Here is a 288,358-nt window from a genome sequence, read left to right as displayed (position 1 = left end):
GGGAGCCAAGCTGATAGAATAGTAGGCATAATTAGTGGGAAACCAGAGGAGAGATTGGCACTGCAGTCTGAGGCAGGATAAGCACTTCATGCTAAAATGCCTCCAGAGACTTTTCCTGTCTCCTGTTAACAAAAGGGTGACTCATGCTGAGGCGGAGATGGAGGAATTATATGAGCACAGATAATTTCCGCTCCCGTGGAAACTTGAGTTCAGGAGACAGAAACACACACACACACACACACACACACACACACACCCCTATTTCCGACAGGCACTGATTCCAGAGGTATTTAAATACTCAAAATGAGAGAGATTTAAGAAGAATTAGCAGGGTGTGCCAAACTCTATTTCTAATTTGTACACAGTAAAATTCAGTCTTTAAACAAATGCATATGGTTGTGTAACCACCACTACTATTAAGACACAGAACAGTTCTAGCACACTAAAACTTTCCTTTGAGGTGCTCCTTTGTAATCCACCCCCCTTGTCCCACCCAACCCTGGTAACTGGATCTGTTCTACATCCCTATAGACCCTGTAGTTTTACCCTTCCCACAATGTCACATAAATGGAATCATACAATATGTAGCCCTTTGGGTTTAACTTCTTTCACTGAACAGGAGGTCTTTAAGAATCATCCTTGTTGTATGTATCAATAGTTCATTCCATTTTCTTGCTGAGTAGAATTCCACAGGATAGATATAGCACAGCTTGTTTAAACCATTCACCAGTTGAGGGGAATTTGGGTTATTCCTAGGTTCTGGCTATTATGAATAAAGCTGATACAAACATTCATGTATAGGTTTCTGTGTGAACATATGTGTTCATTTCTCGGGCAAATACCTATAAGTGGAATTGCTGTTAATTGTAGGGTTAACTTTATAAGACACCAACAAATTGTTTTCCAAAGTGCTTGTATGATTTTGCTTGGCCACTAGCAATGTATAAGAGTCCCAGCTGTTCCACATCCTTGCCAACATTTGGTATTTTCACTTTTAAAAAGTTTTAGCTCTTGTAAAAAATGTGAAATAGTATCACCTAGTTTTAACTTGCATTTCCTTACTGACTAATAAAGGTGAACTTTTTTGTGTGTGCTTATTAGCCATCCACATATCTTCTCTGGTGATGTGTCTGTTCAAGTTTTTTGCCCATTTTTAAAATGAGATATTTGTTTTCTCATTGCTGAATTTAGAGAGTTCTTTATATATTCTGGATACCAGTACTTTGTCAGAAGTGTGCAAATATTTTCTCTCAGTCTCTGGTTTTCCTTTTCATTCTCTTAAGAGCATCTTTCAAAGAACAGATGTTTTTAATTGTGATAAAGTCTGATTTATTGATTTCTTTCTCTTACAGATCATACTTTCATGTCATATCTAAGAACTCTTTGGGTCACAAAGATTTCCTCCTATGTTTTCCTAGAAGCTTTATAGCTTTATTTTTATGTTTTATATGTATATATATGATCCATTTTGAGTTAATTTTTGTATAAGTTGTAAAGCTGAGTGGAGGTTCATCTTTTTGCAAATGGATGTCCAATTGTTCCAGTACCATTCATTGAAAAGACTATCCTTTCTCCATTGAATTGCCTTTGCAGCTTTGATGAAAATCAATATTTGAGTGGATTAATTTCTGGACTCTATTTTGTTCCATTCGTCTATGTTTCTGTCCTTTCACCAAAACCACACTGTCTTGATTAATGTGTCTTTAGAGTAAATCTTGAAATCACAGTGTGAGTCCACTGAATTTTTTTTAAAATTATTTTGGCTATTTCGTCCATTTGCTTTTCCATGTAAATTTTAGAATCAGCTTACCAATATCTACCCCCAAAAATCATGCTGGGATTTTTATTAGGATTGCGTTGAATCTATAGATCAATTTTTTGAGAAGTGACATTAAACAATGTTGAGTTTTCCAATCCATGAACATGATACACTTTCCCATTTATTTAGATCTTCTTTATTTATTTTTTCAGTGTGTTGTAGTTTTCAGCATACAGATCCTGCACCTACTTTGTTAGGCTTACACTTTAATGTTTCTCTTTTTTTGGGTGCTGACGTAAATAATACTGTTTTTAAATTTTGAATTCCAATTGTTCATTATTAATATGTAGAAATACAATGAATTACTGCATATTTGCCTGGTATCCTGTGACCTTGCTAAACTCTCTTATTAGTTCTAGAAACTTTTTTGTAGATTCTTCGTGATTTCCTATATAGACAATGATGTCTTCTGTAAACAGAAACAAGTTTATTTCTTCCTTTCCAATCTGGAAGCCTTTTACCCATGCATTTTAAGGTCAGTCCCATCCCTGGTTAAAAATTCTCCCTTAAAAAGCCAAACCCTAAAGTTCTTAAGATGCTATCCATCTCTCATACTGCACACTAATAACTAAAGCTGAGGACCAACTAAACTACATCAGTCAGGATAGGTCAGGTTTTGCTGTAGTAACAAATAACCCTAACATCTCATCAACAAGTACCTCTTCCAACAAAGTTATAAAATCTTGCTCATAGTATATGCCCATTATTGGTTGACAGGACTCTGCCCTTTGTGGCCTCCCAGAAACCCAGGCAGATAGACCAGGCACTGTCTTGAATGTTGCCTGTGAGTGTGCCAGAGCAAAGGAGAATTCCAGAGAATTTTTCACAGAAGATTCATTGGTCGGCCCAGCAGTGACTCACATACATTCTGCTCACAATCACTGACCAGAACAAGTCACATGACACCGCTCTACCAGAAGAGGGCCAGGAAATGCAATTCTACTGTATGCCTAGAAGTGGAGAGCCAGAAATATTTGGTGAAGAGCATTGATGACTGTCAAGGCATGCACATACACACACACACACACACACACACACACACACAAAGGAGTATAAGACATAAAAATCATTCAGATGAAAGCTAGAAACAGTACATGCCTTTAGAGAGGTATAGAGAAAGTGCATTTGGAGTTAACAGAAGGTTTCTCTTCTATGAGCTCAGGGGAGGCTCCTGGCAACAATAACCTTCGAAACTAGGCCTTGAAAGATGTTAGAAATTGGAAGTTTAAGGGACGCCTGGGTGGCTCAGTCAGTTAAGCGTCTGCCTTCGGCTCAGGTCATGATCCCAGGGTCCTGGGATCGAGTCCCGCATCGGGCTCCCTGCTCCGCGGGGAGCCTGCTTCTCCCTCTGCCTCTGTCTCTCTCTCTGTCTCTCATGAATAAATAAATAAAATCTTTAAAAAAATAAAATAAAATAAAATTCTAAAAAAAAAAAAAAAAGAAATTGGAAGTTTAATACGTTTATATTTCACAACATAATGTTGTAGTTAGGAGCAGGGGTTCGGGAGCCAGACTGTCTGGGTTCAAGTCAGATCTGCCCATACTAGCTGTGTGACCTTGGGCAAGCCACTTAACTTCTCTGTGCCTAAGTTTCCTCATCTATAAAGCGACGCTACTGACAGTACCTGCTTCATAGGTTGTTGAGAGGGTTAAATGAGTTAATATTTGTGAAACTCTAGAATAATGCCTGGCACGTAAGTGCTATAAATGGTAAGTGCACGCGCACCACCCCCTGCCACCAAATATCCCTGTCTTCAACCAATTTGAAATTCTTGAGATTTTTAAATGCAGAGACTAGCTAAGAAAAGAAATTGGAAAAGTAGTTATCTCTGGTGAAACTTACCCTGATTCTAGCGAGCAAGGGCCACAGACCGACAAAGCCATCCATTCACTGTCTCTGTGACTCTGAAGCCCTGAGCAAGGCTCCTCCTTTCACTTCACAACCAGAAACGCAGATCAGATTTCTTAGCTATAGGTCAACATCTCCCCTTCCCTGTCCAAAGCTATACCAGCTGAGCCTTTCCTAGGAGATTTTCCTAACTTTGGAGATTTAAACTCTGTTTAGGAAAGTCTTTTCACCAAGCTATGTGAAAATAAACCTCCACTCATCACCTGCCTGATGATAGGCACACCACAGGATATATAGGCATGCCACAAAAGGGGATTTGCTCAGAGACACTTTTCCAGGAAAAGGATAGAACCAGCACTCAAGAGACCTCCACACCTCTTCGAAGATGAGCAAATAAAGAATTATTTATACTATAAATGGGAAAATAATAAATCTCATACGTAGAGTAAGAATGAAAACTTCTATTGGTTTAGCTTATTTGAATGAGTAAAGCTCTTTCGGTTATATTGCCATGTTTGGGTCTCACAACAACTCTATAGGGAGTGCACAGTGGGTGCTTGGTATTCACTCTCACTCCACAGATGAGAAAATTGACACTCAGAAAGGTGAAGTGACTTGCCAGTGACATTGCAGCTGGTAAGTAACAGAGAAGGAACTTGAACTCAGAGCTACTTCTCATGGTTACCTCTAAGTCCCTGTTTACAAAAAGGTGGGAGGCATACTGCCAGTGGGTACAAAGGATTTAATGTTACATGTGTTATATTTATTAGCAAAATGTAACACCGGAACAAACTAGTAATTTGAAGCTTCCGTTTTCAATAAATTTTATTTGCTTAAAACATTAGTCCATTTAAAGAAAATCTTAAGTAATGCACACCACAGATGGTGTGCATGTGGATATGGCAAAAATTGTGAAGATGGTCTGCAAAGGGCGGAAGGCTGGAACCCCTGCTGTAAGAACAGTGCCTTGGGCATGGGGGCTCTGGACCAGGCTCTGTCACTAAAGGGCTATGTGACCTTGTACTAGCCATGACCTCCCTGAGCTTCAGTCCTATCCTAAGCAGAACGAGAGGGTTAGTCGCAGTCATTCCTGGAGCCTCTCCAGCTGCAATCTTCTAAGATAGAAGCTGGTGCTATGTCCATGATGTGTGTAGGGCTGAGTTTCCTTGGCCCCCTTCTCCTGCAGTCAGCTTTCATTTGCCTGAAAGAAAGCTGACTGGTGGCTGCAGGATTCCGAGCACATTCCTCTGTGTCAGCTGCTCGCGATCTTTTCTCAGGAGCTTCTAAGGAAGGCCCCTTCAGCAGCCTGGATTCTCCCTGGCCGTGCGCCCTGGGCCCCCGCAGCCTGCTTAGGAGGAGAGACCATGATGGACAAAGCAGAAAGGAGGCGGTTTCCACAGAGCCGTCCTCCAACAGTGAAGGAGCGAAGGGGAGGGCTCGTAAGGACTCCAGCAGGGTGGGGAGCTAGGGCAGCTAGAGGAATGGAATTCATGATGCGTCCGACCTGAATGGCATCAGGGTGAGTGGGAAGGGTTTATTGGAAAGAGCCAGGATTCCCACTGAATGTGTCTCGAAGGTACTTGTGGGTGGGTGGCAGTTCTCCTCCCACGGAACCGGATCAGCACCCAGAACGAGAAAGTACAGGAGGGTCACCATCAGCTCATGAAATTATGAGGAAACCCAGGGCCACCCTGACCTGCTTTGTGACCTTGGGCAAGAACTTAAATCTCCCAAGCCTCAGTTTCCCTATCTTCGAAATGGGCATAATAACTGTAACTATCTCCTAAGGTCAGGGTGGGGATTAAATAAAAGAATACATGAAAATCCCAGCGTGTGGTAAGAATAAATGTTACCGTTCATGTTTATTATTGATACTCTTACACTGGGCAGCCAGGATGGTGTTCTAGCTTGGAATTAGACAAACATACATTGAAATCCTGGCTTGGCCTCTAATTAGTCCTGTAACTTTGGGCTTCAGTTTTCATTGATAAAATAGCGCTACTAGTAGTCCTCACCTCCAGAGAGGGTTATCGTAAAGATTCAGCTGCATGTTAGCATAAAGCACTTAGCAGAATGCCTGCACATCGGAATTGTTCAATCAATTACAGTCGGGATAGACATGGAGGTGCGCCCCGCCAATCCTCCCTTGAGGAAAGCCTCGCAGCCCCGGCTGTGGGGAGGGCCGCCAGCTGACAGGCCCACTGGCAGCAGCCTCAGGGCCTGTGTGTCCCTAGGAAGTTCTCTGAAGGCAGGACCCCCGCTTCTTTGATGTCGCCAGGATAGTCACTGCAAATGTGGTAGGTCAGCTCTAAATACTTATTGATGGGCTGACTAATTTCATGACCTCCTTCAGAAACACAGACTATTTCGATGGAGCCCACTTAGAAGCATCTCAGGTGAGCACGGGGCAAGTCTGCCTAGCCTAATTCCAGAGTCCACAGCAAAGATGAAGTTGCCCTTGCCGGCATCCCTCACCAACTTCCGAGGGTTCTTTTTCTTTAAGATAGGATATGGGGCCCGGCTTTGGGGATCCAATTTAGTTCTTGTCAAAACCCCTCCACTCGTTTCCAGTCAGCACCGCCTGTGAGAACGCAGTTTTGGCAGATGTGCCCTTTCCAGAAGATTTTTATCTTACAGAACTTGACAGCTCACTCTTTAATTTGAAGTTTCTCATATTACCCCCTCCACTCCCGTCATTCCAGCTTGGGTAATTTTTCTCTAAAGCGACAGTTTCTCAGTTGGTGGTTACATTCCAGCGTGGGTTAATATGAAAGGCAGAATTGCCACATCTTGAATAACTTAAACCAAAGTGACGAATGAATATGGGATTGACCAGAATGTAGCAAGTCCTGGGCTTCTGAGCAGTAGTTTCCAAGCACCAGTCCATGGAGCAGGGCCAAGGTCCCTCTCCCACAGAGCTACAATCCAATGGGCATGTGTTGAAATGCACTAAAGGCCACCATACTTCGCAGCTCCTCTCATCAAGAGGTGGAGTCTATTTTCACACCCCTTGAATCTGGGCTGGCCTTGTGACTTCCTTGTTTGGCCAGTGGAATGCAACAGAAGTGACAGTGTGTCGATTCCTAGCTTAGAGTTGCAAGGAGCCTTGAAACTTCCGCGCTCAAGCTGCCATGTGAACAAGCCTGGGCTAAGCTGCTAGAGGATGAGGGAGAAGAAAAGACGAGGAGAGAGGCCCCAGTGCCCCAGCCTTCCCAAGAAAAGCCATTAATAAACCAGCCAGTCCCGCTGACCCATCGGCTAGCAGCAGATGTGTGAGCAGACCCAGCCAAAATCAGCCAAGCCTGGCCCAAGGAGAAGAATGGCCCAGCGGAGCTTAGACCATATTGGCATTCTACAAAATCACGAGTAATTAAATAAGGGATGATTGGTATCACTGAGCTTTAGGGCAGTCTGTTCTATAATAAAACAGATAAAGGGGGAAACCCTTACAGGGGGAGATAGAAAGTAAAGAAGAAAACAAATAAAAGACCAAGGTAATACAAAGGCGACATGTACAATAAAGGAAACAAACAGGGTGAGGTGATGGGGGACTTTGGGTGACAAATTTGGGAAAGATAGTCAAGGGAAGACCTCTCTCAAGAGGTGACCTTTTTGCTGAGACCCAAATGAGGGGAAGGAACCAGCTAGGTGAAAACCTGAGGGCAGAAGAAATTGCAATTCAAAGCCTCCAAGGTGTATTTTCAAGAAACAGAACAGAGACCAGCATGGCTGGAGCCTGATGAGATAGGGAGAATGTGGGCAGAGGTAGTCAGAGAGGTGGGCAAGGTGTCTCAAGAGAAACCACTGGAGGGTTTTAAAAAGAAGAGTGACAGCAACTGATTTCCATCTTTTTTTTTTTTTTTTTTTTTTTTTTTAAAGATTTTATTTATTTATTCATGAGAGACAGAGAGAGAGAGAGAGAGGCAGAGGGAGAAGCAGGCTCCCAAGGAGCAGGGAGCCTGATGCGGGACTCGATCCCAGGACCCTGAGATCATGACCTGAGCCGAAGGCAGATGCTTAACCATCTGAGCCACCCAGGCGCCCTGATTTCCATCTTTTAAAGGTCACTCTGGCTGCAGTATGGAGGACGGATTGTAGGGTGCCAAGAGTGGGAGCAGGAAGCCTGGTCAGGAGGCTCTTACAAAATCCAGGTGAGAGAAGGTGCTGGCTTAAACTAAGGAGGTATCAGTAGTGGTCGTGACAAGGGGTCAGATTCTGGAACTGTTTTGGAGAGAAAGCTTCCTCATAGCACATAAGCTGACTTAAAACCAAAGTTTGTTATTTGATCCATATGTCTAATAAAGCTTAGGTCATAGGTATTGCTTTACTTTTCATATGTTTATTCCAAAATTTTTATTGAGGAGTTTTTAAGTTTGTAAGTGTATAATTTACTCATATTTTATACCAGTTTTTATTGTCAATTACTAATAGGTGCATAAGGTTTTCCTCATACTTAAAAAAAGTGGATAAAACACAAATCCAACATCTAGTTGTTCACAGAATGGAATATTTGGTTCATAATTTGAATACTCCCAATTTTGTGAATAGGATTAAAATTTTTCTATTCAGAAATTTTCCTGAACATTTGTAATCAGAATCTCCCTTATAGTTTCCCAAGATGTCAACGTTAGCTTATAAACCATTTACTGAAAGTGTTTTTCTTAGAATATTTTTCTTAGATGTTAATTTGGAAACATTTGTTTGTTTAACAATTATTGAGAAACAGTACAGTTTGGTGATTAAAATCATGGACTCCGGAGCCAGTCTGCCAGGTTCAAATTCCAACTCTGCCATTTATTACTTGTGTGATCTTTGGCAAGTTTTTTTAAAAATGAGGTGATAATAGTACTTCCCATATGGTACTGTCGTGGTGATTAAATTATTTAATACATGGAAAGCACTTAGAACAGCCCCTGGTACATAGTAGGTGCTCAGCATTAGATATTAATATTTAACATATGATGTCTTTAGGATCTCAGTCAGGGACTACACGTCTTTGTTAGTGTGACTATTTGAAAGGTGCAGACAAACAACAACAACAAAATCTTCCAGATTTTCACTAACCTAGCATTCCCCTCCGAATTTTCTATCTCTGTCAGTTCTGACTATATGTTGTCCTCTAATGACTGGTCCTCATGCTCGCTGTGCCCTTGACCAGTGCCAGCCCTGAGTTATCAACTGTGGATTGCATATGAAAGAAAAAATTTGTCAACAGCATACTACATGGTGACTATGCCAGACACTGTCGTGGAAAATTTGCCTGCTACTCGAAAAGAGGTGACAGTCGAGTTATTCCTGAGTTTGCAGTTAGAGGAGGGTGGGGGCTGAGGTCATCTTACAAGCTAATTCAGTCAAATGCCTAGTGCCTGGTCTGGGAAGGCTCAAACGGCTGGGGGTGGAACAGCTGGGGCTCCTTGGGCATCTCTATCTCTGTGTGGCCTCTCCCTGTGGCTTCTCCAACATGGCAGCCACCAGGTAGCCAGACTTCTTATATGGTGGCTCAGGATTCCAACAGTGCCTATGAGGGGAGGAGAGAGGAAGAGAGAGAGAGCAAGCAAGAGCCAGGCAGAAGCTATATTGCCTCTTATGACCTAGCCTTGGAAGTCACATATTAGTCACAACTAACATTGTAGTCTGTTAGTTGAGGCTGTCAAAAAAGCCCACCCGATGTTCAAAGGGGAAGCAAAACAGACTCCAGCTCTTGATGAGGGGTGGGGGAAGGGTGGCAAGGTTCTGGAAGAGCCTGTGTGACTGGAAATATTATGGCCATTTTTGGAAATATGCTCCGCCACAGATGGAAAAAGCATCAGTCAAAGCCGGCCAAGGAGATGATGTCCACAAGGAACCAAAAGCCATAGGCCCACTTGAGCTGGCTAAATTTGTAGCTTTACCTGAATGGCCCTACCTGTATCAGGTTAAGAGAGAGAGCAATTATAGGGACAGGAGGAAGGCGAAGAAGGAAACTCATGTTTACTGAGCACCAATTATACCCTGAATGTTTCACACATTGTCAACTGTCAATCAACAACCATTCAGCTCATGATTCTGCGGGATGGCAATTTGAACTGCATTCAGCTAGCCAGGTTTTTTTTTTTTTTTTGCTCTGGGCCAGCCTCAGCTGATCGCTGGGCTTGCTCGTGCATCATCAGCCAGCTGCCAGGTCAGCTGAGGCACCTTGGTTCTTCCCAACATGGTCCCTCACCCTCCAGCAGGCTAGGCCAGGCTTGTTCATACAGTGGAAAGGTCCTAGAGCAGCAAGCCCCATTACACAGGCACTTTTAAAGTCTCTTCTATGTCACAGTGTCCCATGGACCGAATCAAGTCACATGGGCAGCCAAGATCCACAAACACTACAAGAGTGTGGACATAGGGAAGGGAAACATGTGTGGCCATCTTTGCAAATTACCACCGCATGAGATGTCAAATTTTGTTCACCAACTTCTCCACAACAGTTTCTCAGAGAAAAGAGTGATAGTGACAGAAGGAGCCTACTGGAGACTCCTTATGCTTCCCCCTAGGAGAGCAAGGGAGGACCAAGAGCAAAGAGTCTCCAGGACTTCTAGTCACACGAGAGCAGCCCCATGTGGTCCGTGAGCAGGGACCACAACCAGGCTGGAATGAAGGCAGCATACTTGGAGACAAGGAAGAATAGAATGGGAGAAGAGGGAGGGGAAAGCCCCTTCCAGAAGATGTCAGTCTAGGGGCGCCTGGGTGGCTCAGTCGTTAAGCGTCTGCCTTCGGCTCGGGTCATGATCCCGGGGTCCTGGGATCGAGCCCCGCATCGGGCTCCCTGCTCCACAGGGAGGCCTGCTTCTCCCTCTCCTACTCCCCCTGCTTGTGTTCCCTCTCTCGTTGTGTCTCTCTCTGTCAAATAAATAAATAAAATCTTTAAAAAAAAAAAAAAAAGATGTCAGTCTAGCACTATGGCTCCCATTCATCATGGCCCATCTATCCCTGAAGGGAGCTATCATTCAAGCTCAATACATTCATATTATCATCAGCAAAAAAAAAGTAAAAAGCAACTCAGTTCTGCTTTTTGTTCTATGTTTTTCTTCTTTTCACATTTTTGTTTTGATAGACTAGAGCAGAGGACTGGAAGAACAAAAGGTCAGCTGGGGCAGGAAAGCTACCTACCTCATAAATGGAAAAGGTTACATGGTCAGACAAAGCCCCCAAGGTAACTGTGGTTTTTTGTTTTGTTTTGTTTTTTTTAAGATTTTATTTATTTATTTGACAGAGACAGACAGCGAGAGAGGGAACACAAGGAGGCGGAGTGGGAGAGGGAGAAGCAGACTCCCCACCGAGCAGGGAGCCCGATGTGGGACTTGATCCCAGGACCCTGGGACCATGACTTGAGCCGAAGGCAGACGCTTAACGACGGAGCCACCCAGGCGCCCCGGTAAGTGTGTTTTTGTGTCAAGTGAGGCCATAAGTGCATTTTAGAATATTAAATTATTTTTTTAAATTGTCCTTGGGCCTTTGGCCTTCTTTATTTCTTCCACTTAGATGCCTCACTTACTTACCCAGAACATAAACTATGGCCTTCCTCTATGGCCACAACTATTTTGGGGGGCGGGGTTAGTATTTAACTAAGCCATAAATAATTTGTCTCCAAAGAACAATCCCCATCCCTACCTTCCATCCTCCTGCCCTACCCCCACCATACCCCCACAGCTTGGCAGTTAATTGCTTAATGGAGTTCCAAAATGTCTGCTCCTCCTCCATTCAGGAGCACCAGGCCTGTACAACCAGGACCAGACCCTGACAACAGACACATTCACAAGCAAGCTCTCAGGCAACTTCTCCCCCATTCCTGATATCCTTTCAGAGTCATATGAGCTATAGGTGGGGCACTACTGGGTTCCAGGATGCTCTCTACTTGTTTCTTAAATTCATAGGCCTGGTGGCACAGGAATAATGCCCCCCCGCCAAAGATGTTGTATTACTTTGTTAGGGCTATGAAGAAGAATCTGTTCTGGGCCTCTTCTCCTAGCTTCCTGTGGTTTGCCAGCAATCTTTGGTGTTCCTTGGCTTGTAGATGCATCACCCTGATCTCTGCCTTTGTGCTTGCATAGGACTGTGTGTGTGTGTGTGTGTGTGCACGTCTCTGTGCCCAAATGTCCCGTTTTTGCAAGGACACAGTCTTATCAGATCAGTGCCCACCCTAATGACCTCATCTTAATTTGATCATCTGTGGAGACCCTATTTCCAAATCAGGTCAAATTCCCAGGCACTGGAGGTTAAGACTTCAAAACCCTTTGGGGAGACACAATTCAACCCATAACAGATGTCTACACACTCATCCCTGGAACCTGTGAATATCTTACCTTATATGGCAAAAGGGACTTTGCAGATGTGATAAAGGTTACTCAAAGGACTTTGAGATGGAGAGATTATCTTGGATTATCCCAGTGAGCCCAACATAATCACGAGTCCTTAAAAGTGGAAAAGCTTCTCCCACCATAAAGAGAGGCATATGTGAGGATGAAAGAGTGGACAGAGAGATGCAACACCAGGGATGGTGTTAGGGGGCTACAAGCCAAGGAATGTGGTGGCCGCTAGAAGCTGAAAAGGGCAAGGAAATGGATTCTTTTCTAGAGCTTTCAGAAAAGAATATAGCCCTGTCAACACCTTGATTTTAGCCCAGGGAGACCCACGTCAGACTTCTGGCCTACAAAACTATAAGATACTAAAATTGTACTGTTTAAGCCACCAAGTTTGTGGTAATTTTTCAAGCAGTGATAGAAAATGAATACAGCTGAGATTAGGCCTAAGCAGATCTTAGGTCATGTTCCCTAGAAGCAGAGCCTGAGACAGGAATTTTGTGCAAGTGATTTCTTGGGGGAAGCGGGGTAGGGTAGGGGGAAAAAGCTAAGCAAGGATGTGGTCTTTACTGGACACTAGCTTCCACTTGATCCCATGGGAGGCTCTGAAGCATAAACAGCCCCACAACATTCATCAAATTTCTGCAAGGCTTTTATATCCTCATGTGAGTCTGTGACTGAGCAAGGACTACAGGGGTTAGAGGGAGGTGTAAGTGAGTAAGGGAGGAGCACAGTTTGCAGGGACCAGAACAGCAGCTGGGAAATGGGCATCCTACAGATAACCTAGGGCAGAGCCGTCTAAATCTAACCTTACGGCCTTCAGCAGCCTCATGCACATTCCACAAGGACAGTATTTGTTCGCAGTTTTAGAGTACATTTCCCCTATCCTTCTCAAGGACCTGACTTCGCCATGGTCAGCCCAAGGTTGAAAAGAGATGGTGTGAGGCGCAGGGGGCGGGGGGGGGGGGGGGGGAGATTGAGATTTTGCTGCAGAGGGAGTGAAGACAGAAAGACCAAAGTAATATTTGGCTTTTTTTTTTTAAAGATTTTATTTATTGGGCGCCTGGGTGGCTCAGTTGTTAAGCAACTGCCTTCGGCTCAGGTCATGGTCCCAGGGTCCTGGGATCGAGTCCCATATCGGGCTCTCTGCTCCGCGGGAAGCCTGCTTCTCCCTCTCCCACTCCCCCTTGCTTGTGTTCCCTCTCTCGCTGTCTCTCTCTCTGTCAAATCAATAAATAAAATCTTTATAAAAAAAAAAAGATTTTATTTATTGATTTGACAGAGAGAGAGACAGCGAGAGAGGGAACACAAGCAGGGGGAGTGGGAGAGGGAGAAGCAGAATTCCCGCCAAGCAGGGAGCCCGATGTGGGGCCCGATCCCAGGACCCCGGGATCATGACCTGAGCCGAAGGCAGACGTTTAATGACTGAGCCACCCAGGCGCCCCAGTAATATTTTGCTTTTGATATTCACAACTGAAATACGCAGCAGGCAAGGGGCTTGCAAGCCAAGAGATTGTCTTCAGGAAGGATTTTCCAGAATCTTTTGTCTCTTCTTGTAGCCAATCAGCAAATGGAAGACTCCACTCCTAGGTTTTAACTATAGTGAAAAAGGGGAGACCTCTGTCTACCATGAAGGCATAGCTGGAGTCGGGAAAAAGGAAATATGACAAAGGGGAATAAAAGAAGCCCACCGCTCTTCTGGCCTAAGAACTTGTGAGAAGTAGGAGAGTGTGAGGTGAGGAAGCAGTCACAGGGGTGTGTCCTGAGCTCCCCTTTCTGGAATGTGCAGTAGCCACACTGGGAGACTAGAGGGTCTCAGATAAATCTGAAACAGTTACCTTAGAGTCAACTGCATGGCACAGTGGGACCAAACACAGGAGTCCCTGATCTGCCCAACTGCCTTTGGGCCCTATAGGGTATAATACCTAGGTTAAGAGCCAGAGGTCCCACCACAAGGCCACTTTGGCAGAACAGTGTCACCCTGCAGTGGGCTGCACAGAGGCCTCAACAGGTACCCAGGGGTCTGCAAGTCAGCAGGAGCCGAGGGGAGGCCTGGTCATCCTGGGAGGCATAGGCCTTGGCCACACCAAAAGAATGGTCAGATCCCAAGTCGCACCAGCAAAAAAAGACATCAGCCTAGCATCCAGAAGAGGCGAAGGAACCTGCCTAAGTTCCTTTCCTGATGGAGTAGGGAATGTGCTCTCTCACCAAATGAGTGTCTGAACATCTCCTGATAGGCCCATCTATATTATCACAGCTGACTACGCTGAAACCAGATTGGACATTTCATTTAATTTTATCCCACCAACAAGCAGGTGGGGCCTCAGTAGGCTCATTAAAGATCAAATAAAATAATTTTGTTGGCCCACCCACGTGCTGGTGAGTTTAATTCGGCCGTGTGTACAATGAAGGGGCTTAGCCAAATGACCTTCCGTGTGCTTTCTAACTTTAGAATGTTGTGATTTGGGACCTGATGCAGCAGGAGGCCACCAGAGCTGAGAACCATCGGAGACAGCCCCGGAGGAGAAGAGGACTGCCCTGCTGCTCCACAACAGGGAGGCAGCCCCCAGGTAAAACAGCCCTCGGGCCCAGTCCCTGCCCCAGCTCGTGGGACTGACCGAGCTAAAGGCCCTCCTCCATGCTGCACCCTCGTGCCTGGGTCCTCTAGCTCTTCCTGCTCCTCTACCCCCACCCACCTCATCAGGGGACTTTTCAGGGGCTCATTAGTGCCTCTTTCACCAGAGAGAGGGCATGGGAGAGGAGGCTGGCCTCCTCTGGCGGTGCTCAGGAAAGGCTTGGTGGAGAGAAGGGAGAGAGTCCTGCTAGGCCACCATGAGGTGTGGAGATGCCTGGTAAGTTCTACTGGCCCACCTGAAGCCACACTGAGGTCAACACTCTCAGAACATGCTAGCTCTTTCCGCATGACTGTGGCTTCATTTGCTTTTGCTTTCACCTCAGCTGCTTTTCTTCACGGGCATGGATGCTCCCCCAAGCCCCACTCGAATGGAACCTCCTCAAGGAAGAAATTCCTGAGGACTCCAGGAAGATACACGCTCCCTCCGCCAGGCTACACTGTGTCCTTGCGGCCAGTACAGGATTAATCTGGTAACTTTGCAGTGCTGGGGCCTCACCTGTTCAACTAAACTTCCCAAACTCAGGTGCTGCCTCAGTCTCAGCCCCGTGTCCCCAGGGCGTGGCACGCTGAAGACGCTGAACATTCCCGCGATCCTTTCGTCTCCTTTTTAGTCATGGCTCTAGCTTCATGCCCTCGATTTGTTCCTCTGGTAACTTCAGTTCTCCCACATGATTCACTCATTCAGCAAATCTTTACTGACCCCTTCCCTAGGGCCCGACATTGAGCTGAGCCCTAGAGGTCGGACTAATGTAAGGGGCGGGCTCTGCCCTCCAGGAGCTCAGCCTACTGATGAAGACAGACACAGGAGCAAACCACTGTTAAGTAACGTGGCTCTGGCAACAAGAGAAGTGCGTGCAAGGCATTAGGGGAGTGCTGAAGAGAGGCACTGTGGGGCTTGGGGCCGAGAGGCCGGTGGGTCTGCAGATGGGGCCGCGTGGAGAGGGGTGTCAGCCTAGACACCATCCCCGCGGACGACTGACACCCGCACGCACGGGTCCCCACCCCCAGAGTGCCAGCTAAGCTTAACACAGACTGTGACGTGTCAGATCGCAAATCCCAGTCCTTTTCCCACGGTGAGAAGAACGGGCATTGAGTTAGTTTCCTCTGAAGCTCCTTCTAACGGCTTGGCTCCACATGCCAAGCCACCGTTCTCCCCTGCATTCAGTTTATGTATGGCGACCACTGGCCTAGAGAGAGAGGAGACTTGGAAGCCCCACGCCCACAACACAGTGTCTCCCCTACCCAGGCCATCCCTGGGAGTTGTGGGGTCCGGGCCAAACTTACTTTAAGCTCTTGAGATGAAGTTGATATTAAGGGCTGATCCAAAAGGGAAAAGAGGCCTCCAACTCGGCGCCGTCCATAATCCACCCAGACCCCGTCAGAGCCGTTCCCCATGGTGGCATGTGGTGCCCGGTGGGCTTTCCTGCCCACCCGCCAGCACCCGCAGCTCGGTCGGTGGGCTGCCTGAGGCTGCTGGGGGCCGCTGTGTTGTTGAGCGGGGACAATGAGCTGCGCAGGGACAGAGCCTCGGGGACATACCGGTAGGTACCGGGTGTAAACGAGCCCGGTAAAGAGCATCCCTTCGAAGTGGAGTCAGGCATGTCTGTGGGCCTTGCTGTCTGCCTCACCCCTGCTTTGCCCCCTTCCCTCCCCGGCCCACTTCCCACTCCCATCCTGGTCTTTAATACAGCGCCATCCCCAGAAGCCTCAGGCCAGAGTTTGCTTCCAGGGAACGCAGCCCCAGGACAGGAGGGGGGGGTTCTGTGCTCCCCACTGGCTTGATTTAGGTAAGGGGGGTGGGGGTGAGCTTCAGGACCTTCGTTTACCACCTGGTGACGGGCACCTGGGCCACCCCAACTCCTTCTCCAGGCTACAAGCCACAGTGTCACGGGGCCTGTTTCACCTCAGCACCTGCCCCGTTTCTCCGCAATCTGGGGGAGGCCTTGTGAGCTCACCAAACCTTCTGGACCAAGCCCTTCTCTGCTAAAATGCCAAGAGTCTCCTACAAGCCACTGAAAGTAGCTTCCTACATAAACTTTGCTTGGGTGAGCCCTAGTGCTTCTGCCAAGTGTCATGAAAAAAGGCACATAGGTTTGAGTCCTGACCACTCATCCGGGGGGTTACAATGGGGGGGAGGGTGTGGGCGCACTTTCACCTGGACAGGGGAGAGAACAAAAGAATTCTCACTCGACATTGACTGAGCTTTTCCTTGCCAGCTTTTTCTGAAAGAAATTCTGTTATAAGCGTCCTTGACCACAGAAGATCATGAAAATACTAAGGGAACATTTTTAGGCTTAATGTAGCACCTCTAAATCATGTATCTTGGCAGCACAGGTCCTGCTGACTCGGGATGTCAGAATTGGCAGGTGTGAAAAATCCCTACCGTCCATCACTGTAAAACTCATCTTCTCCCTGGGGTCTGAAGCTAGCAGAGCTGAGGAAAAAGAAAACACATCGAGGAGGAGACGCTGCAGGAAAAACAGCCAGGGCCTTCAGACTCAGAGACAGTGACATTCATCATCATTAGCCAAATGAAGAGTTAAGCCAAAGGTCAGCAACCTCTCCATTACCGGCTCCCTCGTCAGAACGGCTGGCAGAAGGCGGGCCAGACAGTTTGAGAGGCCCCCAGTTTGTGGCACACGTGTCACTTGGGTGTGAGGTGGCCTTGTGAAGACCTTCAGCAAAGGCATGGCCAAGTACACCCTTGGTGCTCCTGCCCTGGTCTATGTAGTTTGGACAGAAATTTGGTGGAAGGTACTTGTCACTCAGAGGACAGTGGACATAAAGGACAAGATGAGGTTCTGGAGAGGGCGTGGGTAGGGTCTAGAGGGAGAGGCTTCCAGAATGAAGAGGCTTCAGGGGCATCTCTAGCTGTGGGCAGGACTGCTATATATTCACTAAAATCCACTTCCTGTGTTCACTGGCACACAGCTAGATACATTTCTCAGCCTTCCTTGTGTTAGACATTGACGTGTGACTGAGTTCTGGGTAGTGGAACACGGACAGAAATGTGGTGTACCTGTCCTCACTTTGAGCCATAGAACCTCCTAGAGGATACCCCCCACTCCCTTCCCACCCCTGCCTTCCAGGGACAGAGGATGGAGTGGGCAACACTGAAGCCCTAGAGAGCAGAGGCGCAGGGGGGCGGGGATCCGGGAACCCCCAGCCCCACACGGTCAGCCGGACTTTGTGTGGGCAAGAAGCAAATGTGTGTTGTGTTAAGCCCCCGAGGTTCTGGGGTTTACCTGTGAGAGCAGCTAATATTACCTAAATTAATTCAGCAGGGAAGCAGAACCATGACAAAAACCACCTTCAGTGTTTCACAGTTGAGCCAAGAATGGGCGTTGCTGACAAGAATCCTAATGAGAAACAAACCTACAAAGTACGCGTTCCCTGGGTCACGAGTTTCCTTCCTCAGGTTGAGAAGCAGAGCACAAACAGCAAGTGCTATGCCCGCTGACAGGCCTAGAGGTGAATTCTGGCCTTCCCCCTGCTGCTGGTGGGACCTCACAGTGGTGCTTCTCCTCTAAGGCTCCACTGCCTCACCTTTAAAATAGAGACAGGCTCATTCCTGGGGTTGTCATAAGGCTCAAGTTCAGTGAGATTACGCATCTAGTGTCCACACAATGCCTCATGCAGAGTAGACCCACGTTAAATATGAGCTTTCCATTTTCTTCCTTGTCTTCCTCCAGAAACTTCTGCACACTTGCCGTTTTGCCACCATCATCACTGGGTAGTGTCTGACCTCAGGGAAATGGCAGACACCTAGACATCTCACGATTTATCGGGTGCAGCAGAAAGCCAGGGGCCGCTGCTGGCCTTCTCTGTCACGCTGGGCCAACTTGACCAAGGCCTTCATTGCCCTGATTGATCATGTTCATTTTGAGCTGCATTTGGCTCGGAAAAAAATTCGTCCCCAGCCCTCACGGTGAGCGGGCCCCAAAGATACCTGAGCAAATCTGCTACCCAGCTCCAGTGGCGGGCCCCCAGGCGTCTGGCCCCCCGGCCGCCGTGCAGCTGTGACTGACAGGCAGCGGGGAGCGGAAGCTCTGATGTGAGGATCTGCATTGGCTTCTAGAAAAACAGCAACAGCAGCAGCAGGCTCCACCGGAAAGCAGCCCTGCCAGCACGGCTGATGCGAACACCCCACCGCCCAGGGACCCACACCGGAGGGTAAAACAGCAGGTGATTGATGGCTTCCCAAACTAACTTAGCAGACCAACTTGACTCTAGAGTTGAAGACAGAGGTTTGATTCCAGCCAGACCCTAGTGGGCCATTTCCTGACAGCTTGGAGCAGAGAGCAAGAACTGAATGTTGCTTCCTCAGCTGTATACAGAAATAGTCCCTTGCAAGTGTGGGCAGCTCCAGCAGCGGGGCTCAGACCTGGCAGCTGAAAGACTCCCAGTGCCCAGGCCATGACCCAGACCCATGCTGTCAGAACTTCCGGGGCTGGGACCCAGGCATCCGGAGGCTTTCAAGCTTCCCCAGGTGATTCCACCGTGCAGCTCAGGGCGAGAATCCCTGGGCTACCCCTTCCAAGTACTCACCCTTGCATTAGCTCCCTCCCTTGATGTAGGACTGTTGGCCCCATTTGACAGAGAAGACAATAAACTCAGACAGCAAAACTAATTTACTTAAAGTCCTATGCTTGATACGTGAACGAGCTAGGATGCGGCCCCAGCCTTTTGGTATTTAATTCAGTAATCTTTCTCCTTAACCCTTCCGGCCTCATCTTCCTCTTCTATAAAATGAGCATCCCATTAACCTACCTCACAGGGCTGTTGTAAGGATGAAACAACTCCATCTTACTGTTTAATTCATTTGGCTTAATATCTACATATGGCCTTCCAGTTTGCCCAGCACTCTTCAAGCACTTTACCAATATTAACGCAGCTTAGTTCACTAAAATAGCCTCCTGTACCCTCCTACACCACTGGGGGTAATTACTCTGGGGAGTGATTTAGCAACATGAGCAATTGCCTTTAAAATGTGTGAACTTTTTGACCCAGCAAAATCTTAAAAGTCATGAAAGGAAATAATTAAGGGCGTATGAAAAAAATTGAACTACACGGGTGATCGCTGCAGTTTTTATAATGACAAAAAAATGGAAACACTAATTTTCAAATATAAGGGATTCGTTAAATAAATTATAGCACAGCAAAAAGCTGAACTAGCATGGCTCAGTTTTAAATGGTGTGCGGCACACCCTTCCATGTTATCCGCCTCTGATTCTGGAGAAGCTATTTCATAACTCTGTAAGCTGTATCACTGATGCAATGTAAAGTCTCTCTTGCTTAGAGATAGGCAAATCCTATCCTGTCCTGTCCTGTAGAAGTTCAAGGGACTTCCCTCCCCCACTGTGGAAGAGTAGTTTTGCCTCCGTTTGCACCTTCATTTCAATATTCTTTATCTATAAATATGTCTTTTCTTTGGATTTTCTTTTTTTTAAGATTTATTTATTTATTTATTTATTTTAGATGGGGGGAGGGGCAGAAGGAGAGGGAGAGAGAGAATCCCAAGCAGGCTCCATGCCCAGCTTGAGCCCAACATGGGGCTTGATCTCACGACCCTGAGATCATGACCTGAGCTGAAATCAAGAGTTGGACGCTTAACCAACTGAGCCACCCAGGTGCCACTTTGGATTTTCTTTTGAACCATCTGCCTGGTTCCCTCATATTTTTAATGAGTTAAATAAAACCTTTAACAAGTGTAAAATGAAATAAATAAATGATATGTGGCAAACAGATCCCAGGGTGGTTATGTTCACACCGGGCATAACACCCTCCCCTTGAGTGTGGGTGGAATCTGCAACTTGCTTCTAACAAACGGACTATGGCAAAGGTGATGAGATGTCATTCCTCATTCCATTGGAATGAGATGTCATTCCAAACCACTCCTACATTATAATGTAGATATAAACAGATATAGACAGATACGGACATAGATACAATACTTATCTTGCTGGCACACACTAGAGAGACTCTCTGGCCGGCTTTGAATAACAACTGCTATATTGTGAACTGCCTATAGAGAGAGCCACATGGCCCGGATTGCTGGTGGCCTCTAGGACCTAAGGGCAGCCTCTAGCCAACAACCAGGAAGAAGCTGAACCCTCAGACATGCAGCCTTAGGAGAATGAATTCTCCCAACAACCTAAATGAGCTCAAATGTGGACTCTTCCCTAGTCGAGCCTCCAGATGAGAAAGAAGCTTGGCCTACATCATGTTTGTAGCCTCATGACCTTGAGCAGAGGCTCAAACTAAGCCAGGCCTGGACTCCTGACTGATGGAAACTGCAAGATAATAAATGGTGTTGTTTTAAGATCCTGGATATGTAGTAATTTGTTACACTGAAATAGAAACTAATAGGGGTGTCATGAAAGAATATTCTTTTACATGAAAGATATCTACAAAATACTATTCAATTACAAGCTCAGATTATAAAGCAATATGATCCAACTCTCTCTCTCTCTCTCTCTCTCACACACACACACACACACACACACACACAACACACACAGAATCTAGAAAGCTAATAATATAGTAGAACTTGGGATGGCTTGTATTTCTTCTTTTTGATTCTCTGTACCTTCTAAAATTAGTTGCATTTTTAATATAATATTAGAAAACATTGAAAATAAAAATACTGAATAAAATATTCAAGTGTTAACGGTGGTTCTGTCAGGGTGGTGAAATCATGGTTGAATTTTATATTTCAGAATTCAAAAAGTTATTTTAATTTTTCCACTTTGAAGAGCTGACACTGACCGGTATAATTAAACAGAATAAATAAACAATGCCCAATTATTTTTTCAATGACTGAAGAAAAACCCCACCATCATTGCTCTCAGATGTAATCAGGAGGGAAAAATCCATCCACGTGGGGTCTGTCTGCCACACAGAGAGATAGAGGACAACACAGAGTTAATAGCACGAACTCTAGTGCCATATGACCTGGATTCTAAGTTTGGCTACCCAGTGGTATTTTCTGGGCAAATTATTTAGTCTCATCTATAAAATGGGAGAGTAATAATATCTACCTTGTAGGATAAGGATATCATGGGGATTCAATAAGACGGTGTATATAATTTATTTTAAAATGACCCTGGTATATAATAGGTGCTCAATAAATTTTGGTTAGTGTTACCATCATCATAATTACAGTTATTATCAACCAACTTCCTGTTGCAGGAGTGGCAGATATTTCAGTCCTGATGTTATTCTTAGGTTCATTAAAACAAGTACAAAGAAAAACATAAGAATTATAATTATGGCATATTAATTCAGATATTTAAAAGAATATCACACGCCTTGAAAGACCTAAAGTGGATGCTATGGGATGCCGAAGACACATTTCGCCCACCTCACTGCTAGAAAGAGGTTCTTCGGTATAATTAGCACTATGCTTCTGCTGGGGTGACATGGGGTGGTTGGAACTGGCCCTTTAAGAATTTGAGTCAAGCTGGTTTGAGGTTTATCGCAGGCTCTAATAAACTGGTTCGTTATGGTATGAGGTGAGTCAGGTCTGGGTCAAAACTCTCTCAACATTCCAGGGGCCTCTGGGCACTGGGTGGGAGGTGGGAGCACTCCAAGGCCACCATGAAGCACAGCTGACGAGTTACAGCTGCCCTTGGGATAGTGTCCAAATCTGGGCTTGGTTGGGGCAGGCCAGGCCAAGGAGACTTGACAAACAGGCTGGAGCAGGAGAGGGGCCGACATCAGGGGACCTGTAGGCTGGGTGTCTGGTGATGTGGCCACAGGCAATAGGCAAATGGCCAGCCAGACAGGCAGATGGAATCAGGCATGTTCTACAAACTTTTCATTGCCTGGGACAGATCTGGCCTTGGGAGGCTGGCCGAGAGTGGTTGGCAGAGACTAGGCCAAGCCACCGATGGCACAAGGGAGCCAAGCTACTGGCAGCAGTGCCACAGCTCTAAGATGCTAAGGATGGCTTGCTGTCCCAAGGAGCAACTGTAAGGGATGAGCCTCTCTTCGAAGCATGTGGCTCCAAACACTTCCAGAGACAGACACGGAATTGCTCCCATGATGAACAGGGTAAAAAATGAAATCCATCTAAATCTCCCCCAAGGAAACTCCAAAAGGAAATTCATGCTTCCTCAGGAGGACCTCTCTCCGCACTCACAAAGACCAAGCAGCACAATAATCTCATCCATTTTGTTTAGATTAGGAGCTCAGCAGTGCATGGTGAGGAAGGAGCGATATGGCCCCAGACTCAGAGAAGGGACAGTGCCTCTCTGGTGGGTCAGGTTTTACTATGATCATGATTATGATTATAATTATGATTATGATTATGATCCTTTAAAAGAAACTTCAGATGTGTTTAAATAACTGGCCTTTTAAGATTCCAATCCTAAAATGTCAAGACCAGTTTCCTAATTCACAACTAAAATGGTGGAGAGCAATTTAGACATAAAGATTTTCCTGTGCATGTGGAACTGTCCACTATTTAACTAGTTTCCAACCCTGGAAGGAAAAGATTTCTAACTTGAAAGGATTGTCTGCTTTGGTGCTTTCCTTTTTGCTCTCATGGCCAAACGATATCCAGGTCATTGTCTCCTTAGACACAGAACACTGCAGGAGCCTTTTTACCCTGCAACTGTCGGCTAAAGCCAGCATACCCAAATCACTGCTTTGAGGGGTACAATACCCCACTTAAAAGCCTATGATGGTGCCTACATTTAGTCAGGGTGAGTAATGTCAGATGCTGTAACAAACAACCTAAAAATCTCAATGACTTAACATGATAAATGTTTCTTTCTTGTTCATGCAAAGTCCACTCTGCTGAATGGTTCTTCTGTAAGGGGAGACTCAGGAATCTAGTTTCTATCAATCTGGAGGTTCTATCATCCTGTGTGTTCAAGGGCTGAGCTCGTATCATCCAGCTACCATGTGGGGCAGAGGGAGAGCACGGAGGATCCTATACTTACTACCCAGCCATCTCAGCCTGGAGGTCACACACACTCCTACCACTCACATCCCATTGGAGAGAACGAGTCATGTGCAAGGAGAACTGGGAAAACATAGTCTCTGGCTGGGCAGCCAGTTCCCAGCAATAGCTCTACACTACAGAATGGGAAACCCAATATTTGGTGGTCAGCCAACCATCTATTCCAACAGAATCTCCTCACCCACTGAATTACTTCCAAACGTTTTAGGATGGTATTCAAAACCTACCCCAACTTAGCCCCAATTCAAGTCATGGAGGCCATCTTCTAACCAACCAAGATGACCCAGTCTCCCACCACCACCAGACATATCAGTTAGCTTTGGCTGCATAGCAAACCATTCTAAAACTTAGTGGCTTGAAAAAATAACCATCTATTTAGATCACAATTCTTCAGATTGGCAATTTGGGTTGAGCTCAACTGAGAGATTCTTCCGGCCCAGCTCTGCTCCCTCATGGTCAGCTGCCAGACTGGCTAGGGGCTTTGGATCTAGAGAGTACCTCGGCTGGGACAGCTTGCCTTTGCTTCATGTGGTCTCTCATCCTCCACTAGGCTACTCCTGGCTTGTAAACCTAGCAGCAGCAGGCTTATGAGAATGAGAGCAGAATTGTGCAGAGCCCCTTGAGGTCCAAGCTCAGAACTCACTCACTTCTGCAGCATTTTAATAAACAAAGCCAGTCACAAGGCCAGTTCAGATTCAAGGGGTGGAGAAGAGAGTCCACCTCTTGATAGGAGGATGCATGAAAGTATTACACCAGACATGTACTATGCTCTCCACGCCTTCCTCACAGAATGTCATCTACCCAAAACCTCTCCCTCCTCCTTGTCTTTCTCTGTGGACAACTCCGGTTCAAATGCCTCCTATTCCACAATGACTTCTGCCTTAGTTTAGATTCTCCCAAAAACAGAGCCTGAGACAAGGACTTAGATGGAGATATTGAGTGAAAAAGTAAAAAGAGTAAAGCAGAGATGGAAGAAAAGCCAAAATGGGGGTGCTTTACTGAGATCACTGCTGGGGGGTAGGCAATGAGAGGTTGATTCCACGGGGATCCCTAAGAAGCCAGGGGATACCTCTCAGGAGTGTCCATTATTCAAAGAAGTGGGGCCCGGAGCCTTTCTCCACCAGCTCCTATTTTTTATTGGTTGAGGGTTACCCCGAAGGACAGCATCTTCCCCACACTTTCGGGCTGCTCTTGCATGTGGACCAAGCCGGCTCCCACGGCATCAGAGGACAGCCTGGAGGCAGAAAGCCCCATGTGCAGGTCTGAAGTGGGATGCTGTCAGCATGATCCTGAGCTCCCCTGGAACTATCCTCTACAGCTGTGTCTGAAATCAGAGACCAGGGAATGTTTTTTGAGGTACCAAAAATGTTAAACATAATTTCCCTGATGTCTTGTTGGAGAGGAATTCTCCCTCCTCAGGGATCCTGTGCTCTGAAGTTTCCATTATTCCTATGGCACCTATTACATACTGTTTTTAACTGTAGACATTCATATATGTGTATAATCTCCCTTCTGGACTAAAAGCTACTAGAGGACAGCGGCTACATCAGATAGAACTTTTTAGAGCCCTAAGTTGGCCCCTAGCGCCAAGCCCTATCGGTTGTGTTGGCTGAGTAAGGACATCAGTGCACATACTGACATGGTAATCCTTCACTCCAACACTCCAACTAGTAACTGCAGGTATCCATAATGTGCAGCACTAGAGGGGTCGTAGAAAACAAACAGAAACAAGCAGAAGACTCACACTCCCCAATCTCAGGAATTTTTAAATCTTGTTGGGTATATAAACCACACACACACACACCATAAAGCCTAATAGAGAACACACTGAAGGTTAGCAGCGAGGAGGTAGGGGCATGGGTGAGACAGGTGATGGGGATGAAGGAGCGCACTCGTGATGAGCACCGGGTGTTGTACGGAAGTGATGCATCACTAGAGTGCACACCTGAAACCATAGTACACTGTATGTTAACTAACTGGAATTTAAATAAAAACTGTTTTAAAAAGTAAACATGTCTAAGGCAATGCCATGGAGTAATCTGGGGGGACAATGATTATGCCAGGAAGATCAAAGGAGGTGGTGGATTAGTCTGGCTGCCATAGTGGAGACCTAGCTGAAGAAGGATATAGTGCAGTAAGAATGAGGTGCCATTCTTCACCAAATGGGTTAATATTTTTACAATGTCTTTCTGATCATAAATATGATCCATGTGCATTATAGAAGAGTTGGAAGATGCCAAAAAGAACAAAGAATAGAGTTCATAATCCTACCACCCAAACGTAACCACTGAAAACACTTTGGCATAGTTCCTTTTTTCCTCCTTCATACACATTTATGTTATGTGGTTGAAGTCATACTGGATATTGATTCCTAGTTTATTTAGCATGAGAGCTAGAAGAGACAGAGAAAATTGAGCCCAACTTCCTCATTATATAAATGAGAAATGGAAAGCCCAGAGAAATCCAGGGACATATGAAGCCCCCAGAGCTAAGACCAGAATAGAGGTCTTCCAATTCCAATCCAGTGCTCTTTCTACGATAAGATGCTGCCTCTATTTACCTCTTCTTCCTTCCCACATAATTACGAATACAGACAATAAACTTATGTTTGTGGCTTGAGATTTCCCAAGTCAGTATGTGCATTTAAAATTGTTTGCCTACATATGCACACACTGTTGTGGAAAGAGGTAATGGTGACCAACAGAGCCACCCCAATGAGAAAGCACTGGAGCATGCAGCAGGGACTCCGTAAGTGTGACTGGGGTGTTCGTGTGGCTGGGGCGTACAGAGAGAGGCAGAGCAGAACTCTCAGCTCCGTTTTTTCCACATGTCCTCAAGTATAAGCTCAAAATATTCTGTTGCCCATGCTGGAATATAAAATAAACGTCTCATCCAGGAAGGTGTTTCTGCCAGGTCTCCTCTGTGTCTGGGTGGATTCGTTTTTCTAAAAACGTTATGGTCCTCTGCAAAGAATGACTACAAGGGCTGCAGATGTTGTGGGCTCCTGTGAGCAGATGTTCATGACTGTAAAATCTCAGGGAAATTATACCTCAGCCTTTTAAGTCAATGAGCTAAAACCCAACATAACGTTCTGGGCTATTTATTATTTCCCCCCCTTAGAGCAGGCTGTGGATTAGTAGCAACAAAACAAATACATTTCCTGGGCAGTAGCCCATGGTCACTGGGGTCGCAGATAAGCCCAAACCTCTCTGTGTCTTAGCCACGATGATTATCTTTCTTCGGGGCTTAACTGACAACACAAACCCTCTGGTTTCAGAGGAGAAATATATTCAGGGATTCTGTGGGTGGCAAAGAAAGCAACACCTCCCCCACACCACCACCACCCCCGGAAGCGACTTCCAACCCCTCCACTGCCACTGTCACCCATGCCAGGCGTGAAAGAATCAGAGCGTCAAAAGAGAGCTTCGGAATGATTTAACCTTCCTCCTATTCTGGAACCCAGTGCAGTCTTACAAAAAATTATACATAATAATCAGGAAGGCTTAAAGGAATTTTTATAAATAGAGCATTAGAAGAAGTCACAGCTTGCTTGCTTGCTTTCTGTCTTTCTTTTAGTAAATGCAAGAACATCTCTTTTGTTCACCTATACTTCAGTATCTAAGCACCCTTTTGTGGGGAGAGATCAGGATCCTTCTGCGAAGCTATGCATCATTTCTGTTCAAGAATAAGGACAGGGCATAACATTCTCACCACTGTGAACAAACGAGCACACAGGCTGTTTTCTTTCTTCCTCTCCACCAACCTCTCCTCCCTTCCTACCAACCCTTCCACCCAAGCGTGGAAGTCAATGAGTGATGAATAGCAATCTCCCAAGCATGATTCAACATTAGGCCAGAGCATTGCAAGAAGCAGACTCCAAACAACCTTCAAAAGCAGAATCTGTTCAAAAACACACTCCGCTCTTCCCTCAGACAACAAAACGGGGTACAGACTGGTCCACAACCGGAATCCCCGCAGATGGGAATCTGGAGAGAATGACAGAATTGTGGCGGGGAAAGCACATGAAAATATTGCACTTACTTTAAACGCCCAAGGGGAGAACAAGATTCCCAGGTGCTGAGAATGATTTGTAACCAGCAAACAAATAGGCACTTCACGGCTGAGCCCATTCCAAGCAATACAGCTAGGGTGCAATCTGGTTTGGTTGGTGGCAGTAGGCAGAAGTCCAGGTTGCTTTAGTTTATCCAAACTGGTTTGTCCATTTCTTGCTTGAATGTGCAGAGTTTGTTTTTAAAAATCATTGCTAACAGCTTCTCTCACAGTCTGACCGACTCGCCAAATCTGTATCTGGTGGAGTAAACCAGAGCTGTTTAGTAAGTTTGGGGATCAGAAGTTGTAGAAGTCGAGAGGGAGGAGCAAGATGGCGGAGGAGTAGGAGACCTGGATTTCGTCTGGTCTCAGGAAGTCAGCTGGATAGGGATCAAACCATTCTGAACACCTACAAACTCACCAGGAGATCGAAGAAAAGAATAGCAGCAACTCTCTGAACAGAAAAGCGACCACTTTCTGGAAGGTAGGACGTGCGGAGAAGTGAATCCGAGGCGATATTCGGGAGGATAGACGGCGGGGGAGGGGCCTCCGTCGGCCGCTTCTGGCAAGTGATAGAGCCGCGGGGCACAAAATCGGAACTTTTAGAGTCTTCTCCGCTGAGGGACGTCACTCCGGTGGCTGAGCGGGGCGTGGAACCCTCGCGGGACAGTGTGGTCTCAGGACCCTCGGGGTCACAGAAAGCCCGGGGGTGCCTGAGTGCGGCCGAGCTCCCAGGTATCGGAGCGGGGAAGCCGGCTGCAGAGACGGAGCCCAGGCGCGGGCTCTCAGCTCGGGGTTGTCATAGACCGTGATCCGCGGCACAGTCGGGCCACTGCTCCTCCAGCAGGGACCCAACAAGCGGCAGATCCGGGGAGACTCACCTTCTTCCCCCGGGAGGAGCGGCGCGGGAGCGCACCGCGGGGATCTGCTGGGTTTGGAGACTCCACCCGGGGTCGGGTGCCAGATAGAAAGGCGCGGTCACAGGCCGGGGGAGCGCAGAGTGCGGCCGGAGACTGGGGAGACGGGAGTGACTGACTGCTTTTCTCTGGGGGCTCACTGAGGAGCGGGACCCCGAGTTCTCGGCTCCTCCGGGCGGAGACTGGGAGGCCGCCATTTTCACTCTCCGCCTCCAAAGCTGTACGGAAAGCTTGCAGGGAACAAAAGCTCCCGAGAGCAAACCCGAGCCGATTACTTAGCCCGGACCGGCAAGGGCGGGGCAATTCCGCCTCCGGCAGAGACATTTGGGAACCACGGCAACAGGCCCCTCCCCCAGAAGATCAGCGAGAACAGCCAGCCAAGACCAGGTTTACCGATCAATGAGAACGGCAGAACTCCAGCGCTGGAGGAATACTGCACATAGAATTCATGGCTTTTTTACCATGATTCTTTAGTCTTTCAAAGTTAATTTTTTTTTTTAATTTTCCTTTTTTCTTTTTCTTTTTTTTTGAATTTTTCTTTTTCCCTTTTTCAACCAACATCTTATCAATTCCTTTTTTAAAATCTTTCTTAAATTTTTCATTTTTACAGTCATATTCTAGCTCTTCATTGTATTTAACCGTATTTTTTTGTATATATATAAGTTTTCCTTTCTTTAAAATTTTAGGATACAGTTTCTTCTAACAGACCAAAATATACCCTAAATCTAGTGTATGATGTTGTCCTAGTCTCCCGCATGATCACATTCTTTTTTTTTTTCATTTTTTTCAACCAACTTCTTATCAATTCCTTTTTTAAAATCTTTTTTAATTTGCATCTTTATAGTCATATCCATCGTATTTACCCTTATTTTTGTATATATATAAGTTTTTCTTTCTTTAAAATTTTGGGAGGCAATTTCTTCTAACAGACAAAAATACACCCAAAATCTAGTGTGTGGCTCTGTTAGTTTCACCAGCCTGATCATATTCTTTTTTTTTCACCCCTTTCTTTTCCCCCTGGTTTCAGGTCTCTTCTGCTTTGTTTAGTGTATATTTTTCTGGGGTCGTTGTTACCCTTTTAGCATTTTTTTAGCATTTTGTTCTCTCATTCATTTATTTTCATCTGGACAAAATGACAAAATGGAAAAACTCACCTCAAAAAAAAAAGCAAGAGGCAGTACCGACTGCCAGGGACCTAATCAATACAGACATTAGTAAGATGTTGGAACTAGAGTTCAGAATGACAATTATAAAGATACTAGCTGGGCTTGAAAAAAGCATAGAAGATACTAGAGAATCCCTTTCTGGAGAAATAAAAGAACTAAAATCTAACCAAGTGGAAATCAAAAAGGCTATTAATGAGGTACAATAAAAAATGTAGGCTCTAACTTCTAGGATAAATGAGGCAGAAGAGAGAATTAGTGATACAGAAGACCAAATGATGGAAAATAAAGAAGCTGAGAAAAAGAGAGATAAACAACTACTGGATTACGAGGGCAGAATTCGAGAGATAAGCAATACCATAAGACAAAACAACATTAGAATAATTGGGATCCCAGAAGAAGAAGAAAGAGAGAGAGGGGCAGAAGGTATATTGGAGCAAATTATAGCAGAGAAGTTCCCTAATCTGGGAAAGGAAACAGGCATCAAAATCCAGGAGGCACAGAGAATCCCCCTCAAAATCAATAGAAATAGGTCAACACCCCGACATAGTAAGACTCACAAGTCTCAGAGACAAAGAGAAAATCCTGAAAGCAGCTCAGGGCAAGTGGTCTGTAACCTACAATGGTAGAAACATTAGACTGGCAGCAGACCTATCCACAGAGACCTGGCAGGCCAGAAAGGACTGGCATGACATATTCAGAGCACTAAACAAGAAAAATATGCAGCCAAGAATACTATATCCAGCTAGGCTGTCATTGAAAATAGAAGGAGAGATAAAAAGCTTCCAGAAAAAACAAAAACTAAAAGAATTTGCAAACACCAAACCAGCCCTACAAGAAATATTGAAAGGTGTCCTCTAAGCAAAGAAAGAGCCTAAAAGTAACACAGACCAGAAAGGAACAGAGACAATATACAGTAACAGTCACCTTACAGGCAATACAATGGCACTAAATTCATATTGTTCAGTAGTTACTCTGAATGTAAATGGGCTAATCAAAAGACACAGGGTATCAGATTGGATAAAAAAAACAAGACCCATCAATATGCTATCTGCAAGAGACTCATTTTAGACCCAAACACACCTCCAGGTTTAAAGTGAAGGGGTGGAAAACCATTTACCATGCTAACGGACATCAAAAGAAAGCTGGGGTAGCAATCCTTATATCACACAAATTAGATTTTAAACCAAAGAGTATAATAAGAGATGAGGAAGGACACTACATCCTACTTAAAGGATCTATCCAACAAGAAGATCTAACAATTATAAATATCTATGCCCCTAACATGGGAGAAGCCAATTATATAAGCCAATTAATAACAAAATCAAAGAAACACATCGACAATAATACAGTAATAGTAGGGGACGTTAACAACCCCCTCACCAAAATGGACAGATCATCTAAGCAAAAGATCACCAGGGAAATAAAGGCTTTAAAGGACACACTGGACCAGATGGACTTCACAGATATATTTAGAACATTCCATCCCAGAGCAACAGAATATACATTCTTCTCTAGTGCACATGGAACATTCTCCAGAATAGATCACATCCTAGGTCACAAATCAGGTCTCAACCGGTACCAAAAGATTGGGATCATTCCTTGCATATTTTCAGACCACAATGCTTTGAAACTAGAACTCAATCACAAGAAGAAAGTCAGAAACAACTCAAATACATGGAGGCTAAAGAGCATCCTACTAAAGAATGAATGGGTCAGCCAGGAAATTAAAGAAGAATTTAAAAAATTCATGGAAACAAATGAAAATGAAAACACAACTGTTCAAAATCTTTGGGATGCAGCAAAGGCGGTCCTAAGAGGAAAGTATGTAGCAATACAAGCCTTTCTCAAGAAACAAGAAAGGTCTCAAGTACACAACCTAACCCTACACCTAAAGGAGCTGGAGAAAGAACAGCAAATAAAGCCTAAACCCAGCAGAGAAGAGAAATGATAAAGATCAGAGCAGAAATCAATGAAATAGGAACCAAAAGAACAGTAGAACAGATCAACAAAACTAGGAGCTGGTTCTTTGAAAGAATAAATAAAATTGATAAACCCCTGGCCAGACTTATCAAAAAGAAAAGAGAAAGGACCCAAATAAATAAAATCAGGAATGAAAGAGGAGAGATCACAACCAACACCACAGAAATACAAACAATTATAAGAACGTATTATGAGCAACTATATGCCAGCAAATTAGATAATCTGGAAGAAATGGATGCATTCCTAGAGATGTATCAACTACCAAAACTGAACCAGGAAGAAATAGAAAACCTGAACAGACCCATAACCACTAAGGAAATTGAAGCAGTCATCAAAAATCTCCCAACAAACAAGAGCCCAGGGCCAGATGGCTTCCCAGGGGAATTCTACCGAACATTTAAAGAAGAATTAATACCTATTCTTCTGAAGCTGTTTCAAAGAATATAAATGGAAGGAAAACTTCCAAACTCATTTTACGAGGCTAGCATTACCTTGATCCCAAAACCAGACAAAGAACCCATCAAAAAGGTGAACTACAGACCAATATCCTGGATGAACATGGATGCAAAAATTCTCACCAAAATACTAGCCAATAGGATCCAACAGTACATTAAAAGGATTATTCACCATGACCAAGTGGGATTTATTCCTGGGCTGCAAGATTGGTTCAACATCTGCAAATCAATCAATGATATAATCTATTAATAAAAAAAAGAACAAGAACCATATGATCCTCTCAATAGATGCAGAAAAAGCATTTGACAAAATGCAGCATCCTTTCTTGATTAAAACTCCTCAGAGTGTAGAAATAGAGGGTACATACCTCAATATCATAAAAGCCATCTATGAAAAACCCACAGCGAATATCATACTCAATGGGAAAAACTGAGAGCTCTTCCCCCTAAGGTCAGGAACACGGCAGGGATGTCCACTATCACCACTGCTATTCAACATAGTGCTAGAAGTCCTAGCCTCAGCAATCAGACAGCAAAAAGAAATAAAAGGCATCCAAATCAGCAAAGAAGGAGTGAAACTCTCACTGTTTGCAGATGATATGATACTTTATGTGGAAAACCCAAAAGACTCCACCCCAAAACTGCTAGAACTCATACAGGAATTCAGTAAAGTGGCAGGATATAAAATCAATGCACAGAAATCAGTGGCATTTCTATACACCAACAAGACAGAAGAAAGAGAAATTAAAGAGTCAATCCCATTTACAATTGCACCCAAAACCATAAGATACCTAGGAATAAATCTAACCAAAGAGGCAAAGAATCTGTACTCAGAAAACTATAAAATACTCATGAAAGAAATTGAGGAAGACACAAAGAAATGGAAAAACGTTCCATGCTCATGGATTGGAAGAACAAATATTGTGAAGATGTCAATGCTACCTAGAGCAATCTACACATTTAATGCAATCCCTATCAAAATACCATCAACTTTTTTCAAAGAAATGGAACAAATAATCCTAAAATTCGTATGGAACCAGAAAAGACACCGAATAGCCGGAGGAATGTTGGAAAAAAAAAAAAAAACCAATGCTGGTGGCATCACAATTCTGAACTTCAAGCTCTATTACAAAGCTGTAATCATCAAGACAGTATGGTACTGGCACAAAAACAGACATATAGATCGATGGAACAGAATAGAGAGCCCAGAAATGGACCCTCAACTCTATGGTCAACTAATCTTTGACAAAGCAGGAAAAAATGTCCAACAAAAAAAAGACAGTCTCTTCAGCAAATGGTGTTGGGAAAATTGGGCAGCCACATGCAGAAGAATGAAACTAGACCATTTCCTTACACCACACACAAAAATAGACTCAAAATGGATGAAAGACCTAAATGTGAGACAGGAATCCATCAAAATCCTTGAGGAGAACACAGGCAGCAACCTCTTCGACCTCAGCCGCAGCAACTTCTTCCTAGAAACATTGCCAAAGGCAAGGGAAGCAAGGGCAAAAATGAACTATTGGGACTTCATCAAGATAAAAAGCTTTTGCACAGCAAAAGAAACAGTCAACAAAACCAAGGACAATGGATAGAATTGGAAAAGATATTTGCAAATGACATATCAGATAAAGGGCTAGTATCCAAAATCTATAAAGAACTTATCAAACTCAACACCCAAAGAACAAATAATCCAATCAAGAAATGGGCAGAAGACATGAACAGACATTTCTGCAAAGAAGACATCCAAATGGCCAATAGACATATGAAAAAGTGCTCAATATCACTCGGCATCAGGGAAATCCAAATGAAAACCTCAATGAGATACCACCTCACACCAGTCAGAATGGCTAAAATTAACAAGTCAGGAAACGACAGATGTTGGCGAGGATGTGGAGGAAGGGGAACCCTCCTACACTGTTGTTGGGAATGCAAGCTGGTGCAGCCACTCTGGAAAACAGTATGGAGGTTCCTCAAAAAGTTGAAAATAGAGCTACCATATGATCCAGCAATTGCACTACTGGGTATTTACCCCAAAGATACAAATGTAGTGATCCGAAGGGGCACGTGCACCCCAATGCGTATGGCAGCAATGTCCACAATAGCCAAACTATGGAAAGAGCCTAGATGTCCATCAACAGATGAATGGATAAAGAAGATGTGGTGTATATATATACAATGGAATATTATGCAGCCATCAAAAAAAAAGAAATCTTGCCATTTGCAACGACGTGGATGGAACTGGAGGGTATTATGCTAAGTGAAATAAGTCAATCAGAGAAAGACAAGTACCATATGATCTCACTGATATGAGGAATTTGAGAAACAAGACAGAGGATCATAGGGGAAGGGAGGGAAAAATGAAACAAGACGAAACCAGAGAGGGTGACAAACCATAAGAGACTCTTAATCTCAGGAAACAAACTGAGGGTTGCGGAAGTGGAGGGGGGTGGGAGGGAGGGGGTGGCTGGGTGATGGACATTGGGGAGGGTATGTGCTATGGTGAGCACTGTGAATTGTGTAAGACTGATGAATCACAGACCTGTACCCCTGAAACAAATAATACATTACATGTTAATTAAAAAAAATTTTTTAAAAAGAAGTTGTAGAAGTCCCCGATAATTTCTATTTTCTCTCTGCAAATGATGACAAGTTTATTTCCTATAAATTCAATGCAGGGGGTGTGTGTGAGTGGGTGTGTGTGTGTCTGGCAGAGGGCAGTGCTGAAGAAAATGGAGGAGGAGGAAAACGGGAGAAATAGAGCTAAGGTCACAGAGAATGGTCGTGTAACAGTGTTGAGGCCTCAGCTAACTTGGACAATCCAACTCTGTATCTGCCACTGTCTGATTTGTTTCCCATGAGCCTGGGTATAGATTGACCAGGTCTGACAGCTAGACTGACCCAGAGGTAGGGTTCTGTCAGGTGAGGGCAAATAAAGGCTAAGGAGGCCATGGAGTTCAGGATATTTTCAAGAATGTGAAGAGTACCTGGAGGGAAGACGACAGAGAAGAATACCCGGAGCTCACACAAGGCAGGATATAGTACCTGTTCCCACCGACCAGCATGGAAAGCCTTTTAAGTCATGGGGCATTAGGTGGAGTACTCAGAAGTGTTTCGCCTCAATCACGGGAAATAATGAGCCCTAAACTAAACGTTGTTCTGGTCCTGCCTAGTAAGTCTCAGAAGCAAGACCCAAAAGAATCACACTGCTTCTAAGTAATTTAACCACATCCCAGATAAAGGGAAAACTATTTAGTGGAGTGCAAAAATACCCAACACCCAATAAGGTAAAATTCACAATGTCTGGTATCCAATAAAAAATATACCAAGAAGGCAAAGAAGCAGGAAAATCAATCAAGTGAAACTGACATAGAATGACAGAAATGATTGAATTAGTAAGCAAAGTCATTAAGACAGTTATTATAACTATTCCATATGTTCTAGAAGCTAGAGGAAAGAGCACAAGCTAACTAGAGACAGAAATGGTAAAAATATGGTAAATTATAGCTCTTTAAAGCATGTGTGAAGGTTGAAAGCAAAATACAGAACACCATGTGATGGGGTTCTCAATATATGTTGATGTAAGACAACTATAGCATGAAGAGGGGAGGGTAAAGAGATCTATATGGCAGTAAGATTTCTACATTTTCATCAAAGTAGGAAAATATTGACTCTAAATAGACTGTGAAAAGATAAGTATGCATTTTGCAATCCCTAAACAACTACTAAAAGATAATCAGCTGGTTAAAACATACCACAGTACTGGCCCAAAAGGGAATCCTACATCTGTTGCCATAAAAAAAGTTAATAAACCATCAGAAAACCATCACCTCCACAATTACTGCTCTAGGACAGGGGGTCAACAAACTATGGACCAAATTTTTATAAATCAAGTTTTCTTGGAAAACAGTCATGTTCATTTATTTACATATCATATATGTCTGTTTTCATGCTACAATGGCAGAGCTGAGTACTTGTGACACAGACTACATGGCCCACAAAGCCAAAAATATGTACTATCTGGCCTTTTACAGCAAGCTTGTGGACTCCTGCTCAAGTACTTTATAGCCTCAGCCCAGGCCATATCGACAAAGATGAAAGCCCTATGATCTGCCTCTCAACATGCATTAAGTTAGAGCTTCATACAGGGACCACTTTAACTGCTGCTAGAGAAGCAAAACTCTGTAACTGTGTGCACTATGACGAGCATGGCATCTGCCTCATTTCTACTTTGCACGTCTCTCAGGAAGATATCTTCAGGGCAAAACCTGGGACACATATGGAATCCAAGCTGTAAGAGAAAACAGCAAATGAATTTAGCTTTCCAGTCCCCAGCATGCAGTAAGGCATGCTGCAGAAGCCTGGAATGGAACTCAGTGGGCCAATTTGTACTATCTGCCAAACCATCCACCTTAACAGTCATTCCAAATAAGAAATCCATGATCAAGCCAACAGGATGGAAACCAGGAAAAGGTTTGAGGAGAACAGAAGGCACTTTACTTTTATTATTTAATTTTTGAGATACACTTCACATACCATAAAATTCACTATTTGAAAGGGTATGATTTAGTGGTTTTTAATATGTTCAAAAACCTGTAACACCATCACTACTATCTAATTCCAGAAAATTCACCACCCCAAAGAGAGCCCACACCCATTAGCAGTCATTCCCTATTTACCCCTCCTCCCAGCCCCTGGCAACAGCTCTTCTTAGGTTTCTGTCTCTATGGACTTGCCTGTTGAGTACCTTTCTTATAAATAGACTCATGTGGCATTTTGTGTTTGACTTCTTTTACTTAACATGATGTTGAAAGGTTCATCCATGTTGTAGCATGTGTCAATATTTCATTCCTTTTTTGGATATGGGTGGATACACCATATTTTGTTTTTCATTCATCAGCTGATGGATATTTCAGATGGTTCCACTTTGGGCTATTATAAATAATGCTGCTATGAATATCTGTATACAACTTTTTGTGTAGACATATATTTTCAATTCTCTTGGGTAAACGGGTAGGAGTAGAATTGCTAGGTCACATAGTAACTCAATGTTTAACTTTTTCAGGAACTGCCAAATTGTTTTTCAAAGCAGCTGCACCATTTTACAATCTTTTTTTTTTAAAGATTTTATTTATTCATTTGAGACACAGAGATACAGAGAGAGAGAGAGAGCATGAGTAGGGAGAGAGGCAGAGGGAGAGGAAGAAGTAGGCTCCCCGCTGAGCCAGGAGCCCGATGTGGGGCTCGATCCCAGGACCCTGGGATCGTGACCCGAGCTGAAGGCAGACGCTTAACCGTCTGAGCCACCCAGGCGCCCTACCATTTTACAATCTTAACAGCATTGTAGAAGGGTTCCAATTTCTCCACATCATTGCCAAAACTTGTTATTTTCTGTTTCTTTAAATAATATCATCCTAATGTATATGAAGCAGTATCGTATGGTTTTGACTTGCATTTTCCTAATGAGTAATGGTGTCAGGAATTTTTTTGTGTTTGTTGACCATTTGTATATCTTCATTAGAGAAAAATCTATTCAAAGACATTACCAATTTGAAAAATTGGGTTATTTGATTTTTATGATTGAGTTGTAAGAGCTCTTTGCATATTCTGGATACCAATTATCAGATATATGATATCTGATTTGTAAATATTTTGTCTGATTCTGTGAGTTGTCTTCTCATTTTCTTTTTTTAAAAGATTTTATTTATTTATTTGACAGAGAGAGAGAGAAACAGAGAGAGAGCACAAGTGGGGAAAGCAGCAGAGGGAGAGGGAGAAGCAGGCTCCCCGCCAAGCAGGGAGCCCAATGCAAAGCTCGATCCCAGGACCTCGGGATCATGACCTGAGCCAAAGGCAGAAGCTTAACCGACTGAGCCACCCAGGCACCCCTGTCTTTTCATTTTCTTGATAGCATCTTTTGAAGCACCAATGTTTTTATTTTGATGAAATCCAATTTATCTATTTTTTCTTTTATCATTTGTGTTTTTGCTGCCATGTTAAGTAACTATGGCCTAATTCAAGGATACAAAGATTTATGTGTATACTTTCTTCTAAGAGTTTTATAGTTTTAGCTTTGCATTTAGGTCTTTGGTCCATTTTTTTAAAGATTCACTTATTTATTTGAGAGAGAGAGAGAATGCAGGGGGGGCATGGAGTGGGGGAAGGAGAAGGAGAGAGAGTCTTAAGCAGACTCCACACTGAGCACAGAGCCTGATGCAGGGCTCCATTTCATGACTCTGAGATCATGACCTGAGCCGACACCAAGAATCAGGCACTTAACTGACTGCACCACCCAGGCACCCCGGTCTTCGATCCGTTTTATAAGTTAAATTTTGCATATGATGTGAAGTAGTGGTCCAACTTCATTCTTTTGCATATGGATTTCTAGTTGTTCTAGCACCATTTACTAGAAAGACTGTGTTCATGCCTTATTGAATTGTGTTGGTATCCTTGTAGAAAATCAATGGGCCATAAATGTAAGGCTTTTTTTTTGGAATCTCAGCTCTAGTCCATTGATCTATATGTCTAGTCTTATGCCTGTATCACATTGTCTTGATTACTATTGCTTTATGGTGAGTTTGAAATTGGAAAGTGTAAGTCTTCCAATTTTGTTATTTTCAACATTGTTTTAGCTCTTTTGGGTTTTTTGAGTTTCCATTTGAATTTTAGGAAAAGCTTATCAATTTATGCAAAAAAGGCAGTTAGGACTTGGATAGGGATTGCACAGAATCTATAGATCAATGTGGGGAGTTTTGTCAATTTGACAGTATTAAGTCTTTCAATCCATGAATATGGGGTACCTTTCCATTTATTTGGGTCTTCTTTAATTTCTTTCAATGATGTTTTGTAATTTTCAGGGTATAAGTCTTGCACATCTTTTCTTCAATTTATTCCTAAGTATTTTATGCTTTATGTTTCTTTTGTAAATGGAATTGTTCTTTAATTTCATTTTCAGAGTCTTCGTTGCTAGTGCATAGAAATACAATTGATTTTTTAAAGATTTCATTTATTTGTCAGAGAGAGAGAGAGAGCACAAGCGGGGGGGGGGGGGGGGGAGGTAGAGGGAGAAGCAGGCTCCCTGCTGAGCAAGGAGCCCAATGTGGGACTCAATTCCAGGACCCTGGGATCATGACCTGAGCCGAAGGCAGCCACTTAACCAACTGAGCCACCCAGGTGTCCTAGAAATACAATTGATTTTTAAAAAGATTTTTATCTGAGAGAGAAAGAGCACATATGGGGGGAGGAGGGACAGAGGGAGAGGGAGAAGCAGACTCCCCACTGAGCAGGGAGCACTACGACGTGGGGCTTGAGCCCAGGACCCTGAGATCACGACCTAAGCCAAAGGCAGACACCTGACTAAGCCACCCAGACGCCCCTACAACTGATTTTTTAATATTGATCCTGTGCCCTTTTACCTTGCTGAACTTGTTGGTTAGCTCTAATTTTCTCTCTCTCCCTCCCCGCACTCCTCTGTGTGTGTGTGTGTGTGTGTGTATTCTTTAGGATTTTCTATATACAAGATCATGTCATCTGCAAATAGAGATCATTTTTACTTCTTCCTTTCTAATCTGGATACATTTTGTTTTATTTACTTGCCTAACTGCCCTAGCTAGATCATCCAGTTAAATGTTTAACAGAATTACCAAGAAGGGGACATCCTTGTCCTGTTCTTGGGAGGAAAGCTTTCAGTCCTAAGTATGATGTTAGCTGTAGGTTTTTCACTGATGCCCCTTACAAAGTTAAGGAAGTTCCCTTCTATTCCTCGTTTGTTGAGTGTTTTCATCATGAAAAGATGCTGGATTTTGTCAAATGCTTTTTCTTGGTCTATTGAGGTGATCAAGGGGGTTTTGTCCTTTATTAATATGATGTATTACATTGATTTTCACCCAATGAAACAATCCTGTGTACATTAAATAAACATCACTTGGTCATAGTGTATATTCCTGTTTATATGTGGATTTGGTTTGCCAGTGTTTTGGTGAGGATTTATGCATCTATAATCATAATGGATATTGGTCTATAGTTTTCTTTTGCTATAACATCTTTGTCTGGTTTTTGTATCAGGGTAATGCTGGCCACATGGAATGAGTTGAGAAGTATTCCCTCCTCTATTTTTTGGAAGAGTTTCTGAAGGCTTGGTGTTCATTCTTCCTTAAACATTCGGTAGAATTCACCAGTGAAGTCATCTGGTCCTTTACTCTGTGAAAAGTTTTTTGATTACTGATTCAATCAATGTCTTTACTTACATTCAGATTTTCTGTTTCTGCTTGAGTCAGTTTCAGTACTTGTGTCTTTCTGGGAATTTGTCCTTATCATCTAGGTTATCCAATTTGTTGACATAAAATTGTTCATATTATTCCCTTTTAATCACTGCCATTTCTATAAGGTCGGTAGGAATGTCCCCACATTCATTATTCACTTTATTAAAATGAGTCTTCTCCTTTTTCTTGCTCAATCTATTTATAGGTTGGTCAATTTTGTTGCTCCTTTCAGAGACCCAGCTATTGGTTTCACTAATACTTCTTTGTTGTTTTCCTATTTTCTATTTCATTAATTTTCACTCTAATCTTTGTCACTTCCTTCCTTCCGCTTGCTTTGGGTTTAGTTCCCTCTTCTTTTTCTGGATTCTTTTTTTTTTTTTAAGATTTTATTTATTTATTTGACAGAGAGAGATAGCGAGAGAGGGAACACAAGCAGGGGGAGTGGGAGAGGGAAAAGCAGGCTTCCCGCCAAGCAGGGAACCTGATGTGGGGCTTGATCCCAGGACCCTGGGATCATGACTTGAGCCGAAGGCAGTCGCTTAACGACTGAGCCACCCAGGCGCCCCTTTTTTCTGGATTCTTAAGGTAGAAAGTTATTGGTTTGAGATCTTTCCTTTTTTTTTTAAATGTAGGCATTTACACCTATAAATTTCTCTATAAGCACTGCTTGAGCTGAATTCCATAAGTTTTGTCTATTTCTCCCTTCAATTCTGTCAGCTTCTGCGTCATGTATTTTGGGACTCTGTTCTTAGGTGCACACATGTTTATCATTGTTTTCTCTTGCTAATTAATTGACCCTTTTATCATTATAAAGCATCCTTCTTTGTCTCTAGTAACAATTGTTTTCTCAAAGTCTATTTTATCTGACATTAGCATAGCCACTCTAATTCTTTTGATTACATTTGCATGATATCTCTTTCTATCCTTTTACTTTCAAGCCATTTGTGTCTTTGAATCTAAGATGTCTCTTGTAGACAGCACATTGTGGATCATTTTTAAAATATCCATTATGCCAATCTCTGCCTTTTGTCTGTTTAACCCATTTATATTTAATAACATGGGGCCTACACCTACCATTTTGTTATTTGTTTTCTATATGAATTGTCTCTTTTATTCCTACATTCCTACATTACTGCCTTCTTTTGTGTTAGATATATTTAGTGTACCATTTTAATTCTTTTTATTTCTTTTATTATATTTTTGAGTTATTTTCTTAGTGATTGCCCTGGGGATTAAATTAAAATATTAACTTCTAACAATCTAGCTTGGATTAATACCAACTTAACTTCAATAGTCTATAAAAACTTTGCTCCTATATAGCTCCCTGGATTGCTGTAACCTTTGGCCAATTACCAGAGTTCTGAAAAAATTGATTCTGACCATTTTTGCTAGTATTCTTATAGCTTTTATGGAGGAGAGTATTTCTGGAGGTCTTTGCTCCAACATCTCCAGTGACATTACTCCCAGGCAGTTCACTTTTAAAGGGTGCCTACAATCTTAGGAAGGAGTGAAATAGAGTAGCTAAAGGTGTAAAAGTAAAGATGGCTGTTGTTGCTTCTCAGTAGGTATATAGCTGTGGAGGAGTGCATTGTGGTTTCCAACTATCTACCCCTCTCTCTATCCATGCCCTCTGTCTGCCCTGTGACTTTGCAGTGCTTCCATCTAGAGGTGGAATATAGTTCTCTAATCCACTGATGATGTTGCCTAGCTATATAGCTTTCTTTGGCCAAGGGGAATGTGGACAAAAGTGAGGGTGCCAGTTCTGAGCTTAGATCATAAAGCAGTTGATGTTTCCACTCATCCTTTTTCTGCTGCTGCCATCACCATGAGAAGAACATGTGCAGCTAGTCTGCTGGTCCAAGAAAGAAAAGAGATACAGGAAGCCAACCTGGACTCAACCTAGAGCTTGGAGCCAAGTTCAGCCAAGCTTGGTCTGTATCATCGAAATGTCAGCCAACCCACAGGTGTGTGAACAAGAACAAATGATTTAAGCTGGTGAGTTTTGAGCCGGTTTATTATATAGCCCTGTTGTGGCAACAGCTGGCTGATACATGTTGTTTTGATCATACCTTTGTAAGACCTGGACCTCAAATACAAATAGACCTACCAGTTATTTGTGCCACTACCACTTTCCTTCTCTCTCTCTTATCAAATGGAAGAGTTTGCTCTACCTTCTCTGGGCTAAGGAGCCATTTTAGATTTTTGTCAGTTATGAAATGAATATCTGGTATGAAAGGCAACAACTACATTAGACAAGCACACCCAAGGCAGCCTCTATCTCTCAAGGAAGTAGCCAGGAAATCACTCCTCAGAGAGCAGAAACTCAAGGTCAAAAAACCAGGTCTTTTTTTCAAAAGAGAAATGATCAATTCTTCCCTCTCTGAGGGGAACAGTTTGCAGTATGGAAAGCAGTAATGGAAACACCAGTTTTCATTCCAAGGATTTTCTTCCAGAAAACTGGTTATTTTCTTCAGAGCAGTTTGTGATCACATGCTCTGAACTAGATGACATCATTTGCGGGGGGAAAACGTCTCTGTCTCAGTATCTTTCTGGTGAAAATTTGTTTAACAGCCCATAGGCTCTTGGCCCTGAAAAAGGAGAGTGTGAGGAAGATATATGGGGAAATGGTTGTAAAGGTACTTGGTAACCTTTATAGGTGTTTTTTTAAAGTTGTTGGCAATTTTTTGTTGGCTACTATACCTTGCTCAGTTAAATTTTTAGTCTTTAACAGGTAAACTCTAGCTTACTGATAATGTTAATCATGGATGATGATCATTAGAATAATGTTAAAGAATGAAGTAAGTACAGAAGAATTGGTTAATTCTTTTCTGGATATAGGAAAGGGTGTGTTCTGTGAGGTGGTAAATGAATGTACATGTATGAAAGTTTAAGCCTAACAGTTCACTGATGCCTCTGCCCTCAATCTTTTTTTTCTTTTAAGATTTTATTTATTTATTTGACAGAAAGAGACAGTGAGAGAGGAAACACAAGCAGGGGGAGCGGGAGAAGGAGAGGCAGGCCTCCCGCTGAGCAGGGAGCCCAATGCGGGGCTCAATCCCAGGCCCCCGGGATCATGACCTGAGCCGAAGGCAGACGCTTAACCGACTGAGCCACCCAGGCGCCCCCCTCTGCCCTCAATCTTAAGGACACGTGTTATTTATGTAACCCCCTTCAAGTGGGGCTTATGTACATCAAGGAGGTGTAGGGTTTTTTTTTTTAATGAAAGAGAAACACATTTTCTGGAGAACCAAAGAGTGAACCAAGTACAACTGCTTGCTTGGGGACTGGCAATCTATGGCAGATTTACAATTGTCATGAGCCTGTGACAGCCACTGTCGTTTGCCTGTCCCAACTCTCATCATAGTCTTCTTTTAGTAATACAACCCCAATTTTATTTAATATAACCATGGTCTTGCTTGAAGATTACATTTCCCAGGCTCTCTTGCAATTAGATATAGCCAAGTGACGAAGTATTGGCCAATGAAATGTAAAAGGATATATGTATGGCTTATAGGTAGTCTCTTTAAAAGAACCACAATTCCCTTAATTACCTCTTTCTTGTTCCTACTGCCTGAAATGGGTGTAATGACTGGAGACCCATATTGGACCGTAAAGTGACCTCAAAAAAAGGAAGCCACGTGCTAAGAATTATAAAACAGCATGATATTCACCAGGCTTCCTGTGACATGAAGCCACTATTCTAGCCCTGGCCTGTTACCTCCTGGCCTATTACCTTCTTTTACCTCAGAGAAGAATAAAATTCATTTCCTTAAAGCCAGGTTTATTGTATAATATATAGTAAAATTCACTCTTTTTAGGTGCACCGTTCAACGAGTTTTGACAAATTTATACAGTCATGTTAGCACCACCACATTCAAGATGTAGACCATTTCCATCCCGCCCAAAGAAGTTCCCTCATGTTCCTTTGCATTGAATCCCTCCCCCCATCTTGAGCCACTAGAGATCACGGATTTGATTTCTGTCCAAATAGTTTACCTTATGCAGAATGTCACATAATTGGAACCATACAGTATGTAGCCTCTTATGTTTGGCTTTTTTCACTTAGCATAATGCTTTTGAGATTCATCCACGCCATTGCATGTTATCAGTAGTTTGTCCCTTTTTGTGGCTCAGGTACTACAATTTATTAATTCATTCCCCACCTGATGGGTATTTGGAGTGTCTCCAGTGTTGGTAATTATAAATATAGCTACTATAACTATTTGTGTACAAGTCCTCGTATGGACATAGTTCATTTCTCCTGAGTGGTACTGATGGGTAGTATGATAAGTTTACATTTAATAGTATAAGAATCTGCTAAGCCCATTTTTACCCAGCAGCAATGTATAAGACTTCCAATTGCTCTGAATCCCTTGTCAGCACTTGATAATGTCAGAAATTTTCATTTTACCCACTCTAATAGGTGTGCAGTGGTATCACACTGTGGTTTTAATTTGCATTTCTCTAATGACTAATCATGTTGAGCATCTTTTCCTGTGCTTATGTCATCTGTATCTCTTTTGTGAAGTGTATGTCCAAATCTTTTGCCCATATTTTTAGTTGTCTTCTTAGTGTTGAGTTGTATTTAAGATATAAGTCCTTTATGAGACATGTGCTTTGTAAATATTTTCTCCTGAAGTGTAATTTGTCATTTTCTCAACAGCATCTTTAAAAAAACAGAAGTGTTTAATTTTGATGTTCAATTAGCAAATTTTTCTTTTGTGGTTTGTGCATTTTGTGTCCTATTTAAGAATATGTTGCCTGCCCCAAAGATTTTCTCTTATGTTTCCTTTTAGAATTTTTCTAGTTTTAACACTTACATTTGGATTTATGATATATTTCAAATTTATTTTTATATATGGTGCAAGGTAAAGGTTGAAGTTCACTTTTTTTGCCTATGGTTATCCAATTGTTCCAGCACCATTTACTGAAAGACTATCCTCCTTCCACTTGAATTACTTTGGCACCACTGGTAAAAATTAATTGACCATACATACAGGGGACTGTTTCTGGACTCTCTATTTTGCTCTGCTGATCTATGTATCTATCTTTACGTCAATGCCATGCTGTCTTGATTACTGTAGCTTTGTAGTAAGTCTTCTAATCGATAGTGAGAGTCCTCAACTTTGACCTTTTTGTTTTCAGAACTGTCCTGGCTAGGGGAGCCTCAGCCGGTTAAGCGTCTGTCTTCGGCTCAGGTCATGATCCCAGGGTTCTGGGATCGGGTCCCGCATCAGGCTCCCTGCTCAGCGGGAGGCCTGTCTCTCCCTCTCCCACTCCCTCTGCTTGTGTTCCCTCTCTCACTGTCTCTGTCAAATAAATAAATAAAATCTTTAAAAAAAACTGTCCTGGCTATTTTAATTGCCTTAATTTTCCATGTAAATTTTAGAGTTAGCCTGTCAGTTTCTACAAATAAGAATTGTAGGATTTTGACTGAGATTGCTTTAATCTATAGATAATTTGAGAAGCATTGACAACCTAACAATTTTGAGCCTCTGACCCATGAACATGGCATACCAAGAGAAAAATAAAATTCTATCTTATTTAAGACCCTGTTGCTCACAGTTTGTTTTTACATTCAGCCAAGCCTAATGCTAATCAACACAGAGGCATTCACAACTTGTTATGCATGCATCAGACCTCAGTTAAAAGAAATAGAGGTACTAAAAAAGAAAAAAGGATGGCAAAAGGACACTGGAGTCAACCTGAAAGAACTTCAAATAGCCAAAAATGAAACAATTTGAACCAAATAAATACTGATTGTACTGGATTGTAACCCAAAGAAGAAAACAAATATCCATGAATGCATACTGATATAAATACATCATTGAATAAATGGGGAAGAAGAAACAAATATTCCTTACATTAGAATTTCAACTAACATATATAGAAAGAAGGAGAAAAACAGAAAATCACCCTTAGAACACCACAGCAATAACTGCTGCAGGCAAGAGTCATTGATGTGTGCGCATATGTCAAATTCTTTAAACTTTACACTTTATGTATGTGCAGTTTGTTGTGTGTCAATTTCACTTTAGTAACACTGGAAAATTAATCTCGCTTTTATTCTCCAATGAAAAGTTAACAATGTGGTACTTCATTCAAGTACAGGAGGTGAACTTTCTGTGGGCAGCAGAACTGTTCCAATACCTACAGTTCAGGTATCAGAGTATATCCACGGAAATAAGGGCAGGTTCTGTGGGTAATCTGCCCTTACGCCCTCACCCTTACCACATCAGGTGCTGGCCCAACTTCCAAAAGCCAGCACCTGCATTTGCCTGCTGGACTGCTCTGGCTGCTAAAACCGACTTGGCCTGCCCATCTGTCAGGCCAGAAGTGCCAGGGAATTAATGTCCCCAGAGGAACAGCCCTCAACCTGTGACTTCTGGGAATTGACTGGTGTATAAACATCCCAGCTTTCTCACCTCTTGGGGGTAGTAACTCTAAAACACATGTTCTACAGTGTTCCCCAGAGGTCCAGAACAAGACTATGCTCTCCTATTGCCTACAGAGCTAACTGGTTTGATAATGTACCCTGTCTTCCCATGCTTCTCTCACTCCCCCCACTTCTCTACTGGCATTTCCTTTACTTCCAAATAGACTACTTGCTCTTGAATCCTTGTCTCAGGGCTGGCTTCTGGGGGAACCCAAACTAAGACAAAGATGTAGTGGGCACCTTTAGTGAATACATGAGCATCCGTAAGAAATATGGCTAAGAAACATACTCCCCTTGAATAGAAAAACTACCAAGAATTTCAGGAACCTAAAACTTTATGTTTCAGCCTATGAATACTTTAGAATTAGTGTCTATAAAACCAGTGCGATTAAAAATAAGCAATACTCTCTCCCTCTGCCCCTCCTTCCTCTCTAAAGCATTAATTAATTAATTAATTAAAAAGTAGGGTTGCCTGGGTGGCTTAGTCAGCTAAGCAGGACTCTTGATTTCAGCTCAGGTCATGATCTCAGGGTTGTGAGATTGAGCCCCGTGTCAGGCTCTGGCCTGGGCATGGAGCCTGCTTAAGATTCTCTCTCTCCCTCTGCCTCTGCCCCTCCCCCCATCTCTTCCTCGAAAGAAAGAAAAAGAAAGAAAGGAAGGAAGGAAGGAAGGAAGGAAGGAAGGAAGGAAGGAAGGAAGGAAGGAAGGAAGGAAGGAAGAAAGAAAAGAGAAAGAAAGAAAGAAAAGAAAGAAAGGAAGGAAGGAAGAAAGAAAGAAAAGAGAAAAAGAAAGAAAGAAAGAAGGAAGGAAAGAAAGAAAAGAAAAGAAAGAAAGAAAGAAAGAAAAGCAATAATATATGCAACTAGCTTAGAGCTGATCTGCTTCTCACCCAGTTTATTCTCAGTCTAACAGTATATATTTGTCTATTTGTCAAATGTTCAGCAACTCTTCACCACTGGGGTTTTTGTTTTTGCTATCCCTTAGTTGTTTGCAAAGAGCCTCCATGATTGGACTGGCTCGCTCTTGTCTTCTGTCATCACCATAAGAACATACTCGGGATGGTCTGATGGTGGATAAGAGACATGTGGAGCACAGCCAAGTCGCCTCACTCATTTTAGCCAAGGCCATCTTGGACCAGCTGACAGTCAGCTAATTGCCAGAAATGCAAGTAAACCTGGGCAAGACCAGATATACTGCTCAGTTGAGCCATCACCAACCCAGAGACACATTAAACTTATACATAATATTTTGAGCCACTGAGTTTTGCAGTGGCTTGTTACATAGCATTCTGATGGAGATAACTAATACAATAAGGCTGGGGATTGAGGAGTATAACCTTTCTTGGGGCAATGGGCCCCAAAACTCACATAAAAATGAGTACATTTAGCAAGTCATCTGAATACTCATAAATATCTAGGTATGTGATGGATTCTAAAACACCCATAGCAGAGATTGCAAACTGGTGGCCCACCATCCATATCTGGAGATGTGTTCCTATGGAATGGTGAAAGCATGATTTCCTGTCTTCTTTTCAGTCAGAAATGAGTGAATCCTATATATTAGAGAGCTCACCTCTATTGGCTTAAACTTCTTTCTCTACTACCAATTGGATGTAGAATCTAAAGGTAGACCTTGGGGGGGGGGCAATAAAACTTGACTCTGTATCAGATAGGGTTCAGTCAGAGAAAAAGAACCACGAGGAATGATGTAGAATAAGAATTGGTCATGGGGATCTGATCTTCAGCAATTACGGAAACTGGTAAAATGGTCTCAGTTTGGTTGTTTCTTCTGCATCTGGTGCATCATGTAGTCAAGAGGGCATGAGCTAGGCAAGCACAGGGCAACTGAAACCTGTGAGGAACAAGCTGCAATTTGCTCTGGCCTTTCCCCATCTCCAAGCCTCCAACCTTGCTGCCTTAGGTGACCTGTGGGAGAAGCTGGTGCTCTTGCCATGAAGCCACCCTGACACCCAGCCTAGGATTTGGAGAAGTTAAAGGAAAAGAGCCTACAATAGCTACAACTCCAAGGCTGGCTGCTGCCGCCGAAACAAGGTGCACCAGCAGATCCCTGAAAATGTGCTCAAGTTGTAACACGGCCTAACCCACGGTGACCTCCTGAGAGCAAACATGGCTAGTGCTTCACTTCCACCTTCCAGATAGCCTGCAGATTTCTCCTGGGCTCACTCTAACTAGAAACATACAGGGAGGGGAACTCTAGGAACCGTAGTACCAGCTTACCCAGCTTGACACATTCCAAAGCCACAACATCTTGGCACATATTTGAACAAGTGAAAACTTAAATGGAAATCAAAAAGTCAGTTATTATATCCTAAGTTTTAAATTTCTGGATGAAAACTAGAGGGAGAAGAGCCATGCAGTTCATGCTGCGTGTCTCAGGAAGCTTCTGACTCTAAGTGAGTCAGGCTGGTTTAAACGTAGGGAGATTTCTTGCCTCATATACTAAGTTCAAAGGCAGTGTGGTTTAAGAGCAGGCTAATTAATGGCTCCACGAGTCCATCTAAGATCCACATCCTTTCCATCTTTTTGCTCACCATCCTTAGCACATTGGGTTTGTCATCAGGCTTGTCTCTTCCTGGTCACAAGGTGGCTGAAGCAGTTCCAACCATCACATCCCCACACGCTAACATCCAAAAGTGTATATTTTTGATATGTGAGGAAACTTTTCCCATTAGTCTCCTGAGCAGAATTCTCTTGACATCCCTTTGGCCAGAACTGGTCATAAGTCTACCCTAAGCCAGTCAATGGCAAAGGAAATGGGATTACAAAAATTTATCTTCCTAGGCTATGATTATGTCCACACAACTTTTTCTCTCATTTTAGTTATGTGCTTATGACATATGCACCAAAGTACAATTATGAAGTCAAAAGGCATAATAATACTTTATTTTTTTTTTTTAGATTTTATTTATTTGTCAGAGAGAAAGAGACAGAGAGCACAAGCAGGGAGAGCGACAGAGGCAGAGGGAGAAGCAGGCTTCCCGCTGAGCAGGGAAGCCCAATGCGGGACTCGATCCCAGGACCCTGGGATCATGACCTGAGCTGAAGGCAGACGCTTAGCCGACTGAGCCACCCAGGCATCCCAATACTTTATTTTTTTTAATGTAAAGCTAAAGAAGCCCTGTTATTAACATCATTTTTCCTCCCTGAGTTCATCATTGGGGTGTATATACTGAGCCAAATGGTGTCTGGATAGTTTAGCCTCCTGTGAATCACATGACTACCTATTATCTAAATCAAACTGGGTTTCTATTAGCAAAGAATATTAGGGGGTTAGATGGGTGGGCAGTGGCTTTGTGTCTATTCATTCACTCGGCATTTACTTTATACCTGTAACCACATCAAGAACACCAGATATGAAAGCTCCACAAGTAACATGTAGGAAAAGAGAATTTCTCCATGGCTCAGAAAAATTAAGTATGACCATCTTGTGAGTTCTACAGGGAAACTTAAAAATAGACGCATGAAATGGCCAACAAGCACATAAAAATATGCTCTACTTAATTAGTCATTAGGGAAATGCAAATCAAAACCACAATGAGGGGCGCCTGGGTGGCTCAGTCATTAGGCGTCTGCCTTCGGCTCAGGTCATGATCTCAGGGTCCTGGGATCAAGCCCCGCATCGGGCTCCCTGCGCAGCGGGAAGCCTGCTTCTCCCTCGCCCACTCCCCCTGCTTGTGTTCCCTCTCTTGCTGTCTCTCTGTCAAATAAATAAATAAAATCTTAAAAAAAAAAAAAAACCACAATGAGATACCACTTCACATCCACTAAGATTTCCCAAAAACCAGGAAAGTAAGTGTTGGTGAAGATGTGGAGAAAGCGAAACCCTCATACACTACTGGTAGGAATCTAAAATGGTACAGAGGTATAGAAAACTGTGTGGCAGGTCCTCAAAATGTTACACAGAATTATCATGACCCAGCAATTCTACTTCTAGTATCTAACCCCCAAAGACAAGCATTTGCCCACACAAAAACTTGTATGTGAATATTCATATCAGCATTATTCATAATAGCCAAAAACTGGAAACCCAAGTGTCCATGAATGAATAAATGGATAAATAAATTATGATCTATCCACACAATGGAATAGCATTCAGCTATAAAAAGGAATGAAATACTGCTATATGCTACCATGTAGATGAACCTTGAAAACATTATGCTAAGTGAGAGAAACCTGACATATATTGTATGATTCCACTACCTGAAATGTCCAGAATAGGCAAATTTATAGAGCCAGAAAGCAGATTACTGATTGCCTGGGACTGGGGGAGACGGAATGGGCAATGCTTGCTCAATTAAATCCCATTTCACTATGGGGTTTCCTTTTGGGGGATGAAGATATTCTGTAACTAGACAGAAGTGGTGATTGTACAACACTATGAATGTACTGCCATGGGATTGTTCACTTTAAAATGGTTAATTTGATGACATGTAAATTTTATTTCATTTTTTAAAAATCTTTAATAAAAGACACATGAAAGAAAATAGCTTTTCCCACCTTTTTGTTAAGAATAAAGTGGTTAGAACTGCCAAATCCACCCTGTGTTCAAAAAGAGGCAAGTCTCAGGGGCGCCTGGGTGGCTCAGTTGGTTAAGCGACTGCTTTCAGCTCAGGTCATGATCCTGGAGTCCCAGGATCGAGTCCCGCATTGGGCTCCTTGCTCAGCGGGGGGTCTGCTTCTCCCTCTGATCCTCTTCCCGCTCGTGCTCTCTGTCTCTCATTCTCTGTCTCTCAAATAAATAAATAAAATCTTAAAAAAAAAAAAAAAAAAAGAGGCAGGTCTGAGAAATAAAAATCTTCCAAAGATGGCAGAGCAAAAAGATGGAAGGAACCCAGGTTTGGATGAGTTGTCAAGTTGTTTTAAGTGATCTGTCACAAAACCACTCTTCCTTAAAACTTTTTATCTTGTGAGATAATTAATTCCCCTATTAAGAAGTCTTAGGAATGGGATGTTTGCCAAATGCTTTTATTTTCTCTCTTTTATTTATATTTGCTGTCTGGAAGCTGGCAGGCTTCTGGAAATTTCCCTAAATGATTCCAGATATTCCCATAATTCTTTTCAGACACCACAGCTTTTGAAAACACTCCTCTTTACTTACCTGTAGAAACCAGACACGCACCATTCCTGTTGTTGTAAAAGCCAAGTGCTGTGAACCTAACCACTTACAGAACCCAACCATTCCAGACTACACAGAAACAGAGACTGGAGCAGGACAGAACACAGGTACATTCCGTCCAGATCTTATGTGCAGTTCATGGGCACTTGAAGTTCCATAGTCAGAAGGAACCTGACTTTCAACAAAATGGATTTCTTTTTAGTCTCAATCTCACAATTAATTTTAGTGTTTCTGTATATGCTAACAGGGCCTCTTCTCATTCCTATTGCTAGATGCACACACACATGCCCACACTTCACAGCATGTTCCTGCAGAAATGTTTTTACTTTAAAAATTAGTCAGAAATAGGGGCGCCTGGGTGGCTCAGTCGTTAAGCATCTGCCTTCGGCTCAGGTCATGATCCCGGGGTCCTGGGATCCAGCCCTGCATCGGATCGGGCTCGCTGCTCAGCAGGAAGCCTGCTTCTCCCTCTCCCACTCCCCCTGCTTGTGTTCCCTCTCTCACTGTCTCTCTGTCAAAAAATAAATAAAACCTTAAAAAAAATTAGTCAGAAATAGGGGCACCTGGGTGGTGCAGTTGGTTGAGCATCCGGCTCTTGATTTTTGCTCTGGTCATGATCTTGGGGTCGTGGGATCGAGCCCCGTGTCATCCCTGAGGGCTCTGCGGTCAGTGCGGAGTCTGCTTGTCCATCTCCCTCTGCTCCTCCCCCTGCTCACGCGTGTTAATAGGTGAATAAATAGAATTTTTTTTAAAATTTGCTCAGAAATCACAATGCCACAAATCCCTCAATGTAGCTCTATCTCGTCCTACCCCAGCCCATGTCCCCCCCAAAGAAACCGCCTTGGGCGGAAGCAAAAGGAGGAGGTAGGAAGGCAACTTGCCACTTCCTGCCCTTCCCTGCACTGGAGCCATGAAGGAGGTGGAAATCCTCAGGGGTACTTGAGCTACGGTTGTGGGGGTCCCATGTTGCCAGCCACATCATTGGGCAGGAGCCAAGGCAGGGTCTCCTTCGTATTATTCAAGATATTTCATATGAAGAACTCAAATGATATCTGCTGATTTAAGCTTCGTGTCAGGTTATAACTTATCCCAACTATGACTCACGTGATGCTATATAGCTGCAGAATGTTTCCACATACATCATGCTATTTAATTGGGGCTACAGTTCCTCAAAATAGGTCATCTTCTTGTCCCCACTTTATGATAGGAAGTCAAGAAGTTAGGAGCCATGAATTGCACGTAGACACAGCCTGGACATGGCAGCCTGGCCTCCAGCCCAGGCCTTCTGAGCCCAGATCTCATGCTCTTTCTCTTTGTGTTCTCTGTATTCTGGGGCCCAGCTCCTAGTACTTGGCACTCAGGGTCCTCCTTGGAAGGACTTAGGAGTCTCCAGGGACTCCTAACTCCCACCCCACAGCCCAGGCTGTCTGATGTTCCTTTGCTAAACTTACTGTTACTGAGTCAAGAAATGCTGCTTTCATGGCCAGACTCATGAACTGGGGAGTAAATTATAACCCTGCAGGACTGATGGAGATAAGAACAGAATTTCCTTTAGAAACCCACTAGAAGCACACACCATACCTCTCTGACCTTTTTTCATTTTTTTATATTTTAAAGATTTTTATTTATTTATTTATTTGACAGAGAGAGCGCGCACACATGCACAAGCAGGGAGAGCGGGAGAGGGAGAAGCAGGCTCCCCACTGAGCATGGAGTCCGATGTGGGGCTCGATCCCACCCTGGGATCATGACCCCAGCTGAATCCCAGCTAAAGGCAGATTCTTAACTGACTGAGGCACTCAGACACCCCCCCTTTTTTTCATTTTTCAAGAGAAAGCTTTTCTTAAAAAACATGAATGCTCAGAGAGGTCAGAAAGAGCCTTATATCTTTTGGTCTCCCCCCCATCCCTACTTACCCCATCCCCAGGAAATTCCTGGTAGACACCATAATGCTGGAAGTCAAATAAGAACTTTGTGTTAGTTTCCTATTGCTACCATAACAAATAACCACAAATTTAGTAGTTTGAAACAACATAACTTTATTATCTTATGCTTCTGAAGGTCAGAAGTCTAGGTACAGAATGGCTTAGTTTTTCTAAAATAAAATCAAGGTGTTGGCAGAGCTATATTCCTTTCTGGAGGCTCTGGGGACGAATCTGCTTCCATGCACAGTCAAGTTGTTGGCACAATTCAGTTCTTTGGGACGATAGCACTAAGGTCCTTGTTTCCTTGTTGGTTGTCATCTAGAAGCCTCTCTCAGCTCTTTATGGCCAGTTGTGTTCCTCATCACATTGCCCCCTCCACCTGCAAGTCCTTCCGATCTTCACATCTCTGCCTTCCTCTTTTGCTTTTAAAAGGACTTATGTGATCACATGAGGTCTATTAGATAATCCAGAATAATCTTCCTGTTTTAAAGTCAGCTGATTAGCAACCATAATTACATCTGCAAAATCCCCTTTGCCATGTAACACAACATGACCACAGGAATAACACCAGAACACCAGAGGGCGAAAATGGGAGGGGGGAACCAAATTCTGCTTAGCACAATCCACCCTCTGGTGGCCCCCATGAGCCCCATCCACTGCACATGGCCCCAAGTTTTCCCTATGGTATTTAAGCTTTGTCTATGGTGATTAGGGTTTCTCTACAATTGTCCTTAATCTTTCTGAGCCCTGACCAACAGTATTTAACACCCACATTTCTACTAACAGTCTATTTAAGACAATCTAGGCTTTTTTCTATCATTCTGCCGCATCCTAGGTAAGTTACTTCACTTCTCAGAATTAAAAATTTCTTCATTTGCATGAATACTAGTTTTAAATTTTACAGAATACCCCACAGAATGATCTTAATCATCTCCTAAGTGGCTTTGGACTTCAGCCATTACCAGGCTCCACAAAAAGAATGTCATCAAAACTGGGGCGCCTGGGTGGCTCAGTCGGTTAAGCGTCTGATTCTTGATTTCACCTCAGGTCATGATCTCAGGGTCGTGAGATCGAACCCCATGTCGGGCTCCGTGATGAGCATGGATCCTGCTTAAGATTCTCTCTCTTTCCCTCTCCCTTTGCCCCTCCCCCTCTCCTTCTCGTAAAAAAGAAAAGAAGAAGAATGTCATCAAACTATCTGGTGGTCCGTTTTTGGCCAGCTCAAAAAAGGGGCTGCGGTCTGGTGAAGTTGTTTGCCTATCTCAAGATCAGGTGTGGGCTGGTGGTCTCTGAGATGATCTCTGAGATGATCCTGAGACAAAGATCCTCTGTCTATTTCCCAATGCTGGACACAATGCCAAGGACTGACAACAACCAATCATCAATTTTTAGTTTAACAAACACATGTCTAGCATTTTGCTTACTAGGCACTATTCTAAGTTCTTTATATTAACATATGGGCACTATTATTGGTAAGTTACGGATGAGGATGTGAGGCATAGAGAAGCAAGTAACTTGCCGAAGACCACATAGCTATTAAGGGATGGAGCCAGCATTCCTTAATAAAGATCTCATACTTCTAACCACTGCTGGAGAGCCATCCTCCAGGCCACCCCTTCTTACTCATCCCAACAGTGGAGTTACAAGACATGACAAGAGGAAATTATCACCCCACCCCCACCCTACTGCCTCCACTGGGCCATCAGAGAATTAAGGAAGAGAGGTACTTGGGAGAAGAAGAAAACGAGGTGACCAAAATCAGAGTTAGGGGAGGAGGTAGAAAGTACAGAAGTTGGACATTAATGGGCTCAAAATGTTAAAAGTTTAAGCCTGTGTCTCCATGTCTTCTGCCTCATGGCAGCTTAAAGCTGACTTCCAGAAATGCTGAGACATTCTAGCCAGAGAGCAGAGTGAAAAGAGAATCAGCTATGGGGCGCCTGGGTGGCTCAGTTGGTTAAGCAACTGCCTTCGGCTCAGGTCATGATCCTGGAGTCCCTGGATCGAGTCCCGCATCGGGCTCCCTGCTCAGCAGGGAGTCTGCTTCTCCCTCTCCCGCTCCCCGCTCTTGTGCTCTCTCTCAAATAAATAAATAAAAAATCTTTAAAAAAAAAAGAAAGAAAAGAGAATCAGCTATGATCTGAACACACAGTGGGAGCCAATAAAAAAAAAACTGATTAAAATATATTTTAAACTATTTTAATTGTTGTGTCTATCAGAGGGAGGAAACTACTACTTAAAACGTAAAATCACTATAACCAGCCATGCTGCCATCTAAGAGAAAAATCCCTATTATTAAGAAATAGATGTCTACATTGTTTCTTCCCCTTACAGAGGCTGGCAAGAAAAGAATGAGAAAATACAGAAATGTTAAAGCCTCTATCATTCTTCTTCGCTGTGAAAGGTGAGGTTGCAAACTGGCAGTGAGTAGGCCCAACCTGGCTCACAGACATGTTTTGTTTGGCCTGCGTAATGGTAGCCTGCACAGTGGGTTTTTTCCCCCTCCGTGTTTTAAATTGAAAATAGTTGCCAACATATAAAAAAAATAGGCAAGAACTCTTTGACAGATGTATTGCAAATAAGTTCTACTGTGCAGCAGCCTGCCAAAACTCTCTTTGTTGTGAATTCTGATAAACAGAGGTTCCTAATCTTAATGAAATCCAATTTATCCATCTTTTCCTTTTTGGTTAATTCTTTGTATGCCCTGTTTAAAAAAACTCTTTATGAAATTCATGAAGATATTACCCTATACTTTATTCCAGAAGCCTTATTGTTTTACCTTTCACATTTAGATCTATGGCCCATATTGAACTAATTTTTGCACACGGTAGGGATCCAGGTTCATTTTTTTCCACATGCATATCTAATTGTTCCAGCACCATTTATTGAAAAGACCATCTTTTTCGCCCACTGAATTATGGTAACATCTTTATTGTAAATCAAGGGATTATATATGTGTGAATGTGTTTCTGGGATCTCTATTCTGTACTATTGATCTATTTGTCTAACATCTGCAAAAATACCATACTCTTAATTACTGTGGCTTTATAGCTAGTCTTGAAATCTAGTAATATAAGTCCTCCAACTCTGTCCTTCTTCAAGATTATCTTGACTATTCATTGGGATGAAAACTTAAAATTGGTACATGTACATTATGCCTCAATAAAAAAGTAGGTAACATAAAACAGACCTTCTGGGGGGTAAGGCAGAGGTGATATTGAGCCCCTCTCAAGGAATTAGAAATCTAGCAACACAGGAGCCCGTATGGCAATAATCTAGACCTGCCCTCATAGACGGAGTATACCAGCACGGATCTGTCGCAGTCCCGGCCTATGACTCCCTACCACTGTGACGCATGGGCCAGCACCACTTCTCATCTTACTCTGACTCACTTCACTAATTTACACTGCTGCTCGGATCCTGGAGGTATTTAAATTAATGGACTAACTTAGCAGAACCTGTTCATGTAGCTCTGACCATGTGAAGGGGTGTCCCTGGCAGTGATGGGGAGAAGGCTACATTGCTCTGAATAATTGAGGGGAAATGAAGGAAGCCTCAGGGGCTCCCCTGGAGGTTTCACAACACAGTCACTATTAACATGTGGGGCCAAACCATTCTCTGTGGTGGGGTTTGTGCAATGCACTGTAGGATGTTAGCAGCATCCCTGTCTTTAACCCAGGCGATGCCCTCCCAAGTTGCGACAACCAAAAACGTTTCTGGATATTGCCAAAGGTTCCCTGGGGGGCAGAGGCAGAAGTGCACCCAGTTGAGGCCTACTGGCCCAGACCTAGCATAGAAACAGGAAGGAGAGAAAAGAGATCTGTAGTGGGGGTCTGGGCACTGAGTTAGAACAGAAATACTGGCAGGACCTCCCCAGTTCCCACCTGCCACCTTCCGTCTTCACTCGGAGAGTGCACTGTGCAGCTCAGAGCTGTGAATGGGTCGGCCGCAGCACAACCCGCAAGGGGCATCTTTCGTACAGAACACAATGTGAACAACGTCCCCTGGATATAAACTCTATTCCATAAATTCTGCCCCTTTCCCGCCCCACCCCATCTTCCATACACAGACACACAAATGCCTCGTGTAAATGACGTTCTGCCGGGAAATAGATGGTCCATCTATCAAACTAATTCCTAGGAAACATATCTGAGCCAGAAGTGACAAGGATAAAAACATCAGTTCCTCTGCCTCTCACAATCTCCAGAAAGACTGAGATGCAGGCTCTCACCACACATGGGTTGAGGTTCAAGCCAATTTCATTTGCATTTCAAAGGTCCTACATCACAATTCTCTGTATCTGTATTTAATTTTCTTTGCTTTCCTTTATTTCATTCCCCAAGCATTATCTTACTTCCCTTTGGCTTTCCTTCAGCCTTGTTGCTTTGAGTAAGTCTAATCCAGGGGTGGAGGCATGCACTCTGTTCCACAGTGGTGTACCTAGGGCAGGAGTGGTCCACCCCAGGTCCAAGAAACTGGGGTGCATTCTCTGTAAAAAGTTTAAAAGAAAAACAGTAACAGAACTGACCACAAGTCAGTCTTTTATTTTCAGCATGTGCCAGTGGTTCTAAACTTGTTTAGACACTGGCCAATGTTAAAATGCACCCCCCCAAATATTCTGTCGGTCTATGTTCAAAACAATTACTGTGGTTACTGTTGTTATATATATATATATTTACTCTATGATTGAAAGACAAATGCAATGAGAAAATCGCTTAGACCTGCCAACACCAATGTCTGCACTTCCAAAATACCTATTTTAAAAACAGTATGGCAGTACTCTTTGAAGTTGGAGTTTGCCACAGAGATGCTACACTTGGGAGCATTTCTCCCCCAGACTCAGGGATTTTCAGAATTATTAAATAAATTCAAATGAGAACTCATGTTCCAAACAAATCGGTATTTCAGCTTCATTTCCAAACTCTTCATTCCTGCACTTCATTAAGCCTTCCTGCCAAAAAAAAAAAAGAAAGAAAGAAAGAAAGAAAGAAAAAAGGAACAGAAGAGCCCTGTGCCTTTCGGTCACCTCAGTGCCCATTATCTCCCCCAAAAGGAAAGAAGTGAGGATGGAAAACGTCTCGCGTCATCCAGTGGAGCTCCTGCCTCGCAGGGTTTAGTCCCTTGTGCTCTGGGCTTCGGGCCTTTGTCCAAACACATGCCACAAGATGTGTAACAAATCAAACGAACAGGTTTGGTTCATGTCAGAAGCACTAGTTTACAGTCTTCCAGTGAAGACTCTTCTACCTCCTTTGTAGGAGGTAGAAAAAAATGGAGAGAACACCTATCACTCCTTGAATATTAGTGAAGTGACTTCATGCGTTTGTGCTTAAATCTTGAAAGAGGCTAGAATTTCAGGATGCTTTATGCCTTCTCATGACATGCCTTCCCATCCAGCCCCCATGCCCAACTCTGGCCACTTCCTCCCCTCCACACTCCACTGGCTCCTCCTTCCAGAGGAGAAGCTTTTGCAGTTGCCAGAATACACCATGTTCTTATACTGCCTTGCCTTAACATATGCAGCTCCCTCTGCCCGGAACACCCTCTTTTTCTTAGTTAATGCTTATCCCTTCTTTAAGACTCTTCTATGAAGCTCTCCTGGATTCCCACAGTCTGAATTAGATGTCCCACCCCCACACCGTGTGTTCGCAGAGCCAACTGGCCTTGTGCCTCCTGGTGGACAATGTGCCCCCTACAACTTTTTCCTCCTGAGCTGACAGCTAGACCACATTTCCCAGTCTCCATCACAGTTAACTGTTGTCATCTGAGCTCTGGGAAATGAAGTATGCATAGAAGTGATGTGTAGCACTTCAGTGAAGAGAAATTTTATCTTTCCTACAGTATCTTTTTTTCTCCACACACACTGGCTAAAAGGAGGAAGATGAAAGCACACATGAAAGGAGTCTGGGTCCCCACATAACCACAAAGAAAATGGGGCAACTAAGAATATCCACTCTGTACTGTAAGGTGAGAAATACAGTCCATTGGGTCAAGCCACTCTACTCTTGGGGTTCTTTGTTACAGCAGTCAGCCTACCCTCATACATCTTAGTAACCATCCCATACTGCACTGCAGTTCCTGTGTAGGGGTCTGTGAGCAACTTGAGGGAAGGGATTCTGTATTGTAGGTCTCACCTCCAGTTCCTGACATAGTGTTCAATACACAGCAAGAGCACGGCAAGTATCTGTGGAGGGAAGGTCAGGAGAGGGAACGAACTCATGACTGGACCCTGTAGCACAGGAGAAAGTCTGCCCTGGGAACCTTTTGATCCTTTGCTGTCAACTAACTGAGACCTAGATGAGTCCATGTTGCCTCTCTACACCACGGTTTCTGTGGCTGTAAAATGAAATTAGCTAGAGCAGCAGTTCAGTAGTAGTGGCACCAGTATCACGTGGAGGGCTTGTCATCACGAACACTGCCAGGCCCACTCCCAGAGTCCCTGATTCAATTATTCTCCAATGATAAGTTCCCCAATGATGCTGATACTGCTGGTCCGGGGACCACATTTTGGGAACCACTTGCCTAGAGGACCTCAGATCTCTTTTATCTCCAAAATGATCCTCACCAGTGCTTGGGAAAGGTCAGGGTCAGGTGATCTCCAGTGCCCAAGTTTATGAGCCAGATAACAGAAGATTTTTTCCAGAGTTCATTTGGTATTCAGAACTACTAGATTACTAGAAATATCCCATGTGTAGTCCACCATATGCATTCACCATACAGAATAAAACCCCCATATGATAGGAGACTGGTAGACTCCTAAAATTATTCAAATTTTAAAAGTAAGAAACTGCAACTGGGATGACAGATTACTTGGTGGGGCTCTCAAGCCCACTCTTCCTGATCCCTCCCCCTTCACCCCTACTCTAGCTAAGGATGTGATGATGGGAACATTTTTGAACAAAAAGAATACTGACAGGATGAAGCAAATTACCTGGACCCCACATTAAGTCAAATTTTCAATTCAGTCGTTCTTTAAAATGCACTGTTAGGCATGATCTCCCATGATCGCCCAGTGTTGACCATGTAAAGATGTTTAAGGGCCTACCTCAGATCACTAGGAGGTAAAAATAATAAAATCTCAGACTTTAATTGGGAAGACCTCCAACTCTTTCCCACGGCACTTCCAGGAAATGTACAAGACCAAATGCAGGCCACAACATATCAACACCAAGACTCCATAAAAGCACACTTAGTTGTCATACATTTATTTTTAACATACCACCTCAGTTTCACATCGTGTACATTTTCCAAACTTGGAGATTTTTAATCTACTATGTTCTTCACAGACTTTCCAACAAGTGTGAAAAAGAGGCAGTAAGGTTAGAGTCTACAAGTCACAATCCAAATACAGGTTACCCTATATTTATTTATGTTTAAGATCAATATACATAATGTTCCCAAGGCCTAGCAAATGTGTAAGACTCTGGCTAAGTAAAATATTAACACAACTTGTTAGCACATTATGAAAAGACAGAAGGCATCAAATATATACTTTGCTGTTACTCATTTTACTGTTCAATGTACCTGTAGTGAAAAAATATACACTTTTACTCTCAAGGTTAAAATAGACCATCAGCTCATTCTCTCTCCTGGCCCACTGTAATGAAGACCAAAATGGCCCTTCCTGCCTCTGGCTTTCTTGAACATGTTTGCGATGAAGACAAAAAGAATGGCAGTGCTAAAGAAAAGGGTACACCCGGTTCCCAAGATAGGTACAGGTGAATTCCTCATACAAGTTGCCTTAAGACAAAACAAAAACAACAAAACTCAGCTGATTCAATCGCCATATGATGGGGTGCTTGCATCAACTGCACCGCTCTGAGGGCAGAGCTCTGTGAAGGACCTTTAGGATCCAGTCCTGTTGTCCAACAGAGTACTTTACTAGGATGGAACTGGTCACTGAATTTCCCTAGCGTGGCCCTCAAATTCCAATACAAGCCCTCTTGAAAGTCCCTTGTCCTCTGGTCTTCAGAGTCTTAAGCCCATTTTCTCCAACTTCCCACAGCCATGAACTTAAATTAGAGCAAGACAGGAGAACTCACAAAACACAAAAAAATAAACATTTTCCAACTGTTAAGAACACAGCAAGTCTTCTGTAACTAGAACAAGTCCTCTCAGTTGAAACCCTGCCTTTATCATCATGTAGGTTAGCATATGTAGACAATAACTATCTAAGCCTAAAAGCAATTGTGTACTCAGCATCCCTTGCTCACATTAACAGACTGGCTGTTTCAGGGAACACCTGTAAGGCAACCTCTGAACGCCTATTTTTGAGGAAGGCAGCAGCTCTTAGACTCTGTGCTGCTTTTAAAGTCTGGTCCTCCATGTCTGTTCTTACGGCTGCTCTAGGGAGGGTCACAAAACTAGATGCATTTCTCACTGCAAACAGGCAAAGTGGGGTGGTGCGCAGAGTAAGACTCACATGCAAACTGCCATCAGTGACTGAGCTGTTGGCATTGGTGGGCAGTAGCCTTCAGCCTGTGCCGAAAGAGGAGATGCCACCTCAGAATTCCAAAAACCCAAATCCCCATTTCTACTAGGAACTTGAACTACACTAAGTCACGATGCAAAAAAAGAACATAACAAAACACCCATCACTAAAGTGTAAATTCAAGAGATCCTCTGAAATCAGAGTTTTCAAAAGAGTGCACTTGCAACAGAATAAGCCAGTTGGAAAGAGAAACCAAAGTCACTAGTGTTCTATTTATTTAACTAGAGGAGAAAGAGACCTTCCTTTTTCTAACTGATATTACATTTTGTTCATAATGTTTAAACCACAAGCTACTAAGTCTTACTTGTCAATAATATGGGAAGATCTGGTTGCTATGATATTGGGAATTCTTTTTTTTCATACTTTCAAAATCACATTCTTTTTGTGATGTTTAGTCAGGAGGTGTGATTGTAGTTTGTGTTGAACAAATGTTTTCAGCTGTAAGGTGTTATACTGTAACTGACATCTTTCCAACTACTGCTTAGAAGAAGACATTTGCAAATGTCTGTCTTAATTGCAAGAAAAACACCCATTCCAGATGATTTTCTTATTAATCTTCTGAGTACAAATCTATTATTACCATGGTTGAGAGATCATTTAAGAAATAGACAAATTATCATTTATAAAGAGACTATAGAATCAAGTCACATATTAAGAGAAGAATGCTTTATGATAGTTCAGACACTGGTAGGAAATCAAAGAAAAATGCATGTTTTTGATTACTCCCCCTGAAATATGCTGAAATCGAACATTTGCAACCCACATAACTAAAGATATATCGAAGAAAACCGTAACTTACTACATATTGAGTTCATTTCCATCGCAGTAGTCTATTTGAAAAACAAACCCCCATAAGGAATCCAGGAATGGAATCCATTCAAAGCAACAACTGTCAAAAGTTCTGCCAAGAAACTTGGAGTAATTTATTGCATCATGAAAGGTGAGGTGTTCAGAAGAACAAATAGTTCAATCATATTCTTCCCTTCAGATTTTATTTTTTGCTTCAATCCAAGAGAAATATCTAGATCTAAAACTCACTGAAACATGTTTTCATACTTGAAGACTAAGTAAATAAAAGTCAACATGGTAAACAGAAGAAACCCTCCTAATCTATTTTTAGTATTGCTAGAGGCTAGAGGACTTGACTCAGAATCTGTAAGATCAGCTGGCATTCCAACTCTGCCACTAGTTATCTCTCTACAGATTCTTGGGCTAGAAAATGTAGTTTCTGATGGCCTTGGTTTCCCCACAAGCAAACTGCAGGGGACGGGTACAAGTGCTCTCAGCACTGACATCCTCTTCTCCAAGGAGAGTAAAATGGGCATAGCTTCCAGCTAAGATGTCTCCCCTCCCAACCAGGCCCAAAGCACTTCTCTAGTATTCATAAAGCAGTTAGATCTTTCCAACTGAAACAAGTGCAAGTATCTGCCTTGATTACAACACGCATCTCCATTCCAGAAATCTACCTCTTGGTTGTACTTCATGTCTGCTGGACAGGGATGTGGCAGAAGTAATACACCACTTACAAGAGATACCGAGGTACCCCATTAGCCCGCTATCAATTCCTACTGTGCTTTCATCATGGGACTATAGGACCCCTTTGAAGGAAGACCACTTAACAACAAGTTTATGAAGCCCCCACGGATGGGGGCAACATCGACATTATGTCCACTGAATTCTGCGCAACAAGTGGGTCTAATTTTGGAGAAGTTTTATAGAAGAGGTATAATGGTGATTTCAATACCCAGCCTTCCTGTAAATCACATTGAAGGCTCACAGAAACATACAGGAGCTATAATCCTAAATTAAAAGTGCACATTCAGGGGCGCCTGGGTGGCTCAGTCGTTAAGCGTCTGCCTTCGGCTCAGGTCATGATCCTAGGGTCCTGGGATCGAGCCCCGCATCAGGCTCTCTGCTCGGCGGGAAGCCTGCTTCTCCCTCTCCCACTCCCCCTGCTTGTGTTCCCTCTCTCGCTGTGTCTCTCTCTGTCAAATAAATAAAATCTTTAAAAAAAAAAAGTGCACATTCTGAGAAAACAGAGACATGGAAGAAGAGCACTAGTCAGGTAATAATAATAGTGTATATTGGTTTTTTTTTTAACCCACTTCTAAGCAACTAATACACTATGGTCACTGTTAAGTGCAGTCAAGGAGGGCACGTACTGAATGGAGCACTGGATGTTATACGTAAACAATGAATCATGGAACACTACATCAAAAACTAATGATGTAATGTATGGGGATTAACATAACATAATAAAATTTAAAAATGTAAAAAAAAAAAAAGAAAGCTGAGTATAGACATTGATGTGTGATTTAATGCAATGCTCATCTTAAAATATCGGTGAAACTATGCAACTCATAGGACTTTAACTGTCCAATGTGAGTTTGGTCCTTTAGTGAAGACCAAGCCAGCTAAACAAAACCCCAACCTCCTAATTTGTCTCACTCTGGCACTGACTTGATGGGGGGAAAACATACCAGTATTTTTTAAATGTATACTAAAGACTAGCATTGCTGAGCTCGTATGCCTCCTTACTGGACATGCAGTGCTATCTCGAGGGAGCACACAGGTACCGGAAGGTGAGGAGACGGAGCGCACATGCTGTCCTTTCCCGGGCTAGTTTTATCAGCAGTGTCCTTGCTGCAGACATCCCACAGCACGCGTAGCTTTTGTTACGTTCCGCCCGGGACATGGGGAAAGAGGTTACGTCAAAAGTCTGCACCGCCCATTCATAATCTTAGGAAGGGTTTAAAATGACTCCAAACCCCTCCCAGAGGGACAGAAAAGGCAACCAAAAGGGAAGGAAAGGGGGAATAGAGAAATAGTTTAAGTTCTGGGATTTTCAAAATCAAATCAATTCAAAATCTTTTAATATGCACAGGATAGAATCAACAATTTGTTTTTCTTTGGGAAAACATCATCTGATTGAGCCTTTCTCTTCTGCCATTAAGCTGTTGATAAAGCTTGCAAATAAAATAAGGAAGCATTAAATAAACACCTCCTTATTCTAAAAGCTGTCAACTCTACTGAAACTGAAGGCTTAATCCCACACTGCAAACCTATCCTAAACCACCTCAAAAAGGACCCCGGGCACACCCCACACCTCTACTCTAAGAATGGGTAAATTAGCAAAATGCACGAGAGAGAGAGAGAGAGAGAGAGCATTTCTTGTAATCAGTCTCTCAAAGTGATGTGAAAGCGGGCATGCCCTGATCCCTGTGGGGGTCAGTCACTTCCCATATTCAACTTGAGCTTTCAGGAGGAGTGGGTGATCAAAACTTCCACAGGATACTGGCTTCGGCAATTTGAGCTCACGGTTTTACATCACATACACTGGAGTCAGCTGGGCTCCGCTGGACGGTACATAAACCAATCACTTCCCAAGGGTACACTTCACAGAGAACAAACAGTTGTATATCCAGAGTGAAGATTGGTTTTCTTTCATTAGTCCTTTATACTCAATACAATCACAATCCAGGTTAAAATAACAAAGAAAAAAATAACTACCAGAGTTGTTGGATTGCTGGTAACAACCATTTCCCCTTCTTCTCCAGGGTGAATACCTGGGTTCAAGCAACAAATATTTAACAGTCCAAACAGTCTCTTCAGCCTTTCACATCTGATGTGTGGTTTCCAAATTCATGCATTTACAAACATGTTATCCCATGCAGGATAAAAGTAGCGATCTGGCAACTATTTATTTAATTTGATCGAGTGAGGCGGTTAAAGCGGATTGCTCTTACCCAAAAATTTACATGAAAGGACTGAATTCTGTGAGTTGATGGCCTAACTGGGCCAAGTTAAATAGATCATTGACAAAACTTCCACTTTACAGAGGTGCAAAGACCCAATAAATCTCTGCCATTCAACAGAAAACAATAGTTATGTATTATTTATAGCTAGGTACAATGTCAAAATGGCACTAGAGAAGCAATTTTTGGCATATGGTGGCGGAGGGCACAGCGCCTGTCTAAATCTGATGCTCTTGTTTTAGTTTTTGCTTTTATTATCATCATGCCAAAGACTATCCAGTTGGAATCCCAATTATTCAGGAAACCAACCTACTGTATTTGATATACATACAAAAATAAAACAAGCATCCTGAAGGTACTAGGTTATGAGGTTTTATACAAATCATAAATTCTTTAAATAAATAATGCTCTAAATTGTTTTTAATTGCTAGAAGATTGGTTTTTGGTAAGGAGCAACATCTAACAACTTGAGGAAGTACTTAAGAATGGGAGATAAATTCCACTGAAATTACAATTTCAAGTGTGAGAATCAGTTGTATTTTTTCCACCAGAGTAAAACATACAAGTGAAGTACAAGAGAAAAGGAAATATGGATTATATTCCGCTGCTCGCAGCTTTTCACACAGTCTTGGACATCTATGACAAGTAGTTGGGTTGAAACATTCAAAGGAAAGATCTTGGCAGAAAAAGTCACCCACTGTTACTTGAGTCTTGGGGGTTACAACACAGTGACTGGACGAAGTTGTTCCAATTGGTTTTCCAACGCAATCCGTTCTTGATGAACCTCCTGATTTGTACAAAACAGAGAGAAGAAAACAAAAAAGCAAAGGGGTCATTTCCTGGGTTTATCCCTACTTCATCAGATATTAAAAAGAAACTTGTAAGCAGACCCACAAACGCTGAAGTACCACATGATTCTAGGACAAGCAGACTAGAAGGCATCATATTTACAACTGGTGACTAGACAGAGGCGGCTTCACAATTTGTCATCTCGCAGCTCCTCTCTGAAGATGAGGAAATGAAACTGACTGACGGCACCCCTACCTCAATCTCACTGGCAGTTTTAACAGGATCAGTGGCTGGCAGAAGTCGATGTTAAAAATCAAAAGACAAGAGACTGGGAGAGAGCAGAAAAGCAAAAGCAGAATACTAATACTGAAAGGTGAGCCAGCAGGACTCAATTTCTAGCTGCGATCTCTCATTTCTAGTCCAGCACCACACCCTGCCGGGTCTGAGGGATGAGCAAATGCACTGGCCATCCCTCTGCCAAAATCTCATCTTGGCTCCTGCACAAAATACAGCTGAGGGTATGACTGCATGGCTAAAGGCAGGGAGAAAGAAAAACAGGATCAGCCATCTGCTATTTGGGAATTCAAACTTTCGGCCCTAAAAGAGATTTATTGGCAGGAAGAGAGGGGACACTTAAAGACATTCGTAAGTAGAATCAGTTAAGATGGGAAAGAACTCTGTAGGAAGGCTTAATTCTGAGATGCCCCAGAAGAATTAACATGCTAACAGTCCAAACAGAATTCAGCAAGCATTTGTTCACCCTCCCCCACTACCCAGCCATCCAAGAGTCTTTGATTAACTGTATACTATGGGCCAGATTCTGCTCTAGATGTGACAGTACCAGCAAAGAACAAGATGGATCAGACCAATGCCTTCATAGGCTTTATACTCAAATGGCTAGAGGAAGACAATAAAGAACAAGATACTTTCAAAAGGAAATAAATGAGGTAATAGAGGAATCTGGAAGACAGGTGGAACAGCTGGTCATGGAAGGCTTCTCAGAGGTGATGCTATCTGAGCAGAGACTTGAATGAACTGAGGGGTGAGCCATATGAAGACATGAGGGAAGGATATTCAGGGAGACAAAATGGCAACTACGGGGGCGCCTGGGTGGCTCAGTCATTAAGCGTCTGCCTTCGGCTCAGGTCATGATCCCAGGGTCCTGGGATCGAGCCCCGCATCGGGCTCCCTGCTCCACGGGAAGCCTGCTTCTCCCTCTCCCACTTCCCCCTGCTTGTGTTCCCTCTCTCGCTGTGTCTCTCTCTGTCAAATAAATAAATAAAAATTTTTTTTAAAAAATGGCAACTACAAAGGCCCCAAGGGAGGGAATAAGTTTGGTGTGTTTGATACCAGAAAGGCCTATGTGACCAGAGGAAAGGGAGCCAGGAAGACACTGGCAAGAGCTGAAGTCTGAGAGTCAGGCACAGACCTTGTGGACAGAGTCAGGAGCGTGGACACCATTCACAGTACAGGGGGATAGCATTGTGGGTTTTGAATCAGGGAATGTATGTGGCTTAATTTAGAATTCAAAATGTTCGGGCGCCTGGGTGGCTCAGTTGGTTAAGCGACTGCCTTCGGCTCAGGTCATGATCCTGGAGTCCCAGGATCGAGTCCCGCATCGGGCTCCCTGCTCAGCAGGGGGTCTGCTTCTCTCTCTGACCCTCCTCTCTCTCATGCTCTCTCTCTCTCTCTCAATAAATAAATAAAAATCTTTAAAAAAAAAAAAGAATTCAAAATGTTCACTCTAGCTACTGTGTAGACAGTGGATTGTAGAGTAGGGCAAGAGCACAGGCAGGGAAGAGTTGCAAGGTTACTGCATGGACTCAGGTGAGAAATGAAAATGGCTCTGATCAGGGTAGCAGCCATAAAGATGGCAAGAACTGGATGAATTCTGGTTTTGTTTTGTTTTTTTTTGTTTTTTTTTTTAATTTAGAACTGATAGGACTTGCTGATAAAGTTGACGTAGAAAAGAAGGAAAGCGATTTGGGATCAAGCAAGTGGGTGGTTAGTAAGTGGTACTGAGAACAAGATTAGATGAGAAATAGGCATTTCAAATGAAGCGTCTGAGGTGTGTATTAGATATATTAAGAGAATATGTTGAGTAAGCAGTTGTAATTGCACATCCAAAGATCAGAGGTAAAAGAAGTAAGGTTTGAGACATAAATTTAGGATCACCAGGCTATGGATGATCTTCAAAGCCCTGAGATTGTGTATCATCTAGCAAAAGAATACAGACAGAGGTTGCAGGTGAAAGATGGAACTGAACATACACAGCATACTCATTCCCTACTAGAACTCCACTAAAACAATGAAAAAAAGTTTTTTAAGTCACAAACACACAAGAACAAGAAAAACAAAAGGGAAGAAGTGATACCAATACAATTTGCAAGCAGGAAGGCAAACTGATGAATGGTAAATGACTCAGCAAATCCAAGCAAAATAAATGTGGGCATTCTACCAGTTGTTACGTTGCTGCATGGTGGGGTTCATCCGTAAAGTGACCCAAGTACCTCTTTGTTCAAGGGTTCTGCATCTGTAAACTGACTTAGTCTGGAAATTGATTGACAGGCTGTGACTAAAGCTCTATTTTGATGATTCTTCAGACTTCTTTTCATGTGAGCTAGAACATTTTCACTCATACAGATCAAGGAGAGAAAACTAAACCTAAGCTAAGCATAGCGACAAAACAAGAACCAACTTGATTTTACATAGAAGAGTTCCTGAAAGACTCAAGCTGGCAGCGCCAGATACCTACGTAAGTGGAAGCAGAAGAGGGGAGGAGGATGGCTAGAATAAGTGTTGGGTGAAAGTCTGCTTCAGAAGCAATTAGCTCCCCAGCTTCTTCCTGCTACCAGGGCAGAATACTGAAGATTTATTCCTTGAAAAGGTAGAACACAGGGCCTCTTGATTAGCAGTACAGAGACACAGCTGAGGACAAGACACTGGACTGGAACTAAGGAGATTAAATGAATATCCTAGATACTAAGACCCACAGCCCTCTCCCTCCACTGAACCAGGTCTTTCCCTCCATGTAGGAGACTTAAAAAAAAAATCTCTCTGGAAATTCTATCAGATTAAAAAGAAAGCACCAATGCTACTGCCTTGGGAGGATCCCCAACTATACAGCCCAACCAGACTGCTGGAAGACTGAAGCTCAAAGTTGACAAGCCCCACAACATGCTATGCACTTCCAGGGAGCATTTGCATCCTCCTCCTAAATATAAGTAAAGGACCATCAGATATTGAAGGAAAGCATCTAGTAAGAAATACGTAATAGTAAAATAGAAAAGTATTCAGGAAGAAGAAAAATACTACCATTAATAAAAGATATTACAACAATGAAATGAGAATAGGATACCTTTAAAAAGAAACAATTAGAGAACAAAAAATGAACTCTTGGTTAGTAAACAACAGTTTGAAAACTTAAAATTAAGTAAGTCTCCAGAAATGGACAAAAAGACAAAAATAAAGAAGAGGACAGAAAACAGAAGATAAAATATGAAAATATTAGAATACCAACAAGCTAGGAGTTCCAATGTCTGAAAAATATCAGCAAGCGAAAACAGAAAATGGGCAGGGGAGTGGGGGGGGGGAAGAAACATGGAGAAAATACAACAATAACAAAAACCAAGAAAACCCTCAGAACTGAAGAATATGGGTTTCCAAATTAAAAGGGCTTACCAAGAAGAAAGAACACTGTATGAAAATGATCTACACCAAAGCAAAGTAAGAGGGGAGAAAAACAAGAAATAAAACACACAAAAAAACAAGTTCGTACACAAAGATTCATAAAACAGAATGAACTTTGACATTTTAAAAAATAATCTTTTTCATTACATGGTAAGAGTGACTTTTTTTTAGCATACAGTTCTATAAACTTCAACACATGTATATATTTGTGTAACTGCCAACAACCAAAAAGCTCCCTGGTACAACTCACTGATCTATAAACCTTCACCTTCACACACAACCCCTGGCAACTACCAGTCTGTTTCCCAGCACTATAGTTTTGTCTTTTCAAGAAAGTCAAATAAAAGGGATCAAACAGTATAAAACCTTTTGACCCTGGCTTGCCTCACTCAGTGTAACGTCTTTGGAGTTTCATCCAAGTTGTGTGTATCACTACTTTTACTGCCGAGTGCTATTTCATTGTGTGAATGTACCACACTTGACCTATTCATCCTCTGAAGTACATCTGGGCTGTTTCCAAGTTTTGGCCATCACATAAAACTGTTATGAACATTCATGTACAGACTTTTTAGTGAACACAAGTTTTCATTTCACTGGTGGATACCCAGGAGTAGAACTGCTGGATCACATAGTCAGTGCATATATAACTTCCTAAGAAACTGCCAAATGATTTTTCGGAGTGGGGTACCATTTTGCATTCCTATCAGTGCATGAGAGTCCCAGTTGCCAGCACCCGGTGTTGTCATTATTTTCTGTCTTAGCAATTCTACTATGCATGTGGTGGTACACGATCACAGTTTTAATTTGCATTTCCCTATGGCTAATAATGCTGAGTATCTTCTCATGTGTTTATTTGCCATCCCTATATCCTCTTTGGTGAAGTGTCTGTTCAAGTCCTTTGAGTTTTTGGAGTTTTGAGAGTTCTTGAGTTTGGAGAGTTCTTTATATAATCTGGATACAAGTCCTTTGTCAAATATGTGGGTTGCAAATATTTTCTCCCAGTCTGTAGCTTGTCTCTTAATTCTCCTGACAGTATTCTAGGCAGAGCAAAAGTTTTTAATTTTGATGAAGTACAATTTAATTTTTCTGTTCTAGGTTACGCTTTTGGCATCATTTCTAACACCAGGTCATGCAGACTTTTTCCTATCTTTTCTTCCAAAAGTTTTATACCTTTATGTTTTATGTTTTCATCTATGACCCACTTCAAGTTAATCTTTGTATAAGGACTGAGGTTTCAATCAAGGTTCGTTTTTTTTTTTCCACATATGGAGGACCCATTGTTAGAAAACAACTGTTGAAAAGACTATCCCCTTTCTCAATGAATTGATGTTGCACCTTTGTCAAAGACGGAATGGCTATATTCATGTAGTCTACTTCACAATCCTCTATCCTGCTCCACTGATCTATGCATCAATCCCTCCCCCAAGCCCATACTGTCTTGATTACTGAAGCCTGATACTAAAGTGATTCCTCCAACTTTGTTCTTCTTTTCCAAATTTGTTTCAGCTATTCAAGTTCCTTGGCCCTTACATAAAAATTATCAGATTAGCTGATCTATACCTACAAAAAGTCCTGCTGGCACTGTGATTGGCATTGTAGTGAATCTATAGATCACTTTGGAGAAAAGTAACATCACCACTATGTTAAGTCTTCCAATCCACAAAAAGCAAACATGTCTCTCCATTTATTTAGGTCTTGGATTTCTTTTAGGAGCACTTTATAGTTTTCAATATTCACAACCTATGTGTTTTGATGAATTTATATGAATTGATACCTAAGTATTTCATTTGGAGGAGGGTGGCAAGATATCGTGAATGGCAGTGTTTTTCATATTTCTGTTACCAATTGTTCATTGCTTACATAAAAGAATATGATTGGTTTTTGTGTGTTGACCTTGTATTCTGTAACCTTCACAAACTCAGACAATGAAAATTTAAAAACCAATTCAATTTGCAATAGTGTCACAAAAAATTAGGAATAAATTTAAGAAAACACATGTAATATGTGTACACTCAGAACTGCTAAGAGAAATTTCACAAGATATAAATAATTAGAAGATGTACTCTACTAACAGATTAGGAGACTCAACACTGTTTAGATTTTGATCCTCCTTAAACTGATCTATAGATTCAAACGAATCCAATCATAATCCTGGCAGGCTATTTTGTAGCAAATGACACAATGATTCTAAAATTTATATGAAACAAGGGGCCCAGAATATCCAAAGGAATCTTGAAAAAGAAGAGCACGTTGAAAAATTTATACTACCTGATTTTCTTACTACAAAGTAACAGTAATCACGATTGTGTGCTACTGGTGTAAGAATCAACAAATAGATTAAAGGAACAGAGTAAGAACCCAGGGGCACCTGGGTGGCTTAGTTGGTTAACCATCTGATGCTTGATTTCGGCTCAGGTCATGATTTTGGGGTTGTGAGATTGAGCCCCATGTCCAGCTCCGTGCTCACTGTGGAGTCTGCTTGAGATTCTCTCTCTCCCTCTGCCCCTCCCCCCATTGGCGTGCTCTCTCTCAAAAAAAAAAAAAAAAAAAAAACAGAAATAAATCTACACTTATATGGTCATTAGACTTTTCACAAGGTGACCAAAGTAATCCAAGGAGGAAAAGAAACTCTTTTCAACAAATGGTGCTAGGTTAGATATTGATATAGGGAAAAAACAAACCTTGACCCTAATCTCAAACCATACACAAAACTTAACTTGAGGTGGATCACAGACATTGGTGCAGCCACTATGGGAAATGCTATGAAAGTTCATCAAAAAATGACAAAATTATCAGGAGTAACATCAGCATCATGGCTGTATAAGACATCCCTTGTCCATGTCCCTCTGCCAACAACAGTGCCAAAAAAAATCTGGCTTTCATTCATGGGCAAAGTGCCTTTGTGGGAGCTGTGCGATCCAGCACCATACATACACCAAGAGATCCACCCAGCCATATATTGGGTAATAGGCACACAAACCTCAGTCCCAGCTCTGGACCCTGCACTGGCTTCTGAACCAGCTCTAGTCCCTCTTAGCCACCATCTGGGAATCTATGGAAAACACTGTTTTAGACAATCACCCATGGATGACAGAGCCTTGGTGGAAGTCCAAATTTCCAGGAGAGAAGTTCTAGCACAATGCTAGAGCAAAAAAAAAAAAAAAAAAAAAGTAGTTTGGATGCACTGGAGGAGATAAGAGGAACTGTAAGATTTTACTCATATCACCCTCCTCCACAAGGTAGCACAGCTTAGGGCCAAGAGAGATCTTCTCAGCCCATGATTTCTCCCATGGGGGAAACAGGAGTGTGTGGGTACACACCCACCTTCCCCAGCTGTGTGGGACACTGCCAAAGAGGCTCAATTCTCTCTTGCCCCGTCCAGAGTACTGAATTATGAACTGCATGACCGAGAGACAGAAAGTAGCTAGGAGAGCGGCAGACAGGACCCTCAGAAGGTATTAAAGGAAACATGGACCCTACAAAATGTGTTGCGGGACTCATCAAGAAGCCTACTCATGAGCTTCTGGGGATCCTCCAACTGCCCACAGGATACTTTTCAGCATACCTCTAGCCTTACTCTCTCTCTCTCTCTCTCTCTCTCTCTCTCACACACACACACACACACACACCTATCCTGTACCAGATACCTGTTCACACTCCCTAGGCAGCAAACTTTGGCAGGTGGCTGGTGAGCACATGCAGAAAGGCTGTGCTGGCTCAAATCTGAGGGTCATGGAGAGACCACAAAATTGAGCTTTAGTGCCACCTTTGGGAAAACAAAAGAGAGGCTGCTAGCACTTGGCCTGGTGTTTTGCAGGGTCAGAAGGCATATAAGCTTAATAATTCTTCCACAAGAGGGAGCAAAAATGTCAAGCAGCTACATTCATAAAAGATCTGAGAAAGCCTCAGAATCCCTAGCAGGACTGATGAAACGTACTTGTCTCCTGAAGGCAGTTAATAAAGACTGAAGGAAGTGACCGCTACTTCAAATATGAAGACAGCAATGCAAAATTTCAAGGAATATGAAAAATTAAGGAAACATGACACCAACAAAATATTGCAGTAATGTCCAGTAACCAAACCCAAAGACATGGAGATGTGTGATTTACCTGCTAAAGAATTTAAAATAGCTGTCTTAAGAAAACTCACTGAGCTACAAGAGAACACAAAAAGACAAAATCAGGAAAACCAAATTATACAAACAAAATGAGAAGTCTAACAAAGAGACAGAAGTCATAAAAAAAGAACCAAAGAGAAATTCTGGAGCTGAAGAATGAATGAATGAAAGGAAAATTACAATAGAGAGCAAAAACATCAAAATGGATCAAACAGAAGAGTCTATGAGACAGAAGACAGAACTTTAAAATTATACAGTCAGAAGAAAACAACAACAAAAAATAATCAAAAAGAGTGAAGAAAGGCTACATTATCTATAGGGTACCATCAAAAGAAATAATATGTGATTTGCTGGACTTCCAAAAGTTGGAAAGAGAAGGGGGCAGAAAACTTACTTAAATAAATAATGGCTGATGAGAGATATGGATACAAGTCCATAAAGCTCATAGACCACCAAACTCAACTTAAAGAGATCCTCTTCAAGATTCATTATAATAAAACTGTCAAAAATCAAAGAGAGACCATCTTAAAAGCAGCAAAAGAAGTTTGTAACTTACAAGCAAAGCCCCAAAAGGCTCTCAGCAGATTTCTCAGCAAGCACCTAACAGACAGGCCAGGAAAGAGTGGGATAATATATTCAAAGTGCTAAAAGAAAAAAAATGTCAACCAAGAACACTCTATTTGGCAAAGTAATCCTTCAGAAATGAAGAAGGATTAAACACTTTCCCAGAAAAACAAAGTTGAGTGGGTTCATCAACATTAGACCAGCCTTGCCAAGAAAGGCAGAAAGGAGTTCTTCAAGCTGAAATGAAAGAATGCTAATCAGCAACATGAAAACATAAAAAAATACAACATACTGGTAAATGTAAGTATATAGTAAGATTCAGAATACTCTAATACTGTAATATGATGGGGTGTTAACCACTTAACTCTATTACAAGGTAAAAGGACAAGAGAATCAAAAATACCTATAGCTATTTACAAATCAATCAATGTGATACATCACACATTATCAAGAGGAAGGATAAAAACCCTATGACTATCTCAGTAGATGCAAAAAACACATCTGACAAAGTACAACATTCATTCATGATAAAGACTCTCAACAAAGTGGGTTTAGAGGTAATATACCTCAACATAATAAAGGCCATCTAATGAAAAACGCACAGCTAACATCATACTCAATGGTGAAAAACTGAAAGCATTACCTCTAAGATCAGTAATAAGATGAGGATGTTTACTCTCACCACTTTTATTCAACATAGTACTGGAAATCCTAGCTGCAGCAATCAGACAAGAAAAAGAAATAAAAGGCATCTAAACCAGTAAAAATAAAGTAAAACTGCCACTATTTGCAGATGAGGATATGAGACACAGAAAACCCTAAAGACAGCACCAAAAAAATATTACAATAAGTGAATTCAGTGAAGTTGCAGAATACAAAATTAATATATAGAAACCTCTTGCGTTTCTAAATACTAATAATGAAGTAGCAGAAAGAGAAATTAAGAAAACAATCCCATTGACATTTGCATCAGAAAGAATAAAATAGCTAAGGATAAAATTAACCAAGGAGGTGAAAGACCTGTACTCTGAAAACTATAAGACACTGATGAAAGAAACTGAAGATGACAAAAACAAATGGAAAGATATTCCATGCTCATGGATTGGGGGAACAAATATTTTTTAAATGTCCATACTACCCAAAGCACTCTACAGATTCGATGCAATCCCTATCAAAATACCAACAGCATTTTTCACAGAACTAGAACAAATAATCCTAAATTTCGCATGGAACCACAAAAGACCTCAAATAGCCAAAGCAAACCTGAGAAAGAAGAACAAAGCTGGAGGTATCACAACCCCAGATTTCAAGATATACTACAAAGCTGTAGTAATCAAAACAGTGTGGTACTGGCACAAAAACAGACACATAGATCAACAGAACAGAATAGAGAGCCCAGAAATAAACCCACACTTATAGGGTCAATTAATCTATGACAAAGGAGGCAAGAATATCCAATGGGAAAAAGTCTCTTCAATAAATGGTGTTGGGAAAACTGGACAGCTACATGCAAAAGAATGAAATTGGACCACTTTCTTACACTATACACAAACATAAATTCAAAGTGGATTAAGACTAAATGTGAGACCTGAAACCATAAAACTCCTAAAAGAAAACATAGGCAGTAATCTCTTGGCTATCAGCCTTAGCAACATTTATGGATATGTCTCCTTAGGCAAGGGAAAATAAACTAATAGGGCTATACCAAAATAAAAAGCTTTTGCACAGCCAAGAAAACCATCAGCAAAAAGGCAACCTACTGAATAAGGGAAGAAGATATCTGCAAATGATTTATCTGATGAGGGATTAATATTCAAAATATATAAAAGACTTATACAACTCAATACCAAAACAAAACCCAATCCAATTAAAAAATGGGCAAAGGACCTAAATAGACATTTTTCCAAAGAAGACATACAAATGACTACCAGACACATGAAAAGATGTTCCACATCACTAGTTATTGGAGAAAGGCAAGTCAAAATCACAATGCGATATCACCTTACACCTGTCAAAATGGCTAGTATCAAAAAGATATGAAATAACAAGTGTTAGTGAGGATATGAAGAAAAAGGAACACTCATGCACTGTTAGTAGGAATGCAAATTGGTGCAGCCACTATGGGAAACAGTATGAAGGTTCCTCAAAAAAAGGAAAAAAACTACCATATGACCCAGTAATTCCAAAATTCAGTGTTTATCCAAAGAAAATTAAAAACACTAATTCGAAAAGATATAGGCACCCCTATGTTTACTGCAGCATTATTTAAAATAGCCAAGATACAGAAGCAACCCAAGTGTCTATCAATAGATGAATGGGTAAAAAAATGTGATACACACACACACACACACACACACACACACACACACACACACAGAGGAATATTACTCAGCCACAAAAAAGAATGAAATCCTGCCACTTGCAACAACATGGATGGACCTAAAAGGTACAATGCTAAGTGAAATATGTTAGACAGAGAATGACAAATACCATATGATTCCACTTAAACATGGAATCTGAAAAATAAAACAAATGAACAAACAAAAAAACGGACTCTTAAACACATAGAACTGGTGGATGCCAGAGAGGAGGTGAGTGGAAGGATGGGCAAAATAGGTGAAGTGGATTAAGAGGTACAAAATTCCAGTTATAAAATAAATAAGTCATGGAGATGAAAAGTACAGCATAGGGAATATAGTCAATAATATTATTATAACACTGCATGGTGACAGATGGTGACTACACTTGTGGTAGTGAGTGCTGAGTAATATACAGAATTGCAGAATCACTATGTTATACGCCTGAAACTAATGTAACATTGTATGTCAACTATACTTCAATAATAAAAAAGTAAATAAAAAGCAAATCAGTATCATATGGGGAAGCAGAGTGCCAAAGGTGCTGGAGACTTGGTATTACTCCTCCTCTGCTCTGTTACATGGTAGCTAAGTGACCATGGGCCAGTCACACAGATTTCAAGGGCCTTGCTATGCCCATCTGTTGAAGGAGGGTTTCCAAGCTCCCTTAAAGCTCTGAAATTCTATGATTTAGAATCCTAAAAATCAAGTACATAAAACATTAATAGGCACAATGCTAGAGTGACGAGCATCCAGTTAATACCTTGAGGGAAAACAATGAGGTAGTATAACTTTTAACAGAAATTAATACAATTAAGGCAATAAAAATTATTTCACTCCTGAACAACCAATAGGTCAAAGAAGAAATCAAAAACGATCTTGAAACAAATGAAAATGGAAACACAACATACCAAAACAAATGACGAACAGGTATGTAAAAAGATGCCCAACATCAGCAATCACCAAGGAAATGTAAATCAAAACCACAATGAAAGGTACGTGGCTGGCTCAGTTGGTGGAGTATGCAACTCTTGATCTCAGGGCTGTGAGTTCAAGCCCCACATTGGGTGTGGAGCCTACTTTAAAAAAAAAAAAAACTACAATGAGATATCACATTACACCTGTTAGAATGGCTATTATCAAAAAGGTAAGAGATAAGTGTTGCCAAAAATGTGGAGAAAAGGGAATCCTTGTGCACTGTTGGTAGGAATGTAAATTGGTGCAGCCACCATGGAAAACAGCATGGAGGTTCCTCAATATTAAAAAAAGAACTACCACATGATCCAGCAATCCCACTTCCAAGTATCCAAATGAAATAAAAATCAGGATCTCAAAGGGATATCTCCACTCCCATGTTCACTGCAGTATTATTTACAACAGCCAAGCTATGGCAACATTAGTATCTGTCTACAAATGAATGGATAAAGATGTAGTACATACATACAATGGAGTACCATTCAGCCATAAGAAAGAAGGAAATCCTGTCATTTGTGACATGGATGGACCTTGCAGGCACTATGCCAAGGGAAGTAAGACAGAGAAAGGCAAATACTGCATGGTATCACCTGTGTGTGGAATATAAAAAAAGCCAAATTCATAGAAACAGAAAGTAGAATGGAAGTTGCCAGGAGCTGGAGGGGAAATGGAGAGATGTTAACCAAGGGTGCAAAGTTCCAGTTACAAGATGAGTAAGTTCTAGGGATCTAATGTACAACATGGTGTCTATAGTTAGCAATACTACATTACATACTTCAAAGCTGCCAAGAGAGTAAATCTTAAATGTTCTCACCACATAAAAGAATTGGTAATTATGTGAGGTGACAAAGGTATTAACAGTACTATGATAATCATATTGCAATATGTAAATGTATCAAATCAACATGTTGATACCTATACACAGTGTTATATGTCAATTATATCTCAATAAACCTGAAAAAAATAGAACTACCAAATATGATCCAGCTTCTGGGTATATATCCAAAGGAATTAAAATCAGTATCTTGAAGAGATTATCTGTACTCTCATGTTCACTGTGGCATTATTCACAGTAGCCAAGACATGGAAGGAACCTAAGTGTCTACCAATGGACAAATGGATAAAGAAAATACATATACATACAATGGAGTATTATTCAGTCTTTAAAAAGAAAGAAATTCAGCCATTTGCAGTAACATAGATAAACTTGGAGGACATTACACTAAGGAAAATGAGCCAGACACAGAAGGACAAATGCTAAGTGACACCACTCATATGAGGAATTTACAACAGTCAAACTCCTAGAAGGAGAGTAGAGAATGGTGGTTGTCAGAGGCTGGGGGAAATGGGGAAGTACTATTCAAAGGGTACAAAGTTTCAGTTATACAGAATGATTAAGGTCCAGAGATCTACTATACAGCATAGTGCCTACAATGAAGTATACTGTAGTGTATAATTAAAAATTTGCCAAGAGGGCAGATCTTATGTTAAGTGTTCTTGTCATGTTCACAAAATAATAATGATGATAATAATAAGAGGGGAAGGAAACTTTTAGATGTGATGAATAGTTTTATGGCATAAATTGTGGTGATGGGTCCATGGATATATAATTATCTTCCAACTGTATGTATCACATTGCATACATTAAATATGCATCGTTTTTTGTGTATCAATCATACCTCAATAAAGTGGTTTAAAAAAGTAACTTAAGACCTAAATGCAAAAGCTAAAACAATAATGGCTTTAAAAGAAAACATAGGAGACTATCTTCATAATTTAGATGTAGGCAGTTTCCTTATATAAGAAGAAAATAAGAACCATAAGAGAAAAAAACCCGATAAATTAGACTGTTTAAAAGTTAAAAATATCTGTTCTTGAAAAGATACAGTTAAGAAAATGAAAGACTGGAAGAAAACATTTATAAAACAGGTATCTGACAAAGGACTAGTAACCAAGATAATATAAAAAGCATCTACTTACAATGCCACAAAAGACGACAAAAAATGATTTTTTAAATGGCCAGATACTTTGAACACTTCATAAAATAAAATATATGAAAGGTAAGTAATTGTAATAAAAAATGCTCAGCAAAATTAAGCATCAAGGAGATGCAAAATAAAAACTAAATCACCACAGGATAAACAAAAATTAAAAGACCACCACCAAATGTTGGCAAGGATGTGGAATAACAGGAACTCTCACGCTCTAGTGGGAGGAGTGCAAAATGCTACAACCACTTTGGGAAAAGCTCTAGCAGTTTCTTTTCTTTTTTCGTTTTAAAGATTTTATTTATTTATTTGACAGAGGGAGAGAGAGACGAGAGAGAGAGAGAGAGTGAGAGCACAAGCAGGGGGAGCGGCAGGCAGAGGGAAAGGAAGAAGCGGGCTCCCCGCTGAGCAGAGAGCCCGACGTGGGGCTCGATCCCAGGACCCTGAGATCATGACCTGAGCCAAAGGGCAGACGCTTCACTGACTGAGCCACCCAGGCGCCCCAAGCTTTAGCAGTTTCTAATAAAACTAATCACATATGTTCGCCACATTACCTACTAATCCAAATCTTAGGTACTTCCCCAAGAGAAATGAGGACATATTTCCACACAAAGACTTATTCAAGAATGTGGTTTTCTTCAAAATAGCCAAAAACTAGCAACAGCTCACATGTCTATTAATAGAAGAACTGATAACGAAATTGCAGAATAATCACTCAATGGAATACTATCCAGCAGTAAAAAGGAATGGATTACTGACACATGCATTATCAATGAATCTCAAAAATGTAATACTAAGTGAAATAAGCTTTACATAAAAGTACGTGTTAGGGAACACCATTTATATAAAGTTACAGAATAAACAACACTATGACATAACAAAGTCAGAACAGTGGTTGCCTCTGTGTGTGGGGGGCAGGAACTGACAGGGAAGGAGCATGAGGGAGCCTCGTAGGATGATGGTAATGTTCTATATCTTGATAGGGGTTTGGGTTCCATAAGTATATGCATTTGTAAAAATTCAGCAAATGGCACACTTAGCATCTGTGCATTCATTCTATGTAAAACTTACATCATCAGAAAAACCTGTAAAAATACTGAACTCTAGTTACTGATCTGCATGTTGCAATATTTAGGGGATGCATATAGATGTCTGCAATTTACTGAAAAACATGTTAAAAATAAGGTAGAATGAGGAACAGAGGGGTAGATATGTGATAAAACAAGTATAGTAAAATGTTAAAAGAGGTGGCTATAAAAGTATTTACCATAGGATTCTTTCACCTTTCTTGTATGCTTAAAAATGTTCATAATAAAATACTGGGCAAAGGGGGAGTAATAAAAGAGAAATCAAAGAAGGAAGAAATAGCACAGAATGCTAAGGAAGAAGCACCAGGAAGGGAGGGAAGGAGGGAGAGAGGGAGGTAGTGGAAGGAACAGGAAAAAAGTATAGTAGTCCAAAAGCCAGTGAGAAAGGCCATTTCAGAGGAGACAATGGCCAATTGTGTAGAATTCTGAAAATTCGAGTAACATTGAAACTGGCCCATTGGATTTGGTTGTAGGAGGGATGTGAATGGAGCAGAGCAAAGCCACATTGAAGTGGAGAGAGAGAAAGCTGTTGGTGAGGAAGGAGAGTAAATGAAAACAACTCCTAAGAAACCTAGCTGGGAAGGAGAGCAGAGAGAGGGGGCTGCAATTGAAGAAGGATGTGAAGTCAAGATAATGGACAATACTGGAGCACGTTTATGTGGATGGGAATGATGCAGTAGAGAATCAGGGGATGCAGTAGGTAGAACTGTGTCCCCCAAAATGATATGCTTAAGTCCTAACTCCCAGCATCTGTAAATGTGACCTCATAGAGAAATAGGACCTTTGTGGATGTAATTTAATTAAAATGCAGTTATGCTAAACTAGGGCAGGCCTTAATTCAATGACTAGTGTCCCTATAAGAAGAGAACACTTAAATAAGAAGAGGAATTTGGACACAGACACAGAGAGACCCAGAGAGAAGACCATGTGACAGTGAAGACAGATACTGGAATGACACATCTGGAAGCCAAGGAACGCCCAGGATTGCCAGCCACCACTAGAAGCTGGGAAGAAAGAAGAAGGATTCTCCCCTAGAGCCTTCAGAGACAGAGCACGGCTCTGCTGACACCTTAATTTCAGACTTCTAGCCGCCAGAGTTGTGAGAAGTGATTTCTGGTACTTTCAGCCACCAAGGTTGTAGTACTTTGTTACGGCAGTCCCGGAAAACCAAAACAGGGGAGATGAATGGTGAAGAGAAAGAGGTGGTAAGGAGAGAGGTGATGTTCTTGAGAAGGTGATATGGAACCATTTGCCCGCCGGAGGGGTCGGGCCTTTGATAGTATCAGGGCTACCCTCCTCCACCTACATAAGTATATACGTAAGTATATTCAGGGAGGATCTAAACAATCAAGGGCTTGTCCAGAAGCTTTCGGGAATGAAGAATGCTTCAGACAGCCTTTGTAATAGATTCTCTGTCCTAGTCACTAATAAACAATATGTAGCCTGCATATTCAAGTTGCTAGTCTTCCTCTAAACATACAAGAACCAACCCATGAAACTTAAGTGCAGCAATTCTCTGCCTTCCAAAAGAGGTTTGAGAACAAAGATGCAAGTCTTACCAACAGGAATGGAACCAGGTGCTCAGCCAATGGTCAAAACAAAACCACCAGATGAAAAGCCTAGTAATCCAATTTCGGGAAGCTCCTTACCTTGAGCTGCTGTTGAAGTTCACTGTTCAGCCGGGCCAGCACTGCATTTGCCTCTTTATTTTTGCGGATAGCAGTTTGAATAGCCTTCTTCTGTTTGGAAGACTGTCTATAAAAAAGTACAAACAGTTCAGGGAAATAGAACTCAGAGGTCCGGACCCTTGTGGGTCAGAACACTGATTCATGAGAAGTGCTCAACTAACAAGGGGCTAATGTCACAGGGCTCCAAAAAGAAAATCATATATTCACAGGCAGGCAGGCAGACACACACCAAATGAAACAAATTTGTCCGGATGAATTATTTACACCTGAAGTACTTCCCATTTTATAACTTGAAAGACAAGCTGTGAATTGGACCTTTTCAAACTCCACATTCCATTTATTCCAAGACATTTTAATAAGTATTTCTTCCTGACAAACCACATTAACTAGAATGCCCTTTTTGTGTAAGCCTTAATGGCATTTTTAAAAGACCTGCGGGTGGCCCCTGTGGACAAGTCTGAAGGAAATGAATAGAAGAACATTCTCTTTAGGAAAAATCCTACATTAACTTAGCCGGCCTATACAACTCTCCTTCATTTCTTTATTATTAGGCATGAATGCTTGAGTGTGTCTATGTGTGTGAGTATGCTCAGGCATGTGCATATACCAGCATACATCTGTGGCACTTGAGAAAATGTTTTAATACCACTATTGCCAAATTAAGTCAACAGTAAATTCACAGAGCAGGTATAACTAGGGTGACCATATGTTCCACTTTGCCCGTTACAGTCTCTGCTTACACTGCTTGACTGGCCCTAATTATTCTTAGAACCCTCTTTCTCCCTCAAAGCTGTCTACAGTTGGGATGATATATCAACACGATGGTATAACCTACAGCCTTATATCCCACAGCAAAAAATACTGAATTCTCAGAGCAAAAGGGCAATTTAAGTTCCCCTAGGAAAACAGACATATGTGCAACCTGTGAGACGTAGGTTCTATGCCAGGGCAACTTAACCGGAATGCATAGTGACCATTGTGGAGATGATTAATATTCACTGAGAATATACACTATGCTACCCACTCTGCTAATCTGCAGAAGGCATACTCCGTTCCCCAAGAAGTTGAAAGATTAATTTTTTCATCCATAAATAGGCAGGGAAGAGGATTTAAAATCTACTTTCAGAAAGATAAGGATTGGATTTCCAGTTTCAGGACAACGTGGAGTAGACATACTTCTCTCTACCCCACCAACTACAGTTAAAATCCTGGACATAATATATAAGACAAACATAAGATTACTCCAAAAAGTGGAGTGAAGAAGGCAAACCAGTCCAGGAACTCAGTACTCAGGGAAACACATAGCAGTGAATTCCCTGGGTTTTCTTTTTTGCTTCATATATCCCAGACTGGATGGTGGAGTAGTCAGCAATCCATAAATGTCAATAAGGGCAGACAATAAAAAGCCTCCCCCGACCCAAATACTGCTCTCTCTAGTCAAATGACTTGGAAAGGGGCAGCCTAGCAAGATATAAATTAGACACAATATCTCTCCTGGACATAGATATCTGCAAAATCTTTAACAAAATATTAACAAATAGAATTTAGCAATGTATTAAAAACTTATACACCATGACCAAGAGAGCTTTATTCCAGAGATGGAAGGCTGATTCGATATTCAAAAGTCAATCAGAGCAATCCACCATCCTAACAGATGAAAGAAAAAAAATCACATATCAACTGATATAGAAAAATCACCTGATAAAACTCAATAACCATTCATGACAAAAACTCTCAGAAAACTGAATAGAGGCCAACTTGTCCAACTTGATGAAGAACTTCTACCAAAAAACTACAGCTGACATCATACATAATGAAAAACTGAATGCTTTCCCGCCTGAGATGAGGAACAAAGCAAGGATTTCTACTTTCATTACTATTTTCAACACAGTGCTAGAAGTCCTAGCCAACACAGTAATGCAAGAAAAGGAAATAAAAGGCACACATATTGAAAAGAATGAAACTGTCCCTATCTGCAGATGACATGATGGCCTACATAGAAAATTCCAAGGAATCTATAAAAAAATTCTCCGAACTAATAAAAATGAGTTTTGAGGAGAGAAGATTAACATACAAAAATCAAAAGAACGGGGGCGCTTGGGTGGCTCAGTCAGTAAGCATCCGGCTTTTGATTTTGGCTCAGGTCATGATCTCTGGGTTGTGGGATCGAGCCCGGCATTGGGCTCTGCACTCAGGGTGGAGTCTGCTTGTCCCTCTTCCTCTGCTCCTCTCCCTCCCTCCCTCTCTCTCTCAGATAAATAGATAATCTTTTTAAAAAATCAATAGAATTTTGATACACTAACATTGAATACTTGGGAAAAAATAAAAAATACAGTATCATTTACAAAGCTTCAAACTGAAGTTCTTAGATATATCAAAACATACACAAGATTTACATGCTGAAAACTATACAACAGTAATGAAAAATAGGATCAAAATAGAGAAATATTTATCATGTTCATGGATTGAATGACTCAAAATAGTAAAGATGCCAAATCTCCTCAGACTGATATAAAGGTTTAAGACAATTCCTTTTTAAAAAAATTTTTAGATTATTTATTTATTTATTTATTTATTTGAGAGAGAAAGAGACATGCAAGAAGAACACAAGCCGGGGGGGGGGGGGGGGCGGGCAGAGGGAGATGGAGAAGCAGGCTCCCTGCTGAGCAGGGAGCCCCACGGGCACTTGGTCCCAGGACCCCAGGATCATGACCTGAGCTGAAAGCAAATGCTTAACCAACTGAGCCACTGAGGTGCGCCAAAGGTTTAGCACAATTCGTATTGAAATCTCAGCAAGAATTTTTGTGGATCAAGACAAAATTATTCTAAAATTTATATGGAAAGTTAGAGGAATTAGAATACCTAAAACAACTTTGAAAAATTGTAATAAAAGTGGGAGAAATAGAAGACATTTTATTATATAGCTATAGTAATCAAGTAAATAAGTAATGAAGACAGTAATCAAGACTGTGTGGATTAATAGGCAGAGGGAAACACACATCGATCAGTGGAACAGAACAGAGAACCCAGAAACACACTCACACTAGTACAGACAACTTACTTCTGACAGAGGTGCAAAAGCAAGTCAATGGAGCAAGAACAGCTTTTTCTTTTTTTTTTTTAAGATTTATTTTATTTTTAGAGAGAGAGAGAGCGTGCCTGACTGGGGGGTGGGGCAGAGGGAAAGAATCTTTCAACCGCAACCTCCCAAACTGCTGAGCGCAGAGTGGGGAGCCCAATGCAGGGCTCAATCCCACCGCCCATGAGATCATGACCTGAGCCAAAACCAAGAGTCAGACACCCAACCAACTGAGCCACCCTGGCATCCCAAGAATAACCTTTTCAACCAACAGCGCCGAAGCAATTCAACATCCACAGGCCAAGAACCCTGACCCAGATCTTACATAAAACAACACAAAATGGATCAAGCAACTTAAATATAAAGTGTAAAATTATATAACTTTTAGAATAAAACATGAGAGAAAATCTTCAGGACCAAGGGCTTGTTCGTGAAGAGTTTTTAGATGTAACAACAAAAGCACAATCCATAAAAGAAAAAAAATAAGTTGGGCTTCTTCAAAATTTTAAAAACTTTTGTATTGCAAATGACTGTTAAGAGGATGAAATGACAAGCTATAGACTGAGAGAAAATATTTGCAAACCACATTCCTGACAATTGATATGTATTTAAAATATATAAAAAGAACTCTCAAATCTCAACAGCAAAAAAACAATTCAATTAGAAAATGGGCAAAGGACATGAAGAGACATGTTACCAAAGAGGATATATGATGGTAAATATACACATGAAAAGACATTCAACATCATTAGCCATTAGGGAAATGCAAATTAAGACCATGATAGGATAGAACGACCCACGTATTTGAACAGCTAAAATAAAAAAATAGTGACAAAACCAAATGCTGGTGAGGATGTGGAGAAAATGCATCTGTCATACATTGCTGGTGGAAATGTAAAATGGTACAGCCATTTTGGAAAACAACTTGGCAGTTTCTTTTAAAACTAAACATACACTCCGCACACAACCCTGCAATCACACTCTTGGACATTTATACCAGAGAAACGAAAATTTATGCACACACAAGAACCTGTACACAAGATGCTCACAGTCACTTTATTTATAATGCTCAACAACTAGACACAACCAAAACATCTCTCAACAAGTGAATGGCTCAAGAGACTATGGCACATCCATACCACAGAATACTGCTTAGCAGTGCTGATTGAGATATGTAACTTGGATGTCAAGGGACTGTGCCAAGTGAAAAAAGCCAAACTCAGAAGATCATGCTGTGTGATTCTATTTATATAACATTCTCAAAATGAAAAAATTCTAGAGATGGGAAACAGATCAGTGGTTGCCAGGGGTAAGGAATGGCGAGGAGAGGGTAGGTCTGATTTCTGTACCTTGATTACAGTGGCAGTTACAAGACTCTACACATGTGATTAAACGGCATGGAACAATACATATGCTGTCCCAATGTCAGTTGCCTCGTTTTGATATTGTACTATAGTTAGGTAAAATGTAATCATTAAGAGAAACTAGGTAAAAGATCCACAGGACCGCTCTGCACTGTTGTTGTAATTTCCTGTGAATCTGTAATTATATCAAAATAAAAGGTTTAAAAAAAAAAGTTGATCAGAACTTGATGCCCCTCCTTACACTACTACTACTCTATGTGTGTCCAGCTCCTAACAGTTTCCTCCTCCTTTAGGAACTGGCTCCATCTCCTTCCACCTCCTCCACAGGGATGGGCCCCTGGCAGGGAGTTCTAGTTGTCTCAAGAAAACCCTCACCTCTATTTTGACACTTGAATGGATGCTGGCCCATGCCGAGCTGACCAGATTCTCCCTCCGAAGGACTTGAGTTATGGCTAATATTTCAGTTCAGCCTGGGCCCAGCACAGTGAGAATGTAATCTCTGGAGTGGAAGGTGCTTGAGAAGTCTTTGTAGATAAAAATGTCAAAAACACCTTAAGAAAACTGAGAGGCATCAGAATGAGCCCCAGAAGGTTTGCAATCTTCTCTTCCAATCCACTCCTGCCACTGATTTCCCTGAATCACCCCTATATCCTTATAATAAAGAGTATATTTTGCTACCTCAAGTCGCTTTTTATTATTTGCTACCAAAGGAGCCGTAAATAACACAAAGATAGGATCAAGCCCAGAATACCTCTGAAGGGGTCAGGAAAGCATTTAACCTGCATCACCCTCTTAAGAGTTGCCTCCGGAGTTTCTCTCTTCAGGTCCTCCCAGTATTTTTACTCACTGTTCCAGATTGCGCTCTAACTGGCCTGGTTTCCAGGGAGGAAAATGAAGGAGTAACACTTAAGTAGACATTTATTTTGTCTCATTCTATTGTGTGTCATGCTATCTATCAATTCAGAACTGCAACACTGTGAGGCACTGTCCACTCAATGTTTTGTGGCAGACTATCCTCCAAAACCTGTTCTTGCGCCTTCTTATATGCAGTAGCCTATTATTCTCAGTTTGAGTGGCCCTCCAACTAGAAACTACATCTCCCTGTCTCTCTTGCAGGTAGGTAAGGCCATATGACTAAGTTTGGGCCAAAGGGATCAGAGATGCCACTTCTGAGTCATATCCTTAAAAGTAGTCTGTTTTCTCTCTATTTGTTCCTTCCCCCTCTCTGGGGCCCAGAATGTGAACATGTTAGGGAGCCATCTTCAACCACAGGGATAAAGGCAACCCCCATGGGGATCTAGAATAAGAATATGGGCAGGCACCTGGGTTCCTGCACGGAGCTACTCTATGCTTTGGGACCACTCACCAACTCAGACTTTTATACAAGAAAGAAGTCAATTTCTATGTTATTTGAGTGCTTGTTGCCTGGGTTTCATTCAAGCAGCTGAACCAATATTTGAAAGAATATAAACTGGGGTCTCTAGATGAGAAAAATCTTAGCCTTCAACCTGAGCCCTGATTTCTCCCAAGGAATTATGAGCACAGCTTCTAAGAATTGAACTTGTATTGCCTTTTCTCTACTTGGAAATGGCAGGTTTTCATTAGGGATGCCACTCATCAACCCCACAGACATTCCAGTACTGCCAGCCATGAAGCAGGAAGGAAAACAGACTCCCAAGCACACTGAGGATATCATGCAGGCAAGTAGACACTGCCACGCTGGCTGCTGGGCATGCCCTGGGGTGGTCCAGGACACTTCCCGGGGTTACAGAGAAGAGCAAAAGCCATGGAGGCGGGCACAGTTTCAGTCGTAGTACTGTTATACAACATCCTCTCTCTCTAAACTGTTCAAACCATTCTATTTTCCCAAAGTCCATCTTTACTAGATGCACAAGATGTGAGGGGAAACCAAGTAAGCCAAAATTATTTCTTTAAAAAACCTACTTTTGTCCTTACAAGCAGCTTAGTAATTTTGACACAATCCAACAGTTGTTTATTAGTTATAATCTGGACTCAGCAGCTCACTTGGAGAGACTATTTTATTTTTCCTTTGCCCTAAATGAAATAGACAATGACGATATCTGAAAGAGATTTTGTTTCTTAACAATAGTTCAGTTCTGACGTTCATTTCCCAAAGAGAGGATGACCATTTTCCAACTAGTTTATTTTTTTGGCCTTTCTTAACCAGTGTTGTTAGATAATTAAGAAAATTATTTGTGACTCTTTTCTCAAATTTCCCCAAAACAATACACAGTAAAGACCACTCTACATGCATAGGAGAGAAGTTAAGATCCCACAGACAATGGATGTGTAAGGGCATCAGAGTTTCATTGTTTCCCAGAACCCTGGGTGAGAAAGAACTATACAGACTAACGATCATGTGTCTGGCTGTCTCTCTCTCCAGGGCTTAAAAAATGATGAATGCTAAGTTGCTTCTTATCAACCCAAAATAAAGTAGTCTAGGAACTAAAACAAGTTGTATGAAATTCCCTGACCCAAAGCTTACATCCGACATTTACAGCACTATTTGTGTTGCTGTGGTCGCTAGCCTCTCTCGGTCTGACACCATGTGGTCACCTAACTAGTGAGAGAGTATCACAATGAGGGACAGTCACTAAACAGGCAGATAAAAGAAAATATCTCCTTTCAACAAACAATTCAGGGACAACTGTATATCTATATGCAAAAGAATGAAGTTGGGCCCCTTCCTCACACTATACACAAACATGAACTCAAAATTAACCATGGGTTTCAATGTAAGAGCTAAAACTATAAAACCTATAGAAGCAAACACAGGAAAAAATCTTCATGAACTTGGGTTAGGCAGTGGTTTTCAAGCTCTGACACCAAAAGCACAAGTAACAAAAGAAAAAAAATAAACTGGACCCCGTCAATATTAAAAACTTTTGTGCTACGAATGACACCATCAAGAAAGTGAAATGACAACCTATAGAATGGGAGAAAATACTTGCAAAGCATACATCTGGCAAGGGACTTGTATCCAGCATAGGTCAAGAACTCATAACTCAAAATAAAAAGATAAATAATCCAAGCAGGAAAGGGCAAAGGATCTGAACAGACATTTTTCCAAAAAAGATAAACAAATGGCCAATAAGCACATGAAAAGATGCTCAACATCATTAGCCATTAGGGAAATGCAATCAAAAACACAATGAGATACCCCTTCACACCCACCAGGATGGCTGTAATAATTTTTTTAAAAAGGTAACAACAAGGGGCGCCTGGGTGGCTCAGTCAGTTAAGCGTCTGCCTTCAGCTCAGGTCATGATCCCAGGGTCCTGGGATCGAGCCCTGCATCGGGCTCCCTGCTCAGCTGGGAGCCTGCTTCTCCCTCTCCCTCTGCTGCTCCGCCTGCTTGTGCTCTCTCTCTATCTCTGTGTGTCAAATAAATAAATAAAATCTTTATTAAAAAAAAACAGGAGAAATTGGAACTCTCATATGTTACTGGGAGGACTGTAAAATGCTGCAGCCACTGTGGAAAACAGTTTGGCAAGTCCTCAAAATATTAAATATAGAGTGACCATATGACCTAGCAATTCCACTCCTAGGTACATACTCAAGACAAATGAAAACATAAGCCCACACTAAAACTTGTATAGACATAGTATACCAGCATTATTCTTTATAGCTTCAAAGTGGGAACAACCCAAATGTCCATCAAGTGATGAGAAGATAAATAAAATGTGGTATATCCATACAATGGGACATTATTTAGCAATAAAAAGGAATCAAGTACTGATTCATGCTACAACATGGATAAACCTTGAACACATTATGTGAACTGAAAAAAAGCCAGCCACAGAAGACCACATGTTGCATGGTCCCATCTACATGAAATGGCCAGAACAGGCAAACCTATAAAGACAGAAAGTAGATTAGTGGTTGCCTGGGACATGGACAGGGAATGGAAAGTGACTGCTCATCAGCACAGAATTTCTTTTGGGGGTGATGAAAATGTTCTAAAATTAGTTTGTGACAGCAGTTGAACAACTTTGTGCATATACTAAAAACCACTGAACTGTACACGTAAAAGGGTGAAATGTATGCTATATGAATTATATCTCAATAAAACTGTTTAAAAAAAAAGACGAAGGAAAGAAACTGAAAAAGACCTCTGCGTGAGCTCCACCAGCTGCCCTCCATCCAGTCGGTGGAGCAGGGGGTGCCGTAAGCACCACTGACTGACCAGCAGTAATGTGAAGCAGAGACCCAGTGGAAAGCCAGGGTGGCACATGGAAGCAAGTTTAGCCATCTGTGTCCCTGACAGGGATCCATCCCCCAGGCTTGACAGTGGTGGAAAGATGATCAAAGCTCTCAGGGGCCATTAAGGACAAAACAGATTTCCTTTATGCACTGATACCACCAGGGAACTGTCTATTTGGAAAAACAGACAACAAAACCATCATCTGAAGAGTGCTACACAGATTCACAATGGGGTTTTGGTTTCAGAGGCAAGTTGCACCCACAGAATCTGTTGCTCCTTTTTCTACAACAGCGTAAGCAGGAGAAACCCACAGCAGCCCCTGGGATCAGCAAGGCCCTGAGAGCAGTGTCACAGGGCTTATCTTGAGCACTGACGTTACTGACCAGTCGAGTTCACTTGTGAAGTCACGCACAGTAGTAGGTTTCTGCCCTCAACACCTCGCTCAATTTCACTACAGGGAAACTGAGGCGAGTGATAGCCTTTCTTAAAGCCAAAGTCTCAGTAGAAAATTGGTTTGTCCAGAGCATTATTCTCTTGATTCCTGGCCTTATCCACAGACGCCCCCCACCCCGCCACCCCCTCCAATGTCTATTACAGGCGGTCAGACAGATATTCTGGAGGCTCCACAGGTGACCATTCTGTTCTGAGATGATCGACGACAGAAAATTTTCATGGGGAATGAAAAAAAATCACAAGCACATCGACTCAAAGTTGGGTCTGAGGGTCAGGAAGCTAGCCATTTGCCCTGGGGGGCAGCATAAGACAGGCAAAGAGGGGAAACTGCCATTTTTATCACTGTCTTCTTCCTAGGAAAACGTGGCCCAGCACAAGGAAGAGGGGGGAAGGAGAGGAAGAGGAGGAGGGAAGGGAAGGAAATCAAACCAAACCGAAACACCACAGCTTTGTACTCGCTTGCCCCTTGGCTCAGGTTAAGTCCTATAGCTTAAAAGGTCTCTTTCTAGGTGACTGGGAGCCTGCAGTACCACCAGAGAGAGGAGGAAGGCCAAACTACAGCCATAAAATCACACCCTTCTATGGCCATGGCTATAAATATAAACAGATTTACATGTACATGCATACGAAGATTGAAAAGGTAGTTTCTGACCTCCCTGATGTGACGTACTTACTTCTGGACTGCTGTGTGGGGTTTCCCGGTCACTGCCGACGCTGGCCCGCCAACAGTGCTAGGAGGCTCTTGGCTTTCTGGAGCTGGGTTTTCAGGTCGTAATTTCCTTCGGATGGGCTTTGATGGAGGCTGAGAATATGGTATGTCCTGTGGATTAAATACAAAACAATAAAACCCAAAAGTTAAAAACTGAAATGCTCCCCCATCATGCCCATGTGCTCATGTTCCTCCTAGGCCCATTCCCAGGTCAGGTGCATGCACACTCTGTTCAAACCCCACACCCGAGGATATAAAGCTGATTCATGGCTTCGCGAGAATGGGGGAGGGGGGAAGGGAGGCGGGGACATGGGCATCAGATTCTAGGGGCCTTTCTTTTTTCCTTTTTTTTTTCTTTCCCTGCTTGCAGCCTATTATACCGCTTTTTGCACCTGAAAAGACCCAGGAATCAGATTCCAGTGGCCCACCTGCCCACCCTCCCTTTTTTCAATGCTGTGTGCATCTCACACCATGAGGCCTTTTCTGACTGAAGACAAAGCTCGCTCTTGCCTCACTTTGGGTCTTGTGGGAATATGTTCTAAGTTTTGAAGTTTGTGAAGGTCTCAGTCATCTGCTCCTCATTCTTCCACTCCCAATTCATACATGAAGCCAAGCTCAAGGGCCACAGTGTCTTCTGGAAGGAGACAGCCAGCCTGCTTCCTGGGAGGCCCCTCCTCCTCTGTGCTCCCAAGCCCAGGACCCATGCTCTGACCAGAGGAGGGCCTTAGAAAAATGGGGAGCAGCAAGGAGAGGGTAACAAGGTGAACAGAGAGCACAAGTGAGTGGCACCTCCTGAGCAAGTGACCTGGGACTCAGTGACACTGGTGGGCTACGGTGAAGACACCAAGATGCAAGAGGGGACTGTGGCACATGGACAAAGAAGGGCAGACTACCCCGCCCCCCACCAGAGGCCCTCCTAGAGCCTCAGTAGCATGAAGGGTTCTGCCAAAGGCACTTGGCCCTCTCCACCACCCCTCCTCAACTTGCCAAAAGCAAGGCCGCCATGTTTAGCTGGGAGGCTGAAGAGGAAGTGCAAACTGTCAGTGACATCAAGGTCAGGCCCAAGAATCATCAGCACCCTAATCTTCACAAAAAACGCAAATTCTAGGAAAGCTGGATCATTAACATTCAGGTCAGGACACTGAAACCAAAGTAAAACAGATCTGCAAACAGAGACCAGAAGCCCAGGGGAGGGGCTCACAATGCCATCACAGAGGCACCTTCCCGCAGGCCTTACCTTCTTTGTTGGACTACTGTCTGCAGCTTGAGAGGGGGCTCTGTTCAGCTGGGGGTGTATTTCAGCCTCAGATGCTTGTTCAGACTGTAGTGAAATATCACAGAGAAGATAAAAATGCAAAAACATGAACACCTAAATATATAATGGACAGCACTTAGAAAATGTCACTAAGTGGAAGCTGATTTAAACCAACTTGCAGCCAAGCATGGTCAAGTCTTTGGATCCTTGAGAAAACCTTCTCTAGACCCTGCCATTCCTTCCCATGTCCCCTTCCAGCATTGTTCAATCTTAGGAAAAGGAGTCATGGTAGTGTTGTCTATAACTAGACACAGGTATTGCTAAAAACGAATGTTTTACAAGCTCAAACTAAAAAAATAATAATAAATAATGCTTATTGAAAAAAAAAGGGCTGGGAAATGAACTAAAATTTTAACCCAAGCACTAACAAAAACAGTAACCATAATAAAAAAAAAAACTGAAACTTTAAAAAACATTAAATACCTAAGAAAAACACTCTAAGAGATATGACTCTTTACCTTAAAAATGTAGGGGTGGGAGAGCATGATGGAAGGAGTAAACAGAAGGGTTGAGACTGCCAAGTGGTATGGAATCAGTGAACAAATGCACAAAGATTGGCGAGGACTGCCCCCAAAGCACTTCAAGACCAAGCAGATGCCAGAGAACCAAGCAGGAGAGTACAGGGAGACCAGGCACCATGTGCTGCTCCCTGTCTCCAGGAGGCCTGCTACATGCAGCTGCTATTAGCCATCAATGCAAAGTGTTAACATGCAAAGAAAAAACCCTCCATATGAACTAACGTGACTTCTTCATTATAGTGACATCAGTCCCCTACCCACAAAGTAATATGCATCTGCAGCACAACAATCATCCTTGGGGTGTCCATTCTGTCCCTAACCTGGCCTTCTCTAACTCCTTGCAGAGCCTGGCTTCTTCCTTCCTCTGCCTCTACTGAAACAGACAAGGGCACTAATGCTCCCCCATTTATTGGATTCTTGCTGCCTCTTCTAGTTTTCTCCCAAGCCTTCTGCCCAGCACAGCACCCCTATCTTTTAAAACTCCTGTCCCTGGCATCTGATGAACTAGTCTCCTACTGGTAATCATTATCTCTCTTTCCTGTTTTGACTCCTCTTATCCCTCAGATATAGGATTTCTCAAGGTTCTGTCTTTGGTTCTCCCACCGTATTCCTCCTACCACCATTCATTCTTTTCCAGAGCAATCCCATCTGCTCCTACATTTGCATTGCCCTAGCTAGAAACCTTGATTCCCAACCACCTCTCCACCTCTTCAAACCCATTATGCAGGCACTCAACATGCATGATTTCTCATTCCAAGTTTTGCTTATGGTCTTCTCCCTTCCATTAAGGATAACTGTATTGCTGCTGCTGTCGACACTTATCTGAAACACCAAACACTGTGTCACACAGTTCTCCAGGAGTTCTGCATAAATGAAAGCATTTCATCATCACAGTCCTAAGAAATAGTTATTACCCCCGTCCTATCGGTGAAGAAACTGAGGATCAAGAAGTTGAGGAACTCACCCAAGACCACACAAACAGCAGGGTCTGGACCCAGGCCTCAGGTTCCAATGGTGGGCTTGTGACCACTATGCTATACAGCCTCAGGTACTCTTGGGCCCAAGTGGTACTCATTCAAGAAATATTTATTGACCAGCTACTGCAGGCAGGCCCCATGCTAGAGCTGGTATTCAAGATAAACAATACTTAGACCTTTCTTACAAGAAGCTTGAAGTCTAGTGGAAAAGGCAAAGAAATGATGGGGCAAACATGCTTCAGTGGAATTCAGACTTTGGTGAGTAAGTATGAGGGCTCCAGGAACACCCAGGCCATGTGGGTCAGCAAAGACTTGGGTGAAGGTGATGTCACAGCTAAGACCTGAGTGATAAGCAGGGTGCAGCCACCTAGAGGGGCAGTGCATGGGGATGGTGAGAAAGGAAGCTCCAGTACCCACCAGCTTAGGACACCATGACAATTCAGAGGCCTATCCCCAAGGCAGGAACCATGAGAGAAGCAGATGTAAGGAGAGCTCACTTTCAGGCACACTGAGTTTGAAACACCCGGGCAACAGCCGTGCAAAGCTATCTGGGAGCCATTCCTCGTCAAGAGTATGGGGAATATAAGAGTTCACCCACCTCCCCTGGGGGTTCTGACAAATGATGTCATATTTCAACACCTGCAGGCCCAGGGGCGCCTGGGTAGCACTGTCGGTTAAGTGCTCAGTTTGATTTCGGCTCAGCTCGTGATCTCAGGGTCCTGAGATCAAGCCCTGCAACTGGATCCTCGCTGAGCATGGAGCCTGCTTGGGATTCTCTCTCCCTCTCCCTCTGCCCCTCCCCCCACTCTCACGTGTACTCTCTCTCTCTCAAAAGAAAGAAAGAAAGAAAAGAAAAAGATCTGCGGGCCCAATGTCAGCTTTATTAATGGCTGAGTGAGGGCCCAACAACCTCCCAAACGCAGGGCTTCCCCTGACCTGTGCGGAAGAACACAGCTTGGACCTGATGCCCCTTCTTGCCTTCCATCCGCAAATCTATTGCTTGGAACACAAATGTTCTGGCCTCAAGTCTATGCATGCAGTCCCCTGCAGGACCACAGGTAGGCACCGCCACATCCTGCCAGCCAGCCAGAGAGAAAAGGAGTGACGGACCAGTCTCGCCTTTCACCTGCTCAGCTCCCCTCCATCATCAGGCAGAGAGAAGTGTTTGCCCTAATGCTCCCTTTCCTGAGGAGACGAGCAGTCTCCCTCTTGTGGAAATACTGAGGGAAATGATAAATGAGACCCTCTTTTCAACAAAAACAAGGATTCCGAGCATAGCAAAAGTAGTAGAAGGTTATTGTCATTGCCTCTGCTTTCTCTTAAACATCTCTAAAAACCCAAACGACAATAGAGTGGGAGTTGGGAAGGATGAAAAAGCAGTTGTGAAAAGTGCCTGACAATTTTTTCCATTTATGGGTTTACCTTCCTGAAATCAGATCTAAAGGCTGAGGTTTTCTAGCTCCACAACCAAGAACAAACAGCTCCTTGGCACTATGTGAGGTGGAATCTCACCACCAACCTCCTTGGGAGGAACATCAAGACCTCCCCTCCCCACTCCATGACTGATTCTAAATGGGTCCATCCATGGAACATTCAGAGGAGTAAAATCTTGTGAGGGGCCTGGAGCACAGGAATCACGAAGGTCCTGGAAAGGCAGAGCTTCACCAGAGCCAGACATTATCCCAGGAAAAGAGATGAGGAAAGAAAACTAGCATTGTGGTATTAAAAAAAAAAAAAAAAAAAAAAAAAAAAAAAAAAAAAAAAAAAAAAACAACCAACAACTAAAGATGAGATTTAGAGATACAAAAGCCCCTCTTTGCAAGAAACTATTTCACTTTCCCTCAGGAAAATAGTGTAAGGCTTAGCAGCTGAAAAGCAGAACAAACTGGGGAGATTTCTTTGCTATTTCTTCAGACTTTTCTAAGGTAACTTGAAGAGAATGATAACCCATGAAACAGGGGAGCCTCAGCAGCTCCCTTTTATCTCCATATATTAAAGTAGAGAACAACTCTATGAATATGGACAATATGCCCTTGTCTGAAAGTTCTCATTGTCTGAACTGAAATCCAATGCCTGAATCCTGTGGATTACAATTACTAGTACAAATGGCAGTCCTTCCCTCACAGCTCACAATGTAACATGGACCCAACCAGGATGTGGCAAGGCAGGAAAATGTACTTTTAGCCAAGAGCTCATTGAAACTCCAGCTAAGGTTCCTTTTAAAAATATATATCTCATATTTTTAATATTAATACTTCCCTACCCACAAATAAGAAATATAGTTTCATCCTAATTTTGCAAGGAAAAGCCTGTATGAGTCACATGGACTTAGAGGGTGCTGCCACTCCAAATGTAGAGATCTGTTCTGGGATTTTGCCCACTCCCATGGCTGATGGGACAACATGGTCCCTGCTCAGCTAGCTCCCCAGAAATGGACACAGGCCTAGGAAGGCTAAGCATCTTGCTTCTCCACTAGAAGAAGGGTTTGTTCAGTTACTCAATTTTACAGATATTTATTTCACATATTTCATGTATCACTTTCCAAAAATCTTCATCTCATGTTCTGCTTCTGGGAACCAGACCTGAGACACCAGGCAAACTGCTCCCAAAACAAGGGAGTTAAAGCACTCTAGTATTCTCCTCCTTGGTCTCTCTCTAGGATTACTTGCTCTGGAAAAAGTCAGCTGCCATCTTGTGAGGACACTCAATCAGTCCTAACAAGCAGCCCATGTAGCAAGGAATTAAGGCGTCCCACCAACAGCCATGTGGGAGAGCCACCTTAGAGGTGGATCCTCCAGCCCCAGTCAAGCCTTCAGATGACTGAAGCCTAATGAGAGAGCCTGAGCTGAAACGACCAGATCAGTTTCTCCTAAATCTCTAAGCCACAGAAACTATGAGATAGTAAATGTCAGTTGTTCAAGGCCTCTAAAGACACCCACTCTAATAGGTCTGAAATTTGGGGTCTAGTTGAACAGTAGAGAAGAATAAGAGAGCCAAAGCTGGAGAAAAGCAGTGAAGTGGATCCCACATGGTCTTAGAGATCACTGTCCCAGATGGTCTATTTGCCACTCAGCACCATTCCCCACTTCCAGGCTCTTCCCTATGTTGCAGGGGGTAAAAGCCTGGGAAGAACATTTATAAAATCTCCTTTCAATAATATTCCTTGTTGACTCCGACAGTCACTCACATGCAACCAAGAAGGTGAGAGAAACAAGCTGTGTTACTGTTCCTCAGGCAGTGGTGGGAAGAAAAGCATGGGATTCAGCAGTCAGAAGATCTTATAGTGGCCTCAGGCATTTCCCCACAAATCATTACTTAGATGCTGCGGGCAGCCTGAGGTCTTCCAGGTATTTCCTTTAGTTCTTGCAATGTCTTAACATTCAGAAACTTGCGGCAAACCTGACTGGTGGCCTTCCCTCGTCTTTGCTCCTCTAGCACAGCTAATTCTTTAAGTACCTAATCCCTTAAATGAAATCTCTTCCAGTGTGAAATACCTAGAGTGGCTTCTGATTTCCCAACCAGACCTTGGCTGATACATCCATGTTGAGGATTTGGAGCTTACCCTGACGGCCACGAGGTGGGGGGGTGGGGGGGGTGGGCACTGAAAGATTTTAAGTAGGGAAGTGATAGGACTAGATTTGCATTTTAGAAAGATTATTCTGAATCCAATGAGTAAAATGTATTAGAAGCAACCCATAGTGGGCAGAGGCAATTCACTTAAAAGACTGAAAATGAAAACAAGACAAGAGATGACGGTCACTTAAACCAGTCTGGTGGGAGTGGGGATAGGCAGATTTGAGAGCTATGTGGCTTGAGACTGGATACATCCTTGGTGATTGATGGTATGTGATAAATGAAAGGAAAGAACAATGACACATGGGAGCCAGATTTTGATCTTCAACAATGGATAAATGGTTGAGAGGAAATAGTTTAAAGCCAGAGGAAAAGAAATATGGCAGCATAAAAGCTGAATAAAATTAAGCAGATTCATCACAAGCAGTGCTAAAACAACCGACCTCTATCTTCTTACAGCAGTATCTCTCAAATAGGGGTTCCAGGGAATACCAGTTCTATGAATTGCCTAGACAGGGATAGGAAAACCTTTTCTGTAAAGAGCCAGATAATAAATATTTTTAGTTGTACAGGCCATTTGGTCTCTGCATCTCCAATGCATATGTGCAATTCTGCTATTGAGTGTTAAAGTAGCCAAAGAAGACAACACAATGAATGGGTGGGACTGTGTTCCAATAAACTTTATCTACAAAAACAGGATGGTGGGACAGATTTGGCCTGTGGGCCATAGTTTGTCAGCCCCTGGACTAGAGGAAACAGAATCTCCAGATAAGCTTAGGGAACACGGCATAGTCTATCTCCCTCCTAGAAATTCACAGAGTACATAGCACATCACACACACTCTGAAATCCTGTGAGGTAAAGGAAGCCACTGCCTTTGCTTAACCCAGCACTTCCCGATCTGATTTGGCTTCAACTTCTTACTCTCATGTAACTCCTATTAACATCCAGCAGGACTAATGTTCTGTGGAACACACTCTAGGAAACACTGACCTACAGACTGGGTTTTAGAGGAACAAAGGAAAAATATTCCATTGGACTCAAATGCCAAATGCCACATTCCACTCCTAATCCTTCGAGAGGAGCATTCTGCAGAGTGGTTGGCAGATCCAGCTCCGGGGAGCCTCTGCTACATCCCCTTCCCCAAGAGTGTGGAGGCAGGGTAAGGATGGGGTTGCTGCCTGGCAAGAAAGGCCTCCCTTCGTTTCTCCCTTCCTCCCTCCTTCCTTACAATAGCAGCTGTTGCTGCTGCCAACTACTTCTCTGCATGAATTTATTTACTGGGCTTCCTTTAAAAGCTCCTGGACAAAAACACAATAAAATCATTCACTATAATAGTTAAAGCAGATGAACACAACACTGATAAATTATGGATTTTTTTAAAGAAGCTTAAAATAACATGTCCCAGATTCCAGTCCCACCCAGGCAGGCTAGCTTTGCAAAGGTCCCATAGCTCCCATCTAAGTCCGTGTGCTCATTACACCTCCTACCTGGGCTACTGCAAAAACTGCCCTGAGTCTTTTTCTAGCTTTTGGTTTTTTCCCCAGTCCAACCCACCCTGCACACACTGAGGAAATAATTTTGTAAAGCACCTTCTCTCATCAAAACACTTTTTCCTCAAATCCCTTCAATTGGCCCCTAAGGCCTATGGCATAGCACCACAGGCCTTAGGGACACTCAGCCAGTTAAAGATCTTCTATCATCTGGCTCCAATTTGCCTCTGCATCATAACTACATTAGTTTGCCCATATGGATCCCGCTCCAGGCACATAAGTATTACCTGAATCTTCAAACAGACCAGAAATCCCTTCTCAACTCCATTCTGTTTGTTCTAGACCTTCTAAGCCCAGTGGTTCCCAAATATAGCTGCACAGGAGAATTATCCAGGGAATTTTTATAAATTACAGACTTTTGGATACTACCCCAGACTTCCCTAATTAGAATCTCCTAGGGGTGGAGCATTAGAAACTTCTATTTTAACAAGCTCCCTGGGTAATTTTTATGTAGCCAGTCAGACCAACTGGGGACCATCAATGGCCCAAACTCTTCATTTAAGAGATGAGAAAACCAAGTCTCCAAGGTCCAGCTCTGAAAAAGGCCACAGGTGCTACACTAAAACTAACTAGGCTTCTTAACTGTTTTCTTGTCCATTTACCATGGAGGGAATAGGGGTGTCTGCCATATGGTTTCATAAAATAAATATCTGAAGCTGGGCAAAATCTTCAGCAGTAATACTTTTGTTTAAAAGTCAAATTTGTGGGGTGCCTGGCTGATAGACTCAGTGGAGTGTGCAACTCTTGATCTCAGGGTTATAAGTTCAAGCCCCATGTTGGGTGTAGAGATTACTTAAAAAAAATAAAATCTTGGGGCACCTGGGTGGCTCAGGTGGTTAAGCATCTGCCTTTGGCTCAGGTCATGATCCCAGGGTCCTGGGATTGAGCCCCCACATTGGGCTCCCTGCTCAGCGGGGAGCCTGCTTCTCCCTCTCCCTCTACTGTTCCCCCTGCTTGTGCTCTCTTGCTCTGTCAAACAAATAAAATCTTTAAAAAATAATAAAATAAAATCTTAAAAGTAAATAAGTAAATAAACATCAAATTTGCAACAACAAAAAAGAATCAGTGGGGAGGGGAAATTAGAGGAAGATGATCAAGAGGTACAAACTTCCAGTTATAAGATAAATAAGTAGTAGAGATGTAATGCACAGCATGGTGACCATAGATAACACTGCTGCACAATATATAGGAAAGTTATTAAGAGAGTAAACCCTAAGAGTTCTCATGACAAGGAAAAAACTTTTTCCTTTCCTTTTTTTTGGAGAGGGAGGGGGAGGGGCCCAGGGAGAGGGAGAGAGAGAATCCCAAGCAGGCTCCACACCCAGCCCAGAGCCCAACACGGGGTTTGATCTCACAACCCTGAGATCATGACCTGAGCCAAAATCAGGAGTCAGATGCTCAACCGACGGAGCCACCCAGGCGCCCCTTCTTTCTTTTTATTTTATCTATATGAGAAGATGAATGTTAGGTGAACCCATTGTGGTAATCTTTCACAATATATGTAAATCAAACCATCATGCTGTACACCTTAAACTTACAGAGATGTATATTATTTCTCAATAAAACTGGGAAAGGAGATCAAATCTCTTTTTAAAAATTAAGTAGTCTAAGGGCACCTGGGTGGCTCAATCAGTTAAGCATCCAACTCTTGATTTCCGCTCAGGTCATGACCTCAGGGTCATAGAGTCGAGCCCTGTGTCAGGCTCCGTGCTCAGCAGGGAGCCTACTTAAGATTCTCTCTCTCCCTCTTCTTCTCCCTCTGCCTCTGCCCCTCACCCCGCTCGTGCGCTCGCTCTCTCTCTCTCTCTCTAATAAACAAACAAATCTTTTTTTAAAAAAGTAAATAGTCTAAATTGCAGAACTAATTGCTAAGATGTGGATAATTGGTGAATTTATTTTATAAACTTTGTAATACTCATGCTGACAGATTAGAAAAAGAAACTCAAGTTTCATCTATCACCCAAGAATTCAGGCAGAGCCCAAGACTGGGAATCACAAAGGCAGCAGCTAAATTCGAGGCAGATGAGCAGATGACTGTGCTATGGCCTCTAGGGAATCTCCAGCAACCCACTGGTATTCTAAATGTCATTTGGTGCCTACCTTTCACCTGACCTCCATCTCTGCTAGGTAAGGGCACATGAGAAAAAGCCACGTGGTCACATCCAGTCATAGAAGATGCAGCACAGTGGCCACAGCAAAGCCCATCATGCCACAATCAGTTTCAGAGACAGGGTCCAAAAAAACTGAATTTCTCTGCAAGAACGATTGCCACAATCCATGACCCAAGTCACCTATGAGAGACAGAAATGGAGCTGATGTAGAAGCACTTGGAGGGCATGATCTGTGTTTTGCTTCACTGTCCTTTCCCTGGTGCCTAAGCTGAATGGCAGCACATAGCAAGTACTCAAATCAATGTGTGGAATGAGCTAGTAATGAACCCAACACTGTTTTGTGTTCCACTGGACAAGTCAAGAATTCATCCTGCCATAACTGAAGCCACAGGGCACATCAGTTACAGGGCAGAGGCTCTGGAATCCATCCAGGGTTTGCACTTGTTTGGTATATAACCGGGGCATGTACTAACCTCTCTGAGACACAGTTTCTTCATCTGCACAAGGGGATAATTCACCTAAATCCTAGCATTTGTAAAGATTAAGCAAAACAGCTGTCTAGAGGGCTAAGCACAGTAACACAGTAGCCACTCAATAATGGCAGCTACTATCATAATTAAGAGTAAATATACAGGGGCGCCTGGGTGGGGCAGTCAGTTAAGCATCCGACTCTTGGTTTTGGCTCAGGTCATGATCTCAGGATCGTGAGATTGAGCCCCACATCGGGCTCTGAGTTCCATGGGGAGTCTGCTTGAGAATTCTCTCTCTCCCTCTGCCCCTCCCCCTGCTCATGCTCTCGCTCTTTCTCTAAAATAAATAAATACATCTTTAAAGAAAAAAGAGTAAATATACAATTGGGTTTCCCAGGCATAGATTCTGCAACTGCAAAGAGCACCCAATTCAACATAAAGGACTCTTCCTCTCTTGCCAAAAGATGAAAACCTAGACTGAGAAAGTGCTGACTCCAGTTTAGAGTATACACAGATCCCATAAAGCAGGCTATCCATAATCCAAATTTGTGCCACTGAATATTGCTGCTATCAATACTGGAGGGAAGAACTTTTAAAAATAAAAGCCCTTTCAGATTTCATGGCTGCCTCAGCACAGACATCTCAAGCAGCTTACACTGAACATCTCTGGTGGCCCCCTACAGCTGGCCAATGCAACGAGGGCGACACCCAGGGGAACACTGAAAGAGGAGCTCAGGGACAACTGCGATAGAAGTGGATCATCAGTAACTATAATGGGCAACTAGTCTCTGCATACAGCAGTCACATAGCATAATCTCTTGGGGATTTCTGGAAGCCACTGGATTATGGACAATATCCATGAAACAGACTTACTGTGACGAAGGACCACGGGTGTTTTATTTTGGTCTAAAAGACAAATATTTTGACTATGACTGGGGTTTTGTCCTTCTATTTCCAATTTCTACTAATAGAAATCTGAGTCAAGTCTGAGCCCCACCCTCTATTCATCACAAACCTAAAAGCCATATGATAATGTTCTCTGCAGAGTCAACAACATAGACTTACTAGTTAAGGGGATCTATGACAGGATTCTCTGGAGATTCACATTTCCCACTGAGTAAGGCTGAAAAAAGATGCCATACGCATGCCTCTTGCCATACCAAACGGACGCTTTCTAAACAGGCAGCCACCACCATCACAATTCAAAGACATCTGGATATGAGGCCTTTAGAAATCCCTTTTGCTGGTCCCTCAACCCTGACATACATAGGCCTGGCAACAATAGCAAAAGTATATAAAAATTTCCAAGTGCCTCAAAGCCCTAGCCCTAGCCTCACTCGATATTTTACCACTCTTAAAGTTTTCAATTCCATTCCCAGTTCTGTTGTTCTGTATTAGGGATGGAAATATTTGAACAACATCTTTTCTAACTAGTGATAGCGGATAAGTAGACTATGATTAATGTCCACTTTGGGGTTGACACAGCCTTTCCTGCAGGAGCTATGTCCATCACAAGAAGGTGGCTTCTAAAAATTTCAATTAGAAATAGCTGGCTAGAGAAGGAACTATAAAAATCATTTAAGAGTTAGGAGCCAGTCACAGAATAAATCCAGTATTGATAAGGATATAAAAACTGGAACAGGAACACTGTTAATGGAATACAAATCAGTACAAACACTTTATAAAACTGTCTGGCAGTACCTACTAAGGCTGAACAGATGCCTATCCTATGACCCAGCAATTCTACTGTAGGTATATACCCAAGAGAAATGAAAACATCCATCCACTCAAAAACTTGTGCATGAATATGCATAGCAGCATGATTCATAATTGCCAAAATCTGAAAAATACCTAAATGTCCATCAACAGTGGAAAGCAGTGATATCTTTGCATATACAGTGGAATACTATACAGCAATGACCTACAATTATACACAATAATATGGATGAATCACACAGTATCATGTAAGCAAAAGAAGCCAGACACAAGAGTATATACTGCATGGCTCCACTTATATAAGGTAGCAAACAGGTAAAACTGATCTACGCTATCAGAAATCAGAATAATGGTAACCCTAAGAAGGGATAGTAACTGGAAAACAGCATAAGATGGACTTTCTGGGGTGCTAGTAATATTTTGTTTCTTGATTTGAGTGCTGATTATACACATGTGTTCAGCTTGTGAAAATTCATTCAGTTGCACACTCAATGTGCACTTTTCAATATGCATGTTATACTTCAATAAAAAGTTAAAAAATAAATCCAGTAGAGCCTTTCCTGTAATGGCCTTAAAGTGCCACCTAGTGGCACAAGTTAAATATAAACAAGAGGGAAGTTTCATCTCTAGTGACTTCAAAAATATGGTCCCATTTCTAACAGCACATTCTGGGATTGGGCTGCAACAGTGCCCTAGACCAAAAACAAACAAACAAAAGGTTCCTGTGTGACACAAAGAACCCGACAAAAGGATTCAGCAGCAAGTGAAGCTGTCTACTACAGAGCACACTAGTACCAATGAGTTGATGATACACATCACCTCCCAGCCCCACCTGTCATCAGCCACGGTGGAAGTTTTCACAACACAGACAACAGGAAAGGCTACAGAGCGGGGCTTTTTCTTTTTCCAGAGGGAACGTTTACCAACACACCAGGAAGTGATACATACAGAATTTGCTGAACAGAACAGGGCATTCAAGAGGAGTTGGGAAGAAAGAAATCCTTTATCCTGTTTCTCCTGGATGGGTTTCTTTCCCTCTTTCTCACCTTAAAGGCAAGGCCTTAGTCTGGTTTCTTCCGATTATGCCTAAGAAACACAAAGTTAGGAAGGCCTGCCCAGAGCAAGCCTTTGAAGCTGCCAAATGAATAAAGAATATTTGCTCAAGGTTTTGCTAGTGAGATGTGAAAGACAGAGCATCTTGGTCAGATAAAGGTTCTCAAGGCAAAGCTGCAAACTATAAATATAGGCATCACGATCCTTGAGTTAGGAGATGGTGGGTTAAAAGGCTTATGAGGAGGCCTACCTGTCTTTCCATCGATTCTCCTCCTTCATGTTTCCATTATTTACAGGAAAAGGCGATGATCTGGATTTGGAGCTAGAGGCTGTAGTTTGCTGACCCCTGACGTAGGCAGAGGGCCAGCCTATGAAAGGTCACGAAATCGGGAAAGAATGCCATTCTACTACAAGTGGTTTAGTAAGCCAGTCCAGCACTCATTCTGGGCTTAGGACCGGCCACTAATTTCTGGTTATCCTGAGTCTGCTCCTCCGTGTTTGCCAACGAGAACCTGCTTCTGTTTTGCTGGGCCTGGAGTGATAATAATTGTAACAGCTACTTTGCACTGAGGCCTGACTATATGCCAGGCACCATTCTAAGTGCTTTATGGATACTCATTTAATCATTGTAACAACCCTATGAAAGTAGACACTACCATTAACCCCACTTTATACGTGATGAAACTGAGACACAGAGAGAATAAATAACTTGGCCAAAGATACACAGCCAGCAAGAGGAAGGGGTAAAATTTGAACCCCAAGCTCATGTTCTTAACTATTCTGTCAAGGTGCCTCCCTGGGTCTGACTCCTAGCTGTCCTCCATTGTCCTTTCCCATGAACACCACAGCACATTTGGACACCCTTCCATCCTGCCCCACTTCCATACTTGCTCCTTCCCTGACACACAGGAGTACTTCTTGGTTTTTGTCACTGTGGTGAGGGGGACAGAGAAGAGAAATAAGGATTCCATTGTTTAGGAATCTAGAAACCAATCATAATTGACCCCCAGGGGAAAGACTGAGGTAGCCTGTTAGTTATAGGAAATATGGCATCCAGCTATTGCCTATAATCCTTGACAATACAGCATGAGAAAATGGATTTAAATGAGATACATAGGCACACCAGGAGACATAATAAAATGGATGCTGTTAGGCAGGAGCATATCACAACCTTTGTGCCATCATAGTTCTTGGCAAAGTATGGACCTGTTGTAAGCATATTCCATCAACGGGATGAACTTATGGCATTTTCCAGAGGAATGATGCAAGCAAAGTCAGCTTTATACAATAATACCATGAACACAATACAGTAAGGGGGGGAAAACTAATTGTTAAGAAGAGACATGTTAAGGGGCGCCTGGCTGGCTCAGTCAGAAGAGCGTGCAACTCTTGATTTCAGGGTTGTGAGTTCGAGCTCCATGCTGGGTGTAGAAATTACCAAAAGAAACTAATTCTGGGACATGGTTGGCTAGCATAGCATAGTTGGAGGAACTGGCACTCTGAGGCAAGACAGCCAGGATTAGAATCATCCCATTAATTCTTACTTGCTGTGGGTGACCTTGAGGAAATTCCTGAAGTTCTCTGTGCCTTGGTTTACTTATGTGCAAAATGAGAATAACAATAGAACCTATCGAGTATGGTTGTTATGAAGATCAAGCATGCATTCATCAAGCCCTTAAAAGAGCATCTGACATATAAGCACTATATATAATTATTTATTAAACAGAAGTTCTGCCTTTTTGTTTCCTATTAAAAAACAGAATAAGGATTACAACACTTGGCCTTTTGCTACACCAGATATGGTCCACTGACCAAAGTGTGAAAGCTATTTTGGCCAAGATAAATATAAGTCTGCACTGCACTTTAGCATTTTCGCTTAATGTATGGAAATACTTCATATTTTGAGGCGACTGGGTGGCACAGTCATTAAGTGTCTGCCTTGGGCTCAGGTCATGATCCCGGGGTAAGGGGATGGAGTCCTGCACTGGGCTCCCTGCTCAGCGGGGAGTCTTGCTTCTCCCTCTCCCTCTGCCTGCCACTTCCCCTGCTTGCGCTCTCTGTCAAATAAATAAATAAAATCTTCACCAAAAAAAGGAAATACTTCATATTTAGAAAATTATTGGTGGGCACAGAGACTGGAAATTCTTGCTAACTTTTGCTTAGCAAATCTATAGTTAATTTTTGTGCTGTGCAATGAGTGGTTCCACTCTCTCTCTAAATGTTTATCATTAAATTTCTAGCACCCCCTCAGAAACCTTTCCCAGTTCTCCTCTTTACAAGAGCTAGCTAGCTTTTTTTAAAAAAAAAAAGGGCTAGCTAGCTTTGTCACTCACTAGCTGAGAGGCTCCAAGGAACTCACTTTCACTTTCTGAACCTCAACTTGCTCTGCTGTAAAATAATATGCAAGGACAGATGAGAGAGCATGAACATAAAAAGTGTTAAAATTAAAAAGACTTAGACACACTCAGAAGCAAGCTCAACATCCCTGTAGGGTCAAATTACAAAGTGGTCGGCGAGGCTGAGGGTTCAGAAGCAGGCAGAGGCAGCTGAGAGCTCATACACAGCAGAGTAACAGGTATTCAAATGCCCCAGATGAGGCAGGGGAATTCCGCCACGCTCATTTCCTGAAGCCAGAAGCTAAGGTGGTGCTTCGCTACCTGTAAAGCTGCAAAACCAGGATGAAGCCTGGGAATGTACTCAGGACTGCCTACTTATGAAAGTAAACAGAAGCAGGGGCGCCTGGGTGGCTCAGTCGTTAAGCGTCTGCCTTCGGCTCAGGTCATGTTCCCAGGGCCCTGGGATCGAGCCCCGCATCGAGCCCCGCATCGAGCCCCGCATCAGGCTCCCTGCTCAGTGAGGAAGCCTGCTTCTCCCTCTCCCTCTCCCACTCCCCCTGCTTGTGTTCCCTCTCTCGTGGTGTCTCTCCCTGTCAAATAAATAAATAAAATCTTTAAAAAAAAAAAAAAAAGAAAGTAAACAGAAGCAGATAGAGCACTGCAGCCTGGTCTTAGGTTAAGCCACCATCTGGTGCCATCCGCACCATCTCTGACATGTGTACCAGACAGAAGGGCTGAACCTCAACTATAAGAACTAGCCCTACACTGGAGGCCCATGGGTGCAGGGCTACGGGGTGTGCTTGGCAGACACACCATGAACTGCTGGACAGGGAGGAGCTCCAGAACTGAGAATGAAATTTAAACTCCAATTCAAAATAAGACGGCTAAACAAATTTCCAGAAGCATGAAGAAAAAACCCAATACTAAGAAGAACAGCCAAAAAAGAGAGAGAGAGAGAGAGAGAGAGAGAAGATGAATTTACTCTTGAAAAAAATGAGAACAGAACAAGTTGAAATTGACTTCAAAATAATTATGTTTAAATCCTCTCCAAGTTAAAAGTAGAAAATGCATCCTTAAAAAAAGAGAGAGAGACAAGGGGCGCCTGGGTGGCTCAGTCATTGGGCGTCTGCCTTCGGCTCAGGTCATGATCGCAGGGTCCTGGGATCGAGCCCTGCATCAGGTTCCCTGCTCTGTGGGAAGGCTGCTTCTCCCTCTCCCACTCCCCCTGCTTGTATTCCTTTACCAAAAAAAAAAGACAAGTATGAAACAGAAATGGGGGAAAAGTGAAACAAGAACAGATTGACAGAAACAAGAATGGACTATAAAACCTGGACTCATATACAGCTACACAAAAGAATGATTAATTTGGAAGATAAAGGTTTCACCAAGGGCCAGGAGAGATCACAACATAAAAAGACTGAGAGCCATCACCAGAAATAAAAGGTGTATTGACAGACACAGAAACATAGCTAACTGGACTTTGAAAAGAAAACAGAGTAAGTAGAGAATCAAAACCTGCAGAGATATGACTAGGAATGTTCCAAATTAGAAGACATGGTTTTCCAGATGGAAAACGCACACCAAGCATCATCTGGAATAAATAAGTTTAAATCTATGCTTAGACACATCGCAGTCAAATGAAAATAGAACATCAAAAATAAAGTTTTAAAAGCCACCCTAAAGAAAAAATAGTCAATCCAAAGGAACCAAAAAGAGAATTCTCAGCAACAACAATAAACACCAGAAGACAAGGAGGTAATACATTCATAATGCTGAAGGAAAATAACCTTCAATCTGGAATTCTGCACAATACAAAATTACCATTTAAGAGAAAGGGCAATAAGAGTTTACTATCCAGAGAACATGGATGAAAAAAACTAGTAGATGAAAAAAAAAAGAAAAAGAGAAAAAACTACATGATAGATTTCAGTAAACACTGTGTTTGAACCTCATAACTGCTGGAGTTAACCTAACTATATGATTATGCAATATGACATAAGTTCTGAGAGCATGGTGTCTAAAAGTAGCTTCCTAAGAGTCAGTTTCTTCTGATGAAGCTTTGAGTGACTTTTTAAAATTCTAATTGTCCTATCAGAGAGCACTTTTTCCCTTTTTCCTAAACGTTAATTCGAAGAGGAACTCTTTAAAAGAAAAACTACATAATTTTCCCACCAAAAAGAGCTATCTAAACTACTACCAATTACTTAGCAGTTTACCTCCAAATGCTTGACAGCAGACACTTGACATTTTGGACTGAAATATCTGGAGACCTTTGCGGACACCCCAATTCACACACATACCATTCATATAGTCTCCCCAAAATAGAGAATGTACTTATAATAAACAAGTTATAAGATGACATAGTTAAGTTATAAATGAATTATTTAAGTGACCCCTTGAGGCCCCTAAAAAGAGTTAGTGGAAATTCACTGAGGAGTTAAAAACCTCAAAAGCCCACTGGGAAGGGAACACAGGCCAGTAATGCTGAGAAAGGAAATCAAAATCCGACCATGGCAAAGGGTCCAATCACTGTGTTCCACAGACATTCCAGATCACCCTGAGAAGGCAGAACACCTTACTGTCAAAAGTCTGCTAAACACTTTCATGTGGTACAATCAGGAAACATTTCTGTACTCAGCTGTTATCCTTCTTTTCCACTATTTTCCATATAATCATTTTAATAGATGTCTAATACCCTATTAGGCAGATAGACAATACCCTTAACCAGAGGCACCTTCTTGGACATCTGTCTGTATTGTTTTTTATTTTTATTAATAATACTAAAATAAATATCATAAAACTTTTCCTTTCTTTTCAACAGTTCTTGGCATACATTTTAATAGCATTTGTTGACAGCTGGCAAAACTATGTATGCTCTTTTAAACAGCAGGGAGTTATCCTTAATCTTCCCTCCACTAATACAATGCCAGTATTTCCTCACTATATCTCTGTCATCTCCCTAAACTTATCACTACGGCAGTTTCCTCTACCTTTTTAATTTCTCATTCAATGCCAACTGTTTGAGAACAGTTTTCAAATTCCTTTAATAAATCCTTATGTGAGAGGACCTGTAGAACTCTCAAGATTCAATCCACAGAGGCTGGTCTAAACCACAATTGTCTTCATGTTACACCAACCTGGAGCTCTGATGATCAATGTGAGTCATCTGTGAACCAATCCTACAACTAAGGAACGTACAGTAAAATGTACTGCCAAAATTAATACAAGGGGAAAAAAAAAAACCTTACACAAAACAGAATCGTTCTACTGGAATATTCGACCTTGATAAATTCAAAACAACATTATCTACAGTGAGAGATAAATTTATCAGAATCTGAGTTTAGTTTAAAATAAAGCCGTTTAGGGGCGCCTGGGTGGCTCAGTCGTTAAGCGTCTGCCTTCGGCTCAGGTCACGATCCCAGGGTCCTGGGATCGAGTCCTGCATCGGGCTCCCTGCTCTGTGGGAAGCCTGCTTCTCCCTCTCCCACTCCCCCTGCTTGTATTCCTTCTCTGTCTCTCTCTCTCTCTCAAATAAATAAAATCTTTAAAAAATAAATAAATAAAGCCTTTTAAACAGAGGATACAAAAACCAATTTTGCTATCGTTTTCCTACTCTCTATATCATTTATCTCAACTCTACATCATTTCCTTCCTTCTGCTACCTTTGGGTTTAGCTTGCTCTTCTTTTTCTAATTTCTTATGGTATAATGTTTGCTTACTGATTTTGGATCCCTTTTTAAATATAAGTGCTTATAGGTATAAATTTCCCCAGAGTACTGTTAGTACTGTTCTCTCATAGGTTTTGGTATGTTTTCTCTTTCATTCATCTCAAGGTATTTTCCAATGTCACTTGTAACTTCTTCTTTGACCCACTAGTTTTTTTTAACAGTATGTTGCCTAATTTCCACATGTTAGTGAATCTTCCTGTGTTACATCCATTACTGATTTCTAGTTTCATTCCACTTTGGTCACTCTTTATGATTTCAATCTTTTTAAATTTATTGAGACTTGTTTTGTGACTAATATCTGGTCTATCCTGGGGAATGTTCCATGTGCCCAAGAGAATGTGTCTTGTGCTATTGTTGGGTAGAGTGTTCTATAGATGTCGCTCAGGTCTAGGGGATTTAGAGTGCTGTTCACATCCTCTATTTCCTTACTGGTCTTCTGTCCAGTTGTTCTATCCATTACTAAAAGTGAGATTTTGTAGAACTGTCTGCTACTTCAATTCTATTGGTTTTTGCTTCATACATTTTGGGGCTCTGTGGTTAGGTGTGTATATTTTTATAAATTTTTTACCATCTTAATGGAATGACCTTTTTATCAATATATAATGTCCTTCTATGTCCTGTAACAATCTTTGTCTTTAAGTCTATTTAGTATAATGTGACTAAAGCCACCGGGCTCTCTTTTGGTTACTATTTGCATGAAATACCTTTTTCCATTCTTCCATTTTCTTTTTTTTTTTTAAGATTTTATTTATTTATTTGACAGAGAGAGACACAGTGAGAGAGGGAACACAAGCAGGGGGAGTGGGAGAGGGAGAAGCAGGCTTCCCACGGAGCAGGGAGCCCCATGCGGGACTCGATCCCAGGACCCTGGGATTATGACCTGAGCTGAAGGCAGATGCTTAACGACTGAGCCACCCAGGCGCCCCTCCATTCTTCCATTTTCAACCTATTTTTAACATTGGATCGAAAGTGAGTCTCTTGTAGACAAGCATATAGTTGGATTACTTTTTAAATCCATCTGTTTCTGCCAATTAATTGGAAATATTTATCCATTTAATTAAAGTAATTACATATAAGGAAAGATTTACTTCTGCCATTTGCTGTTTGTTTTCTATGCCTTATACCTTGTTTGGTTCCTCAGTAGTTCCATCACTTCCTTTTTTATGATTTTTTCCTAGTATACCATTTTTGTTACCTTCTCATTGTCATATTTTTTATATTTTTTAGGTTTTTTTCCTTAGTAGTTACCCTAAGGATTGGTTAACATCTTAACTTTATAACAATCAAATTTGAATTAATACCAACTTAGTGCCAAGAGTATACAAAAACTCTACTCCTTTACAGCCCTGCTGCCCCTTATTATTGTCACAAATTATATCCTTATATATGTGTGCTCATTAACACAGATTTGTGATTATTGTTTTAAGTATTTTTCTTTTAAATCATATAGAAAACAGAAGAGTTACAAATCAACACTACTGGCTTTGAGATTTACCGATGTGGCTACCTTCACCATTCTTCCTTTCTTGTTATGGCTTCAAGCTACTGTCTAGTGTCCTTTCATTTCAGTCTGGAGAACTCCCTTTAGCATTTGTTATGGGGCAGGTCTACAAGTGACAAACTCCTTGGGTGTTTGCTTATTGGGAAAGGTCTGTCTCCAGTGACACTGTCTGTCGGGGTATAAGGTGCTTCCCCAGGCCACCTGTTGCCATCAGATCAGGGTTAGGAGACCCCTTTGGTCTCTGCTAAAACCATGTTTGCCAGCTAGGAAAGTACCACCCCAAGTTGTCTGCTGCCACCAAGTGAGGGACAAGAGACCAACTCCCAGACTGGTCTCTGATGACACCACAGGGAGGGACATCCGTAGTGTTTGGCTGGGGTAGGGCAGGTGTTGTCAAAAAGGTTTCTATCTAGCTTGTCTACCCTTTTCCCAGTCCTTTGGCTAGAGAGTAGGCTTTTCTCAAGGCCTTTTTTTTTTTTTTTTTTTGGTCTACATTTGTTGGCAGTTCCAGGTTGCAGGCTTCTCCAGTACTCAGTCCAGGATATATGGCAGATTTTTTTTACAACTCAGGGAACTCACTGCCATGCCATTACTCAAGTCCTAAGGCCCTAGCCAGTCCACTTTCCTGTTTACATCTTTCAAAGTCCTCTTTCTGTTTATTACGTCCAGGGCTTTTAGTTGTACTTAGCAGTGGGGTAAAGCAGGGAGAAATTAGTCTAAATCATCTTGTCCTCAATTGTGTTTTATGATGTTTCGATTATATTTGCAACAAAATTTTTCTTGGACAGAGGAATACAACACAGAATCAGAGACCTTAAGCACTAAAAGGATCTATCTACCCTAAACTTCACATTTTATAAAAGAGTCAGTAGGTCTGTGAGACTAATCTGCGTACTTCCCACAAAGCTACAGAGTAGTAGAGCTAAGAACAAGAGCACAGATACATTCATATTGTGCTCTACAGCTTTCAGTATGTTCTTTCATCATCACAGATGAAGATAGATCCTGGGACTAGATCTTCTTTCCTTAATTATAGAAATACTCATTAACATACTGTGATTTTCAGCTAATCTACAGTGTGCACTGTAAGACAGAACAGGGTAACACTCAAAGAAAGCGAAGATAGCATTCTAGGTGATAGGTTTGTAAACTCTCTTCAGAATAATTACAAAGTTTCAAATACATGAATGTATAGAAAAATACCTTTTGACATATACTAACCTTACATACTGACGAGTGAAAATTAGGATGTTGTATGTATCTTTGAAAGCTCACAAATATGCTTTATCTACATAGCCAATATATTAAGGTGATTCGATGACTAATGTACATTACATGAGATCATCTGCATATATTATAGCAAAAGATCTCATGATATTTGATGTATGCCCACTGAGTTTTAATTTGATAAGGAGAAAAGCCATGAAATGTTAGAAGTGGTGACATTTCCATATTGTTTATACTTAAAGAACGCTTTCTTATAGATATTTAAAGTTGCCAATGAGATAGTACTTCATTTTACTCTATTAAAAATTATTTAGTATGTGTTTAAAATGGATTGAGTATGCAAGTTAAACTTTAATCAAATTTACATTTTAAAAACCTATTAAATAACCCTGTGAGAAACTTACATTATCACCAGTAATGCCCTCCCCCAAAGACCAAGAGAGAAAGAACAAGTGTGTATGGAGTTCTAAAACGCTTAATTTCTTCCAGGAGAATTTACTATTTTGTATCACCAACTATACATTAACTTACAGAAAGAATACTTGAAATGACAGGATATTAATTTATAAGGACATTTTCTAGAAAAGCATAGTGTCAAGTATTTTAGAAGTAGTTCAGGGCCTACAAACTGCCATTTGAGTTGAAGTGAGCCCATCTTTCCTTTCAAATGACAAGAGGGTAGGATCTTACTTAAAAAGTTGTGTCTAAGAAATTTGGCTTTGAAATAGAACAGCAAGCCCAGCATACTCCTACTGGGTTCAGTAGTGCCTTAGGGACCTCATTCTAGCCAGATGACAAAGTTAGATGAAAGACTCGCTACGTGGACTATGGTTTCCTCTCAAGGCCACCTGGGTTCACGGCTAGTCCTTCAAAATAGTACACACAGTACCTGAGGTGCACAGTGGCTAGTCCTTCCAGCAAGACCATCCCATCAAGCCCTCTAACCCTGCTGGAGTCAGCCATCCCAAGAAGACTGAGACTCCCAAGGCCATCCATCAGGATCTGGGTTCTTGTCCCCACAGGGTAAGGGTACGTCCCCTAACCTGACCTTATGCCTCCCACCCTCCCCAACTCAAGAAAGACTTCCACTGCACACCTAAAGAACTCAGGGCATGGGGCACCTGGGTAGCTCAGTCATTAAGTGCCTGCCTGTCTTCGGCTCAGGTCATGATCACAGGATCCTGGGATCAAGCCCCCGCATCAGGCTCTCGGCTCAGTGGGGAATCTGCTTCTCCCTCTCCCTCTGTCCCTCCCCCTGCTTGTGCTCTGCCTCTCCTCTCTCTCTCTCAAATAAATAAAATCTTAAAAAAAAAAAGAGAGAACTCAGGGCATACCAGTAACAAATCCCATAGATTCTCAACTTCATCTCTGGTCCTTCTTTTGCCTTAATTCAGTGTCTCTCAATCCTGACTACACTTCAGAATCATGTGGGGAGCTTCTTAAAACTCCCAAAGCCTGGGCCTCCCACCACACCAAAATCTCTGGGGGTGGGACCCAGACCTCAGTAGGTTTAAAGCTCTCCTCCAGATGATTCCTGTGTGCACAATGTGAATACCACTGGGCTGATATCCTGTGCTCTCCCGTACGGGCTGCTCCCCCAACAGAACTCTCTTGTCAGGGGGCCCTTCCTCTCCCAAAGCTCTGGCACCACTGGGCCTCAAGTGGGCAGGCCACTGGCTCTTCACTGCCACGTCCAAACACTAAATCCCTCTCCTCTAAAATCTAGCTTTCTAAATTTCAGACAGTTCCTTGAACACATAGGGATCTCTTGCATGCCTGCCTCCTTGCATTTGCTTTTTCTCTACTACAGTAATGCTCTGAACCCCTCAGCCATCTGAAAAGAAAAGTTCTCTTGTTTAAAACTCATTTCACACTGGTCACCTTAGCCCTTCCATGAAGCCCTCTTGGTCTAAGCTTAAAAGTATTGATCAAATGCTTCCTCCACAGTACTTTCACCCTACAGTGCTATTTTAGTACTCAATGCACTGCCAGTGAGAAGCACTTGCCATTATAAGGTAAGAAATTAGTGGTATCAACAGGAAAATTCTGAGCACATTAGTCTACAGGGAGCCCCAATTCATCGAATGTGGTGCTAATATAAAACTGAAAAGATGGGGCACCTGGGTGGCTCAGTCTAGGTTAAGCATCTGCCTTCGGCTCAGGTCATGATCCCAGGGTCCTGGGATTGAGCCCCGCCCATATCGGGCTCCCTGCTCGGTGGGAAGCCTGCTTCTCCCTCTCCCTCTCCCACTCCCCCTGCTTGTGTTCCCTCTCTCGCTGTGTCTCTGTCAAATAAATAAATAAAATCTTTAAAAAAAAAACTGAAAAGATTATCCTTTGTACCAAAAAAACTTTTTTAATGAAGATTATTGCCATAAGAAATTTGGCATGAGATCAATACAATTAAAGAGATTTAATTATTGGAGCACCAAATAGGCCCTTAGCAGAGAACTGACCTACAGGACAAGCACCAACTCTGTAGATGGCATTTTACTCAGTTTATATGCATACAAACAGTGAGCTACTAAGTTTAACTCTCATGTTAACTCTGCTCCATATGAAACGGTTAACTCTAACTGCTTTTTAATCATTTATGTTATGAATCAGTCTTTTTAAAAAAATTAATAAATAAATGTGTCACCTCTTCTGAACTGAGCCAAAATACCATGCCTTGGTCTCTAGCTTGTCCTCAAGAAAACATGAACACAAACCATTTGACTCTTTATATAGTCACTTGGTCCCTCTTGGTCTTACCTATAGTATGCAAAATAAAAAGATCTGTTTCTTTGAATTTATTCCTTTTCCTAACTCTAGGGCCCCATTTGTATAATTTACTCCAGATGTCCATATCATCACACTAGTGCTTAGTATTAAGGGCCAGCTAAACTGCATTTTATGCTGAAAACCTATACTTCATCTCTCTTACTTGGTAAAAGTAGAGATATACTTCTAGCATATGTAGAAATGATCTCTATATACCTTTGTGGACACATCTGCAAATGTACAAATGCTTTTCTCTCACATACTTAAAACCTCGAAGGACATCACTGACTGGCCACATAGTTTTTTAAATAGTTGTTCCTTTTTAGGGAACAGAATGTTTTCTTGTTTATTATAATGTAGTCTTAACCATTTATCAAGTTAAGTAACATGAAAATTTTAAACCCAGGGGTGCCTGGGTGGCTCAGTCAGTTAAGTATCTGCCTTCGGCTCAGGTCATGATCCCAGGATTCTGGGATTGTGTCCCGGGCTCCCTGCTCAGTGGGGAGTCTGCCTCTCCCTCTGTACTCGAGCTCGCTCTCTCTCTCTCTCAAATAAACAAAAATATTTTTTAAGAAAAAGAAAAATTTAATCTCTTCTCAGAGCTACTGATAAATTTAAGATTTAAATTATACCAAGCTTCCTTGTTTCTCCCCTAGGTACTACAGTTTAAGCCTCGTAAAAAAGACTCTGAGGTTAGGTGTATATATTTTTTTTCCAAAATCAGGTCGATTGTCCATATATAACAAGGAACACTCAAAAAAAATGTTTAACAGAACAAAAGAAGAACTCAAAGTTTGCTATAATAAAGCTTGTGGTAAAAATGACCTCATGAGAGAGTAAGCCAGAAGGAAAAGAAAAGCAAATAAAAAAAAAAAAAACAGAACAAACTGAAAACATGACAACTAGAAATCTGAAGCTAACATGTGGTAAACTTTCTTTTCCAGTTTCAATTCTTCTAGGGAAAACTACTGGCCTAAGATATAAAAATTTAACTTTAATCACATAATATAGAGAGGAGGTGCCAGATGAAAGCAGTTTGGAAACGTCCTTACCAATATTTTAAAGCTGGGGAGAATAACGTTCCCTAACCACCAAGCCCTCAGGGGATTGTTAAGTCTTGTATAAAGAAAGAGGTGAATGGTCACACACACTACGAAATTGCAAGCTTTACCAAAATTGACCAGGTTTCTTTACTGTAGGACTTCAAACCCTTTAATGAGCCCATACGCACCATGAATCTTCACAAGCGGGCACTGAGGCAGCAGCCTACAAATTTGTCTTACCACAGAGCCCTGTTAATATCTCCCAGAAGACCGCTTTATCACAAGCAGTGTGGGAAAGACTAGAATATACAGGTGCCCCATCCACATGGTTAGGTGAGCCTCTCCCAGGGCCATTGGGAATTTGACACTGCACAACGACTAAATACAGTCACGTGTTCAGCACCCAGGATTTCCTCTGTTCAATGTGTGTGTCCCACTTACAGTGGAGGAAAAGGGGAGAGTAGGCGGAGGGAAGTGGAGAAGGGCTTTTCTGCCTGCATTTCTTACACACCTGTTTCTGTAGTCTGAAATCTCCAAAGTTAGGCAGCTGAGTTGGAGGCTTGGGCTGAGCACTGCACTCACTGTTTACATTGTGATGGGAAATCTGGTAGACAAAGAAGCAGTCTCATTCATTAACAGTGACTTGAGAATTCCCAGCCCCCCATCAGATCCTTGGTCACTAAGACCCCAAGCAGGCAGGAAGCCCACCTCAAGCAGGTCAAATGAGGACTGCTGATAGCAGCAACGCATTTCACAACCAGGAAGTCATTCCTGTTACTTGTACAGTAGAAGGTAAGGAAGTTGATCACAAACGCCCTTTCAGACAGGTCTTGCATGCATTCATCCGGGTGGCTCCCAAGCCCCAGTTTGAAACCAGTAGCTGGTAGATAACTGCCTCCCGAATGCCCACTATTTTGTTGTGACAAAGCCCAGGTTTGCTGTTGGTGCCAGTCAGGAGTTTGGTCTCATCTAGGTCCTCCACAGGGGGCACATAGTGAAAGCCTCACCCGCTAGAGCAACAGATCACTGTCTTACTGTATACATAGACGCTTCAGCTCCAGTGATGGGGAGGGCAGGGACCTTTAGGAGACAGACCTCAGTTTGGGAGCTGGCTCTACCTATTTACTAGCTATGTCACCTTGGCTGACTTGCTTAACCCTGTATGCTTCAATTTCCTCCTCTGTAAAAAAATAAAGGCTATTAACACCTACTTCAAAGGATTTTTGTGAAGATTAAATAATGCATTGAAAGCACTTAGCACAATACCTGGTCTACTGCAGATTCTCAATAAACAGAGCTATTCATTTAAATGAGTAGAAATTATAATCAGGGAAAAGCTTAGGATGGAACTAAAGCTTGCCATTAGATATACAGCAGGGACTTAATAAATACTTGTTGACTGATTAATCAACAACTTTTAAAGCCAATCCTGGAGTATTAGAAAGGGGGTTCTCACTCGTTTATATGTGAGTCAGGAAGAACAGGGCTTTTAATTACCCTTCAAACTGAGGAAGGAAAGCAGTACTCATTGTATTTGCACCTCAAGGTTGAACAGATGCTAAAGATGATCTAATTCTCTAAAAGAAGGACAAGCAAATGTTCAAAGTGGTTTCAGTGACTCAGTAAGTTCTAAGATGTGCCATGTGGAAAGGTATGTTCTGAAGCATCTAGAGCAATAAGGCAAAAACTAGGACTGTTAATACAGAAATTTCCCAACATTTTCCGCTGAAAGTTAGAGGGCCTTTAAAGACAGAAGTCTCTTCAGCAGCAATTATTGAAAAGAAGTATCTGTAGTGCCTTTTACCACACTCTGCAGATTTGCTGCTTGCTTCTCATTTCCAACTCTACAAGGAGTGTTGATGAATAAGGCCATAGTAGCACATATAAATGAGGCAGAATTAATTCACAAATGAAACAGATTTTCGTGACACACTCTCCCAAGTCCTGCTGTTTCAGCTTATTGTTCCAAAGGAAAATACCATCCTAACGATAAAGAAAGCACTGTAGGCCCAAACCACAGCACTAACACCATGGTGATGACCATTAATTACGGAGAATTAACACAGCTCCTAAAATACTGATGAAAATATACACACCCAGACTGTACATACTATACAGAAAAACCATGTCCCCAACCCCCCAATTGGAGAGATACCCATTCTTCTACTCCTTTCTCTATCTGAAAATGACATGCAACCCTCTATGGCCAAAGGTAAACCAGTATGCATTTGTTTGGTTGCTTATTGAGGAAACTTTCCCTTTTCTACATGAGGCTGGGGGACTGGCTGGATAAGAGGAAATGCAACCACTTTCTGCTCTCTTTGTCCAGATGCCATCTTGGGAACGTGACCAGCCAGTTCTGTGGCAATCAACCCTTGCAAAGGAAGCACAGTGGCAGGACAATTTCACTATACCCAACAGTTCACAGAAATCAACTTCTGTTTCCTACCTGTGATGGACAAGGTCTTGGAGGGAGCGCAGGTGGTGGAGGTAACAATCCTGACTTAGTAGCTGAAAAGAAAAACATACGCTGTTAAGAATTACCAAAAACACATCAGGTGCTGCATTCAGGGTGGAGTCTGCTTGAGGTAGTCCTCCCCCTCTCCCTGTGCCCCTCCCCCCCAAAATAAATAAATATTAAAAAAAAGAATTACCAAAAACAAAATACCCTTTCCACTTTTTAACTAGGAATACCAATTGCAGTTAACATGTTTAAGTTATTAAAATCCATCTGAAGGCTTAATTTTAAAGAAAGGAGTACATGCTATTTCTAATCCCTTTTTCATTTTCATCCTATCTACCCCAAATCCAATTATTTATATAGGCTGTTTTGATTAAGACAGTATAAAACAGTAAGGAAAAGACATCCTTTGATCAAAGGACTGGAACCCAGCAAGGGAAAGGCAGTCAATCCCTCATTATTCTGATGTTACTTATTTAGTTTCAAATAATCTAGGCCCTTTGGTTTCTCTAATATTTCTCCCTCTCTCTTGGCCATTACACTACTCATTAGCTCAGCAAGTGGGCTACAGAAACGAAGGGAGCCAGAGTCCCCATGGGCAGCTCTGCTGCCCTGTAAGCCAGTGGGTCTGACAACAGCAGGGAGGCTGAAAGAGATGGGACTAAATGATGTTGAGGGACCCTTCAAAGATCTCAATTTCCTTTTCTCGCCGTGATCCTTATTAGCAGAAATAATAAAATCTGTTTCTACCATAATCTGGCTCCATTTAAAGGATGTTTTGAACAAAAGTCTCAGTCTAATTTTTTTTAATTTTGTGAGATATAGAAAAAATTTGAGTTAAGCTAAGAATGTCTGAGTTGTAACTAAATGAAATAAACATCTGCTAGTGAATTATAAATAAAGCTCATAATCACACATAAGAAATAAGTTTATTGTCACACACTGGCAAGTTAAACCATATTCTTTACAAACTCCTTTAAAAAGCATACCGTGCTCTATATAACCATACCTAGTTTATTGGCAATTCTATAGTATGTGTGCTAATATTTGGACAATTTTCTGTGACTTAAAAATAAATCATAGCAATGTGCCAAGAACATGAGGGTTTTTGAAAATCACTTTTGATCTGACCTAGCTAGATCAGACGAGCCAGAAGTTGGAGTCTGGGGCTTTCCAGAAAGGTAACTTAAGAGTAATTTCATAGACATTTGCATTCTGAACCAGTGCACGGATCTGGTACAACCATGTGGGCCCATCAATGATTTCTCTCAATCTGCCTTTCATTAAAATTTATGAAACACATCAGTGGGTCAAAACTCCAGAGGTCGTGAGACCTTGAACAGCCTTGGATAACAAAGCATGTAGGCAGCAGAAAAACAAAAGCCTCAGGAATTATCCATCTCAGGGCCACTCCCTACTCTAAAGGTCCTCAGGATCGGGCCTTTAAATTACCACCTTCTTTAAAAACAAAATTTTAAAAATGTACACATGCTTTTAAAGGAAAGGCCTTGCACCGGAACAAAGTGTGTGTTAAAATAACCCTTTATTAACAAAAGAGGACTAAGAATTGATAAGCCATTATCAAAGAGGACTAAGAATTGACAAGCCATTAAATAAACTTCCGCTTCCAGCAAGAGGGAATAACAAAGACCAGATTCACCCTCCCATTTGAAACAGCCCAAAACAAACATATGTTTTTTATATGAAATAAGTTTTAAGACATGAGAGGAAAATGTATAAAACAACAGTTTTCAAGACACTAGGAAATCCCGTAACAAAAGACAGTGATCCCTGAGAGACAGGAAACCAACCAGCTGAGTTGTAGGACTCACTGTCCCTGCTTAGTATACTCAGATATAGGACCTACATCCAGATGCATGCATGTCTGATTCATTTCATTTTTACTATTTTTTAATTTAAAAAATGCCTTATTTTTGTAAAAGATGATATGAGGGTGTTTCTGAATATACTTTTGGATAAAATCCTATCACCTATGAATATTAACAGCAATTTGGTTTCTTCTTTTAAGTACCTTTATCTATTTCTTTATCTATTTTTTGTTTTTTATCTTACCTGGCTAGAACATCTACTATAAAGTTAACTTATAATAATCATATGGGCATTCTTATCTTCTCTTGATCTCAAAGGGAAGGCTTTCACTCTTTCAACATTAGGTATGGTATTTGCTGTAGGTTTGTGTAGAAACCCTTTAACAGATTATGAAAAGTTCCACCTATTATTTTGAGACTTTTGTGATAATCTGTTGATGCATTTTAACCAAAATTGCATGTCCACCCACTGAGATGATAGTATGATTTATCCCCTTTTAAGTAGTTAATATGATGTTACATTATAAAATTTTAAATATTAAAACACCCTTGCCAACCTAGGATAATCCCAACTTGGTCAGGTTTTTATATCTGCTAGATTTAGCTGGCTAATATCCTGTTTAGGATTTTTGCCAACTATATTCATAAGTGAGACTGATAAGTGAGTTTCCTTTCTCATATGGTTATCTGTTAGGCTTCATTCGGCTGGGGAGTGTTCCCCATCTATACTCTGGAATAGGCTGCTGTTGTTGAACGGCAGGTAAAACTTGACAGCAGAACCATCTGGGCCTGGAGTTTTGTTTGAAACAAGATTTTTAATGACTTCACTCCTTTAACTGTTACAGGATTATTTAGACTTTCTAATTCTTAAGTCAGTTTTGATAAATGATATTTTTCTAGACATTTATTGTCTAAATGTCCATATTTATTGCCATAAAGACGTTCCCATGCCCTCCTCTACTCATCTTAATCTCTGTGCACATAACTTTTGTTTTCTACTAATACTGTTTGTATCATCACTCTAGTTTCCCTTCATTGAGCTCACCTGACATTTGTCCATTTTATTACTCTTTTCAAAAACCAACTTTCCTGCAACTCTGTATTGTCTGCTTGCTTTCTGCTTCATTAATGTCTGTTCATTTCCTTGCATTTTCTTTCTTTGGGCTTATCCTATTGTTCTTTTTCTAGCTTAAATTACTTGCTTAACTGATTGTGTTTCTTCTTTTCTAATGTAAGCATTCAGTGTTACAAATGTTCTTCCAAGTGTCACAGGTTTTGATATGTTCTCATTCAGTTTTAAAGTTTTCCTAGTTTCCATTACAACCTCTTTTATGATCTTACCTTTTGTCTGAAGTCTTTAGAATTTCCTTCATGGATAGTCTGTTGTAGCAAGCTTAGTCAGTTTGTGTGACTGAAAAGTCTTTATTTTACCTTCATTCTTCAAAGATTATTTCACTGGGTATAGATTCTAGATGGACAGCTATTTTTGCACAGCACATTAAAAATAACATTTTGCTGTCTCCTGGCTTACATTGTTGCTGTCAAGAAGTCAGGTGTCTATAGAATCATTGTTTTTTTGGTAACTAGTCTGTCTTTTTTCTGGTTGATTTTTAAATCTCTTTGAGGTGCTCTGCAGTACCGAACTTGACACTGAGTCTGCCTATTTCTTCATCCTCTTTTTCTTTCATAACCTACTGATCTTCACTAGAATTTCTGAACCATGTGGCATCCTGTTCACTCTGGGAAATTCTGAGTGATTCTCCAAATATTCTTTCTGCCATTTTCTCTTAACTCTCCTTTTGGAGTTCTTTGTCTCAACTGTGCTGTGTTCTGGATAATTTTCTAAGATCTACTGTTCCATTAACTAATTCCCTTTTCAACTGTGCTTAATGTCCTGTTAATCCAATCTTTATTTCAATGACTGTTTCATTTCTGGTTCTATTTGATCTGTTTTCAAAATGGTTTTTTCATTTTTATAATTTCTTGGCTATGTGCTCATTTTCTTCATCTCCTTTTCTTTCAACTTATTAAACATATTTATGTAACAGTCTGTGTCTGATAATCCCACAATCTGCAGGCTTTGTATTTACTACCCTTTTGCTGCTCCTACTAGCTCTCTCTGTGTTCCATTTCCTAGAGTGCTTGGCAACCTCTGACTCCGAATGCACATCCCTTGGAACTTTACCTGTAGGAATTGGGCCCTGTGTGGAAAGCGGGTTCCTCCTCTACTGTGTCTGCCAGAAACCCAGAGGTGCTTATCAACCTGGAATCACTTGAAACTAAAAGCTTGGCTTGATACTGTATAGGATTCCTAGTTTCTGCTGTCCTGAATTTTATTAAATGTCCTATAGTAAGACTTCTGAGTCTAGATAGTAGCTTGAATATCTGCAACTAATCTCAGTCTTACCTCATTAACATAATAGTGAAAAGAAACTGTTTAAATTTTCTTGCTTAAATTTGGAACTGGGAAAATAGATGAGTGGCTGATAGCTAAATGAGCAGCAAAGAAAGCAGACAATAATCAAGGTGTACCACAGAAGCCCTCCAGTTCTCAAGAACTGATGACATCAAACTCCTCTGGAAGTAGGGGTAAAATGAAGAAAGCAATAAAAAGTAAAGAAAATTAACTAATAGTGAATCTTATTTCCTACCCTTTAGAAGGGCATACCTTGCCAATACCCTTGAAGACTGGGTTCCAGCTACACCTCATGCAGGTTTTGGCTTCAGGATTCCTGCTCCTGTGGTCCCCTCTGCCTGTAGAGTCCATGCCCTACCCCTACTCCACCTGGATAATTCAGGATATAGTAAGTGTCCAACAAATATTTGTTTGAGCTAACATAAGAACTACAGGACCATGATCCATCCCCATATTAAAAAAAAAAAAAAAGACTAATTGAAGCCCTTTAGGAGGAGTTAGATCCTGAGATTTTTCTCCCACATTCTGCATATTTTCATCATGTTTCCCACTCCAGCAAAAGGCTAGAAGTATCTTTCTTCTCCAGGGAGGTCATCAGGCCCAGATGAAGGCATGGGGCCATACTGAAAACAGGGGGATCTAGTAAATGTATAAAATGTATACATTCTGGATGCTGAGACTGCCAACCCTCTTCCTCTCTGGTCTCAGACTTTTGTATCCAGAGGTTAAAAGAAGTGCTCCAGTGAACTGGACCAGCCAAGAAGTAAGATTTAGATACCAACATCAAGAGATCTCCAACAAGATGACCAAATCATATCATTCCACCATGAAACCCACAAGACAGCAAGTCCTATCCATTTATCCATATATTCCAATCAGTTTTTTACTCCCTTTCTTAAATAGAAACAGATGATGAAGTATTATCAGATATCTGCATAAAAATTTCTAAGACAGAGCAATAGAAATAAAAAAGGTTAATCTCAAAGATACAGATTAGATCTATAATGGGAGAAAAATTTAATGTATATTAGTATCACCATAATGATCATTCAGTTTATTCCAGAATTACTTAAACATTTACTATGTATCAGGCATTGTGTGAGGTGCTGTGAAAATACCAATGGAAAAAAAACAACAGGAAAAAAAGCTCTACCCTCATGAAGCTTTATTTTACTGAGAAGACAGCAAATGGGGTGGGAGTAAGGAGTGAAATTTCTCAAAGTTATCAGGGAAATCATCAGTAAGAGATAAGAGATGTTATTTGCAAAGATGAAATACTCAAGATGCTACTGAAAAAAAGAACAGTCAAATAATTAAAAAGAGCACCTGGAAATTAAAAACATGATAGCAGGAAAGGAAAGCTTAATAGAAAGGTTCAAAGATAATCTAAGGAGATCTTTTTTTAAGGATTTATTTATCTGAGAGTGAGAGAGAGAGAGAGAGAGCACGCACACGTGACTGCAGAGGGGAGAGGCAGAGGGAAAAGGAGAGAGAGTCCCAAGCAGACTCCACGCTGAGCACAGAGCCCAATGTGGGGCTCAATCCCACAACGCTGAGATCACAACCTGAGCTGAAACCAAGAGTGGGACACTTAACTGACTGTGCCACCGAGGCACCCCAATCTAAGGAGATCTTTAAAAAAGTAGGATAATATCCAAATAAAAGTTCCACCAAAAGAGAGAAAATAGCAGGGGAAAAAAATCACATAGTCCAAGAAAACTACCCAGAAATGAAGAACAGGACCTTCTAAATTAAAAGAGCCCACTGAGTACCCAGAACAATGGAAAAAAACAGACCCATGGCAAGGCACATCAAAACGAAATTTCAAAATACTGGAGTTTGAAGATTCTACAAGTTTCCAGCAGGGGGTGGAAGAGGAGGGCAGGCCACATCCAAAGGATCAAGAGTCCAAACAGCTTTAGATTTTTAATATACCACTGAAAGCTAGAATTCATTGGAGCAATGTCATGAAAATTCTTTTTTTTTTTTTTTAAGATTTTATTTATTTATTTATTTGAGAGAGAGAATGAGAGAGAGAGCTTGAGATGGGGGAGGGTCAGAGGGAGAAGCAGACTCCCCGCTGAGCAGGGAGTCCGATGCGGGACTCGATCCCGGGACTCCAGGATCATGACCTGAGCCGAAGGCAGTCGCTTAACCAACTGAGCCACCCAGGCGCCCCAATGTCATGAAAATTCTGAAGAAAACTGACTTCCAACCGATGGTTTAATATACAAATGAGCAGCCTGCACGATGGCTCAATTAAAGGTATTTTTAGACATTCAGGGGCTTGTATTGAGCTCTATGTACCCTTTCCAAAAAAGCTACTCAAGGATGTGTTCTACCAAAGCAAGAGATTAAACCAAAAAAGAGCAAGGCATAGGATAAAGGAGCTCCAACATGGAAAAAGAAGAGAATCGTTGGATGACAGAGAAGGGAGATGCCATGATGAAAATTATGTAGCAGGCATAGAAGACAATCACTCTACATTTCTTCAAACAGATGAAACTAATACCTGTGTCAGAATTTCATAAGAGGAACTTTAGAAAATTGAGGGAGTCTACAGTTGCTTCAGGGGCAAGTACATTGAAAAGAAATAAGCTGATTATGCACTCCAAGGCCAACAAAAATCTGCACAAGAAAAGTAAATAATTTACTATATGGCTTACATAACCATAAGAATAATATAAACACTAAATACTGATCTAACCAAAATTCTACTCTAACTGTACTGAGAGGGTGAAAGAGGAGAAAAGTTGCTAGATAGGGGAAGGCAGCAGATGATGACTAAAACTGAAAAGTCAACAAGAGGTTATACAAATACGTTATTTTGTTTTGTTTTGTTTAAAGATTTTATTTATTTGACAGAGAGAAACACAGCGAAAGAGGGAACACAAGCAGGGGGAGTGGGAGAGGGAGAAGCAGGCCTCCCACTGAGCAGGGAGCCTGATGTGGGGCTCGATCCCAGGACCCTGGGATCATGACCGGAGCCGAAGGCAGACGCTTAACGACTGAGCCACCCAGGTGCCCCGCATACAAATACGTTATTTTGAAATGTGAATACCAAAAGGATATAAACAATTTTGTAGCAGAGTGTATTCTCTCAAGTCTTGAGGTATATCAATGGTCTTGGAGGTACTTCCCAAACTTCAGTTTATTCCCTCAGTTCAGCATGGAGCCCTGGCCCTTCCCCTCCACCGTATCAGGGCATCAGCTGTGATTATTCACTTTTCCAGCTTTTTCCCTCTCTTTCCAGAAGTCATGTCCACTGACCCTCAGTCAAGAGAAGGTAAAACTAAGAGTACCCACTCACTTCACTTCACTCCAGATTTGGAGTTTCAGTAAGAAACCTACTCACACACATGGCTTCTAGAAGGAGGCAGGCAGAGTCAAGCCTCGGGTTTTCCCTTAGCTGCTCCCTTCCCTCAATAAAAAAAAAAAAAAAAAAAAAAGGCATTAGCTCATACATCTTTCCTTATTTGGTTCCTGCTGAAAAATCTCTTCTATATGTTCATGACCCCACGTTCATTTCCTTTAACAGTAGGTGATACTAATCTAGCTTCATTCTACCAAGTTTATGTCTGATTCACCTTTTTATCTCCCAGAGCACCTAAACACACTGCCTTGTGTGTATTAAGTATTCACATGGTGGATGAATAACTGGAACTGAATTTAGTAAAATATCTCCTCTTATAATAGTTTCATTCATGATCTTAAATTGGATTCAAATATTTTATCTGGCATGCTCTTATCAATTTAAAAAAGAGAAAGGGGCGCCTGGGTGGCTCAGTCAATGAAGCGTCTGCCCTTTGGCTCAGGTCATGATCTCAGGGTCTTGGGATTGAGCCCCACATTGGGCTCCCTGCTCAGTGGGGAGTCTGCTTCTCCCTCTCCCTGCCGCTCCTCCTGCTTGTACTTACTCTGTCAAATAAATAAATAAAATCTATAAAAAATAAAAATTAAAAAGAGAGAAAAAGTATACCTTCATGCAAAGTGAAACTGAAAAAATACTTTGGCTGAGTAATCTAGCATACACATGCAAAAGATGACAACATACCTGTTAACAGTAACACCTGCTTTCCCAGAAGGGAAGAGAAGGAAAGAAGAGGGGAGGAGAACACTTTTGATGCATATATTAAAAGCTATACCATACATGTGAAGCTACTGTAGGTTTATTCCTGAAGTCTCACAGTTAATAAGGTAGAATACCAGATACCAGCAAGGTTTTGTCAAATCAGAAAATTCTGTAAGTGTAACCAGGGAAAAAATAATAGATACCCAAATCCTGAAAACCAGATTTAAAAGTTCATGAAAGAAACTGCCATTTAATCCTAAACTCAGAAAACACAGTAGTAATTACTAATGTTTATTAAATTTGTTGAAAGATGTGCATTTTCTAGCACTGATCTGCTGAATCTCAGGTTCCCGGTATCTTCATCCAAAACTTTAACCTCTAAATTTTTTTATCCTTTTATTTTATTATGCTTAGAAATTTCCAGACAAAATATTACCCATATATGTTACTATTTACTAATTTCCCTCAGATTTTTACAAAGCCCCAAATCAATGATTTAATGAAAACATGTTCCAAATTACTAAGTAGAAATAAAGCAGCAAATGTGGCAATTGAAAGCTGCAAGGAACAGAAAGCCAATTCTTCGGGGGAGAGACACTTGGAATAACTTCAGCTGTGAAAAGGTCTCCCATCCCCCCCCAAACTAGGAATATTTTATGAAGAAAATAAAACCATTCAAATGCCAAAGGAAAAAAAAAAACACTTAAAGGATGGAAAATGTTGAAAGGAGCCTGCCAGTGGGACCTGCACTTTTAAGCATCAATCAAGTAGAGAGTTAGCCATATGCAAAGCTTCAAGGATTTCATCAGTGAGGACCATTCTTCTTCTTGGCAAGTTCATTAAAATGGCTATTTCTTTGTAATAGAAAATGTACTTTCTTTCCTTACTAATCACAAAAGCATGTGTGAGCCTATGCCTATCTCCTAATCACCCAGTTACACATAGTGATGGGTTCATATGTCATATACACCTACGAATATGACAAAATGTTTGCCAGGAGTACTCTTCCAACAAGAGCTGCTTTGATCCCCTGATAACAGCCCACTTCCGCCCAAACATACAAGCTCGTTAAATTCTCTGTTAAACACAACAATTACTTTTCACCAGTTAAAAGATAGGAACTTACACATGACTTGGAATTGTTCACCAGGGAAAATATTAATGACTGAGTTTGGAAAAGTAATGAGATCAAATTCAATTCTTCCACTTCACAGATGAGAAAATTAAGGCCTGGAGAAGTAAAATGACATCACCAAAGCTACTATGAGGCAGCAATCAGTATCACATTTTGAACCTACAGGACAGGTAATGGAAAAGGGCACTGAGATAGGGGATAAACAGCTGGACAGGTGTTATTGTATGTCCAGGAATAAGCATGTCAGAAGGTTGAAAGTAAAGAAAACTATGCAACTTCAAGGAACTAAAATGATGCTTCTGAATATGCTACATGCCACATACTCAAATAAGTAAGATGCTAGACACTATCTTAAAATGTGCCACTGTAGCAAATATTTAGCCTTCTAAGTCATGTGATTACCTTTTCACAAGACTACACATGACTCCCTGGCTTTAAAAAATAATCAGTGTAGGGGCGCCTGGGTGGCTCAGTTGGTTAGGCGACTGCCTTCAGCTCAGGTCATGATCCTGAAGTCCTGGGATCGAGTCCCGCGTCGGGCTCCCTGCTCAGCGGGGAGCCTGCTTCTCCCTCTGACCCTCCTCCCTCTCATGTGCTCTCTCTCTCATTCTCTCTCTCAAATAAATAAATAAAATCTTTAAAAAATATATTCAGTGTAGTACTGCCATAAGGACATATAGATCAACAAACAGAACAGAGAGTCCAGCAATAAACCCTTATATTTACAGTCAAGTGATTTTCAACAAAGGTGCCATGGCAACTCAATAGGGAAAAGAGAGTATTTTTCAACAAGTAGTGCTGAAACAACTGGATATCCACATACAAAAAAATGAATTTAGACCCTTAGCTCACACTACAAACAAAAATTAAATCAAAATGGATTAGAGATATGAATATAAGTGTATTGTAGTATTTTTAGAAATAAATAATAGAAAAACTCCAAGACATTAGGTTAGGCAAAGATTCCTTAGATATGACACCAAAAGCACAATCTAAACAGGAAAGAATTTATAAACTGTACTTCATCGAAATGCAAAACTTTTTTGCTTCAAAATACTCCATTAAGAAAATGGAAAGACAAGTCACAGAATGGCAAGGAAATATTTGCAAATTACACATCTGATAAAGGCCTTATATCCAGAATATACAAAGAACTCCAGAATATATAACTCAACAATAAAAAGACAAACACCCAATTTAAATATGGGCAAATGATTTCAGTAGACATTTCACCAAAGAAGACATAGGAATCATTAATAAGCACATGAAAAGATGTTCAATATCATTAGTCATCAGGGAAACAAATCAAAACCACAACTAAATACCACATCACACCCAGCAGGACAGCTGTAATTAAAAAAAAAAAAATAGTAAGCATTGGTAAAAATGGGAAGAAACAGTAACCCTTGCACATTGCTGCTGGAAATGTGAGATAGTATGGACACTTTAGAAAACAGTTTGGCAGCTTTTTAAATTACCATACACCCTGTAATTCCACTCGTAGGTCCTGTGCCAAGAGAAATGAAAACATATGTCCCACAAAGACTTGTATGCAAGTGTTCATGGTAGCATTATTCCTAACAGGCAAAAAGTATAAAAAAACTCAGATGTCCATGAAACTGAAGAATGGAGAGACAAAAGTGGTACATCCATACAATGGAACACTACTCTACAATAAAAAAAATGAAATACTGATACATGCTACAATTTAGATGAACCTCGAAAACATCAAAGTATAGAAAACCAGACACAAAAGACCCATATTTTGTATGATTTCATTTATAGGAAATGTCCAGAAAAGGCAAATCTATAGAAACAGGAAGGAGGTAGATTACTGGTTGTCTGGGGCTGGGCGTGGGGATTGACTGTAAACAGGCATGAGGCATACTATTGGGGTGCTGAAAAGGTTCTGAAACTGGATTATGGTAACAGCACAATTTGATAAATTTACTGGAAATCACTGAGTTGTACACTTAAAATGGATGAACTTTATGGTCTGAAAATTATACCTCAATAGTTTTTTTTTCAAGCTAAGGTTGGGGATAAAAGTATAATTAGTCATATGGGAGAGGGAACACAGATAAAACAAAATGGGCCATAGTTGATCATAGTTGAGGCCAGGGATTCAGTATACTGTTCCTTTCCTTTTTTTATACATACTTAACATAACAATCTGATAATAACAATTTATATTAATAACAATTTTTGATCATCAAAAAAAGAAATTCCTAAGATCTCCAACTATTTATGAAGGCAAAACTTTCTTTCCTGTCTCCCTAAAGAACCTTGGGGAAATTGGCTCAACACTGTAAATCACATAAAAGAAAACACAGGAGGGGCACCTGGGTGGCTCAGTTGTTGAGCGTCTGCCTTCGGCTTGGGTCATGATCCCAGGGTCCTGGGATCGAGCCCCGCATCGGGCTCCCTGCTCAGCAGGAGGCCTGCTTCTCCCTCTCCCAGTCTCCCTGCTTGTGCTCCCTGCTCCCTCTCTCACTGTGTCTCTCTCTGTCAAATAAATAAATAAAATCTTTAAAAAAAAAAAAAAGAAAAAAGAAAACAATATTACTTTCTTGCATATTGGGCACCATATCTATTCTTTAATATAGCTTTCAACTTTAGATGAATTATTACCTATAGAAAAATAGTAAGGTGTGCCCCCCCAAATTAAATTAATATAGATTGCCTTCTCCAACACCAAATCTGTTGCAACAAAAACTTGAACAAAAAGGGCGCCTGGGTGGCTCAGTTGGTTGAGCGACTGCCTTCGGCTCAGGTCATGACCCCAGGGTCCTGGGATCGAGTCCCGCGTCGGGCTCCTTGCTCTGCAGGGAGCCTGCTTCTCCCTCTCCCTCTGCCTGCTATTCCACCTGCTTGTACTCTCTCTCTCTCTGTCAAATAAATAAATAAAAATAGTTAAAAAAAAAAAAACCTGAACAAAGAGGATTCTCATGGAGAACAAAGCAATTACATTTTCTGGATCTCAGTCTCATCACCTGTAATATGTGAGAGGTGGCCAAGATGACATGTAAGTTGTCTTTTACACTGACACTCTATGATTCTAGAATTTATTTGCCAGTTTTTTCCAGTAACTCCTTCTTCTTGTACCACAGGTTAACGAGGTCCCAGACAGAGATACGGGCAGAGTTAAGCAACAAAAACACATGAGAATTAACCTTGGTAAAGGTCAAGTTTCATTTCTCATATTACTTTTATATGAATGCATTTCTCCTAATCATTTTACCATGAAACTCCTTAGGTTGGTTAAAAACGTGTATGTGTGTGTGTGTCTTGGGCGGAAGGCAGGCAGGCAACTTGGAAAAAGATTCTATTATCTTGGGAGGGTCTCTTTTCCACCATGACATATAGTCAAACCAACATCTAAGTCTGAAACACTTCAAAATGAGTTTGTCATGACAACTACTCCACATCAAAGTTTCTCAATCACCCCACCTTTTGCAATCTGGATTAACCCTACCACTCCAATGAACTGTTCTAAGACTTCCTAGGAACATAGTTTGCAAACTCCTTCTCCCCGAGTCCCCATTCTTATTGATCAGTAGCAAACCTTAAGACTTCTGGTCTCTACTTCTTCCTGAAATATACTCCTCCCTGAGCATTCCAGGCCATGGTGCTTGTCCCTTACTGAATTCATGTGTTCTCATGGCTTTAGGTCTAGCTGTTACGGCAATTTGGTGTTTACATAGAAAGACCTGAGAAGTTTTAAATAAGGAAGTGACATCATGGCTGAACTTAACACAATTAATCCTGTTGCACTATGACGGAAAGAACGAAGCAAGCAAACCAGACTGGAGATTATATAGTAGTCTCCAAGGCAACTGGTAATAAGAAGTGAACCAAGGCAGATATCAAAGAAAAATCAGCAGAATTTGGCTGCAAAAATTATACCCATCCTTCAAAGGCTAGCTCAACAGCCTGTACAACCACTCCAACATATCTACAGATCATCCTAGTTAGAAACCACCCAGACTCAGCACCCTTCTCACATGTAACTATAATACTGACTGGCAGAATGTGGGGCCATATCGATATTCCTCTTACAATTCTCCACAGTACATAGTACACAGTAAGTGTTCAATAAATATTGGTTAAATGATAAGACACTTTTGCTGGTCACCATTATTGAAGTCTATTTCAGTTTTCATGTAACTCTCTAAGCTCAAATGCATACACTGAGAATTGTATTGCTTTTTTTGTTGTGTTTTTTTTTTTTAGAGAGAGAGAGAGAGAAAGCATATGCAAGTGGGCGGGGGGGGGGGGGGGAGAAGAAGGAGAGAAAAAATCTTAAGCTGGGCATGGGGCCCAACATGAGGCTTGATCTCACGACCCTGAGATCATGACCTGAGCCGAAATCATGAATCATGGAACACTACATCAAAAACTAATGATGTAATGTATGGTGATTAACATAACATAAAAAAAAAAAAAGAATCAGATGTTTAACCGGGTCACCCAGGCACCCCAAGAATTGTAGTGTTTTATGGTATTCTTCAGCTCACAAGTTTTGTAACAGTCATAAGCAAAACGTCTAACAATAGATAAATGGTTAAATAAACTAAGACCCAAATTAATAAAGGTAAAAGAAATGAGAGTATCACCATTTTGCAACTACCAATGAAACAATGGATCTAAGCAGTAGTTTGCTGAGAATAGCTCATACCAGCTTATGAGAGCCAACCGTATACATAAGTTCCAACCCCACATTTCGTAAGACATCAGTAAGAATAAAATTGGCTGTGGCAGGAATGTTTATACCATAAAAATTGGTAAATAGCCAGTTAAACATTTATCAACACACCACTGGATGTAGGCAATGAGGATCAATACCTGATAAAATGATTATCTGAAAGGCTGTTGGGGATCTCTATAATAACGGATGAATCAAGCTAATACTTCATGAACCCATTGATAAATCAAACATCACAAAAATGGAGTCATTAGACATCAGAGACCTCCTAATGTGATGCAGTAGAAAATACACAGCATCACTAGGAACTACTCTTGTTAAAAATAGAATGTGATGGGGAGCCTGGGTGGCTCAGTCGGTTAAGCGGCTGCCTTCGGCTCAGGTCATGATCCCAGGGTCCTGGGATCGAGCCCCACGTCGGGCTCCCTGCTCAGTGGAGAGTCTGTTTCTCCCTCTCCCTCTGCCTGCCTCTCTGCCTACTTGTGCGCTCTCTCTCTCTCTCTCTGTCAAATAAATAAATAAAATCTAAAAAAATAGAATGTGATTCGGGGCGCCTGGGTGGCTCAGTCGGTTAAGCAGCTGCCTTCGGCTCAGGTCATGATCCCAGGGTCCTGGGATCGAGCCCTGCGTCGGGCTCCCTGCTCGGCGGGAAGCCTGCTTCTCCCTCTCCCACTCCCCCTGCTTGTGTCCCTGCTCTCGCTCTCTCTCTCTCTGTCAAATAAATAAAATATTAAAAAAAAATAGAATGTGAATCTAATCAAACCTAGATCCACCTACCAGTTTGTAAGAAATACAAAAGAAAAGGTTTAGTGATTAAGTTATTTTAAAAAGGCCTTACCTATTAGAGATACATATAAAGTATGTATGAAATTACATAATATCTGGCATTTGATCTGGGGATGGAGATTTTCTACTTTTACATAAATTTGAAGTTTTCCATAATACAGTTTTTAACAAAGTAGCCAGTATATAGAATGTATATAAAAGAATGACAAAATTATCAGTACTGACATGGATAGATCTCTAAGAAATAACAAATTGTGAAAAAGCACAGGGGAAACATGTACAATGTGATGCCAATTATTTTAAAGACAAAAAACATGGAATTGATGTTATAAATGGACTAGAAAATGTCAGGATACCTTCCCTGGGGAGGATACTGGGCTTGGTGGAAATGAGGTTAAGGAACAGATTTGTAATGTTTGAATTTTACACAGAAGAAAGTATTTGTCTATTACTCAAATGAGTTTTTTTTATTTTAGAGAGAGAGCAAAGAGAGAGTGTGGGGGCGGCAGGTAGAGGGGCAGAAGGAGAGAGAAACTCAGACTCCATGCTGAGCATGGAGCCCAATGCAGGGCTCAGTCTCATGACCCTGAGATCATGACCTGAACCAAAACCAAGAGTCAGACGCTTAACCAACTGCGCTACCCAGGCGCCCCTACTCAAATGAGTTTTATAAGCATTTTAAAAATAAAGATTATACCGGGGCGCCTGGGTGGCTCAGTCGTTAAGCATCTGCCTTCGGCTTAGGTCATGATCCTAGGGTCCTGGGATCAAGCCCCGCATCGGGCTCCCTGCTCCACGGGAAGCCTGCTTCTTCCTCTCCCACTCCCCCTGCTTGTGTTCCCTCTCTAGCTGTCTCTCTCTCTGTCAAATAAATAAATAAAATCTTAAAAAAAAAATAAAAAATAAAGATTATACCAACATTTCCCACTGCATCCTCCTGAGATTCTAGTCCTATTCTTTCCCACAGTCCCTTGTTCAAGCACTCAGCCAGCCAGGGAAAGCTATAAAGCCAGAGAGTGGATAGAAAAGAGAATACACCCTGTCTAATAGCAGGACTAGCTGTACCCTCACCTTGGCAAGCCTTTGTAAACCTTCTAGTGGCACAAATCATAGCACTATGCTAGTATAGAAACTTTCACGTAACTATTAGAAAAGAAAAAAACCCTATAAATAGAGAAAGGAACAGGAAACAGCAAAAAGAAGCCAAGGACAGACAGCACACTGTAAGCATACCTCCCAAAGATGGAGCCTGGCACATATCTAGATGAACACACTGAGTACTGGCACAGACAAGCTTGGAAATACCAGCACTGTATTTTCACCTCTGAAAATGTTCATCTAGCCCAACAGCTCAAATATACTTCTCCAGGTTTAAATGAACTTCTAGATTTCAAATCTCATGACCGAGTGACACTATACGGCAGACAACACCTTTTATCCTTCAACTACTGAGAAGCTCAGAAGGAAACCTCAATGCTCTGTCACTACAAATTCTGAATGTGTTACTTCTAACTATAGGCCCCTACCACAAATAAGATCAGGCCTGAAAGCAAGGATTCAGATGTAGAAAGCTAGAAAGAATTCCTTGGCCCTTTAAAGACAAATGACTGTCGTGACAGCCAACTGCCCAGGTGTGGAGATGAATCTCAGTCCTGAAGGAGGATAAGGGCTGCAACCAACAGAAATAACAGCACTGTGCACTTCTTAAGAATTCAACATCCAGGGGCACCTGGGTCTCTCAGTCGGTTAAGCGTCTGACTCTTTATCTCAAACTCAGGTCTTGATCTCAGGGTTGTGAGTTCAAGCCATACATTGGGCTCCATGCTAGGTGTGGAGCCTACTTAATTAAGGAAAAAAAAAAAAGAATTCAGCGTCCAGCATAGGCAGCTGAACAGAGACAAGACTACCAAATATCTGGCAAAATGGACAAGTTGGGAGACTCAAGTGGGGTCGAGAGAAGAGAAATACTTGCCCCTTCTTAAAGCAGTGGAGTGTAGGCAAGCCCAGGACCACCATCTACTAGCTCCACGACCTTAGCCAAATTAACTTCTGCACCTCAATTTCTATATCTCTAAAGTGGGGATACAACAGCACCTACCTCATTAGGGTTATTGTAAGGATAAGAGATAATGCATGGAAACTGCTTTAAATGTGTCCTCTGTACAAAGTAAGCCTCAAATTCAAATCAGCCATCATCACTATGTATCTAGTGCTAGGTGTTAATAAAGAGCCTAAAAACAACTCTAACAAATAGGGAAACTTGGCTTGGGACAGAGTAGCCACTGCATACTTACAGGTAAAGAATATACTACTCAGGTGACCTGGGTGGCTCAGTCGGTTAAGCGTCTGCCTTCAGCTCAGGTCATGATCTCCAGGTCCTGGGATCGAGACCTTCATCGGGCTCCCTGCTCAGCAGGGAGTCTGCTTCTCACTCTCTTTCCCCCTCCCCATCACGCGTTCTCTCTCACTTTCTTTCACATAAATAAATAAAATCTTTTTTAAAAAAATATACTACTTATAAAGGAACTAGATCAACTGGTTTCACATATGAGAGAAAAAGTACAGCTGGATGCTAGCAGTCAGTAATGATTCTTTAAATGTCCTCCAAACACTAAAAGGGATTCCCTCCATGATTTGTGGTAGCTGCATGATTAGTGAAGCAGTTAGAAGTCCAATAATGAGTATGCTTCCAAACTCATTATCTAAGTTAAGGATAAGATGTGTCCAGACAACTAACAGACAAGTTCAACAAGGTTACAAGATAGATCAATACATAAAAACCAATTATATTTCTATACACCAGCAATGAAGACTGCAAAAATGAAATTAAGAAAACAATTCCCTTTAGGCTAACATCAAAATAAACAAAACACTTAAGAATAAATTTTTACAAGTGTAAAACCTCTTTGTGAAAACTAGAAAATATTGTTGAAAGAAATTAAAGACTTAAATAAACGGAAATACATCCTGTGTTCATGGATTGGAAGATTTAATATTGTTAAGATGGAAAACATCATGTTGTACACCATAAATATGTACAATTTTTATTTGTCCATTAGCGTCATTATAAAGTTTGGGAAAAAAGACTGTTGAGATGGCAATACTAACCAAACTGATTTACAGAGTCAACGCAATCCCTACCAAACTCCCAGTTGCCTTTTTTTTAAAAAATAGAAATTGACAACCTGATCCTAAATTTCATATGGAAATGCGAGGGATCCAGAATAACCAAAACAATCTTGAAAAAGAAGAGAGGCACCTGGGTGGCTCAGTCAGTTATGTATCTGACCCTTGATTTCGGCTCAGGTCATGATCTTAGGGTCTTGAGATCAAGCCCCACGTCAGGCTCCGTGCTCACTGGGGAGTCTGCTTGAGATTCTCTCTGTCCCTCTCCCTCTGCCCCTCCCCATCCTGTGCGCTCGCACCCTCTCTCTCTCTCAAATAAATAAATCTTTAAAAAAAAAAAAGTAAAGAAAAGAAGAAGAAAGTGAGCAGACTCACACCTCCCAACTGCAAAATGTATTACAATTCTGCAACAATCACAACAGTATGGTGCTAGCACAAGGATAGATATATTAATATCAATGGAATAGAACTGAGAATCCAGAAATAAGCCTTTATGTTTATGGTCACTTGATTTTTAATAAGGGTGCCAGGAAAATTAAACAGGGAATAATATTTTCTCAACAAATGGTACTGGGACAACTGGATAGCCACATGCAAAAAAAAAAAAAAAAAATTGAACCCCTACCTCACACCACATACAAAAAAATCAACTCAAAATGGATCACAGACCTAAATGTAAGAGCTAAAAATATAAATATCTTAGAAGAAAAGAGGAGTACGTGTTTGTGGCCTTGAGTTAGGCAATGATTTCTTAGATATGACACCAAAAGGACAAAATTAAAAGCTTCTGCACTTCAAAGGATACCATTAAAAATGTTGAAAGGACAACCCACAAAATGAGAGAAAATATTTTTAAATCATGTATGTGAAAAGGGACTTGTATCCAGAATATATAAATAACCCTTACAATTCAACAATAAGAGACAAATAGCCCAATTTTAAACTGGGCAAAGATTTTGAACAGACATTTCTCCAAAAATGACATAAATATGGCCAATAGGCACATGAAAAGATGTTCAACATCATTAGTCACCATAAAATGCAAATCAAGGGGCGTCTGGCTAGCTCAGTTGGAAGACCATCTGACTCTTGATCTCAGGGTCATGGGTTTGAGCCCCACATTGGGTACAGAGATTACTTTAAAATAATTTAAAAAAAGAAAATGCAAATCAAAACCATGATAAGATACCATTTCATACCTACTAGGATGACTAAAATAAAAAGGATGGGCAATAACAAGTGCTTCAAGAGTGAGAAACTGCAGTCCTCACACACTGGATGGTAAACTGGTGCAGCCACTTTGGTAGTTCCTCAAGATGTCCAACTTAGAGTTACCATACAACCCGGAACTTCCACTCCCATGTGTATCCATGAAGTGATAAATGGATAAATAAAATGTGTCATATTCCTACAATGTAATATTATTCATCCATAAAAGGAATGAAGTACTCCTACATGCTACAACATGGATACACCTTGCAAACATTATACTAAGTGAAAGAAGCCAGTTACAAAAGACCATATATTGTGGGATGCCATTAATATGGAATGTCCAGAATAGGCAAATTCACGGAAACTGAAAGGAGGCTAGAGGTTGCCAACAGCTGGTGAGAGAGGACAGGGGAATGAAGAAGGACTTCTAATGAGTATGGGGTTTCTTTTTGGGGTGAGGAAAATGTCCTAAAATTGGATAATGCTAGTGGTTGCACAACAGTATGAATATACTACAAGCCACTGAACTATATACTTTAAAAGGGCAAATTTTATAGTGTGTGGATTTTACCTCAATAAAGCTTTCATTTAAAAAAAAAAAAACTGGGACGCTGGGTGGCTCAGTCAGTTAAGCGTCTGCCTTCGGCTCAGGTCATGATCCCAGGATCCTGGGATCGAGTCCCACATTGGGCTCCTTGCTCAGCAAGGAGCCTGCTTCTCCCTCTGCCTGCCTCTGTCTCTCTCTCTGATAAATAAATAAAATCTTAAAAAAAAAAAAAAACTGTCCAGACTGCCAAACTGAACCCTTAGCTGGCTGTGTACTGTGGACCCAAAAGTTTGGGGGTGGAGCAGGAATCCCATAATCCTACTGGATTTTAAAAGGGAACAAGTAGCACTCACAGGAATGATACAATAAGGAAATCTGTAAGGTCGAAGCCGTTTGTGTGAGCAAATTCATCCTTTAGAGAACTTGAAAGGTTAAATTTGGTAAGAGATGTTGTATCTCTTATTCCCAAAGGGTTTACGTATTTCTCAAGTTGCAGAAAGAAATATCAATTTGTAGAAAAACCCAGACAGACTCTTCTCAGCTGGCCAACTAAAAAATACAATCCCCTTCCAAATTAAGACAGAGCCCTTATCACACTTTGCCCATCTGTACATCTCACAATGGAGACTATGGGAAGTCCTCTTAACTATTCCTCAATATTGGAAGGGCACTGAAGAGGAATCGAAGGACATATCAGAGTCTTAAAGAATGTTCTAAAATGCTTCTGTCATTTTAGCTGCATTCTACAAAGTGGCAGCAGACTGGTCATAAAAATACCCTGGACATAGTATGGTAGGCAAATCTGAGACAGGTAAACTGGGCCAGGGAAGGACATTTCTGGTACTCTCAGGTACTATCTGGTCACTGTGGCTATAGAGTGAAAAGCAAAATTTTTATAATATCTGCACTTGAGGCAAAATTAAAAAGATACAAGTGGGTATTCAATAAGAAGTAAGTTTCTCTCTCACTCCTGTCCCCAGTCATCCTATTCTCTTCCCCAGAGGCAACCACTATTACCACTTTCCTAAGTATCCTTCCAAAATCTGCCTATACATTTAAGAACACGCATATTCTGCACCGTGCCTCTTTCACTTAATTTATGTCAGATGGCTTTCCACTTAGTACACATATCTTATTCTTTTTAACTGCTTCTTAAGTTTCCATAATATGGATGTACCATAATTTCTTAACCCTGGAATGAATTATTATCAGTATGTCTAAAGCAGAAATAAAACATTAGCTATCCATGGGTAGATGCTACCCATGGATGTGTTTTGTTCAGCCATCACAATGGTTTTAACATGTGGATCTGAATGTATTTGGCCACATGCGATGTGGTAGAAAGAGCTCCCCACCAACATTCACTCTCCTCTTTCACAGTAAGAGGGATGTCAATGGGAAATGGCTACCCTGCCAGGAACTACATTTCCCAGCTGCCCAGCAGCTAGCTATATTCATGGGACTAGGTTTCCCCAGTTAGAGCTGAGTGGAAGTGATGAAGGTTTCTGGTCTGCAGCTTTAAAGGGATGGCTATGTTTCCTCCAAACAACCTCTGCCCCTTCTGCCAGGTAGATGCTCAATGACTGGCACAGGGCTATTTTGGCAGAGGCAGCACTGAAGGGGTTGACCATCACCGTGGCAACCTCCAGCTGCAAGCTTTAGACATGGCTCTGGAAGGGGCAAGTCACTGTTGAGAGTGGAAGGAGGGGAGTTCCCACCCCACATGGTGGAACAAAAGAAACCCCTGCTTTATGAAAACAACTGTTTCAATGAGGAAAAGGAAGTTAGTATCTAAAGAGTATTGCCTTCACAGTTTGATTTTTCTTACGGAAATTTCAGTAACATAATACGTTTTATAAAACAAAATAATAATAAAATATGTTTTGTGGCGGTAAGCATAGAGCTATAAAATCTAAACATTCCAGGTCTGACTGCATCTAGATTTTGTGCACTTGCATCATCACTGAGACTTTCTTGCACATTTTTGTCTTCTCTCAAATGCAGCAGCTGTTTGGGCCTTGACAGGATGGCTCCCTGACCTGGATCAGCTATTACAAAGGTGATCTCCCATGGGGCGCCTGGGTGGCTCAGTCGGTTAAGCATCTGCTTTCAGCTCAGGTCATAATTCCAGGACCCTAGGATCGAGTCCCGCATCGGGCTCCCTGCTCAGTGGGAGCCGGCTTCTCCCTCTCCTGCTCCCCCCTTGCTTGTGTGCTCTCTCTCTTTCTGTCAAATAAATAAATAAATAAAATCTTTTAAAAAACAACAACAACAATGGTGGTCTCCCTTTTACACGCAGCAATCATGTCATATCAACTTCTCCCTATGAAAACATAAACTTAGGTGTAATACCAGTACCTGCCTATCTAGAGCCCTGGGATTATCCAGACTCCCGTAAATTTAAATTCATACTGTTTTTACAGATATCAAAAGTAAAGCCAATTGTCCCATACTGCCAAAGTGGCTTGTTCACTTTTATAGATTTACATTCAAAATCAGCCCTTTGTTATTCTTCCCCATATCATCTTACCGATCTCCCTAAATTTGAAGGCATTAATGCTCTAATGAAGGCATTCTAAGTTCTTCCCTTAAATCCCACCAAATCCTTCACCAAGTCTGTAGGAAGGGCTCTCTGTGTGCTCTCCTCCTCTTGGTCATCACAGTCTTCTATTTCCTTCTCCTCCCTTTATATAAACATCATCACTCCTATGTAACAACCATCTCATCATTTTCTGCACTTCCCTCTTTCATTCTTGCTTCTTTGCATCTTCTCTCCATCCTATTTCTTCTCCACACAATCAGTCCACCATAGGCCACTCTGACTCAGCAACCTAGCCTCACTTACTCTGTTTTTCACAGTCCTTTGCTTGTAATACAGCAGGCAACTGGGGCTCGGTCTCTCCGTGAGCCCACCAAGGAACTGTAGGGAAGGGATCACAGACCTGAACCACTAGAGATCAAGGGGGGCAAGGGACTTCATCCTCTCACTCCCTTTCCTCAATGATTTCTGGGCAAATGAGTGCCTATGGGTCAAACATGTTGCTATTAGGATTATGTTTATTATCTCACCAAAACCCTATAGCTCCGTGGACTGTTGGCCCTATTTTAGAGATTAAAAATCTGAAATGCAGAAAGATTAAGCCACTTGCTGAAAATCAAACAGTTAATAAGCAGCAGAGCTGGACTCCAAATCCAGTCTTGTCTCTTCCACCATACGATGCAATGTCGTAAAAGCCAGAGCACATCCATTCCCCAGCACTGCTGGCACTCCTCGCAGGCTTGCACAGCCAGAGAGATGCTTGCACGCTTCCAGCCTCTCCTTGCAAGGAAAACGTATTAAGATAGCTGCCCAGATTGTTTTAATCTTTTTGCATGCACAGAAAAATCTTCTGGGTCATAATCCGCCAGCCATGTGAAATTTTTATAGCATCATCATCCGTGGCTACTCCCACCTCAAATACTAGTTACTATGAAATTATGCCAGAATTTGGATCAAAGTATGGGGGGAAATGCAAGGCAAATTTTTATCTGATGAACTCATGGCAGAGAATCAAATTTCATAGGAGTTCCAGACTCTAGTATATTAAAAAACAATCTGTAACTTTACTGTGAGGAGACTACTTTATTAGAACAACTAAAACATGCTGAGCTCTGCTGGGACACAGAGGTCATGCTAATGTGTGAGCCAAGGAGAGTCTTTTCTTGCTTTTGTAGAAAAGATAATAATCTGCAAATCACTAGCATCTGAGGCTGGCTTGATTTAAAATGCACACAGATAGAGAAAAAGTTCCAGGAAATCACTATATTTATAGCTTGCCTACATCAGTCAGTGGAAAGGCCCTTGCTGCTCCCAAAATAACACTTGGGAAGGTGCTGCATCCTAACACCTTTGCTAAGCAAAGGCATGCATGGTTCTCATCTGCTGTTCTGTAGGTTCCCTAGGAGGACATCTCCCACTTCACAGGGAGCCAGGGAAGGAGACAGGGCCCTCCAACCTCCCCCACCTCCAGCCCAGCTGTACAGCAGCTGGCTCAAGGAAGTCCCAGTCCCAGAAGCCCTCAGCAGGCCACCTGGAGGAGCCCTTGCCCTAGTTCCCCCCACCAACCACCTAACCATCAGTCAGATTTAGAAAGCAAGCCCCCTTAGCATTAAACCCTCCAAGACACAGCATCTTCACCACAAGGATAAGATGCAGGGGAAGATTCTGGCCAGGTGTCGATCGCCAAGGTCTTTCACAAAAGAACTGCATAAGCATCTCAGGAAATGACAGACAATATACAAATTATATACAAATTACTTATATACAAATTACCACGATACGGAGAACAAGACCCCAGCCATGCACTCAGTGGGCTGTCTGGGGTTAAAGTATTTTAATCCTCTTGGTACAGAATTTCATAATTCTTGGTCCATACGGGTGTGGGCAAGGCTCCAGACACATGGGATATCTATCGGTTTAGAACTGCTTTCCCTCCCAAGAATACCATAGCAACTCGAAGACCTTCCTGGGACAGGAAATGGCCAGATCTGCTCGTTCTGTGCACTCACAAAGGCCTCTGTGGCAGACACACATCCAGTGACTCCAACAGGAAAGGGAAAGACTGGGGTGCAGAGGGGCACTTCACCTGGCACACTGGGCTGGAAGACTTTATTCAGATCCAAGGAGGAGGCTCTGGAATGGGTTTTCTGTGGCCGCGGTGGCGGGGTAGGAGGGTCCTCGCCCCTTTTCATGGCCTCTTCTATGGAGGTGCTAGAGTAAGATCTGCAGCAAAATAAGGAAAGGTCAGAAGGGAGACAGCAAAGCTTTAGTCTCTGAAGTAGGGTTGAAATGGAAATACCCACAAAAGTCAAAGTCACTACAAAGGACTGACCAGGGCCCATCTCAAAGCAACCACGAATTCAACTGTCCCTTGGGTGCCACTACCTGCAATAATTGTCCAAACCCAAACCATGAATCAGACCCTTTTTTAACCTCTTTGTTCATATGATATCTTAGACCTAAATCTACACAAAGGAAAAGCTTTCTGTAAATTCAAATCCGTTTCTATGGGTATTGTTAATAAGAATAACACGTAAGCCTTCTGCTCAGCCACTTCCATATTGTAACAGAAGGGCTTCATGGTCTTAACAGACTGCAGCACTTTTCTCCTGTTTACATGCGAACACAATGACAGGCATGTATGGAAGTGGGGCAGATAACCTGAGAGTAAGAATCAGAGGCTCAAGGGAATACGCCACAAATGAAATTCAGGAAAGGGAAACACACATCTATCAGATGGAGGGGTCTAGGCTGTCTTACCATGAGAAATACCAGTTTGGGGAAATTTTCAAAGCAAAAGCTTCCTCTTAACCTTGTCCCTCAATCTGTAACAAGGCAGTAGCTAACTAGACAACTTCTGAGATTGTAACTCTAATAATTACATTCAAAGAAACAGAAAATAAATAACCTGCCAAAGGTAACATAGCTAGAAAGTTACACTGGTTCAATTCAAACTCCAATCTGTTTCTAAATTCCATTTTTAAAATATTCTGATACTGCCTATGAGCCAAGAAAGAAATCTTTTGGCAGTAGCGGCTAAACTACTTATTAGAGACTTAATTATTTTCTAAATTAATTCAACTCAGTACATTAATCAATTGCTTAGAAACAGGTTTGTGGATGAGTTCCCAATATGATTTTCTAAGAAGTGGATGTGTACATCCGTTCTACTCAGCCTCTCAGCTACACTCACGTCAAAGAACAAAATGACCTTTGAGTCAGAGATATGTTCTAGAGACAAATTAACATCAGAAAACTATTATTAGTATTTAGCTATTAGAGTGTCATTTATGAAATCAGAATCTATCGATTACTATTAAGCAACTTCAGTTCTTGGTAGAGCTGGTTTTGACATAGCAAGTTTTTACTTTCCCAAATCATTCCCTCAAGGTTTCTTTGTGGTAGTTGAAGAGTTTTGTCATGCAAGGTTGCAATCTTTCATAAAGCTGCCATAATGGCATGGAACGTGCTCTGGGGTGGTCCCTGTAAAACAACTGGCAAGACAGGCAAGGTAAAGGCATGCAGGAACTGGCAGGAAGAATGGTCTGATACTTTAGAGTGAAAGGAAATTGATAGGAAAAGACAACAAAGTTTTCAAATGGGAACTCTTGATTTAAAAAGGAAATCAGAGACTCTAGCTAGAAATTAAAAGAACTTTTTATGCCAGACAGAGCTTTAGTGACAGTTTTCAGTCAAGAAAGAAAATATGGGGTGTGTGTGTGTGTGTGTGTGTGTGTGTGTGTGTATCAACACACACGCAGAGAGTTAGGCATACCATCCCACACCACATATCTCATTCCATTCTACTTCCATATATAACCTGTGTACTGGTTATTTTCAAATGGAAAGCTAACTGAATATTAAACAAGTGATACTGTAAAACTGTGACTACAACCAATTTAAATACAAATGTGCGGGGAATCAACAAAATAATGAATATAAGTGGTGTTAGAACAGTGATTTTCCTTCTCCCTCACATTTCTACAAAGTTTTATTATTCTAAAAAGGAAGATAAAGGATAATCTGATTCTCTCAGTCTCAATAAAGACCCAGCTGGGGAGAAGTGAAAATAAAAACATCCACATTAGACCAGGAGACCAATCCCTAAAAGAATAATATATAAAAGTTGAGGGGCGCCTGGGTGGCTCAGTCATTAAGCATCTGCCTTCAGCGCAGGTCATGATCCCAGGGTCCTGGGATCGAGCCCCGCAGCAGGCTCCCTCCTCAGCGGGGAGCCTGCTTCTCCCTCTCCCACTCCCCCTGCTTGTGTTCCCTCTCTCACTGTCTCTCTGTCAAATAAACAAATAAAATCTTAAAAAAAAAGTTGGCCAGAGATATTAGTAATAGAACAGGTAACCATGACATTTTGTACTTTCATTCACTTGGAGAGAGAGGAAGTCAACAGAAGAAAACTGTGAGGTTTAACTTACAGTTAACACAGCACACATAAACAGATTTCTGGAATTCAAAGGTTTTTCATACTATGAGGGCAGATAAATGTTACTATTTCTACATCCTAAAGCCAGTACTTTAAGCCAGTACAGTAAAAGATCCATTCATCCTTAAAAAAAAAAAAAAAAAGATGAGTAAATGTAGTAGCCACAGACAGAAACAGTGACTATACCTTTTTTCCTGCCAAAAAGATTACTGTATCTATTGTTTCAAAAAATGTGAATATAGATATCTGTATCTTCTATAAATAAGGAAACAAAACCCCAATTTAGAAACTCCAGACATAAAAGATAAACTAAGGGATAACTCTCAGATTTACAAAAAGACGAGGTTTCCTCAATCATCAATATTTCAAGCATATAAAATATGATCAGATTTAAATTCACTTTTTCAGGAATGTGTCTCAGTAGCCAAAGGAAGAAAAAAGTCACTAAGAGCCAAAGCAAACACATATGTACTGTCCTTACACTGCTGTCTACCACTGAAGAGTGGTCCCAACACCATTTCTCCTCTCTGATGTTCTATTAATGTTTCCATATTTCTCCTCAATCCTCCACTCTGATGTCTGATGTCAACTGCAGCTCTGTCTTACTCACTCTCCCTCTTCTACTAGCTTCTACTGATCTAAAAACTGTGAAGCTTGGGGCACCTGGGTGGCTCAGTCGTTAAGCGTCTGCCTTGGGCTCAGATCGTGATCCCAGGGTCCTGGGATCGAGCCCCGCATTCGGCTCCCTGCTCGGCGGGAAGCCTGCTTCTCCCTCTCCCATTCCCCCTGTTTGTGTTCCCTCTCTCGCTGTCTCTCTCTCTCTGTCAAATAACAAAATCTATTAAAAAACAACAACAACAACAAACAAACCGTGAAGCCAAAAAGCAGCTCTAAGACAGGATAAAACAGACCATAAGCACTGCTTACCTAAAGCCTCAAGCCTCATTAAAATCACTGTGAGCATTTTCTTTTCCTACTCTAGATTTCATCCCTCAGGCGTCTTACTTTTTGGTGTCCACCTTGTCATGATAGTAAATTTCAGTGTTACCTTTGAACCACATTTCCTTCTCTCCAAAACTACTGCCCTCTATTCCTTGTCATCTTGCAACAACTGGGCCATATCCACACAAACCACTTCTTGTCAGGCGACCTGCCAGAAGCAGCCACCATCTTCCAGCGCTAATAAACACAGAAACTGAGAGTCTCCCAGCCGCACTGCATGCTCCAAGCAGGCCCTTCATGACAAGTGAATTCACCCCTATTCTAAGCTTCAAATCTGAAGGAAAAGGAAATTGTGGGTTGGGCTTCAGGTTGTGGGATTTTATTTCTAGTCAGGGACAGGATAGAAGGGGCATTAAAGCAGAAATTAAACAAACACTACCTGGATCTTGGTCTTGCTTTGAGACTGTTGGAATCCTTAGAAGTGGCTGAAACAAAGATTAGTTGTTGTTTACTTGGCTTTCATTTCTGCAGTTGAACAGGTTTATAAGCAATACCTGGGCTAGTACAGAACAAACATTATCAACAGGTAAATGTGAGGTACAGGTGTCCCTGTGGAGAACTTGACCGCCTCCACATTTTCATTATTTTGTAATTTTATTTCTAAAGCTAAAGGCACAATTTAAAGGAAGGAGAAACCAATATTTTTTTCCTTTTGTTAGAGTACTAAGGAGCTATTCTCAAATCTACGTTGACGAATAAAGAAACTCCAGTCTAAAAAGACAACCCTCTCAAAGGGTTATCTACTTGTATAATAGTGGGTTCAGACCTGTGGTTTTCTTGGTCTATCATGATAGCCTAGTAATTGATTTTGAACCAGCTTCCCCGGAAAGCTAAGAAGAAATCTATCAGGTTACATATTTCAAGATTTTTTTAAAATACACTACCAGAGCAGCATGACCACAAGAAATCAAAGCTCCCACAAGTTGAAATAAGCTACACAGATTTTCCTGTAAGAAAATATTCTTGTGTCCTATGTCTCTGTGACCAAATCATACACAAGATATTACGGAGTGAAATCATTAAAATATTTTATCAACCATACGACTTTTCCTTATCAAATGTAAATCATGAACTAACTTGCTCAGTATCGACACCCATGAAGCCTACTTTCCCATCACAGTTGCTGGGAGTAATTAGAAACATTTACAAAAAGATTAATCCTTTTTTATGTTTTCAATACCCTACGAAAGACAACTTTAGAAACCATTAGTTATGCTAAGCTGCAAATTTTTCATCATAAAATGTCATAAAAATCCATAGAAAAAGTGCTACTCTAACTAGGAACAAGGAGAATATAGTTTGTATACTGTTTGCACAAATTCTTCCAAACATTTTCTTATGTCTCAGTGAATTATCCCACCCCTTTTTACATTGCTCCTAAAGATAAAAACCCTCCTTGGGATGAAGCAGTCTGGATTGACGATGGTCATTAAAATCCATGGGTTAGGGGCGCCTGGGTGGCTCAGTCGTTAAGCGTCTGCCTTCGGCTCAGGTCATGATCCCCGGGTCCTGGGATCAAGTCCCACATCGGGCTCCCTGCTCGGCAGGAAGCCTGCTTCTCGCTCTCCCACTCCCCCTGCTTGTGTTCCTGCTCTCGCTATCTCTCTGTCAAATAAATAAATAAAATCTTTAAAAAAAAAAAAAATCCATGGGTTAGATAAGCAGGAGAGGAAAGGGGAGCTAAAAATGCTAACAAGGCACAAAGCAAACTAGCAATATATATTCCCTTAGATATGGTCAGCTGCTGAAAAGATGCATTTATCCCAAAATAAGCATTTTGGTTTGGTGTAGTGAGAACACAGGCATCTTTCAACTTCAATCCATCAAAATGCTGCCAGAGCCCTGAAAAGCATGGGAGGCCCAAGGAGTTTGAGCCCTGTCCTGCCCATTCTCATGCATCCACATCTGCAGGGATATGTGGCTCCCCCCGCCACCCCTGACCGCACAAACCCCAGGCAGCGAAGGAAAGGGGCCTAAGGGGAGCCCATCCTGCAGTCAAGCAGGTTGCCGTGGGGCTGAGTGAACAGTGTGACCAGACTCACCACAAAGCTGGGGGCCACCCTCTGGGCAGGCTGCCCACAACTGGCTCTGAACCCCTCTTCTCCCTCAGGCGACACTGCTTTCCAGAAATATGTGGGTTGGGAAAGTCTCGGCCACATTAAAATAAAAGTCTGGTTCCCCAAATCAGACCACGGGGGTGACCGTTAATTCCTTTGTCAACTGCCATTATCTCTGTCGTTTTGCTGGGGTGAGAATGGGTGTGGAAGGAGTGGTAAACCCTGGAGGTGAGAGATAGACATACAGACAGATGGGGTGTGGGGGTATGGATTAGCAGTGGAGACCCAGACAGGAGTCCTGAGGCCTACATGTCCCTCCTGGCCACAACCATAACTATTATGATTCTGAGCCTCAGTTTCCTCGTCTACAGAATGAAGATAATAAAAACGTGGCCCCTTTCTCACAGGGAGAGAGAAGGTGAAAGTACTCTGAAAACTAACTGTATTTTAGAATTGCAAAATATTACTGTTGGAGAGTGCTCCTAATTTTTCAAGCTTAGAAACCTGGATTCTAAATTTAGTTCCCATTAGGACAGCAAAGGAGGTACAGGTGGGAGCAGGTAATGGAAGGAGAAAACTGTTCTACCGTGTAAGACCATGGGGTGATAGCTGGCAACGGGGCAGCTGCTAGAATCACCAACAGTGTCTGAAGACTACAGTGTGAGGGTCAACAGGCCTAATCCCCTCAGCATGACTTAGAGACATCAAGAAAAAGATCACCATTGTACAGTGTGCCCTGTTGAATTAGGCTGGAATATGATGTTAGCTAAGGAATCTATTAGACTCCACTAATATGTACACTTTCAGCAATTAAAAGGGTAAAGGCATATTAAAAAATATGTGACAAGGAATTGCCCCCATTCCCTGACAACAGTCCCACCACGACATCATCTTCATCACCATGATTACTACCATTATTATCATCATTATTACCACCCACTGCGGAAGAGCAGGGCAGGGAGATATTTCTCCTGCCATCTGCAAAAATATATCCCAGGCAGATCTTGATAAGTCCCCACAGGTTTCGGATCACAAAAAGCTACAGAACACTATTCCAGTTAAGTCTTCCATCAGCCTCCAAGCCCCTGAAAGTCAGACTCAGCATTTGGGGCATGTGAGTATCTGCAAAAATGGCCAGGGCATGTTGTACTGGAATCCAGGCAGAAGCCAGTGGGGAGATCACAGCTTCTCATTTAGCTGGGAAGAGGGAAGAAGAATGACAACTTCCTAGAACACCCCGGGCATGTCATCTTTGCAGCAAACTGAAATAGGATAAAAAGGCAAGTCTGAAGTTTAAGTCTCTAAAAGGCAGCACTCAACTGAGGTGAAATGTCCGTGTGGCATGGACAGACATTCAGAGTTAGAAACCACCACGTTGAAACTCTAGTGTCTCACACTAGAAATCCAAACATGCCCCAGGAAAGGGGGTATTAAATAGGTTTTCAGATGAAGGATTCCCTCATATCCACTCCAGAAAGGGGCAGCAGTAGGAAAAATGAATCAGAAGCTACATAGCATGTTCCCACGCAGAATGAAACAAATGCAGATGCGCTTTGCACACTGTGGCGCACCCTCGTAGCATTTGTCTGGTGACCCCATTCCCCTGTCAGGGAAGGAATATTAAAAATGAAGCTCATGCTCCAGAGAACACACAATGCTCATGGAAAAAACAGCAAGTTATTAGCCTAAAAGGCTGTTGGAAAAGCACCAATTTAACTCTCCAAGTTCAACTAGCTTTTATTAACACCGTTAACATGAAGTTTACAAAAACAGAGGTGCATCCACTTTAGCTCCAGAAATTAGAGGTGGCAAGAACTTACCTCAGGCATTTGTCCTGACATGGGATAAGAGGGCAAGCCTAAAGTCTAATTCTCTAACAAGCCAGCAATCCATTTGTCTTTACATAAACTGAGCATTTCTCCCTATGATGAAGGAACCCAAACTAGGCTTGAGAATTCCGACCACTTTTGGAGGCATGGTTGATCTACAGTCTCAATTTTCCAATTCTTAACATCATCTCCTAAAGGCAGGGGTTCCCCAAATAGGCCACACATCAGAATCACCTGGGGTGCTGCCGAAACACACAGAATCTTCAACCTCATCACCGAAATCAATCATATATTCTCATTCATATTCATGTTCTCTCTCTCTCTCTCTCTCTCTCTCTCTCTCTCTCTCTCTCTCTCTCCTCTCCTCCTTCTATCTTCCCCCGCCCCTCTCTCTCTTTTAAACCTTGAATGAACTTAGTGTTTGGGAAATGCTGTACTATAGCATAAGACTCAATGTTATACTGATTCCTTTGTTCCAACTTTAAACAAATAAGCCTGGGATGATAGCTAGCTAACCAAAACAAACATGATTTACTTATTAAATATTATGAAAGATAACAATGAGAGAATGCAGCAACTTCTTTCATATCCTCACAACTGGAGCTCCAAGGAGTAATGCCCCCCCTAGCCAGTTTGTTTTCAACTAGGTTCAGCTTGGTTCACTGATGGCTCCCATCAAGAGAGCTGAGGACACAGGCCTGGCCCTCTCCACAGTTCACAGACACAGTTCCAACTCTTCAAGAACATGGGCAAACACAACTTTTCTTTTTCTCCTTGGAATCCACTCCCTGTATAAGCACATTTACTTGCCTTCTTGGTGGTGAAGTCTAATGAAAACATTTGAGATTTTTGCTCTGGAAATGGAAAAGTTCAACTGTGGGCCTCCAGTTGATCTACCAATCAGCTCCTTACTCTACACAGAAACCACAATGGCTTACTGAAATCTCAACTCCAAGCCTTCCCAATTTCACAGTAAAAGTAACAATGAGACTCTAACTTCAAACTGCGTGATCCTATCAGTGAAACCTGAATTCAGAACTTAAAAATAAAAAACACTCTCTTCTCATACCTGAAAAGAGGGAAGCGGTAAAAAGCAACCAAAAGACTTCCTTAGAATAAAACACAAGGCGCCCAGCGTGAGGCCCGGAAGAGACCCCAGTCCGTCGTGAGCTAGGGTTACCGCGGAAAAGAAGCCACTGCACCCCACAGCCACGTGGGGTGGGTGTGGGGCGGGGTTCGTTGGTCCAGGAGAAGGACACTATGGACCCCCGAGGGCCAGCCCCCCCCCCCAGCCTTTCCAGCGGCCTGAGGAACCTGGTCGTGTCCGCCGTCGGAAGACCAGGCGGGAGCGCAATGAGGCCCTGATGGGCAGCCGCCAGCCATTGACTCGTCAGGATCCTCCTGTGACCAGTCAGGATCCCTCTGTGGCCCCTACTGCTCCCAAGCTTGTGGTCATAACCCAGGGCCGGCTGAGCCGGGAGCACTGGGGTCTCTTCAACCATGAGGAGAAATCTCTTGACGTGGCACGGCTGCTTAGCTGTGAGTCCCTGGAGCCAGGCACCCCTTCACTCCCCACCAAACCGTCCCCGAGCCCAAGGTGGGCCCAAGAACCGGCCGCACAGTCAAGGGGCAAGGAGAACCAGGTGCCTAGAGGCTCCGGCCCAGGCCCACCCAGTCCCCCAGAGCTCCCTGGCTGGGGGCAGCTGCTGGAGGAGCTGCAGTGCCAGCTGATTCTGCCACAGGCCTTCCCCAGGAGGAACCTAGTGCAAGAAGCCAGGGATGCCATTGTGGGCACCTTACAGACCTCACCGTGGTGCTCCGTGGCTGCCAGCCACCCTTACCAGGGACCAAGCCCGGGGGCCCTGAAAGCCGAAGGATGACACCCTCCTGCATCAACAGCCCTGAGCCGGCCCCAGGGGAGGGGAGGCAGAGGAGGCAACAGAGGACAAAGATGCTCACCTTCGCCATGCCTCACACCTGCAGCACTCCTGTGGTGCACAGGGTGAGCCTGGCAGCACCAAAAGGTCCCTGGCCACCCCCCTTGCCCTTGTTGCCTTCGCCATCCGGGGCAGCCTGGGGCCCCCCAACAGCCTTTGACCTGCTGAAAAGCATCTGGCTGGTAGCCACACTGCCCCCTCCGCAGCCCTGGGGGGTCAGGCCCCAACAGCCCATGCCTCAGCCACCATCACCCTTGTTGCCCGGAACCTCTACCCTGGACTGGAGCCCCAGCCCCCCTGCCCCACTGCCCAGCCTCTCCTGGGTGGTGGCCCAGAGCAGCCCAGAGGCCTGGTCCTTTCCACCCATGGGACTGTACTGAGGGGGCTGAGGCTGGGCTGGGGGCACTCCTAATCACCTTAATAAAGTACCTTCTACATGGTCAAAAAATAAATAAATAAAACACAAGGCAAATATTTAGAGAGAAACTTACACTACCACCTATTTTCTACTCACTGAAACTACTGGGTTTTTTAAATTAGAAATAATGACATAAAAATATATTAAAATGGTTTTCTCCTACCTGGATCCTCAGACATATCCTTTGGTAAGGCTTCATCCGCAGTACTTTTCAAAGCTAGACGTATTTTGTTTTGTTCTAGACGTGTTTTGTTTTGTTCTTAAACAGCAAGAGAAAGAAAGGAGAAAAAAAAATTGTAAAATTTTATGTCTGAGGCACATTACATTAAAACAAAGAATCCAGGGCGCCTGGGTGGCTCAGTCGTTAAGTGTCTGCCTTCGGCTCAGGTCATGATCCCAGGGTCCTGGGATCGAGCCCCACATCGGGCTCCCTGCTCAGCGGGAAGCCTGCTTCTCCCTCTCCCACTCCCCCTGCTTGTGTTCCCGCTCTCTCTCTGTGTCTCTGTCAAATAAATAAATAAAATCTTTAAAAAAAAAAATAAAACAAAGAATCCCTAGTCGTCACTTATGAAAATGGTGTTATAAACCTCTATAGGTTGGTACAGCACTTAGTAAAACAATAAAGACCCCCTAATGTATGGAAATAGGTTCTCATCCCACAAGGAACAAAGCAGTATTTCCAACTTTCAACAGAGAGCACCTCTAGTGGCTATGAGGAATATTACCAGAAAGTATGAGAAATTTCCCCCTTTCATTCCTGACAGCCAGACCAATGACATCAGAATCTCTCTGGGAGTGAGATGCAGCCTTCAGTATTTTTAGACCTCACCTGGTTATTCCAATGTGCAATCAAGGCTTAGACCCACTAGTAAAGACAGTGATCAGAGTACACACTGCTGCAAAAAATGTCTAGTTCTGCCTGCCTCTCCTGAGCAAATATTTAAATAGAGAGCAAGCAATTATTGTTTCCTAATGGAAAACTTATTTTTCATGTTTAATTCCTGTACAAAGCAGCAACAATGGCAGGTCTCGACAATAAACCTGAAATAGCTTCCCTGATTTTTAGTCCCTTCAGATAAGCCTCTCATTCATGGGTAGTAAATCAGTATCAAATAATAAAAAGAATACTGGCTTGAGACTTAGAAAATCTTTGTTCTTATCTCCATTCTTTTTATTATTAAACAAATGATTCACACTGCCTGCACTTCGGTTTACTCATCTCTGCGTTTTAGGTGATAAAACATACTAGCCTCCATTCAGTTTTGTGAGAACCGAGTAAGACAATGAATGAGGAAGGACCTGGTAGATTATAAAGAATTATATGGAGTGGTGTCGGCGGGGGGAGGGGGGTCAGGGGGGTAGACATCCAACTGTTCTTCTAAATATTCCTAGGCCAACTCATCTCTGTGCTTCATGGTAGCTCTAACATGGAAAACTGTGCTGTACTGCTTCTCACTTGCCCAGTAAGATAGACAAATGGTTGCTGGCTCCACGACACAGCCTCGCATCCACGAAGTCACAAGATAAATCCCAGGGACAGAAACTCTCTCCAGAAGATAACTTCCTCAAGGATTAGACCTGTGCACAAATATGCATTTATACTGATGTTCTGGAATCACATCTGCCAACCCAAGATGTTAAGCTCTCAATTCTTCCAGCTTCCAGTCATTTCCTAATTAGTGCAACCAAATCCCAATGTAAAGTGTCAGAGTAGTCTGAGGGTCAGCAGTGAGTAAGGGGCCAATGAGTTAGGGGGCTTTGGAAGCTCCTGTTACCACTTCAGAAATTACAGTTTTCTGACAACTATTTGAACTACTTAATCCATCCAAATGTGTTCATATACTCCATATACTGTCCTCATATGATCCAGAAGCCAGCCATTCCAAGAGAAGTAGATGAAGAAACACAGGTAGAATGTCCCTAAAGGAAGAAAACTCATTCTTTTTCATACCTTGTTTGTCATCACTAGTCACATCTTGGGCTGGGACAGGAAAGTCAGCCATGTCTTTAATAGATAGCTTCTTGGAAAAGAAAAGTAAATAAATTATACAGGTTGAAGTGTAAATTAAGTTACATGTACATATGATGAAAATGCTTTAAAAACAACACATTTTGCCAATATTCCTGTCTTCAGTAAACTCTGACATTTAATACTACTTTATTTTTTTAGATTCCTAGTGAGGTATGAGTTAACTTGTGTTGAAAATTTACATATGGGGCACCTGGCTGGCTCAGTCAGTAGAGTGCGTGACTCTTGATCTCAGGGTCCTGAGTTCGAGTCCCACACTGGGTGTAGAGATTACTTTAAAAATGTTTTAAATTTTTTTAAAAAAAGAAAATTTACACGTGCAGAGAAAAAAAATGACGATTCAGATTTAGGCATATGTATAAGACTGCACAATAAATCTGAATCTGGTGTGGGATTCAGCCAGAGAATTGTGTAACATTTGCCCATTCTGCCAAAAACAAACCTGCACTTTATGTACTTTTTCACAAGCAGAGAGAGGTTCTGACAAGTGGCCCCATAATGTAGATATTTGCCAAAATCTGTTATGCAGAGAGTGTTCAACCCTGATTCAAACAGCCCCTTGTCAAGGAATTAGAAAAATGAGCAGAACAAAATTTTCTCCTAACTCAATTAGGGGAAGTCTTCACTAATACTAATAAGAAAGAATACCCAAATTGATCACATATTGGTCAGTTAAAATTCTATTTAAGGGGCGCCTGGGTGGCTCAGTCGTTAAGCGTCTGCTTTCAGCTCAGGTCATGATCCCAGGGTCCTGGGATCGAGTCCCACATCGGGCTCCGTGCTCGGCGGGAAGCCTGCTTCTCCCTCTCCCACTCTCCCTGTTTGTGTTCCCTCTCTCGCTGTCTCTCTCTCTGTTAACAAATAAATAAAATCTTAAAATAATAATAATAATAATAAAATCCTATTTAAAATCTACTTACTATAAATTTATTTCTTATAAAGTCTCAATTAATATGCATTCTAAGACCTCTGATAGAAGAATATATATTAATATTTACTATATATATATAAATTCTGGAAAGATACATAAAAATTGAAGGGTGACTAGGTAGATGGGGAAAGGATGGGAGGAGGACTTGTCACTATATGCCTTTTGATATTCTTTTAATTTTAAACATATTCAGAAAATCAAATAAACCTTAAAGGAAATAAGGTAAATCCTGGAGCCATCTAGTGCTCCAGAAGGTTAACTGGTTTGCCTCTCAGAATCTGAACAACCCCAGTGAGATAAGCAATACTTCTGTTTTTCAACTGTTTCAAAGAACGGAATTCAGTACTGCTTGGTGGTAACCTGATCTAGGATTTAACAATCCTCAGGCAAGTGATTCTTGGCATTACCATGAAGCCTCCAGATATAATTTCCTATTCAAAGTCTATCTCCAATAGAACAGAGAATGTATCTTAACAGTGCCTTTCTTTCATTTGCTTCTCCCACCTGGACTATAACTAGATCCCTAGTAAAAGAAAATGATTTAGGAGTAGAAAATATAAATAAAAAGTCATCCCCAAAAAAGCACCTTTGAAAGAAATTTTTAAAACCTAAATAAATAGAAAGGCATCCCATGCTCATGGGTCAGTAGACTCAATATTGTTAAGGTGGCAATACTCCCCCAAATTCATCTACAGATTCAGTGCAATCCTTCTTCACTTTTTTGCAGAATTTGAACAGCTTGTCCTAAATCTCATAAAGAAATGCAAAGGATCCAGAATAGTGAAAGTATTCTTAAAAAAGAACAACAAAAAAAACAAAGTTGAAGGATTCAGACTTTCCAATTTCAAACCTCACCACAAAGTTATAGTCATCAAGACAGGGTGGTACTAGCATTATGAGAGACATCCAGATCAATGGAATAGAATTGAGAATCCATAAATAAGCCCTTACATTTACAGTCAACTGATTTTCAACAAAGGTGCAAGACAATTCAATGGGGGAAAATTGTCTTTTAATAAATGATTCTGAAATAACTAGATATCCATATACAGAGGAATGAAGGTGGGGGCACCTGGGTGGCACAATCTGTTAAGCATCCAACTCTTGGTTTTGGCTCATATCATGATCTCAGGGTTGTTGAGATCAAGCCCTCCATCAGGCTCCACACTCAGCACAAGAGTCTGCTTAAGACACTCTCTCTCCCTCTTCCTCCCTGCCCCTCCCCCCCGCTCTCTTTCTCTCTCTCTAAAATAAATAAATATATCTTTGACATAAAAAAAAAAAGGATGGGGGCGCCTGGGTGGCTCAGTCGTTAAGCGTCTGCCTTCGGCTCAGGTCATGATCCCAGGGTCCTGGGATCGAGCCCCGCATTGGGCTCCCTGCTCCGCAGGAAGCCTGCTTCTCCCTCTCCCACTCCCCCTGCTTGTGTTCCCTCTCTCACTGTCTCTCCCTCTGTCAAAAAATTAAAAAAAAAAAAAAGGATGAAGGTGGACCGCTTCCTCGTGGCATACACAATAATTTACTCAAACTAGATCACAGACCTAAATATAAGATCTAAAACTATACAACTCTTAGAAGACCACAGAGGAGTAAATATTCATGATCTTCTGTTAGGCAATGGTTTCTTAGATATGACACCAAAAGCACAAGCAACAGAAGAAGAGAGACAAACTGGACCTTGTTAAAATAAAAGACATTTGTGTTACAGAGGTCACGATCAAGAAAGGAAAAAGAGGGGACACCTGTGTGGCTCAGTCAGTTGGGTGTCTGCCTTCAGCTTGGTCATGGTCCCAGGGTCCTGGGATCAAGTCCCACATCGGGCTCCTTGCTCAGCGGGGAGCCTACTTCTCCCTCTGCCTGCCACTCCCCCTGCTTGTGCTCTCTCTCTCTGATAAATAAATAAATAAAATCTTTAAAAAAACAAAATAAAGCATTGAATTAAAAAAGAAGAAGAAAGGAAAAAGAGGGGTGCCTGAGTGGCTCAGTCGGTTGGGCACCTGCCTTCAGCTTGGGTCATGATCCCGGGGTCCTGGGATCGAGCCCCACATCGGCCTCCCTGCTCAGCAGGAAGTCTGCTTCTCCCTCTCCCTCTGCTGCTCCCCTGCTCGTGCTCTCTCTCTCTCTCTGTGTCAAATAAATAAATAAAATCTTTAAAAAAAAAAAAAAAGAAAGGAAAAAGAAAAACCAAAGAAAGAAAATACTTGCAAATTATATATTGAATAAGGGACTTATATTCAGAATATATAAAGAATATTTACAACTCAATAATAACCCAATTTATAAAATGACAAAAGATTTGAATAGACATCTCACCAAAGAAGATATACAAATAGCAAATAAGCACAAGAAAAGATGCTCAACATCAGTAGTCATTAGGAAACTTAAATCAAAACCACAATGGGATACCAACCACTTCACTCCCACTAGAATGGCTAAAATAAAAACCACAAACAATAACAAGTATTTTTTAAAGGATTTTATTTATTTATTTTAGAGAGAAAGAGAGAGAGGGGAGAGAGACAAGCAGACTTGCGCTAAGCATGGAGCCCCACGCAGGGCTCAATCCCAGGACCCTGAGATCATGACCTGAGCCAAAACCAGGAGTCGGCTGCTTAACTGACTGAGCCACCTGGGCGCCCCAAAAACAAGTGTTAACAAGGATGTGGAACAATTGGACCCCTCATACATTACTGGTAGAGGAATGTAAAATGCTGCAGGTGCTTAGGAAAGCAGTTTGGTAGTACCTCAAAAAGTTAAGCACAAGTTACAATATGACACACAGCTCCACTCCAGGTAAACACCCAAGAGAATTGAAAACATTGTGCTCACAAAAAAATTGCTACATGAATGTTCACAACAGCATTTTTTCTCTCACAACTCCAAAGTGGGAACAAGCCAAATGTCCATCAACTGAAGAACAGACAAACAAAATGTGGCAGATCCACACAATGGAATACTACTCAGCAATAAAAAGGAATGAGCACTGATACATGCTAGAACATGAATGAACTTTGAAACATTATACTAGGGGCACCCGGCTGGCTCAGTCCCTTAAGCATCTGCCTTCAGCTCAGGTCATGATCCTGGAGTTCCAGGATCGAGGCCCACATCAGGCTCCCTGTTCAGCAGGGAGTCTGCTTCTCCCTCTGCCCTTTACCCTGCTTATGCTCACTCGCTCTCTCTAATAAATAAATTTTTTAAAAAATGAAACATTATATTAAATGAAAGAAAGCGTCACCAAAAAAAACCCCATAATATTCTATGATTCTATACGAAATATCCACAATAGGCAAATTTGGAGACAGAAAATAGATTACTGATCACCAGAGGCTGGGGGGAAGGGAGGACAGTCAATGAGTGCTAATGAGTACAGGCTTTCTTTTCTGGAGTGATGAAAAATGTTCTAAAATAAGACTATACTGATGGTTGCACAACTCTGTTAATACACTAAAAACCATTGGATTGTATACTTCAGTTGAGTATAGTATCTGAATTATATTTTAGTAAAGCTGTTTACAAAAGAAAGAAATCTAGTAATCTAAGAAGCACTGCTAAAGAGGACTTTACCTGAAATTATAATCTTTAATTCTTGAAGGAAACAAGTACATGGTTACAGCTTTGCTGTCTAGAGATCAGATCTGTACTGCTGAGCAAAGTTCTCATGACCTGAATCAGCTACAGCTTCATTCACAGCACAAACACCTATATGGAGTCATCCCTCACAGGACTAGTACCAAGATCTACTTAAATCCCATGTATGCATTCATGAGAGATTAAAAGATTGGTAGAAAGAACAATGAATAAAATAGAAGAAAATGAAATATTTAATCATTAGCTACTAAAATTTGACCTACACTTCTTGAATGGCCAAAGCCTCAATTAACCTCATTACTTCGTCCTTGAATTCTGTATATTATTACATGATTATTTAAAAGCACCCCACCCGAGAATATAACAATTTTGTGCAGAAAGAGCTGTTGTTGTGGTTGTTGTTGTTGTTGTTTTGCTTTCTTGTTTGGACAGGGCAAAGCAAAGACTTTTAACTACCACCAACCTCCATCAAAAGAGCCAGTTTAAAGTATACAAAAGTATCTAACATAAAACTAGCACATCACATCCATAAAGGTGAATATCCATAATGTCATCAAGGACATCAGAGTGTGCGTGTGTTTAAAAGTATCTCCATTTACAGACTTCACAGCCAACTGTATATTGGCTCCTTTCCTTTTAGACAGATGATAAATGACTACATGGGAGAAAGCAACACAAGCCAGTAATTAATTTCTCTAAAACACAGCATTATTTGTTTCTGTTGGAAGGGCAAAGGCCACCTGATACCATGGCAAGTTGAAACATAACATTTATTGAGAAAGAATAAGAATGTATGACATTTTTCAATAAATCAACCTCATAATTTTACACAAGCAAGGGGACCCACAGCAAACAAACAAACAAAAACAGGGCAACTGCATAAGTCTCCAGACATTGCCAGCAGCCCCAGAGTATACAGAGGGTCGGGAAAAGTGGCTAATTATTGTTATCTGTTTCTCAGTCATACACATTCTTAAAAAAAAGAAATTTAAAAACCTAAAACTCTTCAAATGCACATCTATCACTCTTCCTGATGTCACTTTATACCTATTTCCCATGAGTAGAAATCTGTTAAGGAAAGTAACAGAGGCTCTGACTCAAAGAAAGAGTAGGAGAGAGGCCAAGAGATGTGTTATCAGAGGGAACACTGCAGAATCAGGCTGATTCCATCACAGAGGAACAGAGGACGTCATTGCAACACAGACTATATGCGTGAGAGCCCCGTGGAAAAAAATAAATAATCACACACAGTGGCAAGAAATGAAAGAAATGGCCCTGTATCCTGCGTCTGACTTCCATCATCTTGCAACAGTTTTAACCAGGGTCAGGGGACTATAATAGCAGCCTATGAATAAAACGCCATTTATTACACATTTCCAGACTTTTTTTTAGGATGGGAACAGCAGATATCATAAGGTGTCATCACAGCAATCATAACAGTGATAATGATGATGAAGAGTGTGCTGACATTAACAATAACCATAATGACTCCTATTTATTGATGCATACCTAAGGACCACTAAGCATGTGGCTAGGACCTTACATCAGTAGCCCAACACTGTAGGAATTCTACAGATATCTCTTGGGGATAATCCAAATCAGTCTTCATTTGGTCCCAACACTAAAAAACCCTGAGGGAGAAGGCAGCTTTGATTGTATTTTGAGATCCTCTTACACAGTTCTCAAACTTCCTCTTACAACTATTCTGGGTCCATTAGACCTTGTTCATACTCAGCTACTAAAAATACTTTCCTACATTTACTTCAAAATTAAAGCTTGGTTAAAATAAACAACTTGCCTAGCATTTTTCTGGCTTACTTTGTCTACACCTACATTTCACCCCTAGAAGGTCAAGAGACTACTTTACTTATTTCACTAAATCTAGTTCTAGGAAGAAAAGGAAAAAAGTAATTATAGATATATCTGGTGTCTAGATTTGAAAGGCTGAGCCTCAACATAAGGACTCGGCATGAAGAGAAAATGTTATGAAAGTGGATTTTCTAGAGTTCGTAAAGAACACAGGCTAATGGATTTTAATTCCACACACATCCTTATTTATTAACATATGAAGACCTTTTACCTCCATCCGATTCAAGTCACGGGGTTGTTGGTTCGCAGGCATTGACTCAGAATAAGAATCAAATAGCGTGCACTCCCGCTTGGGCTTAGGAAAGGCTAAGAAGAAACAAAAATACATAAGAATATATACTATATTCACAGCAGGCATTGTTTCCTATCAGCTCTTCTGTGCTTAGGAAATATAACAACAAAATCTGCTAGCACCAATACACTACTTATGGCAGTAATCACACCGAGGTATTATTTTAAGTTCTTCACATACACAACCTACTATTTCTATCATCCCCATTTTACATGTGATGAAACTAAGGAGCAGGGAAGTTAAGCAACTTACTCAAGGTCATATAGCTGGTAAATGCAAGACCAGGGACTTGAACTGTCAGCATTTACATTGTAACATAGTAGTAACCTTCACTATCACAATACTTTACATTATTAATTTTTAAATGGCAGTAACTGGTGATAGTTTTAATGCTATAAACATTAACTAAGGAAATACTTCATTTTAGCTATTATTGTTTGAAATAGACATGATCTTTTAATGATAGGGGACCAAGAAAACTTTATAAAATACTCTTTTCTTTTGGTTAGCAGAAATAACAAAAATAAGAGCACAAGTTCTTGCTGATTTACAACAAGGAAAGAAGAATCACATTTTGGGTTTCTTCTAACAGAACAGTGACAGAAGCTGCTATGTTAGCTGGGTAGCCGAGTGGATTATGCTACTTGGTAAACTAATACTCAACACACCATTTCTGAGAAGCAGATTCTGTTTCACCACTTCGTCTCAAAGTAATTAAGAAAGAAATGTCTCAACAACCAGGAAATTGGTCAATATCTCAAGGAGGAAAAAGCAGATCATGGTAGACAATAACCAGAAGCTACAAATTTGTCAAGACCAGATATTAAGAAATCAAAATTTTAATGCCACATTTAAACAATTTTTTGAATCAAATGTTAAAAATGGACTGGCATTATTTTTAATCCTTTCTCACCCTCCCACCCCCACCAGAGTTTGAAATGCCACCTTCCCTCTGCAGTAAAGTACTGGCCACTAACAGCTACCACATGCAGTTCAGTATAAGCACCTTAAATTGTTCGTTTGCTTACTTTGGTCTGAATTTCACTGATATTGAGTAAGGATAGGGTTAAGGTATAGGCAGGGAGAGATAGGGGGCCCTTGACTAGGCTCTGAAAGAGTGAACAAGAGATAAGGGAGTAGACCAGACCATCTGGCCCCTGATGTGAGGGAGTATTTTTCTTTGGTGGCTACAGTGTAATCACAGAAATTGACCAAACCTCAAAGAAGTCAGTCATTAAGGGTGTTATCAATAGTCCCTGCTCAGACCGAGATGGCCCAAGAATCTCAAGGCCACAAGCTCCCCGGGTCAAGTTTTCAATAAAAGATCAGCCTAAAACCCCTCAGTGGCAACCCATTCAGGACCCCTCTCATTATAGAGAGCTTTTTCTTTCCTTTCTGCTCTCACCTTACTTAATAAACTTTCACGTCACTCCTTTGTGTCTGAGAGGTCATTCTTCGACTCTGTGAGACAAGAACCCTGCGATCCTGCAACAATATCAAGTAGGGCAAATCTCGGGCCCTGGCGATTTTTCTGACTATACCACGTAGTCTCATTCCCTTGGTAAAAACTCCGCAAAACACCTTTCCAAGTACCATTCCACAATCCGGCCACACGAGCAGGTTTAAGATTTCTGCTTCTAGTTTACCAATCAGTGATTTGACTAGAATTATTCCATGACTTAAGCTTTATCGTGAGAGGGTCTTGCTACAGAGAAACCTAACACTTTCCAAACCTACAAATGCCATTGTTAACTGCTAAATTTCTCTCTAGCCTGTCCCCATCTCTCCAACTCCACTGTCACCTCCCTAGTGCCAGCCCGCTATGGATCTAACTGGACTGCTGCCATAACCTGGTCTTTGAGTTTGCACCCTTGCTCCTCAAAACCTGCTCTCCAATCAGCAACCAGCACAATCCTTTCCGACAGCAACTCTGTGGCACTTCCCTGCTTAAAACCCATCAACGTCATTGCCCATGGTTTGTTCCGTACCTTCCTCTTCAGCCTCATCCCCAGCCCCTCCAGCTCTAGCTCCTAACACTCCAGGTGCTGTGGCCTGAACTTTCCATGCCTCCCGTGCTCCAAGTCCCCTCTGAGGGCCTCTGCAGCATACCCGCTGCCCCCTCTGCCCAGAGCCTACTCTTGCCCCCTTCTTCACCTACATAGCCCTCAGCTCATCCTTCACATCTTAGCTCAAATATTTAAGGAAGTCTTCCCCAAGGTCATACACCCTCTTGCTGCAGCTGTGGTTCTCCACAGCACCTATCACTGCCTCCAATTACAAGTACACGACTTTATTGAACATCGATCCTCTAACTGCCAGCAAGTTCCATGACGGTAAGAATGCTGTTCTATACAGCATTCTGACCAGTGAGAGTAACACAGTGCTCACACAATTATTTTTAACAAACTCTACAGTAAAAATCTATACCACAATCCACCCAGTCACCTAGACAGGAAAATATCAAAGACCCATGGGTAAGCTACCAAGTAATCCAACTTTTCCTTCCAACTGTGTCCTTTAATTTCCACTATTAGGGAAAAAATCAGATACAACAATTTGTTTCATTAGTTTATTGAAAACAAGCTTGTATAATTGTAAATGCAAGATGGTATCAACCAAATTTATACTCTTCACCAATCTTATTGAAAACTGGATTAGATTTTTTTTAAGACTGAATGTAGATCAGAAAAAAAAATGCAACAAAAGGTAAGCTTTTAAAAAAGCCAAGTGGGGGCGCCTGGGTGGCTCAGTTGGTTAAGCGACTGCCTTCGGCTCAGGTCATGATCCTGGAGTCCCGGGATCGAGTCCCGCATCGGGCTCCCTGCTCAGCAGGGAGTCTGCTTCTCCCTCTGACCCTCCCCCCTCTCATGTGCTCTCTCTCTCTCCTCTCATCCTCTCTCAAATAAATAAATAAAATCTTTAAAAAAATAAAAAAATAAAAAAAAAAAAATAAAAAAGCCAAGTGGGATACCATAAAAATGAACCCCCAAAATGAACAGAATCACTCATATATGCAGTCTAAAAGTGCAGAGAAAACCTAGACAGTTCTGGCCATTTTCTTGAGCTATATACAAAAATAAACATGAGTGATAAACATTAAAAAGTTAACTGTTAAACCCTCAGGGTTTGCCTAAAATATACCATCACTGAGTTTGATGGAGTTTTATGAGGTCTCTCATGGTTTTTGTTAGAACTGTATAATTATTATTTAAGATGAATCCCACAAGCTCTGGAAACGATGTGCAATTTTGTTTAATTGAAGGGTATGTGATGAATTCTTCAGTTGTTTCTGTCTAAATGCATGCTGACAGCCTCCACAAAAGATCAGGAACAAACAAGGGGCTTCATTCCAAATGAAAGGAAGATGCCTCTTGACTGGCACTCTGTTTTACAGACTCCCCGCTACTGCATAAGCAAGGCAAAAGCAGCCACTTGCAGCAGTGAAGGAATCAAAGGAGGCTACTTGTCTTCTGTTAACACACTTTTTGCACAGGGCTTTCAGATTTTTTTAAAATTTTATCAGTAGCTTTTGAAACAATCCACGAAATACTTGGATACCTACAAAGTGACTCCTCAAACAAGGAGTCATGATACCTGGCAGAGGTTCCATGGCCACAGGACATCAGAACAGTACAACAGCATTCATCAAAACCCAAAAACAGAAAGCTAAGTGTGGGTTGGGGAAATAAGGTTACCCAAGACTCTGCCCAGGCCTCGCAATAGGAAACAGTGACAGTATTAAATATAACTAAATAGTCCTGGAGCAGACCTTTGCCCTCTGGTCAGCTGTTCATCGCCATGAAAGAGACAAAGCTCCATGTGGCCCTGCTCCCAGGAGAAGGGGCTCCTGGATGACCTGATACTGACTTGGTTATGAAAGCTACACCCTTGCCAAGATAGCCCCAAGGATATTAGCTCTTCTTTGCCTCAATCCAGGAGGAACAGAGAGAAAAAGATGGTGAGATAGACACCAAAGTAGAAACAGAGCTGTATGCCACGCTGCCCAATTGCAAACTGGTTCCTGGGGACCCATGAGGGTCGCCCCCAGCCTAGAAGGAAGGGTAGCAGGCTGGAGTTACATCCTGTTGCAGTCAGAAAGCAGCTGCTATTTGCAAAGTCTAAGCTCTGAAATTAGTAGTAGCGTCTACTGCCTGAACTCTCCCCTTCATACATTTTATGGAGGCATTTAGGGAAGATCCCAGAACAGGTCACTCTTCCCCCAACATGTTTACCTGCCACTGGCACTGGCCACACACTTGGTCTCTTCCCTTTGGTTGAGCTTTGGCCCACTCACTACCAAATACAGAAAATGACAGACTTTTTATTTAAGAGTCAGAGACCCCAAGACTGACTTAGATAAGTCACAGGCCACTTTAAATCTAGTGTTGTTATGAGGGGACAAGACATGAGAAACTAGGGCCTTTTTCAAATCTAAACACGAAATGTGTACTCTGTTAAAGACTATTCACGGTTTCTTTAGACATTGCTCCTTCTTGCCAACAATCATCCATAACTAGAGTTCTCATGTTTTTAAGAGGCCTTCCCTAAAAACTGAGAAAGCTTATTGACAGCACCAACTGTTTCTGGACCCTTTCAATGGAAGCTATACTTCTCTGAGTAACAGAAATCGTTATCAGTGCCCACTGCCTTTGAAAAGGGCAAGAGACACTTAATCTTCCAAAAGAATTGATACAAAAGTTAGACTCACCATGACTCTTTCTTATTGAAAGGATATGGGGGTAATAGCTTTATTAAGGAGAAAGACAAAGAGTTGTAGTCCAACCTTGTGGTGTGCCAAATGTTCTGTATCTCTATCTGATTGCAGTTACATAGATGTATACAGATGTAAAAATTTTTCAAGGGAACATTAAGATCACAGCGCTTTGTACATTTCCTGGCATGTATTTTTTAACTTCATCAGGTATAAGAGTTCCATTCCATTCCATTGCCCCAGGCCACTTGGGGACACTAGGATGTACCTAAAGATGCGAAGTCAGCACTTGGCTCTACAGGAAGATCTTTCTCTTCATTTTATATCAACTAGGAGGTTCAGTACTTGCCTACTCCACAATTTTCATGAAAGGGTAAGTGACTGGTTCAAATCCATCCAGAGAACAATAGAATGGGAATAACAGATGACTCACACTTACCCACATCATCCCTATTACTTATATCATAAGATATGAGAGTCTAATATCGGTTAAAGGACTTTAGACACAAAAGACTCCGCGAAGTGCCTGGATACCACCTGAAGGCACAAAAAGTGCTTATAATAAGGCCTGGATGAAAAATGTCAAAGGTTTAGGACTTTGATGAGGCCTTACCTGCTTGCAGGTACTCTGGCTGCAGAGTCGGAGGCAGGCCCTCGGGTAGTGGGTAACCGTTTTTCCGAGCCACAATGAGATGAAACGCAGCACAGAACTCAGGCAGGGTCAGGGCTCCATCACAGTCAGCATCACTAAGTTCCCTAAATATAACATGTCACAAGCACCTAACATGGGGCTTAGAGGAAAAGATACTCAGCCTCAAATATGCAAACATGAGGCACCTGGGTGGTGCAGTCCGTTAAGCATCCGACTCTTGGTTTCAGCTCAGGTCATGATCTCAGGGTCCTGAGATAGAGACCCATGTCGGGCTCTGCGCTCAGCGCGGAGTCTGCTTAAGACTCTCTCTCCTTCTCCCTTTGCCCCTGCCCCTTCCCCACCCCACCTGCGTCTCTGCCCCTTCCCCACCCCACCTCAAATTAAATAAATAAATAAATCTTTTTAAAAAAAATATGCAAACACAACTCCCAGGCTCTCTGGTGGTGGCCCTGCAAAGTCTCCAAACTCCTATGAAATCTCAGGGAGCACTTGGAGGACGATGGCTGATCAACAGTGCTGGTACCAGCACCACTTTCTAAACAAAACTTTACACTCTTCAGGTTCTCTGGCAGGTCTGTTTTACAACACTGAGTACACAAGACAAGAAACTATAGCACAAAAAGGAAAATAAGGCTCAGGATTCATTAGTTGACAGTCATTCAGTAAATGGGTGGTGTGAAGAGCTCTAGACCTGGCACTCACAACAGTCAGAGGAAGGGTGGGCCTCAACCTTTTTACAGTTGTCCCAGCCATTATACAGTTACCCGAGCTCAGAAATGAGCACTTTATTTTTCAGCTTTAAGGAAGAACCCTGAACTTTTCAAGTCACATAAATGTTGTATCAAAAATTTGCTTGATAGGGTGCCTGGGTGGCTCAGTCGTTAAGCGGCTGCGTTCCGCTCAGGTCATGACCCTAGGGTCCTGGGATGGAGCCCCGCATCGGGCTCCCTGCTCCGCGGGGAGTCTGCTTCTCCCTCTCCCACTCCCCCTGCTTGTGTTGCCTGTCTCGCTCTCTCTCTCTCTGAGCCAAATAAATAAAATCTTTAAAAAAAATAATATTAGTAATAATAAATACTGGTTGAATTATGTTTTCAGATAAAACCAGCAACTTGGGAAGGCTGGAACCAGATAAGACAGAAAGGAAGAAAGTCTTGAAAAGGCTTATCTTTGCTTCAGTCAGTGTTTCCCACTGAAAGGCACAGACCTCTATTTACTCAGCACAAAAGAAACCTATTTGCCAAAGTAACTAAGATCAACCAGTCTCTTAGGTGTATAGAGACTATATACTTGTGCTGGGACAAGTAAAGAGATAGGATATAAAACCGTGCTGGAAAGCTATCACTATTTCAAAGAAGAAATATAGAAGGTAAGCTCCCTAACTTTCCTCTGAACCAATCACATTCTCCTCCCCTCCAATATTTAGAATACACCAGCCCTGAAAGCAGCTCCCCAGGGTGAGAAGTCAGGGAACTGTTTCAAACGCTGGGTGGAGAGAATACCATTCAGCTTTCATGGGTATGTCTCAACAAAAAGATAGGAAGCCTCATGCCAATAATGTTAAGACTGGGAATTCTGCCAAAACAGAGTGTCTTCTTTTCAAAATGATAATTCCTTTTTTCCCCCTAGCTTTAAAATCTAATATAAGGCTTGTTGTAAAAAAAAAAAAAAAAAAAAAAAAAAAAATTATGCCAGAATATATTGCTAAAGAACCTAAATCCAGCTCAGAATCCCAGATACACTGGCACGCACAAGTGTTACTGGAATAGTTTTCCAATAAAATGCACAAAACATGACAAGCAATTTTAAATCCTGCCACAATTTTTGTAAATCCTCGTGAAAAAAGTCTCATATAAATATTCCAATGTTTTAATTATATATTTATAGCAGCATGGTCTCCCCCCCTAGGCTTGAGGAAGAAGAGCCCACACACAGCCGGGAGTTTACAGAGGCACCGAGCGTTCTCATAAACGCAAATCAGCCATCTGGACTGTCCCAGTACAGCCCTTCGGGAGCATGGGCTGCAGCCGGCGCAGCAGCAAGATGCGGTGCGCACCACAGCTGCAAGTCTGAACTAGGGCCCAGCTGATAAACACCAGCCAAACTGATGAAGCTCAGAGGCAGCTAGAATAGTCAAATTTGACTTAATTCCAAAACATATGTGGACCTTCTGTTCACCTGGCCTCATAAAATATTTTAAAGAAGAGTTTTTCAAGATCCTCTGGTTACCTGCATCATATCGAGTAGAAATATCTGAAAATGAAATTCACAAGATGGGAATGCTCATATGCCCACACAATTGTTTAGACAGGAAAGAGATCTAGAGGAGGATAATAATTGCAAAATTAATTTTTAAATAACAGCTAACAGATACAGTGCGCCACACACTGAACATTGTGCTTTTCATATAGTAACTTATAATATATATAATAACTTTTTTCATATAACTTATAATATATATAATATATATAATATAGTTATAATAACCTCACAGCAACAAAAGTCTTAAGTTCTATTCACTCTCTTAGTCTGTTAAAAAAAACATTCAAGGGGCCCCCGGGTGGCACAGTCAGTTAAGTGTCTGACTCTTGATTTCAGCTCAGGTCATGATCTCAGGATCGTGAAACTGAGCCCGTGTCAGGCTCCACGCTCAGTGGGGAGTCGCTTGAGATTCTTTCCCTCTCTTTTGCCCCTCCCCATCTGTGCTCTCTAAAATAAATAAATAAATCCTTTTTAAAAAAACATTCAAGGGGCGCCTGGGTGGCTCAGTTGGTTAAGCATCTGCTTTCGGCTCAGGTCATGATCCCAGGGTCCTGGGATCAGCCCCACATCAGGCTCTCTGCTCAGCGGGGAGCCTGCTTCTCCCTCTGTCTCTGCCTGCCACTCCCCCTGCTTGTGCTCTCTCTCTCTCTCTGTCAAATAAATAATAAAATCTTAAAAAAGAAAACATTCAAAAGATAAGACTTTCAAAATGCAAAAGTAGGAGCTAAGGAATGGGCATGTAATGACACTGTAATACTAATATGGCATTAAGTATACTTACCATATGTAGGAGAGTTCTGGAATGGAAAGCTTTGATTTGGTGAAGAAGTTCTTGGCCACAGAACCTGCCAAGAGAGCCATTGTTTAAATAAATCATTAATTGGGCGCCTGGGTGGCTCAGTTGGTTAAGCGACTGCCTTCGGCTCAGGTCATGATCCTGGAGTCCTGGGATCGAGTCCCGCATCGGGCTCCCTGCTCGGCAGGGAGTCTGCTTCGTCCTCTGACCCTCCTCCCTCTCATGTGTTCTCTCTCTCTCATTCTCTCTCTCTCAAATAAATAAATAAAATCTTTTAAAAAAATAAATAAATAAATAAATAAATAAATAAATAAATCATTAATTACTTATCTAGAGCAGCTTTTATATTTATATATAAATGAATCGCCATTTTTTCATTCAGAATCCCTACCATATAACAACAAATGTAACATTTGTTCATCAAAGCAACTATAAATCCTATGGCTAAAAACAACATATGAACAGCTTTTAAAAGAATATATAAATTACAATAGGGCAAAAGAAGCAATATCATAATACTTATTATGATATGTGAATCACATAAATTCCCTCTTCATTTTTCCAAAAATCTGCAAAAGTTTATTCAAAATTCAAAAGACAAATTTCAAAATCATTAAAGTAAAAATCTGTCAAGCACTTTTAATGAAAGGATGAGAAAGTAATATACAATCATGGTAGAAAACAGCAAAAAGAAAATTAACACCATTGATCTTATCACACAAAGACATGGTAAAGAGTCTGGTGAAATTTAAGATCTCTTGGTGGCTCTTTAAGAAACTTATCCAGGAACCTCTTGCTACTTTCTTTATCTATCACAAATTTACCAGTATCAATTGAAATCAGGTAATCATTCCATTTTACACGTTATATAGCTCCAAGTCCCAACTGCACTTAAAATGTTAGACTGATCCTTACTGAGATTGAAATTTTTTATGGTTTCAGCTCTAAGACCAAATTCAAAATTCAAAGGCCTCAATTCTAACACAAAGTACAGTCAAATCCAAGCCTCAAGCTCTAAACTGATTAAGTCAAAAGTCTTTCCTTGGCAATCACAAGTCTTCTAACTGGCCTTAAAACAAGTGATTATAATGGACCCTAAAACAGATGTATTGTCCTTTGATTAAATTATTAAGGATCAAAGGCAAAATGCCCTATTAACCAATGAGCTTTCTCTCAAAAGCATCCTGGGAAATAATGCTGTCACAGGACTGTTGGCCATCAGTGAAGCTACCCTGTCAAACATTTATCAGAGATGTCCTAAGAACCTATTTATCAGCTATTTTGTAGATATAAAGACATTCTCCCCTCAACTCATTCTTCTTTTTCTCCCTTGATATCCTTTCTTCAAATTACACTAGGCCCAAACCCAAGCCAGAGACCCAGCCTGGCCTTCAGACAGTAGAGAGAGACTGTTCTGGCATGGTGTCCCAAAGAGATTAGGTAGGGCCCATCCGGAAGCCAACAGCTAACAAATTCAGTCATGCCCTGGCTGTCGCCTGCCAGAGAAGGAAGCTGATGATAAAGCCCAAGTGCTCCCTCCTTTGGTGCTGACAGATGTTTAATTAGTGAGGGGGAACCCTCACCCCAGCCCTAATCCCAGCCAACCTAGAAACCCCAACCCAGCCTCCTTTCCTTGCTCTCTCCAGCCATTTTCAGACCTGCTGGGAAGCTTTATATGGGGCAAAAGAGGGAGAGGTGAGGCTTAAAAAAGTTGTCAGCAATCAAACATCAAAATGTGGATTCAAACTTTTTATTACAAGGAGTCTCTCAGCCCAGTAAAAAACAGCTATACATAGCATTGATATATCAGTGATAAATGTTAACACAATGAACAGATAAAATCTTTCAAAAATAAAGACCAATAACACAATATAAAAATGGGTAGAGCTATGACAGTTCACAGAAATAGATGCAACTGGCCCTTTTTTTTTATTTAAGTAAACTCCACCCCAACATGGGACTCGAACTCATGACCCCAAAATCAAGAGTCGCATGCTCTTACCAACTAAGCCATCCAGGTGCCCAACTGACTCTTAATCATTTACATATATAAAAAACCTCAACCTTCTTTGTAAGAGATCCATAAAATAGAGCCACACAAAGACATGATTTCTTGCCTATCAAATGGGGGAAAAATACAAAAGTCAGTGAACATGTAGTGATAGTAAGACTGTGGGAAAATGGGCATTTCCTACAATGCTGGTGAAATGACAGCACGGTACAACCCCACTAAAGGAGTGTTTTGCAACATCTAGCAAAATTGGATTATCCAAAGATACACTGACAAAGATATAAAAAGAAGTGCAGAGGGTTATTCACAACAAAAATATGTGTAATAGCAAAAGACTAGAAATAATCCCAAAAGGGGACTAGCTAAATAAATGACTGCATATCACACAATCTAGTAGTACACAACTTATAAAAGCGAATGGGAAATATGTCTACATGCAATATGGAGTAATCACCAGGGCATAATGTTAAGTGGAACAAGCAAGTTGGAGAGAAGTATAAATCGTATGCTACCATTTATCTCACAAAAGATGGGAGATAAGAATATACACACACATATAGATCTATTCACACATACATGAATTTGCTTTTACTTTTAAAAACAGACAAACCATAAAAAAGGGGGCAAGGAAGGAAAGGGCAGAGGGGATAGGAATAGAAGCTAGACTTCTTTATAAATTGTTTTGTAGAATCAAATTCAGAATTGTGAAAATATTTTATATGTGTATAAAACTAAATTTCAAAAAAACCACAATCTCTAAAAATTGAAATCAAAACAATTAAAGGTGACAAGAACAAAGCTGGAGAACTCCCACTTCCTAATTTCAAAACCTACAATACTCAAGACAGTGTGGTACTGGCATTAGACTAAACAGTGAAAATCAGTGCGAAAAAATTAACATCCAGAAATAAACCCTCACATTCATCCTTTGACAAGGATGCTAAAACAATTAAATCATGGGAAGAATCATTTTTTCAAAAAAAATGTGCTGGGACAACTGGAGATCCACATGTGAAAGAAGCAATGTTTTTTTTAAAGATTTTATTTATTTATTTAACAGAGAGAGAGAGACAGTGAGAGAGGGAACACAAGCAAGGGGAGTGGGAGAGGGAGAAGCAGGCTTCCCGCCGAGCAGAGAGCCTGATGTGGGGCTCGATCCCAGGACCCTGGGATCATGACCTGAGCCGAAGGCAGACGCTTAACCGACTGAGCCACCCAGGCGTCCCTGAAAGAAGTAATTTGAACACCTACCTGATATCATACACAAAAATTAACTCAAAATGGATCAAAGACCTAAATATAAGAGATAAAACTGTAATATATATACCTGCTTAGAGGAAAATATAGACATAAATTTTCATGACCTTGGTTTAGGCAATGATCTTTATGGCACCAAAAGCACAATCAACAAGAAACAGATAAACTGGACACCATCAAAACTAAACACTTATGTGCTCCAAAAGACACTGTTAAGAAAATAAAAAAACAAGCCACCCATTGAGAAAAAATATTTCCAAATCCAATATGTGATAAGGAACATGTATCTAGAATACAGGCATACCTCGTTTTATTATGCTTCACTTTACTGCACTTGGCAAATGTTGCATTTTTTTTTTTTTACAAATTGAAGGTCTGTGGCATCCTTGTGTTGGGCAAGCCTACTGGTACCATTTTTCCAAAAGCATTTGCTCACCTCGTGTCTGTATATCACATTTTGGTAATTCTTGCAATATTTCAAACTTTTCCATTATTATTATATTTGTTATGGTGATCTATGATCAGTGATTACAACTCACTGAAAGCTCACATGATGGTTTGTATAATTTAGCAATAAATTATTTTTTAATTAAAACATATACAGTGCTTTTTTTAAGATACAATGCTATTGTACCCTTAACAGACTACAGTATAGTGTAAATATAATTTTTATATGCACTGGGAAATCAAAAAATTTATTTGACATGCTTTATTGCAATATCCACTTTATTGCCGTCATTTGGAACCAAACCTTCAATACATCCAAAAGGAACTCTTACCATTCACTATTTGTTTAAAATGGCAAAGGATTTAAATAGACATTTCTCTAAAGAAGATAAACAAATGGTTGATAAGAACATGAAAGGATGTTCAATTTCATTTTTCATCTGGGAAATGCTAATCATAACCACAAAGAGATACTACTTCACACTCACTAGTGAGGTAGGAGGGAAGGGAGACTCAGGAGACAAGTTGATCAAAGTAAAGCCATTCTGGTTTTAGACTGACCCTTAACCTAAAAGTCAGCAGGTAGTAGACAGAGTCACAAGATCTGACTCATGGAAGACCACAAGACCCCACTCCCTCCGGCAGTAAAAGCCACAAAGGACGGACATTCTTAAAATTGCTCCCTGTGGGTAATTTCACAACCCTAAGACAATGGCAAAACTAACTACCCAATGTAAATGATAAACCCAAAGTTAAGGAGTAAGCCTCTCCCTACAGAGTTAGCTAATTTTTCAAACTTACAAAACCCTTTCTTAGAAGCAAAGTGGGGGTCGTCTTCCTGACCTGGGAGAAGAGATCACTATTTTATCTGTGAAGTAACTCCTTTCTCACTTCTATACTTAATAAATTTTTGTCCGTTTTTCTAAACAGCTTGCTCTTGAATTCTTTCTCACACAAAGCCAAGAACACTCAAGGCAAGAGGCCCTCTCAGGACCTCGGCCCATCTGGCATCACTAGGATGGCCAAAAGCAAAATACAGTAAGTGTTGGCTATAAGCAAAAGACAAATAATAAGTGTTGGTGAGTAACTGGAACCTTCATATGCTGCTGGTGGCAATGTAAAATGATGCAGCCACCGTGCAAAACAGTCTGACTGGTCCTCAAATGATTGAACACAGAGTTACGATATGACCCAGCAATTCCACTTCTAGGTATATATTTAAGAGAAATAAAAACATACATCTATACGAAAACGTGCACACAAATGTTCTGAGTAGCAATTTTCTTTTTCTTTTTTTAAGATTTTTTATTTATTTGAGAGACTGAGAGAGCGAGGACGAGAGCGGGGTGAGGAGCAGAAGGAGAAGCAGACTCCCCACTGAACAGAGAGCCCAATGCGGGGCTCGATCCCGGGACTCCAGGATCATGACCTGAGCCGAAGGCAGCCACTCAACTGACTGAGCCACCCAGGCACCCCTGAAAAACATTATTTTTAAGAGCCAAAAAGTGGAAACAACACAAATCAAGTGCCCATCAACTGATGAATAAATAAAAAGTAGTATATCTATACAATGGAAATTATTCAGCCATAAAAAAGCAATGAAGTTCTAGTACATAGTACAACCTGGATAAACCTTAAAAATATTATGCTAAGTGAAAGAAGTCAGACACGAGAAAAGACCACACATTATATGATTTCATTTATAGGAAAAGCCCAAAATAGGTGAATCTTTAGAGAGAAAAAGTAGTTTAGTCATTATGTAGGGCTGGGAGGTGGGGAGAGCAGGAATGGGGAATAATTGCTAATAAGTAGGTGTTTGTTAGGGGGTAATGAAAGTGCTCTAAATTCAGATTGTGAATATACTCTGTAAATACCCGAAAACCACTAAACTGTACACTTTTTACAGGGGTGAATTTTATGTTAATATCTCAAAAAAGATGTTTTTTTAAAAGAGACATCACCTAATTGCAATATATTAACCCCTCTTGACCTTAAACAAACTAAACTGTTTTTAAAAGGCATTTGTGAGACAATCAGGGAAATCTGAACAAAGACTTGATAACATTAAGGAAATGTGTTTTGTATTTTTTTTCATGTGTGCCAATGAATTGCGGTTATGTTTTTAAAAGAAGTCTTTCTTATCATTCAAGATACGACCTGAAATACTTTCAAATGAAATGATCTGATAACTGCTTCAAAATCATCTGGGCTGAGAGAGGATACAGACAGAACAAAATCATTGGTGCTGTGTAATAGGTTACAGAGGGGTTTGTTATACTAGCCACTCTAGTTGTATCCGTATTTGAAATTCTGCAAAATAAAAAAGTTAAAATAAAAACACTCCTAACAGCTACCCATTTGTATTTGTCTACTTATACACATACATTATGAAGAAACTCACTTAAGGGGCGCCTGGGTGGCTCAGTCGGTTAAGCGTCTGCCTTCAACTCAGGTCCAGGGTCCTGGGATCGAGCCCCACATGGAGCCCCGTGTCTCCCTCTCCCACTGAGCCCCCCCTCCGGCTCGTGCTCTCTCTCTCTCAAATAAATAAATAAAATCTTTAAAAAAAATTTTAAAACTCACTTAAGCAGTGGGTAAGGTTAGCAAATGGTCAATCTGGGTTTCTGCTTATTTTAAGTCCTGTTGTCAACATGAATTTGTTGTATCTACAATATTCTCCTTTGAATAAAGTATTACCATCAATTAGAAAAATTATGTCTGAATTTATATAAGTATATTTCATACACACCTTATTTCTCAAGAGAAAATTAGTCCACATTCAGTACGTCAGGTTACAGTTATTGAGGGCATATTGTTATTCTTCAAAATTGAAGTACAAAAGGAAAGTTTTATGAATTTTTCTTCCAGACTCTACTATTTCACTGTTTAGTCTTCAGTCCAGGAAAATGCACATAGGAATTAAATCAATTTGTCTCAGTTTGAATTTTACATGAGAACTCAACAGGAATACATATTTAGAAGACAACCCAGAAGAACAGACATGTGGACATAAACTGCTGGCCCATTTTCCTCCCATATTTTAATTTCTCTCAGAAAATCCAGAGGAGAAAGACTTGAGCCAAAGAAAACGAGCATGAATTTGGACTTCTAAAGCATACATAACAGTAAGAGACTTGTGACACTAAATCGTTAGAAGGCTACACTACATCTTTGCTCTAATATGAATAAGCAATTAAAGAGGTCGTCTTGGTGCCACAGTCTACCATTTCAAGAACTGCTCCAACTAATAAGGCACAGGTCTAAACCAGGTTCCCCCAAATTCCCATTTAAACCTTTGAAACTGAAATATAATTTTCCAAATATCATTGCCAAGTATTTTTCTGCATGGTTTATAGCTGATAAGAAATTCAATCTTAGGGGCGCCTGGGTGGCTCAGTCGTTAAGCGGCTGCCTTCGGCTCAGGTCATGGTCCCAGGGTCCCGGGATCGAGCCCTGCATCGGGCTCCCTGCTCTGCGGGGAGCCTGCTTCTCCCTCTCCCATCCCCACCCCCCCCACCCCCGCTTGTATTCCCTCTCTCGCTGTCTCTCTCTCTCTGTCAAACAAATAAATACAATCTTAAAAAAAAAAAAAAAAAGAAATTCAATCTTAGACGAAAACAAATCAAAATCACAGAGGTTGTCACATTCATTTTGTGTGAACTATTTCTCAAGATGTGTACTGTTATCTATATGAGACAATGATCCTGGACCCATGTCTTCACCCATCAGACTTAGTTACCTGAAATGAAGGAACTCGGGTCAGGCTGAAGGGATCGGAACTGATTGACATAGTACTCGCGCTGTTCTTCTGTTATCCGCCAGGGTTCATCTGGGTAATTACTGTTGTTATCATGCGGTTCTCTCTCCACGGAAAAGGACTTTTAAAAATAAATAAGCAAATGCTCAGAGGCAAAAATATAAAACATCAGTAAAAGTTATCATGCATTATACTTATTTTTTTCCTCAAGAGAATACATTTAAACACCTTGTAACTAGAACATAATTAGAACATAAACTTCTACAAGGCAGACATCATGCTTTATAATTTTTTTGTATACCTCAAAGTTGTTAACAGGACTGAGAATGAAATACTGAACACTTGGTGAATGATGAAAGTTTTTCCAATGTGATGAAGAAAGAGTAAAAAGGACAATCATTCTTTTTAAACATTTTATTTATTTATTTATTTATTTATTTATTTATTTATTTATTGAGAGAGCGGGTGCGAGGAGGGTAGGGATTGAGAGAGAGGGAGTGAGAGAATCTTAAGCAGGCTCCACACCCAGCATGGAGCTGGACTCAGGACCAATCTCACAACCCTGAGATCAGGACCTGAGTGAAATCAAGAGTCGGGACGCTTAACCAACTGAGCCAACCAGGTGCCCCAAAAGGACGATCATTCTTATCTTCAAATATTCACCACATTTTTATCCTTTTAGATTAGCTGAGTAGGCAGCAAAATAATCTAGATTTCTTTTAAACCATTTTTTTTAATCTACAAAAGCTATAACCATGTCATCTTTTTTCTGAAGCATTCCCATTGTATAAATCTAGGAATCAAAAGTTCCAATTCCAATTCCACCTCCCCAGGTCCTACTCGAGCGGCAAGTCAGGAATACAGAACCTCTCGTTCCGCATTTGTGAACTATGGATAATACTTAGTAATAGTACTGGGTGGGGAGAACTGCTCATGGGACCCCAACAGGGTAACATAACAAGGGGTGCATCAGACCTGACACTAGGGGGCATGCAAGGCAAATGTGAGGATTTAAGGATACAGAGAACCAGAAAAATAGTTCAGGGGAAAAGACTGTACTAGGCAGTGAGAAAAGAAGCAAAACTGGTGATTCTGGAAGGAGGAGCCTAGGGCTTTGTTCTATCCCTCCCATCTACCCTAAGGCTAAGGTGCTACTTGCCAAGGGCCACTTTCATGGAACCAAGAGGTGAACACAAGGAGCATGATCCTTTAGGACAAAAGGAGACTAGGAAAGAAAAGGAGAGGTATTACTGCTAATAACCCACCAAGTTGCCTGCTTCTGCACACACTATCAAGAAATTAATCATGGGGCGCCTGGGTGGCTCAGTCGTTAAGCGTCTGCCTTCGGCTCAGGTCATGATCCCAGGGTCCTGGGATCAAGCCCCGCATCAGGCTCCCTGCTCAGCGGGAAGCCTGCTTCTCCCTCTCGCACTCCCCCTGCTTGTGTTCCCTCTCTCGCGGTCTATGTCAAGAAAGCCGACCACCTCTGCACCCTTCCTCCCACCCCAACACACACCCCCCATTTCCAGCAAGTAATTCTTTTCAGGAACACCCAGCTCCCTCCTCTGTGGACTTTCAAAGATGAAATATGACTATAAAATGTTGAGCTGTGATATAACCTTGAGATTTCATTTTTAAAGTTTTCATACTAGGTGAGTTTCCACTAAATGTAGATCAAACCATTTTTAAATGCCCCAGAAGCCACTAATCATTAGTTAATATCTTAAATTCATAGAATGCTTACAAATTTACAAAGCACTACACACACCTCTCATTTGAGCATCTCAGAACCTTTGAAAGGTAGACATAGCAGGGATTATTATACTTTTCCCAGATGAGGAAATGAAGGCTCATACAACTTAAGAGATGAGTCCATATCCTTCATTATTTGCAATCAGCATTATTGCATTATTGCAGTCAGCAAGTAATTACCCCCTCTGTTTTACCTGTTGTTCAAAGTCAGCCTACTCCATATCAGGCCTTTTTTAAATTGAGTTGCATCAGGGACCTTGAGAACATGATGCTAAGTGAAATAAGTCTGACATAGAAAGACAAATACTGTACGATTTATATGTGGAACAAAAAAAAATCAAACTCACAGATACAGAGAACAGATTGGTGGCTGTCAGACGTGGGGGGTGGGCAAAATGGGTAAAAGTGGTCAAAAGGTACAAACTTCTGGTTACAAGGTAAATAAGTCCTAGGGCTGTAATGTAAAGCATGGTGACTATAGTTAATGATACTGTGTTATATGTATTTAAAAGTTGCTAAAAAAGTAAATCTTAAAAGTTGTCATCACAAGAAAAAAAATCTGTAACTATGTATGATGATGGATGTTGACTAGACTTAGTGTAGTAATCATTTTGCATTATATACATATATCAAATAATTACATTGCACACCTAATACAATGTTATACGTCAATTTATCTCAATTTAAAAAATAAATTAATTTTTAAAAAATTGAGTTGCATCCAAGTTGTTTAACTCTTATCGTTCTGATAATAAACAATATAAATAAAGCAAGAAAGGCTACAAGTCAGTCTAAGCACCCGATGGACCACACAATTTTCCAAAACACTCGAGCCAAATTCAAATGCTCCACACTAGCACTTTCTGAACAAGCCCAAATGTCTGACCAGGTTGCAGGGGCAAAACCCAGGGTAGAGGGCGTCGGTATGCAATGGATTGGGTTCTTGGCCAAATTATAATGTGTAGAGCTCCCAGGAACACTGTCCTTCTGGTTGGCACTGAAGGAAACAGCTGGAGTAAAGGTATCTAAAAAGCTGGGCACGGACAGGACACAAGAATGGATGTTTACGACTGATCGATCAAGCGGACAGAGACAGTTCATAAACCCGGCAGGACACTTGTGAAAAGCTGTGTCCCACCGGCCACCCTGCAAATGAAGACACGAACATCTCTGTGCTGGGTGTTGGCTACTGCATTCCTGGTTCCGATACAGAAGCTACTATTCCCCTAGAATACACTCCTTTCCACCTGGACCTGAAGCTGCCATACCCAGTTGTTGTTGTTATGTCAGCCCATGTTTGTTCTTTCTCCAGTCCCATGACCACCTGCTCACTCTGTTCCCTCTCACACATTATCTCACTCCCGACTGGCGTCAGTGGCCTCTTAGCAGGTCTCAAGTCTATTCTGGCAGCAGGGTTTAAAAGCCTACAGAGATGACCTGTCACCTATAAAAAACATTTACCTCCTCCACATGGCCTTTAGGGCCCTTATAATCCAACCTCCTCCCTGCTCACTCTTAGCAGGCTTCTGATTGCCCACATGCTGGCTCTTCATGGGTCAGATCTGTGTCTTCTTCCCAGACCATCCCTTCTCTGATCCCAGCCTGCTCAAATCCTATTACTCGAGTCCCACTGCCCCAAAGGCTCTCCAACGTACCTGCCAGGCCCACAGCCACTTCAAAGGGCAATGCCCATCCCCCAACTCTTGATACAAAGGTGGGCTTGGCAGCCACATGTGCACCACAAGACCCACCTCACACCTGGTCTCACCCAATTGAGTCCAAGTAAGGAAGGGAGGGCATAGAGTTTCTGGCCTCTGGGATCCTCTTGCATAGAAAGCTCTACCCTAGCAAGAAAAACTTAAGCCAGATGCTCATTACTGGGGGTGTGGATAAGAAATATGAAGATCAAAAGCACAGAAAGCAGGCCCTGAATGGATGCAGTGAAGCCATGATACAGAGTAAGGGCCCAGTGGGACTTGAAGTCATGAGGAAGCCAGAACCAGCATAAGCAGAACCTGTGAGGTAGAGAAGTACTAAAAAGAACAGGGGGTGAGGATGGCTGCTGGCAGCCAAAAGATAAGCAGATAGTGAAGCAAACTCAAGGAAACTAGGGCAAGCACGAATAACCAAGAACTCTCACTCTTCAGGACCACTGGGCCACTCCTTGTCTCTCATTTCTTGGATTCCCATGAGAACTCCAACCCCACCTCCTTTTCAAGAAGACTTAAGCTGGCAAGGAGAGTCCCTGCTCCCTAAAACCAAAAAGGCCTTGCAACAAAGAGAGAGAAGGCATATGAACATTGTATAACCTGTACATAACGTAGCATGGCCCTTCTACTGGCTTGCACTAAATGTGTTAACTACCCCCATTCTCTTTCCCCGTGCTTCTCACTGCATGCTTTTAATTGATTTAATAAACAAGTAATTAAGCATCTTAAAAAATATGAATTCTTGGGGTGCCTGGGTGGCTCAGTCGTTAAGCGTCTGCCTTCAGCTCAGGTCATGGTCCCAGGGTCCTGGGATCGAGCCCCGCATCAGGCTCCCTGCTGTGCAGGAAGCCTGCTTCTCCCTTTCCCACTCCTTCTGCTTGTGTCCCCACTCTCACTGTGTCTCTCTGTCAAATAAATAAATAAAATCTTTAAAAAAATATGAATTCTTATAAGTATCACACAGTTTGAACATTTCAAGTGCTCCTGAATATCATCACTCAGGTTTCAACCTGGGGGACCAGAACCATATCATGTATTCCTTTATTCCGCATATAGTCCCTAGCAGGTACATCACAGATACTAAAAAGTAGTGTGAGATCCACTTATTGATGGGCTCTAGTAAGTTCAGGTGTTTGTCTTATATTAAAAGAGGTGCAGAAACACTACTCTGTGTTGTGTGCTGAATGAAAGAAAACCTATGAGTCTATTTCACATTTAAAGTTTCAGATCTATCAAAAGAAATCCATGTCTACCTTCCTGTGGTTCATCCACAGTCTCTGATCTCTATGGGGAGTTCTCAAGTTCCATATCCATTAAGTGAGTATTTCAGTGTCAGGTGAGGGCAAACAGAAGGAGTAGATCACATTCCACATAGTGAATAGGCTGAAATAGTCCAAAAGAAAGCTCATCTACAAGAAGCAAAATGATTTGAACTTTGCTGCATGAAGAGTGATCCACTCATTCATTCATTCAACAGACACTGAACACCAAGTATATCCCAGACACTAGTGACTCGGGATACACTGATGGGCAAACAGATTCTTTTTCCCAGGAAACCTAGGGTCTCATGAGAGAGAAAGACAAACAGGCAATCTCAAAACAGTGAAGTGCTATGACAAGACAGGGTACTCTAGAGCTTTGCTACTCAAAGTACAGTCCCCAGACCACCCAAATCAGCATCACCTGGAGACTCCCTAGAAACACAGAACCTCAGGCTCTACCCTACATCTGGGGAATCAAAGTCTGGGAGTGGGACCCAGGAATCTGTGGTTTAACAAGCCCTCTAGATGATGTGAAGCACACTCAAGTTTGAGAAGCAATGCCATAAAACATGCAGAGCAAGACAAACAAAAGGAACAGCATTTACAAAAACCCCCAAAAATGAGAGAAAATGGCCATCTTCTGAAAGTAGCTCAGTTGGACTACATGTAGATAGTATAGGCTGCTAATACAACATGGATGTTAGTGGAGCTGCCTGAAGATAGTCCAGACAGCAATCAGGGCCCAGATCATGAAGGCCCAGGTATACCAGGTTAAGAGATACAGACTGTATCTAGAAGACAATAGGGAGCCACAGATAAGTATTAAACAGAACAATGATATTATCAGATGTCAGTTACAGAAAGAACACTTCAGTGATGAGAATGGAAGGGGAAAGACTAAAGGTAGGAGGACAAGTTAAGACCATATGAGCAACCCTGGCCAGAGGTCAAGATGGCCCAGAGTTAGGGAGGGGATGAGAAGAGACAGGGAGAAAAAAGCCACATGGCCAGGACCAGAGGAAGGCCCATTCCAGCAGTGGGATGGCAGCTAAGGACCTCTCTGTCAGCAGCTAGAGGGCCATCTTGCTGCAGGACCCAGATGCATGGAACATCTTCTCCAAATGAACCCCAAAGTCAACTGAAACAACTGGCCCAACTTACAAAGATCTGAAAAGTCAGCCACCGGAGAGAGAATACCCAACTGCAAAGACTGAAGGCACTGAGAAATGTGGGTGGATGAACTATGGAGCCTCGGGCTTCCAAGGTGAAGCCAGAGCCAGGAAAAGCCCCAACTGCGCATGCACCCTAAAAGGACTCTTCCACTTCAATTCCAGTTCCAGTGGTTTCATCGGCTGGGTAGAACTATTTGCTAGTTGGTGCCAATTTTAAGTTCTGCCAGCGTTTTTAAGAAAAAATGAGAGAGAAACCTTCCACATCTGTCCACTTAAGCCACATACATATGGTTCATTATGCAGTTTCTCTAGACACAGGAGAATTAGATTTGCTTATATTTAAAACATTCAAAGCCTTAGTTTCGTTTCAAGTGAAATGCAAATATTTGGCACTACAAGTTATTATCTCAAGGGAAAACTGGCTGTTTATAATGAAAGAGACTTCAAAAGACTCATTAAAAAGTAATACTATTAATAAAATCCCAAAAGGTGACATTTACCCCTGAAGTATCTTAAAAATCAAGCACAGCTGAATAATATGAATTGCAAGGAGGCATTATCAGGGAGAATTTCCAAAGGGTGTGTATATATTGTTTCAACCACAGAACATTTCTGTTTAGAATATAATCCCACCCTGGAGATATCCTATAAATGCTGCCCAAGAGTCCAGCCATTTCACCTGAGGATGCAATGATCTTACACCAGTGCCTTAGTAAACAAACCGTCTGGCGTAGCAAAAGCTCATACAGAGCCCACAGTGAGGATCTGAGAACACCTCACCTGCCAACAATATTTTGGAAATAAGACAGCCTCAGTGCAACTACTGATCAAAACACGATTTCATGGGGCGCCTGGGGGGCTCAGTCGTTGAGCGTCTGCCTTCTGCTCGGGTCATGATCCCAGGGTCCTGGGATCGAGACCCGCATCAGGCTCCCTGCTTCGCGGGAGGCCTGCTTCTCCCTCCCCTACTCCTCCTGCTTGTGTTCCCTCTCTCGCTGCGTCTGTCAAATAAATAAATAAAATCTTAAAAAAAAAAAAAAAAAAAAGAATTGTCTTCACCTTGTTGCACTTTTCCATACTACTTAAAAAAAACACACACACACACAATTTCATGAGCAGAGATGTGAGAAGACTCAATCTCCCCTAATGAGAAAGAAGGACTAACAGGCTGGTGAGACTAGACTAGAGCCCAAGTGAATATTAATCTGCCTAAGGAAAGATCATGGTCACTGATCAGCCATGGGGCTGAGGAGAAAGAAGAGTCATAGAGGCAAATGACAGCCTTGCTGATATAGGGGATTATGGCAGCTGTCCTCCGATCATTTACACGGCCCGAGGCCTGGTACAGAAGTATCACTGAGTGGCTGTGGCTGCCCTCCCAACAATGACATGTTCCACCACACCCCCTGCAGTTGGTTGCAGCCATGTGACTGAGTTTTAGCCAAGGCAATGTGAGCACAAGTGACCGGCACCACTTCCATGTACAGCTAGCACCCTGTGGCACTCTATGCTGGTCCCCAGGGGCCACTGAATGGGGGACGGCACAGCCACGGGACAGAAGGAGCACTGGTGCCCGAACCACCATGTGGAGGAAGGCTGCCTACCAACCTGTTAGATGAGTGAGAAATATACCAATGCAATGAAGTCATTAAAACGCAAGGCATATTTGTCATACCGGCTATTAGTCTAACTATCCTTCAGGCAAGGCCCAAAGGAAAAGCAGGCCTGCCCAGTCCCAACGGCACAGCCATTCCTGCACCGAAGATGGAAGCATAAGGCTTCGTTTTGTAATTTGACCACCTAATGACATGAGACAATTCTGAGCCTATACAATTTTATAATTTGTCCATGCAGATGATCTATAGGGACAGCATGTGTGTGGACGCATCATTACAGCCATCTTTCTATGTCTGGTTAATAGGAGTTTATGTTTCATGGGTTTGAAGGAGACTTACGGGAAGATGGACCGAGTAAAAAGAGGAGAGGGCCAGGGTAAAACTGGGAAAACTATTAAATGAGGAATGAAGAAAACAAGATGGAGCTCAACAATTTTGTTTTGAACTTTCAACTGGTTACTCTGTGTAATACTTTACAACCTTGTGCATTTATCTTCTGTCTCACACCCCACTCTCACTATAATAAAAGGTCCATGAGGGTAGGAAAACTGGTCTAGTCTGATCACTGCTGTATCCCCGGCACCTAGACAAGTGCCTATCTATGCTCATACATGTTTTTTTTCAGTGACTAAACAAATAATTGGACAAATGGACAATTCCAATCCAGAGACAGAAAGGTTAACCCGAGCTCTCCTATGATGACTAGACCTGAACTTTATATGCATTTATTAAACAACCTCACCTAACTGTAAAGGCTGGGCCCCCTCCTTTACCAATGAAATTAAAGGAAAAAATTCTTTTTTTTCTTTTTATTTTGAAATAATTATAGATTCACAGGAAGTTGCAATAAATGACTTCTGGTTTTACCTGTAGAGAAGTTAGTTAAAATTAAATCCTAACAGAGCAATTTAACCTTATCAGTTTCTTCATGGAAATACATCCATAAAGATGCCAAACTTGCTCAGGGATCTAATTTCAACAGCTTAGGAGGTTGATTGCAAAGTGTAGGAATCTGAATCTAATGAGCAACACAGAGTTGCTGCTTATTAAGATAAACTAAATTTTAAAAGCAATCACCACAGACATAGGAGATTGTCAGGGAACACGTATTCACGACTTTGCTAAGTGCCAGGAACTATAAGCACCCAATACACATGACCTATTTTCACCTTCACAACAACCCTGAGACGTAGGTCCCATTATTTCCAATTTGCAGAAGAGGAAACTGAGGATTAGGGAAGGGAAGTGACTTACCAAGATCACACGCCAACTAAAATGGTAGAGTCAGAACATGAGCAGAGTCCAGAGTACTCTTTTTTTAATGAGCAATCCCTATGCCTCTCCCTCCCTCTCTTATCCATCCATCCTGTAACAATATACCATTTCCTTTTAAGAAACACCCTCACTCTTCTGAAAACTATAAAACACTGATGAAAGAAATTCAAGACGACATAAAGAAATGGAAAAACATTCCATGCTCACGGACTGGAAGAACAAGTAGTGTTAAAATGTCTATACTACCCAAAGCAATCTACACATTTAATGCAATCCTTATCAAAATACCAACAGCAGGGGCGCCTGGGTGGCTCAGTCAGTTGAGCATCTGCCTTCAGCTTGGGTCATGATCCCAGGGTCCTGGGATCGAGCCCCGCATCGGGCTCCCTGCTTCGCGGGAAGCCTGCTTCTCCCTCCCCCACTCCCCCTGCTTGTGTTCCCTCTCTTGCTGTGTCTCTGTCTGTCAAATAAATAAATAAAATCTTCAAAAAAAAAAAAAAAAAAGAAAATCTTTAAAAAAAAATACCAACAGCATTTTTCACAGAGCTAGAACAAACAATCCTAAAATTCGTATGGAACCACAAAAGACCTCAAATAGCCAAAGCAATCTTGAAAAAGACAAACAAAACTGCAGGCATCACAATTCCAGACTTCAAATTATATTATAAAGCAGTAGTAATTAAAACAGTATGGTACTGGCATAAAAACAGATTCATAGAACAATGGAAGAGAATAGAAAATCCAGAAATAAACCCACAATTAGATGGTCAATTAATCTTTGACAAAGGAGGAATGAATATGCAATGTGAAAAAGTCTCTTCCACAAGTGGTGTTGGGAAAACTGGACAGCTACATGCAAAAGAATGAAACTCGACCATTTTCTTTCACCATACACAAAAATAGACTCAAAATGGATTAAAGACTTAATTGAGACCTGAAAACCACAAAAATCCTAGAAGAGAGCACAGGCAGTAATTTCTCTGACATCGGCCCTAGCAACATTTTTCTAGGTATGCCTCCTGAGGCAAGGGAAACAAAATCAAAAATAAACTATAGGGACTACATCCAAAAAAAAAAAAAAAAAGCTTCTGCACAGCAAAGTAAACACTCAACAAAACTAAAAGGCAACCTATGGAATGAGAGAAGATATCTGCAAGTGATAAATTCAATAGAAGAGTTAGTATCCAAAATATATTTTATCTTTTTTTAAATATTTTATTTATTTATTTGACAGAGAGAGAGACAGCGAGAGAGGGAACACAAGCAGGCGGAGTGGGAGAGGGAGAAGCAGGCTTCCTGCTGAGCAAGGAGCCCGATGCGGGGCTCGATCCCAGGACCCTGGGATCACGATCTGAGCCCAAGGCAGACGCTTAACGACTGAGCCACCCAGGCGCCCCCAAGATATATTTTAAAAAACTTACACAACTCAATACCAAAAAACGAATAACCCAATTAAAAAATGGGCAGAAGACAAGAACAGACATTTCTCCAAAGAAGACATCCATATGACCAATAGACACATGAAAAGATGCTCAACATCACTCATCATCAGGGAAATGCAAATCAAAGCTACAATGAGATATCACCTCACACCTCGCAGAATGGCTAAAATCGAGACAAGAAACAAGTGTTGGCAAGGATGTGGAGAAAGGGGAACCCTCTTGCATTGTTGGTGGGAATGCAAACTGGTGCAGCCACTGTGGAAAACAGTATGGAGGTTCCTCAAAAAATTAAAAATATAACTACCTTAGGACCCAATAATCACACTATTATTTACCCAAAAAACTATAAAAACACTAATTCAAAGGGATACATGCACCCCTATGTTTATTGCAGCATTATTTACAATAGCCAAATTATGGAAGCAGCCCACGTGTCCATGGATAAATGAATGGATAAAGATGTGGGGTGGAAGCAAGTATGTGTGTGTGTACACACACACACACACACACACACACCACAGAAATATTACTCAGCTTCGGGGCACCTGGGTGGCTCAGTTGTTAAGTTTCTGCCTTCGGCTCAGGTCATGATCCCAGGGTCCTGCTCCCTGCTCAGCGGGAAGTCTGCTTCTCCCTCTCCCTCTCCCGCTCCCCTTGCTTGTGCTCCCTCTCTCACTGTCTATCAAATAAATAAAATCTTTAAAAAAAAAAAAAATAGGGGCACCTGGGTGGCTCAGTTGTTAAGCGTCTGCCTTCGGCTCAGGTCATGATCCCAGGGTCCTGGGATCGAGTCCCACATCGGGCTCCCTGCTCGGCAGGAAGCCTGCTTCTCCCTCTCCCACTCCCCCTGCTTGTGTTCCTGCTCTCGCTATCTCTCTCTCTGTCAAATAAATAAATAAAATCTTAAAAAAAAAAAAAAGAAATATTACTCAGCCACAAAAAGGAATGAAATCTTGCCTTGTGCAACAACATGGATAGAGCCAGGGAGTATAAGGCTAAGTGAAATAAGTCAGTCTGAGAAAGACAAATACCATATGATCTCACTCATATATAGAATTTAAGAAACAAAACAAACGAGCAAAGGAAAACAAAAAGAGAGACAAACCAAGAAACACACTCTTAACCATAGAGAACTGATGGTTACCAGAGGGGAGGTGGGGGGTGGGTGAAATAGATGATGGGGATTAAAGAGTAGACTCACCATGATGAAAAAAATAAAGTAAAATAAAACAGGAACACCCTCACTCCAATGCCAAAATCAATGTAGCAATTTTGCAGACTGCAGATATTCATCTGGGATATGAACATCCTATACTTACACATCTCTCCCATTATCTAATTTAGTTATGGATTTGGGCCAGTAAACTATTAAATCATACAGACAGAGCACCATCTTATTGCTCACACACCTATAAGCATCTGGCATGTTTTCACATCAGGAAAGAATCCTGTAGACAGCCATACAATACAGGTATTCAATCATTTCACTGTTATTTTAGCATGTGGCACTAACACTATTTTGATTAACATAAGAAATGCTTATGAATAATCACTATCTCCAACTCTTCCATCATGAGCCAAGATCTGCTACTCCAGAGGGCATTTTTCCTTGGGATCTTGCTCTCTGCTTGGAGGAGTCCAGAAGAAAGTGAGAAATCAGCAGTAAGAGGAGATTTTGATGAGGCTGTGGACTTCCAGTACCACTGCACTAACATGCCCAACCCAATCCTTGCCAGTTAGGTCAAGGGCACCTGTCTCCTTCGCTATGCCCTCCCCTTAACACTCAAGGCAGCCTGAGGTCAGATGGGAAACAGATGTGCCAAGATCTGGGCCTGAATTCGAGGAATGCTTTAGACAATGAGGCTACATATTGGAGGTGCAAAAAGAGTGCAGATTCTGGAGGCAGACAGGCCTGGGCTCAAATCTGGGATGGTCACTTGGGCCACTTAACTTCTGAATCATCAGTTCCCCACCTAAAAGGCAGTGCCATGGACCACAGGGCTCTGCCTACGTCTCCAGCTTCATCTCCCTCCCAGTCCAGGCTCTGGCCACACTGGCCTTCTTTCAGGTCTTGGACTGTGTCTCCTCTGTGTGCCGTATACATGGTGTACTGGCTCACTCAGTACCCACTCCATTCCCTCTTAGCATAACTCTGCACTGCAGACGCTGGCTAAGTAAAAGTACATTATCCAAATACCTCTGCTGCTAGAATTCCAGATGGGACTTAGGTTCCACTAAACACGCCCACGGAAGGCTGATTCAAAACAAGTCACATGGTAAAAGAGGCAGGGAACAAAGCATTCACTTGGCGGGCCTGGGTCATACACAGTGTGGAGCTGCAGCTGAAAGCTATGGCGACAGTTGCCCAACTCTGTAGCTTCCTGATTGTGGCAAAGGCAAAGCTCCCTCAGCCGTCCAGCCATCCAGTCCTGCTGTGTGGTTTGGGGAATTGTTCCTGCAAGCTCAGAAGAGAGTCTGAATCTTCAGCCCTTCCAAAGATCTGGTAGATCTCCCACCCGCTTATTAGAAATTCCTATTTGCATCTAAAACTAATGATGTAATGTATGGTGATTAACATAACAATAAAAAATTAAAAAAAAAAAGAAAAAGAAATTCCTATTTGCGGGGCACCTGGGTGGCTCAGTCATTAAGTGTCTGCCTTCGGCTCAGGTCATGGTCCCAGGGTCCTGGGACCGAGCCCCGCATCGGGCTCCCTGCTCCGCGGGAAGCCTGCTTCTCCCTCTCCCATTCCCCCTGCTTGTGTTCCCTCTCTTGCTGTCTCTCTCTGTCAAAATAAATAAATAAAATCTTAAAAAAAAAAAAGAAAAGAAATCCCTGTTTGCTCCAGCTAGCCAGAGTAGATTCTGTCATCCACAATGAAACCCTGACCAATGAAAACAGACCAGTGCACTCAGCCAGACACCCCTCTCCTCACCTCCCAGCACCATCCTCCCTTTGCCTAGTTACTTCCTAGTCATCCTTCACAGCTCAGCTCAAGCAGCACTTCTTTTTTTTCTTTTTTTTAAAGATTTTATTTATTCATTTGAGAGAGAGAATGAGATAGAGAGACAGCATGAGAGGGGGGAGGGTCAGAGGGAGAAGCAGACTCCCTGCTGAGCAGGGAGCCCGATGCGGGACCCGATCCCGGGACTCCAGGATCATGACCTGAGCCGAAGGCAGCCGCTTAACCAACTGAGCCACCCAGGTGCCCCGAAGGCAGCCGCTTAACCAACTGAGCCACCCAGGCGCCCTCAAGCAGCACTTCTTTAGGGAAGCCTTCCCTCACTTTCTAGCCCTAGGTAGGATTTCTCTGTCACATGCCATGGAAATCCTCTCCTGTCGTTAGGGCAGCTGTCAGTTTTCCATTATACATGCAGAGGTGGGACCATCTGATTCACATTCATCTACCCCGCCTGACTGCAAGTTCCCTGAGAGCGGGGACCATGTTTGTAGTCCTCAGGGTACCCTTGGCATGGTGCCGGACCCACACAAGCCACTTAGTATCCCTGAGTGGATGAGTACAGGACATAATCTCGCAAGGAGTCTACCTTGCAAGATTGTTGGGAGAACTGAAAGGACACACACAAGTAAAGGGACGAGCACAGCACCAGGACCAAATAAGCACTCAGTCGGTAGAGACTCTCATTGGGATAGGCAACTAGGGGCATGACACCACCTGTTCACCTGATATCAGGGGGAATACCAATGGGCCCCGGGGCTGAAATGGTGCCGTTGTAAAGACACCTTCCATATTTATACCCAAGTATATACCAACTAACTGAGACCAAGGGGTCCTGGAGAATATGCCAGAAACAAACAAACACTCTCTTTTTCAGCTTTAAATAGTACTATCTGGGACCAGGAGTTCAATTGGGTGTTTACATCTGAGAGAGTAAATCAGAGGTGCTCCTGTCCACCATATCAATGTGGGCCCTAGCTACTACCAAGAAAGCTCTGGACACCATAATGCCCACAACTGTGGGGAAAAGCAATGCTGACCCTACAAATAAAACATGCTCATTTGCTTTTGTCAGTAGTCTAATGACCTATTAAGCACTATATGGAAGCTAGAATTCTCATGTGTACCAGGATCCACCATTTTTACCCTCCCTCCACCCTACTGTCTCCAAGCACGGATTCTGTAAGGCCTTAAGGCAGCACCCCAATGAATACTAATATTTACTGAGTTTTCTTTTTCCCATAAAAATCCTTCAGTTTCAATGCCAGGTACCCTGTTCTTATATCCTGGAATCACCTCTCTTTCAATGATCCTGTATCTCTTTACTATTCTCATCCTGTAACGTGAAACATTTTTCATGTAGAAATGCCTCCCAACAAAGAAACCAATCAACTACCATCACTTTAATTGTTAAGAAGCATAGGTAAAGGGTAAGCACCCGAAGAAGATAAAAAGAGACAGACAAAAAGAATTAGGCTAAAAAAAAATGTCAGTATCAACTGAAATGCTTCAGAAATAAGGGAAAAAGAAGTAGGTGAAGGAAAGAAGTAGGAAGGAGGCTTGATGCGATGAAAAACAGGACCTCTTTGTGGTAACAGTGACTAACTGGGTATCTGTGAGTCCTAGTAGTAGATTCAGTGAAGTAGAACATATCAACCTTTTCTACCCCTTAAGGAGATGGTAAAACTCCAGCTAAGGTTGAAATCAAACGCGGAATTAATCTGGTAAAACAAGAGGTCAAGAACAAGGCATATACATTCCTATAAAATTTATCAAACCAGTTCTTCCTGTTACACACCAAGACAAACACCCATATACTCCTTCCCGCCCTCTTCCTCCTCCTCCTCCTCCTCCTCCTCCTCCCTCTCCCCTCACCCTCTTCTACTTCAGTCAGAGGAAGAGAATTTAGCAATGCCAAGAGGTCAACACACACACAATGTATTAACATTCACTATCCCTAACAACAGAAGACTTTCCTAGCCCTAATCTCTACCCATAAACTAAGTAACTCAACTTTCTGCCCTAAAGGTATAAATAAAAAATTCCTGTTGCTGGAGGGCCTAGGGTGCTCCAGAACCAAGAGAGGTTGGGGTCCCTAAACTCCTACAAGGGCCTTGGGTACCCAGGACCTCTTCTCAACCACACAAGGAGCAATTTTCCACATACACTGCAGCCTCTCATTTGTCCAAAGGAAAAGAGACACCAGCTTCTGGTTTCAGACTGGCAGGAATGACAAACCAGTAAGAAAACACTGATAACTCAAAAAAGAGGCATAGGATATGAAGTTATTTACTGAAAAGGAAACACAAATGTCTCACAAATGTCATATACTCCACTTCACTAATAAAGAGAAATGTTGGGGCGCCTGGGTGGCTCACTCGGTTGGGCGTCTGCCTTCAGCTCAGGTCATGATCCCAGAGTTCTGGGATGGAGCCTCACATCGGGCTCCCTGCTCAGCGGGGAGCCTGCTTCTCCCTCTCCCTCTGCCCCTGCTCCAGCGCTCTCTCTCTCAAATAAATAAAATCTTCTAAAAAATTAAAAATTAAAAATAAAGGAAAATGTTCATTAAAACTACACCTAGATAGGGGCGCCTCGGTGGCTCAGTCAGTTAAGCGTCTGCCTTCAGCTCAGGTCGTGATCCCTGGGTTCTGGGATCGAGTCCTGCATCGGGCTCCCTGCTCAGTGGGGAGCCTGCTTCTCCCTCTCCCTCTGCCCACCACTCCCCCTGCTTGTACCCTCTCTCTGTCAAATAAATAATCTTAAAAAAAAAAACTACACTGAGATACCATTTTTCACCTATCAAATTGGCAAAGATGTGTAAGTTTTTTAGCACATTGTGTTAGCATGGGTATGGGAAAATAAACACTTTCATATATTGTTGGTAAATGTGTGAATTAGTACAGTCTCCAATTTGAAAATCTCTATCAAAAAAAAAAATGTGTAGGAGCGCCTGGGTGGCTCAGTCAGTTAAGTGTCTGCCTTCAGCTCAGGTCATGATCCCAGGGTCCAGGGATCAAGCCCCACGTAGGGCTCCTTGCTCAGCAGGGAGCCTGCTTCTCCCTCTCCTCCCTGCTCATGCTCTCTCTCGCTATCTCGGTCTCTCTCAAATAAATAAATAAAATCTTTAAAAAATAAAATAAAATAAAATAAAAATGTGTAGATACTTCATCCAATTATTCCATTTCTAAGAACTGGCGCTCTCTCTCTCTATATGTATATATATGCATATGCAAACAATGCTCTCTGATTATAAGTTCCAGATGCTGATCAGAAGGAGCTGATCCATAAATGATTTATGGAAGATGCACACAATAAAATACCATGCATTTGAAAAAAAACAAAAGATGAGGACTGCTATAGAATGTTGTTAAAGTTTATTGCTAAGTAAAATATGCAAGTGTGTAACAGATGTATATAGTATGCTACCATATGTATAAAAAGCTGGAACTATATGTTTTGCACCTATTACATATAATTTCATATAAGAATACCTATATTCACTTGTATATGCGTAAAATAGTCCTAGAACGATACAAAAGAAATGTGTCATATTAGCTGTCTGTAGGATAGGGAAGTGGATGGCCAGCGGTGGGGACAGAAGGGACACTTTTCATTCTGCACCCTTTCGTATCTTTTTAATTTTTGACATATTTTTTAAATTTTTAATTGCTCTTAAGAACAAGGATAATTGAAAGTTCACAACCCATGATCCAAAAAAAAACAAAAACAAAAAACACCAGTGCGGTGTTCACTGTATAATCTGAAACAAGCCAGCAGCACTGTAGCATGCTTTCGCTGCAACCAAGCAAAGAGGGCGAGCATGTTAGGGGGCTGCACAGCTCCAGCCCCTCAGGAGAACATCTGAGTGGGCTTCTTCAGTGGCTCACGAGCCCACTGGTTTGACTGCAAGATGTGGAGCACAAAAAAGGGCAAGAACGAAATGTGGAGTGGCGTCATGCTGAAGTACGCCCAGGGCACTTCACGGGGCAAGGTCACAGCTCTCAGATAAGGAGAGAGGGGAAAGATTCCAAAACAAGGAAGGAAAAATGCCTGAGGCTCCACTCAAAGAAAACAAAACAACCACAAAAACAGCCCCCACCCAGGCCAAATGACCATGAAAGAGCCCCCTATGGGCCCGACCTGCCACACTGGCCATTCCTCTGGGCTGAGGACCAGGTAAGAGAAGCAGAGTGGCTCAGACAATACTAAGTAGGCCCCACTTGTTGACCTGCTTCTTTCTTCCCCACGCTCAGAACACCAACTTGCTCACGACTCACCTCTAAGCCACCTCATTCAATCCCATCCCAGTCTTCCAGCCACAGCCTCTACTCTCTGCTCTCCTTACCCCACAACGTGCTAGTCCCATCCATCCATAAGATACCTTTCACACCATAAAAAGTTCTCCCAGAGCAGCGACAGCCTTCCAGAAAGTCTAGTTCTTCCTGTTCTCATCAAAACAACTATAGTGAACAACTTACTAACAGTGACTATCCATTCTCTTCTGACTTATGCCAACAGCACTCTGACAGAAACTCAGGGTATTTGTTTCTTTTACCATCCTTTACACACTTCTTTTCTATTTAGAACCATTCCAAAGGGAGGCAAGGAGCAGAGAGAATCTGCTTCTGGCCATAAGTACCTACAATTAAGTCCTGGGTGAGACAGGGAGCATGGTAAAAAATTGATATTGAGCAAGAATGGGGGGGGGGAGGAGACAACTAATTTAAATAAATGTTTTTCAAGTCACAAACTTTTAGATTAATATGGTGGCTGGCTAGCAATGTCTAACAATGTCTGCCTAGTTAGTAAAAAACTTCCACCACAAATATAGCCAAAAGCCCCAAGTAAAATGGCAGAGTGATGAAGTTCTCTAAATTCTGTTTATCAGTTTTTTGTCTTTGAGGTAATAAAGACAAATGAGTATTTAGAATTTATCCCAGAACGCTGTTAAGTTCACCCCTCCAGAAAGAGAAGAATATATCACAGCATGTATATTTAGGGTACAAAAAGTGAGTATGTTTTGATTTAAAATAAAAGGTAATTTTTTTTCTACTGAGATCTGCCTGGAAGGATATTTCATTTGCCAAGCCTGTCTCCCTAAAGTCAGATAAAAATATATTGCATATATTTTATATATGTGTGTGTGTGTATATATATATACATATGTACACATATACACAAATATACATATATATGAATACCTATATCTGTTTATATATGTATAACATACTCCTAGAATGGTACAAAACAAACACACCAGTTGCCTCTGGAATGTGAAACCAATAAAGACTGAATGCCATCCTCTAGCTGAGCTTACAGATAAATGAGACAGTAATGAACCATTCTTTTAAGAATGAAAAAATGGAAATTTCACATCTACAAGAAATATTAGAAAATTCTCAAACTTAATGTTATCAATGGAAAAAAAGGATACATGAACTGAGACAAAGGAGAAAACAAGGCAAAAGCCAGGATGGAGAATAAGGTTCCCACACAGAGAACACTGACCATCGGGGAAACAACAGTAGCTCTGTGTGGCCGGAGTACGGAGGGAGAGAAGTGAGCTACTGTGGCTGAAAAGGTATTAAGCAGGGGCAAACACCAGGGCCCTGAGAGCCATGTTCAGGAATGTAGGTGATATGAAGAGAGCAATAGGCAGAGAGTGACAGGTCTCAATCAAGGGAGTAGAGTGATTAGATATGTATTTTTAGGATTTGAAAAGGGCACGAGGGGAAGCAAGGAAAAAGAGTTAGAAGCTGATAGAATAGATTCAGTGACAGAGGAAGATGGTCTGAACCAAAGAAATGCAGAATAACGGACAGGTAAGAGAGGCATTTAGAAAGTGAAATGGCCAGCACCTGGTAACTGAGTGGGCAGAAGAGCCAAGAGACGAGCCAAATATAGAGACTAGCATTCTGGCCCGTGCTAATAGATGGACGGAGCCAGGAATGGAAGGGTGAAAGCTGGCTTTGTGGGAAAGACATGTTAGTTTAAACGCACAGTGGGACATCTGAGTGAGGATGTCTGGCAGATGGAGCTATGTGGTCATAAGCTTCCATATAGCTAAAGAGGAACAGAGTGAGAAGCAGACCCAGGCATCACCAACATGTGAGGTGCTGGTGGAAGTAGGAGAATGGAAAAAGAAGATTAGGAAGAAGTAGTCACAAAAGCAGGAAGAAAACCAGGAGAGGATGGCATCATGTACACCAAAAAATGAGGGCATGTCAAGAAGGTGGTCAGTGTCAAAAGTTGCTAAGGGATCAATGAAACAAGGACTTAACCCAAGGTAGTTTCTGGCAACTGCGGCAAAAGCAGAGGCAGCGGAGTATAGTGGGAGCAAAAGGGACAATTCTAAATCCTACACCAGCCAATTACAAATGTTGATGGTTAAGATAATTTGTGAAAAGTAAACCACAAAATGACCTATAAACACATGATAAACAGATGAATGAGGAAAGAAGACTTAGTATTTCTAATATATATATATATACATATATATATATTTAAAGATTTTATTTGAGAGAGAGAGAACACGAGCAGGAGGAGGTACAGAGGGAGAGGGAGAAGCAGACTCCCTGCTGAGCAAGGAGCCCGATTGGGGCTCGATCCCAGGATCCTGAGATCATGACCTGAGGTGAAGGCAGACACTTAACCGAATGAGCCACCCAGGTGCCCCAAAGACTTAGTATTTCTTTACAAATCACTGTCAACCATTCACTGATCTAGGATATGCTCAGTATCTGAAATTTCAAGGGAAAAAACTTCCAACCCTAAACAAAAAAAACCTGAAATTTCTAAAATATTAGACCAAAAAAAAATTATTCATGCCAATATCTGGGTGCTGAATTTGGCATAAGCATCTCTAAAATGCCAAGTTCATGAGCTGCAAGAGCACTGGCCCAGGGTCCTGAATAACCTCCCTAAGTACCCAGAGGCCACTCCCCTTCCAATCATAAGAAACAACTTGAATACAAGTCCACAGAGGAAGCTAGAAGAGAGCAAGGTTGCCAACAGCACACTAACGTGGCAATGTGAGGGGAATGAGTTACCCCAGCCTAGCCTACTACCAGGCCCAATCCATATTAATCCCCTACCACCAAAAACCTTCTCTTTAGATCCCCTCATCTACATGACTAATTCAGGTTGGCATTTTCCTTTCTGGGAATTGGGAGTTCAGCCAAACCAAGATGACAGGCATAAGAAGGAAACCTAGAAACAAAAGCAAGAAAATCACATCAGCCATGAAAACCACAAACTGCTGTCCCAAGGAAGGCCCCTTGTTCTCATCTTAAACAGAAGGCAATACTCCAATCAGGAGGGAGTAGGGGCGGGGCTTCCACTGATGCCAAACAAACATTAAGGGAGTCAGACTATTGCAGATTATTCCAATGGACTGTTAAATCCATTCCAAGTCATTCATGTTACAGAAAAGAGAAGAAACTTGCCCAAGGTCACACAGTTTGGCCAGACCTGGGTAAGAACCCATCTGTTTTTTTCTGCACCAGACCATAAGTCCTTCTAATGGCCAACAACTGCCAAATACTGATGTCCAGCCCTGGCTCTCCCCAAAGCTCCAGAGCCATATTTCCTACCATCTCTTTGACACCTCCTCTTGGCTATCCCCAAAGCTCAAATCCCAACATCCAACACTGAACTCATGATCTTTCCCTAATACTCTCAATGCCAGTTTTTCATCCAGGGCTTCTTAGCTTACCAGATGATATCACCATCTATCTGGTTCCTGAGCCAGACTAAGAAAACATGTCCTGTGTTTGAACTCCAGCCCTATCACTTCCTAGCTGTGACTCTGGGTAAATTAAATAAGGTCTTTAAACCTCAGGTTTTGTCATCTAATAAATGGGACACCCAGGAGTCCAAGATGGCTTCATCCATACCAGTGAAGCAGAAGCAGCTCATGGCAAACTAGAAGAGCTACCAAGCCGGATACTGATGTGGGATTTCACCCCTAAAGGTGCTGCTGGAGCGTTTCAAAGAGGTTACTACCAACCAGTATTATAAACAAGTATGTCAATGTGAAGAAAGCAGGGGCATCGCTGGGATTTCTATGGTGCCGGCAGCTTATGTGCTGTTCAACTACTGTCATTGTTACAAGGACCACTGAAGACGGCCCAGTGTGGAGGCACATTCTGCATTCCTGACCATGACCTTTGCCTGGCACCCTTGAATCCTTTCATATCCTGAGAATTAACATCCAATAAAAGATGACTGGTACATGGAAAAAAATGAGATAACAGGAATTACCTCATAACACAGCGGCGAGCACTGAAGAAGATGATGTGTATAAAATGCTAAGCACTAGAAAACAGACTATTTTCTAGTCCTGTAAGCGCAGTGCCCTCTATCTTCTTGCCTACTCCCCCCATTCCCATCCCTTGACCTGGTTAACACCTATGAATCCTTCTCATTTCAACTCAAATGTGACACCCCACTAAAAGCCTTCCTTGATTGCCCCCTACCAGCTAAGGGTAGGTCATAACTGTGCCCCCACACGTTGTTTTTCATCCTCAAAGCAGTATAATTTCCATTCACAACACATAATGACATATTTACTGTGCAATGGTTTGATTATTGGCCACTTCCTCCAATTGTGTATAAGCTCAATGAGGGCAGGGACTAGAAGTGTTAAACCTCATTTTTGTATCCTCAACACAGTACCTGGCACTTAATAGGTGTTTAGTAAACATCAGTTGAATGAAGTGCCCACGAAGCATGTCTACCAGCACGAAACATGGACCCAGAGATTTGAAGAGAAGTCATAGGACATGAATCCAAGTACAAACCCAAGGCATCCCATCCAGGGGACTAGGTAGAAAGGGTCTGGTGAGCCCTCCCTGACCACTGCAAAGTTCATGATTTACTGCTTGTTTGACCACTATTCTAACAATTCAGGATTAGGTCTCCATGGCACTAAGATACACTCTGTACACACATGCACAGCCACATCCTGGAGAATTTTCTAGATGAATCCCAGTCCCCCCTACACCTTTATTAACGTAACCATCATTCCACAGTGGGTGTGATTCTTGTGTTTAAAGACACATATTTTTATAACACAGGCCCTCTCACAACACAGCCAACTACTACATCTGGGGCTCAGCTAAATAAAGAGTTCTTTGTTCCAACTTGGGGGTGAAAGTGAGCTCTACTGGACAGAGGAGAGAATGGCATCTTGGCTCTCCAATATGGTACCAGTAAGGGATCATCAGGAGTATTTTTTACTACACCCAAAGTCAGTTTATGTAGCAACTCCAGAACCTAGCCTCCCTATAATATAGAACTCTAATGTATAGTAAAATATTTTAAAGTGCAGATTTTGACACTGGGCAGACCTGGCTTCAAATTCTGGTTCTGCCACTTACTAGTTATGAATAAAACCTTAGACCTCTCCTGGCCACAGTTAACTCATCTACACTAGTAGATAAAACAGTACCTAGATCTTACAGTTGTAAGAAGCATTAAATATAAATACACAGCATATGGCTAAATTATTATCCTTAAGAAAGTTCTTTGTACACAGACTACCACCTTAGAAGATAAAGTTCTGTCCATAACACAGTTCTGGGCCTAACAGATTGCCCCATTCCCAGAGGGTAGTCACTGAACACCATGATCTGTCCTTAGCCTTTGTCTGTTCTGTTTGAGACTAGCAGCCCAATTCTTTATGGGAATATCTGACACTACCCTTCTATTCTGAGTAGAACTGCCACTGCATAAGTGATCCTTCTTCCTAAGTTGGATAACCAAAATGTCATACAAACCACCCAACTTCCTCTTGTCTTTAGGGTCAAACAGTACACCCAGTTTTTTCATAATTCCTCTCATGTAGACACACACACACCAGCAAGCACACACCCTTTTTTGAGAATATGACTTCCCCAGCATAGGATTCAGAGACACTACACAAGATAACAGTTGCAGACATGAAAATAATAACAGTTCTTTATCCAAAAGACAACACTGGAGAAAGGGAAGCTGAAATTTTCTAAGCCAGGAGAAATGGAGACATCACTTGTTCGTCTGTCATAATATTCCTTTTATATCTATTACATATAAGAAACAGCAGTTACTGCCACATGTAAAATAACTGTTCTCCAAACAGCAGGGACTAGGCCCTGAGACAGAATGCAGAAGAACTACCTCCGCCTTCCAAAAGCTTGCAATGTGATTGGAGGCACAAAACAAAGTGCAACAGCTAAGTATGCACTGAATGAATAATAATAAAGAATAAGGCAGAAATAAGATAGGCTGTTTTGGAAAAAAATAAAGCACTCCTGAAAGAGGTGCCTAATGATGTAGGTGGAAGGGTGTTTTAGACATACAAAAGACCAAGAACCAGCTTGCATTAGTCTAGAGACACTGAGAAAGGGTAGAAACACACATTACAAAAAAGATGTAGGAGAACAGGGGCATCTGGCTGGCTCAGTCAGTAGGTCATGAGACTCTGGATCTTGGGGTCATGAGTTCAAGCCCCATATTGGGGGTAGAACTTAACTTTAAAAAAAAAAAGATTTATGAAAATATATAAGCAACAGAACAAGAAGTGCAATATTTGCATAAGGGGGCAGTGTTAAATCTCCCTTACAAAAAAAAAAAAAAAAATGAGGGCCCATCAAAAATTCGTGTCCCCAAAGTCTCCCACTGGCATAGCCCCACAACATCACTTACCCGAATAAGGGAAGCCTGATGCCGAGGGGGCTTGGCTCCTGGGGCCCCCGACGAGGGTCCTTCAGGCTGGACAAGGGGCTGTCTAGCTTCATAAGGAGCTGAAAAAGCAGGAGGAAAAGTCAGCACAGTACAAAAAGATTCCACCCAAAAATTATGACTTCACACTCAAACTGAGAGTGTCTGTTCTTCAGGGAAGAATTAGCAAAGGAATTAGAATTTATGTACATAGGGCCACCTTGCACAAACCAACCTTGGGTACAATTTAGGGAAGCAATCTAAAGACATTCAACTGATTCATGAAAAGACAGGAAAATATTTACATCAAGTTGAGATTAGGAATAAATTAGAAGGGTGGAATTGTTAAGAATCTAAACTGCAATTGAAAGCAATAATAAGAGTCAGAAAAGTGCCATGTTATAAATGCTCAAATTCTAAATATCAGGTAAATTCTATATATACCCGCTGGTTTAAAAGTCTTGCATTCATCATCCATCTTCCAAAGCAGCAAGAAAATAAATATGCATTTTGAACACTAAGAATCAACATTACCATTCATTTTTCAAAAATAAATGGCACAGTCTTCTTTTCCTTATTGGAAAGAATGTAAAACCAAGGAGAGAAAAGTACAAAAAGGAATAAATGTATTTTATATTTATTATTTTATCTTTCAATAACCAAACAAAAAATAATTTTGCTGACTTTGAGAAAAGTTCTTATGCCACAAAAAAAAATGCATTTTTTTATTCCTTTTATTTCCAGAACACTTCATAATGATCTTGTCAATATGGTAGGAAAACAGTTAAACATAACCAGGTAGTATTCAGTGCTAACAGAAAGGAGAAATTATCACCCATGATGAAACCATTTTTGATTAACATTCCTGGTTAACAATTCAAGTTTTTGGAAGTATATCAAGAAGTAAAATGCTGGAGCCCCTGGGTGGCTCAGTCAGTTAAGCATCTGACTTCTGCTCAGGTCATGATCTCAGGATCCTGGGATCGAGCTCCGCATTAGGCTCCCTGCTCAGCGGGGAGTCTGCTTGTCCCTTTCCCCCTCTCTCTACCCCTCCCCCCCGGCTCGTGCTCTCGCTCTCTCTCAAATAATTAAATAAAATCTTTAAAAAAAGAAGTAAAATGCTTTCTTCCTACAGTTTCCTTATAAATAAAATTAGGTAGAGAGAGCAGGGCAACCTGTTATGGCAGCGCCCTTAGCATACTTTGATCATTTGAAAGGAAAGGAGGTGTAAGAACAGCAAACCACTCTTGGGCTCACATCTGCTTTTTATATTTCCTCCAAGGGACTGGAACACAACATTATAACAAATTTAAAATACATTAGAACATCAAAAATCATTACCTAGCAAAGCATTAAGTAGATTTTCAGACCCTGCTAAGAATAAATAAAAATATATAAACTGCAAAAGACACAAACCCGAGAACACATAATCCAAATCTTAGAAGATAAGGCTCAGGGGCACTTGGGTGGCTCAGTCATTAAGCATCTGCCTTCAGCTCAGGTCATGATCCCAGGATCCTGGGATCAAGCCCTGCATCGGGCTCCCTGCTCTGCGAGAAGCCTGCTTCTCCTTCTCCCACTCCCCCCGCTTGTGTTCCCTCTCTCGCTATGTCTCTGTCTGTCAAATAAATAAATAAAATCTTTTAAAAAAAAAAAAAGAAGAAGAAGATAACTCTCAGCTGGTAGACAGGTGTCCTTCAAAGAAGGATTTTTTTTTTTTTAGGATTTTTAAAATTAATTTATTTTTTATTTTTTATTTAAATTCAATTAATTAACATATAGTGTATTATTAGTTTCAGAGGCAGAGTTCAGTCAAAGATGGATTTTTAAGATCATTCCATTTTGATGGAATACCCAATGCCAGAATTAAACTCTCAATGCCAGAAGTTTTGAACCATAGTAAACTATACCATGGTTGGGAGACTAGTGGTCATGAGCTTTCCCTGGGTAGCTGACCCCCCATGCTTCAGGTTTCCCTCAGAGGGAGGGAGCTTCTACTGCAAAGGAGGACACATATGCAAGGAAGCCATGTGGCCCATGGCTCCAGTCCCTTACCTACAAGGGTCTTCCCTCAGAAGAAATAGACATATCTCATCAGTAAGGCTTGAACAAAGACTCAGCTACATGAGGGATCATTTTTGGAAAGGCCTGGCCTCAACGGCAGATTTTCTCTTCCTACTCCTGTGGGAAGCCTGGGTTGGCCACACCAGCCAGTGACCGGAAAGGCGAGTGTATGAAGCCCATCTGGTTACAAATCTAAAACACGCGCTCCGATCAGCTCTGTCAGTACCAGAGCTGATAATCAGACCATCATCAGTCTGACTCCTGTCTCAATCCTCAACTGGATCTCAACTCAGAAGGTAAAAAGGCGCTACTTATTGCCTCTACTCTCCTTCCTCCCAAATAAAACCTGGAACATTCAATTCAACGAAAAGGAAATAATTCTTAGATACCCTTATGAGAGGTTTAATAAGGAACTAGAAGTATCATCTTTCTCCAAAGGGAGGAGTATAAAATGAACCCTAAAGATTTCATCACTCTGAGATTCAGTGTCAAACTAGAACAGGGACCACTAGTAACTGCACAATAAAGACTCTACATCTGCAGTCAACCTAATGAATGATATCCAGGAGGTGACTTTCAAGAATACCTAACAGCTTCAGAAATAAAACAGGCAGCAGATTCTAAAAACACAAAAGAAAATACTAGGCAACAATGGAGCACCTACAATGTGCCAGGAACTGTGCTAGGCACAGAGGTTTATATAACAGTCCTTATTTGATCCACAGAGCAAACCTCTGAAACAGATGTTATTCCACTTTACAGATAAGAGAAACTGAAGCTCAGAAAAGTGACATATCCATAGTCACACAGGCCAGAAACACAGGCTCACCAAGTCTACCTTTAGACCCAGGAGACTGACATCATAGCCCATACTCTTAAGAGAGTACATTCCTAGAATTGATACGTCAGAATAAGATGTGTAAGAAAAAACAGAACAGGTACCTTGATATGGAGATAAGACCTTAGGTATCAGAAGAAACAGATAAGATTTGAAAGTAGTTGCCTCTGGAGATCAGAAATAGGTTGAGTGGGAAGGAGAACAGTTGTTTTCACTACAGGTATTTAAATATTACTTAACTATACGGATGTTATAACTGTGATTTAACCGTTTTTTAAATATGGGTAGCAGGGACGCCTGGGTGGCTCAGTCGTTAAGCGTCTGCCTTCAGCTCAGGTCATGATCCCAGGGTCCTGGGATCGAGTCCCACGTCAGGCTCTCTGCTCGGCGAGGAGCCTGCTTCTCCCTCCCCCACACCCCCTGCTTGTGTTCCCTCTCTCGCTGTGTCTCTCTCTGTCAAATAAATAAATAAAATCTTTAAAAAAAAATAAAAAATAAAAAAAAAATAAAAAATAAATATGGGTAGCAGTATCTGCCTCTGAGGGTTGTGCTAAGAAGCAAATAATGCACATGAAGATCTCTGCACGATGCCTGGCACACAAGTCTTAGCCACTGAATGTTAACTATAGGTACATCCAGGAAGTCAGACTAGCAGGAGCCAGGAGAGAAGTCGAAGAGGGGCTCTGAATCAGACTGGTCTGGAGACACTCAGTCTGATTTAAAACATACTGACATATATTCCCCACTAGCCAGGAATCATAGCAGAATCTTGGACAGGGAAATGACCCCAGAAAAATGTATTCCTAGAAAAATATTCCAGCAGTGAGACTCCTTTCTGAAAAGGCATAAATTAAGAATAACTCTAGGGATGCCTGGGTGGCTCAGTTGGTTAAGCAACTGCCTTCGGCTCAGGTCATGATCCCAGGGTCCTGGGATTGAGCCCCGCATGGGGCTCCCTGCTCAGCGGGGAATCTGCCCCTTCCCCACGCTCGTGCACTCACTCCCATGCACTCTCTCTCTCTCTGCCTCAAATTTAAAAAAAAAAAAAAGAGTAACTCTAACAATGCTTACTACCAGAGTCACTAAGATTTAACAGATTTTAGATATGCTACTGTTTAGATCAAAGGGAAGATGGAGTACAGAAACAGGAAAGAGAATCCTGGGTTTGTCAGATGGGTTGATGGCATGGTGAAGGCAACAGAGTTAAGAAACTGATAGAAAAGAGCATGGAAGCCTTAAGAAAAACTGAGTTCTGGGGCGCCTGGGTGGCTCAGTTGGTTAAGCGACTGCCTTCGGCTCAGGTCATGATCCTGGAGTCCCGGGATCGAGTCCCACATCAGGCTCCCTGCTCGGCGGGGAGTCTGCTTCTCCCTCTGACCCTCCTCCCTCTCGTGCTCTCTGTCTCTCATTCTCTCTCTCGCAAATAAATAAAATCTTAAAAAAAAAAAAAAAGAAAAACTGAGTTCTGAAAATGTGGGGAGAGAGAGAATGAAGACATGTGGGATTCTCTTACTTCTTGACCTAAGGATATATGAAAGAAAAGGAAGAAGACAGGCCAAGAAAATCCTCTGGGGGAGAATCTACAGACATTACAAAAATAGGAGTGAACAAGCTTTGAGGTGAATATTATCAATTAGAAGCAAAAATCACAAGACTGAACCAAGTCGCAGCTAGAAAAACTCTCCCTTCCTTTGACTTAGAGAAATCTACATGGCAGCACCTGTAAACATTTTATTTCTGAATGACCTTGTTTCCAGTTAAAGGACCCTAATCAATGGCTAGACCCAAAAAACTCAAACTCTTTGAGAAACAGGCAACTAAGAGTTCACTCACACTCCTCTCTATGGGTATGCTGTGCAAAGAAGAACCCTCTGGAACAGTAGCTCATCAAGTTTAAGGTTCATGATATCAGGGGAAAAAAAAACAGGAAGGGGTAACTTAGAAAAATACATTCCAAGAATAAAAAGTGACAACAAGGAAATGTCTTCACATCTAATAGAATGACTACAATTAAAAGCACTGAAGAAAAGGAAACCAATGAGAGAACCAAATGCTGGCAAGGAACACAGAGCTCTCATACATCGCCAGTGGGAGTATACAAGCACTTGGTAAAACTCTTTGGCAGTTTCTTATACACCTTCCCTAAGGTACAGCAATTCTACTCCTAGGTGCCAGGGAAATGACAATATATGTCACAAAAAGACTCACAAACAAACGTTCATTGTATCCTTACTCATAACAGCCAAACACTGGAAACAACCCAAATGTCCATCAACAGGAAAATGGATCATCAAATTGTGCTGCATTCACACGAAACACTACTGAGTAATAAAGAGAAACAAACTACTGAGACCCAGAACAACATGGATGAATCTCAAGCACTGTGCTGAGGGAAAGACGGCAGACACATAAGAGTATAACCATTCAAGAGGACTCCATTTATATCAAGTTCTAAAAGAGACAAAACTCATCTAAGGTGATAAAAGTCAGAACAGTCCTCGGGCGCCTGGGTGGCTCAGTTGGTTAAGCGACTGCCTTCGGCTCAGGTCATGATCCTGGAGTCCCGGGATCGAGTCCCACATCGGGCTCCCTGCTCAGCGGGGGGTCTGCTTCTCCCTCTGACCCTCGTCCCTCTCGTGCTCTCTGTCTCTCATTCTCTCTCTCAAATAAATAAATAAAATCTTAAAAAAAAAAATTAAAAAAAAAAAGAACAGTCCTCACAATGGGGGCCAAGGAGTGACTGGAAAGGGTGACATAAATGTTCTGTTCTTGATCGAAGCGGTGGCTACATGGATGTTAAAACTCAAACTGGAGATTTTTAAATGTGTGCATTTTATCATTTAGAAAACAATAAAACAGAACGAAGGCATGGTCAGCCGTGACATAGGCCTCTAAGAGTCGAGAAAGATGGAGAGAAGCGGGTTGTCTCCCTGCCAATGGTGGAATGGAAGCCCAATGTGAATGGAATGAGGAAAGATCGGGGCAAGGAGTAGACAGAGCAAATGCAGACAAGTTGTTAAAGGAATAACAAAAAAAGATAGGGTTGAACTTGGTAATAGGCTGACTCAGTAGAACAAAAAATGACTCACCTGTGAATTAAAAGCCAAAAAACAGGCACCACGCTGGGCATAAAACTCCAGTGTCCAAGCCCAAATAACATTAGGAATCAAAAAAAAAACTCCATTTCTAAAACTAGGGAAGTCAGGCAGGAGAGACTATAAGAGGAAAATGAAGAATTCTCATTTCGTTTCAGACTAATGGGTCATCCAAGTTTCAGGAGAGTCATTTTTTGTTACTAACCCTTAATAACATCATCTTGCATTTGCATAGGACTGAATTTCCCATCAGACTTTATACTTGTGTTCTCACTAATCCTCACAAAACCCCTATAGAATACTGTTACCCCATTTTAAAAGAGGAGAGGAAATCACAGTTCAGAGCAGTTCAATGGCTTGCCCAAGATCACACAGCTAGTCACATTAAACCCATGCCTTCTGATTCCAATCAAAAGATTTTTCCATTATGCCACACCTGCTCCTCTCTAAAAGATTACAACCTCTCTTTAGCCTAGCACACATTTTTATCTGTGTCCCTCTAGAACTCACCACTATTTTCAATGCAGCAAAAACCTACAGAAACTGGGTCATTTTCAAACACAGTCCACAAAGTACAAAAGGAAGGTTACGGATAACCAATTCTAGAATACCTTTAATTGGTCCTATCTTAAACTACGAGCCTGAGCCCCAGGAGGACAAGATGCTGCAGTGAATTTATGGAGCTTTAGGCACCGCAGGCGAGGTGGCCAACTCTGTAAGTCATCCTCGGAACCAACTAATGTATTTTACCACGAACATGGCCAGCACAGCATAAATGTGAGCAACCAGGCAACCCCACAACTAGGCACTATACACATTTCTCAGCAAATGCTTCCCCTACCATTTATGTCCCTTATTCTTTTTTTTTTTTTTTTTTTTTAAAGATTTTATTTATTTATTTGACAGAGAGAGACACAGCGAGAGAGGGAACACCAGCAGGGGGAGTGGGAGAGGGAGAAGCAGGCTCCCCACTGAGCAGGAAGCCCGATGCGGGGCTCGATCCCAGGACCCTGGGATCATGACCTGAGCCGAAGGCAGACGCTTAACGACTGAGCCACCCAGGCGCCCCTGTCCCTTATTCTTATTCCCAAACACAAGAGCTAAATATTTTCATTATGTGATTGGTCTTTAAAGGTTGAATCAACTCTTTTGCTTTTGCAGAGTTATATTTTTAAGTAGTTTCATAAAAGCAGTTGTTATATAAATATGTTTGGAATGTTTGCTGAAAGAAACAACAATTCCGGGGCGCCTGGGTGGCTCAGTCGTTAAGCGTCTGCCTTCGGCTCAGGTTATCATCCCAGGGTCCTGGGATCGAGCCCCGCATCGGGCTCCCCGCTCTGCGGGAAGCCTGCTTCTCCCACTCCCCCTGCTTGTGTCCCCTCTCTCGCTGTATCTCTCTCTGTCAAATAAATAAATAAAATCTTTAAAAAAAAAAAAAAAAAAAAGGAACAACAATTCCAAAACAATACCCATCTTTCACATGCTATGTTCCTGTGTAATGAAATCTGTAGACAAAGGATTAAATCATCTAAATCATTTACAAGTCTAAAGATAAACTAGTTTGTAGGACAGGAGACAAGGCATTACTAAGATATATTTCATTTTATTTTTTTTAAAAAAAACCTTGAGAGTATAAAATTAAATTGAGCCATGTTTCCAAGGACAGAGGTAATTAAGTCCAGAGATTCAGCAGCTGGTGGCATTGCTGGCTGATAGATTAAGGAGTCTCTAAGACACTGCCTGGGACAGTTGGACAAGATCGCTTCTTACCTGGATGCATCTGCTCTGTGCTGCTCCGCAGTTTGCTGTAGCCATGGCTCAAGGGCACCCTCTGGTAATGAGGCGGGGAAGAAGGAGGGGAGGCGAGGGGTGACATCGTGGGAGACTGTGTTTCCTGCTTCAAAAGAACCAGAGCAGAGTTCAGAGCCAATCACTCGAGAAGCCTGGCGCTCTGAGCTGCAGTTATGAAGTATAATGCAACTCTATTGCCGGCGAGATGGCTGATTTAACAAATGGAAGGAATGTTTTCTCAAAAACACAGTTTGGTTAAAATGCAGTGTCTGAGGATTCACATCTCCCAGAGAACAAAGTCTCACCAGCGCTTAGTTGCCTAAATTACTAAAACAAGCCTGAAATGCTTTCAGTTATTCCGCTAAAATTTTCCTTTGGAAAATGGAAGACAATGATCACATGAAAAGGCATTCATACGTCCCAAATCTGATCTCTTTGTGGATAAATTCAAATTTCATTCATTAATAAAGGCTCCTATTTCCTGGATTTACACTTATCAAGTCTTCTAGCAAAGAAAAGAATATTTGTATGGCAAATTTCTTTGTCTTATAGAAGATATTATATTGAATATAATTTGACTTTTCTGCATGATTCAGTACCTTTATTAGAAGTATGAGCTGTACCTTGATGCCCTCAGGGTTTACTAATGTGTAAGACTATTTACCTCTTTCTTGATAGGCTCACTCTTCCGAGATATTATACTTGTGTCTCTATCAATCACCACCTGACTATTGCAATTAGTGCTCTAATTTTAAAAGCCCATCCTCCCTATCCTTGTCCCTAACCTGCTAAATGTGTAATGGCAGCATTTCCCAAGATGGAATTCCAAACATGCTCTGCAAGAAAAAATTCCCTGGTCAAAGTTTAGTAAACACAAATCTCCAGGTCTCTTTACAGCAGGACTTCTCAGGGCCTTGAATGTGCTAACGTGCACTATAACTCTCCAAGCCTGAGGATGTAGTCTTTCCCCCAAGAAAAGAATATGAAGCAGCATTCTCCAAACATATTTAACCACTGAAACCTTTTCTCCAAACTTTTTGTGAGGAGAGGGTCTATTAAAAACTCCTAGCGATGCCTGGCTGGCTCAATCAGTAGAGCGTGTGACTCTTGATCATGGAGTCCTGAGTTAAAGCCCCACGTTGGGTGTAGGGTTTACTTAAAAAAAATAAAAATAAAAAAACTCCTATAAGTTACATTTCAAAGAACCCATTTGGAAATGCTGATTAGAGAAATCAAGTAAGTGTGTTAAATCAGTAGTCTTGACACTTTGGACACAGTTCTACATTCAAGTAGGCTCTAAAGGGCCCAGGGGTGGCTATATGTCAGCTGCTTTTTCTTGCTACAAGGAAACTTTACTGGCTGACTTCCAAGTCTATAATTGAATCCCAGATGGTGAGGTTTGCTAGAAGCTTGACAGCAGATATGAGGCACTGCTACGTGAGGTTTCATGGTCAGAATCAAAAGGACATGCCTTATCAGACTGTTTACCTGTTTATCCTCATCGTCCATTCTTTTGAAGGTATTTTTTTCTGTGATTAAATATGGAATCTGAACCTTAGCGCCATGCAGTTCCGCCGGGTTCCCGAATCGTATGTCAGCATCAGTCTTTGACATCATAAAGCGAGGCAGTGGCAGTTCTTTAGGACCAGAATCAGAGAAGCTCAAGTAAGGCTTCATTTTAAAACTGTGAAAAGCGGGACTCAATGGCCAAAAGATGAATCACTTTTGAGGAAAAATTCCAGAGCAGTAAATATAGATTAAATTTTTATTTTGACATAATGAAGACTCCTATAATAATGCCGTGAGAGAAAAATGCTTCTGCTTTACCAAGGCGTTCTGGCTTCACATTTTTAAACGCTGTCAAATCACTGCAGAGGATATTCAGGTTGTGGACTGCTCTCCCACCTCAGCCTTTAGTCCAGCACCAGCAAGAAGGATGTGATATCGTATAAACACAGTAAGTGGCAAATGAAGCAGGCAAAACCTATACAACACATATTAATATGCCAGACACTACGTAAGATCTGCAAATGTTAAGTCATTTAATCCTCACAACAATTCAATAAGGTAAGACTATCATTAGCCTTCTTTTACAGATGTGGAAACAAACACAAAGGAGCTAAGTAACACCCCCAAGATCTCACACCTCATCATCTCTGGCAGAGCTGTCAGTGCCTAGAGCTGCTGCCCTATAGACAGGCCCCTCATTCCTAGGGCAAACTTACTGGGTAAAACAGGTTTTCACCCTATGTCATTCCTTAAGGAATTTTCACACTCGATCTCCAATTGTCTTTTCATAATAGAATAAGGAAAATGGTATCAAGTTAGAGCCATCAGTCCAACGTTCAGCCAGATTCTACTGTCAAAACCATTAGCCACACTCACAATGCTACAAAGAGCTGAAACGCAACAGTCTGGAATATTTACTTATCTCTCAAATATCTGATAAAGCTATTCTGAAACAAATGATGCTTTGGCACACTTCTAGTTCTCAGCACAGCAAATCACACACAATCACACAACACAAAGAACTCCAAAAATGGGGATAATATTATGGATTATGCATAATGATTTGCATCTGTATCCATTGTTCAGGATAATACTCATCACCGTGCCTCTGCACTTCCATCAGCGCTCTATTCCAAACACAGCTGCATTTCCACTGATTGATGCTCTGCTAAAGCCAGAAAACATCTTAGCAACAACCACCAAGTATCCCAGCTCCCCAGGCAAAGAAGGCCCCTGGTTCTCTAATATCCACATCATGTTTATTTTTAGTTGCTGTGTCCACATTTGATTCAAAGAAGTAGGCAATATGATGACTCCCTGAATGATCAATCAGCCAAAGGCCCAAGAGACATAAATAGAATAAGCAATCTGGAAAATTAAACCAGGACTCTCCTCTAAAGAGAGGATGGCCACCATTTTGATCATTGTAATGTTTCCCAACCTCAGCAGCTCTCCAGTACTCAAGGCAGGAAGGTACTTCAAAAGAAAAAAAGGCAGAAGAAAAGAAAACCTAGATTCTTCATAAATCAAATATAAGCTCATCCTACGGTTATCTTCTCAGAAAGGTATTTGTTTCAGTTCAGTCTGCAAAAGGTATCTAAAAAGATGGAACAAAATCACATAAAATAATTTGCACCCTGATTGCCCATAAGAGGATGACTCTACTTCGAAACACTACTTGAGGAAGAAGAGAAGTAAATGTTCACATTTGTAAACTCCCTGACCAGTGTTTTACTGGGTGTTCAACACATAATTCTGGGAACAACAGAATACAAACACGAGAAGATGAATATCAACTATTATTATACTAGGACTCCCAGATATCCTTTAGGACACTGTCACATCACAGTCTCCTCCTTCCCTGGCGATGGCATTTCTCCAGAACTATTCACCTGGCAAAGAACCTCTCTCCTGCAGATGGCCACCAAACAGTAAAACACAAAATACAGCTGAATTTCTCTTGTACTTTCTTTGCTTAATGTGGTTTTAAACAACTCTCACTTAACAGAATTGCAACCATACATAATAATAATCCTATCACTGAAAACTTTCATGAAGTTGCTATCTCCCTTAACTGCTCCAAGCTTTCAGAAAGTCAAAAGTACAACTCTAGTTTGTAAATATTCAGTCTCAATGTTTTTTTGTAGTCATATGGACAACATATTTAATAGTGAAACTTTATTCAAAAATTAATCAATAAAGTATCTGCTATCTGTGTCAAGTAATCACAAGAGAAGAGCCATTTGTAGTAGTTGGTTAGAATCTTTTCTCCTAAACTGAATTAACACAAGGAAATAGAGTTCAAATTAAAGGTTTATGGGGGCCACGGAGACAATGACTACAGCCATCCAAGGCAGTAATTTGTTTCAAAATGTTATCTTAGGTTGTAGTCTTTGAACACAGAAACACTTTGTATATTAAATATAAATGACTATTTTTCCCTTCCACAAAGAAAACTATGCTTCTAAACATCTGACCCTCTAAAAAGGGAAAAATCCTTTCATTTTCCATATTTGATGGAGACATGAATATAAGAAATACTTCCATTTCCTCAATTAGAAAAAATGTAAACATAAAACAGAAATGAAATAACAAATGGTAAATGACGATGGGGAGAGGTGGGGCTGAGCAGAGAGCCCATGTTCCATCTAAAATGGCAGCTGCTGTTCACGGTCCTTCAATACTGTCCACTAGAAATTGAAGGCGAGCCACATACATAATTGTAAATTGTGTAGTAACTACAATATTTTTTAAGTGAAGAAGCGAGTCACAAAAAGACAAACACTGTATGATTGACTTATATGAAGGATCAATAGTCAAATGTATAGGGACAGAAAGCAGAATGGTGGTTGCCTGTGACTAGGGCGAGGGGAAATGCAGAGCTGTTTAATGGCTATAGAGTTTCATATATCTAAGATGAAAAGAGTTCTGGAGATGCATGGTGGACATGGTTGCACAATATGAATGTACTAAATGGTACAATTAAAAAATGGCTGGCTGGCACCTGGCTGGCTCAGTAGGTAGAACATGCAACTCTTGATCTCAAGGTCATGAGTTCGAGCCCCACACTGGCTGTGGAGATTACTTTAAAAAAAACAGTTAAGATAAATTTTATGGTAAATTTTATGTTATGTATATTTTATCACAATTTTTCAAAGCTTTTCCAAAGAAAAGGAAACAGGTGAAATTAATTTTAATAATTATTTCAACCCAATATTATCATTATAAGATATAATCGAGATAAAAATTATTAATGAAGTAGTTTACATTCTTTTTTTCAGACTTTTCAAAGTCCCAGGTGTTTTTACATGCACTGCACACCTTGATTCAGACGTACCGCATTTCAAGTGCTCAGTAGCCACACTAGTATGGCTACTGGCTACCCTACTAGAACAGCACAATTCCAGTTGATGGTTGACACGAGGGAATGTGGACCACTGTGGCCAGAAATCTGGATTTTACTAAGAGATATTATAATGTTAAATGTTAACAACTAATTGATTTCTTTTAAAATTATGTAAGGAGTATTTTGTATGGAGGGATAATTTACATAAATCTTAAGTGTACCATCTGAAGAATTTTGACAAATGTATATATAAGAACATACACCCAAATTAAGATAGGACATTTCCATCCTATAGAATTTTCCTTCACATCCATTTCTAGTTAATCCCCTCTCCTTGTCCCACTCGGCAACCCCTGTTCTAATACCTAAATCCAAACTACCTTTGCCATTATAGAACTTCACATAATGGAATCACTCAGTATTTATCCTTGAAACTAGCTTCCCTTCCATTTTATCTGTGAGAATCATCCAGTGTACTCTATGTAGACATAGTTTATTCTTTTTCATTGCTATGGAATAATCCATTTTTATGAATATATTGAGATTTTTTTTTTTTAAATCCATTCTCCTATGATAAACATCTGGGCTGTTTCCAGTTTGGGGCCATTATGAATATAGCTGTTACAAACATTCTAATAAATGGTTTTTGATGGACATGAATTAATTTATTTTGGGCATAAACCTATGAACTAAGTCCAACCCACTGCCTATTTCTGTATACCCTGTGAGTTAAGAATGGGTATTATATTTTTGAATGTCTGAAAAACATCAAAAGAAAAATAGTTGTGATGTGAAAACTGTATGACAGTCAAATTTCAGTGTCCATAAATAAAGATTTTTTGGAACACCGCCACTCTCCTTTGTTTACATATCGTCCATATCCGCTTTCATAGTTCAAGGGCAGAGTCAGGTAGTTGCAGCAAAGGCCATATGGTTCACAAAGCCTAAAATATCCACCAGCTAGCCCTTTACAGGAATAGTTTGCTGATCCCAGTCTTACACAATGCAATGGTTCAAGTAAAACATAGCCTTACTAAAACAATAAAGGTGTATTTAATGGAAAAATATTTTACACGGCTTGAGTATTTTTATTTAAATTTTAAATAATTTACATTAAATTAAAAATTCAATTCCTCAATCAACACTAACCATATGTGGCTAGTAAGTACTCTATTAGATGGCACAGTTTAGCTGCTTTTCCAAATTTTTGACATTACCTGATTCTATGCTCACAACAACCCTGTAAGACAGGTACTATTGGTATACCCCTTCTCCAGGTGAGCCATTTAAAGCTCAAAAAGGTTAGGAAACTTGTCTGAGGGCACACAAATAAAAAGTGATGGTGCAAACAATTCAAAATCAGGTAACCTACTGCTGGGGGCCTGCACTCAGCCACTAGGCTATACTGTCATCCTGAAAATTAAAATATTCTTTCTATTGCAGGTCTGAACACTCAGTATGAAACTGTGGCATTTCAGAGCTGGAAAATAGCCTAGAGAAAACCTGCTTGGAATATCCACATCTTACAGGTGAAGAACTAAGTCCAGGAAGGGGAGGGTGGGCCTTGTCTTAGTCATGCAGCAATTTGGTGACAGAAGCATGACCACAACACTCCTGCCTGCGGGGGCTCTCTCTTGTAATTTTTCGAGGGGTAATGGCAAATAAATTACATTTACTCAGCAATTTCATAAAAGGGCATTTAATAAAAAAAAAAACCTTAGAATTGAATGCATTTCATTTTATAAATAACTCCCTCTTTTGTCCTAATTCTTTCTCCTTTTCACTACAGACTGTGTCAGACTGCCACTAGATCAATAACCAGTTTGGGGAACACAGCCCTAGAGGCTATGTGAACCACGTTATTGTACTACTAGCATTCAGAGACTCCCAGAGGGGCTGTGGAAAGAAATCATGGGGTCAGTCATCTTGGATAAGAAAAAAAATTACATCTTTATTCTCCCTACCCTAACTGCAAGTTAGCATTTCCTTCAATTATGAATGCAGGCAACAAAGCGCTGTAGTATCATTAGCAGCAACTGTAACTTTGTCACCCACCGAAATCAGATATTTATATATCACATTACACTTGTTGTAGACACCTTGAAGTACTGTTTATGCTCATCACTACTTTGAAAGTATGCTAGTTATTTAGGTCACTGTTAGGTCTCTTATTTCAATGCACTAATGAAGAAGTATGTATATTGCCATATAACACTTTTTAAAAATATCTTAGCTTTAATTTCAATATAATTGGTTTCCTTTAGACTCCTATGTCTTTGTATACATTTAAAACATTATTCCCGGGGGCACCTGGGTGGCTCAATCGTTAAGCGTCTGCCTTCGGCTCAGGTCATGATCCCAGGGTCCTGGGATCGATCCCTGCATCGGGCTCCCTGCTCAGCAGGGAGCCTGCTTCTCCCTCTCCCACTCCCCCTGCTTGTGTTCCCTCTCTCGCTGTCTCTCTGTCAAATGAATAAATAAAATCTTTAAAAAATAAATAAATAAAATAAAATAAAACATTATTCCAAGAAGGAGTATCAGACTGCCAAAGGAGCCCATGACACAAGAGGATACAAAACCTACTCTAAACCCTACTTATCCCTTCCCTCAGTCCTCACACCCTGTTATGACCAGTCCTCAGAAAGGAAGGGACAACAGCTCCCAGGGAAAATGTCCACCATGCACTTTCCTCATCAGGAATTCTTCATTGGTCCTCAATTTCACCCCTTCCTTCTGTTCTCTTAAATCATCATAAGGTTTCACCATCTCTTTAACTGGCCAAATAAGGTGAAGCTAGAGAGAGATCTAGTGCCAACATTTAAGGAGGTGGTTACTCTCAGGCCCTGATTCTTTAAACGCAGAATCAGCACCTGTACAGCCCTGAGAATGAGTTCCCCCTTAAAGTTACGTATGCTGGGTGCCTCTGGCCTCACCCCAATTCAGGCCCTGCTATAACCAAATATATACTCATGGTGTAAGCAAAGCTCTCGAAAATGCTCCACTCAACTTTCATTAGAACTCAGTCTCAACCCTGGCTCCACATAACAATCACCTGGGGAGCTATTAAAACTCCCCATGTTCAGGCTGTACCGCAGGCTAATTAAATGAGAATTTCTGAAGGTGGCCCCTAGCACCTCTATTTTTTACTTTGCATTTAAAGCTCTCCAGCAGATTCTCAAGTGCAAACAAGGCTGGGAACCACGGCCTGAGAAAGAAGACTTCTTTAGAAATCCCTCAGGGGTTCTGGATGAATCTGAAATCCAACTGTTTGAGCTTAAAAAGTGACAGATGATTAAGACTCAGTCCCCATGCACAAGCACTCATCTCTTCATTCACTCAACAAATGTGCCCTGAGTGTCCACAGTGCTCCACAGCACAGATCTTCCTCCCTTCCCTTCAGGTAAGCTTGTAGACTAGTGAGGAAGACAGAAATTAGTCAAACCTGTAAAGGAGTATTTACAAACTGATTAAAGTGCTATAAAGGAACAGATGCTGAGAGAGAGTAAAGTAGGGAGAGGACTGTCACACAGAAGCATTATCTAACAGGATTAACCCATCCAAGGATTACCTAACTCCCTAGGGATATGTACTTTTGTTTTGACTTACTATTTACTCTTCATTATGCATCTTACAACTTTACTGGTAGAAAACTGTTAGCTAACTAATCTTGTCTAATAGCAATGCAAGTGAATTTCATCTTAGAAAAGAGTATAATAACCAAATTACAGTTTTACTGCTCTACAGGGCATTCATCAATTTTATATGTAATTTAGCAATCTTACTCCAGCATTCTATCTTTCCATGACTATAAATACTTCTGACTCTCCTACACTTTCTTGAACCAGCTTTACTCTACACTGGTTCCTTCATTAATGAATTAATTTGACAGAACCTACTTTAGACAGGATGGTGGGGACAGTCCACAAATCCTGAAGGATGAGGAGGAAAAGCCAGCCATTGGAAAGAGAGGGGGAAAAACAGACTGCCGGGAACCCAAGACCTCAAGATAACATGGTCTTTCCCACACCAGAAATGGCTAGGCCAGGGAGGCCGGGCTACAGATTGCGAACACAAGGGGCACGGGCAAGTTTAAGATGAGGATGGAGAAGCAGAGACTAGATTACTTAAGGGCCTTAAAGATCAGTGTAGTGACTTTGATTTTAGTCTGATGTACAACAAGCCAACCAGTGGAGGATTTCAAGGAGTAGGATGAAAAGATCATTCCTACTGCCGCATGGGAAAAGAGACTAAAAGAGAGAAGAGAGGAGGCCAAGAAATCAATGACAAAACCACTGTGATATCCGAATGAGTGGCTGAAGGTGGCTGGGTCTAGTAGGTATAGAGAGATGGAGGGAGCAAGCAATGAGACTGGAGCCGCACTGCCAGGAATGTTGATGGATTACACTGTGGAGCAAGGGAAAGGGCGGAATCAAGGATGACTTCTAGGTTCCTGGACTGAGCAACTATAGATGCTGGTGGCATTGGCCGAAATGGGCAAGGCTGGGGGTTAGAGGTTAACACACACATACACACAGACGCATGTAATTCGTGAAGTAAGAATAGACTCACAACTCCATGAGTGTGATGAGGCTACTACAACCTTTCAGATTAAGTTCTCACAGAGCATTCTCTTTGGCCTTCAAGGTTTGTGTCATCAAACATTAAACTAATGGATTTCAAGCAGTAAACTGGAAAATTCTAAGTGGCAGCTCAAAGTGTGGCCCAATGTTGCCCTCATTCTTAACATATGCTGACTGCAAATAACTTTTATTTAATAAATCTTTAAATGAAGGAATAAATTCAAAATTAACTGTGAGTATACTTAAACTGTCAAAGGTAAAAGGCAGCATCAGGATTTATAAAATACAACTGAAAAGGCCTTACACTTGTGAAAAAGTGTTAATCCTTTACACATGTCATAATTTAGACAACTCCCCCCGCTTCTCCCCCTTTTCCACTCCCAGGAAATTTGGCTATAGATGTGGGCATAAATCAGGTAAAAGACCATTCTAACTTAAAATAAACAACAAAAGTGTTAAAAATTTATTCTTGAATACAACAAAGCAGCTTTAACTTTTCCAGAAGATAAAGTTGGAAGATACAACAATAAAGCTTAATGATCATTTACAATGGAATGGAAACTGGAAACTTTCCATGTCTACCCCAAGTCCAATTACAATGTGATGTTAATCACAGCAAGTGACTTACATCAGAGACCACTCTGCCTTATAGTGATAAACACCAAACTTGCCACTGAAATAATGCTCCATTAAAAACTATTTTAAGGAACCAAATTATGTAATATCAAGGGATGCCTTTTGGGTAAGATTTTTTTTCCCATTCAGAGTATATTCCATGATTCCAGATTATAATCAGCACCTTACTAAACCGAATAATCAAGAAGAGGCTACTATGCATGAAGATCGAGGAAAGTGAAGGCTGAGCTTCTGGCTCCAAACTCTACTAACCTTATGTCTTTAGGCAAATTACTCAACGCCCCCTAAACTTCAATTTCCACATCTGTAAGAGAAGGATAACAACAGTACCACAGGAGAGACTTCCAGTGTTTATCCAGAGCCAGTTCTCTCCTTGCAGGCACAGAAGAGAATTACACCGCCCCCAGTCTGCTCTGCAGTTCAGTGGATCCATGTGACAAGTTCTGGCCAATGCACTGTGAGCAGGAGTCATGTGAGTCATATCCAGGACCAAGTATTTAACTGCTAGGGTGAGAAGCTATTTCTCTGTTGCAGCAATTATAGGAACAGGTGCTTGCCAGGGGAGGGGGGGGTGCCACAAGATAAAGTAGCCAGGATCCTGAAGCCACCACATGGAGGGCAGCTGCCCTAGAGGGTCACCATGACCCACTGCAAAGCAAGAAGTGACCCTGTATTTTGTTAAGGCACTGGGATTTCAGTGGGATTTGTTTCACAGTTTATCATAGGCAATGCAAACTAACACAAACACCTAATTTAGTAGGATGTCGTGAGGACTAAATGAGATGGTATCTGGCAGACACTAAGCCTTTAATAAAGATTAGTGGGATGATTATGGCTCCCTGATGGTTAGTGCAAAAGGACTTTATTTCCCATAGTCAAGCTATCAGAATCTTCTCAGCTATTTAAGAGTTGTCCTACAAGGTTCCTGAACCCACTTTGAGGTTTATCAAGAACTTCACAGGACAGGCGTGGACAGATGAGTGGTTTTTATCTCAAAATGAGGAAAAGGAAAAAGTTCCTGCATGGCTGCATGAACTTATGAAAGTAACTCAGATCAGAGTAAATGAACAGAGGACTTCAGCACAGCCCTGGAATAATCACCTTCTTCATAGAGATTTGTAAACCCAATACTGAGGCAGTATAAATGATGCTCTGGGGCTTTACTTTTTGTTTAAGTTGTGGAAAGTGTTCAAACATTCACTGGGTTGGGGGCAGGGATGGCAAGATAAGAAAACGTTAAATCAAAACTTTGAGAAGCTAAATTCATTCTGCCAAAAGTTTGGCAGCTCCATAGGACTTACTAATCATTAGAAGGGTGCTTCAGGAATTGGGGGATTAAAGGACAATCATGCATGAGAGGACTCGCAGGGGCAGGAGAAGAAATAGGAGCGGTTCCACTCTAACTCTCCCACGTACTTGTCCACTTGTCCCTAACAGAACTTCAAATGGCATTATATATTCTTCAGGAGGAAAATAAAACTAAATGTTATTATTTTGCCACAGGCTCTAGAATTCCTGTCCCGATCTCATTCTGCTAAAGAACAAAAACTATTTTAACGTCAAGTCCGTTAAAGGCATGAATCTCAGGTCACTCTCTGAATATTTTTCCCATTTCAAAAAGAAAAAGTAAGATACCTGCTAAGTTTTCTTACTTTATTTTACAACAGTTGGAAGAAGCAAGGAGAAATTCCACAAATGCTTATAACAGGCCTTAAGCCCACTAAAAATGGTTCTCATAAACAAGACACCCGTCATGGACAATCAAATGTATAAATGGGAGATACTTACCACATTTAAGACTCTCTATCCGTACAGGGAAGCCAGACTGTGCTGCAGCAATTAGTTTTAAGGCAATGTAAAACTGTGTTGGACCAAAATAACCAACCCGCTTTGCACCACACAGTTCTGTGATCTGAAAACAGACAAGAAAAACCAGGCTGAAAACCCCATTTCATAACAGGAAAATGAGACAAGATATATTATGAAATCTCAAGGATTTCACAGTGTAGCTAACCAAAAACTCCCTGGAGAACCTATGTGTACACACTCGTTAGGGGTTTTTTCCACCAGTTTATAGGAAGATTTTCAATTCAGATAATTAAATTCTACCTACTCATGATGTTTCAGGACTGAGTGATTATTCCTCCTCTTTCAAAGATAAAAATAAAGGTGACAAAGATGGCTGTTACTGTTCTTACAAAAGACAGTGACTTGTTCAGGGGGTGGATACTAATGTACAAAGTCTAGAAGATCACTGGGGTGAAAAGAGAACAGGTTAGTCATTACCACTACTTGTGGATTATCCCAGCTGATCAAAACTAAAAGTGAATTAATTATTTTTAAAGTTTTCAGGCAACAGGATTCCTAAGCATTGAAACTACATCACAAGTGCTCACTTCAGAGAAGCAAAGGGGGGGGGGGTTCCTATGAACACAAATGTCTTTAAGATCTTGCAATCTTTAATTTGCAGACCTTAAATTAACACATATCCTATTGGTAGTTTAAAACCAACAAATATTCAATGACTTTTTAAAGTTATTTCAAAGTAATACTCAAAAGTTCAAATAATAGTAAATGGGGTGAAGATCTAAAAAGGACCCTCCACTTCCTATGGCCCAGAGGAAAACATTATATTCTTTTAGAAATGTTCTATGCATATATATAGCACACACCTGTGTTTTTCCTCTTGTTTACTCAATACTTTATACAAACAGAATACCATATACTATTTTGCAACTTGTTTTCATTTAGCATTATCCCTTGAAAAAAAATCTTCTCTACCAGCACAGTTAAAAATACATCTTTCTTTTAACAACTACATAATGCTCTGCTATAAAGATACACCGTGGTTTCTTTTTTTTAGTTGGTCCTTATGGATGGGCTTTTAGATTTCCAAACTATAAACAGCCACTAATTAATCTTAAGAAAATTCCTATAAAAATTCAACTAGGATGTCAGCAAAAAATGGGGGGAATAAAGGCCTCCAAAAATTCTCTCCTCTATCAAAGCAATGAGAAAACTATGCAAAGGGACAGAACTCTGGAAATGAACCAAAGGCTCGCAGCAATCCAGGGAGCGTTTATTCAAGAAAAGCTGTGAATCTCAGGAAGAACACTGAGCTTTGTGGTATTTAACTGGCCTTACACCCAAGCCCCCACCCCAACTGCAGGCATCACTGTGGTTGCAGGCATCCCCAGCCTGTAGTCACAGTGAGACAAACAGCCTGGCAGCCACAGGAGGGGGCAGGACAGGGCTGGGCTTCTTCGATGCATACATTAGTGTTTGTCTTTCTCTTTCTCCCCTCCCCTCTCTCTCTCTCATTTTCCCTCCCTCCCTTCCTCCCCCACTCCCTTCCTTCCTTCTGATACTTCTAGTATTTCTCAGAGCAGGTGGTCTAACTCTCCTAGCCCTAGACTACAAGCTGGGGTTGGGGGGAGGGGGCGAGTACTGTCTTCTTGGCTGGATCCACCAAGAATGGAGCTTTCCTCATATGGAACTGGTGGAGGACAGGTGGGGAGCAGGTCATGGTTCAAATACTGCAGACTCACTGCTCTTACCAAGATTTAGGAGATTTTCTTGAATGTTTCTCCATTTGCTGTATGTCCTCAGGTCAATTTCCAATGACTTTAATTATTTTTTATATTTTTTTGTTACCATTTAAAATGTTGCTTCATTGGAGAGGGTCTGCTGAGTTTCTCAGGCTGCTGTTCCAAAAGTCTCAATCCTCCCCAGATTCACTGACTGGAGAAGGAATAGGATGTTATGGTAGAGAACAGCCCTTGGAATAAATGACTTGGTTGTGAATCCTGGCCTGGGCACTAATTAGCTGTTTGCATAACCTAAGGCAAACTACTTAACTCTTGTGCCTCAGTCTCCCCATAAGTGTAAAAAGAGGTAACGGTAATTACCTCATGAGAGCTAATTAGCAGTGCTGAAAATAGTGCCCATTCAATAAATGCACTGCTGTCTGATTTATTGATCCACTTGTCTTATTTTGTTCCCAGTCTAGGTGCATATTAGAATAACCTGAGGAGCTTCTGAAAAATACAGTTACCTATGCCCTACCCCCCAAAGATTCTGCTTTAGCTGGTAAATTGTGCAGCCCAGGCATGCGTATTTTTGCAAAGCTCTCAACGTAATTCTAATGTGCAGCCAAGGCTGAGAATTACTGCTCCTTCAGTGATCTCATTCCCTCTCCAGGCCTCAATTACCATCCAAATGATCACCAAATCACTCTCTCCAAACGTAACATCTCAGATGCTTCATGCACTTTTCCAAAACCCTAACACAGATACCCAATGCCATCTCAGACAATAACATAAATAAGCCCCTTCCCACATATCCTGGCACCTGTTAATTAATCTTGCTGATGTCAACTATTCCATATCCTAAATCAGAAACTTATCTCCAATGGCAACCATATCCAGTTGATCCTACCACTGACCCATGTCCCAAATCAAGGCTATCTTCTTCCCTGTCACAGCCTTAACCCTTCCTAATATCTCACCTGGCTACCGTGACAGATTTTCTAAATAGAATTCACACACTTAACCATACAGGGACAGATTTCTTTAACTTTTTTCTAACTTTATTCCATAGTTGGTAGTGTTCTCGCAACAAAACATGCAGGCACTAATACTGAGAGAGATGAAAAACCCAAGTGTGACTTTCAGATAATAGTGAGTTTTCCTCAAGTGAACAAGTAGACATCAATACTAATTATCAGAATTTGTTTCAAGAAGAAATATAATATTCATATGGAAAAACATAGATACAGAAAAGCATACAAATCCTAAGTGTATAGTGTATGGGAAGATAAGTTTTCACAAATGGAACACAACTACATAACAAGCAGCCAGGATCAAGAAATAAAACATTACAAGTCTTCTAGAAGCCGCCCTGTGCAGCTCCTTTCAATCGCTACCCATATGCCATTTTCCTAACTTCTAATACCATAGATTAGTTTTGCCTTTTTCTGAACTTTATAGAGTCAAAGAGTATGTACCCATATGTCTGGCTTCTTTGTTCAATGTTATTTGTAACATTGTTCCAAGTTGCTGAGGGAAATTACGGTCCAATCATTTTAGTTGTTATTCAAATATTTGTGTGGATATATCACAAATTATCTATCCTTCTGCCACTGGACATTTGGGTGGTTTCCACTTTGGGTCTATTCTGAATCGTGCTGCTCTAATATTCTTGCTCATGTCTTGTCAAGACATGTAGAGCGGAATACATTGGCCTGAAATACATTTCTCTTTAGGTTTTTATCTAAGAGTGGTAATTGCTGGCTTACCAGTGTTAGTAGATACGGCCACACTGCCACCAACGGAGTTTGGGAATTCAGTTTGCTTTACGTCCTTGCCAACACTTGGTATTTTTAGGCTTTTTCATTTTCAGCATTCTAATGGGAGTGTGGTATAATATCTCATTGTAGTTTTACTTTGCATTTTTCTGAGAACTAGGAAGTTTATCACTTTTTCATAGGATCATAGGTATTATGGTCCTGAGACCAATCCCAAAACGTGAAGGGGGGGGGTATCCCACACAGCACCAAGTAATTCTCCAGACAACACTTGGGTATCCTACAGTTCAACTCAACTCTGACAGGATTACCTAGAGACAGCATCAGATTCCACAGATTAAGGGCTCAGTCCTCCAAGACTGCCCCCTTGGGCACCACCCCCCCCACTTCAGACATAAGTCACAAGCCCAGGTTGTTACCAATTGGCTATAAATCAGATGTTCCCATGACCCCCTCCTCAGGTTTGGTTAATTGGCTACAACAGCTCACAGAACTCAACATTTTACTCAGTAGGTTAAGTTTATTATAAAAAAGGATATAACCCAGATACAGCCAAGTGAAAGAAATGAATAGGGCAAGGTATGGGGGAGTGTGCAGTTTCTATAGCCTCTTGGAGCACCACTCCACTCTCCCCAAATACCTGGTGCTCACCAACCCAGAAGCTCTCTGAAATCTGTCCTTTTGGGTTTTTATGGATGCTTCATTACATAAGCATGATTTGATTAAATCACTGACCACTGGCAATTGATTCAACCTCCAGCCCCCTCCCTGCCTGGAGGTTTGTGGGGGGCGGGTATCCAAAGTTCCAAACCTCGGATCACAAGGTTGGTTCCCTTGGCAACCAGCCCCCATCCTGGTTACCTGAGGCTTACCCTAAGTCACCTTATTAACATAAAAAAAAAGACACATTTACTGCTCCGATCACAGGAAATTCCAAGGGTTTTAGGGGCTCTGTGCTTTAGGAACTGGGCTGGAGACCAAATACATATTTCTTATTATAAATCACAACGTTACCACGGGCATGTGACCATTTGCATGTGACCAATTCTCTACTAATCTCCATGAAATAGGGAGATGTGTTTGTTGTTCATCTGTTCATTCTCTGCCATATTGTCTATACTTAATAAATACTGGTTGAATAAATAATTTTTCTGACCCATACTCACCTCAGCTCATCTTGCAATTCCAGTTTGTCTTCCACAGTATCTGCATATTCTTCCTTTTGAAAACTGACAATACTGTTATGCTTTAAGACATCTCATCCTGGAAGTCCACCATACTCAGGACAATATTCTATCTCCTTAGTTTGGCATTAAAGTCCCTTCACAACCTGGCCCGGAACAGCTTCTCCAGTTTCATCTCTGAACATGGATGAAACACGGACACACAAACGAACACACACACACGCACTTCTGTAGCTGCATTCCACTTCTCCCACTTTCACAGACACATCTTGTACTTTCACTTCTCTGTATCTATGCACATGGTGCAGAAGATGGCAAACTAAATAGCCTTAAAGTCAAGGCTGGTTTGCAACACGGAAAACTAATTAGTTTTATAACTTAGGGCAAATTTATTTGAATCTGCCTGAAACCTAATTTCCTCATTTGTAAAACAGAGATAGTGCCTCCCTCATAGGACTATTGTGAAGAAAAAAATGAACTAGTGTACTAAATGAACCTAATACAATGCTTAGGGATATTCAATAATTGCTGGGTTCCATCCCTTTTACCTGAAACTGGAACTTACTCCCTCCGTTCTTGAATGCTACTTCTCTGTAGCTCCTTCCTTCCCAAGTCCCCAGGTATAGTTTATTTTCCCTGTGTATTCTCCGACTCTTCAAATATATATAAATGCCCACATGATATACTGTCTCGGATTTGTTTCCAAATAAAAGGGCGGAGGGGAATAAGTAGAGCAGAGCGTATGGGTGCAACAAGCATGCCCCTGAGTTGAGAACTGTTTAAGTTGGGTGATGGCATTCATGGGGGTTCATTCTCCTACTCTGTCTGTACTTACGTGTATGTTTGACATTCTCCACATTCAAGCTTTTTCATGTCTGTTTCAGCACTTATCACATATTATAATTATCTGTTTATCTCTGCCTCCCATTAAATTGTCTTCTCTCCAAGGGCAAGGGATAACTTCCATTCACCTCCCACCCAGCACAAGGACAGGCATCCAGGATGCAGTCAAAAAAATTTTCAATTAAGTGAATGAACCAACCCTCACAAAAAGTAACTGAGTTGTGTAATACATCCCTTACTGTGAATATATAAGTTACACATCTTCAGATACAGGCTTGCCTATACATGGGAAAAAACACCAACATCATCAATGTGGTTCCAGCATCAATATAGTTGTGTTGCAGAATAATCCCTAAAAAATTATAATCCTTGACATGCAAACAATTTAACTACTATTTCAGTGTTAATTTAATATCAAGTTAACCTTCAGTTATTCCTTTGCCGTAAGTAATACATAGAACTGAAAAGCTCTTAACTAAAGGTAAATGAAATTGCTATTAAACCTCCATATTGGTACTTTGAGACCAACACTCAAATCTGACATTAGTAAACTGCTTTATTTACCTTGGAAAGTATCCTTTGGTCCCATACACCACTAGGATCACTGCTTTGTAGCAAACGTGGAACATACACACATAAATGAGGTAAGCCCATAGGTCACTTTTCTTGCTCTTTGTACACTAACCCTCCAAGAGACATGCCAAGAAATTTCTGAAATATTCAAGCCATAAGGAAGACAAAGTAATTATTATAAGCCTTTGGAACTTACATATGGACCCTTGTAAGACTGAAATGTCTCAATTCAAAAAAGAGGTTAATTTTCTAAGTTTTATTTCTCAAGGTTCAAGATGTTCTAAATCTAAATTAAATTCTCCATGGAAAAGCTCTAAATTGTGGGTAGAAATATTTTAACACAAACTGAAGAAAATAAGGTGGTGCTTTATCCCCAAATACTCAATTAGCAGGAGATATTTTATATAATTGCTCCTTCAAACAGTCCAAGTTGTCAAGCCTTGCTCAAAATAAAGAAAAAATAGAAAGATTCCACTCCTCTTTTTTAGTCTAAACTCCAAACCTGTAACTCTCAGCTGGATCCACCTCAGATTACACGTTGTGCAAATTTCTGACACAGAACAAGAACCTATGGACTCGTATTTGTTTTCTCAGGTGGAAGGCCAGAGATGAGGAAAAAAAAAAAGGAATGGATGAAATCAATTCCTTACAGCTTACAGATGTACACTAAACTGTGGGGGTGCTGGATACGAATCAGAAAAACTCACCGACCATTTGGGAGGAACCTGGACAAAGTTCTGGAAGAAGACTGAAGGCCACTAAACTAGCTTCCCTCCAACCTAATTCTGAAAGATTAAGTGACTGTGCTGAGTAATCAGTCCACACATGTTCCAGTTTCCCTGAAATAATACTTTCTTTCCTAGCTGAAATGTAATAAATTTTCAGAGCTATTCAAAAGTTGGAATAAGCTTCTCTCTTTCAAGTATTTTTTAAAGACTTCCTTAGAAAGATTTAAAATTGTAAAAAGTCTTGTTGGGAGGGGTTGAAAGAATTCTGCAAGAGCACCAGTGGACCCTTATTTACTATTCTTTCTCTACTGTAGCTGCCGAGTTCAGATCTTTGCTCACACATCGACTACTTCAAGTCCTGCCCTTAGACTCATGCAATTTCACCACACCATCCACCACACTCCCTCCATGAGATCTTATTGAAACAAGATCACCCCCAACTCAAAGGGACTTTCAGGGCTCCTCGTTCCCTTTCCTGTAAAACCCAGACTCCTGAGCATGGCTTTTGAGGCCCTCCCATCTGGCCTAAACAACCTTTCCAACAACCCCACGTCTGCCTCCTCCCCACCCTGCATCTAAGGCTTCAGCCACTCCAGATGCCAACCAGTCTCTCAACACATAAGAGCCACTCAAGCCTATGGGCACCTGGTGTGTCCCCTGCCTGGAAGCCAGAGGTCTCCCCACTTCATTACCCGCAAGACTCATTCTCCAAATTACCTCAAGACCAACCTTATGTTTGCAACCTTAACTCCATATGGCAGTTTTCTGCATTCCAATAACCCTCCTGACTAGCTTTCTATCACATCACTAGCCTTGTAATATAGCCAAGTCTGTATCTTGGTCATTGTCTCCACTGTACTCCCAACTCCTTCCCCTATCCCCCAAGTGCCCAGCCCGAGGCAAGAGTATATCTTTATCATGTGTACCCCAGGACTCATATTTTACAATGCTTGCTATTTTTCAGTTGCTCAATTAATGTTTGCTGAATTAATTCATTTTCACAGCCTGTAGTAACAGAATCACTCCTCTTTCTCTCATCTTGTAATTACTTTTACAAGTGGCTGCTAAATTGGCTTCAGTCATTTCACACCATATAGCCATAAGAGTTCCCACAGGAATATAAGAGAATATCAACTTATCTGTTCCATCCCTGCTCAGGTAGGAAGGACTGGTTAGGATCAAAGCACGAGGAAAGGCCTCATCATGCTTTATTTTGGCCCTTTGCCTCAGAGCCCAGAACACCTCAGTGATGCTCCACCAGCTAGGTGCTCCAGAGACGCACACTGCAGGCTTCTTCCTTCAAGCCTCCTTCTTCTCAGCAAATCCCCAGGAGATGTCAGCCCCCAAGTAGGCACCCTCAACAATAGAAATATAGAGGAATATTTGAAGGACATGCTTACAAGTTGTACCAGCTGAAGAGTCAGGTCAACCATCCTGAGTTTTCCTTTCCTGTTCATTTACACATTCTAAAAATCAAGAGGGATTGTCAGTCCAGAGGTACCTGGGTGAGCTGCCCAAGAAAATATGAACCCCCATATCCAAATACTCAACATCAAGTACCACAGTATATGCCTAAGCCAAACTAGCACACTGTTAACGAGAAGACAGACATTCAGTGCTTAGGCATAATTTCAGACAGAAAAGCCCACTAATACCTGGAAATACTTAACACTTTAAAATGTATTAAGCACCTCCCCATTAAAAGCATTGTGTTCGGGCCTTGCTACGAAGTGAGCAGCACTGAACAAAATAACTTACTCTTTTCTCTCTCTCACTCTCTCACTCCCTCCCTCCCCCACCCCTAAATACTTTACTATTCACCTCCCCAAAACAGAGATATTCTCCTACACCATCCCACCATCATCACCACATCTCAGGAAATCAACATTAATATTATCATACAACATATGATCCATACTCAGGCTCCCTCAATTGTCCTATAAATGGCCTACAGAACTCTTCCTCTTTCGTATCCAAGATTTAATTAATGTTTATGCATTACATTTTTATCTTATCTCTCCTTAATCTTCCCTTAATCTAGCACCATCTCCCTTGGTTATTCATGACACTGAATCCTTTCAAGAGTGCACAATGTTCCTGCAGAATGTTCCACATTTTAGATTTGTCTGTTTCCTTATAACATTCACATCAAACATTTCTGGCAGAAACACCACATAGGTGATACTGTGATATAGTAAGAGGTACACATCAGTGAGGGGCACATAATGTCAGAACATCCCACCATTGGTTACCAAGCCTGGCCATTTGGTTAAGGTGGTGACAGCCAGATCTCTCCATTGTAAAAACATGTTTTCACTTAGTACTTGCAGACCATTCTATCCCCTGACAAATCGGCTTTTCAATCTGTTAAATACTAATTCTAAGTAAGTCTAGCTAAATTACATCAACATCTATAGAACTGGAATCCTAATTCAAAATCACAACAAAGATGGGGAGATTATTTATTCCATGTGGTATGTGTCATTACCTCCAGTTTATGCACAAATAAACACAACTTAGTTAAGTGAGATGTTCAAGGTCACAAGTTCGGAGCCAATACTCAAACCTACACATGCATGTGTCCAAAGCTCATGGTCTTCCCATTACAACAGGGGTTGGAAAACTAATGTTCACAAGCCAAACCTGGATCATTGCCTGGTTTTGTATGGCCCATGAGCTGAGAATGGTTTTCACAGATGAATATTTGCAATCAATTTGATGATCACGGAATGATAACTTCGAATCCCATTAGGTAAAATGTTATCCCAAAAACAAGAATTCCATGTTTCTTACTAGCAGACCTGTATTACAAAAAAAAAAAACAAAACACAAAAATTGTACTGGATTATTGTATTTTGAATTTTGTCAATAAAAAGTTTGTGGAAGTTTGTTTTGTCTCTTGCTATATAAGTACCTATATAATGTCCTCAATTTTGCCTCTTGGCCTACAAAGCCTAAAAATATTTACTACGAGGCCCTTTACAGAAAGGGTTACCAATCCCTGCACAACAACGCACTGCCTCCCTGAGCTATACTTTATATCCTTGCAGATACCCTCAATAGCCATGCAGAAAGGATATTTTCTTGAAATAATCAGCTATACTAAGTAAATGCCAGCTTAAAGAGTGAACACTTCCATTAGGAAAGAACATAGGGCCTGGGTGGCTCAGTCGGTTAAGCGCCTGCCTTAGACTCAGGTCATGATCTCTGGGTCCTGGGATCGAGCCTGGCATAGTTGGGCTCCCTGCTCATGCTTCTCCCACTCCCTCTGCCCTTCCCCCTGCTCATGTGCTCACTCAAGCGTGCGCTCTCTTTCCCCCTCTCAAATAAATAAAATAAAATCTTTTAAAAAAAGAACACACATGTATTTACCCCCCATTTTCTACCCATTTATATACATTTGTTTAAAATTTTCCAAAGCTTTTGAACGAGGGCTTCCTACACAACTACATATTTTCACAGCAACCAACTGGAGCAACTGGATGCCAGATTTCAGTTAGAAGCAAAATTTATGCAATAATTAACACCCTAAAAATATGATTCTGCCCTTTTTTCCAGCTTTGAGGTGTAACTGACAAATAATGTCATATAAAGTATACATTGTGATTATTCTCTATACATACACATTATGAAAGGACGCCCCCCCAGAGTTAATTAACATATTCGTCACCTCACCTATTTACTTTTGTGTGTGTGTGAGAACACTTAAGTTCTACTCTCTTAGCTAATTTCAATTATACCATACAGTGTTATAAACTATACTCACCATGTTTAACATTAGATCCTAGATGTTATACATCTTATAACTGAAAATGTGTACCCTTTTACCATCCTCTCCCCCTTTCCTCCACCCCCTACCCACCCCAGCCCCTGACAACCACCATTCTATTCTGTTTCCATGAGTTTGACTTTTTATTTCCTCCCAAGATTCCACATTGAAGTGATGCCATATAGTATTTGTCTATGTCTGGCTTATTTCACTTATTTGCTTTTTATTTTAAAGGGGAAAAGGTATTATAAATCTTCATAATCATTCTTTGAAAATGTCCTTACGCATTTGTGAAAACACAATGATCCAAGTCCTCTCAACGTGTAAGCTCCTCCCAAGTTGCAAATCAATTTTGGAAGGTACATTATCTTTCAGGTTCCCCAAGATGCCATTTAATTTAAGGCCAGAGAATCTATAATAAAATTATGGGCCGAATCCAGCCCAGATGCTAAAAACAGGCTGTCCTGGCAGAGGTTACAGCCCAGACCTGGTTTGCCAGCATTCTTGGCCCAAGGCCCAAAATTCACCCCAGTAGCAGGGAAGACCCAGCCTGCCACTCTGGCTCAGATGAAATCTGAACAGGGAAAAGACTCTCAGCAAAAAATCAGGAACTTGTAGACTGCTAGTGAAAACACAGATTGGTATGACATCCAGAGACCATGTGGCAATATCCCTAAGAATTATAATCAACTTTTTGATCTAGGAATTCTACCTCCATGAATTTATATTCCATTTTACACAATTAAATGACATATGTACAAGGTCATTCAATACATATTGTCTAAGATACAGATTGGAAAACACCTAGAGGTCCTTCATATAAAATATTAGTTTAATCAACTGTGGTTCATCCACACAACAGAATTCTAGGCAGCTCTAGTAGACATGTGTCATATCGTGATTACCCATCATCTTTTGAAAGCTTTTCTTTTTGGAGAAATTTCTCATATTACAAGTCTCGCCTCCCAACTTGAAGGCTGAGAATCAAATTCCTAGGCTTCTTTGCAGGTAAATTGCAAACATGTGACCACAGCTCCACTGATCAGACATATGCACACATGACTTCACTTGGGAAGTGAGAAATATAAGGGAAGAGAAGCTGCTCAGAGCATCTACTTTTGCAGGTGGGAAGCTGCAGTAGCTGCAAAGCTGCCTTCCTGGCTCAGGATGACAATGGAAGCACCTGCAGTCAAGGTAAATCCCTGCTATCTGCTGCTCAGTGTGGGCAGGAGCACAGGTGGCTTCCACTTAATACCTCTGCTATGCAGGGCTTGGAAAGTTAGATGCTGGCCTGTTCCTCCAGCTTCCAAACAATTGTACCAGCTACCTAAAGTCCTAATCCCTCTTTGGCTTAACCATCCAGAGTGGATTCAGCTGTCTGCCACAAAAAACAAAAACCACGAACTAAAGAAGAATGAGGAAGCTCCTTGTATAATGCATGGAAAGATCATCAGGTTAAACTGTTGAAACAGAAAAAGCAAGGTGCACAATATGGGTATAGGAGGTTCTTATTTTAAGGGGGTTAACTGTAGACACATTTATTTATATATTCATACGCTATCTCTGGAAGTTGAAGCTAACAAACTTGGCTGCCAACTGCCCTCCAGGGGACGGGGAAGGGGAAAGGGGAAGAGGAAGGGGAAGAGGAAGGGGAAGGGAAGGGAAGGGAAAGGGTTGGCCAAGGCACAGGGGTAGGGAAGAGCTTGCTGTATTTCATATTATACCTTTTGATTTTTTAATTTTGTACATGTATTATCTACTTAAAATGAATTCAAAAAAGTTGTGAGGAGTAAGAGACAAAGCCTAAGCTCACATCAGCAGAAAATATTATAGACACACCCCAAAACCATTCCCCTCCCACTTGCTCTAAGTGCAATTTCAAAACAAAGTGCCCAGCTGGACAAAGCTGCAACAATCCTCACTCACCGAGCCCACATTTAACACACAAACACAGTGCTCTTTCCTCTAAATTGTCAACACAGACCAAGGCAGCAGCTTGCTTTATGAAAATGAGTTATCTTTGTCAAAGGTAGCTCTAACTGGGTGACCAAGGGGAATGCACCTGACCTCCCTTGGTCTCAAGTCTCATCTAATGGAATGAAGCACTCTGACTAGATTGGACACAAGGCTTTTTCTAGATCCATAAATTTTATAAATATGAATTTTATGAGTAAAAGCTAAAATTACAGTTTGAACCTCTCCCTCTGGCACTTACCACTTCTACTTTGTATTATGATTCTCAGTATACCTGCTACATCCCCCTACAAGGCCACAAGTCTCTTGAGGGCAAGTCCAGAATTGCATTCCCCACAGCACCCACCCCCCCATTGATATCCCACTAAGAACGCTTATGGAATACTTTAAATATGCCCTACTGAGTTTTAACTCTTCACTGCACTGAGAGAACCCCTATGAATGTTGTTTTGTACCACTGAATTGTGCCTTATGTGAATACACCACCCTATTCAAAAAAAATTTTTCAGATTTAAAGGATCAGAGACACTACCTGATTCCAGGATAGAAAGCACCTCAGGTGAGTTCAGGTAAGTCATTTTGTAATCACCTAATTCCAAGCAAACAAAGCCAAAGAGAAATACAACATATTTCCCCAGAACTTTGAATTTACTCAGTTTTTTTGTTTTGTTTTTGCAGGAGGGAGATCACTTTTGAATTGAAACAAAGAAATATGTTAAGGAGTTGAACATGAAACTAATATGGTTCCTAAAGATGAGAATTCAAAGAAATTCTACACTCAAGCTAACTGCTTTGGTTTTTGCACAATGGATTGGCATACATTGGTTGGACAGAGTGATTCTACAGATTTTATCATGCACCTATACTGTCATTAGGAATGAGGAAAGATTATAGGTAGTGATGACATTTGATGACAATGATTTATTATGACTTTTATAAACTAGGCCTTTGGAAAGACAAGCTGTCCAACTGGCTGCACATGTGCAGGCACACATCTCAGGGTCAGGAGTTCCTCAGGGTTGTCACCTGACCGAGGACAAATCGGGATATAACACTTCGAACTGAGCTGAGGGGAAGAGTGCAATGAGAGTGAACCACCCAGGTACTAAGGAAGCATCCAGCCCACCCCAAGAAGACAGTCACTGTGATGTAGAACAGTATAGGGGAAAAGAACAATAGAATCAACAGTAAGAACATTTACTGAGGGCTGACCGTGTGCCAGGCACTGATTTAAATGCCAGGAATCGATGAGATGAAGAAACGCGCACACGCACAGAGTCTTGACACTAGAAACTGAATTAAAATGCAACGGCGGCTCAGATTACAAAAGAAAATTCATTTTAGTATGCTGGCCCTGGTTTCTAGGCTCTGCACATCACAAACTTTTGTACAGCTGGAGGCAGCAAAATCTCAGGTGAACACACATGCACTGCCAAGATTACATAAAGCTTTTACTGGTTCTGGCAACTCAGACTTTTCTCAGCAGCCAAAGGATTCACTTTTCAGACTATTTGTTTACTGACATTTTTAGTGCTTTTCAAAAATAAAATTACAGGTTGGGGTTATTTGGTATTTTTGTAAGTTTGTTCATTTCAGTCCCTTCTATGTATCTTTTATTTTATACACAGTCATGCATGCCCAGGCACACATGCACTCACTCATACACACATTCCCGTTTCAAACTAGTGCCTTGATGAGAGAAATAGAGCATGCCAAGGCACCTCACGTCAGTGGAGCACCCATATATTATATACAAATCCTTGAAATGTTTTGGGAGGGGATGAACGAATGGAAATTAAGTCTCAGATCACATTAGAGTTCTCACTCTCCAACCTCAACCCAGACAGATCAGACCCTCCAGCACAGAGTTAAACTCATACCAGAAATAGCACTTTTTGATGGGGTAGGCAATCTGACTTCATTAATTGGGTTTCTTTGTCGAATTCTTAGTGAAGACTCTTTCAACTGGTAAAACAACAAATGCTCCTCTCCCCTCCTTGACGTTCTGGCAGCCTCCTTGCAAGAAAGCTGGCCCCCTCAAAGCAGGCTATACTGCAGGGCACTGAAACCGGAAATGGGCCCCCTCCCTGTTCATTGACTATTCTCCCCACAGCAGGGCCTCATGACAACCAGCACACTAAGTCCCCCAGTGTCATCATAGCAAATGCAAATGGATTCTTCGGCCCAACTAGCCAGAACCCAGCTCCAAGTCCACTCTGCTATTGGTCCTACTGTGACTTAATGGCCATATTATATTAAGGAGACTAACCTCTTTCCAGGACCAAATCCCCTTTCTCTGCCCCAGCAATAAACATCCATCCTCTTCCCCCCTCTAGCTTAACAGACACCCATCATCTAAGGTCTGGCCTTGCTCTCAACTGTCTGTCCTTGTCCTGCACCTCACCCCCAGGTACCCACTGACACTTCCCTGATACCCAAACCCCCAAACTTTCCCTGCTCTGAGGTCTCCTGTCACTGAGTTATGCTTGCCAGGAGGGACATCCCTAGGATCCAAGTGGATCTCCTATGTTGTACCTTGAATGACCTGTAGACACTATTCCATCAGCGGGGATAGACTTTGCATTGCCTGGTCTGAGACAATCCACCCATCCCCCCCTAAACTGGCACCCCCACCACAGTGGATGAGCTGAGGTCTAGGTCCTGATTTCTCCCAAGACAATCTACCCAAGTACAATCCACTCTCACAAGCTATGCGTAGAGATTTGACAACTTAGACATATTTGACACAGAAAGAATAGTCCCTACCCTCCAAGAGTTTATAATCTGTTATGGACTAAATGTTTGTGGCCCCCCCAAATTCACCTGTTAAAACCCTACCCCTCAATGTGATGGTATTAAAAGATGGGGCCTTTGGGAGCTGATTAGGATTAGATGAGATCATGAGGGTAGAGACCCCATGAATGGAATTTGTACCCTTATAGTCACAAGACAGTCTGCTTCCCTCTTTCTGCCATGTCAGGACACAGCAAGAAGCTGGCTGCCTGCAACCCAGAAGAGAACCCTCACCAGAACTTGACCATGCTGGCACCCTGACCTTGGAATTCCAGCCTTTAGAACTATCAGAAATAAATTTCTGTTGTTTATAAGCCACTCGGTTTATGGTATTTTGTTATAGCAGCCTAAGCTAAAACATGATCTGATTGGGATATGTGCATCCAAGAAGTTTGAGAAGAAGGATTAACATTTCTCAAGCACCTACTACACAATCTCCAAGCATTATGCTTTCCTATGTATTATTTCTAATATTTAAACTAATCCTACATAAATGGTTTTGCAGATAGGCACTTCAGGATTCAGAATGGTTATCAGAGAAATTCTGGAAAATGAGAAATGACCTGAATTTAAAGATCTTGCCACCCAGCAATTCATATTATAAATGTCAGTCACATAAACCAAATTCACTGCACAAATAGGCAACCCCTTATGTTCACTAAGATACCATTCATTCATTCATTCATTCATTCTCTTAGGTGGTGCACTGTGGCAGTGAATGGAGTCTCTTTGGGCCTACCAACTAAAAGACACATACTGTTTGTACCTTGGCAACCAGAGATACATGCAAATTAGGGCCCACTTATTTTTTGGACTTCCAAATGGCCAAGAGCACACATCTGTGAGAAAGGGAGCAGGTGTAAAGGGTACAAGCTCAGACTATTTTCTCTCCATAGAACCAAGGAATGAACCTCAAAGCCGGTTTCATCCTAACTGTGCTAAAACGGAGCTAACCAGAGTACAAAACAGAAAGTAATGAACATTTTGCGATTTTTCTTTTGGCTGCCCAGCTTCACAACACCTTGCCAATGTTTATGAAATTTTCTACCTGCCTTCAGCTAAATAAGTTAAAAATTATGTCAGATACTCAGTTTCCTAATTTCAGCTCAATCAGGGTATGGACACAGTCCCTCAGCTTGGTCAGACACACCACAGGGCACTTGAATCAGTAACAACTATGCAAAGCAGCAGGAAGAGCAGATCACTGTTTTCTGAAAACAGCAGCGGCGTCAGTTCCCAGGGGCAACAGGGGTGCCGAGCCCCACACCTGAGGTCCAGTGCAGGCAAAGAGAGGTATACCTGGAGGCATCCAATATTCAGTAGCTACAGTTCTCGCATCTTCACCAGACCAAATCTGTGGCATGATATGGGCTGCAGTTCTAGCACTGCTGCCCCTTATGCACTTTTCAAGCCTTTTCCAGCTTTCTTAGGAAAAGACTGAGCTACCCAATAAACTCTTTTTCTGCTTAAATTACCCACAGGTAATTTCTGTTACTAACATGATTGTGTCACGACTCATGAGTGTTATAGAGAACAGATCAAAAGTGAGCCTTAATTGGCCCAGAGCATCCAAACTCAGCTCTATCAATTATCTATTGCTGCATAACCAACCACCCCAAAACTTTAGTCCTTAAAACATTTATTTAGCGCATAATTTTGGGGTCAGCAATTTGGACTGAGCTCAGGTTGGCAATTTTATTGATGTGGACCAGACTCTGCTGAGGGCAGGTGGGACTCACTTATGCTTCCACAGTTGGCTATGGGGTTGACTGGGGGCCTCCATTCTCCTCCACGTATCTTCTCATTCAGCAGGTGAGCCTGTGCTTTTCCACTTGGTGGCAGAGCTCCCAAAGCAGCAAGAACTGAAGGTGAAATGCTTCTTCAGACCAAGGCTCAAAACTTGCACAAGGTCACTTCTACTATATTCTATGACTAAAGCAAGTCACAAGACCAGACAACACTCTAAGGATGGAGACACAGACTCCACATCTTGATGATGATGATGCTGCTGCTCAGTCGGTTAGGTGTCTGACTCTTGCTTTTGGCTTCAGTCATGATCTCAGGGTCATGAGATCAAGCCCCACGTTGGGCACCACGCTCAGCATGGCGTCTGCTTGAGATTCTTTCCCCCTTTTTCCCTCCCCCTCTGTCCCTCCCCCAGCTTGCACTCCCTCTCTCTCCAAAATAAATAAAATCTTTAAAAAAAAAAAAAGAAGATGCACAGTATTGGGGGAATTTTGCAATCTACCATAGCTGACTGATAAACAGCACAATGGGGAAGCTGTCACAATAGTGATAACCCTACGGATTCCCATTTATTACAACTGCTTATATCCAGAATCTGTGCTCTCACCACCATTTCCATTAACCTACCACCAATGTCAGCCACTAAACCAACAACAGCTAAATAGAAGCAATAAACACATAGTACTGAGACCACCAACTCCACAGACTGTAAACAGTTAGATACAGGGCAGGCCCCTTGGATCTCCCATACTGCAGGGCACGCTAAAGATCATGAACTGAACTCATGTGGCATTGGACACCAGCTCTCTAAGCTATGGGCCTGCCTTTCTACAAACCTCAGCTTTCCTCCACCACAGCTCACAATCAGCATTTTCTGCATATGAACAAATGGGTAGTTTGATCACTTCAAGCAAAGGACTAGTTAATACCCCTCAATTTACAGAAAAACTTACTATAACTTCAAGAGAATCTAAAAAAGCTCTGCTCTGAATTTGTTTATTAGGATCTTGAAGAGGTTTAACCATAACCTCTTAAATTGGCAAGAGCCACTTAAACTGGCAGACCCCACAAATTGAAACTCGATGTTTCCCTGACAACTGTTGAACTGAGACAGGAAAGGCTCCTGTGAGAAGTCTCCATGGAAACCACCCAGTCCTTGCATCTACCATTTACCTTATTCTTTGGCTGGCATTCAAGCACATCAAATTAGCAATAAAAACGTAAGGAAGTTGGGAAGGCTTTGGAGCAATGAAGATTGTCTATGTTTGGTACACTGAGATTTTCCAGGAAAAAGAAAGCATACTCAGTCCAAATGTCTCAGGACTTAGATTAAGAAGCGTCTGCATGCCCAACCCATTTTTAAAAATACTCTAGGAAGTTTTAAAACACAGTGTACTGGTTTCCCTAGGGCTGCTGTGACAAAGTACCACAAGCTGGACAGCTTAAAACAACAAAAATTCATTGTCTCACATTTTTGGAGGCTGGAAGTCCAAAATCAAGGTATCAACAGGGTTGGTTCCTTATTTTTTTTTTTTTAAGATTTTATTTATTTCAGACAGAGAGCGAGCGAGCAAGCACGAGTGGGATGGGGGTGGGGCCCAGAGAGAGAAGCAGGCTCCAGGCTGAGCAGGGAGCCTGACACGGGGCTCGATCCCAGGACCCCAGGATCATGATTGGAGCTGAAGGCAGACACTTAACCGACTGAGCCACCCAGGCCCTATGTACTTTCCTAATGGAAGTGTTCATTCTTTAAGCTGGCATTTACTTAGCATAGCTGATTATTTCAAGAAAATATCCTTTCTGCATGGCTATTGAGGATATCTGCAAGGATATAAAGTATAGCTCAGGGAGGCAGTGTGTTGTTGTGCAGGGGTTGGTAACCCTTTCTGTAAAGGGCCTGGTAGTAAATATTTTAGGCTTTGTAGGCCAAGAGGCAAAATTGAGGACATTATATAGGTACTTATATAGCAAGAAACAAAACAAACTTCCACAAACTTTTTATTGACAAAATTCAAAATACAATAATCTAGTACAATTTTTGGGTTTGTTTTTGTTTTTGTTTTTTTTGTAATACAGGTCTGCTAGTAAGAAACATGGGATTCTTGTTTTTGGGATAACATTTTACCTAACGGGATTCAAAGTTATCATTCCGCGATCATCAAATTGATTGCAAATGTTCATCTGTAAAAACCATTCTCAGCTCATGGGCCATACAAAACCAGGCAATGATCCAGATTTGGCTCATGAACATTAGTTTTCCAACCCCTGCTGTAATGGGAAGACCATGAGCTTTGGTCCTTCTAAGAGCCAACAGCTTCTAAGAGCTCTAAGGGAAAATCTGTTCTGTGCCTCTCTCCTAACACCTGGGAGCCCCAAGAGTTCCTTGGCTTGTAAATACGTCACTCCAATCTTCATCTTCACATGGCATTCTCGTTATGTGGACTAGGAGCCCACCCTACTCCAGTATGACCTCATCTTAACTTGATTACATCTACAAAGACCTATTTCCAAATAAGGCCACATTTCAAGGTACTGGGGGTTAGGACTTCAACATATCTTTTTGCAGGGACACAATTTAACCCATAACATACAGCTTTTATATAAAGTATTTGATTTTACCTATTCACTAAGTGTTTGTTAAAGCAAATTGATAGTTCCATTTAATTTATGGCTTAATCAAAATAGAAAGTTCATACTTGTTCACACTGCTGCACTTAGCTACTGAAATCTGAGCAAATGCAGCCTTTATTCTGAATGGTCATGTGCCCAACTAAAAACTGGAGTTTCTACTGCAAAAGAGAAGGGAATGAACATCAGCGAACAAACGGAAATCTCTATCACATAGGCAAAGACAAAAAAAATCACTCAGGAAAAACAAGTCTACTGTCCAGATACTCTGGCCCTTAGTTAAGAACACACTGCAAAAATGAGATCATAAAAGTTAATGGTGCTTGGAAATGACCTTGAAACTGAAATGAAGAAACTAGTATGTGTCTAGCAGAAAACCAGAGACAAAAGGCACACAAAGGGCATACAGAAAATAGCTTCCTAAATTAAAAGCACTTGAGGAAAAAAGTCAATCATACACCTACATACAGGGACTCACATGGACCCATTTCAGAACAAAACTGGGCCAGAACCTTGGAACACCACCAAATTAAAAAATGCTACATTATTTATTATTTCTGATTCTTCTGACTCTGATCTTTGTAGATCCTGTTGTATTTTTTCTTTCTTAAATGCTTTTTTAAAAATTAAACTATTTTGAGATAATTGTAGATTCACATGCAGTTTTAAGAAATGACAGGGGAAAGATCCTGTGTATCCTTTACCCAATTTCCCCTGAATAATAACATCTTGTAAAACTATAGTACAAGAACACAACCAGCATATTGACATTGATACAGTCAAGATAGAGAACAGAAAATTTCCTTCACCACAAGGATCTCTCATGCTGTCCTTTTATACCAATCACTTTACTCCTGCCCATGCCCCTCAGGCCCTGAGAACCACTAATCTGTTCTCCGTTTCTATAATTTTGTCCTTTAAAAAACATCGTATAAATAGAACTACATGGTATGTGACCATTTGGAATTGGCTTTTTTTCACCCAGCAGAATTCTCTAGAGATCCATCCAGGTTGTTATATCCATAGTTCATTCTCTTTTATTGCTGAGTAGTATTCCATGGTATGGATGTACCAATATGTTTAACCATTTACCCACTGAAGGACATCTGTGTCATTTCCAGTTATGGGCTATTAAGAATCAAGCTGCTATAAACATTTGTGCACAGGTTTTTGGGTAAACATAAATCTTCATTTCTCTGGGATAAATGCCCAGGAATGCAATTGCTGGGTCATATGGTATATTCAGTGTTTTAAAAAAAAAACTGCCAAACTGTTTTCCAGAGGCTACATCACTGTACCATCTCATCAGCAAGCTATGAATGATCTCGTTTCTCAGCAGCCTCATCAGAATTTGGTGATGTCACTATTTTTTATTTTAGCCATTCTGCTAGGTATGTAGTGATCTCTCACTGTGGCTTTAATTTGCATTTCCCTAATGGCTAATGATGTTGAACATCTTTTCATGTGCTTATTTGTCATCTGTCTATATATCCTTTTCACAGAAATATCTCTCTTGCCCTTTTTTTTTTTTTAAAGATTTTATTTATTTGCGAGAGAGAGAATGAGAGACAGAGAGCATGAGAGGGAGGAGGGTCAGAGGGAGAAGCAGACTCCCTGCTGAGCAGGGAGCCCGATGTGGGACTCGATCCCGGGACTCCAGGATCATGACCTGAGCCGAAGGCAGTCGTTTAACCAACTGAGCCACCCAGGCACCCTCTTGCCCATTTTCTAACTGGATTGTTTGTTTTCTTACTGTTGAGTTTTGACAGTTCTTTATATATTATAGTCTTTTGTCAAATATGTGATGTACAAATATTTTCTCCACTCTGTAGCTTGTCTCTTAAAGTCTTTCTCAGAGTAAGAATTATTAATTTTGATGGAATCTAATTTATCATTTTTTTCCTTTTATGGCTCATACCTTTGGTGTCAAGTCTAAAAAGTCTTTGCCTAGCCCTAGGTCCTAAAGACTTTCTATTTTTTTTTTAATTTATAGTTTTATGTTTAATATTTAAGTTTGTGATCTAGTTTGTGTTTTTAATATATAAATATATACACATATGTATAAAATACACATATATATGTATACACACACACACACAAATAATGTTAGGCTGAGAGAAGGGATAAGTGGAGTTAAAGGTCCTTCCATTGTCCAGGAGAAAGATAAAGATAAAACTTAATGGTAATAATTTTTTACCAAAGCATCCCCTAAACACCTCCTCTTAGGTTCAGAAGGTGGAAAAACCTCCATCTCCCCTCATTTCATTGCTTTTCAGCCAAATCAAAGTAAAATCATTCACCCACTAGCATCACTGGGTGGCAAGATGCTACGTGTCTCTAATAAATCCCTCCTTAAAATATCTATAAGAGTACTCACCAGTGCCAAACCATCCATCTCCATGCTCTTCACTGCCAGGATGACCAACCATCCTGGTTTGCCTAGGGCTGAGGGGGTTCCCAGGATGTGGGTCTTCCAGTGCTAAAACTGAGAAAGTCCAAGTTGGTCACCCTACTTCCAGCTCCAACAGCCCATACTCGTGAAATGGATTGAGTGAGGTATGAGTAGCTCCTCTCTTTTCCACTCACTTCTAGTGAGCAGGTCACCAAGTGGAACTCATTAAAGTCAAGCACACAGGCTCACCTATAAATGCCACCTTTTAAATGCTCCCCAAATGATGTTTTTGAAAGCACATAAACTCCTTGGCTCCTCAAAGGTACAGTGTGTCAACAAGTTAGCTGAAACAGAACCCATGGATATTTTATCAGGCTCTGTTTTCTCACTTTCTAGATCCCACTGTCCTACTAAAGAATACCAGTATGCAGCAGAGAAACAAAATCTATTTTAATCTAAGAGAATTGGGAAACTTCCAAAGAGCACTGACCTGAAAAATCTTGACACAGCAGAGGAAATCGATTCTCTACCAAAGCCATGCAGAGGATTAGACTCAGATTTAGGCCAATAAAAGATTTACATTCCATCCAAGTCCCAATATAACATGATGCACAGATGAAAACATGCTTGTGAGCTGACATAACTGGCACACATCACAAAGTCCAAAGAAGTCAGCTCTTAAGAACACATGTCCCAAAGGTAAAAACACACAATATGTAAGTTGTACAAAATATTCTGATGAATCATAACATAATCAATCTTTCAAACGTATTTTTATAATTAGTTTTTATTCTCATCTTGGTCCCTTTTCAAAATGACTGCCCACAAAACTTCAGGATCAGAAAATAGCATCAGTCATGCATTTATAATGATCAAAAAATTCTTAAAATTGATAATAGATATCTTAAAATTAAAAAAAAACCTCCAGCTTCCCACCTTTCAAATATTAGACAACTGGGGCACCTGGGTGGCTCAGTTGGTTGGGCATCTGCCTTCAGCTCAGGTCATGATCCCAGGGTTCTGGGATCGAGCCCCGTGGCGGGCTCCCTGCTCGGTGGGGAGTCTGCTTCTCCCTCTCCCTCTGCCCCTCCACCCCACTTGTGCTGTATCTATTGCGTGCTCTCTCTCTTTTCTTTCTCAAATAAAATCTTTTTTAAAAAAATATTAGACAACTACTCCACCCACATGCCACACGCATGCAGACAATTTGACATTATACCTCATTCTTATTATAACCTCTGTTAATAATGATAAAATCTCCTGTACAAAGCTACACTTAGAACCAAAAGTACTGGTGACCAGCTTGACCTTGACTGACCTGGGCACCTATACTAGGCAGCGTGCAATGAGAAGGCAGTTCTCAGGTGGCCACCTATTTCGGGATACAGTGAAAATTAAAATTAAAGCTGCCTTTCATGGTGCTCTTCACTTTTGCAAATTTTCTTCAAATCCTTATTTTTTTTCAATCTTCCTACGTCTAAGAAAGAAAATATGATGCATAGGATGTCAAGTCAATAGAAAAAGTCAAGGAAAGCTATCACTGTGTAAATGAAGCATGACATTGGGACAGCAGGAGTCAAGATCAAAAGTGAGTGAGCCAGCCTCTGTGTAGAATTGGTCACATCCAACTAAACAGAATTTTGAAAGGAAAAGGAAAATACTTAAAGGAAGCAAAAAGCTCTAAGCCAATGCAATCAACAGTGGTTAAAAGTGATGGGCTGATTCCTGGGGTGGAAACGTTTTTGATTTCATGGTTGCACGATTAGACACAGTAAATCCATATACCTCTGTTTCCAGTCAAGGCCTATCTTCTATTCCCCAAACCTCAAACCAAGTTAAAATAAACAAAAGTACAGTTAAACTGCTTCAGGAAGAGGACCCATTAACATCTTCAAGCTTCAGGAAAACCTAATTCAACCTCAGAGATACACAGAAAAACTCAGTTCTGAATTTGTTTCAACAAATCCCCTTTCCAACAGCCACTAGATTGATGGGCACCACACATTAAATGGAAGGGGTGCTTCCCAGAAATAGATGAATAAAGAAAGGAAAGGCTCCTGCAAGAAGTCTCCATGGAAACCACCCAGTCCTTGCATCTACCATTTATCTTCTATTTTGGCTGTCATTCAAGCACACCAAATCAGCAATAAAAACATAAAGAAGTTGGAAAGGCTTTGGAATTGAAGAATTCAGTGTTTGGTACATGGAGATTTTCCAGGAAAAAAAGAAAGCACCAGCAGTCTGAACTTCTCAGGACTCAAGAGGCCTCTGCTAGTTCAGCCCATTAAAAAATAAATCCCCCAAAGGAGTGTGCTTGTCATGATGAGCACCGGGTGATGTATGGAATTGTTGAATCACTATATTGCACACCTAAAACTAATACTACACTGTATGTTAACTGGAATTTAAATAAAAACTTAAAAAAATTCCCCAAATGAAGTGTTTGCAACAGAGCTTTTATAGTATGTATTTGATTTTGTCCATTCATTAAATATTTCTAAAAGTAAATTTATATTTCCATTTATGTTGTGAATGATTTGGGTATTTTAAAGTTAGAAATTCTGATTTGGAATTTTAAAATATGAAAAGGAAATACAACTTACAATTTTGCGACTATGGGAAATAAGGATCCTACACATGTTCTAACCAGTGTCCCAGATGGCCCCCCAATGATGTCCACGTCCTAGTATTCATGATGCCCTTGTATAGCCCTTTTCCACACTGTTTCAGGGCTATCTGTGTGATCAACTGAATGTGGCAGAAGTGATGATCTCTGAGGTGAGGACATAAAAGATACTGTGGCTTCTTAAAAAAGGGTGGGGGGATGCCTGGTTGGCTCAGTCAGTAGAGCATGCGACTCCCGATCTCAGGGTTGTGTGTTCAAGCCCCAGATTGGTCATAGAGCTTACTTTAAAATATATATATATATAAATACACACACTGTGTGACTTCTATCTTGCTGTCTCTCTCAGATCCCTCACTCTGGGGGAAGCCATCTGCTATGTCATGAAGACATTCGAGCAGCCCTAAGGAGACATGTGGTGAGAAACTGAGGCCTCCTGCCAACAGCCATGTAAGTGAGCCATCATGGAAGCAGATCGTCCATCTCCAATTGGGCCTTCGGATGGCTGAGGCCTGGATGACAACTTGACTGCAACCCCAGGAGTGACCGTGAGCCAGAACCACCAGCTTAACTTCTGGATTCCTGAGTCTCAGAAGCTATGTGAGATAATAAATGTTTGTTGTTTTAAAGTGCTAAATTTTGAGGTGATTTTTTATGTAGCCAATAGAAAGCTAATACACCACAAACTGTTACCACTCAGGCATTGCCTGCCTTTCTTTAGGTTGAAACCAATGCTAACGAGATAGTATAGGATTGTGTAAAGGACAGGGTTCTGCAGGCAAATATACCTGGGTCAAATCCCAGGGATTTAACAGTGATCTACTGAATGCAGCCCAGCATAGACTGGAAAACCTTTTCTTCTTAAACTTTTGTCATAGTAATATCTTATTCTCTGAAGGCAAATTCTCAAATGAAAGTCAAAGTTGCCTGCAAAGTACTTTGCAGGGCCCACACAAGAGCCAACAGAAAATAATTCCCTTTTGACCTTTAACTTTTTTTTTTTAATATTTTTGATGAAAGGCACTTAACTAGGAAACTGCTTTCTTAAACTGTGGTCAGAATAATAAGATATGATAACTCTTATACTCTGCACTCTATTAGGAAAGAGGTTCTTCATTTTTTATGCCATGGACTCTCTGCCAGTCTGGTAAAGCCTTATGGATCCCTTTTAGGAATGACATTTTTAAGTGCAAAAAATAAGCATAGGACTACAAGGGAAGTCAGTTATTGAAATAGTTATTAAAATATTGTACTCATTTGTGATTTAGCAATATATATGCCATTTTATTATGGTATTAAGTATCAAGAACAAGTGGAAACTCCAATAACTGCCAAAACTTTGAAGTAGTGATTAGCATAAATGATACTGCATGATATTTGCAACAGCTGTAATGCATTATGAAGCTGAGTGATGACACAGTCACAGGTGGGGCTAATAGCACTGTGATTTGTTGCCCACATTCATTAACTGATGAAAATGCTAAATATCCATTATTAGTCAAATAAAGATGTCCTTTTTTTCTTCATTCAAAGTCAAGGTCCCCTTGAATTCTATCCACAGATCCCTTGGAGACCTAAAAACCCAGGAAAAGAATCCATGTTTAAAATGAATAATAACCTGGGCGCCTGGGTGGCTCAGATGGTTGAGCGTCTGCCTTCGGCTCGGGTCATGATCCCGGGGTCCTGGGATCGAGTCCTGCATCGGGCTCCCTGCTCAGCGGGGAGCCTGCTTCTCCCTCTGCCTCTCTCTCTCTCTCTCTCTCTCATGAATAAATAAATAAAATCTTTAAAAAAAATAAAATAAAATGAATAATAACCTAAGATGTGAATCCTTCCCAGAGGGATGCAAATTTTAATATCTATGCAGATACCATTTAGAATGTTTTCTTTATAAACAACATAGATACAAAGGGTTGTGATTTTTGTGATTGTTTTACACTACCAATGGCTTGTACCCAGCACATGAAAAAGCGAATGTGAATAAATAAATAACATCTACACCTGGAATAAAAGAAGTAACCCATGTTCACTTTTATTTTGGATATTCTCTTGACAGAAATCCTGTTGTTAGACTTGGCTGACTGCCTAGAATTTTATTTGGACTAGCCCTTCACCAAGGGAGAGAAAGCAAATTTTATACTACCCTCAAAATTTATCCTCCACCTACCTCCTACACTTGAGATTGTTCTCAGATTTCTTAATCAATACTGAAGCAAGTAAAATCTCCTGTGGCTATGAATTTTGGCACTCTTAATGATATCCATGGAAACGTCCTAATTGAAAACATTCAGTTCCCATTGGGTCATCTTATCCCATGAAGCATTTAAGAGAATTTCTTTAAATCCTCCCACATTTTGACACCTCATAAAGAGTCTTGCAGTGCTAGGTAATACATGTATGGTATGGGGGAGGACCTGTAATCTGAGCATTCAAAATAATTCTAGGGACTTGCCTAGGGGCACTCAAAACTCTGACTAGGATGTGTTTGTATTAGTAAATTTAGCGTTTTGTCTGTAATATAAACAGCACTCTTAAGTTAGGCAAAACTTACCAGAAATTTCCTTTTTTAGGGGTGCCTGTGTGGCTCAGTTGGTTAAGCGTCCAACTCTTGATTTCAGCTCATGTCATGATCTCAGGGTTGTGAGACAGAGCCCCGCAACGGGCTCTGCGCTAGGCGTGGAGCCTGCTTAAGATTCCCCACCCCCTTTGCCCCTCGCCCCCTCTCTCAACAATAAATGAATGAATGAATGAATGAATGAAATTTCCTTTTTTATTACATTAAAAGTTGACCATTTAGGGGCGCCGGGCTGGCACAGTCAGTATAGCATCCAACTCTTGATCTCAGAGTGGTTAAGTTCAAGCCCCACATTGGTTGTAGAGATTACATAAAAAAAAAAAAAAATTGACCTTTTATTAACTTAGGCAATAGAAGAGAAGGTGGTAGAAGCTAGGAGCCACTTGGTTTCTCACCGTTCCTCATAATTCTGCCTCACATGTTATTAAATGGCCCACAATTTCTAGTTAGAATCAACATCGCTTTTCCTACTTTAAAAATCCAGGGCTACCGGGGTGCCTAGGTGGCTCAGTCAGTTAAGCAGCTACCTGCAGCTCAGGTCATGATCGCAGGGTCCTGCATAGGGAGCCTGCTTCTGCCTCTCCCTCTGCCTGCCACTCCCCACTTGTCTGTGCACGCTTGCTCTCTCTCTCTCTGTCAAATAAATAAATAAAATCTTTAAAAAAGAAAGATCCAGTGCTACAAATAATAAGTACAGGATCATAAAAAGATCCAGCTCTACTATTCTCTTGCCCAAGGCACATCTGTTTAGAGAATCAGATGCTGCCATTAAGAAAAGCTATTTTACCTTTTTATACCTCTTCTTCCTTATGTTGTAAAAAGGAGGTGAGGTTGTCATGCCCCTCTTGCGCCAAACACTTAGGATTACTGCAACTGAACCCAAGCCTTACCTTCACCAATTCTATATCCCAGTGACACTGCTCCTAATGCTATAGTGCTCACTCAGCATGAGTGGCCCAAGAAAAAAAAGAAAACACAAGGGCACAGAGAGAGCATGGATACCAGCCAAGGCTGACAGAGTTTCAATAACCCGGGATTAGAAAAGCTGTACAAATATATTTATTATCAAGATGTTTCAACTTGTTATTATTATCAGCTTATTTTCACGGAGTAAAAGGTCTTCTGTGCTCACACCAGATGGCCAGGAGAGCATTAGGAAATCATTTCTAAAGGATGTGCTCAGTAATCCAAAACAAGCCAAAAGGTGAACCTCCTGCTATTTGGACAACGCAATATCCACACAAAGAACAGAGAAAATAAAGTGTTCCTTCTTTCCTTCAAGTTTCTACCTTGATTAGGTTACAAATATGACAAAATAAAATAATAAGTATCACAATCCCAATATCAAATATGTTTGCCAATATCTAATTGAACTTAAAAGAGAGACTTCCATTCCATCACCACCCTATGAGAAGTGCAACTACCCAGGGACCACCATGATGTGAGAAGGCTGAGCCATGTGGAGAGGGCCTGGAGGATGAGCTACCACATGGAAAGAGACAGCCACAGACACTGAGGAGACTTTCCTAAGAGTGAAGAGGCAATCTTGGAAGTGGAACCTGCAGTACCAGCCACCCAATCAATGCCATCTAGAGCCCAGAGGAGACATTCTGAAATCCCTGACCAATAAAACTGTAAGCCACCAAGTTCTGGAGTAGGTTTTCAGGCAGCAATATAGAACCAAAATAGACAGTCATCACCTCTTGTAATGAGCTTTGGCACCACCAGAGAAGTAACAATGAGGTGACCCGATCATTCTTCAAACAGGAGTAGAAAATGAACAAGGGTCCTTCTAGCTGGCTCAGACCTCAAAGACACTCATCCTGAATCCTCAGGCAAAAGTTATCTACAGCAAGAAAGGGACTGCCTGACTTCTGCCTGACTCATCCCAATAGGAATCATTAAGGCCACAGGGACTCTAATGGTGAGGGGCTACCTCATTCAACTTAAGATCTCCCATGAGTAGGAAGCTGAGGCAGGACCCTAAATACTACTTACTCTTCAGAAAAATGACCTGTTGCCTCTAGGAATCCTCTCCATCCCCTGTGTGAACCACAGAGAAATCCTGTAAACTGTTTGCAGGTACCTAACTAATAATGCCATCTATCAATACACTAATCTCTCAAGAGCAAGACAAAGCTACTCCTGGAGTCTCTCTTACATCAACAGCCCACATGAACCAACGAATCTGTCAACAGTCTCAAGGCCTTGTCAAATTTGTCAAGGAAATGAAACAGACACCCAACACCATATAGCAAAGGAGTAAGTGGGTCATCTGAGCAATATTATTATAGGAGAATTTTAAAATCTATAGCTGTTTCTTCAGTTCCAGCAAACTAGAACATGTGGCCATGCAATCTATATTCTACAGTTCTATTAAAATTAGTTCTAATAAATATTCCCAACACAGAATGATTGTGAGTGAAACCCCGAAGAACACTGAGGAATGTTACTAAGAATAAGGAGCCCCCTTTATTCTGCAAAGTGTTTTATAGTTTTGTCCCAAAGCAGCCTTTGCAGAGAAGTTGGTTTTGTTATGGTCACTTTAAAGACCAGGGAATAGGGACACACAAAGACTGCAGTGAGAAAAAGTGCCTTTATGAACCCTGGGCCTCTAACACTGCTAGAATTTATCCCAATTTGTATGTATTTATACCTATCAAACCATGTACAAAAGCATGGATGATCTGAATGCCTATACCCAACTGGTAGATGGCCAAGATGGAAAACATAAGAGGCAATTTAAACTCTGGTCTGCTTCCCTACAGCAATAATTTCACCTCTCCTTGCCCTTATTCCATCCAAAATACCCCAACCCCAGAGGTAAAAATTACAAACCAATAATTATTTCTGTCAACTTTCAGAATAAAACTGCTCCCCGTACCAGGATTTGGAGTTACTATATATTAATTCATGCCAAAATGCAGAAATTGCAAATAGTATTTTTATCATATTCTTGATATGGGAGCAAAAGTTGACTGACCTTATCCCAGATATAACAGAAAGCTGCTGTTTATACTAAAATATTGTGATGACATGTAAAATAAGGTTACCAGGAGCTAGGGGAGAGGGGAAATGGATAATTATTGTTTAGTAGGTACAGAGTTTGTTTGGGATGATGAAAAAGTTCTGGAAAGGGATAGTAGTGATGGTTGTACAACACTGCAAATGTATTTAATACCAAAGAATTGTACACTTAAAAACGGTTACAATGGTAAATTTTATGTATTTTACTACAACAAAAAAAAATTTTTTTTTTTTTTTAAAGATTTTATTTATTTATTTGAGAGAGAGAATGAGATAGAGCATGAGAGGGTCAGAGGGAGAAGCAGACTCCCTACCAAGCAGGGAGCCTGATGTGGGACTCGATCCCGGGACTCCAGGATCATGACCTGAGCCGAAGGCAGTCGCTTAACCAACTGAGCCACCCAGGCGCCCACAACAAAAAAAATTTTTAAGAAAAAATTGCCTGCATGAGGAAATAAAAACAATATGAATGGGTAAATCCTGCATTAACATTTCAATGGTAGATGACTCAAGGAAAAAGAGTTTCAAACTTGGTTTCATGTTAGATATATGTCAAGCTGAATGCTTCTGAAAGTCTTTTCAATCGAAACACTGCTGTAAGAGGATTCCTGGTATTGATCACTCTGATATTTCTTATTTAAAAACATGTCAGACATAGGCAATACTTTAACCAAATGATAAAAATTTAAATCACCAATGAGGGACAAGGAGACATCATGTGCCTCCTAATGCATTCATTACCTGAGAAGGACCCACTGCTTATGCAGTATCCAGACAAAAATGCATAATCTTATCTAAACATGAGTTGGTTGGTGGCTACCAACCAAACCCAAATTTGGTACATTCTACAAAATAATGTCATGAAATGTCATTGTTCAAAATGTCAATGTCACAAAAGACAAAGGCTTGCAGGAACAATCCCAAATCAAAGGAGAATAAAGAGCCATGACAAATAAATTCAGTATGTTCCTGGGTGGGATCCTGTATCAGGAAAAAACAGAAAGACTCCTACGAAGAATTTTTTGGGGACAACTGGGGAAATTGGAATACAGACTGCAAACTAAAGTACTGTATTGATATTAACCTTCCTGAATTTGAGGGGCGCCTGGGTGGCTCCATCAGTTAAGTGTCTGCCTTCAGCTCAGGTCATGATCTCAGGGTCCTGGGATCGAGCCCCTCATTGGGCTCTCTGCTCAGCAGGGAGCCGCTTCTCCCTCTCCCTCTGTCCCTTCCTCCACTCATGTGCATGCGCTCTCTCTTCCTCTCTCTCGTTCTTTCTCTCTAATGAATAAAATCTTTAAAATAACTTCCTGAGTTTGAATAACTCTATGTGCTTGTGTACAGTTTTCAAATTTAATACTTCAATGGAAAACTGTTGAAAACAGTATCGTGACTAGATACCGTAAATCTAAAGAAAAGAGAATGGTTTATAAATGCTGTAATCTAGTTAGTGAAAGTGTTTTTTCACAGGGGTATGAGGTAGCAATTCTGCAACTACTTTACATGTATACTAGAATTAAACAGATAAATATTTAAGTTTAAACTATTAAGGCATATAAGAGCATGATGTATGCAACTTAATCGCAAATGGTTTAGTACAGGTAGATGATAAATAAATGGATGGATGAACAGATATAAAATACATATATATACATGGAGAGAGAGAAAGAAAATAAGGTAAGATGGGGCAAATGTCAAGTAAACCTAGGTAAAGGGTACATAGGCATTTTTTGGTACTATTCTCACAACTTTTGTGTCAGTCTGAAATTACTTTAAAATAAAAAGCTTAACCTGGGTCCTTGAATTATTATATGACAGAAAACCACCTACACAACCAAAAATATGGGGCGCCTGGGTGGCTTAGTCATTAAGCGTCTGCCTTCGGCTCAGGTCATGTTCTCAGGGTCCTGGGATCGAGCCCCGCATCGGGCTCCCTGCTCCACGGGTAGCCTGCTTCTCCCTCTCCCACTCCCCCTGCTGTGTTCCCTCTCTCGCTGTGTCTCTCTCTGTCAAATAAATAAATAAAATCTTTAAAAAAAAACAAAACAAAAAACACGCACATTGGGAAGGAAAGCTTCTATTGTGTTAAGCCTCTGAAAGTTGGGGTACACAGTTGCTAGTGTTACACTAACCAATACGATAGGACTTTAATGTAATTGATCTTGGCTTCTTGGAGGACAGAGCACTATTTTACTTAATCGGATATTTTTCATAAATACTCTAGGAAATGATATGAAATGAATATGGATCCACCAACGAATGCTAAAAATTAACAGGCAAAAGTTTGAGGAAAAATAGGATATTCACAAAGTCTCAAAGCACCTCCCCGCAAGATACTTTAACTATGGGGGATACTCTGCAGACACCAACTTAAGGGATCAAGGTAAATAACACCATTAATAAGACTATCAACATTATGAACTCCATGATAGAGTGCAATGGAAAGGATACATCACTGTTTTTCTAGTAATCTTGCCAAAAAATGCACTTTATTCAAATCATAAGAAAATAGGAAACAAACCCAAATTAAGGACTATTCTACAAAATAACTGATCAATATTCTTCAGAAGTGTCATGAAAGACAAGATTAAAAAACTGTTACAGACTTGGGGCGCCTGGGTGGCTCAGTCGTTAAGCGTCTGCCTTCGGCTCAGGTCATGATCCCAGAGTCCTGCGATCGAGCCCTGCATCGGGCTCCCTGCTCCATGGGAAGCCTGCTTCTCCCTCTCCCACTCCCCCTGCTTGTGTTCTCTCTTTCGCTGTGTCTTTCTGTCAAATAAATAAATAAAATCCAAAAAAAAAACCTGTTACAGACTAGACAAGACTAAGGAGAAATAAGTAAATGCAATATGGGATCCTGAATAGTATCTCAGAACAGAAATAGACCACCAGTGGAAAAGTGATGAAATGAGAATAAGGTCTGTAGTTTAGTTAATAATATTGTAACGATGTTAATTTCCTGTTCTTGATGACTGTACTGATTATATAAGATGCTAATGGCAGCAAGGCGAGGAATATAAGAGAACTCTGTACTATTTTTGCAACTTTTCTAAAAGTCATTTTCTATAAGCTCATCTCCTGAGTGATTGAATGAATAGTCCTACTGGATTGAACATACATGTTAACCCCCACTCCTACTCAAAACTCCACTAAGACGATAATACAGGGTTGTTTTTTTAAGTCTTAAAACTATAAGAACAAGAGAAAGGGAAAAAAACAAAATTATGGTGCCTAGAAAACAGATGGACATATAGTGAAGGGCAGGAAGTGGAAACCAAGGAGGTCAATTCATACAACAGACTCTGGGAAAGGACCCAACTCCCTCTGAGATGTAAACAGAGCTAGAGGCAGGAAGATAACAGCATTTCAAACCTAAGACACCATTATTTAGGTAGCACTAAGAAAACACAGCCAAATAAGATATGACACAACAGTAACACTACTTAGTGTTTATCTTAGACTTATTAAAGGAACTCTTTTATACTTATATTTTTCATTTTTCACTCATATATACATAGAAAGGAAAATAAGCAAAATTAGTTGTTCAAGGTTTTCCTAAAACTTCACATTCAGAATTGAACTTTTGTCAATCTTTTTGACTAAGAGTGGTCGATGTCCATGTTTTTCCATAGTGTTGTCCTCTGTTCTACCAACACCATTTGGTGATGCAGCATTTTTTTAAAAATCCATGAAAAGAAACTGGAACTATTAGTACTCAGCTTTCAAATTTTGTAAAGCTAGACTATTTTTGACTACTGCTTTGAGTTTGCTGCTAAACACTGCGGGAGCATCCAATTTACCACCTCTCTCACTACCCCCATCTCCCATCCATTTGGACCCTAAGAGTTAACAGTACTCCACTCTAGACTTCAGTATCCTTTTCCAAGCCACTTACACCCAGTAGGCCTGTTTTGATGCAATGGAAGATACCATTAATTGTGAGATGTCCTAATTTTAAGTGAGGGAGGGGGGAATATGTGCCTCAAAAATAAATAAAGCAAATCAAGACAATGTTGTACTGGCATAATAATAGAAATACAGAGCAATGGAATAGAATGAGTAGTCCAAACATAAACCCTTACATTTATGGTCAACTGATTTTGGACAAGGGTTCCAAAACCATTCAATGGCAAAAAAATGATGCTAGGACAACTTTGCAACAAATGGTATGAAGACAATTGGATATCCATATACACAAGAATGGAGCTGAACCCCTACCTTACACCACATACAAAAATTAACTCAAAACAGATCAAAGACCTAAATGTAAGAGCTAAAACTATACAACTTTTAGAAGAAAACACAGGAGGGGCGCCTGGGTGGCTCAGTCGTTAAGCGTCTGCCTTCAGCTCAGATCATGATCCCAGGGTCCTGGGATCGAGCCCCACATTGGGCTCCCTTCTCTGCGGGAAGCCTGCTTCTCCCTCTCCTACTCCCCCTGCTTCTGTTCCCTCTCTCGCTGTGTCTCTCTGTCAAATAAATAAATAAAATCTTTGAACAAAAAAAAGAAGAAAACACAGGAGTAGATGTTCATGATCTTGGATCAGGCAATGGTTTCTTAAATATGACACCAAAAACACAAATGACAAAAGCAAAAAGTAAACAGATTACCTCATCAAAATAAAAAAAAATTGTATGCTTCAGGGGCGCCTGGATGGCTCAGTCAGTTATGCATCTGCCTCAGGCTCAGGTCATGATCCCAGAGTCCTGGGATTAAGCCCCAGGTTGTCTGCTCAACTGGGAGTCACCTTCTCCCTCTCCCTCTGCCCCTGCCCCCACTCATGCACTCTCTCTCTCTCTCTCAAATAAATAAATAAAATCTTTAAAAAATACTGTATGCTTCAAAGGATACCATCAAGGGGCGCCTGGGTAGCTCAGTCGGTTAAGCGTCTGCCTTCAGCTCAGGTCATGATCCCAGGGTCCTGGGATCGAGCCCCACATCAGGCTCCCTGCTCAGTGGGGAGCCGACTTCTCCCCCTTCCTTTGCCTGACACTCTGCCTACTTGTGCTCTCTATCTCTGACAAATAAATAAATAAAATCTTTAAAAAAAAAAAAGGACACCATCAAGAAAGTGAAAAGACAACCCACAAAATGAGAAATATTTTGCAAGTCATTTATCTGATAGGGGACTTATATTTAGAATACAGAAAGAACTTCCACAACTCAAGATTTTATAAAGACAAACAACCTAATTTAAAAATGGGCAAAGGATCTAAACAGACGTTTCCCTAAGAAGATACATAAATGGCAAATAAGCACATGATATCATTCACATCATTAGTCACTAGGAGAATACAAACTAAAACCACCATAAGATACCATTTCTTACCCACTAGGATGGCTATAATAGAAAAGACAGACGATAACCAATGTTGGTGAGGATATGGAGAAATTGGAATCCTCATATATTGCTGGTGGGAAATGTAAAATGACACAGCAGCTTTCAAAGAGTCAGGCAGTTCCTCAAAAAATTGAGCATAGAGGGGCACCTGGGTGGCTCAGTTGATGGAGCATCCGGCTCTCAATTTCGGCCCATGGCATGATCCTGGGGTCCTGGGTCAGGCCTCCCACTAACAAAAATAAATAAATCTTTAAAAAAAATTGAGGGGCGCCTGGGTGGCTCAGTCGGTTAAGCGGCTGCCTTCAGCTCAGGTCATGATCCCAGGGTCCTGGGATCAAGCCCCGCATCGGGCTCCCTGCCAGCGGGGAGCCTGCTTCTCCCTCTCCTCCCCGCTCGGTGTGCTCACTCTCTATCTCTCTCGCTCTCAAATAAATAAATAAAATCTTAAAAAAAAAAATTTTTTAATAAATAAATAAATAAATAAAATTGAATACAGAGTTACTATATGTAACCTAGCAATTCCACTCCTAGGTTATTAACCAAGAGAAATGAAAACACACATCCACATAAAAACTTATACACAGGGGAGAGGGGTGGGGGCATCAGTTAGCCTGGTGATGGGTATTAAGGAGGGCACATATTGAATGGAGCACTGGGTGTTATACGCAAACAATGAATCATGGGGGGTGCCTGAGTGGCTCAGTTGGTTAAGCAACTGCCTTCAGCTCAGCCATGATCCCAGGGTCCTGGGATCGAGCCCCACATCGGGCTCCCTGCTTGGCGGGAAGCCTGCTTCTCCCTTGCCCACTCCCCCTGTTTGTGTTCCCTCTCTTGCTGTCTCTGTCAATTAAATAAAATCTTTAAAAAAAAAAAAAAAAAACAATGAATCGTGGAACACTACATCAAAAACTAATGATGTAATGTATGGTGACTAACATAACATAATAAAATAAAATTTAAAAAAAAATTATACACAAATGTTCATAACAGCATTATTCATAACAGCCAAAATGTAGAAACAACCCGTGTCTACCAACAGATGAATGGATAAGTAAAATATGGCATATACATATAATCAAATATTACTGGGCCATAAAAAGTACTGATACATGCTACAACATGAACACTGAAAACATTATGCTAAAAAAAAAACTATATTGTACAATTCCATTTATAAGAAATGTTCAGAATAGGCAAATCCATACAGATAGAAAGCAGAGTTGTGGTTGCCTAGGGACAGTAGGACTGGGGATGACTACTACTGGGTACCCTGCCTAGGGTTTCTTTTTGTGGTGATGAAAATATTCTGGAAATATATAGTGGATATACTAAAAACTGAATTGTACACTTTAAATGGGTAAGTTGTATAGTATGTGAATTATATCTCAATAAAGCCATTAATTTAAAAAGTGAGGAAATAAGAGACAAAAAAGAAAACAAATTAAAAAAAAAAAAATAACTGCATGAATGTTCCAAAGCTGTGATCATGTTAAGTGTATTAAACCCAACAGGATGAATGTAGAAAATACAATCTTTATCTAATATAGGATTTATTAAATTAAAATAGCACAATCAGTTCAGGTGACTTAGTTAGGATTATTAAAGTATCAATGTTTATATGGTGGCTGAAAAGCCCAAAAGCAGAAAGCAACATAGTTAGAAATAAATAGAACAGGGGGGATTATAATTACTGATCTAGCAAAGAAAACACATTAACTAATAAAGTGATAAAATTAATTACCCTTGTTTAGGAAGGGTTAGGAGTATTTGTTATAATAAAAAAAACCAATATGGATATAGAAAGAGTTGAAATCAAGTATATTTGAAATATGCTGTAGTACATGACAGTACACTTGTGAAAGCAGTAACATTTAGTGGAAGAGAGGAAAATATAATACCCAAAGAGAATCCAAATACATATGAACCTGCACATAAATCTAACCTGCTTTTATTATTCAGTACAATTTCGCATTCTAGATGTAGAATAATATAGAGTAGGGATTGGCAAACTTTGTCCTTTAGGTTCTGAGGTTCTGTGGGCTATAAACAGTTTCTGTTACAGCTATTCACCCAGCCACTCTAGTGTGAAAGCAGCCATATACTATACAGAAACGTTAAGTGTGGCTATGTGCCAATAAAACTTTGTTTATGGAAGCTGAAATCTGAGTTTCATATAATTTTCATGTCATGAAATAGTCTTTTTATTTCTGTCCCAACCATTTAATGTAAAAACCATTCTTCGCTCATTGGGCATACCAATTAATTAATTAATTAATTAAATAACTGACTGACAGGATGGATTTGGCCCATGGACTATATTTTGTCATCCCCTGATAGAAGAATGCTTTTCAGTATTAGAAACACAACACCCTGATAAACAAAAAGGAACAACCAAGTCTTACACTGTACAGCAATACTTTTCAGAAACGAAAAGGCATACTAATAAGAATGCCTCATCTGAAAAACAGTGACAAAAACCATTAAGAATATTTATGGGAATTATGGGGCGCCTGGGTGGCTCAGCTGGTTAAGCATATGACTTCGGCTGAAGGTCATGATCTCAGGGTCCTGGGATGGAGCCCCATGTGGGGCTCCACGCTCAGCAGGGAGTCCGCTTGTCCCTCTCCCTCTGCCCCTCCCCTGACTCATGAGCATGCACCGCGTGCATTCTCTCCCTAAAATAAATAAAATCTTTTAAAAAAAAAGAATATTTATGGGAATTAAGTGAGTTAATTACACACAAAAATTTCTAAGAATAATAATGGATGCTCAGCACTCAAAAACTATTTCCAATATTATTAGCAAAAAGATATTTATACTGACTCAGAGAAAAGATAAAGGCAATGATCCCATTTCTGCAGTAGTACAACACAAATCAGAATTAAGAGTGATTACTTTTGGGGTACGTGGGTGGCTCAGTCGGTTAAATATCCGACTCTTGATTTTGGCTCGGGTCATGATCTCAGGGTCCTGGGATCAAGCCCCACGTCAGGCTACACACTGGGCGTGGAGCCTGCTTGAGATTCTCTCTCCCTCTGCCCCTCCCCCTGCTTTCACGCACACACTCTCTGGGTCTAAAAAAAAGGGGATGATTACTTTTAGGTCTAAAATTCCCTGCCATGGTATTTTCTCAAGAAAGTCTAAAATTCTCAAGACTAAATTTTATTTCAGCACCAAGAAGCTGTTATTTACATATAAGACAAGTTTCTAGAAGAAGGGTGAGAGAATGACAAAATATTTGAGACTTATGGCTCTAAAAAGTTACCCAAAGGACTTCTCAAAGGAAAAATTAAGATTAGGGTCAAGATTTCAACCTTGGCTACACGTGTGAGGCCAATGTTAAAACCAGCATGGTGAACCAACCTTTCTTTACCAAGGATCTGTTCTATATAAGAACCCACAAGAAGTCACTACTTGATAAAGAGCTCAGAGCTCATCTATTCCACCTAACCACTTGCTGCTACGTCTCAGTTTAAAAGTACAAGGCACTTAAGCAGAACCATTTGTTCAAGAACAGGAGAATTATACTACTTGGCCCCAGCCCAATCTTGTGTTGCACACCCTGTAACACCAACAGAAAGAGTAGAGAAGCCATTTACTTATCACCATGAGAGGTGCTTTCAATCACCATATTCACCTGACCTAGAAAGGGAGGCTTAAAATTCACAATTAAACAGAGCACCACTACCTGCCTTTTCCAGATAAAACTGCGTTTTGAGAGAAAAAAGCAAATCAATAGTCATTTTGATTTCACAACCTTAAACAATGGAATGCTGACAAGGCACCCTGCTATACATTCACCCAACCACCTGTCGCCAACATCACCCTCAAACACAAAGGGCTATTTTTATGTAGCACACTACAGAGATAGATAATATCCCATTGCCATGGCAACAAGTTTTCCAGAAGATATGCTAGAGCCCATGAAGAATGCAAAAGAGAACAAAGCTCTCTCTTTGCACTTGCCTTTACTTTGCAGTATATGAGGAAGATTCTTTTTTAAGTCCTCGGTTTGCTCAATAGGGCCTTAGTAAGTTTGAGCAATGTACAAAGAAATTCTGAGTGGACACATATACAGCTATTTTGGGGTGAGGAAGAATCTCTACAGGAATCTTATCCTTCGGGGGAAGAAAAATGTCAAACTAATGCTAGGTCATACCCCCAAATGTTATAATATACTTTCTACTCCCCTGAATTCATCTCTGGTCCCTAGGGCAACCTTTCCCACCATGTGCAGCTACTCCTGGCAGAATCTCCAAGAAGGCTACTCTATTGCTGTATTTTTCCCAGTGCCCTGAACAAGAACAAACCCAGCAACCCATGGAAATCTCCTACTCTGATCAAAAAGCATACACATGCATACATCCCATACCCAAATGCAAACAGACAACCCCACAGTCTTCAAGACTTTCCTAAAGAAGTAGAAAGAAGCAGCTCAGATGGGCCAGTCACTCCTGTCCAGCCCTCTCTTGTCCCTCATGAAAGTCTGCGCACCCAAGCCCAGCTTGACACAAATGGACTTCCCTTGCCCCCTACACCAGCCATGCCCCATTCTCCCTAGGATCCAGGGCGGTGGTTCCCAGTTCACCTTGTAGTCTGTGCTGGCTTTTCCTCCATGTGTCCCCCCAGAACCACAACCCTTTATCCACTCTGCCCAGGAGGCTGGTCTCTATAAGCTTCAACTCCCAGGCTTTTCTGCCTCTCGCTTCCAGTTGGGCACTGGAGCACATCAGACAGAGTTGGTTATTTGTCCCTCAGCTCACCAGCCCCTCCCTGGCCACAGTTCTGGCAATGACTGCATTCTTCTAGACCACTGTTCTTTTAGGAGAATCACACCTTTCACAGCTCCAGCAACAACATTTCTTTCCTGGGCCCTTTCAGATCTAGGGACAGCAAAGGCTTCGTGCTGCTGCTGATCTCTCCAAGCCTCCATGCTGTTTTCAGTAAAACCCTCTGAGTGTGCCATTTCCTTCAGGGCCCTGAACAATACATAGCCTTACCTCAATTTCTTTTTTTTTTAATGGTTTACAATCAATTTAGTATCTAATTTTTTTTATTTTTTTTAAAGATTTTATTTATTTATTTGACAGAGAGAGACACAGCGAGAGAGGGAACACAAGCAGGGGGAGTGGGAGAGGGACAAGCAGGTTTCCCGCGGAGCAGGGAGCCTGACGTGGGGCTCGATCCCAGGACTCTGGGATCATGACCTGAGCCGAAGGCAGACGCTTAAGGACTGAGCCACCCACGCGCCCCAGTATCTATTTTTAAACAACAATAATTACACCCGAGTTAAAGTCTTACCCCTTTATAGAAAACAATAAAATAAATTCTATGCAACAAATACTTAAAACTTCAATCAGTAAGACAACATGTCAAATGTGGAATTTAAAATCAGCTGATAGGACAGATTAATAAATATTTTAAAGTTAGCTAACAAGTTGTAAATACTTTTGTAAATTTTATGATAGAAAAAATTTGATATATACAGATTTAAAAAAAAAATAAGATGGAGGGGCGCCTGGGTGGCTCAGTCGGTTAAGCATCTGCCTTCGGCTCAGGTCATGATTCCGGGGTCCTGGGATCAAGCCCCATGTCGGGCTCCCTGCTCAGCAGGGAGCCTGCTTCTCCCTCTACCGCTCTTCCCCGCTCGTGCTCTCTCAAGTAAATAAATAAAATCTTTTAAAAAAATAAAAATAAAAAATAAGATGGAAATTTATTTCTCTTTTATGTAAAAGTAGTATAAAATTGGACTGTCTCGGACTAATAAGGCAGCTTTATAAAGGTATGGGACCCAGGCTCTCTCCCTATATACATATACTGCTGTTCTGCCATGCTCTACATGTAGCTTTTACCTCCAAAACCACCACATAAGCACCAGCCTTCATATTCCAGTACAGTTAACAGAGTATTATATTAGTCTCAGGTGTACAATATAGTAATTCAACAATTGTCTGTGTTACTCAGTGCTCATCATGATAAGTGTACTCTTAATCCTCTTCACCTATTTCACCCATCCCCCCCCACCTACCTCCCCTCTCGTAACCATCAGTTTGTTCTCTAGAGTTAAGAGTCTGGTTTTTTGTTTATCTTTTTTCCTTTGTTCTGTTTCTTAAAATCCACATGAGTGAAAATCATATCATATTGTCTTTCTCTGACTGACTTATTTCACTTAGCATTATACCCTTTAGATCCACCCATGTTGTTGCAAATGGCAAGATTTCGTTCATTTCTTTTTTTCTACCTGAATCATCAAATTATATTTGGGAGAACTGACACAGAAATATTTAAAAAGTTTATTTCCAGAACAAGACCACTGAGCCCACATTAACATAAATATTTAGTATCAGAATAAAATCTTGAAAATGCTTTCTAAAATTCAAACTGAGCAAAAATTCTACTAAACCTTGATTTCCCCACCAAGCCAACGTATTAATTTTTCTTCTTGTCATATAAACCTTGTCTCGACGTTTTCCAAATCCCCAGCTTAAAATTTTTTTAAGCATTTTATTCTTAAGTAATCACTACACTGAACATGGGGCTCAAACTCACAACCCCTAGGATCAAGAGTCACATGCTCCACCAACTGAGCCAGCCAGGCGGCCCTGAAGTGATAATATCTTAGACATATAAGGTAGAATAGATTAAATTATTAAGGGGTGCCTGAGCCTTACCTCAATTTCTGATGGCTTCCTTGGCTTTGAAGTTTAAGCAGCCTTCTTGACCCTAGACTGTCTCATGTTCTGCTTTACCATACTGAAGCTCCTTAGAAGCAGATTCAAATCTCCTACTCAGACCCATAGATAGACTCACCCTTTTAAGCAAGAATTCCAACATTTACACAGAATTGCTATGAAAGCCATAGCCTCTCCACTGAGACATCATCAAGAAACCCCCCCTTTATTTTTTAGTTTGTCTCTTCAACAAAGACTGAATTTCAACCCAAATAATTATGAAAAATATTACCAGAAGTCATTTATCTATGTGACCATGGGCAAGTTACTGAATCTCTCTGTACCTCCATTTTGTCTTCTTCAAACTGGGAGCGATAATACCTACTTTGTGGTTTGCTTGTGAAAATTAAATGAGATGAGCATTCTACAAGCTATAGGACGAGGTCAATTACATGGTAATCAGTAAATAAATGGTAGTAGCTACCATGATTGTTACCACGTATCTACAACCGGAGTAGATTTTGCCTCAAGGGACAATTATCTGGAAACATTTTTGGTTGAAACAACTAGGGGAAGGGCAGATACTGGCATCTACTGGATAGAGACCAGGGATGCTGCTAAACATTCTATAATGCACAGGACAGCCCCCACAGCAAAGAATGATCTGGCCCAAAGTGTCAATAGTGCCAAGGTGGAGAAACCTTAGAGAATGAAGAATAAATTAAAAGAACCTAGGGGTGGGGCGCCTGGGTGGCTCAGATGGTTAGGCGTCTGCCTTCGGCTCAGGTCATGATCTCAGGGTCCTGGGATCGAGTCCCGCATCAGGCTCCCTGCTCAGTGCAGAGCCTGCTTCTCCCTCTCCCTCTGCCATTCCCTCTGCTTGTGCTCTTCTGTCTATCTCTCTGTCAAATAAAAAATCTTAAAAAAAAAAAAACCTAGGGGTGCCCGGATGGCTCAATTGGTTGGGTGTCTGACTCTTGATTTTGGCTCAGGTTGTGATCTCAGGGCTGTGAGATCCAGCCTCGAGTGAGGGGAGACAGAGAATCTTAAGCAGGCTCCAAACCCGGGGAGTTTGCCGCTCCCTCTGCCTCTCCTGCTCCCCCTGCTTGTACTCTGGAGTGCACTCTTTCTTTGTCAAATAAATAAGTAAAATCTTTTTTAAAAAAGAACAAAAGTGGGTATGTAATTAAAAAAAAAAGATTCTCTCTCTCCCTCTACCTTTGCCCCTCCCCCCCCAGCTTGCACTCTCCCTCTCTCTGTCTAAAAAAGAATCTAAGACATCCCACATGGTAAATTTCACGCACTTTGCTTCCAGCGCCATCTCTTAGTAACAAGACTCAAAGTTACCAGAGTGTATGCAAAGGAGAGGAATTAAAGCATTTTAAAACAATTTTAAAGGAATCCTAAAGGAATCCTAAAGGAGAAAAAAACCCAAAAAGCAAGCACACCAAACATCTCCAGGGTCAAAAACCTGTTCATGTAAAATCATCTGTTTTTCACAAGACTGACCCTGAACTAAGGGATAAACAAAGAGATTATTGCATTACATATTTTCTTTTGAAGGCATCAGAGCAAACATTACACATTTAAGAAAGCCTGCTTTTAAAAAAAGCAAAAACAATACTTAATTGCTGGCATTTATGGGATTTACTTCAATTAGTCAGGAAATTAACACAGGTGAAACATTTAATTACCCCCAGGAGGCTGAACAAAGCTATTTTTCTGTAAACCAATGGCAAAGTGTTACAAATGAATTAAGTCAAAGCAAACGTTTACTACTAACCTAATATTAAATAGCCTCTCCTGGTCCTGAATTAAATTATGAGGAGAGCCGAGTTTCTCCAGTCTGTTAAAAATCACTTTTCCTTCAGGTTCGTGTTCTAGCCCCTCTCTGAAGTAGAGAGAACAGTGGTAAATAAAACAGGCCCAAAGTCAGCTGGCATGTGCCCCCCAGGGGCTCTCTGGAATGAAGCAGAGCAGAGAGGGCCAGACAGGAAGGTCAGGAGCAGGGAGAGTTGAGCAGGGACTGCAGGGACTGCAGGGACTGCAGAGCGAAGTCCTGGTGGAAGCAGCTGAGCTTTCATTCTCTCATTCTCTCTGGCCTTCCTTCCTCCTCGCAGGGCTGCCTGAAGGGGGAGGGACCACCACAGCCTTAGGGAATCGCATTCCTGGCGCAGAGTTGCCAGCAGTGCTGCTGCCAGTCTGACTTTGAAAACGGTCAACTATGAAGTACTGAAGTTCCCAGTCCAGACACCTCACAACTCTTCAGAGCATGGCTTCTTAATCATTTCTGTGCTATGCCCCTTGCCCTTTGGTAGTCTGCATGGACGTCTTCTCAGAATACTGTTTTTAAATGCATAACATGAAACACTTAAATAGATAGGATTATAAAAGAAACATACAGAAATATAGCTATCAAAATATTAAAAAGCAAATCTGTGGTAGTAAGGCATGTGTTTGAATATGCATTACTACCTGCGATAATTATGATTTTTAAAAAATCCTATTTCTACAGGTGATGAAATCACAGGTACGACTACTACTACTGTGGTTTGTTGCCTATATGCACAATAGAAGGAAATGCTTGATTTCAGTTAGGGGTTGGTACAAACAAAAACGTATCTTTTTCCACATCTAAATTCACAGACCCCTGAAGTGGACCCAGGCCTGCTTTAGAGTATTCCGGGCAGGAGTGGACATGCAAGGCATTCATATCTGCTTTTCCACTTCTTTTCCTGCCTCCTACTAGTTAAGAGGAAAAAACAAATTGCCTAAAGACTAAAACTGAAAATAATACATAAGAAGATAATATACTTGCCAGTTCTACTTGGCATAAGAAAATGAATTACGCATGAAAATGTATTTTTAAAAGATAAAGAAATTTTAAATGAGTGGGTGAGCAAAAACATCTATATTATCTGGCCCCAAAAAGATAAACAGAGTAATTTTCTGCTTCAGAAAACTCTGGAAGGCAAGTGTGGTACAAAGTTCCTAAGCTGACACATACCACCAATAATTCTCACTTCCTGGTGTCTTTGCTTTTGAATAATCCTCTCCCCTTCAGTGCAGACAAAACCTGTGACTTGCTTCTATATATAAGGCAGGATATGGCAAAGGCAATGGGGTGTCACTCCTCTAAGCCAACGGGAGAGAGAGAATCTCCTTAAAGAAGCCAACAGCCATATTATGAACTGCCTATAGAAAGAGCCATGTGGCGGGGAACTGCAGGTGGTCTCTAGTAGCTGAGACCTTCAGTCCTAAACTCACGAGGAACAGAATTCTACTAACGATGACATGAGCTTGGAAGAAGTCCCCGAGCTCCACAAAGAAATGCCACCCAGCCAATGCCTTGATTTCAGCCTTGTGAAACCCTGACCTGCAGACCCAGTTAAGCCATGTCAGGACTCCCAACCCAAAGGAACAATAAGATAATAAATGTGCTGTTTTAAGCTGCAATTTAAATTTATGCGAAGTCATTATAGAGCAATAGATAATTCATGTAGTAACCAGTACAGGGGGTGAACAACCATCCCAATTTGCCTGCTACTGTCCTGCTTTGAAAACGGAATCTCGTGCCCCAGGAAACCCCACAGGCCTGAGCAACCCAGGCTGGTTAGTTACTATGATCTGAATGTGTGTCCCCCACAAAATACATCTGCTGAAATTCTAATGCCCAATGTGATGGTATTAGGAGGCAGGGCCTTTGGAAGTTACTTAGGTCATGAGGGTAGAGCCCTCACGAATGGGATTTAATGCCTTATAAAGAGGCTCCAGAGAGAACCCTAGCCCTTTCCACCATTTAAGGCCACAGCAAGAAGGTGCCAGCTATGAACCAGGAAAGGGGCCCCTCACCAGAAGGCAAACATGCTGGCACCATGATCTTGGACAACCAGCCTCCAGAACTGTGGGCAGTAAATTTCCATGGTTTATAAGCCACCCAGTCTGTGGAATTTGTTATAGCAGCCCAAACGGACTTAGCTGTCCACCAAAAAACATGTACTGAAGAAGAGAATGATGTAAATACAAAATCCTAGATACCTGCCTTTATGAAACAAAGAGAAAATTTGAAAAAAAAAAAACCTAGAAAGGAACCAAACCCTCTTTAAAAAGTTACTGATAATTAGTGAAACAACTCAAAATTTCCTCACAACCAATTTTCCATACCCTTAAAGTAGGACAGTCCCCAGTTATGCATGTGAAACTAGGTCAATATTCAAATCCATCTTGCATTTTTTTTTTTAAATAATCTCTAACCCAACTCAGGGCTTGAACTCACGACCTCAAGATCAAGAGTCACATGCTCCACTGACTGAACCAGCCAGGCGCCCCCATCTTGTATTTCTAGTCTTCACTTTTGTTACCTTTTCAGTCTCCCTATTGGTTTACCCAATTATTCTAAATCAGTCTCAAAAATCGTTATCTTTAAGACTGCAAATAGCTCGATCACGTGGAACCATCACTGTCTTGCCATTTGACCAAAAGCCAAAGATACCTTTTCTGCCTATATTAAACCCCTCCATGTTCCCATCTCCTCTGACCACTCCCAGGTTCCTTCTTTAAAGATAAACCCCATGAATTATGTGATATCAGAGAATTGCAGGGTAGGGTACAAAAGTGAGAACACAGATGGAACAGAACTGATCACACGTGCATTGATGGTTGTTGAGCATGGATGGCAAGCACGGAGGAATTTAATGTATTATTCCATCTACTTGTTTGAGATTTCCCATTTAAAAAAAGATGAAAGGGGGCGCCTGGGTGGCTCAGTCGTTAAGCGTCTGCCTTTGGCTCAAGTCATGATCCCAGGGTCCTGGGATTGAGCCCCGCATCAGTCTCCCTGCTCAGTGGGAAGCCTGCTTCTCCCTCTCCCACTTCCCCTGCTTGTGTTCCCTCTCTCGCTGTGTCTCTGTCAAATAAATAAATAAAATCTTTAAAAAAAAATTAAATAAAATAATTTAAAAAGACGAGAGGATGGGGGATGGGGTAACTGGGTGATGGGCATTAAGGAGGGCACATGATGTGATGAACACTGGGCGTTATATGCAACTGATGAATTGCTGAACACTATATCTGAATGATGTACTATGTGTTGGCTAATTGAATTTAAATTTTTAAAAATGTAAGAAAATAAATGTCAAGATGGTGACATTCATTCACAGGATGCACCAGAAATTTAAAAAAAAAAAAAAAGATGAGGAAAAAAAAGCAAGCCTATGAAAGCCCAATCAATTAACTCTAAGGTCCTCTAACACTTCAAGAATATCAGTGTGCGGGGCACCTGGGTGGCTCCGTCGTTGCGCGTCCGCCTTCGGCTCAGGTCATGATCCCAGGGTCCTGGGATCGAGCCCCACATCGGGCTCCCTGCTCCGCGGGAAGCCTGCTTCTCCCTCTCCCACTCCCCCTGCTTGTGTTCCCTCTCTCGCTGTCTCTCTCTGTCAAATAAATAAATAAAATCTTTAAAAAAAAAAAGAATATCAGTGTGCATTTTGCTACCTATAAAGGAGCTTTTAATATTTGTACACATTTAGCACGGTCCCCCAGTCATGTGACATTCTATACAAATAAAAATGCCACCTACTTTCCTCAGTCATAAAGGCCTCTACAACACCATAATGATGAGTCACTATAAGAATAGGTAATGAAGTTTTTTTTTTTAAGATTTTTATTTATTTATTTATTTATTTGACAGAGAGAGACAAAGCAAGAGAAGGAACACAAGCAGGGGGAGTGGGAGAGGGAGAAGCAGGCCTCCCACCAAGCAGAGAGCCCAACGCAGGGCTCGATCCTGGGATCATGACCCGAACCGAAGGCAGACGCCCAACGACTGAGCCACCCAGGCGCCCCGGTAATGATTTTTAAAAAGGAAACATAAATGAACTAGAGCTACATGTGTCAACAAAGATGAATCTCAAAAACATAATAATGAGAGGAAAAGCAAGTTGCAGGTTACCGAGTACAATATTCCTAATTTTAAGTTGAAAAGTCATACAGGGGTGCCTGGGTGGCTCAGTTGGTTAAGGGTCTGCCTTCAGCTAGGGATTGAGCCCCGTGTTGGGCTCTCTGCTCAGCAGGGAGCCTGTTTCTCCTTCTGCCGCTTCGCCTACTTGCACTCTCTCTCTCTGTCAAATAAATAAAATCTTTAAAAAGTTGAAAAGCCATACAAAACAATATATTATTTTAGTGACATATATATATACACACACAATATCTACATGTATAATAAACGTATTAACTTTTTTTGTTTTTGTTTTGTTTTTAAAGATTTTATTTGTCAGAGAGAGAGAGAGAGAGTGAGAGAGAGCACAAGCAGGGGAAGCAGCAGGCAGAGGGAGAAGCAGGCTCCCCATTGAGCAAGGAGCCCCATGTGGGACTTGATGCCGGGACCCTGGGATCATGACCTGAGCCAAAGGCAGACGCTTAACTAACTGAGCCACTCAGGCGTCCCATTTTTTCAATTCATGCACACCAAATTCAGGACAGCAGTAACCTCTGGGGTTGGAAGGAAAGAGAATGGGACCAGAGAAAGAGATCACAGGAAACCTTCACACTGAATGAACTGTTTTACTTATTTGCTGGGTAATCCTCTAAGTTTTGCACACCTGAAGTTTTTTTTTTGTTATAAAAGAGTCAACAAGCAACTATTATGCAAATGTCCCTCTTTTAACCACATAACGGTTTGGCTCTGGTACTTCCCATATCTGCTGGCATTCTTTCTTTTTTATAAAAAAAGAATACTATCTTAAACAGCAAATATTCTTTCTTACTGTTTTAGTATTCTGGCCTCTATCTCCTTAAAGTCTATGTTACAAAGGGATATGATATAAAGATGTAAAAACAGAAAACTGCCTTATTTGCATTTTTAAAAAACAGTTCTGGCTAACAACCTAACAATGGGGAAAGTTCACAAGAATTTTGTCTTTTACCTATAGTTTTCTTTAATGATTAAACAGTTGCTTCAATGAATTACAAGAAAACCTTTAAATAGGACTTCTTCCCAAAGGTGAGTCCATGCATAGGGCACCTGGGTAGCTCAGTCAGTTGAGCCTTGGACTCTTATTTTTTTTTTAAGATTTATTTATTGGGGTGCCTGGGTGGCTCAGTCAGTTAAGCAGCTGCCTTCCGCTCAGGTCATGATCTCACGGTCCTGGGATCAAGCCCCGCATCGGGCTCTCCTCTCAGTCAGCTGCAAGTCTGCTTCTCCCTCTCCCTCTGTGATCTCTCTCGCTTTCTCCCTAAGAAATAAATAAAATCTTTAAAAAAAAAATAAAGATTTATTTGAGAGAGAGAGAGCACGCACAAGCGGGAGGGGCAGAAGGAGAGGGAGAGAGAATCTCAGACTCCGAGCTAAGTGGGGAGCCTGATGCAGGGCTCAATCTCACAACCCTGAGATCAGGACCTGAACCAAAAACCAAGAGTCAGACACTTAACTGACTGCACCACCCAGATGCCCTGAGCAACTGACTCTTTTTTTTAATTTTTTAAGATTTACTTATTTATTTTAGAGAAAGAGAGTGAACAAGCACGGGGAGGGGTGGAGGGAGAGGGAGAGAGAAACTTCAGCAGACTCCTCGCTGAATTCAGAGCCCCACTTCAGGCTGATCTCATGACCCCCGAGATCATGACCTGAGCCAAAACCAAGAGTGGGACGCCCAACCGAATGCACCACCCAGCCCCCCCACCCCTCTCCACCCCCCCACCCAACTCCTGATTTTGGCTGCAGTGGTGATCTCAGGGTCCTGGGATTGAGCCCCCACATCCTCTGCACTAGCGGGGAGTCTGCTTGAGATTCTCTCTGCCCTCCTCCCACCCCGTATGCTCTCTCTCTCTAAAATAAATAAATCTTTAAAAAAACAAAAACATGATTCTGTGCACAGGAATTTTTAAAATATCCCCTGCTTCTAGCAGCTTTGTTTTACTTCTTTACATCAATCAAAGCTGCTTAAGCAATCAGACATTTATTGGCTTTTTTCCAATTCAATGATTTCCCCTGATATTATAGAATCAGCAGTGTTTTATAGCTATGCCCCTTAATGTCTAAGAGTTAACCATCAAGTCAGAGAAAGACAAACACCATATGATCTCATTTACATGTGGAATCTAAAAACAAAAAACTTGAACTCATAAATACAGAGGACAGGTGGGGGAGGGATGGGTGAAAGTGATCAAAAGTTAGAAACTTCCAGTTATAAAGTAAGTAAGTCATGGGGATTTAATGTACAGCATGGAGACTATAGTTAATAATACCATACTATATATTTGAAAGTTGCTAAGAGAGTATATATTTGAAAGTTGCTAATTAGAGTATATCATAAAACTTCTGATCACACGAAAAAAATGTTTAACTATGTACGGTGACGGATGTAGACTTACTGTGGTGATTTCACAAAATATACAAATACCAAATCATTATGTTGTATACCTGAAACTAATAGGTTACATGTTAATCATACCCCAATTAAAAAATAGACTATTTCAAAATAAAAGGAGTTGACTATCATAAAAACTAAAACAAATTATGACTACTTCAAATATGCACAGCATTCCCAGAGACTAATACACCATCCTAAAAGATAAATATTATAAATAAGTCTATATAATTTAACTCATTACATCAAATGCAAAACTTGCTAGTTTAAGGTAGATATTTTATTTCTAGAGGTTATATTCCTCTTTTTTTGTTTTTTTTTAAGTAAGCTCTACACCCATCACGGGGCTTGAACTCACAACCCCTTTATCAAGAGTCATGTGCTCTACCAATTGAGCCAGCCAGGTGCCCCTCTGGAGGTTATATTCCAAATTGTTTCTTACTCAAATCAACTGAAGAATAAAAAACATTTGCACTGGAACGTAAACTCCATGAAGACAGGGATTTGTTTGATTCATTGTTGTAACCTCAGCATCTAGAACTGTCCATTATGAGCAATAGAAATTCAAATGCATGTCAAACCCAACCTGATTCCCACCACACCACCTTATGCCTTCTAGTAAAATGATGGCCTTTGAACACCAATGAAATACTTCACAACCTGAGAAACCAATCACTCTAACATTTGTAGTTCTTTGTCTTAAAACAAAAACTATGTTTCTCAGACATTTATATTTTCTTTTTCTAATGTAAAGGGTTTTGTTCTACCATTTTTCACCTAGTACTAGAATCCAGCTTTTATTTATTTTTTTTAAAGATTTTATTTATTTATTTATTTATTTATTTGACAGAGAGAGAGACAGTAAGAGAGGGAACACAAGCAGGGGGAGTGGGAGAGGGAGAAGCGATGCAGGGCTCCATCCCAGGACCCTGGGATCATGACCTGAGCCGAAGGCAGATGCTTAATGACTGAGCCACCCAGGTGCCCTAGAATCCAGCTTTTAAAATAAATCAGCAAATGAAGATAAATACTCTAAAAATAGGACCAAAAGACCTTTTTAAAATAGGCTATTATGATGCATTAAAATATAATTTAAGATGGCGAATAAACATATGACATGATGTTCAACATCATGTCATTAGGGAACTGCAAATTAAAACAACGAGATATCAATCACTACGTTCCTATGGTCAAAATAAACACTGATATCATTAAATGCTGGTGAGAATATGGAGCAACATGAACTCTCATGCATTGCTGAGGGGACTGCAAAATGGTACAGCCACTTTGGAAGACAGTTTGGCAGTTTCCTACAAAACTGAAGACACTCTTACTATATGATCCAGCAATCACACTTCTTGGTATTTACACAAAGGAACTGAAAACTTAAGTCCACACAAAAATCTGCACACAGATGTTTATAGCAACTTGATCTATAACTGCCAAAACTTGAAAGCAATCAAGATGTCCTCCAGTTCATGAATGGATAAACTGTGGTACATCCAAACAATGGAGTATTATTCAGCACTAAAAAGAAATGAGCCATCAAGCTATGAAAAGACATGGAGTTATCTTAAATGCATATTATTAATGAAAGATGCCAATCTGAAAAGATTACATACTGTGTTTTTCTAACTATATGACATTCTAAAAAAGGCAAAACTATGGAGACAGTAAAAAGATCAGTGGTTGCCTGCGGTTGGGGGTAAGTGGAAGGGATGACTATGCAGAGCACAGAGGATTTTTAGGTCAGTGAAACTATTCTGTATGATATTTTAATGGTAAATACATGTCATTATACATTTGTCCAAACCCACACAATGTTCAACACCAAGAGTGAACCATAATGTAAACTAGGGACTTGGGGTAATTATGATATGTCAATGTAGGTTCATCAATTGTAGCAAATGTATCACTCTGGAAGGGAGTATTCCTTTTTTTTTTTTTTTTTTAAAGATTTTTATTTATTTATTTGAGAGAGAGAATGAGACAGAGAGCATGAGAGAGGGGAGGGTCAGAGGGAGAAGCAGACTCCCCACTGAGCAGGGAGCCCGATGCGGGACTCGATCCCGGGACTCCAGGATCATGACCTGAGCTGAAGGCAGCCGCTTAACCGACTGAGCCACCCAGGCGCCCTCCTTTTTTTTTTTTTAAGATTTTATTTATTTATTTGACAGAGAGAGACACAGCGAGAAAGGGAACACAAGCAGGGGGAGTGGGAGAGGGAGAAGCAGGCTTCCCACCGAGCAGGGAGCCCAATGCAGGGCTCAATCCCAGGACCCTGGGATCATGACCTGAGCCAAAGGCAGATGCTTAATGACTGAGCCACCCAGGCGCCCCTGGAAGGGAGTATTCCTAATGGGGGAGGCTGTGTATGTGTGTGACGAGGGGGGTATATGGGAACACTATGCACCTCTCCTTCAATTTTGCTATTAACCTAAAACTGCTCTAAGAAAATCAAGTCTTGGGCGCCTGAGTGGCTCAGTTGGTTAAGCGACTGCCTTCGGCTCAGGTCATGATCCTGGAGTCCCGGGATCAAGTCCCGCTTCTCCCTCTGACCCTCCCCCCTCTAGTGCTCTCTCTCTCTTATTCTCTCTCTCTGAAATAAATTAAATTAAATTAAAAATTAAGTCTTAATATATTTTTTTTAAAAACCTTGGAATGTACAACACCAAGAGTGAATCCTAATGCAAACTATGGCCTTTGGGTAATAATGATATGTCAATGTCAATGTCGACTATAACAAATGTACCAGTCTGGTGGGGGATGTTGATAATGGAGGAGGCTGGCATGTGTGCTGGTAGGGGATGTATGGGAATTTTCTGTACCTTCCCCGTAATTTTGCTGTGAACATAAAACTGCTCTGAAAAAATTAAATCTATTAAAAAATATATATATATACACATTTCAACAGAAAAAAATCCTTAACATAACTCACTTTCATGACAAAGTAACAGACATAGTAGTTTATTTTTTACTGCAAGGAGGAGACAAAATTAAGTATTTTTGTAAAACATTTACTCCAGGTAAGATTTTCACCCTGCCTGAAATGTTATGGTAATCTTAATTATATGCTCATTAAGAAAAAAAAATCTGGCTGTTACCATAGAAATTACCAGGGATGGTTAGTGCCTCCATGATTTGGGCAGTTATACCTGTTGGGTCACTTAATTCTGAACTTACAGGTTCCTGTTCAACAGGGAAAGGCTAAAAATGTCTACATTTGTTTTAAAGAATGGCTAATACACTCATGGGGAAATGCAAATTGAGGTAAATGGAGCATGCACACCCACATCAAGATACGACACGACACACCACACCACAACACACCACAACACACCACTCCCCACTAAAATGGTTGGTAAAAATTAGGTGGGGGCTGACTGCTAGCTTTGTTTGAATCTCTTCTGATTACATTTCCCTGTCCAGGATGCCTCTGGTGTTCATTTTTACCTGTATGAAGAATACTGGATTATTGCAATTATATTAGGTTAATGGGGAAGTATGTATTTTATTTTGCTGGGCTGAGTAAGAAAGCTTAGAGCTCTGAAACATTTACTATAAGCAATCTTCTAGGCATGTCTCCCTTTGCCGACATCTGAAGCAGTCTCCAGTTTCAACTGGACATCAAGAATATAAACTCATTCATGCAAATCTACTGTGCCTTGGGTTCTTTCTAAATCATATATACTTGAAGGGAGCATGGATTCTAACACCAGGAAAGTCCCCTCCCCAATTCCTTAGGAGTGGTGAACCAACATATTCACATTTAATATGCCCACTTTCTCTTATCACACTCCATGTATTACTGACTACAAAATAAGCCTTAGCAGGTGCCCATCTGTCACTTACTTGCTGTGTGGGCTCAGTCACTTATTCCTTTTTCAGTTGAGAAGTTGCAACATCGTTTAATAAATTTATATGCTTGGGAATATTCTGAGGGCCTCAAGTAATGGCCATGGTTTGTGTTTTAAGACACTGACTTTTTGTCTACCTAGTTCAGCTCAACCATGGAACAGCAATTGCAGAACTTTCTACATATAAAGGACTTCTTAAGGGCTAAACAGCCATGCTAAGTTCTATGAATACTAATTACATTTTCAGAAATCCCTTTTAAAAGGTGAAAGATTACAGAGTGGCTAAAGTTATGCTCACAAACATATAGGCATATGCATGTTCCAGCAGTATAAAGCGCAGTCTTAAGTGGTAAGAAAAAAAATAAAGAACCTACAAACACAGTGTGATTGCAAGTGAGCCATAAAACCCTCACTAATCCTCTAGAACTAGATTTTAAAATACCACTCCCCACTCTAAATATTCAATTGATGTTAACTTTCATACTAACTATTGTTTTTAAGAAAAGCTTCATTTCCATGCACCCCTATGTTTATAGTTTATAGCAACATTCTTCACAACAGCCAAGATATGGAAGCAACCCAAGTGTTATTTATTTATGCATACATATTTATTATATATCTATATAAAGAAATATTATTCAACCATCAAAAAGAATGAAATCTTGCCATTTGCAATGATATGGATGGAGCCAGAGTATAATGCTTAGCAAAATAAGTCAGTCAGAGAAAGACAAATACCATATGATTTCACTCATATGTGGAATTTAAGAAACAAAACAAGCAAAAGGAAAAGAGACAAATCAAGAAACAGACTCTTAATTACAGAGAACAAACTGGTGGTTACCAGAGGGGAGGAGGTGGGGGGATGGGTGAAATAGGTGATGGGGATTAAAGAGTGCACTTGTCCTGATGAGCACAGGATGATGTATGGAAGTACTGAATTACTGTATTGTACACCTGAAACTAATATAACAGTGTATGTTAACTGGAAATAAAATGAAAACTTAAAAAAAAACAATTTTAAAAAGCTTTTCATGTTTTGGGCCTGATATTAAGAATCTTATCAACATGAAAGCCTGGTGATATCAAAAGACGATGCTTATCAAGTAGTCTTTCTCCAAGCTCCAAGGAAAGCACAAAACAAAAACAGCATGTGCTGTGGATCACTCCCTCCTCCTTTTCCAGGTATGGAGCAGCTAAAAGGAGGTAGCTATGACACACATTACTTTCCAGTTCTATTTCAAGTCCAAGTAATAAGATGGGAAACTACAGCTGTCTCCTATGGTGGATGTCTGGGTCTATCTCTAGCCCGAAACAGTAAGCTTGGCTTTGCCCTGACAGACATCCTCTTGCAGCCCTTTGTCCCTGCTCTGTTAAGGCTTTCCAATTTAATACCAATATTCAGAAATTTGTTAGTGAGCAAATACATATAGTAGATATATATATCTATATAGATAGATAGATTACATGGATATAAGGCGGACAGCATTCAATTCTGGGCCCCTGGCTCTATATACATACATACATACATACATACATACACACACATACACACACACACACGCACACTTCAAGTTCAAATCCCAGCAAGGCACCCTGAGCGCCTACCCCTTTCCACCCACCCAGGAGAGGTAAAGGCAGGAGCAGCGAGCAGAGGTTAAACCAGACACTAGCCAAAACAAACACCACTTCCAAAACAAGGCAAACTTTGGGTCCGGACGGCTGCAGAGCCCCAGCAATGGCCGGGGGGAGGGGAGGGAGTGTCAGTCTGTCTCAGGGGAGGAAGACGGGGAGCGCACCCAGCACTCCTGAGCTGCGGAGGAGGCTGGTGTTCCCCGGGGGACAAGGGCGTCGCCGCCATCCCCGACTTCAACCTGCCCGAGGCCTCCAGGTCCTTGGGCAGCCCCATCGCCCCACCCCGCCCCCTTATCCCCACAGAAATGGTCCCCACAGACCTGCTGTGGCAGGGGGCGCGGGGACCTACCTGGTGCAACGTCTCGGCGGGCAGCTGCGACGCCCGGAACAGGTCGGCCACGGGGCCCGCGGCTGCGGTGACCGCTCCGGGGACGGCCCTGGCGGCCTCAGGGGGCCCGGACCCGGGGCCCCCGCCTGCGGCGCCGGCGCAACGCGCGAAGAGCTCGGAGTAGCACTGCTGCTCGCCCTCGCTCAGTAGCAGCGGCGGCCCGGAGCCGCAGCCCCCGCCCGTCGCCGCCTCCATGGGGCCCGGAAAGGGATCCGGCGGAGCACCGTCACCGGGTAAGGAGCCGCCGCCTTCGCCTCAGCCTCCGCCGCCTCGGTCTCGGCCTCGGCCGCCGCCGCCACCGCCCCCACGCTCCGCAGCTGCCGCGCTGCCGCTTCCTCCCGGCGCGCGCCGGCCCCGCCCCCGGACTTGAATGTTGTGCCTCCGCCGCGCGGCACATGGAGACAGGCGCGGGGCGGGCCAATCGCAGCCTGAGATCGCACCCCGGCCCCGCCCCCGCCGCCCCGCCCCGCCCCGCCCCACCCCGCCCCGCGCCGCGCCGCGCCAGGTAACTAACTCTGCGGGCCGCCCACCCGGCGACCCGTCACCTGCTCCTGCCGCACTCCCCAGACCCGGAGGGCAGGAGCCAGCGCTTGGCGCGCCCACCCAGCCCGAGAGGGGTGCCCTTGGCTCTCCTCCCTGGCTGGGAAGGGAGACAACTAGACCCACCTGGAGTATGGCGCTTTTCAGGGGGCGGAGAAAGCTGTGGTGATTTCTCCGTAGAACGCTGGAGCTGGTGCGGCGCCCTTCGCAGAAAAGGGAGGAGGCATGAGAAATTAAGTTTCCCTTTTTTCATAGCAGTAGCGCTTCTGTCCTCCTATGTCCTATGGAGATCCAGAGATCTCCATACGAACTGACTGACCCAGTGACTGACCATAGCGCTCACGGGGGCGATGAGGTTAGGCCACTTCCTCAGGTCTGGAGTTGAGCCTTAAAAAGGAACAGCATCAGTTAGTGTTAAATACTAGAGTAATCAGAGTAAAAGGGGCCCTAGGAAGAAGAATTGCATGTATAATATAGAAAACACAAAAAAATTAAGTCCAGGATTAAGCACTAATAAAAAATACATTTTAGAATTTAATAAAGAGATATATAAATCTTTCACCCCAAGTAATTTTATTTTAATTAAAAACAAAAACTATCTCAAGAAATAGCACTGATGATAACAAATATATTTGGGTATTTTGGTCAACTAAAATAAGGAGGAAGGGCAGGAAGACCAGGGAAAAAATCAACAGGTGGTAAAGGGGGGAGGGAATACATAAGAAGAAAAATCATGAGGGCGCCTGGGTAGTTGAGTAGGTAGAGCATACAACTCTTGATCTTGGGGTCGTGAGTTCAAGCCCCACGTTGGGCATAGAGTTTATTTAAAATAAATAAAAGGTTTTAAAAAGAAGAAGAAGAAGAAAAATTATGTCAACTGATGGCCAGAGTAAGATTTTCCTTTTGGAATCTAAGGACATGAAATAAGATCCACTCCAAAAGCAGGAAGTTCTCATCTCTTCACTAAGATTTCCTTTTACCACATTTTGCTTTAGACCTGCCAGGAGAGAATTAAGACAGAAATAAGCTTGCAGACAAGAGTACAGAAAGGATAGTTAAGTAAGGAGCAGCAAAGACTATCTTAGCTGGGGAATTTCCATTTCAAAATCTAACCACCCACTGTATTTTCCACAACTGTAATAATTTCTCAGGAAAACTGGAAGCCAAGAGATCATGTTTCCTCTCTTCTGACCTTTTTAGTCATACTCAGGATTCCCTGAGAATGCCCCACCATTCTAACAGAGGTTAGAAAGGGACCCACTCTTTGTGATAAAAGCCAAACCCTACTTTCCCCTGTAACACCTGGGAAAAGAGATGTGAGGTATAATAATCCCTGACATTCATACAGTTCAAAGCTACATTATCTCGTTTAAGTAAGTCTCACAGTAACTCTCTGAGGTAGGTTGGGAAAACATTTTCATCTTCATTTTGCGGATGAGAAAATGGATACAGAGATGATGTGATTTACCCAACTGAATACTAGATTCGGAGCTGCTCTTCATTACTCAACTCAGTTTAATAAATCTGACAGGGAGTCATCAGCACCACAGATACTGCAGAAATGCGTAGAAAGTCTTACATCTGTGCCTATCCATCAAGCAGCACTCATTGGTAGAACAGAAAGTATTAACTGTGTCCCTACTGGAGTAAAAAAATACAAGATGTGTTCCTTTCAAGGAATCTGTAGCTTCGCTGGAAAAGACAAAACTAACACAACAAATAAAAACAAACAATAAAAGACAATATATAATTAAGTGCTAAATTGTGTACCCCGGGCTAAGTGTTGTGAGAGTTTAGAGAAGAGAGAAAATCCACGAGCCAGAGCCCAGCCAGGAAGGTTTAACGGAGAAGGCCCCCAGATGGATGTTACAAATCGGTGCGACTGGGGGATGCCAAAGGGCCGGACAGAGAGGGGGGCTCACGGGAGAGGGAGGAGCCCCAGAGACTTGGCGCCAAGGAAGTGGTGAGTGTGGGACAGCGGGCTGGGGTGGGAGGGAGGGGGCAGCCTGTCTGGGGCTCTGGTATGCCAGAAGAAAGCTGCTCAGTGGAGGACAAGAGGCAGAAGTGACCCACCAACAGTAACCAGTAAACCCAGGACGCAGGAGGAAAAAAATGGCATTTTTTAAAATGTCTTCATATCTAAGGAATGCCAAGTGCTGTTCTTTATTTCTGCAACAGTTTTTTGAATAAAAGAAATAGTTATCAAACTTCAGAGTAAACACAGCTAAGAATGTAATAACGAGAAACACTCATATCCCTTAAGGCTGACAGTAAACAAGAATGTTTCAGAAGAGAATTTCTTTTTACTTTTTGCAGTTCTAAACTTCCACACTTGTTTGGGCTCCATCATGGCTAGAGAGGCCAGAATGATAATACAGTTGACCTTTAAACAAGGCAGGGGTTAGGGGCACTGACCCCCATGCACTTGAAAATACACGTGTAGGGGCGCCTGGGTGGCTCAGTCTGTTAAGCGGCTGCCTTCGGCTCAGGTCATGATCCCAGGGTCCTGGGATCGAGCCCCGCATCGGGCTCCCTGCTCGGTGGGGAGCCTGCTTCTCCCTCTCCCTCTGCCTGCCTCTCTGCCTACTTGTTCTCTCTATCTCTCTGTCAAATAAATAAATAAAATCTTTAAAAAAATAAAAGAAAATACACGTGTAACTTTTGACTCTCCAGAAACTTAACTAAGAGCCTACTGTTGACCAGAAGCCTTACCAATAGCAAATAGTTGATTAACATATATTTTGTATATGTATTATATACTATATTCTTACAATAAACTAAGCTAGAGAAAAGTGCTATTAAGAAAATCATAAGAGGGGGCGCCTGGGTGGCTCAGTCGTTAAGCGTCTGCCTTCGGCTCAGGTCATGACCCCAGGGTCCTGGGATCGAGTCCCGCATTGGGCTCCCTGCTCCACGGGAAGCCTGCTTCTACCTCTCCCACTCCCCCTGCTTGTGTTTCTTCTCTCACTGTGTCTTTCTCTATCAAATAAATAAAATCTTTTTAAAAAAGAAAAAATCATAAGAGAAAATACAATTTACAGTACTGCACCGTATTTATGGAAAAAAAGCCACGTGTAAGTGGACCGGCACAGTTCAAACCTGTGTTGTTCAAGGGTCAACTGTATATTCAGGAATAGCCAAGACAGGGTCTTTAAGTTTTGCTTTTTCCTTTTAAATCCAGCATGAGTGCCCTGCATAAAGATGACAACTGAACAAACCCAGAACAAGGTGCTGGTTACCTATAGTGAAGAGTTTCCTAAAACAGGGGTTGGAAAACTAGGACCAGTTGTCTGGTTTTATTTTTATTTTATTTTATCTTTGGAGAGAAAGAGAGAGTGTGGAGAGGGGCAGGGGGAGAGAGAGAGAATCCCAAACAAGCTCCAAGCTCAGCACAGCACCCGATGCAGGGCTTGTCCCACAGCCCTGAGATCATGACCTGAGCTGAAATCAAGAGTCAGACGCTTAACTGACTGAGCCACCCAGGCGCCCCAGTTTTCTGGTTTTGTATGGCTCACGAGCTAAGAATGGGTTGTACATTTTTTTTTTTTAAGTAAACTCCACACCACGTGTAGGGCTTGAACTCACGACCCCGTGATCAAGAATTCTGACAGAGCCAGCCAGGTGCCCCAGGTTGTACTTTCTTTTTTTTTTTTTTTATGTAGGCTCCTCGCTCAGCGTGGAGCCCAACTCAGGGCTTGAACTCACTGACCCTGAGATCAAGACGTGACCTGAGATCAAGAGTCAGACACTTGGGTCACCTGGGTGGCTCAGTTGGTTCAGCGATTCACTCTTGATTTCCACTCAGTAGAATGATCTCGGGGTCGTGGGATCGCGCCCCAGCTCAGGCTCTGCACTCAGCAGGGGTCTACTTGAGATTCTCTCTGCCCTCCCCCCAAATAAATCAATCTTTAAAAAAAAGAGTCGGAGGCTTAACTGACTAAGCCACTCAGGCGCCCCCTGGGTTATACATTTTTTAATGGTTGAAAAATAGTACTTTCTGTACACTGAATAATATTTCAGGACATGTGAAAATTATATGAAGTTCACATTTCAGTATTCATAAGTAGAGTTTTACTGGAACACAGCCAGGCCCCTTCATTTATGTGTTGTCTATGGCTGTTTTCACACTAGAATGGCAGAGTTGAGTCATTGCTTAAGGTCTCTGGACATTTATAGGAAAAATTTACTGATTCCTGTTTTATAGTATGGAAACCTAATCTTTTCTTTTTTGAGACCTAATATTTTCTTATACCTACAGCCAATTTATAGGTTACCTAGGCAGGGGAGGTATACAGAATTCTATTCGGCATCTCTGAGCTTCAGAATTTTCATGAGTGATATTGAGATTCTTGACAGTATTTCAAAGATTGTGAACTTTAAAAATTACTTAGTGAGGGACTGACCAATGTAAACACTAAATATTCACTTGTTTGACTGATTTTTTTTTTCTGGAAGTGAAGAAAGATCTTTGACAGTGTGAGAGGGAATCCTATTCCCCTGGCCGCATTTTTTCTTGAGAAATTTCCTCTCTACTCCCCAGGAGGGAGTATGATGAAGTAACACTGGCGCTTCTCCCAGCTCCTCTCATTTTCTCTTCTCTACGGCAGAAGTGATGGAAGGGAGAAGAAACTGATCATTCCTGATTTTTAACAATGTCTCTCTCTATCCCTCTCTGTCTCTGTCTTTCTGTCTCACTCTGTTTCTCTTTCTCTCTTTCCTGACCCCTCTCTCTCTCTCTCTCTTTCAACCTCTCTCCCCACCACCAACATCCTTGAATTCTGTTGCCCTCAGAGAGGACCCCACTCTACCCGATTTCACATAGAAAGCACACTGAGTTTGGGGCCACTCTCTTTTCCCACTTGTGGGATTTGATAGGTGTAAGACAGCAGTGTCCTTGCAGCTTGCCAGGTTAAAGTCTGCTTTGTAGACTCTCTTTGAGGTGGAGAAGGAAGGGGGTAGGGAAAGTAAGAAGAAGCCTGATTGTGGCCACAAACCAATCTGAATTTCCAATTCAATTCCAGCAACAGTAAAGCTGATGTGGGCCACATGGACCCACCCAATTCATTCTATGCTCCTAGAGAGAGAGCTGTTGGAGTACTTGGCCCCCGTATGCTCTGCAAACCACTAATGACAAATCTTACAAGTTATTGTCTCCCATAAACCAGTTTTGAACATCGATGAAATTATATATTATATCCACCCGTGTGTGTGTGTGTGTGTGTGTGAGAGAGAGAGAGAGAGAGAGAGAGAGAGAGAGAGAATGTGCCCTCTTCCTTCCTGCAGCAACTCCATCCTCTGAAGCAAAAGCTTGACAAATTGAGAAGGTGGCTGTTCCCAAGCAACAAATAGTTTGTTCTCAGTAGCCCTGTTGGCCTCTTAGGTAACCTATCAGACAGCTCACCTCTCTCCATGGTAGCCCTGGGAATGGCTGAACAGAAACATTAAAAAGCTTTCTATGCACTGGGCAAGTCCAATAGTTATATCAGACAAACCGTAGCCGACAGTTGTCACCACTTGTTAACAATAGCAAGCTGTCTAACCTTGAGAAAGCAGCTTCCTGCTTGGTTTCCCTGAACAGGATTTTGGATAATAATTATCCTAGCCATATATTTTCATGGTGCTTTTAACATTCACCCATAATACTCAAGCACACTGTCAGAGCTTTCTTTTGTGTTTTGAAGGAATAAGAAAAAAATTCTTACTTTAGGTCTTCAGCGCTTTGGTCACCACAGATTTGAGCAAGGATTATTATTGATGAGATGGGTAGAATTCGTAAAATAAAATTTTCAGAAGCATTTCAGGTTTCTGAAAAATAGAGGGTTCACTAAATGAGTCATGGTAGGCTAACTACTGAAACAAACAACTTGAAAAATCCCAGCGGGTTAACATAATAATGATTTATTTCTTGCTCCGGTCACAGTCCAACAAGGGTCTGTGCAGAAGAGTGGTTCTCTTTGTGTTCATTCAAGGACACTAGCTAGTAAGTCCTCCATCCCGTGGGACCTCACAGTCTTCCACTAGATGCTCTGCATCTGGCAGTTATAAAAAGAAAGAGAGAGCTCAACAGGGCTGGAAAGAGAGAGAGAGCATGGAAGATTGCTTACACAGGGGTTTTATGGGTCAGGGCCAGAGGCGGCAGATCTCACTTCTCCCTGCTTTCCATTGGTTAGAACTGAGTCATGTGGCTGCAGCAAACTGTAAGGGAGTCTGGGAAATGTAGTCGACATATATAGCCAGGAAGAAGAAATGGGTTTGGGGAACATCTACCTGGATTCTGACATAATTACCATACAAAAATTTCAAACCTATTATAGACACTGTTGAGTCACTGCCAAGATTCCTGTCACCGGGCAATGCACCCCTCAGGGAGTATAGTCTGCTAATGGCTCACAGCTGCTCCCTTCTTTGGAGACTTCCCCTCAGCCAACCTGGAGCCACCTCAGGGAGGTTAAACCTCTACACCCCACCCCCCACGGACCAGCCCATAGCCAATGACCGACTGAAATGAAATATAAAAGGCCAGCCCTTTGCCTTAAGGCAAGACCACCTCTGTGGTACAAATCATGCTCCACAGTGCCTGTGGGATCAGACTGAAGCAAGTCCTCAGCTGAGGCTGGTTCCTTGCTTACCTCCTTCTCCAGTCCCACCCTGCTTCCTTCACTCCCCTTCTCCTGAGAGTACTTCCTCAATGAGGCACTTACACAAGAATCCCCACCTCAGTTTCTGCACCCAGAGATCCCAACCTGAGCCAGGATTCTACATCAGAGAATAATATGACTCACATCTCACGGAAAAAGCATGTGCAGCACAAGTCGATCTGTAAATATTTCAGTGCTCTCAGTAGAATATGTATAGTCTTATCCTCCATAAACAAAGGCCACTTTTCCTGCACTGCAAACAGAATCTTTTTATGGTGAATATGGATTATGGCCTCATCATTTTTCTTTCCTGCCCTTTCTACTTTGACTAAGTTGATGTGACTACTGAATCATCTAGGACTTGAGTCTCAGCCTTTCAAGGCCAGAAATGTGTTTATCACTTCGTTGGAGGCATTGCAGCCCATAGGAGACAGCAGGTACATAAATCACAATTCCTATTAACTGATTTACGTCCACAGAGATATCTGTTCTGTGGAACATAACTCCCCTTCTCTCTGGAGATAAATTTTAAATAAGAAAACTGTTTCTCAGATATAGAACCATAGAAACAAACAAAGGAACTAAATAAAGACAATGAGCCTGAAACAACCTTTTTCATAGTCCAAGATGTTTCCAAGTAGCATTTCAAGGACAAGGAACACATCTTAATCATCTGGTCTCAATAAATAATTGATTTATTTTTTAATTTATTTTAGAGAGAGAATCAGTATGAGTGGAAAGGACGGAAGGAGAGGGAGACAGAGATAGAATCT

At 41.5% G+C, this 288,358-nt stretch overlaps 1 protein-coding gene across 8 annotated transcripts; it reads right to left on the bottom strand.

Annotated features, from left to right (window-relative positions):
* Positions 1–65,992: 65,992 nt before the first annotated feature.
* On the bottom strand, positions 65,993–280,714 carry REPS2 (RALBP1 associated Eps domain containing 2). 8 transcript variants are annotated; one of them, XM_032389675.1, is made up of 19 exons: positions 280,369–280,714; positions 223,777–223,900; positions 213,406–213,554; positions 211,897–212,023; positions 204,115–204,212; positions 180,224–180,362; positions 172,755–172,818; positions 169,676–169,818; positions 164,271–164,365; positions 157,591–157,660; positions 155,803–155,898; positions 149,778–149,823; positions 146,045–146,181; positions 121,580–121,641; positions 119,642–119,734; positions 94,485–94,568; positions 93,213–93,358; positions 83,379–83,484; positions 65,993–66,948 (listed from the first exon to the last, which is right to left on the bottom strand). In XM_032389675.1, exons 1-19 carry the CDS (start codon positions 280,600–280,602, stop codon positions 66,880–66,882), a joined length of 2,082 nt encoding a protein of 693 aa, XP_032245566.1. In that variant the 5' UTR covers positions 280,603–280,714; the 3' UTR covers positions 65,993–66,879. The 8 variants fall into 8 exon arrangements, with proteins under 8 accessions (XP_032245566.1, XP_032245568.1, XP_032245567.1 ...); XM_032389677.1 differs by having other exon boundaries at positions 157,591–157,657; XM_032389676.1 differs by having other exon boundaries at positions 211,897–212,020.
* Between the last annotated feature and the right edge of the window lie 7,644 nt (positions 280,715–288,358).

Source organism: Phoca vitulina, unplaced genomic scaffold, assembly GCF_004348235.1.
Source record: "Phoca vitulina isolate PV1807 unplaced genomic scaffold, GSC_HSeal_1.0 scaffold55, whole genome shotgun sequence".
NCBI lineage: Eukaryota > Metazoa > Chordata > Mammalia > Carnivora > Phocidae > Phoca > Phoca vitulina.
Note: the sequence above shows the minus strand (reverse complement) of the source record. Positions and strands in the feature narration are given on the sequence as shown.

What these genes read in the sequence shown, in the direction of transcription:
- REPS2 (XM_032389675.1), bottom strand. Translation starts at nt 280,602, where the DNA reads ATGGAGGCGGCGACGGGCGGGGGCTGCGGCTCCGGGCCGCCGCTGCTA. An exon ending in CCGCCGAGACGTTGCACCAG is followed by an intron (nt 223,901 to 280,368) that starts GTAGGTCCCCGC and finishes GTCTGTTTTCAG; the next exon opens with ATCACAGAACTGTGTGGTGC. An exon ending in ATCAGGCTTCCCTTATTCGG is followed by an intron (nt 180,363 to 204,114) that starts GTAAGTGATGTT and finishes TATTTTTAAAAG; the next exon opens with TCCTTTTCCGTGGAGAGAGA.